Source organism: Schistocerca gregaria, chromosome 4 (genome assembly GCF_023897955.1).
Source record: "Schistocerca gregaria isolate iqSchGreg1 chromosome 4, iqSchGreg1.2, whole genome shotgun sequence".
NCBI lineage: Eukaryota > Metazoa > Arthropoda > Insecta > Orthoptera > Acrididae > Schistocerca > Schistocerca gregaria.
In genome coordinates, this window is record NC_064923.1 from 458,422,560 (window position 1) to 458,667,573 (window position 245,014).

Consider the following 245,014-nt stretch of genomic DNA (forward strand, 5'->3'; position numbering starts at 1 on the left):
AGGAAACCGTTCATGCAGTTCTTCCATTGAGAGTCAGGCGTTGTGTGCAGCTGCACCGTCCTCTTGATACCATGTGAGTGGACGAGGATACTGTCGTAGCGCAGGGACAACAAAATTCTGAATCCTGAACACATATCGCTTGGCAGTCAAAGTACATGTTACGCTATTGTTGTTCCGAAAGAAATATGAAACGATGATCCCAGCTGTAGTGTGTCTACACCACACCGTTAATTCCGGGCCTTGTAACGCCTGTAGACGGACTTTCTGCGGGTTCTCAGTGATCCAAAAGCGGCAGTTTCGCTTGTTAACTGTCCCTAACAATAAGAAGTTTACCTCGTCAGTCATCATCGAGCTGTCAAGAAATTTTGGATTAGCTGCCTACATTTCCAGAAATGTGTTTCAAAACCGATCACATGCGACCATGTCGGTGGGTCTCAAGCATTGCACTACCTGTATCTTGTAAGGCTGCGCACGCAAATCTAGGTGTAAAAGACGCTGTACCCCCCCCCCCCCCCCTCCCCCTCCCCATCTCCCCAGAATTATATGTTTAGTGTTCGTGGACTGCGGCTGAACGATCTTCGAGGACTTAGTAATGTGATTCCCGTATACTGTCGATGTTTTCCCGCACTCAAAGAATTCACAGTTGCGGCTGGAAAATTGTACTGTGGTCGCATCATATGGGAAACCCCGTGTTGCCACTCCCTCATAGCTCTCTTATGATTACGTGTTTAGCTACTAAGGGTCCCCAGCCTTTGCAGCACTGCTTCCCTTTCTGTGCTGCAGCTGTATACTTCAACTATCCTTTTCCCGCTCTGCCTTTCCATCGGATGGTCTTCCTGGTGCAGTTCCTACTTGGACCTCGTATCTGATTTAGGATCTTAGGTTATCATTTCACTTCTGGCACTCTCTACACCTTTCCATTAATAAATGCATGGTCCCCATTGTTGGGTTTGATCTGTCATCACTTCTCCAAAATTTTCAGACGTGCGGATCGTGCAGAGAATGTCGCCCTTTGTGGTGCCTGCTCCACCTTTGTGCTTTTCTACCTTGTCACCCTTCCTTTCAAATGAGGTATTATGCCCAAAACCCATCACAGTAGCCATCCCATTGTGGAGGGTCGTCAAGTACAAGCACAGTGGTAGCCGTCTGACCACGCAAGGATTGCACTGTGGGTGCCTGAGCTGAAACCTTCGCATGTGTGCCAATGAGTGTGTGCCCATCGTGAATGGAGCATGGGGACTTTGACCTTTTGCTAAGGCTGGGTGGCGCCCACGAGGAGAGCCCCCATTCAGAGTGGGTGGCACCATGGTGGATGTCGTGCATATGAACGAAGCTTCCTCCTGCTGGTGGTCATACAGTACCAGCAGTTTCTTCTGAATGAAAGAATTCATTCAACGCAGAGGGATACGAGCACAAAATGCCATGGGATGGACATAGAATTAAGCAGCAAGCCAAGAAATACTCCTTCTAATACCTGGTTTGTACATGGACAGATGGGGATTTTTTTTTTTGGTCAAAAACCCTCTATTCTTTTAGAGAATATAAATGAAAAGTGGGTTAATTTTGATTGAAACAGAATACCTTGCCCAGTCACAGGTACTGCTTGCCTGTAACAAGCTGGGTAACATTCTGGTGAACTTCCCGTAATACTCCAAATATGGTTCAAGGCGTCATTCTGCATCGTGACCTCCGCTCGCAATCAGACAATGAGCTACACACCAACTTGGAGTTACAGGATGTACACTTTGTCAGTCATGTCCAAAGGTGGCCAAAGGACGGTAGGGTGGCTACTGTGGCCTTCATCTGGGCCTTTGAGGTCAATTCGTTACCTGAAAAGGGCAAAGGTCATGCGGTGCTTCAAATGTATGAAGTTCGGGCATATGTCTTTGTCTTTGCTTTGCACGTCTGTTGGGAGTACATGAATGACCATTGTACACGAACATTCCTCCTGCTCCCCCCTCCCCCCACCACCATCTGCGTCAGATATGGAGAGCACCATTTTCCATGCTCACTAGATTGCACTGTCTTTTAGAGAGGAAAAAACGGGAGTATAAGGCTCTGGACAGACCGACATACCAAGAGGCGAAGAAAAAGTATGACTGTCCACATCCTGCACAAAGGGCAATGTCATATGCTACAGCTATGGCGAAGTTGTCCTCTCTGCCGATGGTACTCTCTTGCATTATGCATCCTAGAGCAAGCCCTCAGGACTGCTCGCTTACGCTGACCACCCCCCCCCTCCCCCCGCGTAGTTGGGGGTTCTCCTCCTGCTGCTTTCCCAACACTCACTTTAGGAGCAATGGCTTCTCACCCATCAGAGACGCTGAATTCCATCCCATAGCCGGAGTCGCAACGCTTGGTCTGTCTTCTGTCTCCTGAAAGGGGTCCCTCGGGACACTTCCTTCCCCGGTTTCTGCAGGTCTTCAACCAGACTACTAGCCAGTGGCTTAAGGCGCCACAGGCTACTGATCATAGCGCTTCAAGGTCTTCTTCAGTCCTTGAAACTAAATCCGAGAAGTCATCCAAACCCACTAAGAAGAAACACAAAAAGAAATTATCCAAGACAAAATATATTCTGGATTCCGTATGTTCTGTTTCTGTGACCATGGTTGCAATCCCAGCTCAGATCGCACGACACAACCTTTCTCAGATCCTGTGTATGTTGACATCACCGCCCCTGGACCAGTGGCTGCTGTTGATTCTGGGACATAACCTGCCTCCTTGGCCCCTTTAGGCCCTCCCAGTCTACTGACAGCATGATTCTACAATGGAATTGAAGCGGCTTTTTCCACCACTTGACCGAGCTGCAAGATGTTTTAACTTCCTCCCCTGCAGGGTGTGGACTTCTCGCACATTACTATGATACCAGGTGGCAATTATCCATTAAATATGTGTTGGTTCTGATGTCTTTCTTATTTCTTTGAAATTAAAGTTAATGATTACAAAACTGAGGAAACATCCTCATTAGCAAAGCAGCCCACTGTAAGCTAAAAACACATTTGTTCAATTCAGAATGACTTTCTTGATGAATCGTTACTCACTGCTTAGTATTTAGATAATAGCTACGCACGTCCATTCTTCAGTTATGTTATATTCTGAAATTGTGTGCGTTCCTGCATGTGTGTGTGTGTGCGTGCGTGTGTGTGTGTATGACTATTTCTATTAATCCTTTACGAGTCAAACTGCGTTTTCTAAATTATGTTCTGTGACATAAGAATTATACTTGTTGCACGGATTAATGATTCAGGGTTCCACTACCACCACTGACGGGCGTAGTTCACTGCTTTTTATCGCAACACACACCTTTTACACTGGTAGCAAGAAAGTAGTCATAATATTTGGAACCATTGCCTCGTGGAGAAAGGAGTACTCATCTCACGAAATGAATAAGGAAGGGAGGCAGCAGGCTCTGGTATCGAACAATGTGATCATATTACGCAATCAGAAGGAATGAGAGGAGGAATTTTAACGTCAACGAACTGTGCTGCAGGCCCATGAATCCGTGTTGCTGATGATTTGTCATTGACTTTAACCGACCCACCTCATTACGTCTGAGAGACAATGCGTATGCAGAGAAGCATAGGAAAGAATGTGACAAGTGATTGCACTTACACCATATTGGAAAATCTGGCGCAGCAGGAATCGCTGTGGAAACTGACATGGAATTATATCAGGTCATGTCTCCACGGTCAGACAGACAAGCGACTTGTAGGGCAGTGTCATTACATAAGCTGTAAAATTTATTGAGTGTATTGTTTGCTGCTTTAAAGACGGCGGTTTGTAGCTGAGTGCATTAGTGGACTCTGGATGGAAACAATCCTTCATAGTCACCAGTGACAACGTCAAACACTCATACTTTTCAGTGAATGGCTAAAGAGATCAAACTGCTACACATTAAAAGCCACTTCCCTGAGGACAGGTATTGTAAGCACTTCCAGTAACGTCAGCTAGACTCTCTATCACTATTATTCTTTACTCAAAGACGATGAAGCCACAGTCCACATTAAATCAGTCATTTCGTAACGAATGATACCCCTTTGCTGTTCGTCAGTGAGGCCTACACCGCAAAATTCTATCCCCAAGGTATTATTTTCACTCTAAGACAAATAAAAACTTATACACACCACTAAGAAATTATCAGAATGGGGCGGAAATCGGTAGATGTGACATACATGTACAGATAAACAAATGATTATAAATTTAGAAAGGTTGGATGATTTACTCAAGAAAAGAAGCTTCACAAACCAAACAAGTCAGTAACATTTTGGTCCACTTTTGGCTCTTGTGCAAGCAAATATTCGGCTTGAAATTGATTGATGAAGTTGTTGGTTGTTCTTCTGAGGGATATGGTGCCAAATTACGTCCGAATGGCGTGTGACATAGTCAAAATCCCTAGCTGGTATGAGGGCCCTGCCTCGATGCTCCAAACGTTCTTAATTGGGGAGAGATCCAGCGACGTTGTTGGCTAAGGCAAGGTTTGATAAGCACGAAGATAGCCAGTAGAAACTCTCGCTGTGTGGGAATGGACGTTATCTTGCTGAAATGTAAGCCCAGGATGGTTTACCAAGAAAGGCAACATAACGAGGCGTAACATATCGGCGACGTACCACTGTGCTGTAAAGGTGCAGTGGATGAAACCCAAAAAGGGGTCCTGCTATGAAATAGAATGGCTCCCCATACGATGGAGGCTGACAGTCAGGCTGGTATCCCACTGCAGACTGTGGACGTCTCCAAATACGTCTTTTCTGGTCGTCGGGGCTCAATTCGAAGCAGGATTCATCACTGAAGACAATTTTACTCCAGTTAATTCTACTCCAGTTTGCATAACTCCTTTGTGGCGCTTTTAAGACAAGGTTTTTTCTTCAAGTCCAGGTTATGCAAACAGTTTTAGTCTGCGAGGAACTCTCAAGCAGCGCACTCTCCGTTGCAGAGTGAATAGATTCATTCTGAACCTATAATATTCATTTTAAAGACCGAACTTAGTGCATAGTAGACCGTTTAAGACGTGACAAAAAAATAACACTATGCATGTATCATTCAGATGTACAACCTCAGTGGCTTCACGATAGATATAACGATGTCAAGATGTCATTGAGCTCCTTTCAGGTAGCTCGCACAGGAGGCAGTCAATAGCCACCTTAACAAACCCCGGTAAACATCGAGGCTAAAGGAATGAAGGTTAAATCTCAATGTGTCAACGGCAACAAGATGCAGAGAATGAGCTCGGATGAGACAAGGTGTGGGAAAAAAATCAAGCTTTTCAAACAAATTACTTTATATTAGCCTCAATCGATATAGAGAAACCGCTAAAAACCTACATTTGGATAACTGAACTAGCATTTGAATTCCATTCCTTCCTAATACAGGAGTACTCCATCAATCACTGCGCCACCGCTTACGATATTCAGTCGAAAGCTTTAGCAGTGGGAACCATGTGACTTGTGTGAATCCCGAAAACATTCATTCGGATTCACATGCCTTCAACAACGTCTTTTGCATCGTTCTTGCAATACTGTTGACCAGTTTTAGGAATTTCCACATTTAGCTGCATACAAAAGTAAACTTTAGGGTTTGTGAACCAGATGATAATCATCTGGTTCACGTCGATGTAATTAGAGGTAAAGAACTAACTCAATTGGTCAAGCTTGAGGAGTGAACTGGCATTGACCTTCTCGCAAAAAACCAATAGGCATTTGTCTGAAGATGTCGTATTTAATAGATAAATTAGACTGAAATATATCAGTTATAATATCGGTTCGGGGTAAAAAAAAGCATGCAATATTTGAGGTGGGCGGGTTAGGGTATTACGTTACGACTTTGTATCGAGGTCGTCAGGAAGGAGCGTAGCTCAGCTTGACATTGGGCACGGGTAGAGAAGGAAATTAGCTGTGCCCTTACTGAAGAAGCCGTAATTAAATATTTACAGGATGTGCAAAAATACGGAAACACCAAATACAACATATTACCATGCCCAATGTGGTATAAGAATATCGATGACATTCAAAACAACTTCCAGTCTTTTCGGAATGGGTAAATAATGATTCTGTACGATTTTTCCCGTAGAACTATGACAAGTTCAGGGAACGATTATGGAGGTGGACAGCAATAACTCCAAAGTAGATCACAGACGCTCAATAATATCAAGCTCTGGTGATTGTTGTGGCCAGGAGAGACGCGACAATTCATCATCGAGCTCACAAACCCAGTCCTGGACGGTACGAGGTGTGTGAACAGGTGCCTATCGTCTTGGAACACAGCATCAGCATTGGGAAACAAATATTCCTCCATGCGATGGGCTTGATCAGCCAAGGTTACATAATCCTTCGCTGTAATGCAACCTTGCCAATGCAACCACGGGGCCAATGGAATACCACCATAAGGTTGTCCAAATCATCACCGAACACCGAGTGAGGTGGCGCGGTGGTTAGCACACTGGACTTGTATTCGGGAGGACGACGGTCCAAACCCAAATCCGGCCATCCTGGTTTAGGTTTCCCTAAACTGCTTCAGGCAAATGCCGAGATGGATCCTTCGAAAGGACACGGCCGACTTCCTTCCCCATTCTTCCCTAATCCATTGGGATCGATAACCTTGCGGTTTGGTCTCCTCCTCGAAATCAACCAACTGACCATCACCGAACGCCAGCCACACTTCACTATTATGACTTAAACTCGGCTAGAGATTGGCAGCAATGTGAAGCAAGACTTCTCCGAACAAACGACATTCTTCCATTGCTCGGTAGCCCAGTTTTTATGGCCTCGGCGCTACGTTTTCCTGTTACAGGCACTTGCGCCAGTCATGAGTGGTTAGCTAACTCTAGCTCGCCCTGCAGTTTCTTGCTTATGGAGCTCCCTTCGTGTTGTTTTGGTGCACACAGGGTTCGCGAGAGCGGCATTCGGTTTTGCAGTGACTTTTGCACCTATCGTCTTCTTATTTCTCCTCACAGTACTCTTCGGTGACCGTGTGTCACGAGCACTCAAAAGAAGTTCCGTTTTGTGACTTAGCAGATGATGTTTTTCACATTTTCTCTGTATGCGGCGTAAAACTTTCCATATGGTGTCTGTAGAAACACTAAACTCTTCGACACGATGTTGCAGTGCATGCGTTGTTAAGAAGAATGATGAAATATTCCTTCGGACATGCGTGCATGTCCAAAGATACATTGCGACTTTCAATTAAAATGTCCTCCCCTGTACCGGAGTTAGATAACGTGTCTGTGAGTACAGTTTGTGACGACAATGAGTGGAAGTTTGGGTCTGGCCGAGAGTCGTGCACAGACAGCCACAGCGGTTAGGCTAACCTATTACGTACAGTGGGAGATCCGGGTTCGAGGGACGTCATTCCCTTATGCAGCTGTCGGTTGTTCGTACTCGCAGCTGCGAATACATTTCATGTATTCATGTATGAAACTCTTTGGATTCCTTGGTTATAGAGGCACCCACGATATAACCACCAACAAATTGCCCATGTTCAAATACACTTAGCTCCGACACAAGTCAGTCACAACTAGACAAAACACTCTGTTGAACACGACTGACGCTTGCTGAATATGGAGAACATTACACAGGTGTCTAATACAACGCGCAATCTTCGTTCTTGGCTAGTATCTGCCTTTCTCGCAGTTTTTCCATACTTTTGTTCAGTCACTGTAGATTGAGACAAACCATGTAAAACGTAATTCGGTGTAGGTGATGGGACATTGGAGTTCTGGTCCTCCCTTCATTGCGATCGCACTTAGGCATTTATTGACGTAATACACAGTTACGCTAAAAACGACCCCTTGACTCCTCCTCGAGTAACGCAAGAGCGGTAATTTTCCCTGTGATGGGTGTCATCCGCGAGCAAGGACAAATTGTCCATTAAACACGCGTTTCTCCTTAGAGGTGGGCAACCGATACTGGCGTTCGAACGTGGTCTAGATTTCCCGATACGCTGCAGCGTACGATACCGAATCGAGCCTGTTCGAACGGAGCATTTGACTCGCGCGGAGAACACACTGCGAACTAGCCACAGTATTAAGCTACGGCTCTGCTTACAATTTGACAATTCCGTAAAACGCTTGAGGAAATAGCAGTAAATCCTACCACTGCACAAACTCCTATTGTGTTTCAACAAATTTAAAAATTGAGTTGTCATATAGAACTGCTATGTCTGGGTATATAAAAATTTATGATGGAAAATGTTGTCCCCCAAAAATGTTGCTTACCTTTACCCACTAAAATATTTTATTTGGTTATGAGAGACGGTAACGATTTACCAAGTAGGTTGCAAATAAGCAGTTGACTCCCTGTACACATATAAGAATAAGAGATATAAACGTTACCAAACATATTCATTTTACTACGATTTGAAGCTCCTGTTGATATTCTTCCGGGTTTGCGATTTATAAATTGTGTTGTTTTGAAAACCCGCCTTCTGCAAACACAGTTAGTGATCAAAAGTATCAGAACACCCCCAAAACATCTCTGGGTCCACTGTTTCCGATTTGATAGTGAAGCGGAAACGCGAAGGGACACGTGTGATGTACGTACATCACACAAGCGTACAGGCCGACCTCGTCTGTTGACTGACAGAGACAACCGACAGTTGAAGAGGGTCGTAATGTGTAGTAGGCAGACATCTATACAGACCATCACACAGAAATTTCAAACTGCATCAGGATCCACTGCAAGTACTATGACAGTTAGGCGGGAGGTGAGAAAACTTGGATTTCATAGTCGAGCGGCTGCTCATAACTCACACACCACGCCGATAAATGCCAAACGATGCCTCGCTTGGTGTAAGACGCTGGACGATTGAACAACGGAAAATCGTTGTGTGATGTGACGAATTACGGTAAACAATGTGATGATCCGATGGCAAGGTGTGGGTATGGCGAATGCCCAGTGAACATCATCTGCCAACAGTGAAATTCGGAGGCGGTTCTGTTATGGTGTGGTGTGGTCGTGTTTTTCATGGAAGGGCCTTGCACCCCTTGTTTTTTTTTTTTTTTTTTTTTGAGGCACTATCACAGCTCAGGCCTACATTGATGTTGTAAGCGCGTTCTTGCTTCGCACTGTTGAAGAGGAATTCGGGGATGGCGATTCCATCTTTCAACACGATCGAGCACCTGTTCATAATGCACGGCCTGTGGCAGACTGGTTACACGACAGTAACATCCCTGTTATGGAGTGGCCTACACATTGTCCTGACCTGAATCCTATAGAACACCTTTGGGATGTTTTGGAACGCCGACTTCGTGCCAGGTCTCACCGACCGTCATCGATATCTCTCCTTAGTGCAGCACTCCGTGAAGAATGGGCTGCCATTCTCCAAGAAACCTTCCAGCACCTGATTGAACGTATACCTGCGAGCGTGGAAGCTGTCATCATGGATAAGGGTGGGCCAACACCATATTGAATTCCAGCATTACTGATGGAGGGTGCCACGAACTTGTAAGTCATTTTCAGCGAGGTGTCCGGATGCTTTTGATTCAAAAATGGTTCAAATGGCTCTAAGCACTATGGGACTTAACATCTGACGTCTTCAGTCCGCTAAACTTAGAACTACTTAAACCTAATAACCTAAGGACATCATACACATCCATGTCCGAGGCAGGATTCGAACCTGCTACCGTAACAGCAACGAGGCTCCGGACTGAAGCGCCTAGAACAGCTAGGCCACAGCGACCGATCTGCTTTTGATCACATAGTGTATTTACCCATAATGTTTTGACACCTTCGTATCATCTTCTGAAAAATACAATAATAATTTACAATAATTTAAGTGTTTTAGGTCCAAGAATTGCAATATAAGCATTTTCTTTGTTTTGTTTAGACACTCACCTTAAAATTACATCGCTAAATGAACTGCATTATTATACACCGATTATTTGTGGTCTTTTTCGTCGTTTTTAATGACAGCATGTTTTCTGCAAACTAACCATGAAGAAAATTATTGCTTATTTGTGAAGAAATGTTTCCTGGGTAGAGGTTATGTGCATTTCCGTACTTACATTTTCTATCCTGTTTCGTGTCTCTGGTTGGTGTGTCGCTCATCTGCTCTCAGTGCACTGTTTCCACACAGTTCTTCACAGAATTTTTTCGTTCACCACCATACAGTATTCGAGACAGTCTGAAAACAAGACGGCAACGCTCAAGATTTAAATGTCCAAGTAACGAAATATATCGCAAATAAGGACTAATTTTTATCGCGAGAAGATTTACAGCGATGAGACTCTTTTTGGAGATATCATCAGACGTCACTAGATCGCAGGATGAGCTCGAAAATTCGACAGAATCTTGATTGCAAAAATGGTTCAAATGGCTCTGAGCACTATGGGACTTAACATCTGAGGTCATCAGTCCCCTAGAACTTAGAACAACTTAAACCGAACTAACTTAAGGACATCACACACATCCATGCCCGAGGCAGGATTCGAACCTGCGACAGTAGCGGCCGCGCGGTTCCAGACTGAAGCGCCTAGAACCGCTAGCCCATACCGGCCAGCTTCTTGATCGCAATCTTTTATTTATTTATTTATTTATTGCCTGTATCGTAGAAGATATTTCCGTCTGTGTTTCACAGTTATTTTGTTGTTAAATTCCACAGTGCATTAATGGCGCTAAGATTAACAAAAACCACTAGATCGCAGGCCGATCAAGAGATCTAACATAACCCGACTTCCCAAACTGAAACGTAAGCTGTTCGAACAGTTCGAGTCGTGTTCAGAAACAGCCGTTTTTCCTCCCTGTCGAGGAACATAATCGAAAGCATCCTATTGGCGGAAGTGTGTTATTTATTTATTGCCAAATTATAGACCTGTTACCTGATGTTTAAAACAGGTTGTACATATTACAATTTTCGTTTTTCATCTTTTTACAGTTTTCTTTTCTTTTGTTTTATCTAGAACATTTACAAATAATGATTCTTTTTAGAATAACAATTATTTAAGGTTGAAATATAAATAAAATTTTGTTGTTTCTTAAAAAGAATATAAAAAATAAGATAGGATAGAGGAGGGATTTGTTAGTACCATCACCGAAAGTGACTGACGGTAAATACCTCGGAATGGTTGCTTCGAGCCGTTGACCGCCAGTCGCATACACACACACACACACACACACACACACACACACACATACACATACACACACACAAACACACACATATGGTTATTAGTAGAGAAATAATATTGCATATCCTATTTATTACTAGTCCTATATATTAACTACTTTAGGTGCCCATCCACGTACAGCATTTGGTGTTTTCTCGGTTAGATCGCCAGCACTTTTGCTTATTTACTGTCACATCTCAGCTTCTTCCTCCTGTTCCTCCTCATTGCCACTATTTTCGCTGTCACTGTGGGTATCGCTGTCCATCCTCTGGAGATTGTTGTTAAGCTGCACATAGGCATGTCTGTAATGTCGTGACCGCATGTACTCTTCATGTGTTGTTTTTGAAATACTGTTTGTCAGTGCGTTTAATTGTGTCCATTGTTCTTCGTCTCTTATTGCTGTGTATACAGGGTGTTACAAGAAGGTACGGCCAAACTTTCAGGAGACATTCCTCACACACAAAGAAAGAAAATATGTTATCTGGACATGTGTCCGGAAACGCTTACTTTCCATGTTAGAGCTCATTTTATTACTTCTCTTCAAATCACATTAATCATGGAATGGAAACACACAGCAACAGAACGTACCAGCGTGACTTCAAACACTTTGTTACAGGAAATGTTCAAAATGTACTCCGTTAGCGAGGATACATGCATCCAATTGAATCCCTGATGCGCTGATGCAGGCCTGGAGAATGGCGTATTGTATCACAGCCGTCCACAATACGCGCAGGAAGAGTCTCTACATTTGGTACCGGGGTTGCATAGACAAGAGCTTTCAAATGCCCCCATAAATGAAAGTCAAGAGGGTTGAGGTCAGGACAGCGTGGAGGCCATGGAATTGGTCCACCTCTACCAATCCATCGGTCGCCGAATCTGTTGTTGAGAAGCGTACGAACACTTCGACTGAAATGTGCAGGAGTTCCATCGTGCATAAACCACATGTTGTGTCGCACATGTTGTAAAGGCACATGTTCTAGCGAAAAAAATGGTTGAAATGCCTCTGAGCACTATCTGACTTAACATCTGTGGTCATTAGTCCCCTAGAACTTAGAACTACTTAAACCTAACTAACCTAAGGACACCACACACATTCATGCCCGAGGCAGGATTCGAACCTGCGACCGTAGCAGTCTCGCGGTTCCGGACTGAGAGCCTAGAACCGCTAGACCACCGCGGCCGGCTCATGTTCTAGCAGCACAGGTGGAGTATCCCGCATGAAATCATGATAACGTACTGCATTGAGCGTAGGTGGAAGAACATGGGGCCCAATCAAGACAGCACCAACAATGCATGCTCAAACGTTCACAGAAAATCTGTGTTGATGACGTGAGTGCACAATTGCGTGCGGACTTTCGTCAGCCCCACACATGTTGATTGTGAAAATTTACAATTTGATCACGTTGGAATGAAGCCTCATCCGTAAAGAGAACATTTGCACTGAAATGAGGATTGACACATTGTTGGATGAACCATTCGCAGAAGTGTACCCGTGGAGGCCAATCACCTGCTGATAGTGCCTGCACACGCTGTACATGGTACGGAAACAACTGGTTCTCCCTTAGCACTCTCCATAGAGTGACGTGGTCAACGTTACGTTGTACAGCAGCAACTTCTCTGACACTGGGTTTAGGGTTATTGTCAACTGCACGAAGAATTGCCTCGTCCATTGCAGGTGTCCTCGTCGTTCTAGGTCTTCTCCAGTCGCGAGTCATAGGCTGGAATGTTCTGTGCTCCCTAAGACGCCGATTAATTGCTTCGAACGTCTTCCTGTCGGGACACCTTTGTTCTGGAAATCTGTCTCGATACAAACGTACCGCGCCACGGCTATTGCCCCGTGCTAATCCATACATCAAATGGGCATCTGCCAACTCCGCATTTGTAAACTACAAAATCACGTTCGTGATAAACATTGGACTGTTGAAGCTACGTGCTGATGTGCTTGATGCTAGTACTGTAGAGCAATGATTCGCATGTCAAGACAAGCACCGAAGTAACATTACCTTCCTTCAACTGGGCCAACTGGTGGTGAATCGAGGAAGTACAGTACATATTGACGAAACTAAAATGAGCTCTAACATGAAAATTAAGCGTTTCCGGACACATGTCCACATAACATCTTTTCTTTATTTGTGTGTGAGGAATGTTTCCTGAAAGTTTGGCCATACCTTTTTGTAACACCCTGTATATCTATGTCTGCATCTGTGTAGTCTAAGTGTTGTGTATATCTATTGTTCGCGTATTGCTCGCAGAAAAAGACAGTGTGTACTAGGGAACCTTTTTTCCCCGCATGTGCATGTAGGTGTCTGCCTCAGACTCTCGCGGAAGTGTGTTACGCGTTGTTCCACGTTTCCGCTACTTGGCAGCGCCCTATTGGTGGGAGTGCCCTGCGGCTTTGGACCACGTCTGGAAGGCGCAGCGTCGTGCCATTGGCGGAAGGGCGCGGATCGCGTTTCCTCCGCGGTCGGCAGCCCCTGGAGCGCTCCCGGCGCAGGGTCGGGGGGCGGGGAGCGGCGGCGGCGGCGGCGGCGGCGGAGGCGGCGGCCACGGCAGAGCCAGTCGGCGACGCCACAGTCTGCAGCGGTCGCGCGCCCCGGCCGCCGGCAGCCAGCACTCTCTCCACACCAGACGCTCACAGCCGCTATGCCGGCGTTCCCAGCGAGACTGGCGCCGCAGCCCCGGTCCGTCGCCATCGTCGGAGGCGGGCTGGTGAGTTCCGTAGCCAAAGCTCGCCTTCCGCACCCCTGTCCGTCCCCAGAGCGCCGAACTGGTCACTGAAGTGCGGCACACCCTGCTCGATAAGGGCTTATGTTCCCACATTTGTGCCATCCACTAAAACAGAGTAAGCAATGTTTTGATGCCAGAGGTAAGTAAAGACCACCTGCGAAAAGGAAACAATGAATACCCGCAAAAGGTAAGCGACGTTTACCAGTGAAGAGCTTAAGGGGGGTAGGACGTCAAACGGGCCGACTTGGAGCAGGAGAGGCACCACATGACATTTTAATTTCTACTGTCTATACTTTTACAAATAAATTCATAAAACTTTGTCAACACGACCAGGAGGGTTCAGGATTCAAACTCGTAGCAATGTAAGTTCAAAAGTATAACAAAATTAATTTTTTTACGTGTGAAATTTAATCATTTTTTCACTTACTATTGGCTGCATTTGTTGCTATAGGTCACTTTTTTTCACAAGTAAGAGAGATTCTTCGATGAATTTTGCACAGAATACAAACCATGCTTAAAGGTGTATCAAACTCTAGAATTTATTTAATTAGTGAAAAAATGAATGAGCTGTTACATTTTAAACTTCATGTTTAGAAAAAACTCCAATTTTATGGTTAATTATCTCAATTTTTACCATAGTTTTTAATAGATTTGGAAAATTCTAGAGTATCATACACCTGTAAGTATGGTTTGCATGCTTTGCAAAATTCATCGAAGAATCTCCCTTACTTATGAAGAAAAGTGTACCTATAGCAACGAATGCAGCTAATGTAAGTGAAAAAATGATGACGTTTCACATGTAAAAAAAAAGTATATTTTGTTATATTTTTGAACTTCCACTGCTACGAGCGTGAATCGTGAACCCTTTCTGGTCATGCTGACAAAGGTTTATCAATTTATTTGTATATAGACAGTGCAAATTAAAATGTACTGTGGCGCCTCTCCTGCTCCAAGTCGGCCCGTTTGACATCCTACCCCCCTTAAACCTCGTACTTAACAACGTCCGTCACTTTTCTGAATGAAAACATGGTCCAGATAGGCTGTATTATTTTTTTTATTATTACCTATGTGACTTACCAATCTCGACCTTTGGTCGTTTTCAACCTCGCATTTTAATCTTGCAGCTTCATTTTACATTACCATACATCGCTAGTACATATCGACAGGAATACATCCTACTTCTGGTCCTTATGGCACAAACAATACGCTGCAAGATGCTATTCTACATGGTTACTTCTATTAGCCGTCGGGTAACAGACGTAACCATGTACAACAGTATACTGTTCTTGTGCCACATGCGCACGGAAGTAAGGTGTATTCCTGTCGACTTGTACCAGCTATACATTGTAAAATAGTCCGCGGCTCGTGGTCTTGCGGTAACGCTCTCGATTCCCGCGCACGGGGGTCCCGTGATCAGGGATTTTCTCTACCTCGAGATGACTGGGTGGTGTGTGTCTTTCGTCTTCATTTCATTCACTCGCAAGTCGCCGTAGTGGCGTTAAAGAACTTGTGGAGCGGCGGCCGAATCGCCCCGCGGGGGGTTTCCCGGCCACCAATGCCATACGCTCATTGTTATTATCATTATTATTATTATTATTATTGTAAAATGAAGTTGGAAGCTTAAGATACGTGCTTGATAATGACCAACGGTCGAAATTGGCCTGTCTCATAGATGATGATGATAATAATAATTATACTAATAATAACACAGCCTACCTGGACCATATCTTAGTTCACAAAACACTTTGAGGCTGTAGACTACACAAGAATTTAAAAAAAATTTAAAAAGTCCGTCACTGTTGATATAATCTGTTAAACGTGAACAGCAATTTTTAAACAAATTTCCGCGACCAAAACTTGCCTTTCACGTCCCTGCTCCTTAAAATGCCATAGTGGTCATCCACATGCAAAACATCCCCGTCCGTATGGCCAGCACAATGGTACGCTTACATTAGGCTCCAATGCTCGTACCATAACTAAATCAGATTCATGAAGTTTGGTTTGTGGGGCGCTCAACTGCGCTGTCATCAGGGACCGCTAAATCAGACTGATCAACTGTCACTTGCCGAAGGTAATCAATGATTACCTGCAGAAAGTATGCGTGAAAGCTGTGCAATGCCCACCTTAAGCATAACACCTAATAACGTCGTCCGTACTGTTAGTTCTACATCAATAGTTTACAGAAATTAAAATTCCGTCTCCTTTTCTGCTGGTCGTCGGCGTATTCGCACGTAGTTTTCATATCGAATAACGAAAAAAAAATCAACTTACTACCCATGTTACAAAAAGTAGTGAACACCTGTGAAAGCAAAGCAATCATTGCCTTTCTCGGACGAATGCTCTATATAATCAGTCCCTTCAAGCCGCGCCTGTCACAGTATTCGTTTTAGCTACTGGTTGTAAGCGTAACCTAGAAAATTTTGCTACGTTACAGGTGATTGGCGCATGCGAGAACAGTGCATGTTTAATGAAAAACATCTATCGTGTCTCCCGAAACAGCAAGAGTAAGCCGGCCGGAGTGGCCGTGCGGTTCTGGGCGCTTCAGTCTGGAACCGGGCGACCGCTACGGTCGCAGGTTCGAATCCTGCCTCGGGCATCGATGTGTGTGATGTCCTTAGGTTAGGTAGGTTTAATCAGTTCTAATTTCTAGGCGACTGATGACCTCAGCAGTTAAGTCGCGTAGTGCTCAGAGCCATTTGAACCACTTTGGAAGCAAGAGTAATTACTATGTGTGAAAGGGATGCAATGACTGGTTGCGAAATATTTAAAAATAATCATCTCTTCCAGCGAGATACGTAATTGCTGCTTTTAATCACGAATGGAGAACAAAACCACTCATTAACTTACGTGCCATTCAGAAAAAAAGAGTTCTCACCGCCAGCACGGTAGCTCAGCGAGTTCGGTCAGAGGGCTGCTCGCCTTCTGTAATAAAAAACTGAGTAAAGGAATCAACGATCAACTTGAACGGATGTCTTGTGACGTCCGCCCAGATCAAACGCAACAAAAAATACCGAACCAACTGAAAAAAGGAAAAAATTTGGTAGAGCACTTGCCCGCGAAAGGCAAAGGTCCCGAGTTCGAGTCTCGGTCCGGCACACACTTTTAATATGTCAGGAAGTTTCATACTGTCGCACACTCCGCTGCAGAGTGAAAATCTTGTTCTGGAAATATATCCTGTGTTTGAGGACGCCTTTAGATTAATATAAATGGTAAAATCAGGGACAGTAATCAATTCGTAACTCGTGAGATGTAAGTAATGCAACGCATGCCAAAAATGTTTGACAACAAGATATTACGGTGTTATAGCTGGAAACGCATTTCCTTCCTCTTCTCTCTTTCTTCTTTACTTTTATAAGAAAGGGAACTCGGAATTCGTGTCAAATGAGTATAAATACCAATTATAGTCACAGAGTGGTAAATTTAAGAAAGCATTGTTGAAATCAGCTGCGTTATTACTGGATCAAATACTATACTACATCCCTCGTTTCGATACAACGTATTACGTAATGCTCCGTTTTATCTCCGAATCAATACATATTGTAATGTAAAGACCCTCCACTTGTTTTTATGCCTGTAAGTGAAAGCTAATCTCAGGAAGTAATGTAAGAATTTTGATATGGTTTTCACTAACAGATAGACGATTCGCGAGGAACGTTTGTGCATATACTTTCTTACTCCTACGACAGACAAGACGTCTCGCCGTAGATATTTAGTGGTCCCGTGAGAAGTCGGGGCAGGTTGCTAGTAACAAAGAAATTCACTTTCAACTGGACCTTCACAACGCATTCAAGCACTAGTTCTCTGTTCATCATAGTGACAGCACCTCTCAAAACTTTTATACAAATAATACAGTTTTTCGTAAACGAAAGTTCTCAGAGATAATTCATACTACGGGTTATATTCACCCGCTTAGGAGAACGTGTTCTATTAAAGCTTCTACATGGAATAAAAACTTACTCAGTTGTGGCTCCGCAAACACCGTTAGAGATTGTCTTAGTGAATCTGCTTGCATTCAGTGAATAATTGTAGTGAAAGGTATTATTGTCCATTATCTCTTTTTTCCCATCTGTGTGGAAGTAACCAGATTAGAATCAACGCTAACTTACGTCTACTATACTATGAGAAAAAATAGAAGCCCTTCTTTTTTACTAACAAAGTATGTGTTGATATTTAAAATGTCTCAGAAACAAATATTTTAATAGTTAAATTTCGTAGCCATGAACCGAGCGAGGTGGCGCAGTGGCTAGCTCACTGGACTCGCAATCGAGAGGACAACGGTTCAATCCCGCGACCAGGCCATCCTGATTTAGGTTTTCCGTGATTTCCCTAGATCACTCCAGGCAAATGCCAGGATGGTTCATTTGAAAGGGCACGGCCGACTTCCTTCCCCATCCTTCCCTAATCCGAGCTTGTGCTCCGTCTCTAATGACCTCGTTGTCTACTGGACGTCAAACACCAATATCCTCCCATCCGTAGCCATGAGCACAGTAGTTAGAAGGTTCAAGGTCCTAAAAAGAAATTTTCGTTGCTTAACGAGACGCTCACTCCGAGAAAAGTTTTACGTATGTAAACAAAAAAAGGGTTCAAATGGCTCTGAGCACTATGGGACTTAACATCTGAGGTCGTCAGTCCCCTAAAACTTAGAACTACTTAAACCTAACTAACATCAGGACATCACACACATCCATGCCCGAGGCAGGATTCGAACCTGCGACCGTAGCGGTCACGCGGTTCCAGACTGAAGCGCCTAGAGCCGCTCGGCCACTCCGGCCGGCATACGTAAACAGAAAAAAAATCAAAGACTAAAATACGAGTACATCGGATGCCATGTTAAACGAAAGTTCCACTCATTTCCAACACAGTCCGCTGGCATACGGGTAGAGCAACAGCTAGTCACAAGCGGCAGCGCCACGTGTAACAACGTCGGGCTGTCAGGCTACTTGTCTTTCCCCGTATTTATGAAACTCCTCTCTGAACTTATCATGAAACTTCATCTTTGTACATTTTAATGGAGTGTCTTTGTAACAATACTAATAGGCCTTGAGGGGAGATGAAAATATGTAATGGAAACCAAATGCAAGTTGGCTTACGATCATGTCTTTCCCCATCCAAAAAAGTAAAGGTACTTGTGGACAGACTTCGCGCTAAAGAGTCCCACGACCGGAACCCTCTCATCAGTGTACCTAATTTTGATTTTCAGTCAATGGGTCCCACTTGTTCAGGCGATACAATTAAGAGCCGTACAACTGAGTCTCATGAAACAAATTATATTCTATAAATATTACCGTTGTCTCTAATATCTAGAGCAGCGTAAGACTATAATTTAGAAAATCTCATCAGCCGTGTGTGAAACTTTAAAGTTTGCTGTAGCAGTGAGCCAACCAAGGAGCTTTTAGTGTACACTGACATAGAAATTCAAGGGTATTCTATAACTAAGGGAACACTGTTAACATGGTACAAACTCATACATTCCAGTATTTCCTAATCTCTTGGTCTCGGGTAAGCTGAGCACTAAAAATTAATCTAAGAAATCGAAACAGGGAGAACGAATAGCCATATTCTTCAGAGGAGAAGATGTCTACTGGTCACTTGCTATAACATAAAAATTTTGTGCCGAACCCAAATAGGGACATTTGTTTTATACGGACAGTGCTTTTGCGTATGTGCCGTCACAGCAGTTCTGAGAGACATACCCAGAACTGTAAGCTTAGTTGCCGTCAATTCGTTCCAAAGTTCATAGAAGCTTTCTCACTATGCTGTGTAACTAGTACCGCGGAAGCACAGGATGTTCTCAGACATATTCAACAAATACTCTGCACCTACTGCACAGCGACACCTGTATTTCCCAGTTCACCGGAGTGGGTGTGGCGGAGGGTAAGCAGTGCACCAGAAGCATTTACCCAACTATTCGCGATTGGTGCGGGGGAAGGGCCGCAAAAGACGACGTTAACCCATATAACATGGAAGAACAATTATCGGCAGTCTACTATATAAACTTGAATTTCTCTGATTTTTCTGCTGTGATCATTACATGAATTCCAGTTTGAGGCTAGCCGATGTGGCCGAGCAGTTCTAGGCGCTAAAGTCAGGTACCGCGCTGCTGCTACGGTCGCAGGTTCGAATCCTGCCTCGGGCATGGATGTGTGTGATGTCCTTAGGTTAGTTGGGTTTAAGTAGATCTAAGTCTAAGGGACTGATGACCTCAGATGTTAAGTCCCATGGTGCTTAGAGCCATTTGAACCAAAGCAATAGGCTTTTTGAATAGAACTGAAACATAGGATTAGTGATGTCTGAGAACAAGTATTCTACAAGATGTACAAACCCCGTTTTTGTAGCGTCACCCGTTGGAGTTTAACATACCTTGTGGTGAAAAATTACGCAACTCTTCTTTGCTTCATCTCTATTTATTCGATTAGACCAGCTTAAGATTTGCTCGAACGATGGTTTTACAACGGGCCTCTATCGTGGACGAATTAGATTTTCTTGGGTTTCTTCCTCTGTCTGGCATTTCTGTTTTCCCTACAGCTGTATTAAGCGGTCATTCAACTTTAAAGCTCGGAGCAGACACTCTTACGCTTGTGGGTTGTGTCTATGTTCATAGAGTGCTCCCAAATAGTATAGTCAAAGGCTATTGGATCTTCCCGTCTGTACATACATTACATTACATTTACTAATATTGCGTGTTAGTAGCCAGTCTTTGCAACAAAACCGTATGATCTGCATAGTAAATTGTAACGAAATGTTCATGAACAGTGTTAACTACTATCTTGTTTGCTGATGTGTTGTTATGACCAGGTTACTATTTTTGTTTTACTCGTAACAGTCATGCTCCCCCAAAAGAGTATGAAAAAGCGCATAAAAACGCGGCGTTGTTGTTGGTGTACCTCCTTGACCGTCTCAAACCTGTCCTGGTTCACCTTCACAACTTAAGAGGAAGAGATACTGCAGCTTTCCATTAGCTAGTTTTTACTCGTAGCTTCCATGGAAGTTTCTCCATGGAAATGAGACACAGTATACTTCGTGATCAACTTGTACTGTGACCGACGATTGTGTATTGATAGAGGCTCTTTGTTTTTTTTTAATCTTGGTGATTAATGTTTACGTCTTTCATGCTGGAGTACTAGAAAGATAAGTTGTGTTGTCTTGGAAGTGAAAAGAAAAGTTTGATTAGGGTTGCGTATTGAGAAATTCACTGAGTTTAAGGAAGAACTGATGGTTTGCACAAAAAAAAAACACCCATCATTAGTGCAAATGGTTCAAATGGCTCTGAGCACTATGGGACTTAACATCTGAGGTCGTCGTTCCCTAGAACTTAGAACTACTTAAACGTAACTAAGGACATCACACACATCCATGCCCGAGGAAGGATTCGAACCTGCGACCGTAGCGGTCACGCGGTTCCAGACTGAAGCGCCTAGAACCGCACGGCCACACCAACCGGCCATTAGTGCAGGACAAACCCGTAGAATAGCAGGAAAAGAAGCTGAGTCGGATAACGGAGCAGCGATGCTACCACTACACAACTGTACAGACAATACTGTTCAGAAGATTATACTGCAGTGTACAAAGCTCAAAGAGAATTGTGTAAAAAGAGGAGCATTCTATGGCACGTCGGTATGGCAGCACAAGTAGCCGTGAAAATGATATCGATATTAGAAAAAATCCCACTATGTTTAGAGGCTCAGACCATTTCATTTGTCCCACTAGCATTAGACCAACTACATCATGTAACATATGTTCTCGAGTGCAACGCTATATACTATTAAAATATTTTTTGTACCTTATCTCACTCATATATTGCGATTAGTAGCAAAAATTCACCGACATAGTATGTATCAGGCGTACAGTGTATATCTGGGAGCTGTTTATTAAGTTTCATGCTTCCAGGCATCGTATTTTTATATAGTTTTTTTTAGATACTGCATATAATACTGAGTAAATGAGATTTAAATCTCCATCCGGCCATCTAGGCTAAGCTTCGTTTTGTTACTTAAATTTAGAATGGATAAGGCCGATTCCCTCGTGCCCCTTCTTAACGACTTCGCCTTTGACGGAACGTTGGGCCCATATTTTCCGTATATGTACATCGCTCAAGGCACAAAGACGGTGCTACCCCGAAGTACGTATGACTACCTATAGAATAACCTACGACATGCGGCCCAATACATATAGCGAACATGGGGAACTCAAATAAACCTTTGCTACGTCAGGACACGATCTTACGACTTTTACTAGCCTTAAACAACACAACTACGTGTGAGAATATATGTAATCGGAACATCTGCAGCACATTCCAAGTACAATTTTAAAATTTTATATGTACTTAGTCCGCTACTCGTGGTCTCGCGGTAGCGTTCTCGCTCCCCGGGCCAGGAATCCCGGGTTCGATTCCCGGCGGGGTCAGGGATTTTCATGTGCCCCGAGATGACTGGGTGTTGTTGATTCGTCGTCATCATTCATCCCCGTTACGATCGGATGAAGGCAATGGCAAACCACCTCCATTAGGACCTTGTCGACTACGGCGATGCGCGTCTGCTGCATCGTTCTCCTGTGCTCTGTCAAGAAGCATGTTACTTCATTTCCAAATTCACTTGCGTATTCCTAGTTTGTCAGGTGACAGGTTAACTAAAGACACCTCACAAGAATTTGACAGAATTTCAGTCGTCATCACTAACATCATTAAGTGCGTAACATAGCGAGATTTTTTTTATTGGGCTGCAGCTGAAAGTGACTAATGGTATACAAACACAAACTCCTAATTGCAGAAGATTAACATGTAGAGATTTTAGGATGCAAGTTACACGTATCTTCCCACGCTAAGGCTATTACAAAAACAAGAGTATCGCTTGGTCAGAAGAGAGACCATGTTCCTTGTTTCCTGCACACAGAGTTCTGCTGCCTTACGGATAACAGGTGAACCACAGCAAGGCCGTGATGGCGCGCCAACTGGACACGTACTCCCAAGCTGAAGTACGCAGGGCAGTATGATTCTTGTGGGGAAAATGTCTAAATTGCAAACACATTCACCATGAAATTCTGGCGATATGTGGATCAAATGCATTGTAGCGGCCTGACGCAGTGAAATGGTGCCAGCAATTTGACCAAAGCCGCACGGACGTAGGTGATGGTGATCGGATGCACCGCGTCATTTCCGTCTCTTCGGTAAGCTGAAAGAACACACGAATTGTAAGATTTGGCAACAATGAGGACGTTTACACAGCGTTTGTCAAAAAATGGTTCAAATGGCTCTGAGCACTGTGGGACTTAAATGCTGAGGTCATCAGTCCCCTAGAACGTACAACTACTTAAACCTAAGTAACCTAAGGACATCACATACATCGATGCCCGAGGCAGGATTCGAACCTGCGGTCGTAGCGGTCGCGCTGTTCCAGACTGTAGAGCCTAGAACCGCTCGGCCACACCGGCCGGCCCAGCGTTTGTCGATTGGCTCCGTGACTAAGGAGCTGATTTCGATGTCAACGAACTGAATAACTGGTAGAACGTTTGGACCGTTGTTTATAAAGACTTTATGTCTATGTTGAAAAATAGTTTCATATCTTTGTGTCAGTTTGAAGTATAGAGTAGTATTCAATAAATTTGCATGGCTTGCCATGATAATGATAACTTTTATTTTTGAAATGTCCTCGTATTTCAGGGAGAGATTCAGAGAATGGGAGGGGGCTCGTCATTGATGGTTACCACCGAGATTCAGGCTATCATTGCTGGATTTTGCAGAGTCTGGTAATCCGTTACTTCAAGGAATCAGAAGGGAGACAAAAAAGTCACGGTTTGTCTTCACAGTTTGTAGAAGCTGGGCTAGTTTTTTTGGCAGAAAGGGAAGGGCATTTGTAAGAAAACAAGCAGTTATTCGCGTGAAGTTGATAGGATACACTACGGAAAAGCTAACCCAGCATGCAATCTGGGCTTTGTGGTCCCTCTCCTCTCACTTAGGAGCCTTGTATCTTACACAAATGAAAAATATGGAAAACCTTGGCTATAAGATGTGGTAATGTGATAGGACAAGTGTTAACGATATCAAGGAACAGCCACGAGGTATTAGAGAGAGGGGAGGGAGACTGTAGCGGGAGAGAGAGTTTGGAATATACCAACAAATAATCGAGGACATTGGGTGTAAATACCATTATGAGATGAAGAAGTTGGCACACGAGACGAAGTATGCATCAAACTCGAATGCGTTGCGGAAGAGGAGCATCTCCGGCATTATGATGGTGTATTGAGCGAAGTGGCATGTGTCTCAAGAGCGCCAATCATAAATGAAGTAGTGGGAACAAACTGTGATTAAGTTATATACTTTTCTTCGAAATTAAATTTGCGTCTTTATCAGAATTTTTGTCCATTCTCACAGCTGCTGTACACATCGGGACATTATTTCTTATACTGACCGCCGTCACTGTGAGTTAGTGAATGTTTATGCAGCTCTCGTTATTTCACCTTGACGGTATTTACTGCTCACGATTGTTTTCCTTAACAGAATGTTTAGAAATTTCTTCCAAAAGTCACTACATCCAGAAATTGGAAGCTTTTCAGAGCTTTTAAATCTTAACAAAGTTTTGTTTGAACAGCTTCGTGGAATGCCAAGTGTGATTTAGTCTCCTTCTTAACAGACCAAGGGTCCTACCGGTCATGAACAATTTCAGCAATGATGTGTATCTTGCACGCTTAAAAAACGTTTTGAAAGAGATTCCAGATACCAGTGACTAAAATGAAAATAAGTGACAATTATTGACTATAGAAACTTTTCAGAATAGTTTTGAGACGAGGGCCTACATAATTAAAAGAGACCACACTTTCGGTAAAAACGATAATTATAAAAGTGAAGTTTGTTACTCGGTCACTTTAAAGGTCATTGCAAGTACCTTTCATGAAATTTCTATAACTCATTTCACCTGCTGGGAACAATTCCACTCGGTAAACAAGTCGTACTGAAAAGACTAGATTCCACCCGGGTACAATTATTATTTTATTTTTAAGAGTGTTTTTTTTTTTGCCTTGGAAAGCTTTAATTCATATACGTATATCATTGTTTGAACCTGTGACGTGTTTGTTAGGCATAATAACTATTTCGCGTGTCTCAGGAGGTGACGCAAGTCTTTCAATATGCCGGGTCTTTAATTATAGTGTGGAAAACATCGTTGTACGCTGTAATCATGTGTTTATGTTACGTCTAGCGAAGAATTAGCCTACTCCTCACAAACACGCAACAACAGGCTTAGCTTCTTAAACCGACGGACACCTAACCACACAAAGTTTCTTCGGGAGTCTCTCCGTAAGACATCCCGGAAACGTTTGGAACTACTCACTGCACATTGGAATACAATTTGGTGATCGGGACGATTCACTGCCTCGTCAGACCTGGAGGTGAGATTACACCACCATCAGGTTTCGATACGGCAATCTGTGGTCATCTCATACCCGTCACACGACGTAATCATACATTATCTTGACGCTGCCACTGTACACATAGACGTATCCACAATTAACAGCAGTGGACGAATCAAGAATTCGTGCGGCCCTTGGTTTTCAGTCGCATTTCATACACTGAAGCACCAAAGAAACTGATATAGGCAAGCGTATTCAAATACAGAGGTATGTAAACAGGCAGAATAAGGCGCTGCGGTCGGCAACGCCTAAATAAGATAAGTGTCTGGCGCACCTAGATCGGTTAGTGCTGCTACAATGGCAGGTTATCAAGATTTAACTGAGTTTGAACGTGGTGTTGTAGTCGACGCACGAGCAATGGGGCACAGAATCTCCGAGGTAGCGATGAAGTGGAGATTTGCCCGTACGACCATTTCACGAGTGTACCGTGAATATCAAGAATCCAGTAAAACATCGGTGCGGCCGGAAGATCCTGCAATAACGGGACCAACGACGACTGAAGACAACCGCTCAACATGACAAAAGTGCAACCCTTCCGGAAGTTGCCGCAGATTTCAATGCTGCGCCGTCAACAAGTGTCAGTGTGCGAACCATTCAAAAATGGGTCTGAACTCTATGGGACTTAACAGCTATGGTCATCAGTCCCCTAAAACTTAGAACTACTTAAACCTAACTAACCTAAGGGCATCACACAACACCCAGTCATCGCGAGGGAGAGAAAATCTCTGGCCCCGCCGGGAATCGAACCCGGGAACCCGGGAGTGGGAAGCGAGGACGCTACCGCACGACCACGAGCTGCGGACGCGAACCATTCAACGAAACATCATCGATATAAACTTTCCGAGACGTTGGCGCAGTCGTGTACCCATGTCAGCAGGGGACTGTTCAAGCTGGCGGAGGCTCTGTGTGGGGCGTGTCCAGGGGACTGTTCAAGCCGGCGGACGCTCTGGAATGGTGTGGGGCGTGTACAGTTGAGTGATATGGGACCTCTGACACGTCTAGATACGAATCTGACAGGTGACAAGTCCGTAAGCATCCTCTCTGATCACCTGCATCTGTTCATGTCCATTGTGCGTTCCGACGGACTTGGGCAATTCGAACAGGACACTGCGACACCCCACAGGTCCAGAATTTCTACAGGCTCCAGGAACAATCTTCTAATACTTTTGCTGGCCCCCTAACTCCTCAAACATGAATATTATTGAGCCTATCTGGGATGCCTTGCAACCAACCTCTCGTATTTTTTCGGATCTGTGGACGGCCCTGCAGGATTCATTGTGTCAGTTCCCTCCAGTACTGCTTCAGACATTAGCCGAGTCTATGCCACGTCGTGTTGCAGCACTTCTGCGTGCCCGCGGGGGCCCTACACGAAAGTAGGCAGGTGTACCAGTTTCTTTCGCTCTTCCGAATATTAGCATGCGTCTAGCAACTAACACCTGAATTCAAGAACGTCAACTTACGCTACGAACTTAGAGCGGAGTTTTCACACTCAGAAACAAACAGAAAACTTACAGAAACAGTAACATTTTAAACTACGCTTAATTTTAATTGACCATGGCTCACTCGGCCTTCATCTGAGTAAAGTTGGCCGTTTACCTCGGGGTAGAGGATAGGTATCACAGCTCCTACGGGTGTGAGGGTTTGACAGAGAGAAGATTTTGTTATTTCTCTTCCACTACTGACAACTCACGGGAGCACGCAAACGTATCAAGCGGCGTATATGATATAAATTTTGACATGTCAATAACAAAAATTCGTGAATGCACATTATAGAAACAATAATCTTCAAATGCGCTAAGTACTTGTTGCGAGAAATATGAAATTAAATTAAGGTTGTTGTAATACAATGCAATGACTAGAAGAAAAATGAAATTCAAAACATTTAGTAAAATTTGCGATCGCATATTGCATAAGGTATTTAAATGTAGTGAAATTACTTTTATTAATCAGTTAATTGTTCGCTCACACGGACAGCATGACAGCACTTCGTCAGGGTCACAACTTTGGGGTCGCTGAGGTGGCAGCAATATGGAACAGAAAACAGTCAACTCGAGGTGTTCTGAATGGTACCTATTTACAACGTTCGGTACAAAGGCCAATTTATCGCACACTTACTGCAGCTAGTCTATTGGGGCATCATGAGACACTAATTAATGTAGGTTACCAGTTAATAACGAGATCGGTACATATGCGGACCAAGGTACCGGTCCACAATGTCAGTACTCTTAGCAAAAAAGTTTAACGACCACCGGTTTACAGGGTTCGACGCGAAACTAGTTTTGAAGCTGAATCCAGTAAGCCCCACGAGACAGCGGATTGGCGAACGCTAACTGCACTAGCTACTCGTAGCGCTGAAGGTTATTTCCTCGTGCGGTCATATGAATCACTCCTCAGGCCTCTCGTAATGTTTGTGATGGCGTAACAGCCACTTACAGGTGGAGTGTTATTCTTTGGACTGCTGTGTTGGAGTCGGACACTTTAATAAATAATTACTTACGTAATGCCATTTGGCTCTCCCACATCTAGGCGTCTACTACTACGGAAAATCAACTTAACGTTTAATTAGGAAAAAATTCGGAGCACAGTGAACGCAGATATTCTTCTCGCCTTGTAAAAGTATGAGAAACCACAGCATTTTATTGTAACAATAAAAAAATTTCCACCTGTGACCACCACGCCATAGTTTAGACACGCCGTAATTTTGTCTTTCATAATAAGCACTTAAATGAAACGGAAGAAGAAAAAAGGGCTCGGCCATTTGTTAAATCCATCCTAGTCCATACTCCCCACTACCTAGTGCTAATTCAAAAAATTATGTGTCAGCTGGAAAAATGTTAAACACCTGACACAACTGTTAGGTATGTTGTTACCGAAGCAGTAATTCACAGATCTACCACACGCAGAACAGAAGCTCTGCGCGCACTTTACGTCACTAGAACATTAGGCCATAGATACTCATAGACTGTGCACGCCACTATCTCTGCAGTGTTGAGGTTTGAAACCAACATCGAAGTCACGTAGCGGTGGGCGAAAAGACGAGTTTCTGTGATTACGCACTATATGAAGTGGAGCCGATAGTTATAGTCTTTCTCATTTATAGCTGAAATAAAGCACTGATTTTGACACAACTCAACGACTTTCGTGTTAATGGGATAATTATCGTTTTTATATTTGGCCAAGTACTGTAACGAACAGTTTGAAACAATGTATTGACAGTTAATTATTTTTGCAGACGATTTTTATTTAATTACATAATTTTGATTGGTGGGCGTACCTGACCGAAATTCTGGCGTATTTTATTCTGGCGAATTTCACCGCCAAAAAATATGTCACTGCACATTCTTCACGAAGGCGTCCTGCAAAGTTAACGAAATCTCAAAATCATTGTCAGCAACGCTATTACTGTAAGACGTAACAGAGGCTGAGAATGTCAACGCATTGTTATTTCAAGCGGCGCAACAATAAGTTTAGTCATGTAGTCTCGTAGCGACTAGCAGAGCCATAGCATATATTTGATAGTTCTGTTGCGTGATTGTGTCTACGTTGCGAGTGTCTCACGAGTTTTTTTAGTGTTTTATGCGCTATACTAGTAGGTGATACGACGAAGTGTGGGACAATTCAATGTTTGAATTCGAAGAGACAAGGAAAATCTGAAAATCGAAATACGTACAGCATAACTTGACTATTTTTTCACTGTATTTTTTAGTGGGACTACAGGGTAATTGTATTTAATTTAGTAATTAAAGTACCTTAAAAATAAATTCATTGCAGTTTGTTTAGGCAGACTACTCCCTAGTTTCATTGACATTAAATAGCACAATTTTATTTTCAGGTTACAATCTTTTGTGAAGTTCTGTGAAAATATGGAAAAGAAACGAAAGGTTGACAGTGAATGCATAATTTTTAAAGAGCAGTGGGGCTGTCAATATTTCGTGGTGGAGTCAAGCAGCAAACCAATGTGTATTATTTGGATAGCCACAAGTTTAACCATGACCTTCCGCTTTGTAAAGATAGAGCTCCGATAATGTCGCAGTGTATTGGTCGCGATAGACCTCGAAACTCAATTGTTGGCAGTATAGGTACCATCTCAAATATTTGGCGGGCCGGATACCAGGGATGTCCGGCCCGCTTTGCAGGCCCTCGCGGGCCGGTTTCGGCCCGCGGGCCGTAGTTTGGAGACCCCTAGCGTAGACTATTCGCTCCTCACTGATATTTTTTTCGTTTTTCTTTAATCGACTTTTTCTTGTTCACAAGTAGCAACACCTTCTAAATTTTCACGCTAATTAGGACCACAGAAGCATGGTCTTTCCGGAATGTAGTTCTGACCAAAAGCGATTCTGATAGCCGTAGTCCAAGGTTTCTGTTAATATTGCCTTTTGCGTTCTTGTGGTGATGTTTCCGTACAAACATTCATCACTTAACACATATTTCTTTATATCTAACCGTGAAGTGAAATACCAATTTTCGTAGGCATAGCTTTCATTACTTAACGAAATATTTTCTTAAAAATTTTCATCCCTTATTTCACCCCCTTAGGGGCTGACTTTCTAAAAACAGTGAAACCCGTTTTTTTTTATTTCGAACAGGGAAGCCAGAAATCTTCATAGATTTATCTTAAAAAATGGCTGCCAAATTACACATTACCATGAAAAATCTCAGCCCCTATTTCACCCCGTTAGGGGTTGAATTCCCAGAAACACTGAAAAACGGATCTTTTGTTTCTAACCGAGAAGTAAAGACAAATTTTCATATATTTAGCTTTTAAAATGCTTTCATAATGAAAAAAACTCTACTATTTGGTGAGCACGATGTATTAGACAGGCGAAACACCCTGAGACTTCAAGAAGAATATAATAATTCCAACCCCAAAGAAAGCAGGTGTTGACAGATGTGAAAATTACCGAACTATCAGTTAATAAGCCACGGCTGCATAATACGAACACGAATTATTTACAGAGGAATGGAAAAACTGGTAGAAGCTGACCTCGGGGAAGGTCAGTTTGGATTCCGTAGTAATGTGGAATACGTAAGGCAATACTGACCCTACGACTTATCTTAGAAAATAGATTAAGGAAAGTCAAACCTACGTTTCTAGCATTTGTAGACTTAGAGAAAGCTTTTGGCAATGTTGACTTGAATCCTTTCTTCAAAATTCTAATGGTGGGAGGGGGAAAATACAGGGAGCGAAAGGTTATTTACAATTTGTACAAAAACCAGATGGCTGCTATAAGAATCGAGGGGCATGAAAGAGAAGCAGTGGCTGGGAAGGGAGTGAGACAGGGTTGTAGCACATCCCCAATGTTATTCAATCTGTATACTGAGCAAGCAGTAAAGGAAACAAAAAAAAAAAAAAAATTCGGAGTTGGAATTAAAATCCATGGAGAAAAAATAAAAACTTTGACATTGTAATTCTGTCGGAGACAGCAAAGGACTTGGAAGAACAGTTGAACGGAATGGACAGTGTCTTGAAAGGAGGACATCAGATGAACATCAACAAAAGCAAAACGAGGATAATGGAATGTAGTCAAATTAAATCAGGTGATGCTCAGGGAATTAGATTAGGAAATGAGACACTTAAAGTAGTAAAGGAGTTTTGCTATTTGGGGAGCAAAATAACTGATGATGGTCGAAGTAGAGAGGATATAAAATGTAGACTGGCAATGGGAAGGAAAGCGTTTCTGAAGAAGAGAAATTTGTTAACATCGAGCATAGATTTAAGTGCCAGGAAGTCGTTTCTGAAAATTTTGGTATGGAGTGTATCCATGCATGGAAGTGAAACGTGGACGATAAATAGTTTAGACAAAAAGACAATAGAAGCTTTCGACATGTGGTGCTACAGAAGAATGCTGAAGATTAGATGGATAGATCACATAACTAATGAGGAGGTATTGAATAGGATTGGGGAGAAGAGAAGTCTGTGGCACAACTTGACTAGAAGAAGGGATCAGTTGGTAGGACATGTACTGAGGCATCAAGGGATCAGAAATTTAGCATTGGAGGGCAGCGTGGAGGATAAAAATCGTAGAGGGAGACCAAGAGATGAATACACTAAACAGATTCTGAAGGATGTAGGTTGCATTGCATACTGGGAGATGAAGAAGCTTGCACAGGATAGAGTAGCATGGAGAGCTGCATCAAACAAGTCTCTGGACTGAACACCACAACAACAACAATGAAATACTTTCAAAAAAACATTTACTCCCCTACTTCAACCCCTTGAGGGTAGAAATTGCAAAAACACTGAAACATGTATTTTTTATTTGTAACCAAGAAGTCCTGTCATTTAAATCCTACTTTGTACTATTTCTTAAGAGAGAAGTGTGGATAACCACCAATAAAGTAATCAGTAAATAAGGCTTTCAAAGAGATTTCTACACTAAGTTCTGGTACTAAAATCAGATATCACTCTGTTAACGTACTTCTCTATTAAAAGTTACCATTGTAAGTTAAAGTTCCCCAACAACAACAATAGTAATAAACTTTTCGTCACCCTAATGCAAACAGGGAATCAGAACCCGTTTCACACCATTTTGACATTAACTCTTGCATTGCTGACTTTGATGGAAGCTTTTCCAAAAGACTTCGTGTCTTAAACTCTAGCGTAAACAGTTCGCAATCGTTTGGACGAATTGTTCCTCACAGAATACTCGACAATGAACATGCGTTGCTTTAGCGTCAGTATCATTTTGTGTCTGCTCCTCTCGCACACACAAACGTAATGATACAGTGACGCGATTGGTACAGAGCATGCGGGAGATGCGCAAGCAGAGACATGCTACACCAACCCATTAGTGCACCCCAATCACGGTTTCCAGCATATTCTGTGACGTTTAGTCCTGCTGTCCGTTAGCAAGGCTCAAAACCGCAACAGTCTTATTCAGGTCAATTTCATTTTACTCACCCTAAAGTTCAGGATTTTCTTGGGTGATTCTTGATCTCTCTTTCTACTGATATGTTGTTCACACCTATCTCCAAATTCAGATGTTTCCGCTAATCTGTATTTATACTAATATATATGAAGACAGGTCGTTGATTAAAGTTGGTACCAGAAATCTAGAGAAGTACTTGACTGAGAATCTTCAGATTTTTATATGATACTCTAATGATTATTCAGACGGACATAGACTGTTTATTTTATAATACATATGATATCGTATAATTTTATAATATGTCTAATACGTATACAGATACGTTGTCACCAAAAATCTCGGAAGATTCTTGACTGATTTACTTTAGATTTTTACACGATACAGTAGTAAATATTTAGGCGAACACAGATCATATATTTTATAAATAACAATGTGCAGGTATTCTGTTGAAACAAAAAAGGTTTTGTTTGCACTTAGAACAAAGATCAGAGAGAGGGGTAAGGGTGAAAAAGGGGGTTGAGGAAATAGATTTAGAGAGGGCGAAAGATGAGCTGAATACAGACAGGGGGGAAGATATGATGCACAGAGAGAGGGGGGAGAAGGAGGAGGAGGACAAAGTTAGAAAGAAGGGATAGATGGGCAGATAGAAGGGTAGAAGGACTTTAGGATGTAACTTATATCCAATTCCCATACGTATTTAGCAATTGAAAAGCATTGCTGGGTTTTCTAGTAGCATGTACAGTACATTCGGCTAGTTACGAACGTCTTCTTATAAATTTAAATCACTTTTTGTGCAGTCGTTCATTCCCCTCAAAAATCTCGTCTCTGCTGCTTCGACGTCTACATACACATCTACATCCACCTCCTGCAAACCACTGTGGAGGTTCTATCCACATTACCATATGTTAGGGTTTCTTCCCCGTTTCATTCGGGTATGGAGCGCGGGTAAATGACTGGTTAGTCGTAAGTGCTTTGTGCATTAATCATTTCTTTGTGGTTCCTGCAGCATATTCTTAGACAGTTCACTTAGTACTTTTCCTCGATACTGCGTAAGCACACTTTGACAATATTGTCGGCGTCTGTCTCAGAGTGTCGGCCAATTCAGGTTTTCCGACATTTTCGTGACGCTCTCCCGCAAATCTAACAAACCTGTGACCATTCGCGCCCTTCTTTGCGTTCATTCAATATCCCCAGTCAGTTCAGTTAGTCTTGTTTGGTAGTGGTCTCACATGCTCGACAAATGCTGTGTGGTTGAAGCAAAATTGGTTTTTAAACAGTCTTCTTTGTAGAATGACTGTATTTTCACAATATTCTACGAATGACCCTAAGTAAACTACCTTTTTTATGTACCCTTTACCCTGAATGATAATTCCATTCCACATTCCTACGAAGTATTGCACCCATGAGTATAAACGAGTTGACTCGATCATTAATATTATGTTCATGGGGTAGTACTTTTCGTCGTTTCGTGAAGTGCGCAATTCTACATTTCTAAACATTTAAATCAAGTTGCCAATATGTTCAATACTTTGACATTTTAGCAATATCAGAGTGGATATTCGTACAGTTTTTTTTCAGATAGTATTTCACTGCAAATAACTCAATCATCTGGAGAAGTGCTGAGGATATTACTACGCTTGTGTTTTATCATCATCTTCCTTTTATTTGCACTCGCTTCCATATAATAGTAATAGTATCGTCATAATTCTATAAATTTGATTTTTTTTATCCTTTCAGCTTTGGTAGTGGAGTTGTTGTTCCATTTATTGCTTGAATTTTAGCTATATCATTACCATTATCATAATCTGTGTGACAGATATGATATTTAAAACGTGACATCTGTTTAGTTATTTCCTTCTTAATTACTGTGTCCAATAGTATTTGGTATTTATCATGAAAGACCTTAAGTTTCGGCTTAAATTACGAAATTTTTTATGTTGTAGTCTTTATGCATTTTGTTTAGCCAATATGTTGCTAGCTAATGTCATCTTCCCGGTCTTGTACTGTATAATCATCTGAAAATAATGGTGTGCTTAGATTCACGTGATTATATAATTCAATTCCCGAATAAGAATATTGTTAAATACTAACATTGTAAAAACAGAGTTAATAGTTAATGAAACTACGCTTAGTAAACGCGTTCTTTTTCATTTGTAAATCACCTATATTTGTAATTAGTTGTACCCCAAAAGTATATGAACTAGCTGGTTTCCCAATTAAAATTATGAGATGTTTTAAAAACTGCACTATGTGTATGTCTTGATTGTCGTTGTTGAATACATTACTGTTACAAGTTATGAGACGAAGGTCGGTGGCTAAGAAAGTTAAGTAATTCTCTGACTGCAAATTAAAAGATTTGTGGTTCAATCCGTAGTTGGTCCTAGGACGTGTAAGTAGGCTGTTTAGGTTTTTATGTTGGTAACGCCATGTAGAGCTCTGTATGAAAATCACTGAGTGTGCTGTGTGCAGTATGTGGCTGGTTTGCATTGTTGGAATTTGCTATTATAGTGTTGGGCAGTTGGCTGTCAACAGCGCGTGGCGTTGCGCAGTTGGAGGTGAGCCGCCAACAGTGGTGGGTGTGGGGAGTGAGATGGCGGAGTTTTGAGAGCAGATGATCTTGACATGTGTCCATCAGAGAGAGTAAATTTGTAAGACTGGATGTCATGAACTGATATATATATTATGACTTTTGAACACTATTAAGGTAAATACATTGTTTGTTCTCTATCAAAATCTCTCATTTGCTAACTATGCCTATCAGTAGTTAGTGCCTTCAGTAGTTTGAATCCTTTATTTAGCTGGCAGTGTTGGCGCTTACTGTATTGCAGTAGTTCGCGTAATGAAGATTTTTGTGAGGTAAGTGATTCATGAAAGATATATGTTATTGTTAGTCAGGGCCATTCTTTTGTAGGGATTATTGAAAGTCAGATTGCGTTGCGCTAAAAATATCGCGTGTCAGTTTAGTGATGATCAGAATAAGTAAATAAAGAAATGTCTGGGCACGTTCAGTTTTGCTCAGATGTTTGAAAATCGTATAAAGTAAGGGGTTTACCAGCACAGTAATACACTAATTTTTCTAAGGGGACATTTCAGATGTTTTCCTTTACTTATTGCTTTTTATTACCAGTGTAAGTGACTTGTTATATATGAAAAACGCCCAGCTTCACTGTTGTATGACGTATATTTTAAGCCAATTTGGGTAAATCACTTTAAAGATAGAAGCAACGCTAAGTGAAGTAATGTGTTGTTCAAACGAACCTTCGAGTTGTTAATAGCTTGAACTGATACACACTGAATCCACTGCATTGAGAGTTATCAAATGATAATGAGAACTGTTTCCTACAATATGTCAATTAAAGGCGTTTTGTTTCATTTATACGAAGTCTCCTACTTTCATACAGATTATTTTGTTAAATAAACATATTGTTTATTGGATATTTATTTTCCTCGTAGGGATATTAGCCATTGAACGAGCTACATTTTCGATAAGAACACAAGTTTTCTAAAATCAGCTTAACATTAAATCCGTTTCTTTGATGCTAATACGACCAGATTATCCAAGACCTTCTGAGTTTCAGATGTGCGAGAATCGTCACTGATTGTTTCATCTTGCTCTCGTTGTCCATAAAGTACCCCTCAATAATAATAATGACAATAATAATAATAATTAGTATTATTATTATTATAGTTCTCAATTATTATCATTATTATTATTATTATTTCGTGTGCTCAGTGGCCTGGTGCAAGTCTCTTAATTTGGCGCCACTTCGGCAATTTACTACCCCAGTTATCCATCCTGGGAAAGAGGACCTACAGTTTAACACAAAATTCGAACCACGTCGACTCCCCACATCGTTACGAGATGAATGCTGGGTTAAAACTAAGACTGAAAAATCCATGGTCCGGCGATATTCGATCTCGAACCGTCTGTTCCCAGGCACGCACTTTGCCATTTTTTCCCCCTCTTCATTTTGTTCGTCATTGTTCTCATCATTTAGTGTCTGCGGAAGTCACGTGACGCCTCTTCACGTTAATCGTTGAATGTTTTTGTTTTAATTACAAAAGGCAGCCAGTCCTCTGACCGGAGACGCAGATTTACCGTGCGGGCACCGCTAGATCACCAGGTCCGACGTACTGGTATTACAGAGAGTGAAGAGCGTTGCGCCACATACGTCAGCTGTATGTGTTTTCCACATTTGATACTCTAGATGTTAAGATACTGTCAGTGCGTGAAGTGATTAAGCAAAATCACTGAAAATTTTCAGAAAAACGCTTATCTCCACAGTTAAGTAAAACTCCTCCTAAGTTTCTGCAACGCTTTGGAAGTAGGCATCATCATTCGTTTCAACGTTTTATAAAAAGTGCAAATTTCTACCATGCTCGAAATTTCTCAGGGATATGTGGTAGTTTTCCTGCGGTTAGGTAGATGTGAGCTAGTAACTAAAAGTGAGTAGAGATATTGTGTGTCGTTAGAGTAAGACACAACGAAAGTATTTCGTACTCATAGAAAAGGATGGCTCCCTGGTACACAGGAAGCACATCGCCCCCTCCTTTTATAAGTGAGAGTGTTGGGTTCCTTCTGGCTCAGTATCAGTTAGTATTGAAAACATATAAACATAGACAACTTCAGTGCTGAAAGTTATAAACACACACACGAAAATGTATCATTTAATGTAAATCGCATATGTCATTGAAAGATTCTAGTAAAGCAGGCCTGCACAGATACATAATATGTCCATCACTTGTATTTAGCCGAACTTGTGAATGATTTTAGGAACAGTTATCCAGTTAACAAATACCTTTCTGCCCAAGCCATAAAAATAAAGTTTTGACCAGCTGATCAACTAACATTTTTTCGTGTGGATTTATAATGACTAGGTATTTAATAACATGAAAGGGTATCCAGTCACGTTTTGTTTATTGTTTCTGGTATTTTTGACTGGAGTCGACCTAAACTCCGCGTATAGGGACTGTAGTTTCGTTTTCTTTAGCTTGTATTGCTTCAGTTTTTCATCTCGCTGGTGCCTTCACCTTAGAAAAACCTCCCGTATATGTATGCGTGCAACGAGCAAGCTCACATCACGAGAAAGCATCGGTACCTTATGAAAACTGAAACAGTGTAAGACGAGAAAACATAAACTGTAGTCCTTGAGAGTGGATTACAACTCGATATGCGTCAGAAAAAGAGAAAAGATAGTGAGTGGAGCCATTTTAACAGTATTAAATACCAGCAGTACTGGAGTTCATACGACCGAAAATATGTTTTCAAATTGTTCCGTGTGTTACTTGTTTGGAAATATGTCTCATTGTATGCGTTAACAACTATACGATTCAAAGATTATTCATTTGTGGTTGAATTTCTTTCTATGGGAAGTGAAAATATACTTCCATAGCTCCACCATTTGTACAATGCATCTCCTTATTCAAACAGACTTCTGAAATATTCCTTTTTATTAGTGACCCATTTGCAAACAATCTTCTCATAATTAAGTATATCATATAGATATTTGTTTGTAAAAATCCAATTTCTCCAAAACATGTCCTTGAGAAAGACTTCTTCGATGCTTCAATACTAAAGGAATGAGAAACACCAAACTTATCACTGTCGCTGACAAACTTCCAATCAAACAATTAAGCTAACGAAAAATTATTCTGATTAATGCTGTATACCTTCACGAAATCAGAACTGATGTGCGTTCAGTGACAGGTTAACGTAATAATGGTTAGTCAGTTCTGTTAGAAAATCAAAATATGTATTTAAATCTACCATTCAAAAAATTGGTAAAATTTTTTCACTTTACAACTACAATCTCTAATCTCTACAGAAATAACTGGCAAGGGCAGTCTAGCTTCCCATATCTCTGTAACAATAGGAGCCTCCAGGAGAAGATAGACAGGGTGAAACCTAACTCCACCGACAAGATTTCGGAAGCTGTCCATAGACCCAAGTGGAATATCCAGCCTTTAGCGAATATTTTCTGAGTATTTTGGTATAGGGAATCCACAGTGTCTGGCAGCTAGTTAAAGAGTAAACATGTAATTTTCTTTTTGTCAGTTGTTTGTAATCCCAGTTACTTTTGTTCCTGTTAAAATACTGTCACGACAGTGTAAATCCTGTAATAGTCAGTCACCTAACACGGAAGGGTCTGGCTCCTCGTAGGCGCCTATACAGAGGTGCAGAAGTACCTCAATGTGGGTGCATTCGTTGCGGTAACAGCGTGGTGTAGCGGCGTTCTGAGGCTCTCTCACAGCGCCTCTGAGCCCCTGTACTAGGTGCATGTCGGCCAACTCTTCATCAGCAAAACCTATCCACACTGCTGTGTATCCTGTTTGCATGCACGTACAACTAATGTGATGGAAAAGCTGAGACAAACAGTAATGAACGCAAGCTTGAAGGCAAAGTGCAAAGTGAACTCACGCAGGCCAAGCTATTGAAAGACTTGCATCAGACCGTTGAGCCACAAGAAATTGTTAGCTCACACTCGGCGCGGTGGCTGATGGGAACGACAGTAAATTTCAGAATCGTTTACGATCGCTCCCATCAGCCACCGCGCCGAGTGTCAGCTTGGACCGCACGAATAGTAGTCGTTAACGTTGTCAGCGGTTACCACCGTGAGTGAATGGAGCGAGTTTGTTTCAGAGCAGAACACACAGTGCACTGTTGGACAGATATTTGTAGTGCAGAACAGATACCACTTCGCTATTTGGGTTTATGATGACCTTGGGGAGCGGATGTCGTAGTCTGCAGGCGTTGTTATTGTGGTGGTGGTCTTCGCTTTGAAGTCTGATTTGATGCAACTCTCCAAGCTAGTCTGTCTTGTGCAAGACTTTCCCTCCCTGCATAACTACTGCAATCTACAACTAACTGAAACTGTTTATTGTAGGCAAGTCTTGATCGACCTGTACAATTTTTACAGCACATTTCCCTCCATCATCAAATTCCCGATTCCTTTATGCCTCAGGATGTGTCATCCAATTCGAGTGATATCTCCTCTTTCATTATTCAGTCTACCCACCTAATCTTCAGCGCTCTTTTACATTACCACATTTGATAAGCTTCTATTCTTTTCTTGTGTCAGCTGCTTATCGTCAACGTTTCACTTTCGTACAACGCTACATTTCAGATAAACATTTTCACGAAAGATTTCGAAGCACTTCAATTTACCACAAAAGCCGTGGGATACCTCATAATAGAGTGTCTGAGCCCCTTTTGCCTTTCGTAATGCAGCAGCTCGACGAGTCCTGGACTCAACATGTCGCTGGAAGTCCCCTACAGAAATACTGAGCTATGTTGCCTCTACAGCCGTCCATAATTGCGAAAGTATTGCTAGGAGAGGATTTTGTGTACGAACTGAACCCTCGATTATGTCCCATAAATAATGACTCGCATTTATATCGGGCAATCTGGGTGCCCAGTTTACTATCTTGAATTGTGCAGAATGTTCTTCGAACAAATCGCTAACAACTGTGGTCCGTGACGTGGGGCATTGTCATTAAAAGAAAATTCCATTATCGTGTAGGAACGTGTAGGCCATTTATGGCTGCAAATGTTGTCCAGGTAGCCAAACATAACCATTTCCAGTAAATGTTCGGTTCAGTTGGACCAGAGGACCCAGCCATCACCAGCTTTCACAGTTCCTTGGGTCCATGGATTTGTTGGGTCTGCGCCACGCTCGAACCCTACCATCAGCTCTTACGAGCTGAAATCGGGACTCATTTGACCAGGCCACGGTTTTCCAGTCGCTTAGGGTCCAAACTATATGGCTAGCAGATCAGGAGAGGCGCTGCAGGCGATTTCGATCTGTTAGCGCAGCATTCGCGTCGGTCGTCTACTGCCGTAGCCCATTAACGCCAAATTTCGTCGGATTGTTTTATCGGATACGATCCTCGTACATCCCACATTGATTTCTGTGGTTATTTACAGCAGCGTTGCATGTCCGTTAGAACTACAACTCTACGCATACGCCGCTGATCTCAGTCTTTAAGTGAAGGGCGTCGGCCACTGCATCTCTCGGTCGTTAAGTGAAGGGCGTCGGCCACTGCATTGTCCATGGTGAGAGATAAGGCCTGAAATTTGGTATTCTCGTCACACTGCACTGCTTTTTATACCTTGTGTACGCGATGCTACCACCATCTGTACATGTGCATATCGCCATCCCATGACTTTCGTCACGTCAATCTATATTAAACAAACTTCTCTTTTTCAGCTTCATTCTCTATTGCCAGCCTGCGTTTTATGTCTTCCCTACTTCAGCCATTGTGATATTTTTCTGCCCAAATAGCAGACCCCGTCTACAACAGTTAGCGTCTCATTTGCTAACCCAATTCCCTCAGTGTCGCATAATATCAATTCGACTACGTTGCGTTACCCTTGTTTCACTGTTATTGGTGTCCATCTCACAACCTCTGTTAAAGACGCTGTCAGCTCCATCCAGCAGCTCTTCCAAGTCGTTTGTTTGCGCCTCTGAAATTATTACAATGACATCGGTAAGCTTAAATTTTCAATTTCTTGACCCTGAACTTTCATTCCTCTATTTATTTCTGCTACGTTCAGAACTTCAAAGAGTATATTCTAATCAATGCCGTCAAAAGTTTCCTCTGAATCAAAAAATGCTATAAATGTTGGTTTACCGTTCTTCAGTCTAAATCGTAAGGTCAGCGTTGCCTTGCGTTTACCCCTGAACGCGACAAAATATACTTCAGATTTCTGATTTGTCAGTTACATTCTACCTAAACAACAGAAGTTGTTACTTGCTTTAGAGACGTATTTCCTTTCTTTAGGATTAACCTCATTTACCTGTCGGAAGTATCTGTCAGCATGATTTTGGTGTTGTTTGTGTTTACCCTTACCTTAAGGTTGTCTAGGAAATTGGCCGTAATTCTTGATAACTAATTAATGTTCTGTTTTGAATCTCCTAAGATTATTACATTTTCCACAGATCTAAGGGAATGTATTTATTTACCATTAATTTTTAGCGTTTATGCGATGTTTTTTATTCTCTGTATTCTACTTTCTAACAACAAATTCAATAATTAATGTAGGACAGAACAGCCTTATAATACTTTACTTCTGCTAGAGACTGTATTCCGCCACGAATATCAGTTTCTGTAATATAATTTTCGTATAAACTTAGAATCAGTATTTTACCTCTGCAGACTGTCCCAACTTTTTTCAATTTTGATAAAAGCTTCATTTGGAAATAATTTATACACCGTCTTAAAAGCTAAAATTTAACAACATTTTCACTTCTTCATGCTGCTTCTAGTGATGTAAGTGTCAGAAAATTGTTTCATTTTGCATATTTTAATATGTTAATGCTACACTTAAGCATTTACTGCAAAGCAAAATTATGCAAGGATAATATCTGCTGCACATTCTTGAGCTTCATGCAAGTAACTTTTTATACTAACGACATCATCAAAATATATTAACTCTTATGAAATTCATTGCTTGAAACTAGTTATAGCGTGATAAGGACATTAACATTTATAAACATAACATAAGAACAAAATTTGCCTCCACTATTCATAACTTGACATTACTCTGCAGCAGAAGAAAGTATAATATCTGCCCAGCTAGGTTATGAATTAAAAGTACTAAGAGGCTCTGAAAATAATTTTAAAAGTAAATTGAAACCAGGTGTGTTTGAAAACTTTTACTCCATAGCTGAATTTCTATAAAACCATTTGTGCTTTTTTTGCATTTTCCAAGTTTCAGTATTTATTAAGATTCACTTATAAGACGAGCGTGTAATCATATTCTCGCTAATCAAATATATTTTAAAACACTTGGCATTTTGCACATCGTCGTGAGATGTAGCAAATATGATCTACGGAACTTAAAATAAGTAACACTTAATCTAAAGGTTTCTCTTGCAGCTGTCTACTTTATTGGTAAGTGAAGAAGTTTTCTGATTATAAGCTTCTTAATAATTGAATGCTGTAGAAGAGATTACTATTTTCAATTTATTTTTGTCTGTAAAAGTAATCTTTTCGTTTTCGGTGTGCTATACTGCGCGAGATAGCGCAGTGTTTAAGGTACTGTCTCAAAACTCGGCACCTCTCCTGCTACAGGCTTTCTTTCAAACGTTGTGGGTGAACGTCGAAAGATTCCTTCAACCATTTCATTACTGTTTAACGGATTTCTTGTTCAGTCTCTAATAACTTGGAGTATAGTGGAAAATGAGACTACAAGCATCCTTCCTTCCTAACGTAAAATCGGTACTGCTACATCTTCATTTTGTTCAGCCTGTTTCATATTGGAATTTGGACTGAAGTACATTCGTAAAATATGGAAGAAACAAAGTTAAAAATCACGGTTTTTATAAATCAGCATGGTGCATTACGAGCCCTAAAGACTCATCTTCGGATGCTGAACATCATGTGACCACTGATTATGTTTATCAATTCTGACTATTATGGTTCTAGTCTCGGTAGCAATTATCTAAAGAACAGCAAGTTTACACAGAAGAACTAATTTATGTGTACTACATTGACTTGGTTACATTTGCCATTATTTTAAATACTTGGTGCATCTTCAGCACGAAAAGCCTTTGCAGAAGCTGAAGTGCCCGCTCTAAATGTTTACGTGTATGGTACCCAACCGTTTAGCCTCATTTCCGCAGAGGAAGTTGTGAAGCGCCCTTTAATTCTGTCCCGCGCTAATCCAATTCTCCTGATTGTTCATGGAGACACAGAACAAGTAGTATGAGACGTGCTCGCTCCAGACCTTCGGTTACGCAAGCGGCGGCCTCAGTTCTACACTGATACCTGCAACACGTGGCTGCGCCGTCCGAATAAATATGCCGTGGGACGGGGGTTTGCGGTGTTCCACATTAGCCGCAGAATGTATATATCCTTCACCAAAGAGAAGGTGAGATCATTTTCAGGGGCTTCGTCCGCTGCCTTATGTCAACAGCAACAAGTATCACCTTTCTAGTTCTGATTCGTGACTCATTCCCTGCTTACTTCAGTGCGCAAAAAACAGAAAAATTATATGTTCATTTTTTGTCATAAACTCTTTGCAGAAATATATGCCTGACGTTGTGATATAATTCTGTTGAACTCTCCGATCTTTTCTTAAATCAAAGGTTTGTTCCAACTATTCGAACTATATCGAAGCGAATGCTTAAGAAGGAAGGCCCTTTGTTCATCATAACATAAATGTTCCCACAATTACAGCTTTTTCCGGTCTAACATTCACTTTCAACTACAACATAAAATTACTCGAAATTATCCGTCTCTCTTTTCCTATCAACTTTTTTTTGGCATGTACTTATTTTATCAGCTTTCTTCGTTTGATTGAAGATTTCCCTTTTGGTTTCCCATTTATAAGATATCTCCAGTGTTACTAGCATTTATTAGAAGCCAGAATGTATTCTCCTTTGCAGTGACGTAAGAAGTTTTTTGGGGGACACCTTCCGTGGTCCGATCTCGCAAAGCCTGATATGAAAACACTGCTCAACTTCCATTTCGATCAAAATCATTCTGGAGTTTGAGTTATGAGAGTCGATACACCACCTGACAAAAGAAGTGAAGCATCTAGACGGGGAGTAGAAAACGAAACGAGATTCACGGGCTGAGAGGGTGTGTCAGTGATTACAACATCGAATCAAATTTGCAAACGACACGGTAGCCCACTTATCAGTAAGACATTGCACATCCTCTGACCTTGATGTAATAATGGTTCTGAGCACAATGAGACTTAACTTCTGTGATCCTCAGTCCCCTAGAACTTAGAACTACTTAAACCTAATTAACCTAAGGACATCACACACATCCATGCCCGAGACAGGATTCGAACCTGCGACCGTAGCGGTCGCGCGGTTCCAGACTGTAGCTCCTAGAACCTCTCGGCCACTCTGGCCGGCGATCTTGATTTAACTTATGAGCTGATTTGGTTGAGAAGGGTCCATGAAGTCGTATTCTCTTCTGAGGCAAGTTGACCCATAATTCTTGTAACTGATGATTGATGCCCAGGATACTGACACTGGAACGAGGTTGACACCGACATATTCCGTCACGTGTTCTGTTAGGGAGAGATATAAGGGTCTTGCTGGCCACTGGAGTTCCTCAACATCACGCAGGCAGTTCATAGAGACACGTGCCCTGAATGAACGTGTATTGTCCTGGTGCAAATGGCCCCTCGGCACTGTCGCGTGAGAGGCCATACATGAGGACGCAAGACGGTGACATACCCCTTCCGCCATCAGAGTTCCGTCCATCACTATCAGCCATGACCCGAAGTCATACCCGTTGGCTCCCCGCACCGTGACACCAGGAGTAAAACTGCTGTGTTTCTCCAAAACGTTGGAAGAATGGGACCTATTGCCAGGTCACCACCACACTCACTGAAGATGGTCAACTACGGTACTGCAGAACCGTGATACATCACTGAACACAATCTGACGCCATTCACCAGCAATCCATGCTATGCTGTCACGGCAGCATACCAAACACAGCCTTTTGTGCTGTGCTGTTACTAGCAGCCTTTACATGGGATGGTGATTCCCTAGTCCAGCTGCTGCTAGTCTACGACCAATGGTGCGGCACGACACAATGTTGCAGCAAGTGCATCACTTTCTCTCGTGGCAGGCGCAGATGTGTTTTGTTCTCAATACGGCAATCCTCCCCTTTGGTGGTCAGACTTGGCCGATTGGAAGCTTGACAACTAGTATGACTGTTCTCACGTTCCCATGCAATCCAGCATCGGGCCACTGTCAGGTCTGAATGCCTCCCCAGATCTGGACATTGTGCCATTGGACTAGCCATCCAAATAGAGATCGAAAATGAGACCTCTTTGAAACATTGTCAACTACTAATGAGGGTGTCTCACATGAGTACACAGCGCCGCTTCACAGCAATCAGTTAACATCCGAAACCGTTCACGACCCTTACATATCTCACCAGGCCTCGTAATAACACCAAACATTAACACTACTAATGCACTCTGTTAGCCAGCCCAGTTGTCGCAGATAATTGCAGCTCGAATCATTTACATAGCCAGTCACTGTGTGAACATGTACGAAGTTTTATGGGCATTCGAATATGTTTTGTGGTTGTTTCACTTTATTTTTGTCAACACATTGACTTTTATTTTGATCTTTTCCTTGTGATTTTTAATTTCTGTGATTTTAGCTCTTCTATCTGTCATCTATGCTCTGTTAACATAAACATGACAAAAAAGTGTTGCATCACCTCGGTTCCGAGAGTTCTAGAACCTGTATAGAAAATTGGAATAGAGATCAACATAAACATCATTTCCGCCCTTTTTATTGCTCATGAAAACCACAAATTGCGTGTTGTACCACCATACAGCAAGACCTTCAAAGTTGGTGGTCCAGATTGCTGTACCCACCGGTACCTCTAATACCCAGTTGCACGTCATCTTGCATTGATCCATGCCTGTATTCGTCGTGGCATAATATCCAAAAGTTCATCTGGGCACATTTGGTCCAGATTGTCCCACTCCTCAACGGCGATTCGGCGTTGATCCCTCAGAGTGGTTGGTAGGTCACGTCGTCCATATACAGCCCTTTTCAGTCCACCCAAGGCATGCTCGATAGGGTTCATGTCTGGAGAACATGCTGGCCACTCTAGTCGAGCGATGTCGTTATCCTGAAGGATGGGGGCGCGAATTGTCGTCCATGAAGACAAATGCCTCGCCAATATGCTGACGATATGATTGCACTACCGGTCAGAGGATGGTAGTCTCGTATCGTACAGCCGTTACGGCACCTTCCATGACCATCAGCGCCGTACGTCTACCCCACATAATTTCACCCCAAAACAGCAGGGAACCTCTACCTTGGTGCAATCGCTGCACAGTGTATCTAAGGCGTTCAGTCTGACCGGGTTGCCTTCAAATACGTCTCCGACGATTGTCTGGTTGAAGCCATATGCGACACTCATCGGTGAAGAGAACGTGATGCCAGGCCTGAACGGTCCATTAGGTGTGTTGTTGGGCCGTTCTGTACCGCGGTCCATGGTGTCGTGGTTAAAAGATGGACCACGTCCGAACAACATCACTTTGGTTCACTCCGAGATGCCTGGACACTTTCCTTGTTGAGAGCCCTTCCTGGCGCAAAGTAACAATGTGGGCACGATCGAACCGCGGTATTGACCGTCTAGGCATGGTTGAGCAACAGACAACACGAGCCGTGGACCTCCTTCTGATGGAATGGCTGGAAATGATCGGCTGTCGGACGCCCTCCGTCTAATAGGTGCTGCTCATGCATCGTTGTTTACATCTTTTGGCGGGTTTAGTGACATCTCTGAACAGTTAAAGGGACTGTGTCTGTGATACAATATCAACAGTCAACGTCTATCTCCAGGAGTTCTGGGAAACGGGATGATGCAAAACCTTTTTGTGTGTGTGTGCATTATGACCCATTCTGTGAGAGCAGCAGAACTGTATTTTGGTCCACTGAATCAATCTGAAAATTGGTTTACAATGACACTGAAAATTTTACGAATGATAATTCGATTCATAAGGCACTTCATAATTCTGAATTACTATTTTGCTGACACAAGGAAAGAGGGTGCCTCATCTGAAAGTAGGCAGTTGTGGAGCGTTTGAGTAAGTGAGACCAGTTACGAACAGAGTGACAAGAACAACTGGTTCAAGTTATTCAAGTCTAATAAACAGTTCGTTGTCAACACTGACAACACCGTAATGAAGTAGAGCAATCTGATTTTATTTTGTGCTGAATAATAATAAACATACATCACAGAAGATTTCGTATGAAGCCGTGTACCTGAAACCTTGGGCAAATCACAGACTGTAAGATGTGTATATCCACACATCCACAAGAGTTGTGGATTTGAGACTCTGTTGCTAGGGGTTCGCCTGTTACGAGAAAATAATTTACACGTTATTGTAAATTATTCGTCTTAAAAGCTCTGAACTTTCCGAAGTATTACATGTATGAATATGACTGATCCGTGAATAGTACCGTAGACTCATAAAGTTTGCATTTTGCACTGGACAAATGTTCTATGAGTGCCGTCCTGGTCACACGACACTCGTGCAAGCGGTAGCCAAGTTCGTTGCACACTTTATGTTGCAACATCTTGTAAATGGTCATCACAGAAGCACTAATGCGTTACCAGATCTGTTCCAGTGTTCATGGCACTGTGGTACGTAAATAAGGTCCTTGATACAACTCCAACGGAGAGAGGCGACATGGGAGCCAAGGGAACGGAGCACATCTTCTTCACCACTAAGCAATTCTCGAAATCAGCTGTGAGTTGCGGAAAAAGAACAAGTGCAGAATATAAAGACAAGAGGTACCCCTCACAGTTTTTTCACAGAAGAAAGACAGCCTATGCAGCTTCTTCTGTGACACTGCTGAGAAAACATTAATCTTCATCAAATCTCGTTCATGTGTCAAATTCCACAATGATTTAGAGTGCCCAACACTCTTACATTGTGACGATTAACCTATTCGGATTAAATGAAGGTCTCGCATGTTCCAACACACAAAACCTCTTCCTTGATTTGTCGCTATTGTGTTCAGTCGCCCCCCCCCCCCCCCCCCCTCATGAACCATAGACCTCGCCGTTGATGGGGAGGCTTGCGTGCCTCAGCAATACAGATAGCCGTACCGAAGGTGCAACCACAACGGAGGGGTATCTGTTGAGAGGCCAGACAAACGTATGGTTCCTGAAGAGGGGCAGCTGCCTTTTCAGTAATTGCAACAGTCTGAATGATTGACTGATCTGGCCTTGCAACACTAACCAAAACGGCCTTGCTGTGCTGGTACTGCGAACGGCTGAAAGCAAGGGGAAACTACTGCCGTAATTTTTCCCGAGGGCATGCAGCTCTACTGTATGGATAAATGATGATGGGGTCCTCTTGGGTAAAATATTCTGGAGGTAAAATAGTCCCCCATTCGGATCTCCGGGCGGGGACTACTCAGGAGAACGTCGTTATCAGGAGAAAGAAAACTGGCGTTCTACGGATCGGAGCGTGGAATGTCAGATCCCTTAATCGGGCAGGTAGGTTAGAAAATTTAAAAAGGGAAATGGATAGGTTAAAGTTGGATATGGTGGGAATTAGGGAAGTTCTGTGGCAGGAGGAAAAAGACTTTTGGTCAGGTGAATACAGGGTTATAAATACAAAATTAAATAGGGGTAATGCAGGAGTAGGTTTAATAATGAATAAAAAAGAAAAGTACGGGTAAGCTACTACAAACAGCATAGTGAAGGCATTAGTGTGGCCAAGATAGACACGAAGCCCACGCCTACTACAGTAGTACAAGTTTATATGCCAACTAGCTCTGCAGATGACGAAGAAATTGATGAAATGTATGGTGAGATAAAAGAAATTATTCAGGTAGTGAAGGGAGACGAAAATTTAATAGTCATGGGTGACTGGAATTCAAGAGTAGGAAAAGGGAGAGAAGGAAACATAGTTGGTGAATATGGATTGGGGCTAAGAAATGAAAGAGGAAGCCGCCTAGTAGAATTTTGCACAGAGCACAACTTAATCATAGCTAACACTTGGTTTAAGAATCGTGAAAGAAGGTTGTATACGTGGAAGAACCCTGGAGATACTAAAAGGTATCAGATAGATTATATAATGGTAAGACAGAGATTTAGGAACCAGGTTTTAAGTTGTAAGACATTTCCAGGGGCAGATGTGGACTCTGACCACAATCTATTGGTTATGACCTGTAGATTAAAACTGAAGAAACTGCAAAAATGTGGGAAATTAAGGAGATGGGACCTGGATAAACTGAAAGAACCAGAGGTTGTACAGAGTTTCAGGGAGAGCATAAGGGAACAATTGACAAGAATGGGGGAAAGAAATACAGTAGAAGAAGAATGGGTAGCTTTGAGGGATGAAATAGTGAAGGCAGTAGAGGATCAAATAGATAAAAAGAGGAGGGCTAGTAGAAACCCTTGGGTAACTGAAGAAATATTGAATTTAATTGATGAAAGGAGAAAATATAAAAATGCAGTAAATGAAGCAGGCAAAAAGGAATACAAACGTCTCAAAAATGAGAGTCTATACAAGGGCGATTTACTTGAGGGCAATGTTATAGAAATGGAAGAGGATGTAGATGAAGATGAAACGCGAGATATGATACTGCGTGAAGAGTTTGATAGAATACTGAAATACCTAAGCCGAAACAAGGCCCCGGGAGTAGACAAAATTCCATTAGAACTACTGACAGCCTTGGGAGAGCCAGTTCTGACAGAACTCTACCATCTGGTGAGCAAGATGTATGAGGCAGGCGAAATACCCTCAGACTTCAAGAAGAATATAATAATTCCAATCCCAAAGAAAGCAGGTGTTGACAGATGTGAAAATTACCGAACTATCAGTTTAATAAGTCACGGCTGCAAAATACTAACCCGAATTCTTTACAGACGAATGGAAAAACTAGTAGAAGCTGACTCGGGAAAGATCAGTTTGGATTCCGTATAAATATGGGAACACGTGAGGCAATACTGACTCTACGACTTACATTAGAAGCTAGATTAAGAAAAGGCAAACCTACGTTTCTAGCATTTGTAGACTTAGAGAAAGCTTTTGACAATGTTGACTGGAATACTCTCTTTCAAATTCTGAATATAGCAGGGATAAAATACAGAGAGCGAAAGGCTATTTACAATTTGTACAGAAAGCAGATGGCAGTTATAAGGGTCGAGGGACATGAAAGGGAAGCAGTGGTTGGGAAGGGAGTGAGACTGGGTTGTAGCCTCTCCCCGATGTTGTTCAATCTGTATATTGAGAAAGCAGTAAAGGAAACAAAAGAAAAATTTGAAGTAGGTATTAAAATCCATGGAGAAAAAATAAAAACTTTAAGGTTCGCCGATGACATTGTAATTCTGTCGGAGACAGCAAAGGACTTGGAAGAACAGTTGAACAGAATGGACAGTGTCTTGAAAGGAGGACATCAGATGAACATCAACAAAAGCAAAACGAGGATAATGGAATGTAGTCAAATTAAATCAGGTGATGCTCAGGGAATCAACAAAAGCAAAACGAGGATAATGGAATGTAGTCAAATTAAATCAGGTGATGCTCAGGGAATTAGATTAGGAAATGAGACACTTAAAGTAGTAAAGGAGTTTTGCTATTTGGGGAGCAAAATAACTGATGATGGTCGAAGTAGAGAGGATATAAAATGTAGACTGGCAATGGCAAGGAAAGCGTTTCTGAAGAAGAGAAATTTGTTAACATCGAGCATAGATTTAAGTGCCAGGAAGTCGTTTCTGAAAGTTTTGGTATGGAGTGTATCCATGCATGGAAGTGAAACGTGGACGATAAATAGTTTAGACAAAAAGACAATAGAAGCTTTCGACATGTGGTGCTACAGAAGAATGCTGAAGATTAGATGGGTAGATCACATAACTGATGAGGAGGTACTGAATAGGATTGGGGAGAAGAGAAGTTTGTGGCACAACTTGACAAGAAGAAGGAGGGATCGGTTGGTAGGACATGTTCTGAGGCATCAAGGAATCACCAATTTAGTATTGGAGGGCAACGTGGAGGGTAAAAATCGTAGAGGGAGACCATGAGATGAATACACTAAACAGATTCAGAAGGATGTAGGTTGCAGTAGGTACTGGGAGATGAAGAAGCTTGCATGGGATAGAGTAGCATGGAGAGCTGCATCAAACCAGTCTCAGTACTGAAGACCACAACTACGTGTTAAGTCGTTATATTCTCGTAACGCCAAGTGGTAGGCACAATGCAAACTCTGTTGGTTTTACGGTTCCATTCATGTATCAATTATACACTCAAAGACAAAAAAAAAGAAGTACCACAAAGCAATTATCCGAATAGGATGGATATCTTTAGAGGTGATGCTCATACACAGACAAACAAATGTTTCAGAAATATTGGATGATTTATTCAAGAGCAAAAGCTTCACAAATTGCTCAAATATATACTGCGTTGATCAACCTCTGGCTCTTATGCAAGCTGTTATTCGGATTGGCATTGATTGACAGAGTTGTTGGATGTTCGCCTGAGGGATATCGGGCCATATTCTGCCCAGCTGGCACGTTCGAACATCAAATTACCGAACTGGTTGGAGTTTCCTGCCCACAATGCTCCAAACGTTCTCAACAGGGGAGAGATTCGGTGACCTTGCCTTCCAAGGTAGGGTTTGGCAGCACTAAGACGAGTATAGGGACTTTCGTTGTTTGCAGGCGAGTATTATCTTGCAGAAACGAAAGCCCAGGATGACTTGTCTTGAAGGACAACAGAAGAGGACGTATAATATCGTCGACTTGCCGCTGTGCTGAAAGGCTGCCGCGAATGGCAACCGAATGGGTCCTGTTATGAAAAGTGGCATCCCAGACCATCACAGCTGGTTGTCGGGTCGTAGGCCTGGCGACAGTCAGGTTGGTATGCCAGACCTGCCTGTGGGGTCTCCAGAAACGTCCTCTGCCTGGAATCTCGTTCTCTGGAGTAGGATTGTCTTCAGTGATGAGTCCCACTTCGAACCCAGACCCAATGGCCAACGAAGATGTGTCTGGAGACGCCCAAGCCCAACAATCAGGAGTGGTGGTCTGGGAAGCAATTTCATCTCATAGTAGGCCCACTTTGGCTGTCATAGCGGCACCTTTAGAGACAAAGGTGCTTCGACGATATTCTGTGCCCAATTTTGCTACCTTTTTTGGGATGCCATTCTGGTCTTACATATCAGCAATATAATGCCTGAAAAACACGGCGATGGTTTCTATTGCTCGTCTTCGTGCTTGTCAAACCCTACCTTCACCAGCATGGTCGCCAAATCTCTTCCAAATTGAGAATATGTGAAGCATTATGGCCAGGGCTCCCCAACCACCTCGGTATTTTGACGATGTAATTCGCAAATTGGACATAATTTAGCACTACACGGCTCAGGAGGACATCCAACAACTCTGTCAGTCACTGCCAAGCCATGTAACTGCTTGCTTAAGGGATACATGTGGAACAACGCGTCACAGACTTGCTCAATTTGTGAAGCGCTTTCTCTTGAATAAATCAACCAGTTCTTCTGAAACTATCATTTGTTTGTCTTCGTGGTGCGTCGTTGAATTATCTTGTACACTATTGGGCATCAAAATTGCTACACCAAGAAGAAATGCAGATGATAAACGGGTATTCATTGGACAAATATATTATACTAGAACTAACATGTGATTACATTTTCACGCTATTTGGGTGCATAGATCCTGAGAAGTCAGTACCATGACGCCGGCTGATAGGCCACTATGGCGATGAAGAATACATGCTTCCAATGTGCGTTCACCGCGATGACACCAAACACGGATGCGACCATCATGATGCTGTAAACAGAACCTGGATTCATACGAAAAAATGACGTTTTGCCATTCGTGCAACCAGGTTGATTGTTGAGTACACCGCCGCAGGCGCCCCTGTCTGTGATGCAGCGTCAAGGGTAACCGCACCCACGGTCTCCGAGCTGATAGTCCATGCTGCTGCAAACGTCGTCGAACAGTTCATGCAGATGGTTGTAGTCTTGGAAACGTCCACGTCTGTTGACTCAGGGATCGAAACGTGGGTGCACAATCCGTTACAGCCATGCGGATAAGATACCTGTCATCTCGACTGCTGGTGATACGAGGCCGTTGGGATCCAGCACGGCGTTCCGTATTACTCTCCTGAACCCACCGATTCCATATTCTGCTAACAATCATTGATCTCGACCAACGCGAGCTACAATGTCGCAATAGGATAAACCGCAATCGCGATAGGCTACAATCCGACCTTTAGCAAAGTCGGAAAAGTGATGGTACGCATTTCTTCTCCTTGCACGAGGCATCACAACATTTCACCAGGCAACGCCGGTCAACTGCTGTTTGTGTATGAGAAATCGGTTTGAAACTTTCCTCATGTAAGCAAGTTGTAGGTGTCTGAAAAGCTAATCATTTGCATACCACGGAATCTTCTTCCTGTCGGTTAAATTTCGCGTCTGTAGTACGTCATCTTCATGGTGTAGCAATTTTAATGGCTAGTAGTGTAATATTCTGGAAAATAAGAAATATGAAAACGAATGAATCACTTGCTGTATCGCATCCCTGTACGTAGGTAGATGTGAAAGTTCGTGATGGAGGGAGGGAGGAAGATCCCCATTTAATGTCAGTGATAATAGAGCGACAGTAAATTGAAAACCGAGAGTGGCGCCGTGTGGGTGGAGTTTTCGAGAACGCAGTCCTGCGAGGCACGAGGCCGCCCTGGACGCAGGCTCGCACTGGGAGAGGCGGGCACGGCACGCGCCACGCAGCGGCGCACACCGTCTCCGCCGCTCGCGCCGCCTCCAGCCGAGGCCGCGGCGGGGCGGCCCGCCACGCGCCACGGCCGCTCCGCGTTATGCAACGCGCGGCACGGCGGGCCGGCGCGGCTGCCCTGCAACCCAACTCGCCGTTCGCCTCCACCGGGGATCCGGTTTACCTCCCGCCACGGCGCTGGGTTTCAGATACCGGTAGGCCGGCGGCCTGCTGACCGTCTAGCCGACGTCCCTTCGTTGAATGTTCCGTGTCAAATATTTGTGAGGGTTCTTTGATCTACTCACTCTATAAGGGGAGAGGTCAAGTGTGACTTAGAACCAGACAGCCTAAGTCGGACGCTGGCCACTGGAATGGATGGTCAGCAGCTTCACAACTGGACCGGTTCCTGCTAACTGTGATACGCACTGTATACAAAGCATGCACTTGGACACCTCTGGCGTCCCTCTCAGTTCCGCACGTCAAGCAGGCGCTATTAATTGTAATACGTCTTGTACAGAAATCTCACTGTTGTGGCGCCTCTGGCACCCCTCTCAGCCTGCTGTTCTGATTGGCGGCTTGTATCACACGTGCCATTAACTGGCCCTGCCGTGATGACATGCCCATGTGCTGAAGCTGGGCCAACCTTCAGGGATTATTAAAGGCCAATTACAATAGATGAGTCGTCCCCCTATCCAAACTATTCAGCATGACACACCAACATCGCCAGGCCGGCAACTGTGACCGAGCGGTTCTAGGCGTTTCAGTCGCAGGTTCGAATCCTGCCTCAGGCATGGGTGTGTCTGATGTCCTTAGGTTAGTAAGGTTTAAGTAGTTCTAAGTTCTAGGGGACTGGTGACCTCAGATGTTAAGTCCCGTAGTGCCCAGAGCCATTTGAACCATTTTGAACTAACACCGCCACTACCGTGAAATCAGCATGCAGCGGCAGTATTTAAACGGAGGTGAACCATCTTGCCATCACTGAACAGCTGGCCAGTTATGTAACTTCAAGCCTGTTCTGCTCTGCACCAGTGATGCGGACACCTCTATCTTCACCAGGACATGAACTGCTGCCTGCCAGTCCGCAGCTCGTGGTCGTGCGGCAGCTTTCTCGCTTCCCACGCCCGGGTTCTCGGGTTCGATTCCCGGCGGGGTCAGGGATTTTCTCTGCCTCTTGAAGGCTGGGTGTTGTGTGATGTCCTTAGGTTAGTTAGGTTTAAGTAGTTCTAAGTTCTTCTTTTTTGCTGCCTGCCACCCAAGCGCCTAGTTCCTATGGCAGCCTCACTTTTCGCTGCTGTCCCAGGACTATGACGATGGTCCACCCATCTCTGCCCTCGCCAACATATCGACAGAAGACAATTACACTCCCAGCCCTGGGACATGATGTAGCCTGACCCTCTCATGGTAACTGCTGATAGCCATACCTTCTTCTGATACCAACCCCAATAAGGTGAAGGTAGACGACACACTTGTGACGCCAATTGTAACAGTGTGTCTAAGATGGCTTGTTATGGGCTTGGATTCTCTGCTGAGGATTGATGCATTGTGTAGTTTAAGGACGAGATTGGCTACAGTGACTGCTATATTGAAGCTTGTTTACGGTCATTGCTTTGGAGCTGTAATTAACAATGGTGGCGTAGTGCATATCATACTGTTTCCTCAGTGCAACAGCCACTGGTCGTTGACTATAAGACTATTGCGAAGATGTCAGGCTGTATCACACCTCAGGGCCCAAAGTGTAGTGGCCTTCAGTTGATACCACAGTATGGGGAGAGATCACAGGACCCACTTGTCATACTCCTGGGATGGCAGGGCTGACCTGACATCCAGCTGCTTATGTGGCAGGCACCGGTTCATGTCCCAGTGGACATAGAGGCGTCTGCATCATCAGTGTGGCATGGAGCAGCACACATTCAGCATCAAATAACTGCCTGGCCTGCTCCACGACGAACTGGTTTGACCGCAATTAAATACTGCTGCTCCATGCTTGGCTTCCCAGTAATTGTGGTGTTGGTGTGCCACACCACTAGTCTGGAATGGGGCGATGACACAGTTGTCATAATCAGGCTGTAATACTGCCTGCAGACTGTCCCAGTTTTGGCGTGTTCAGTGTCTGTCGTCACAGACACAGTTCCCTAGCTGTCGATTACGCACTCCAATTACTGGCAGCCTACTTTGTCTGTGGACACATTCCACCCTGATGCTCCATCACTGGTTCTAATATTCGTTTACTTCTTCATGCCAGATTTCATTAATGGTAGTACCTGGAGAACTGTTGTGCCCTGATCTCTCAGCAACTCATGACCACATGCCTTCAATGGATGAGAGATCTGGAGAATGGGCTGCCCACATAAACTCCCTTAGCATAGAGGTATGTCAGGATGGAAGGAGGGGCAACATATTGTTCGAAGATAGTATCGCAGAGACCTTGAAAAAACAGCCACTGACCTTGATCATCAGAAACGTAATATCTGCTGTCCAATTTGCCAGCTATGCCCACCAGAGGCGATCGTCTTGTGTATTCAATTCCATCCAACCCCATGACGCCTGAATCCATGTGACGCTGACAAATCCAACTTTGCAACATTCTTTCTGCTTGGATCGAGCACCAAGTAATATGTGAAGAGGCTCTCCAGTATCCAGCGCTGTCATCGCGCAGACCATTGTAGGCGCGCATCTCTCCAGTGCCGTGTCAGGAAAGCCAGAACAATAATCACCGTGCTGACAGACAGCAATGCTTCAGAAGTCGTGGCGCTGTCCATAAGGCTACCTCTGCCTTGCAAACCAGCCCATTCCCTTTTTTAAAAGAATCATTCTAGGTATCAGAGAGATATTAAAACAAAAAAAAACGCCTATGTTTCCACCAACTTTGCAGCGATCTGCCTCAGGAAGAAGAGAGCCATTGCAAAGTTGGCTGCAACATAGGCATTTTAGTTATTTCAGTATCTAATAATAACGTTACATAGCACCAAGGATGACTTTATTGGCACTCACACTGGCTACGAAGCCTATGATTTTATACCAGGTGCTTATAATTAAACTGCCAGTGCTCTGAGAGCAGCCATGTGGAATGTACACTAATCAGCCAGAACATTATGACCATCTATTTAATAGCTGGTATGTATACCGTTGGCATGGATAACAGCAGCAACTCATCGGCATGGAAGCGATGGGGCCTTGGTAGGTCGTTGGAGGGAGTTGGCACGATATCTTCACACACAAACCACCTAATTCGCGTAATTCCACGGAGGAGGGCGACGAACAGTGACACCATGGTCAATCACATCCCAGATATGTTCGAATGAGTTGAGATCTGGCAAGTTGGGAGCCAGAACATCAATTGGAACTTGCCAGTGTGTTCCTCGAACCACTCCATCACATTCCTGGCCTTCTGACATGGCGCATTATCTTGTTGAAAAATACCATGCCATCACGAAATATGATCGCCATGAAGTGGTGCACGTCATCTGCAATCAGTGTACGATATTCCTTGGCCATCATGGTGCCTTGCATGAGGTACACTGGAACTATCGATGCCACATGAATGTTCCGCCTCCAGCCTGTCACCGTCCCGCAGTACAGGTGCCAAGGAGCTGTTCACTAGGAAGACGACGGATTCGCGCCGTCCCATCGGCATGATGAAGAAGGTATTGGGATTCATCAAATCATGGAATGCTCTGCCACTGCGTCAAACGTCCAGTGCCGATGGTCACGTGCCCATTTCACTTGTAGCAGCCAATGTCATGGAGTTAACATTGGCACACGCGTGGGTTGTCGGCTGCGGAGTCCCATCGTTAGTAGTGTTCGGCGCACTCTGTATTCAGACACACTTGTATTCTGCCCAGAATTTAAGTCTGATGCTAGTTCCGACACAATTCACTGCCTTTCCTGTTTTACCAGTCCGCCCAGCATACAACGTCCGACATCTGTAATGATGGGTGACTACCCAACCCCACAACGTCTTCACTCTGTGTTGAACACTCTCGCCACAGCACTCTTCTAACATCCGACAAGTCGTTCAGTTTCTTAGATGCTTGCGCAGAGCCCCGAGGCCATCGCAATCTGCTCTTGGTTATGCTCCGATAGATCAAAGCCTATCCCATTCTACATACGCACAGTAAGCTTACTGGCGTGCGTCTGACTAGCAGCCAGGTGACGCTGCTATCGCCTGGACGGTTTTGTATCAATTGTAGGTCGGTGGTCATAATGTCCTGGCTAATCAATGTACACGTGGCAGGACACTGAAACATCATACATATGTTCATTAATCGGTGCACTCATGACGTATGCTCAAAAAAGTTGTAGTACCTGAAACCTGGTTGGTAGGTACTCAGAGAGCGCACAGGATAGGGTTTCGATTGTGGACGGGGCTATAAACAATTAATGTGAGTTGCACAATCAAACGCAGAACTTTATTTGTCTAAGAACCACTTATTTATACATTGTTTTAAAAGATCACAATTAGACAATACGGCTGAAGGCCTAGTTAAAGAAAACTTGAGATTCTTTCTGGGCCGAAGGCCCAAAACCACACCAAAAACAAGAGTGGCTGAAGGCCTGGCTTAGAAATCAAAATCAATTAAAAATAGAAGGTAATTAAAAAAACATGCAATTGAAAACAATTAGCGGCTGATGGCCTACACTATATGTCTGAAGGAAAACTATAATTAAAACACATTAATAAACAATTTTCTCTAACCAAGAAATTTCTTTTAAACTTACAACAGAACGGCTGAAAGCCTAATTAAAAAAATATTAACTTATTGCTCCGCTAAAGGCCACAAACAAATCTGAAACAACGGCTGAAGGCTTGAACAACAAGTCAGACAAACAATTTAAAATAAACCCCTTCCTTCTTATAAAAAATTTTCCTTTAAAAAATACACACGGCTGAAGGCCCTATTAAAAGGGGTTCACGTAAATCCTCGGCTGAAGGCCACACATAACACGTCGAGCAACTAATGGCTTAGGGCCTGGATTACAAACAATAGAACAAGTTTTAAGGAAAAATTATTTTAAAAAAATAAAATCAAGGCCTTTATGTAAAATTTGGAAAGAACTGAATTAATACACGGCCGAAGGCATCGCACAATACTTCAAACTAAAATTAAAATCACAATCTAAAACAAACAGAACAAGTGGTGCTCAGAAGCGTTCCAAGGGTCAGCCTGAGAAGGTAGCTCAAGCATAAGGTGGGGTGAGACAGGCAGCCAAGAGCTGAAGTTAAATAATTGGATGGCAACCCAAACTAAGGACGGCCCAAGGATCAACCAACAATTTAACCAATTCCCTTCCGTCCTACCAAAAGCCCAACGATGGGAAATATCGGCCGAGGACGAGGATATGAGCAGCATTACGTCTTCAGAAATAGACATCTAAGAATAGCTCAGGGAACAATAACCACTCTAAGCAAAATATGAACCAAACAATTTAAAGGCTGTCAAACTACACACCGCGCCAGACAGCAGCAACACGACGAGGAAAGGCACACTGTTGGAAAACTACGCTAACGATCAGGCAGGTAACTTGGGCGTTAACGGCCACAGGGCAGAAAATACCGCTGGTGCACTTCACTGACAAGTAATAGTCAATTTAATAACTAATCACAATAAAGGAAGACGGCTGCAAGATTTCGCCGACTCCAACACATCAAACGTTGCTGCTAGCCCGAACAGCGCAGGGAGCAACAACCCGCAAATGAACGAAGAGAGGTCACATTAGTTGAGGTTTCATAACAGGTCAACAGATCATTCAACTTCATTGCCCAGGTTCGGTGGGCAACGAACTTTGTCGCTCTCGCAGCTAGCGCCTCACGATCCGACAGCACGTGCACGCCGCCAGCGGTCCCGGCCTGGTTCGAGCCATGGAGACTTCCTCGCTGCTCCATCCCAACCGACTGACCACCACACACACCACCACCACCTGGGAATACTAGCGGCCACGCCAATGATAGTACGATCTCACTAGTATCGATAAGCGCTGCTGCTGCCGCTCAAGGAGGCAAGCCAGCAACTTCGTTACGCCAGTAAGTAAGGAAGAAACAAGTTGCCACTCGATGTGCAACATGCCAAAGAACGAACGGCATGAACGTGAGCAGCACACGGCTCAGTACCAGTTTCTGTCACCAGCTAAAACTTTGGCGTTGTAAGCAGTCGAAATGTAACATGTCTTCTGTTTTGATGTCATTACGCCGTTCCTTTGGTGAAGTGGCTACTGGTGTAAAGAGTTACGAAAGTTGACGTTTTTTGTACGAAAGGCAATGAATGTTGAAAAGAAAGACCATGCACTGCTGGTAAAGTTGCTTTATCAGAACAGCTGTAGTAGCAGCGCTGCATTCAGGGAATATCGCCGACAGAAACAGCTGCGAAGAGGCTCCATAACAGTAATAGACTGCAGAACATGATCAAGAAATTTGAGGCAGTAGGTGAATTATATGGTGCAGCTGGGAGAAGGAGGTGGTCCATTCCCACTGGAGTTGTTGGAGAAGTTGCTGTAGCAGCAGCAGATCGTGCAGCTGGTGCTCGAGCTGTGTCACGGAAATCGTTTCTTTCTAGTCAACAGTTCTAAAAATTTTGCGGCGCATATAACATTGGTATCTGTACACGATTCAGATATGCAGCAAACGAATCCCGAGGACAGGGTACAACGCCATGACTGCCCTTTCGTTTTTTGGCACGCGTGGGAATGGATGACATGTGGCCAGGGAATATTCGTTGGAAGGACGAGACACATTTTGCTCTGCATGGTGGCGTGAATGCACAGAACTGTCCCATACAAGGTTCTACGTTGCCATATCTTCTGCAGGGACATGCACTGCACTCGGCTTATGTTACTGTGTAGCTCTTTCATTCTCGGTCCAGTTTTCATCGAGGAGATTATACATTTTGACCCTGTTAGGTGTACAGTGAGATCTGCACATGATGAAGAACTCTTTGTGCAACACCTGATTCCAGTTTTGCAAGAACGCAACTGTGTCCACAGCACTACTCTCATGCAAGATGAGGGAATGTCACATGTCACTTGCCAGGTGAAAGATTTCCTTCGAAGAACCTTAGGTAACAACCACATAATCCCTAGAAAATTTCAAGATGCGTGGTCTTCCAGGTCCCCTGACCGAAATCAATGCCACTTCTGGTTGTGGGGATATCTGAAAGATCTATCAGGGACTTATACGGACTCTTCCTGATCTGAAATACAAACGGCGACATATCGCTCAGATTACACCAGATATGCTGCGAGCAACTGTCGATGATGCCATATTATGGATGCAGCTTGTTGCTGGCTCAGGAGACCATTTTGAACACTTGTGACTTGTGACCATATCCTAATTCACGTACCACACCCACGTTATCACGTGTTTGAACGTTCCTGCTCTTCTGCACCCGTACATCATTCTGGCCACTTACAGCGCCATAGTTTCACCTGGTGGCAGAAAGTGGAATTTTTATTTTTCAGCATATTCCAGGAGCGCACCGATTAATGAACGTATCTATGATGTTCCAATGTCCTGCACTGGAGCACCCGCCACCCTGTCAGTTTAATTATAGCCCCCTGGTACTGGTATGAAGACAATTTCCTGATTCAAGGCACCTGACATGGCTGTTCGACCCCAAACTCCTACCGAATCAAATGCCTGTCTTGGACGCTAGCTGTGTAGTGCCGTTGACGTCCTATATGCCACAGAGTATGACCCTCCTAAATCCAAAGATTGCCTTTTTGCATAACAGTCCTGGCAGCTTGATTAATGTGAGCATTATTAAAGCGGAACTTAAGTGAAGAATCAAGTGATATTTTTCAGCCCAATGCGTATTGCTCGTTTACGGACCATGAATACAAAATCAGACTAATCACAGTATGCCCAGAAATATTTATGCAGTAATTCTTCCTGTGCTGCATACTCGATTGGAAAGCGAAGTAACCCTGACATATGGTACCATGATAAGATTCAGGTTAACTCTGATTCAAACTATTGTGAGACAAGACAGTAAAACAGTTTTAGCATGTAGTTTTCGTCCTTTTCTAAAGTTCATTGTGAAGGTCGACATCAGGCTCCGTTTCAGATAACGCAATAACCAGGGTTGTTATAAATTTAACAGAAAATTGTGAAAATACCTTACTAATGGTCCTTTCTACATATGGTCTAAGTAAATTCAAGAATTGAAGAATCTTGTTACTTGTATAAAATGTGGCAATGTCAACTGATAACAGGTCCCTATTCTTACAGCATATAGTAAGCTACTGTTCCATTACTGATATCAATGCAGTCATGTGAATACTAAGCTAGCGGTAGCACTTAGAAAGCAACTATCTAAGCAAAACAACGGCAATGTTTTCGATGTAGATGCTTCCGTGTTAAATTTTGTTTTGGTTAATATAGTATCAGTAAGCACAAAAAGTGTGTAGCAGCTCAATAAAATATGATTATTAATGAATTTCCCCAAATCTGCCTCATTTTTTCAGTGTATACTTTGACTGTTTGCTTATTCCTCATGGGGATCCGTCAAGCTTGACGGATAACTGAATGAAAGAATGAATATGGATTGTGAGTTACAATCCTAGGCCACATTTTTAAATTTAAAAATGAATACGATGCACATGTATGCATTTTATTGAAGTATTTTACCCTATTACCCGATACTGAGTAATTGAATTTCGTGATGGATGACAACCTAACAATATGAATACAGCTCCTCTCTGTATCAGACATAATGTAAAGGCAGTATTAAATAGAGGATGTCACACACAGAGTGTATAAACATAAGGAATCTAATGTCATACGAAGCATATGAGCACATAGTTATTTGTATTCGAATTGAATTGTTCTGGATATACAAATACTTATATACCTATGAGAGTGCATGAAGAGTGACAATGAAGGCTTGACATTGAGATGTACATTAAATATTTGAAAAATTCCAAGTTATATTGATAGCTTTTGGAGTAATCTAAACCATCTATACAAATAAGAACCTTACTGTTACTATCATACAATAGGTATTAAAACTTATCTTGATATAGTCTCTTGTGATGACATACACTGAATGAAAATTAAATATTTTGTTTACAGAAACATTGATAAAAATTGCAGGTGGCTAACTACAACAATTATTTTTTTGAAATATGTGTATTTGATAGAATATGCAATCTCGCAACTAAAATAAGAACAGCATTGGTCATATGTTTTGTGACAATTATTAAGATGTCTTCGTAAAAGTAAATGACTTGTCTTTCTCCTGATTCTTTTAGGTGGGCTCTCTGAGTGCTTGCTTCTTTGCGAAGAGAGGATTCCAGGTTGATCTCTATGAGTACAGAGAAGGTAAGGCACACTTAATTTGTTCCCTTTAAGAACTAAGTCAAATACACTCCTGGAAATTGAAATAAGAACACCGTGAATTCATTGTCCCAGGAAGGAGAAACTTTATTGACACATTCCTGGGGTCAGATACATCACATGATCACACTGACAGAACCACAGGCACATAGACACAGGCAACAGAGCATGCACAATGTCGGCACTAGTACAGTGTATATCCACCTTTCGCAGCAATGCAGGCTGCTATTCTTCCATGGAGACAATCGTAGAGATGCTGGATGTAGTCCTGTGGAACGGCGTGCCATGCCATTTCCACCTGGCGCCTCAGTTGGACCAGCGTTCGTGCTGGACGTGCAGACCGCGTGAGACGACGCTTCATCCAGTCCCAAACATGCTCAATGGGGGACAGATCCGGAGATCTTGCTGGCCAGGGTAGTTGACTTACACCTTCTAGAGCACGTTGGGTGGCACGGGATACATGCGGACGTGCATTGTCCTCTTGGAACAGCAAGTTCCCTTGCCGGTCTAGGAATGGTAGAACGATGGGTTCGATGACGGTCTGGATGTACCGTGCACTACTCAGTGTCCCCTCGACGATCACCAGAGGTGTACGGCCAGTGTAGGAGATCGCTCCCCACACCATGATGCCGGGTGTTGGCCCTGTGTGCCTCGGTCGTATGCAGTCCTGATTGTGGCGCTCACCTGCACGGTGCCAAACACGCATACGACCATCATTGGCACCAAGGCAGAAGCGACTCTCATCGCTGAAGACGACACGTCTCCATACGTCCCTCCATTCACGCCTGTCGCGACACCACTGGAGGCGGGCTGCACGATGTTGGGGCGTGAGCGGAAGACGGCCTAACGGTGTGCGGGACCGTAGCCCAGCTTCATGGAGACGGTTGCGAATGGTCCTCGCCGATACCCCAGGAGAAACAGTGTCCCTAATTTGCCGGGAAGTGGCGGTGCGGTCCCCTACGGCACTGCGTAGGATCCTACGGTCTTGGGGTGCATCCGTGCGTCGCTGCGGTCCGGTCCCAGGTCGACGGGCACGTGCACCTTCCGCCGACCACTGGCGACAACATCGATGTACTGAGGAGACCTCACGCCCCACGTGTTGAGCAATTCGGCGGTACGTCCACCCGGCCTCCCGCATGCCCACTATACGCCCTCGCTCAAAGTCCGTCAACTGCACATACGGTTTACGTCCACGCTGTCGCGGCATGCTACCAGTGTTAAAGACTGCGATGGAGCTCCGTATGTCACGGCAAACTGGCTGACACTGACGGCGGCGGTGCACAAATGCTGCGCAGCTAGCGCCATTCGACGGCCAACACCGCGGTTCCTGGTGTGTCCGCTGTGCCGTGCGTGTGATCATTGCTTGTACAGCCCTCTCGCAGTGTCCGGAGCAAGTATGGTGGGTCTGACACACCGGTGTCAATGTGTTCTTTTTTCCATTTCCAGGAGTGTACTATTTTCAGCTATTTATTTATTTATTCGTGTCAGAAGCATTTACAATATATAAAATAATGTACAATATTTACATGTTGTTTGTAGATACATTTACAAGACAATTATTTACACTTTTGCCGCCCAGAAGTTAGCGACCTCTATTGCATTTGGCGTTGCATGTAGCAGGTCTTCTGTTGTGCATGTTGCTGGACACTGGGTACACTGGAGCAGGTGGAAGGTCGTCTGCGTTGCTCCACACTGGCAGAGTGGCGGCTCCTCTAGGAAACCCCATTTGGTCAGATTGCTCTTACATTTCGTGACACCCGAGCGTAGTCTGTTGAGGGATCTCCATGTACTCCAACTCTCTGTGTAGCCGGGTGGTTGTCTTTCGCTTGGTGTAAACCATCCCACAGTACTGGTAAGCCTTGCACGCCATAGTTCATTGCTGTGGTGCCCCAACTAGAGCCTCGGTAGATCTGAGGAAACTCTTTCTGGATTTTAGTCATGGGTTTGGTGGCTGATAGCCACATAGCTGCAGAAGTTTCTGACTTTTTCTTCTCGCTTTTTGCTGCTACCTCCCGGCGGATGTCGGGGGGTGCAATTCCCGCGAGGCTGTACAGTTTATCCAGAGGAGTAGGCTTCAGGCACCCGGTGATGATACGACAAGTATCATTAAGAGCAACACCTACTGTTTTGGCATGGCAAGAATTGAACCACACTGGGCTTGCGTATTCTCCGGCAGAGTAACACAACGCAAGGGAAGGGGTTCTCACAGTGTTGGCGTGTGCTCCCCACGTTGTGCCTCTTGGCTTTCTAATGATATTGTTCCTGGCTGCCACTTTTTGCTTGGTATTTAGGCAGTGCCTCTTGTATGTTAATGCACGGTCAAGCGTGACCCCTAGGTATTTGGGATACATACAGTGTTCTAGTGATGTTTCTTCCCAGGTGATTTTTGAGGGCTATTTAAAACAATGCTTCAAATGAGTATTATGATAACAAGTAAAAATAATGATATCTTTTTATGTAATCAATTCCCAAATTAATATATTGTAGCCGTTGTGAATAGAGTGAATTATCATCAGGAAAACTATGGGATGCAGTCCTGGGAAACATTGTCTTTGTGGGAGACAACTGCATTTATGAACAGTCATGAACATTCGTAAGCCCAATATGTGGTTTGGTTCAAATGGCTCTGAACACTATGGGACTTAACATCTATGGTCATCAGTCCCCTAGAACTTAGAACTACTTAAACCTAACTAACTTAAGAACATCACACAACACCCAGCCATCAAGAGGCAGAGAAAATCCCTGACCCCGCCGGGAATCGAACCCGGGAACCCGGGCGTGGGAAGCGAGAACGCTACCGCACAACCACGAGAAATATGTGGTTCCCAAAAACTAGTGAGGAAATGATAAGGAAGTAATTACCAGCATGTACATCTCAAAGCTACTGTTAATTACATCGCAAAGAATATCGAACCATAGTCTTTTTCTTCTTTGCATGGGCAGTGTACAGGAAACGTTGCAATATGTATGTTTTGACGTGACAGCTAATTACTTTAAACTCATCACCGTCGTGTCTCAGACACATTTTTGAAGGGAAAGGGTTAAGTTTGTAAATTCCTTGCTGTCGTTCAGTGCAGATAATCTGAAGATTGTTTTGGGGACTGTTAATACACGAATTTTGATGCATTTTGCATAGAGGTTGATTTAATATCCGTCTGATTCTTCTGCTTTGTACAGGAAAATATGCCAAAACTCGGTTCTTTGTTCGACCTCCGCAGTCCTTTATTTCATTCGAATTTTGTTGGAAGAGTAAATCGAATCTGACGAGTAATCAACATTACAGGGCAGAATAAGTACCCATCCTCTAAGGCAGTAGCTAGAGGTGCGATGTGTATCCAACCATCAACTGCAAACTTGGTTGGAAACACAACATCGTTGTTACAGCCAGTCTACGAAAACCAGCTCATCTATGTTGGCCACTGGTGAATCGTATATAGGATTGGATTTAACCCCCTCGGCGTCAGTTAAGACCTCAAGATAGTGAACTGAAATACCGAAACTGGCAGACATATTATAAGTAACATCGTAAGGACGGCTGTAGGTGCTCCATTTTATTTAATAAGTTTTCAAACTGAAGGCGCAAGTCAGTTTTTATAACGTTATAACATGTCGTTATGGCAATTTCTATACTTAATCTTTGTTGTTTCATTATGGACTGTGGGACAACGGCTGGCGTGTATTTCTTGATGCAATAATTTACCAACAGCCGTATGTATTGTAGAAATTTATTTTATGAACTTCTTATGTGCTACCGGTTTCGGCATTACATTGATTCCATCTTCAGGCCCCACACGTCATAGTCGTAAAATCGCTATACAAGGAAGGAGCCATATAACTGGATCCGTGAATCAAACCGCTATGCAACAGCTCTTGGTGTCGAGGCGACTCAGAATCTGTATATAGCGACTTTACGACTATGACGTGTGGGGCCTGAAGATGGCATCAATGTAATGCCGAAGCTGGTAGCACATAAGAAGTTCATAAAATAAATTTTTGCAATACATATGGCTGTTGGTAAATAATTGCATCAAGAAATTTCTATACTTATCCAACCAGCATAGTAATACAAGAACAATATCCAAAAGATTTACGCAAAAACAAAAACTGCGATTAATTTCATAACCACTAGTCTACACAGCAAGATACCCACGTATAGTTCACTTCATTACAGAAGCACGTGAAACAAAGAACGAATACTACATTAATTTACTGTATATCAGACAAGTGCTGATGCTGTTGCTGCTGCGCGTCCTCTCGGCTCAGCGGCTGTCGCAGTCTCATAACTGAGGCGATGCACGCAATCTGATCAGAAGTTGCTTTTGAGGAACACTGTCAAAGGCCTTCTACATAACTAAAAGTATGTAATCATTTTGACGTCCCCTGTCGAAACATTCATTACTTCTTGAGAATAAAGAGCTGGTTATTCTTCACAAGAACGATATTTTTTGAATAAATCAATTCATAATGTTCGAACACAGTATGTGTTCCAAAATATTATTGCAAATCGACGTTAGTGATCTCGATCTGTAATTTAGAGGATTATTCGTACAGTCTTTCCTTTCTTGGGTATTGGTGTGGCTTATGGAACTTTACATTTTTCAGATACTGATATTTCGAAGAGTGAGCGGTTGTACATGATTGCTAAATATGGAGCCATTGTACCACCATATTCGAAAGGAACCTAAATGGTATATAATGTGAACCGGAGGTCTTGTCTTTATTAAGTGATTTAAGCAATTTCGCTACACCGAGGACATCTTCTTCTAAGTTGCTCATGTTGACAGATGTTCCTGATTCGATTTCTGGAATATTTACTTCGTCCTCTTTGGTGTAGGAATTTCGGAAAACCGTGTTTAGTAAATCTGCTTTAGTGCCACTGTCATCAGTAACATCATCATTGTTATCGTACGGTGAAGGTATGTTTGCGCATTATGAAAGGAGAAAGGAGAGGGACAAACCAGGTGCTGGCACATAGCCCACTCCTATCGAATCGTGCCAAGGTGTCCGCTGTGCTTAAAGTCTTCATTCGACAGACGGACCACCATCAGCAATTCCACGTGCCCTCTTTCCATAAAACTCTCGGGAGAGTGTTTCCCGGTGGATAGAATATTCTAGTCTCTTTAGGGCATGCATTCAGAATAGTATTATTTCTACTTCGATTACTGCCCAGTTAGGTGTCAAGTGATTTAAATTCTGACAGTTACTCACCTTTAAGCTGGCTACGAGGATTAAGGAATACAATTCGGAGAAGTTTGGAATTCAATCCAGTACAGTTGGACTAAGTCTGCAGAACAGGACCTGTCCGCCACCACCTCTCCATCCTTTGCCGGTCAAACACAGGGGGTGAAAATTTGCTCCATCACCAGGGTTCGAACCGGCTTCCTCGGAGTCGAGCGCCATCGCACAGTCATTTCAGTGATTTCGGTTACGTAGGTGGGTAGAGTTGTACTTCTTTTCCGCAGGCTATTTTTTCAACTGAACAACGTTTTCTGCCATTCGAACTCCTTTTTCTCAGTTTTCTAATTATCCCCTTTTTAGTATGTTATTACGGAACTCTATTTGGGCCAGTTAAGAAATTGGATCGTATGAGAGAGAATCAGATTCTGAATTTTCTACCAGCCATCGATGGGATCTAATACTTCAGTGTTACTGCCAATTTTGTATGATGAAATGTTCCTTGCTAATTACCTCGGTCTTAATTCATATTTTAGAGATTATCATTTACATATGTTGGTCATACGTCCATATTTCTAAGCACATTATCAACAGATGCCACATCACGTGATCACAGATTTATGAACATTCACCTAGGTCAGAACTATAAGGTGTTCGATGGTGTAGATATTTCAAACATATTAAGAAAAGTTTTTCTTGTTGAAATTTGAGGTAGTGTTAGAACACTGTACATGTATGTCCACTGTTCGGGTGAACGTCGCTGGAGAGTGTATTTCAGGCTGTGTAAACAGATACGGCTCAGGTTTTTAGTATCAGGTTCCAAGACCGTTCACCGGGAGTTTCCCAAGACGGAATGCAGCCAGACCTCTCAGCAACGTAATCACTTCCAACAAAAGCGAGAGATCCTTTCGTTAAGCAAATGCAAAAATAGATGGACATCATGTTAAAATTTAGGTTACAGCAGTAAATTTGTAATAGCAGGACCAAGCTTCGGGATTCAGGCGCGTATAAAATTAAGTACAAGGACTGCTGTACACTGTATATAGGCAGACTGGAAGGAGTTTCCAAATTTTATTTTAGGAGGACCATATAGTCGCAAAAGAAAACCGCATTTGGGGCACATATGGCAAAATTAAAGCACCATCTCGAACATAGATCGCATCATGGATACGTTACAAAGATCCTAAAAGGGACGTTTACTAAACATTTTGCAAGAATCCGAAAATTAGGGGCACAAAAACAAACTCCGCAACAGAAGAAAAGGGAATAAGTAAGTGAAACTTGGAAGAAAGAGAGAGAGCGTGCAAAATGACTGCTTAGATTTTGCTGACGATTTAGCAATCTCAGTAAGGAGTCTACACGATGCAACGAAAAAAAAAATTGGAAATTTGTGGTAAGGTCTTATGGGACCAAGCTGCTGAGGTCATCGGTCCTTCAGTGTACACACTACTTAATCTAACTTAAACTAACTTACACCTAGGATAGCACACACACCCATTCCCGCGAGAGGACTCGGACTTCCGAAGGGGAGAGCCGCACGGACCGTGACAAGGCGCCTAGACCGCGCGGCTACCCCGCGTGGCGATGCAACGAAACAGATAAGCATTCTCCGTGAAGTAGAAGAAAAAGTGGGTTACAAATCTATTTTGAAAAATCCGTAACACGACCAACGTTAAGAGCGCACAAGTTGAACAAAGCAGTTAACATAAACAGCGCCAGAAAAAATGGAAATAGCATTCTATTTAACAACAATCACGTACAGGAGTTGGACAGCAGGTTCCGCTGTTGTATTGTGTAGTGTCTTCAATACGTTGCGAGTGTTAGCCGTGGCCAGAGCAGTGTTCTGTGTAGTTGTGAATGCATATCATCAGAGTTAAGTGAACTCGAACGTGGGCAGGTTGTTGGTGCTTTTATGGTGGGTGCTTCCGTAACCAAGGCAGCCGAAGTCACTGGTGTTTCAAAAAGCCCCATATCGAAGATTTATACCATATACGGGGAAAGCGGAAAAGCATCATCCGGTAAATCACAACGTGGACGAAAATGTGTGTTATATGATCCTGACAGACGGTCACTGAAGAGGATTGTGAGACCAATAACAGGATGACAGCTGCAAAAGTCACTGCATAACTGAATATTCCGCTCGCGAACACTGTCAGCATCAGAAAACGAAGGGAGCTCCATAAGCAGAAAATTGCAGGGTAAGATAGGATTCTAAAAGCACTCTTCAGTGATGCTAAGGCCCGTAACAGGAAAATGTGGTGCCAAAGCCATATTTCCTGGATTATGGAACAATGGAAGAATGTCATTTGGTCGGATGAGTCTTGTTACACACTGTCTCCAATTTCTGGTCGAGTTTACGTCCCAAAAGTGAAACATGGAGGAGGTCGTGTGATGATTTGGGGAGCTGTATCGTGATATTCCAGGAGGCCCATTGTTACCCCGCAAGGTCCCATTATTGCCAAGGATTATGTGACCATTTTGGCTGATCAGGTCCACACCACTGTACAGGGTCCTGTCCACACAGCTCACATCGTCTAGGACTGGTTCTGCAAGCATGAGGATGAAATGTTGCATCTTCCCCGGAAGCCACAGTCACCAGATCTCACTATTACTGAGCCTTTGTGGTATACTTTGCAGAGAATGGTATGTGATCAGTATCCATTTCCATCATCGTTACCTGAACTTGCACTGTTTTTGCAGTAAGAATGGTATAAGGTTCCCTTGAAACTCATAAAGGACCTGTATTTATTCATTCCGAGACGACTGGAAGCTGTTTTGAAGGCCGAAGGTTTTCCTGCACTGTACCAGAGATGATAATGTGTTGTTTTGCGATGTTTCCATATTTTGGTCCACCCCCTGTACAGAAAACATCTTTACCTGTTAGTACAAAATTGAAGCATTAAAAAGGGGTGATTCAAACAGGGGGTCTTTATACCTCAGAAAGCCTCGCCACAAACGCAGTCAAGCAGTTAAATAACTTGGTGAAGAAAGAAACAAGAACAATTTACAAAATTTTTTGTTCAAAATATGAAAACTGGATTTAGAAACCGAGAAACTATAACGAGGTGTATGGGATAACTGAGTATAAATAGGTCGAGAAAGCGGTGCACTACATTTTCTGGCCATTTGAAAAGAATGGATAACAAGAAACAGACAACAAAAATTCAACTTCTTTGACAAAAATACAAATACTCACTTTTCGTGTTTTACGGAATTTTATCTACAGGAGTTGGGAAAAATAAGAGCCAAAGACATAGCAAACAGACAAGCACTGCACGAAAAGTTGAATAAAGTCAATGCTTCACAGAAGAAAACCCAAAAAAAGAGAGGAGCGGCACGATCAAAATAAAGAAGAAAACAACAGACAGCCAGAATGAAGAAGTACTGGGAAGCCTGAAAACCGGACAAACGTGAGTACGACTGGCGTTCTGAGGATTCATTACACATTTAATTGTGTAACCTATATGGATAGCTCACACAAAGGTTTTTATGAGTGAGTTTGCGAGTATCAAAATATGTGACAAATGACCATATCTTTTGAATGCCTTTACTTAGATGCTTACATTTCTTACACCGCCAAGGGGCCGTAGACCTTAGTATTTGACATAAATTTTAACTTGATACCTTTATCCGCTCTTGAGTAAAAAAAAGAGTAAAGAAAAGACGGACAGACGAACGGAACGGAGAAGTACTTGATACGTAAGGGTTCCGTTTTTACCGATTGAGGTTCGAACCATAAAAAGTAAGAAAAGAATATGATTCAAATCATCTGCCTAACTTGGTCTTTAGTTGGCTAATTTCGAATAATAAGAATCATAACAATAACAACAACAACAACAACAATAATAGCCGGCCGGGGTGGCCGAGCGGTTCTAGGCGCTTCAGTCCGGAACCACGCGGCAGCTAAGGTCGTAGGTTCGAATCTTGCCTCGGGCACGGATGTGTGTGATGTCCTTAGGTTAGTAAGGTTTAAGTAGTTCGAAGTTCTAGGAGACTGATGACCTTAGAAGTTAAGTCCCATAGTGCTCAGAGCCATTTGAATTTTTTTTTCCTTTGAACTTTTTCGATGTACTCAGTCAGTCCTATCTGGTAAGGATCCCACACCGAGCAACAGTATTCTAAAAGAGGATGGACAAGCGTAGTGTAGGCTGTCTCCTTAGTAGGTCTGTTGCATTTTCTAAGTGTCCTGTCAGTGAAACGCAGTCTTTAGTTAGCCTTCCCCACAACATTTTCTGTGTTCCTTCCATTTATATTGTTCGTAATCGTAATCCTAGGTATTTACTTGAATTTACGGTTTTTAGATTAGACTGATTTATCGTGTAACCGAAGTTTAACCCGTTCCTTTTAGCACTCATGTGGATGACCTCACACTTTTCGTAATTTAAGGTCAACTGCCACTCTTCGCACCATTAAGATATTTCTTCTATCTCGTTTTGCAGTTTGTTTTGATCTTCTGATGACTTTATTAGTCGACAAACGACAGCGCCATCTACAAATTGTCTCCCAAATCGTTTATATAGACAAGGAACAGCAAAGTGCCTATAACACTACCTTGGGGAACGCCAGAAATCACTTCTGTTTTACTCTATGACTTTCCGTCAATTACAACGAACTGTGACCTCTCTGACAGGAAATCACAGATCCAGTCACATAACTGAGACGATATTCCAAAAGCACGCAATTTCACTACGAGTCACTAGTTTAGTACAGTGTCAAAAGCCATCCGGAAATCCAGAAATACGGAGTCGATCTGAAATCCCTTGTCAATAGCACTCAGCACTTCATGTGAATAAAGAGCTAGTAGTGTTTCACAAGAACGATGTTTTCTAAACCCATGTTGACTGTGTGTCAATAGAACGTTTTCTTCAAGGTATTTCATTATGTTCGAACACAATATATGCTCTAAAATCCTTCTGCATATTGACGTTAACGATATGGGCCTGTAATTTAGTGGATTACTCCTACTACCTTTCTTGAATATTGGTGTGACCTGTGCAGCTTTCCAGTCTTTGGGTACGGATCTTTCGTCGAGCGAACGGTTGTATATGATTGTTAAGTGTGGAGCTAATGCATCAGCATACTCCGAAAGGAACCTAACTGGTATACAGTCTGGACCAGAAGACGATTTATCAAGTGATTTGAGCTGCTTCACTACTCCGAGGATATTTATTTCTACGTTACTCATGTTGGCAGCTGTTCTCGATTCGAGTTCTGGAATATTTACTTCGTCTTCTTTTGTGAAGGCATTTCGGAAGGCTGTGTTTAGTTAATCTGTTTTGGCAGCACTGTCTTCGATAGTATCTCCATTGTTATCGTGCAGAGAAGGCATTGATTGTTTCTTGCCGCTAACATGCTTCACATACGACCAGAATCTCTTTGGATTTTCTGCCAGGTTTCGAGGCAAAGTTTCGTTGTGGAAACTGTTATAACCGTCTCGCATTGAAGTCCGCGCTAAATTTCGAGCTTCTGTAAAAGGTCGCCAATCTTGGGGATTTTGCGTCTGTTTAAATTTGTTTCGTTGTTTCTGCAACAGTGTTCAAACGCGTTTTGTGTACCAAGGAGGATCATCTGCGTCGTTTGCTAGTTTATTTCGTATAAATCTCTCAATCGCTGCCGATAATATTTCTTTGAATTTAATCCACATCTGGTCTACACTTATATTATGAATTAGGAATGAGTGGGGATAGACTCTCAGGAAGGAGTCAAGAGAATCTTTATCTGCATTTTTGAATAGGTATATTTTTCGCTTATTTTCCGAAGATTTGGGGATTACAATATTCAATCTTGCTACGATATCCCCGTGTTCACTAATCCCTGAATCGCTTTTGATGCTCGTTGTTAACTCAGGATTTTTTGTTGCTAAGAGGTCAAGTGTGTTTTCGCAACCGTTTGCTATTCGCGTGAGCTCATGAAATACTTGCTCGAGATAGTTTTCAGAGAATGCGTTTAGCACAATTTCAGATGATATTTTATGCGTACCTCCGGAATTAAGCATGTATTTTCGCCAACAGATCGAGGGTAAATTAAAGTCACCACCAACTATTATCATATGATTCGAGTACGTGTTTGAAATCAAACTCAAGTTTTCTATGAACCTTTCAGCAACTGTATCATCTGAATTCAGAGGTCGGTAAAAGGATCCTATTATTGTTTTATTCCTGTTGCCAGTAATGACCTCTGCCCATACCAACTCACGGGAAGTATCTATTTCAATTTCGCTACAAGTTAAACTACTTCTGACAGCAACAAACACGCCTCCACCAACCGTGTTTAGCCTGTCATTTCGGAACACCGTTAGGTTCTTCACAAAAATTTCGGCTGAACTTATATCCGACTTTAGCCATTTTTCACTGCCTATAACGATTTGAGCATCAGTGCTTTCTATTAGCGCTTGGAGCTCTGGTACTTTCCCAACACAGCTACGACAATGTACAACTGTTATACCAATGGTTCCTGTATCTAGGTTTTTCCTGTGTTCAGCCTGCACCCTTTGTGACTGAAGCCCTTCTTGTGTTTTCCCGAGACCCTCTAACCTAAAAAAACCGCCCAATCCACGCCACACAGCCCCTGCTACCCGTGTAGCTGCCACCTGACCTATTCAGTGGAACTCGAAACCCAACCACCCTTTGGTGCAAGTAGAGGAATCTGCAGCCTACACGGCCACAGAACCGTCTGAGCCTCTGATTCAGACCCTCCACTCGGCTCTGTACCAGAGGTCCGCAATCGGTCCTGACGACTATGCTGCAAATGGTCAGCTCTCCTTTCATCTTGCAAACAAGACTGGAGGCCTTTACCACTTCTGTTAGCCGCTCTAAACCAGAGAGACTCTCTTCTGATCCAAAGCGACACACATGATTGGTACCGACATGAGCCACCACCTGCAGTTGGCTGCACCCTGTGCTCTTCATGGTATCCAGGAGGACCCTTTCCACGTCTGGAATGACTCCTCCCGGTATGCACACGGAGTGCACATTGGACTTATTACCCTTCTTGTCAGCCAAGTCCCTAAGGGGCTCCATAACGCGCCTAACGTTGGAGCTCCCAACTACCAATAATCCCACCCTCTGCGATTGGCCGGATCTTGCAGGCTGAGTGGTTTCCTCTGAAACAGGACAGGCGACAGCATTTGGATCAGCGACAGTGTCAGCCACAGACAGCACCTGGAACCTGTTTGTCAGACAAACCGGGGAGGCCTTATGTGCGGCCGCCTGGGAAGTCTTTCGCCACCTGCTTCGCCCGGGGGCGTCCTCCCACTCGACCACAGGTGAGGGGTCAGCCTCAGTGCGAGCAGTAACTGGGTTAGCCACCGGTGAGGATCGATCGGAGGACACTGACGTGCTGGACTTGCGTTGGATCCCCACGGCCGGCCCACAACAGTGGTCCCACCCATTGCATCCTCAAGCTGTGTAACCGAAGCCATCACAGCCTGAAGCTGAGAGCGAAGTGTCACCAACTCGTCTCGCATCCGCACACAACAATCGCAGTCCCTGTCCATATTAAAGACCGTGGAAAACTAAACTATGCAGATAAACGGACTATCAGCACGTGCTGTGCACTCCATTGTAGAACCTGACGAAAAACCACGATCTCTGTCTAGTAATAGACAGATATTCAAAAACCTAACTACCGAAGCACTCAGGTGAAACTAAATAATTTGACCTTGATTTGGAACTTGTAATATGTCACAAAATCGGTTTACTTTCTGACGCAAACGAAAACCCGAGGACTGTGGCTATTAGGTGTTAAATTTACACGCAGAAACTCAAGAAACTAAACTATTAAAGCACACAGATGATATAATAAAAATTCGCTCCTGGTTAGGAACTCGTAAATGACAAATGCGGTTACATATCTGTTGCTGCGTCTGTTGCGGTCGGCTACTGCTGCCTGACTGATAGTTGTCGCTTCTGGTTGGACAAGGCGATAGTGACGGGACAGCGAGAACACGTGCGTTGCACTCGATCGGTAAATGGTTTGTGGGGCTCCTACGTGGCCCTCTTCCCAGTATACGACGACTGCACCGCTCAACTCGCAGCACGTCATGGAAGAAACGTGGCGGAGACGCGCTAACGGCTACATCATCTGCACGCTCTCTGCCGGACTAATAAAATGTCTTTGTGATTCCGTCTACTTTTTTTTCCTTTTTCTCTGATCAATCGCATGTTTTAATCATGGTCACACTTGTCGATATCCTTATTGCTTTTAATACATCAAAACGTAAATAGTGTGCTTATTGTAATAACTGATTTTTATGTATTCTCGAGAAATAAATTATTAATAAAGTCTAAGTTGAACGGCCTTACTAACTAATAAATTTTAGCCTGACTGCAAAGCATTTAAACACAGCCCAGTCACATTAATATGACAACCGCCTCTGTTCGACATCAACGTGCAGGAACCACTCACAGTCGGCAGGAGGTAGTACCAGCAGTGTAGGGTATATAAAGCGAGTCGGATGGAATGGGGAAACAATGCTATTGTATCTAGTACCCAGGAGATAACCAATGTGGAAAAGTCAGATATCACACATTTATTCATAGTCTGACAACTGAGTCAGTCTCAAGAACATGACGTAACTTCGTAACAATAGAAGCGTGGTTTATGTACAATGTAGAATCACCAGAAATAGACTGCACAACATACGCCTTCTCCTTGCCTTAAAGTTAACTAAAAGAACACTCTTCTGAAAAGTAACTTGTCAATTTCGTTCCACAACTCGGCGGTATTAGTCCCTTTGGAATATACAGTTAAGTATTATTACTGAGAAGGAAGCGAAATCTTCGAAGTCTGACACAAAGTTAAAGTTGTGCGGAGCAAGCAATGAAATGAAACTTTCTGGGAAATTAAAACTGTGTGGTGGACCGAGACTCGAACTCGGGCCTTCCTCTTCGCGGGCAAATGGTCCACCGACTGAGCTACACAAGCACGACTCACGAAGACTGAAACTTAGTGTGTATTTGAACTTACGCATCGAAGTTTAAAGTTTACTTTGGCGCCAGTTGTAAGTTGGCGGTTAATGTGGTCTCTGGTAGGGCTCTCGGTGGTGCAGACGTCTCGTTCACTCCCTCGTTCATTTTCCATTGTGTATCGACCGCCGAGTCGAGATGGTGATAAAACTGCAATAAAAGGAATTTACCCTTATCCGTCCAACAGGTGCACTTCTGACCCCAAGTGACTTACGGGTCTTGCATTACATCATTGGTCTCTAAGGAGGTCTAACCTCATGATCGTTTTGTGGGTTTCTGTAACAGACTCCGTCTAACAAGGAAACGTCACCAACTTGACCACATACCTTAAAAAGAAAGAAGCACTTTTGCAAGATATCAGCAGTCTACCCCGCTTGAAAATTTGGAGCATAATTCTGGTAGTACGCAGTTACACCTCCTGAAAGTACAACTTTCAACTTTCGAGCGCACCAGACGTTTGCCGCTCGCCCCAACCCCCTACAGCCACCTGATGCTCAAGCGTGAAGTACCATACAATAGCGTGAGTAAGTTTATGAATTATTGTTTTCACATTGTTAACATGCTCTGTTCACGTGTCAAATGGCGCAGTTTCTAATCTGTAGCTTGTGCCAAAGTTTAAATGAATGAAACTGATTAGTGTGTCACTAAATAAGAAGCTGTGGTGCTTTATTTTCTTTGAAATTCAAAGTAAGCATTGTTAACGCGGAGTACATTTGCAACAGATACGCTGTTCTTCAACGAGATTGGCACGATCAAATTGAAAATACAAATTATTTCTTTTCATAATAATTATGCAGTCAGCCAGGCTAATCCAGTTTGATTTTGAGGTCTGTATCTAGTTGTAAAATTTTAATACAAGAATCTCGAGAAAATGATTTTGAACATACACAAGGTGATTCAGCTGCACCTAGCAGTTCGTTAAATGCAACCCGCAAGACGTCTGTATCAGGACCGGAATCCACACAGGTAGCAGCCATGTAATCGATTTAAACTTCTGTGGTGTCACCGCCAGACACCACACTTGCTAGGTGGTAGCCTTTAAATCGGCCGCGGTCCGGTAGTATACGTCGGACCCGCGTGTTGCCACTATCAGTGATTGCAGACCGAGCGCCGCCACACGGCAGGTCTAGAGAGACTTCCTAGCAGTCGCCCCAGTTGTACAGCCAACTTTGCTAGCGATGGCTCACTGACTTCTACGCTCTCATTTGCCGAGACGATAGTTAGCATAGCTTTCAGCTACGTTATTTGTTACGATCTAGCAAGGCGCCAGTATCCGTACTATTGATATTGTGAATCATGGACCATAAAGAGCGACGTTCTCCATTAATGGATTAAAGTTAAGTATTCCACCAGCTACGTCCGTTTTTCTCAATTCTAATTCCCTTGCCATGTTCCAGACCTCACGCCAGCCTGAATGAGCTAAATCGCGTGCATTTCGGCCTCCTTTAGAACCAAGTTGTTGGCTCTCCTGCCAACCACAACAACTTCTCTCTCAGATCTTTCGGCGACTGTTATCAACCGGAATCATACTGTAAAAAAATGAGAGGACTGATCATGAATTACATGGTAATTTTGAACCAAAATATTCTTTACGTCTCCCATACTTATCCAAATGTCTCCTATCTTTCTTTGTGTAATTAGCGGTGTAGTTATACACGTTTTGCATGACTCTGTAACCTTCGTTTATAATACTTACTCTTTGTAAGGATGTTCGCTTATAAAGTTTGTTTCGCCATCAGAAACAACGATATTAACAGGAGATAACAATTTTGTGGTATATAGCATCTGAACCATTTACGAAAGATTAACAAGACCTCCCCATCGCACCCCCCTCAGATTTAGTTGGCACAGTGGACAGGCCTTGGAAAAACTGAACACAGATCAATCGAAAAAACAGGAAGAAGATGTGTGGAACTATGAAAAAAAAAAAAAGCAAAATGTACGAACTGAGTAGTCCGTGCGCAAGATAGGCAACATCAAGGAGAGTATATGCACAGCAGCGCCGTGGTCCCGTGGTTAGCGTGAGCAGCTGCGGAACGAAAGGTCTTAGGTTCAAGTCTTCCTTTCAGTGAAAAGTTTACTTTCTTTATTTTCGCACCGTTCGTTCATTGGCGTCAATGTTCACTGTAATTAGTTTAGTGTCTGTGTTTTGCCTCGTTAGCAGGATTACTCTCTTCCGTGCGCTGTAGTCGACTGACGTCGTGTGTTTCGATGTTTGTTTAGGTGTAGTGTCTCCATACAACGGCGCAGTTACATCGCATCGGACGGACGGACGGACAGATGATAATTGTCTGAAAATAAAAATTTAAACTTTTCACTCAATGGAAGACTTGAACCAAGGACCTCTCACTCCACAGGTGCTCACGCTAACCACGGGACCACGGCGCTCCTGAGCTTACACTCTCCTTGATGTTGCCTATCTTGCACATGGACTATTCAGTTTGTATATTTTGCTTATTTTTTTCATAGTTCCACACAACTTCTTCCTGTTTTCTCGGTTGATCTGTGTTCAGTTTTTCAATGCCTATCCACTGTGCCAACTTATAACTAAATCTGAGAGGGGTGCGATGGAGAGGTTCCCTTGAAAGTACTATGAATGGAATAAACTTACAGTGACATCCAAAACCTGTATGACTACACCGCGCTTATTACTCAAATAAAGATCGGGAGGCACTTGGATAAATATGGCAGAAGTACGGTGTATCTTGGTCCAAAAATACTGTGTAACTCATAGCCAAGTCTTGTTCTTTACGGTATGATTAAGTTTGCTTACAGTTACTCAAAGCTCAGAGAGGGCACTCCTATCGATTACGTAACTGTCGCCTGTGTGGATACCCTTTCTGCTGGAGATATATTGCGGGTTGCATGGATACTCTACCTGTTACAGATATAGTGCGGGTTGCATATATCGAATCGATAGGGGCAGCTGAATACATGATGTTGATATACTACATGCTCATGTTACTTACAATCTTTGGCGTAGAATAACGCGTTCTTGAACAAAATTTTAAAGCCCCTTGGGCAAACGTGGCCTCCTCTCTCCGCCCCTTCTCTTTCTTCGCCTTCAACACCCTGCGAATAGGTGTCTGGTTGTCACTCCGTTACGCAGTACTTCGCTCCCGGGCATTTGGCGGCTGCTGTGACGCGGAGCGTGTTACGAACAACTGCTGCGCGCAGAAGTTCAAACGCTGCTCTTTCAGAAGACCATAATTCCGTACTATCAGAATTATGGTCCAAATTTTCACCCTGTATTAGCTGGGTCTGAGATCTAACAAGTGTGCTTTTTTCTCGTTAAAATATCAGGTGAAGTTTCCTTGTAAGTTCCTTCCCTTCCAACACGTCCGGGTGAATTGCGATGTCGCTAGCAATAGCAGTGAATGAAGAACTCCGGACTCCATGGCATGGAACGAACTGGACTATCATCTGGATATTTGTCGTGCGTTCTGTGCATAGTTCATTGTACATTTATGAAATGTAAATGAAAATTTTGATGAGAAACGCATTTGTAAAAAGTGCCTCAGGGTTGCATGTGCACTGTGCGTGCATGTAAAATCGTAAAGTTCTTCTGAAAATAAAATTTTTGGAGTCCTAAACATTTGCTGGTTAGAAAGTCACCGACACAAGTAGAACTTCAGGCGTGCCGCAGGGTGGCGGCGTTTGCGTCCTTCTTCTCCGTGTTTTATATTAATAACCTGGCCAACAATATTAACAACAATCTCAAGCTTTCCACAGATCTATAATCAAGTGCAATCTGTAAAATGCCCAAGATATATTCTGTCAGATCTGGATAAAATTTTAAAGTGGTGCAAAGACTGGCAACTTCTACAACTACGATTACATGGTTACTCTGCAATTCATAATCAAGCGGCTGCAGAGGCTCCACTGAATCACCTTCAAACTATCCGTGCGAGATCTGATCTCTTATTTTATTGTGATGGTCATTTTTCCCTATGTAGAGGCGCAACAACGAAATATTTTCACTCCCTAAGGAGAAAGTTGGTTAAAATTTCTTGAGTAGATCCTGCTGCAACGCAAAATGCCTTTGTTGTAACGTTTGCCTCCCCAACTCGCGTATCGTATCCGTGGCGCTTTCTCACCTATTTCCTGTTAATACAAAATGAACTGCCCTTCTTTGAACTTAATGAATGTCCTCCATCAGTCCTAAATGATGCAGATCCCACGCTGCACATCAATACTTGAGAAGAGGGCGGACAAGCGTAGTGTGACCAGTTTCTTTAGTGGACCCGCTGCATTTTGAAAGTATTCTGCCAATAAATCATAGTCTTTCGTTCGCTTTCCTCACAAAATTATCTATGTTATCATCCCAATTTAAGTTATTCCTGACTGATATCCCCTACGTAGCTGAATTTACAGCCTTTAAATTCGTGTGATTTATCGCGTAACCGAAATTTAGCGGATTTCTTTTAGTACTCATGTGGATGACTTCACAACTTTTGTTATTTAAAATCACTCGTCACTTTTTACACCATACAGACATTTCGTCTAAGTCATTTTGCAGTTGGTCTTGATCGTATGATGACTTTAAAAAACGGTAAACGACAGCATCATCTGCAAGCAGTCTAAGAGCGCTGCTCAGATTGTCTCCTAAATCGTTAATGTTGATCAAGAAAGGCAGAGGACTTAGAACACTTCCTTGGGAAACGCCAGATATTACTTCTGTTTTGATCGATGACTTTCCACCAGTTACTACGAACTGTGAATTTTCTGACAGGTAATCACGGGTCCAGTCGTACAGCTGAGGCGGTACTCCGTCGACATGCAATTTGATTGGAAGCTGCCTGTGAAGAACAGTGTCAAAGGTCTTCAACATAACTAAAACTATGGAATCATTTTGACATCCCTTATCGGAGCATTCGTTAATTCGTAGGAAGAAAGAGCTAGTTATGTTTCACAAGAACGATATTTTTTGAATCCGGGTTGGCTATTTCTAAATTAATCTTTTTTTTTTTCAAGGTAATTCATAACGTTCAAACACAGTATGTGTTCCAAAATACTATTTCAGATCGACATTTGTGATATTGGTCTGTAATTGAGCGGATCAGTCGTACAGTCTTTCCTTTCTTGGGTACTGGTGTGACTTCAAGTATCCAGTCTAAAAGCACCGATTTTGACGAGCGAGAGGTTGTACATGATTATTAGGTATGGAGCTATTGTATCAGCATACTATGAAAGGAACCTCAATGCTATATAATCTGGACCGGAGGCCTTTACCTTATTAAGTGATTTAAGCAATTTCGCTACACCGAGGATATCTACTTCTAAGTTATTCATGCTGGCAGATGTTCTTGATTCGATTTCTGGAATATTTACTTCTTCTTCTTCTTCTTCTTCTTCTTCTTCTTCTTTGGTGGAGAATTTCGTAGAACCGTGTTCAGTAACTCTGGTTTAGTGGTTTAGTAGCACTGTCGTCAGTAACTTTACCACTATTATCACGTTGTGAAGGTATTGATTCAGTCTTGCCACTGGTGTACTTTCCATACGAAAGAGTTTCGGCGTGGAAACTTAACATACTTTAAATGTTCAAAATTATAAAATTGTGCATTTGACAAAATGAAGAAACATAGTATCCTATGACTACAATATCTCTGAGTCACAATGGTAATCTGTCAACTCATTTAAATATCTTGGTGTAACAGTTTGTAGAGATATAAAATGGAATGATCACATAGGCTGAGTCGTAGGTAAAGCAGGTGGTAGACTTCGGTTCATTGGCAGCATATTGGCCAAAAAACAATGAGGCTGCTTACAGGTCACTTGTACGTTTTATCTTAGAATATTGCTTTAGTGTGAGTGACCCATACGAAACAGGACCAACAGACAATATTGGACGTAAGCAAAGAACAACAGCACTTATGGACACAAGCCTGTCTGACTTACGGAAGTGCGTCATACAAATCTTGAAAAACCCGAATTGACAGACTCTTGAACGTAGACACAGATTATCCTGATAAAGCCTGCTTAAAAATTTAAAAGAACCGTTACTAAATGAAAAATCTAGAGATATTTTGGGGTCCCCTAACTGACACTCCCATAAGGCCGGTGAAGACAAAATTAGACCAATCAGATTGTGCAGTGACCCTTTTAAGCAGTCATTCTCCCCGCACCTGAGACCGGTTTGGAATGATAAGAAACCCTAACATGTGGTACCATGTTAAATACCCACTGCCATGCACTTCACGGAGGTCTGCAGAGTCCAATGTACATGTAGATGTGTTAAAATTTACTGCAGGTGTCTGTTTTCATTCATGTAGTAGATATAGTTTCCTGAAACACGTATCGAATACATCCAATGGATTATGTAAATGAAGGCTGCGACAGTTAAATGAAAAAAATATATAATTTGCTTTAGTTACAAAAATTTATTATATCTATTATGTGTTTCGATGGTTAATCATCATCATCAGGTGAAAGGTGTCTTCTCCATGGTTGTTAGTAAAAAGCACTGGTGAATTTGATTTTGTGCAGTGGCATGTAAGACAGCCAAAAGGTTAAGTTGAGATTTGGACTATAATGGATGAATCAACCACAGAACTTACAGATATAATATAGCAAATGGTTCGAAGATGTTAAAAATACCAACAGATGAAGTGAAGCAGTATTTGTGCCGCAGACTACCGCTGAAAATCTCAGTTGCTTCCCAACGATTTTATACGATTTTGATATTATATAGCAAAGATGTGTAACTAAGAGTGTTTTATGGTACATATATTTCGTAATAGTAGGAAGTGACAAATACTCTTTGCGTGGAAAATGGTTACGGATAAATAAAAAAACAATTATTTACTTCGTAAATTTTGAATTGCTTAAACTAAAACTCTCTCTCTCTCCCCATAGGGTGAGATCTGAGAGAAAGGAATTAGAGTTTTACCACGAACGAAACAAAACTTATTCGAATCTGCGGAAAAAATTAATATTTGGATCAACAGTTGTAAAACTCTCAAACCCCACCCTATGGAGAGAGAGGGAGAGTTTTAGTCTTAGCTATTCAAAATTGGTGCTACAGACGAATGCTGAAGATTAGATGGGTAGATCACATAACTAATGAGGAAGTATTGAATAGGATTGGGGAGAAGAGAAGTTTGTGGCACAACTTGACCAGAAGAAGGGACCGGTTGGTAGGACATGTTCTGAGGCATCAAGGGATCACATATTTAGCATTGGAGGGCAGCGTGGAGGGTAAAAATCGTAGAGGAAGACCAAGAGATGAATACACTAAGCAGATTCAGAAGGATGTAGATTGCAGTAGGTACTGGGAGATGAAGAAACTTGCACAGGATAGGGTTGCATGGAGAGCTGCATCAAACCAGTGTCAGGACTGAAGACCACAACAACAACAACAACAACAACAACAACAACATTCAAAATTTACGAAGTAAATAAGTATTTTTTATTCATCCGTAACCATTTTCTACGCAAAAATGAGAAAATGGATTTTCTTGAATTACAACGCCAACTACCAAGAATCAAAACAAATGTTAAAGACAAAATTTATGTAGTTTTTTATGTAGAATCTGATTGTGCAATAAAAAATGGGGGTTCCCTTTTGAAATTTTAAAGTTCCTTGGGGGGGGGGGGGCTAATTTAGGCACCAGCAGATGTCCCCCTCGAAAATAACCAACTTCGCATTCTACAGATTTTTCATGCGAAGCTTATTTTTCGAGTTATATTGGTTTGTCAACTTAAAATTTACACCCTATATATTAAGAGAGATTTCAGGATCGGGTAAGGAAACGTGATAAAAAGGATGTGGAGGGTGTAAAAGTGTAGTGTTTGGTGAATGTAGTGCTAGAGGTGCGGCAGAGTACCAGGATCATTGAGCAGGGGGGAAACTAGGGGGTGGGTAGTGTCGAGTTTATGGGTAATGTAGTATATGCGGAGGTGTTCAAGATGAAAAAAAAATGGCTCTTAGCACTATGGGACTTAACATCTGAGGTCATCATTCTCCTAGAACTTAGATCTACTTAAACCTAACTAACCTAAGGGCATCACACACACCGATGCCCGAGGCAGAATTCCGACCTGCGACCGTAGCGGTCACGCGGTTCCAGACTGTAGCGCCTAGAACCGCTCGGCCACATCGGCCGGCCACGGTGAAAGAGTAGGCTTGGGAATTTTATAAGTTGGCAGAGGATGTGAGTGGGGAAGGGTCACTCAAGGGCAATATAAAAGGAGGGGGCAGCGGAAGTCCATGTCATAGTGGCATAGCAGAGAAGTGTCACATCTGTGTAGAATATATGCGGTTGATATATTTTTTGTTATTTTACTGTTTTCAGTATTTTCTTTTCTTTCTCATTTCTTGTGAACACCGACGCATGTTTTTGAAGCAGCCTGTGTATTGTGCGAGGAGGTGCTAGCTGAGCTGGGAGGGGTGTGCCGTGTTGCAGACATCCGGCGGACGGAGCACGTGCGCGGCCGGACCATCAACCTGACGCTGTCGGCGCGCGGGCAGGCGGCGCTGCGCCGGCTGGGCCTGGAGCGCGCCCTCGTGGCCGAGCACGGCGTGGCGCTGCGAGGCCGCATGCTGCACCACGCCACCGGCGTCCTCACCGCCGTGCCCTACGACCCCGTCGACAACCAGGCGCGTCCACATCACTCTAAGTCACCGCACGCCCCACCTCTCCCCGTCCTCTGCAAGCCTCTTCACGTGGAGGCCGGCTGCTTATCCACACACATCACTCTACGTAATCTACGCACATCAACGAAAGTTTCTGATAACCTCTGTATTTCGAAATTCGTGGCCCAGACAACAAATAGTAGCTGTGATGCATCCCTATTTGCAATGTGGCCAGATCACAAAATCAAAGAAACAAATACATTCACAGGGGGGAAAAAATCGCAGCACCGAGGCGAAATTGTGCGACACAGACGAAAGTTGCTTGGTGTGTTTCTGCATCTGAGAGGTGCTGTCTCTTCAAATCTCGTGCCAGTCGCATAAGAATGTCGCTAATAAAGACACTATGAGAATGCAAATCGCTTTTGCTTTAAATACACACTGTAACAGTCCAGAGCGTTAGTTACCTTTGAGATCGGACGCGGTGAGTTGGTGTTAGTCAAAAATGCCTATAAGGCGACAAAGACGCCATTATCGACACCTCACTGAATTTCAGCGAGGGCCTGTAATGGGACTACGAGAAGCTGCAACCTCCTTCTGCGATATTGCAGAAAGATTTAGCAGGAATATGTTGTTGTTGTTGTTGTTGTTGTGGTCTTCAGTCCTGAGACTGGTTTGATGCAGCTCTCCATGCTACTCTATCCTGTGCAAGCTTCTCCATCTCCCAGTACTTACTGCAACCTACATCCTTCTAAATCTACTTAGTGTATTCATCTCTTGGTCTCCGTCTATGATTCTTACCCCCCACACTGCCCTCCAATACTAAATTGAGGGTCTCTTGATGCTTCAGAACATGTCCTACCAACCAACACCTTCTTCTAGTCAAGTTGTACCACAAATTCATCTTCTCCCCAATTGTACTTGGTACCTCCTCATTAGTTATGTGATCTACTCATCTAATCTTCAGCATTCTTCTGTAGCACCCCATTTCGAAAGCTTCTATTCTCTTCTTTTCTAAACATTTATCATCCATGTTTCACTTCCATACATGGCTACACTCCATACAAATACTTTCAGAAAATGCTTCCTGACATGTAAATCTGTACTCAATGTTAACAAATTTCTCTTCTTCAGAAACGCTTTCCTTTCCATTGCCAGTGTATTTTTTTATATTATCTCTAGTTCAACCATCATCAGTTATTTTGCTCCACAAATAGCAAAACTCCTTTACTGCTTTAAGTGTCTCATTTCCTAATCTAATTCCCTCAGCATCACCCGATTTAATTCGACTACATTCCATTATCATCGTTTTGCTTTTGTTCATGTTCATCTTATATCCTCCTTTCAAGACACTGTCCATTCCGTTCAACTGCTCTTCCAAGTCTTTTGCTGTCTCTGACAGAATTACAATGTCACCGGTGAACCTCAAAGTTAGCAGGAATATAGGCACTATATATGATTGCCGGCAGCGATGGCCACGAGAATGTTCGGTCACAAAAAGTCGGGCTGTAGACAGCAACGTGGCACTACCGAGAGGGAAGAACATCGTGTTCGGCTTTTGGCGCTGGCGTGTCGTACTGCGTCGCAGCAGTAATTTGAGCAGTAGTTGACACCGCGGTGACACAACGAATTGTTACAAAACAGTTACCTCAAGGACAGCTCCGAACCAGACGATCTGTACCATACATTCCACTGACACCAAACGATCACCATTTGCGACTTCAGTGGTGTCAGGCGAGAGCATATTGGAGGGGAGGGAGGAGGTCTGTTGTGTTTTCTGATGAAACCTAGTTCTCCCTCGGTTCCTCTGTTGTTAGTTAGTAAGAGGCAAGTTGAGGGTCTGCAACGAATTTGCCTGTGTGCTAGACACACTGGACCTACACCTGCAGTTATAGTCTGGAGTCCGATTTCGTTTGACACCAGGAGCACTCTCGTGGTTATCCCACTCGTTCTGTCTCGCAAATTTGTGCATCAGTCTGCTGATTCGACATGTTGTGCTGCCATTCATGAACAGCATTCCAAGGAGTGTTTTCGAAGAGGATGACGCTCCTCCACATACCGCTGTTGTAACCCGACGCACTCTACAAAGTATCGAAATGTTATGTTAGACTTCTCGAGCACCATATCTGTCTCCAGTGAGCACATATGGTACATCATCGAACAACAACTTCAGCATCATCCACACACGGAGTTAATTGTCCCTATATTGATCGACTAACAGCAACATGCCCGGAACTCCATCCCATCCCAGCGTGCTCATCTGCTAGCTCGCATTCAATATTCTGATGGTTACGCCGGTTGTTAATATACCTGCATTTCACATTTGCAAAGGCTTATCTCGCACTTACTAATAATCTGTGATCTTGCAATGTTAATCACTTAATATGTTACCTAGATAAAACTATTCACGACATTTTATTACTCTGCATTTATAACTTTTTGTCTTGCGATTTTTTTCGTCGTTCTATTTGAATACCCCAAAATCGCCTTTTTCCCAAAGGGCGGAGCGGGGGTGGGAGGGGTATCCACTGCACTCCTGAGAAATGTCAGTACGTGGAGGAACGTGCCTTTGCTCGGATGCAAGTTGGAATCCATCGTATCACACCATCGATGATATCATCAAGCCAGCCTGGTAGAAATGTCCCACTTTTCAATGGCGAGTCTTGGAAAGTCGGGAACATTACCTTGTTGTCAATGTCCGAAAACAACTCATTTTAGTCGATCCCTTACATGTTTCATTGGGTTCAAGTCCGTAGAAAGCGCAAGCCACCCTATTCTGATGATTCTACCATGCTGAAGGGACATGTTCACGAGAACAGCACAACACGCAAGTTATCATCCATCAAGATGAAATTGTACAAAAGCGTTGGCGTTACGGTCCCAGTATTCGTCGTAAAATCTCTCCCCTGTAAGGTAATACAGTGAGATTACCCTCAGCAACCAGGGGATGTGTACGGTGGCTCCATATAATGTCAGACTTAGAATTAGATGTAATACAGTGAGATTACCCTCAGCAACCAGGGGATGTGTACGGTGGCTCCATATAATTCCAGACTTAGAATTAGATAACAGCCACGTCTGCAGTTATATAAGAAACAATGTTTTCTCATTGGCTCAAATGGCTCTGAGCACTATGGGACTTAACATCTGAGGTCATCAGTCCCCTAGAAGTGAGAACTACTTAAACCTAACTAACTTAAGGACGTCACACACATCCATGCCTGAGGCAGGACTCGAACCTGCGACCGTAGCGGTCGCGCGGTTCCAGACTGGAGCGCCTAGAACCGCTCTGCCACACCGGCCGGCAATGTTTTCTCATTCAGCAGTAAACAAAAATACCGTGAAGGTCACTTGCAACAGCAACCGGAAAGTCGATAGTTTTACATATTGACAATGTGGCCACAAACCCCGAAAAATTTTATTGACTGTTCACGATATCATACTCACATATACGAGTACTCCCTCAGAACATTGTAATATAATTTAGACTATTCCTTTAGAAAGTTATGTTTCCTTGCTGCTGATAAAATATGTAAACTGCATTCAGCAAGTAAAATGTAGAGCATGTTTTGCATGTAGTCTTATCGAAATCAATGACACAAACAATAACTTTTAGTTGCAGAGTCAATTCTAATGCTGCACCCGACATTTAATATTTGAAAAGAAATACTAGTGTCTTGAAATCATGAACGAGGAATGAAACCAGTTTCACTATCGACAGCATACATCACTCTCTATAAGTCTGAAAAGTATAAACTAAACACATCTATTTCCCCTGTGCGACGAAATATTTCCAAATTAATATATACCTTTGAATACGTGCTAAAGCTTCCAGCAGTTCGTCGCGTCCAACTTACTGCGCTGCTGGGTGTTTACCTCGTGGCTGGACCACCTTGCGCTGTTCAAATAACTTTCGGGAATGCAGCTGGGTGACGTCGTCGACAACAGGCGATATTTCGACAAGGCATAGCTGCAGCACGTAAGCTGTGCAAGGGAACTTAAAATCTCGGTTTTCAGAGAAACTCCAGAAGATCTCTCTCTCTCTCTCTCTCTCCACACACACACACACACACACACACACACACACACACACACACACACACACACACACTGTACCCACCAGCGCCATCACAACAAATCAAAGATTGCCGACGTCAGAAGCTATCGATAGTGAAAATAATAATCAACGGGTGAAATAGCATTAACTATGTCCCTCTGTTTTTTGACAAGGGTTGTAATTTAATTACAACAGCTACGCTTTCTCAATAGCTGGAGGTGCATGCCACAATCTGTGTGTTATATTGCATAAGATAACCGGTGTCAAGACTTTTCTGCAATGGCGGATTTACTGAGCTGTTGCAAGCGTGAGTGCCGCTTATGCTTAGTACACCGGTCCTCTAGAGTCCTGATAGTCTGACCAATGTATGAAGTACGACATGCCACAACTGCAAGGGCTACGGTAGACACCTGCCCTACGCAAACCAAGATCATCCTTTACGGAACCTAAAAGAACCCTGATCTTACTGGTCGTAAAACACACTTCACATCATATTTCCGCAAAATACGACCAATCCTGTTTGAAATGTTCCACGCGTAAGGCAAAAAGGCTGTAAACTTTAGTGTCACCTCGGTATTATCATTCAGCCGGTGCACAGTTGATCGATAGTACTTCGCACGTAGGATCTGTCTTTCACTATAACCATTCTGGCGAAATACGACTTCGAGACGGGCTACTTCTGCTGAGGAACTCTCAGTGTCCGGGACTACATAGGGCCTGTGAACCTAGGTACGAAGTGCCCCTTCACGTTTAGCGCGATGGTGATATGAATCAGTGTGAGTAGGCTTCCTATAAACGGCGTGTCCCAGCGTACCATAAACCTCCCTCCTGACCAACATACCAAGGAAGGGATGGCAGCCATCCTTTTCTACCTCCATCGGGAAACAAATATCAGATGGATTTAATTCAGGTGTTGTAAAAAGTCGTTATCTTTCCAGAGTTTGTCTGAAAATCGAGGTTTTGAATTCCCTTGCAGAGAGCTTACTTGATGCAGTTATGCGTTGAACATGTCAGAGTGCGCTCCTGTCGAAATATCGCCGGTTGTCGACGACCTCGCCCGCCTGTAATCCCCTAAGTTGTTTGAACAGTGTACACGCCAGGAGAAACAGATCTCTTAACTTGCGCTGATTTCTTCATGTGTTCCTAATTATAACTGAAGTAAAAATTGCGCTGTTAGTTCCTTCGGATTATTTGTTTATCCAATTCAGTCAAACTATCAGCGCATTTCCTCTTGTCACACCGGTCGAACTTCCACTCCACAAATTTACGATCCTGAATACGTACGTTGCCACCGTAGACCAGGCTATTGTTAGAACACAAATACAAAACGAAACCGTTTCACTCTGTAACACCACACAAAGCGACTTTTATTTCTCACTTGCAGAAATTAATGCAACAGCACAACAGTATAAGATGACCACAGATGTAACTGCAAGGCTAAAGACCATGTATGCCCAAGAACTTTCTTCAAACGTACTCCAATGTTCTGTATGGTAATTTTAGAGAAACAATCAGACAGTTCTAGCTGCTGAAAGGCTGGTAATTTATCAATTATGCAGTCATGAAAAAGCATAACAACGCTCTAATAATGGACCGTGTGTACCGAAAATGTGCAGGCTAGCACAACCAAACTTCAGTTGTGTGTTAATCTTCGAAGAGGACCTACGTCGAGCGACATGAAGCAAATCTATGGTTAGTTGCTGGAAAAGCTTTATACGAGCAGAGTAAATGAAAGCCAGCCTTGCTTCAGAAACGAAACACAAACCAATTGAAGCTGACACAGGCAGGCATGTTGTAATAAAAATATAAATTCTTCCAGAACTATAGGAGGGAAAAATGGACGGTATTTGTTAATCTGGTGCAGGAAGAAATGAGAATCATAAGTTAACAATATTTGAGATTTCATAGCCCAATCGACTCGCAAGAAATTTTTAAGTGATAGGGAGATTTAAATATGTTTCTATATTGATCCTGAACTGATTGGAGAAATTATGTGGATATATCTTCACCTCACAAAGCAATTTAATGTGAAAATATGTTTTTTGTTTCATTACCGAGTCTTTACACCAGACATCATTTGTTCTCTTTTTTTACGCATCACAACGACGAAGCTGGACAAAACTAGTCCGGCCGCGGTGGTCTCGCGGTACTAGGCGCGCAGTCCGGAACCGCGCTGCTGCTACGGTCGCAGGTTCGAATCCTGCCTCGGGCATGGATGTGTGTGATGTCCTTAGGTTAGTTAGGTTTAAGTAGTTCTAAGTTCTAGGGGACTAATGACCACAGCAGTTGAGTCCCATAGTGCTCAGAGCCATTTGAACCATTTGAGCCAAAACTAGCAAACTAATGCTTGAACAAGCAGGCTTGTAGTCTGTGAAGGCGAAGGGGATTTGTCCTTGCTTGCAAAAATCTTCGCACATGCATGCTTGACGCTCTTGTAGTTAGATTTCGTGATGATGTTACAAACTTTCAGTGACGGAGATGGGTAAATTTGTCAATTTAAGGTAAGGGCCCCGGTTTGGAAAAAGAGCGAGTCGAAAGTTATAATCAGAAATCGTTCTGATGCCTCTGACAGTGGCTATTTTCTGGTGCAAGCTCTTTGCCTTTCATATTTTGGAAGGAGGTAGTATGGGCCAAAACAAGGAAAAAATATTCAGTAAACATAGGCTGTAAAATGCATATCTTAAGAGCTATGAGCACTTGTTCAGAATAAGAGATGTGTTTCACAGCAGCAACACTTTCAGATATATCTGAAACATTTTCGCTTATAACTTCCGACTCAGTTGTTTCCGGACCAGGATCCATTACGTCAAAGTAGTTCATTTTCCTCTCTCCACCATCCCTGAAATTTTGCAACATTATCACGGAATCATCCTGTGAGTTAGACACTGAGCAATGCTAAATCCTACAACACGTGGCCCCATACCACTCAGCTGTTGATCGTCAAGTACCGCTTCAATTTATAGTCTTTCCATCGCATTTCAGACATGCTCTAATGGTGACAGATCAAGGGACAGGAAGGCCAGTAAAGGATCCGCGCTTACCTCGAGGCGTATTTGATATGAGTTGTAACGGGGAGTCTTGGTTGGCTGGTTGGTTGATTTGGGGAAGGGGACCAAACAGCGAGGTTATCGATCCCATCGCACTGGGGAAGGAAGTCGGATACGCCCTTTAAAAAGAACCATCCCGGCATTTGCCTGAAGCGGTTTAGGGAAATCACGGAAAACCTCAATCAGAATGGCCAGACGCAGGTTTTAACCGTCTTCCTCCCGAATACGAGTCCAGCGTGCTAACCGCTGCGCGAATTCGCTCGGTAACGGGGAGTCTTACAACATGCTGCTGGTATATGCTAGTCGAGACTCATGAGGTGTATGACAGCACTGTTTCCCATACTTGTCACACACTGGCGTGAATTCAGCCTGCCTTCAATAATTAGCAAATCAGTCCTGTTCTCATATCGAGTTCCCTACGCCACAATTCCAGGAGTTAAAGAGGTAGGGAAATCGGAAACTGCTACTTCCTGTGACGGTTCACCAGACCATCTACGGAGTCTTTGCCGTCGATCTGAGTGCCACAAACTCAAGCGAGAATTATCTCTCAACACTACAACGTGCTACACAGTGTTCCATTTGACGCTAGTTCTACAACATGCATGTCTTTGTTGTATGTAGTATAGTGTTAGCGATGCATATCACATAGAGATTTCAACTCTGCGTCCAGAAATTTACTGCCTGCGGTCCGTGGTGACACTGTGCATGTCACCTTTGCACGGATTTCAGCTGTTATCCGTCTGTTTATCAGAGCCATTCGAACAATCTTGCCATATTTTCCTGCCTACTCTTGTTTCCACACTGCTGTCATGAGATTTATATCCACTACATTAGAGCCAATTGTCTGTGTGACCTCTCGTAATGATAATCCCATGACCCTTCCGAACGATGGTGTTAGGATGATTGTGTACGTGCGCTGGACATCCTGTGTTGCAATCTACATCTACATCCACATCGACACTCAGCAATCCATCTCATGGCGCGTCTAGTCATTTCTTTTCCTGTTCCACTCGAAAATAGAGCGAGGGAAAAACGACTGCCCATATGCCTCCGCATCTTCGTGATTCTTACGCGACCTGTATATTGGAGGCAACAGAATCGTTCTGCAGTCATCTTCAAATGCCGGTTCTCTAGGTTTTCTCTGTAGTGTTCCTCGACAATAATGTCGTCTTCCATCCAGGGATTCCCATTATCCTTCCTGAAGTATCTCCATAACACTTACCTTCCTTTCGAACCTGCCAGTAACAATCTAGCAGCCAGTCTCTGAATTGCTTCCATGTGTTCCTCTGATCCGATCTGGTGCGGATCCCAAACACTCGAGCATTACTCAAGAATAGGCCGCATTAGCATTCTACATGCGGTCTCCTTAGCAGATGAACCACACTTTCACAAAATCTTCCCAACAAACCGAAGTCGACCATTCGCCTTCCCTACCACAATCCTCATATGCTTCTTCCATTTCATTTCGCTTTGCAGTTTTACGTCCGGATATTTAAACGGCGTGATTGTGTCAAGCGGGACACTACTAATGCCGTATCCGAACATTACGGGTTTGTTGTTCATATTCATCCACATTAATTTACATTTTATACAGTTTGAGCAAGCTGCCATTCATCACACCTCTTATAAATTTTATCTAAATCAGCTTGTACCATACTACTTCATTCAATTTCGACACCTTACCGTGCGCCACAGCATCATCAGCAAACAGCTGCCGATTACTGCCCACCCTGTCCATCAAATCATTTATGTATAGAGAGAATAGGAGCGGTCCTACCACACTTCACTGGGGCACTCCTAACGATATCCTTGTCTCTGATCAACACTCGCCATCGAGGACAACATTCTGTGTTCTATAACTCGAGAAATCTTCGAGCCACTCACATATCTGTGAATCTTTTCCAAATGCTCGTACTTTCTTTAACAGTCTGCAGTGAGGTACCGTGTCAAACGCTTTCCGGAAATCTACAAAAATGGAATCCCACTGTTGTCCTTCATCCATGGTTCGTAGAATAACATGTGAGAAAAGGGCAAGATGAGTTTCGGACGAGCGATTCTTTCTAAAATCATTCTGACTCGTGGGTCTTTACCTGAGAACTCCTAGTAACGTTTGAAACACGCAGTAATCATCATGCATTTCCATCATTCTTCATCTGTAGGACAAACTTTTTATGTACTGAAAATAAACTCGCATAAAATTAAAATTTTAATCAACATGTCCCACAAGCATGGAAATACTGGAGTAGGAGTTTACCAGCGTTTGTTTAAGCTGACCATGATGTAAAATTTTCCATTTCCATTTGTGTATATCGTCCGCTACAGAATAGTTAAGTAATTTTCCGTGATGTTGCTATAGACTTGAGAATTATTTTACGATTACACATATCAAATCATGCACATCTGATTCATTTTTCATTTTGTTTAACAATAAATAAATATCTTGCATTCAAAATAGTGTAACATCTTACATAAGATACAAAGTCTTAAGAAAAAAATACATTAAGAAGAAAACTGTTTATCAAAAGTATAATTAATAATTTTTATTTTGTTGTATAAATATATTATTTGTACTAAATTTTTGTTGCAGTGTATATACTCTATCAGCAGACGTTACCTCAACGAAGTTTTACTGACAGGTAAGAACATTACAGTAGTTTAATAATGCATTAATGTTAGTTAACACTGCATAATTATTTAACCCTTAAAGTCAAAATCAGATAAAATCTCAATACATTATACAAATAATATTCTGTCCTCACTGGATCTCTGTTACGACCGTGACCGTTGATAACACATCATAGGACATGACAGGTGTAATAGTGTCAGTCACAAACTGTGAAGGTCGTTACAGACCAGACCAATTTTATACGAGTAAAATATAGATGCTATAATTGGCATGGTATGTAGTGAACCCCATTGTGCGCAATTTGCGACCGGCGACATGTGACTATCATAGTTGTGATTCTACATTTCCTTTTATTTGTTGTGATTATAAAAGAGTCCCCAGAAGTAATATTTTCTTATTGATGACTTCTGTTATCTACATTAGGTATTACATATTTTAGATTCATATTACTTTTAATGATCAGTGTGATCCAACCGCACGTAACATTTTTTTTTTTTTTTATAATTTTGTTCAGTCAGCAACTTAACTTGATAAATATGGCGTTCTCTAAACGTTTCAGAAGCCTTAATACATTGCTAGAACAAAATTTCGGTACTAATTCAACATATGAGGCACTGATATTGCACAAATCATTCTATTACATACTTATTCATGTAAAATGTACCATACTCTTTCGTCTGATTTGCTTATAACATCAGCTATTTCCCAGTGCCACATCTGTGATTGAAACTTCCTCCACATGAATCAGTTTAAAGAGAAATTTGGACGCCTTTGAATTGTTTCCCGTCTCATAGATGTTAAAAACGTAGGGTGCATTAAATTAGCGATAATCTCGCAATGAAAAGAAATTTGTGTTAGCATGGTATTTCTATTTATCCATTTGAAAGACACATTCACTAACCCTATTGCTTTAAAAAAAAACGCCTAAACAAAATTTCTTCTCCATTTAAGATAGTACGTGGGCAGCTTTTTTGCTTAACACTGATCAGTACAACAAAAACAATATGTCGTTAATATCAACGCTATTTCTCTACGATGACGTGAAAAGTACAGCTTTCCCTTTTACTACATACGCACAGTCTCACTGGCACGAATGAAGGGGGAGAGGGGGAGAGGGGGAGAGTTGGGCAGTCTGTTGTCGTAGATGTTGAGCGGCTTCCGTGCACGACTCAGGTGTTACGCGTCTGGGCGACGGCCTGCTTCATCCTTCAGAGTTTGCTCAGTGGCAGCACTTTGAGAATCTTGATACTTTGAGGGAACACCTTGTTTATTTTGAAGGTTAATAAAATTAATGAAAATGTGGAAAACTTGTTTTTTTTTCTGAGATTACTTCAGTTCAAAATCATACCTAATAACACAGACATCACAACAAAATTTTGAAAAATAAGAAAAAAATGTCGAAAAACAACGCCATGTTATTAATCGTTTTTCGTGGAGCACTTATTTACTTCCCGCGAAACACCAGTTTGTTATGTAGCAACTAATTAATATCATTCTTAATTCCTGAATTATTTTATAATCATTATTCGTATTATTATTATTATAACAATTATTGTCAATTATTATTTTTATTAATAAGCAAATTATTATTACCCCGATTGTTGTGTAACTTTTTTTGTATGTGTTGCTACTGGTTTGATGTAAGAGAGGGCCTTAAGATCCTAAAATGTTCATTCTAAATAAGAATTAAGATAAATGCAACTGGCACTGACACGCAATTGACGTTAGAACTGCCCTCACACGTGTTCTGTCGGAGGCAGTTCCAGGAACCTTGCTGACCTCGGCAGTCGCAAAAAATTCATAGAGACCCGTACCAAGTACAGACGAGCACTGTCGCACGAGAGGTAAAACATGAGGACGCAGGGTGTCCGTGACACACCGTTGTGGCGTCACACTGCCTTCGGTCATTACCAGCTGTGACCTGAAGTCGTACCCTATGGCTTCCCACACCGCTGTGTCTCTCCGACGCACTGGAAAACTGGGACGTTCCCCCAGGTCGCCGCCTCAGTCACCCACTACGTTTACAAGCGACACATCTTCCGAAAGACGAAATCCGAATCTGGGAAACCGTTTTCACTATAGAGTTTACATGTTACGGTCTGAAGCGGATTTGCTAGCCCGGTTAAATATGGCGCCTGGAAAACAGCTGTTACAATTTCTAATTGTGTCGGTACAATCGCTATTTCTCTTCAATTACACGAGGTGAATAAATCTTCAGTCTAATATTTCTGCTTATCTTTCACTGTACAGAAAGCCACTCCGGTCATATTAGGCAAAAATTTTTAAAAACAAGACGAAACCTGACAGCCCAGGCACGTTTCAAAGCTGGTTGTGTTTACATGGGAACGACAATCTATTGCGGACCTGTAAAACCGGCAACTAGAAGCGGATTCCCAGAATCGATTTTGAAGTGTTTACATGACCACCCAGAACGGTATTGCAAAATCTGTTTACGAAATACGATTTTGGTAGCCCCATGTAAACGGTGTGACTGTCGATCGTCATCCTGTGTTCTGCAGAACCGTGATCATCGCTGAACACAATGCAATACAATTCATCACGAGTCTATGTTCCCAAGGCACGGCGCCACTCCAAACGCGCCATTTGTGATGTGTTAACAGCTCCCTACGCATGGGACTGTGATTCCCAACTCCAGCTGTTGCTGCTCTGCGATCAATGATGTGAGGTGACTCAGAATGTTGCAGGGAGACCATCATTTGTTCTCGGATAACCGGTGCAGATTTGCTTGGTGCACAACAAGGCGAATCTCCCTTTCGGTGGTCCGAAATGGTCGACCAAACCTTGGCAACGTCTAGGCCTACCGTCATGTTCGCATGCAGTCCAACACTGGCCACTGCACGTCCGAATGCCCCACGAATCTGGATGTTCGACGCTTCGACCAGCTGGCAAATGGACATCCACAAGGATGACCCTTTTAAATACTATCAGGTGCTGATAAAACTGTCTCACACGATTACGCGGCATCTCCTCGTCTTTCACATCTGATGCTGTACACATCTCTTATATTTCTCTTATATGCCTTACCACACCTGGTATCAATGGTAAACACTAACAGTACCAATGTACTCTAGTGGCAGTTCTACAAGTCACAAAAAATAGAAATTCTAATCATTTACGTAACTGTTGATAGTGTGTACGTGCACAAAGTTAAATTTTCATCCGACAATGACTTCTGGGTGCATGATTTTTTTGTAAGGCAGTGTATCCCTTCTCATTCGCGCACGTGATGTTTCGTTTATTCTGGCACCTTGTAAAACCTAACTCCATAGACAGATCAGTTTATCCCGGAGTTTTCTTGAAGACCTGAAGTCCAGTTGTGTTCGGCACGTGCTATGAAGGTTTCTCCACGTTGTCGCAGCCCTTTATCGTTCACAGAATCGCAGAAATTTCTGCCTAAAAAATGCATTTATTCGTTCGGCAGTGGGACATTTATTGGGTGCTCTTTGCCTCTTCTTCTTTGGAGTAGATTTCCTGAATCCCTTTATGCTCAACATCTTGCCCATTTTTCCGTAATTTGCACACAATTGACTCTAACAACTTTCTTGCACGTTCCGTCGCCTTTTCAATCGGCACTGTCACTCCTTCCTCCACCTCATCACCAACAAACTTACTGACGTGAACAGCTCGCCTGTCTGAGTTGCCCGAGAAGGCAGTTTCTCCTATCACTTTCCGTACTTGCACTGTGAGGTAAAAATTTTGAATATAACTGCGTGGCACGTAGTCGCGTGATCAGGTTAGTTCCCGCTACGGCCGGGGCACGGTTCGCTTTGTCGGGTATTTCATCCCTGCCTGTAACCTACAACAACCATAAAAACACAAACATAACACAACTACTCAACACAGTCTCCGATCAACATAAACACATAACTCACCTACATAACAATCCGGAAGAAGAGAATGACAAATCAACTCTATTAGAGCTGTCCACGACAGTAATGCGCGATCACTACATTTGCATCCAACGGTCATTTGGTGGATATGGGACTAACTTTGACTTTTTTTAGTAACAACCAGATATCCCTGTAAGCCATGCTCGTCCAGCCTTAGCGACCTCGATTGGCTCTTGTACTTTCGGTAGACTTGGTTTAAAAAAAGTGCATGTACTTTGAACACACAGACAGCAGACCAGCAGCCAGTAGCGTATCGTCTGGTTCACTGCTAACTTCAGTTGGAGAGCCACTCTTCATGTTGCTGCAAGCCATGCTGTATAGGTATGATTCGCTTCGATTAGTGTTAAAGTTGAAGCAGCTTTGCTTGTCAGTCTCCATCATTGTGCCTGTTAGCCAGTATTTCATTTTTAAAGTACTCTCTCGAACACATTGAGTGTCGTGGAGTGGAGCACAAAATAAGAAATGGGTTTTTGAACGAAACAAGGAAGATGCCGTTGAAACTAAAAGATTCGGTGAATATTTTTCCATCAAATTCCAAGTCTGAACAGTCAGATCGGTAGTAATAGCATCAACAGTCAAGGTGAAACGTTAATCTCATTTAATGAAAGCGTTAACAGCTGCGATATCCGAAGCGACAGTGGCGGAAAAGTTATGAGTGAAAGCAATTATTGTTAGCGTTGATGCTGAAGAAGCGTTAACCTACAAGAACGTTAATCTGCCACATTCCGGTTGGGCTAGTGAATTCGTGTCTTGGTATAATGCGGGCTTTCGAATCTCACCATTCGTATGCCTCAACTATTCTTGCTTGGTTATACCAGTATTGATAAATCCACTTGAACTGAAAAACTTGTAGGAGGAAAGGAAGTCGTGTGCATGCTATTTTCTTCCGATTTTGGGTTATTTTACTCGGGGTTATTTTATTCGAAGAATTGGACTGGATTAAGCGGCAACCTTGTTCCAATATAGCGTAAAGGATTGTTAAAAGTAGGTCCGGCACCATAAATGTCATAAACAGTCTTGGGTTGAGTACTGTACACAGAAGTCTTGTAATATTTGTTTCCAATGAATTCAGTATTGACGATGAAGGGCGTGGTTGGTCGATTATACGCTGTGGAAGCAGACGATCACATTAAATACTGTCCATTCCTACAGGTCGAATACGATGCGTCGATGGGCAATGTTTCATCGTCGTCGAATTCAGATGTTCTCACGACGTTGTCGGATGAATCGTAAGGACCGACGTAAGGACCTTGTATCGGAAATGAAGTATCCGGTACTTTTAACACTTCCGCAGGAAACACACAAGCACGTCGTTCATCCTCTATATTTCGGAACACAATGAATACAACGCAAATGGTCTTCGTTGACAGTTACAAACAAGTAACAAACTTTGTATCTTTTCCTAACAGGAAAATAAGTTCACCACTAAACGCAAGTACTTGCAATACAAGTCATGGTTGAGGAAACAACACAATGAAAGCTTCTACAGTCAGAGTTCGTTCTCCACTTGTTTGACTACCAAATGTTTAAGTCCTCTCTCTCCTTGAGAGGAGCACATTGGAACAGACTAACACATAATTGCCCAGAAGACATATTGTGATGTACAAAGATAACTGAAAAAACTAGCATTGTGCTTAGTACTAAATATAATTAAAAAACTAAACTTCTCCCGAACAGGCCATGAAGGCCCAACGGTACCGACCGGCCGCCGTGTCATCCTCCGCCCACAGGCGTCTCTAGATGCGGATACGGAGGGGCATGTGGTCAGCACAACGCTCTCCCGGCCGTATGTCAGTTTCCGAGACCTGAGCTGCTGCTTCCCAATCAAGTAGCTATTCAGGTTGCCTCACAAGGGCTAAGTGCACCCCGCTTGCCACCAGCGCTTGGCAGACCGGATGGTCACCCATCCAAGTACTAGACCAGCCCGACAGCGCTTAACTTCAGTGATCTAACGGGAACCGGTGCTACCACTGCAGCAAGGCCGTTGGCGAGACTAAATATAATCACTTGACTTAAAAACCAAGATCTTTTAACTAAATCATTTATTGAATGGATACAACAGTCAGGCTCATTCATACTTACAACATTTTTTTTTTCTTTATTCGAGTGTGCGCTTGTGCGAGCTGTTTCTTTTATGCTGCAGAGTGATCACTACCATTTACCCACACAATATTAGCTCTCTTTCGCTATGTATATCATCAGGAATTTATTTATTTATTTATTATTTTTATTTATTTATTTATTTTTTGTACTGAGGGTTCTGCAGTCACTCATACTTCTTACACAATGAGAAAAATTAGGCTTTTCTTATATCGTAGTACCTGTACTTACAACGCATACCATTAGGAGCACTAATAAAAACCTGTATACGTTATTAAACTAAAAAAAATCAGGTCTGGTTGGTTTACCAAATCAAAATACATCCAATACAAGTCTCTTATTTGTTTTTTTGTTACTCTAATGTGAACATGACTGTTGCGTTTTCCTCCTAAGTATTCCAGTCCTTCCGAAAGAAGTTGGTTTCTTCCCTCGCTCCAGTACATATACTGAGGGGACAAAAGTCTTGGGATAGCGGTATCGATATATACAGATGACGGTCGTATCGTGTACACAAGGACACTGCATAGGCGGAGCTCTCATTCGTATTCAGATGATTCATTTAAAAAGGTTTTCAACGTGACTATGGCACACGGCGGGAATTAACAGACTCTGAACATGGAATGGCAGTTGGAACTAGCGCATGGAGCTTCCCATTTCGGAAACCGTTAGGGAATTCAATATTCTGAGATCTGCATCGTCTAGAGTGCGTCGAGAATTCCATATTTCATGCACTGATCACCTTTCCGTGTTTTCCAGTTGAATAACAGTTACAGACTTTCCTGGTGCCCCTGGATCGACGTCTTCAGAATAGACATTGTATTGAAGAGTGACAGATTTATACTTCTCTTGTATCTGTGTATATTTCTACATTCAAATATACTGATAACAACTGACGCTGCATCTACAGCAAGAAAGTTGGATATGACTTTTACTATTTGGTATTAGATGTAGAATAAATTATCTGAGTCGGCCGCGGTGGCCGAGCGGTTCTAGGCGCTTCAGTCCGGAACCGTGCGACTGTTACGATCGCAGGTTCGAATCCTGTCTCGGGCATGGATGTGTGTGATGTCTTTAGGTTAGTTAGGTTTAAGTAGTTATAAGTTCTAGGGGACTGATGACCTCAGATGTCCCATAGTGCTCAGAGCCATTTGAACCATTTTAAATTATCAGAATTCTCTGTTCATGAACAGCATCTGTTCCTCGCTCCTGAATCCATTAATGGACAACACAGCGTGCAAGGAAGTCATAACAAATCCAAGTTGTCAAGAAGGCACCGTGCAGGCTGGTGGTGCCTCCATAATAGAGTGGGCTGTGTTTACATGAAATGGACTGGATCCTCTGGTACAATGAAACCGATCATTGGCTGGAAATGGTTTTGTTCGGCTACTTGGACAGCATTTTCAGCCATTCATGGACTTCATGTTCCGAAAGAACGAAGTTATTTCACTGGGCTACAATTGTTCGCTATTGGTTTGAAGAATATTCTGGACAATTCGAGGGAATGATTTGGCCGCGCAGATCGCCCGACATGAATCCCATCGAATATGTATCGGACACAATCGAGAGCTCAGTTCGTGCACAACATCATGCACCGGTAACACTTTCGCAGTTATGGGCGGCTATAGAGGCAGCATGGGTTAATATTTCTGCAGGAGACTTCTAAGACGTGTTACTTTCCTGTCAGGTCGTGTTGCTACACTTCACCGGGATAAAGGAAGTTCGATACGATATCGGGAGGTATCCCATGACTTCTGACACGTCAGTGTACCATTTTCACAGCGGAAAGATACCTGTACGCAGAAAGACAACTTTTTTAGTGCAGAGTCCCTGATACGTTCCTTTTAAATGAATGCGTTATTGATTACGTTTTTGCAACATGAAATGGAAACTAAAACGTCGACGGTCGAAAACTAAGAGCAGCTACGCTATGACAGCAGTCGACGAATGCCAGTGCCTTTGCTAACAGCACGACATTGCCTGCAGCGCCTCTCCTGCGCTCGCGACCATATTGGTTAGACCCTAGCACTGGAAAATCGTGACCTGGTCAGATGAATGTCTGTTTAACAAAGAAATAGCTTTCAGTTTACAGAGCCAGAAGTTTCTTGTTATCTATAGAGCACACTGGAACAGGTGTTATTACACTACTAACCATTAAAATTGCTACACCAAGAAGAAATGCACATGATAAACGGGTATCCACTGGACGAATATATTATACTAGAACTGACATGTGATTGCATTTTCACGCAATTTGGGCGCATAGATCCCGAGAAATCAGTACCCAGAACAACCACCTCTGGCCGTAACAACGGCCTTGATACGCCTGGGCATTGAGTCAAACAGAGCTTGGATGGCGTGTACAGGTACAGCTGCCCTTGCAGCTTCAGCATGATACCACAGTTCATCAAGAGTAGTGACTGGCGTATTGTGACGAGCCAGTTGCTCGGCCACTATTGACCAGACGTTTTCAATTGTTGAGAGAGCTGGAGAATGTGCTGGCCAGGGCAGCAGTCGAACATTTTCTGTATCCAGAAAGGACCGTACAGGACCTGCAACATGCGGTCGTGCATTATCCTGCTGAAATGTAGGTTTTCGCATGGTAGAGCCTCGTGTCGTAACACATCTGAAATGTAACGTCCACTGTTCAAAGTTCCGTCAATGCGAACAAGGGGTGACAGAAACGTGTAGCCAATGGCACCCATACCATCACGCCGGGTGATACGCCAGTATGGCGATGACGAATACACCCTTGCAATGTGCGTTCACAGCGATGTCGCCAAACACGGATGCGACCATCATGATGCTGTAAACAGAACCTGGATTCATCCGAAAAAATGACGTTTTGCCATTCGTGCGAACAGGTTCGTCGTTGAGTACACCATCGCATGCGCTCCTGTCTGTAATGCAGCGTCAAGGGTAACCGCAGCCACGGTCTCCGAGCTGATAGTCCATGCTGCTGCAAACGTCGTCGAAATGTTCGTGCAGATGGTTGTTGTCTTGCAAACGTCACCACCTGTTAACTCAGGGATCGAGACGTGGCTGCACGATTCGTTACAGCCATGCCGATAAGATGCCTGTCATCTCGACTGCTAGTGATACGAGGCCTTTGAGATCCAACACCGCGTTCCGTTTACCCCCCTGCACCCACCGATTCCATATTCTGCTAACAGTCATTGGATCTCGACCAACGCGAGCAGCAGTGTCGCTATACGATAAACCGCAATCGCGATAGGCTACAATGCGATCTTTATCAAAGTCCGAAACGTGATGGTACGCATTTCTCCTTACACGAGGCGTCACAACAACGTTTCGCCAGGCAACGTCGGTCAACTGCTGTTTGTGTATGAGAAATCGGTTGGAAACTTTCCTCATGTCAGCAAGTTGTAGGTGTCGCCACCGGCGCCAACCTTGTGTGAATGCTCTGAAAAGCTAATCATTTGCATGTCACAGCATATTCTTCCTGTCGGTTAAATTGCGCGTCTGTAGTACGTCATCCTCGTGGTGTAGCAATTTTAATGGGCAGCAGTGTATGCCTAATATGGGAAATCAAGCGCAGAGTGTCACGAAATAATCGCCACTAACTGGATGTTTCCGGGGACAAAACTTCAAACACCACTAATGATTTGCTTTCTAGTCAAGATATCGAGAGAGTCCCGAAAAAATGTGCTCAGGATGTTGATGTTTCCGTAACTGATTTCGTGTGGCGTCTCTTCGGCGGCTCGAATGTACCCCAGTTATCAAATGGACCCCTATATTTTAACGTGAAATCTGAAACACGTGTCTTTCTTGGCGACTCCACACATCGTTAAGAGGGGGAGTCTAGATTAGAGGCGGACTGAAAATTTCCGTGGTCCGGCCATTATAGGTCCCGCAACCTCTCGGTTTCCAGGCACGGTTTGCGTAATCCGAAACCACCAAAGGAAGAGCATGAGTTTGTATGCTTGCAAGCTTTCGGGAAGCACGGGCAAAAGGGGCTGGACATTTTCTAATTCAATACGGGTCATTATATTACAGACAGATCTTCACTTGCTTCAAAAATATAGCCGAGGTCATGCAATAATTTACTCTATATGCGTTTTGACGACATAAATTACACTAGAAAGAAATTAGCGTTATGTGTCTTACATGAACACAGGCTTTCGATACCTAAGTACGATCGAGTAAAATTCTTCTTCAGAGTGGGCTCCACAGCCATAAATTTGTTGAACACTTGTTGACATTTTGCACTTCTGTCAAAACTATCATCAACAGTATTATTTGTAAACCACCGCAACCGGTAGCACATGGTACGGGTTCGCTGTCGACCTTGCTCTCGATAAGTAATTTTCATCACGTTTCGTTCGCACTGTTATGTACTTGTTTCGTCGTAGTAACGTACTGTGCTACTCTAAAATAGCTTTTGAGCCTTCACTACACTAGTAGTCGTCAAAATTACACTACAAAGGTTTCATATTACGTCACATTGGCATGAAATGTGCTGCGGGCTTGTACTAGGTTGATGAAAAGTTCGTAGTGTTTTTGTTTTGCATGTTGATATTCCGGTTGCTGTGGATTTGCTTATGGAGTGTCACTTGATATTTGTAGTTCACTGTCGCTATTTGAGTTTACATATAGTGATTTTGTCAATTGGAGATAGCGAGTATAGCTGTGGACGCTAGAAAATGGAGAAATCGGAACATTTTCGATATATTCTTCTGTTTGAGTTCGATTGAGAGGTGACAGTAGAGGAGACAGCCAGAAACATTTGTGCCCTATATCTGGATAATGACATATTGGACAGAGCACGCCAAGAAAATGGTTTTCTAGTTTTAAGGAGGATACTTCCAACATTAGTGACTCCACACGTTCAGGAAGACCTACACGGTTTGACGAACACTGTTCAACCGCGTTAATCCATAATGCTCCACGTCAGTGTACTCGAGAAATGGTAAATGTGACAACTGTAATCACTCCATCATCGTGTGACATTTGTATGCAAAGGAGAAGGTTCAAAATGCGAGTGAATGGGTACCGCGTGCTCTAAGCCAAAATTACAAAACTCTTCGGGTGGCCACATTCGCATCTCTGCTTGTTCGTCATCAATTGGCTCGTGAACAACACAGACCGTTCCTATCCTCTGTCGTTACTGGTGACGAGAAATGGAGTTTTTATGCTAAAATAAAGGAACGGTTGACTCCAATCAAAGCAGCAATTCCCCGTACAAAGACGTGTGCGCATCCACAAAAGATAATGCTACGAATCTGGTGGAACTGCGACGGTGTGGTGTACTACGAATTGCTTCCCCGAGCAATTATTAGCAACAACGGAGACGTCTTGCAGAGGCAGTCCAAGAACAACGACCAGGAAGACTGGGTGAACTGATGCTACTACGCGATAACGACCGCCCGCATTCTGCCCGACTGGCAAAAAATACTACGCATGGGTTGGGTTGAGATGAGCAGGCCAGCAATGGAGGATCGGAATATGACGTACGAAAGGTCCCACATAGGGTCGAAGAATGTCGTCATCTTAGCGCTGCCACGTACCGCAATTAGAGGAAGCCGCTATCGTCGACTATGGCCAGCAGACCACGCCGGCTGTGCTGTGGTACGCCGTGTGACAGCGTGGCTGGAACTGTACCATTCACTAGGCTGCCCCACACCCGTATGCGGCTATCATCCGACCCCAAAAAACAAACTGGAATTCATCACTAAATACCACGTTTTGCCAGTCTACTGGAGTCTGCGTCTTTCTGACTCAGCACGAAATAGACGGAGTTGCCGATGTCTCAGCCGGACGCTGTGGTCGAGCTGTTCTAGGCGCTTCAGTCAGGAACCGCGCTGCTGCTAGGGTCGCTGCCCCGGGCAAGGATGTGAGTGATGTCCTTAGGTTAGTTAGGTTTAAGTAGTTCTAAGTCTAGGGAACTACACTCCTGGAAATGGAAAAAAGAACACATTGACACCGGTGTGTCAGACCCACCATACTTGCTCCGGACACTGCGAGAGGGCTGTACAAGCAATGATCACACGCACGGCACAGCGGACACACCAGGAACCGCGGTGTTGGCCGTCGAATGGCGCTAGCTGCGCAGCATTTGTGCACCGCCGCCGTCAGTGTCAGCCAGTTTGCCGTGGCATACGGAGCTCCATCGCAGTCTTTAACACTGGCAGCATGCCGCGACAGCGTGGACGTGAACCGTATGTGCAGTTGACGGACTTTGAGCGAGGGCGTATAGTGGGCATGCGGGAGGCCGGGTGGACGTACCGCCGAATTGCTCAACACGTGGGGCGTGAGGTCTCCACAGTACATCGATGTTGTCGCCAGTGTTCGGCGGAAGGTGCACGTGCCCGTCGACCTGGGACCGGACCGCAGCGACGCACGGATGCACGCCAAGACCGTAGGATCCTACGCAGTGCCGTAGGGGACCGCACCGCCACTTCCCAGCAAATTAGGGACACTGTTGCTCCTGGGGTATCGGCGAGGACCATTCGCAACCGTCTCCATGAAGCTGGACTACGGTCCCGCACACCGTTAGGCCGTCTTTCGCTCACGCCCCAAAATCGTGCAGTCCACCTCCAGTGGTGTCGCGACAGGCGTGAATGGAGGGACGAATGGAGACGTGTCGTCTTCAGCGATGAGATTCGCTTCTGCCTTGGTGCCAATGATGGTCGTATGCGTGTTTGGCGCCGTGCAGGTGAGCGCCACAATCAGGACTGCATACGACCAAGGCACACAGGGCCAACACCCGGCATCATGGTGTGGGGAGCGATCTCCTACACTGGCCGTACACCTCTGGTGATCGTCGAGGGGACACTGAATAGTGCACGGTACATCCAAACCGTCATCGAACCCATCGTTCTACCATTCCTAGACCGGCAAGGGAACTTGCTGTTCCAACAGGACAATGCACGTCCGCATGTATCCCGTGCCACCCAACGTGCTCTAGAAGGTGTAAGTCAACTACCCTGGCCAGCAAGATCTCCGGATCTGTCCCCCATTGAGTATGTTTGGGACTGGATGAAGCGTCGTCTCACGCGGTCTGCACGTCCAGCACGAACGCTGGTCCAACTGAGGCGCCAGGTGGAAATGGCATGGCAAGCCGTTCCACAGGACTACATCCAGCATCTCTACGATCGTCTCCATGGGAGAATAGCAGCCTGCATTGCTGCGAAAGGTGGATATACACTGTACTAGTGCCGACATTGTGCATGCTCTGTTGCCTGTGTCTATGTACCTGTGATTCTGTCAGTGTGATCATGTGATGTATCTGACCCCAGGAACGTGTCAATAAAGTTTCCCCTTCCTGGGACAATGAATTCACGGTGTTCTTATTTCAATTTCCAGGAGTGTATTTCCCATAGCGCTTAGATCCATTTGAACCATTTTTGAGCCGATATGTCGATGTTAACGGCTGTACACGACGAGCACACTTGGATTGCAAATTCGCATCCACAAGAAGTCTGGAAAAGGTTTGTGGAACAACAGGGACCCGTACGCCTCCTTGCATCGTGGAGAGAACCACTGTAGGACCCCTGATGTCTTCAGCGCGATCCTTCTATGCTCTCGCGTCGTCGTCTTCCTGCTCACTCCAGACATGGTACGTCGCAGATGGGTGCCATTTCGTGTCCAGTGCTCCCACTGTGAACGATTGACCTGGCGAGGGCACGGCGTATCGATCAGCCACAGTTTTGGCGCCTTTTATACTGGCTTACCTGTGATAAACGTCGTCTAACACGTCTGATTGGCATTCTGCGTCTACTAACACCCTCCTCGAGCCAGCATGTGATAGTCTGGTGTTTGAATCGTCCACTATGCGCCGTTTAAATGGGGTCCCCTGCCCGATTGCAGCGCCGCTGCAGGGCCTGAGGACATCCACAGCGGTACCAAACTTGGATCATTCACATATCGGATATCACTGTACTTACCTGCAAAGTCTGCTGTTTTGACCTTTCTTCCCCCTGGGTGAGCTATTTTCAGTGTTCACGACTGCATTCGCTTAACTCCGACCTTCTTTGCTGCACGCGGTCTCAGTGCCCGTAACGAACCCATTACGCTATGCAACATGACAATTTTTTTTTTGCCTGCTACTGGGTTGAAAGCGACGTTCCTTATAGTAACTCATATGCGCTAAATATAGAACTGTAGTCGTATTTGCTCTGGCACGTCAGGAAAAAAAGTTATGTGCGTGTAAAGGTTATCAAGGATAATGTTATTAAGTACCTACGTTGAATTGCGAATGTGAAAAATTTTAGAGAAATTAATGTGACTACTTTTCAATGAAAACAGTAAATCTTATAAGTAAATTGCAAATGTTTATTCACCTCTGAAATTACATTAAGATTGTCAATGGCTTGGTTTAAAAGTGTGTAGAGCTTCTTGATTTTCGCCTGCGAACATCTTCTGATACTCTCTGCAAAAACCAACACTAATACTTCAGCATGTTCGGACTGAAGCGGCCTTGATATCTTGCTTCCATGTTAGACATCTCCTGGTCGAATCGTTCACCGTGGTCGTCACTCAGGAATCCCATATTTGACGGAAAGGAGCTGAGATGTAAACGCAAGAAATGCATCTTTAGTGACGTACGGCAACAGAAGTGCTGGAGGGCTGTTAGCAAGTTGCCCTCAACTTCTGCATAGTTGTCTGCTATGTGGTTCCCAAGAAAGTTGTGCTCTACAAGCACAAATGCGTCCCAAGCTGCTAGTTCTCGTTCCGTGAGCTCCATTCTGAATTGTGGATCTCGATTCAACTTTCGAATTTCTGGTCCAACGAAGACTACTGCTATCGATTTTGCGTCAGTTTTCGTATTTCCAAACTTGCCTTTTAGATACTGAAAACCATGGTTTGTTTTATCCGTCACTGCAACAAGCTGTTCATAAGACCCAGTTCCGTATGGAGTAGAGATACATAAATCTTATTACGATGTACAAGAGATACATGTTGAACGTTGTGCTGTTCGACTACAGGTAAATCAGTGGGTGGCCAATTTTTCACTATGTTGTGATTCTTGTCATCGAGACTATCCCACAGGAAAGAAAAACATGCGTTTTGTATACCCAGTCTGCATTCCTAACAGAAGGGCTACAACCTTCAAACCATCGCAGATATTCCAATTATCCTCATAGTACTTCACCAGCATCAAGAGAGTGTTCATCGTTTCGTAGGTTTCCTTCATTCCCACGGCATGAGCAATACGAATTGATGGTTTCTGGTTGCCATTGGGTATTCCTGCAGTTTCGAGACTGCTTAAGTTACAATCAATAAAAAGTCTTCACTCTTCTGCTACATATTTGTTATCTGGTTCCTTTATGAGTCCTGTCACGTCACGACAGAAGCAAACTCCGCGTTCAACAGCATAGCATGCAGCGAATTTCATGTGACAATCTCGAAAATACGCAACTGTAGCACCTCTCTCGAATAAGTTCCGCTCCTAAAGTCCGGAACCCAACAAAAAAAATGGCTCTGGGCACTATGGGACTCAACTGCTGTGGTCATCAGTCCCCTAGAACTTAGAACTGCTTAAACCTAACTAACCTAAGGACATCACACACATCCATGCCGAGGCAGCATTCGAACCTGCGACCGTAGCAGTCGCACGGTTCCGGACTGCGCGCCTAGAACCGTGAGACCACCGCGGCCGGCGGAGTCCAACAGTTCAGACTTTTCTTTCAACAGGGACAAATCTCAAACCAGATCGTCAATTTCGGCTTAGCTGCTTAAATGTGGCTCTTTAATGTCATTGTCGGTATCATTCGCGTATTCCATAGCTCCAGCGTCATTGTCATTGCCTTCAGTACCACCTTTTTCGTTATTCGTTGCATTGGATGAAGGAGGAATTGGTAATCTATGCTCCGTACCATGCGCCACAGGCCTTAAAGCAGACTGACAATCCGGATACATGATTTCTGACTTGTTCTTGCTGTACCTGAATACGTTGGTCAAGCAGAAATAGAAATCCGAGTGGTGACATTTCTGCTCCCACCAAATCACGGGAACAGCATAAGGCATTCGATTTCGCTTACCGTTTAATAACTGGGCTAGACCGGAGTAACAGACGTTGCAACAGAGATGAGAAGCCTGGGATTTCACATCCGAAGTAATGATTGTAGCCGGCCGGGGTGGCCGAGTGGTTCTAGGCGCTACAGTCTGGAACCGCACGACCGCTACGGTCGCAGGTTCGCATCCTGCCTCGAGCATGGATGTGTGTGATGTCCTTAGGGTAGTTACGTTTAAGTAGTTCTAACTTCTAGGGGACTGATGACCTCAGAAGTTAAGTGCTCAGAGCCATTTGAACCAGTTTTTAATGACTGTAAGCCATACGTAGCCTTCGGGTCATGTTCTTGTGCTGGTCAGATGTTGTATATTTGCTACAAATGTAGCAAGAGCAGTACGGACTAATCAGACAAGTGCACCTATTCATCTTTCGTTGACTGAATCACCATATACTGAGTTACTGAATCGTCTTATACGAAATCACTTAAATGCATGTTACTGCGACTGTTGATTAACAAAACACGGGGCTACGCTAGCACGAACTATTCTCCAGTCACATCTGAATCGGACTGTTGGACTAACAAGAGAAACTACACGGGAACTAGTTTTATAAAACGTGTTGAAACCTGCCTGCATGCTGTAGCTCGTGGACAAGTTAGAACTAGACTGGTACTAGTCAGAACTTCTCTAAGTCTGTCTGCTTGCTTTTACTGCCGCACACATACCTTTCCACAGGCGCATAAAGCAGAGTCACATTGAGAATACACACACGTACACATTCACTCACACAATCGTACATCAAACACGGCTCCTTGATGCAGCTAAACATTAACCAATGTAAGGACTTTTAATATCAAACGACTTTTCGCTATAACTTTAAATCCACTAGTCCACAACATTTCTGATTGTAAAATAGCAATCAGCGCACCCTATTACATCATACACGCGTTCTTTTCACCCAGTAGCAAATTCAGTGTTGCGTAGTGTTATAGACAAGTAAAGGCGGCGTACCTGAACTTCTCGTCTCGCCGTGGCGGCGACGTGAGCTTGGCGCTGCATAGCCCGCAGGACTGTAGGAACGCGGAACTCCTTTTAGTGTCGCCCACATCCCGAGCGGCTTTCCCGCTTACAAAAAGAGCACCCGAGGGGACGGAGACCTGATCGGAATCGTACATTCTAAAATCACGTACAAGATTCTTGTTCTCTTATACCGAATGATCAGAACTGCTAGTTCTCTGCCAGTACTCTAAGACGTAACTATTTTATTACTGAAAGTTGGGACAAGAGAAGCATTACTTACCGACCTTCTGTAACTGCTTTTGCTACCGGTTATTGTCTTGTCTACTCCCATCCTATTAGGGAGTGCGGAAATCAAGTAATAAACAGAGGCAGACACTGATTTTAATGAAATGATCCAGCCAGCAATTGGTGAGATCCCTTCAACAGAATGAAAAAATCGTTCTGGCAATATCATGACATTAATTTATAATAATTAGTAAAATCAGCACCCATTTTTTCTGTCTAGTAATATCAACGTCAACCGTGGAATAACGTCTTGGAATTATCTGTGCTACTATACATATAAAGAAAACTCGTTTTTTAAAGTCGTAGCCAAAATCTCGAAAAGTTCTTGACCGATTTACTTCAGATTTTTACATAATTCTCTAATAAACGTTGTGTAAACATGAAGACTAATGTTGTAGAATATTAATAGCGATTGTTTTATTTAAAAAGCTTTAAGAATTTCCATATAAAAATTCAGAAGCATTACTTTCCAGCATGCCCTCGTATTTACTGAAAATAAATTTAGAAAGTAAACTATATCTCATCTGTTTTCTGTTGTGCCTGTGAAAAGCCTGTTGAAAAATATTAACTGCTTTAACTTTCATTGTTTTCAGCCACTGAGAAGTATCCAAATGTGAGGCTGCACTTCAGGCATAAACTCGTAGCAATCAACTTCAAGGAAAACCAGATGACATTTCAAGTGTAAGTAAATTGTTATAAAATGTCTATAGGTAATAGGTTCTTCAGTTCTAATAAAACATCGTAAACATTTTAACTTTCCATGATTATTTATGATAGGCAACATAGAAAACTAAGCATGTGATGAAACTCGTGAAATAAAACTTATCGTAAATTTTGATACAGGCTGTGGTAAATCCATCTTACACCCAGTTTCGTAAAACGCTACAATAAAAAAGTATAAATCCCACGTCAGTGATGCGACTATACATTTGTTATCTAGTTATAACTAAACATTTCGTAAGCAGTGTGAAGCTGACGAGTTTGCAAGAAAGTAAAAGTCAATATCTTTTTACTGTTTTGTTCACGCTGGCGCCGAAGTAGTTACCTAACATCATCAGTATGTGAAGCAAGTATCAACTTCGGCTAGCCATTAGTTCGTTACATCAGCAAGCGGAGCAGTGTGCACAAACGTGTAGCCCAAAAACTGGCTAACTGTTTAACGGATCGACGTCGACCAGTCCAGTTTCGTAACTGTTGTTTCATTCATCGTTGACATTCCTGCCCACTGTGTTCACTAGATCTGAAACTGTCATTCACAATCAGACACTGGCGGACATTTCGTTCTTTTTACACGTAACACATATTGTTAGAAGCCTACAGATATCGGCCATTACAGGGCACCTGTTTACTCAGATGTTGAGAAGATACAGAAAGAGTACCAGGTGACGCTGAGTAAGGAATGAACCACATTGGCCCATGCAGACATACAAAAAAGAGCAAGAGGAAGGCAAAGGCATTCTATGAGAGTTGTTTCTTTAAATATTTTTCCACCAAGCACGCTTCTGTCAACAGTCAGTGAGACACAGGCTGCACGATTGTTAGTACGCCCCCTCCCCATGTATCTATTTCGCTCCTAGATAAAATAAGACTGACTGTACCATTCCGTGCATGTACAAGGCTCTCTAATTTCACCGCAGTACCCGTAGCGTGAGTTGCATGCTTTTCGATGATCAACTGAGAAGATGTGATCTAGAAATCTTAGAAGGAGATTTTCAAAATTACATATCGTCTTTTCCGAAGTTTCCTTATCGGTAACGGTGTTGTGCTAATAAAACAAGTATGTTATAAACTGTATTGCTATTCTTCTAAACTTTTCTATGCCATCGGTCATTCTGAAACAATGATCAAAACTCTGAACTCGCATACCCTTTGTTATCCTGATTCAGTTTTTCCATAGTTGCTCTAAATAACTTCATCAAATGCTGGGATGGCTCGTTCAACAATTCCACACTGACCTATTACCTCATCTGCTACCATTTATGTTTTTTTTCAAGACTTTGGTATGAAAGTATCATTGAATTCTTAACCTCCCCCCCCCCCCTCTCTCTCTCTCTCTCTCTCTCACTCTCTCACTCTCTCTCTCTCTCTCTCTCTCTCACTCTCTCTCTCTCTCACTCACTCTCTCTCTCTCTCACTCTCTCTCTCTCTCACTCTCTCACTCTCTCTCTCTCTCACTCTCTCACTCTCTCACTCTCTCACTCTCTCACTCTCTCACTCTCTCACTCTCTCACTCTCTCACTCTCTCACTCTCTCTCCCTCACTCCCTCCCCTCCACACTCTCTCTCTCTCTCCCGCAATTACAAGTCATCCACAGTGAAACGTGTACCTCGACGTGTTGGTGGCAAAGCAAAGTCCACAGGATTTTTGTGCTCACTTATCACTTCTATCACTTCTAGCAATACTTACTAAGGTGAAAAGCGCTGAGATTGGCCGTAATAAACTGTTAAATGAGGTAGCCAGTTCGCAAGTCGAAGAAAGGCAACTTTATTGTATGATTATGTGGTAGCGGAACAAACACTGGTTGCAGTTACTACTGTGAAATATCTGGGAGTATGCGTGAGGAATGATTTGAAGTGGAATGATCATATAAAATTAATTGTTGGTAAGACGGGTTCCAGGTTGAGATTCATTGGGAGAGTCCTTAGAAAATGTAGCCCATCAACAAAGGAGGTGGCTTACAAAACACTCGTTCGTCCTATACTTGAGTATTGCTCATCAGTGTGAGATCCGTACCAGATCGGGTTGACGGAGGAGATAGAGAAGATCCAACGAAGAGCGGCGCGTTTCCTCACAGGGTTATTTGGTAACCGTGATAGCGTTACGTTTACCAAACTGAAATGGCAGACTCTGCAAGAGAAGCGCTCTGCATCGCGGTGTAGCTAGCTCGCCAGGTTTCGAGAGGGTGCGTTTCTTACTTATACCTTCCGCGGAGATCATGAATGTAAAATTAGAGAGATTCGAGAGCGCACGGAGGCTTTCAGACAGTCGTTCTTCCCGCGAACCATACGCGACTGGAACAGAAAAGGGAGGTAATGACAGTGGCACGTAAAGTGCCCTCCGCCACACACCGTTAGGTGGCTTGCGGAGTATAAATGTAGATGTAGATGTAGATTTACATCCCCTTCGATAGGACTACGCCTTGCAAAGCACTATAGTGTTCAAACCAACTATACACAAAAGATGGAAATATTTCCAATTAAGCAAATGAATAACGTCAAGTTCTGCGATCTTTCCTAGAGGGACCAATCGAGTCTGACTGGCCACCCTGTCATCCTCTGCCAACGGCGTCATGGGGTGTGGTATGGAGGTGGGCGTGGTCATCACACCGCTCTTCCGGTCGTCGTCGTGTCCTTTGAAATTGGAACCGCTACTAATCGGTCAAGTAGCTCAACAGTTGGCCTCACAAGGTTAAGTGCATCTCGACCCAGTTCTCCGACCAAGGAAAAATCCCTCGCGAATCAAATGAATAGCCCCGTGGGATTCCGCAGCCAACACCACCACACGCTCCTTTCTTTTGCAGTGGCGACGAGAACTCGCAGGTGCAGAGGTCCGCATCGCTGGTGGTGGGCGCCGACGGCGCCTTCTCCGCGGTGCGCCGCCAGATGATGAAGGCGCCGCTGTTCCAGTACAGCCAGCGCTACATAGAGCACGGCTACCTCGAGCTCTGCATACCGCCCACCGCCGACGGAAAGGTGAGCACGCCCTGCTCGTTACTAACATACAGCCGCCGCAGTACTCCAGGCTAGACGATTATTCAGCTTATTACAAAACTGCCTGCTAGCTCTCACTTCTTAAAAAGTAATTCCATACTGCGCTAGTTACAACGTTTTGGCTATTGCTCCCACAGAGAATCCGCGATATTGATTTTATTTGATCTGATTTTGGCAGGGAAGCTAAAACAGCTTTGGTCAAACCCACCACGGCTTTCCCTATATCTAGTAAAGCCATCCAATGCCCTTAAATAGTACAAGGACTCCCTTTACCAATTCTTTGTTAGACACAATTTCTTCAGGTCTAGTTGTCACGAAAATTCTGTGTCTCTTACTCTCCAGTGCCATGCATTCGAAGATCAGGTGTGATGCAGTTTCTTCACTCTCATCACAGATCCTACATTTTGGTTTTTTGAAATTCCTATGGCCGGTCATCAGTCCAACCATGAGTTTAATCTCTTTCCTGTTCAAGGCCAGCACTGCAGAGCTTCTGTTAAAACAGGGCTTTGGCATAATTACCTTAGAATGTTTTTGTTTATAGACCTTCGTCCAGTTTTCTGCAAGCTGTCTTCTCAGCCAGTTCCGTAGTTCTAGTTTAATTGTAGCCTTCGTGATTCTCAGGACAGGTTCCGGTCCAATGAATGGAATCTTTGCCCCCATCCTGGACTATCTGTCGGCTTGTTCATTGCCACCGATTTCTGAGTGGCCAAAGACCCACACTAGTTTACCCTATTGTTTCCCCCTAGCTTCCTCAGAGCCCTGTGACATTCCGCAACAATCTTAGATCTTGTTGCAGGAGCTGCCAATGATTTCAGGGCTGCCAGACTGTTTGAATAGGTGTAAATGCTACGGTCCTAGTAGAAGTAGTGGTAATAGCTTTATTCATCCGTAGATCTCTTTTTACAAAAGACATGTCAAAGTATTTGCAAGTTTAGATCAATTTAAAATAAGTTAATTCTTATACACATGTACACTACTGGACATTAAAATTGCTACACCAAGAAGAAGTGCAGATGATAAACGGGTATTCATTGGACAAATATATTATGCTAGAACTGACATGTGATTATATTTTCACGCAATTTGGGTGCATAGATGCTGAGAAATCAGTACCCAGAACAACCACCTCTGGCCGTAATGACAGCCTTGATACGCCTGGGCATTGAGTCAAACAGAGCTTGGATGACGTGTGCATGTGTAGCTGCCCATGCAGCTTCAGCACGATACCACAGTTCATCAAGAGTTGTGACTGGCGTATTGTGACGAGCCACTTGCTCGGCCACCATTGACCAGAAGTTTTCAGTTGGTGAGAGATCTGGAAACTGTATCCAGTACGTTTTAGAAGAAGTCAATGAAAATTTCGGCGGCCTCCATTAAATGCGAGAGTACGAAAAACGGATGGGGACAAAAATATCTTAGAATACAAACAATACACTTACAGTGCATTTAAACTGAGCAGTCCACACACGGATTCGTAAGCAGTAATAAATGGACATGAGTCCACAGTATACCATGCAACTAAACTAGCTTCTGTTTCATATGAAAAAAATGGAATCATTTACCCCACCCAATATTACGGATAAGAACAACATACTCGTATTTACATTGCAATTCAAGGAGTGCAATACACGCAATAGCGTCACAGTCAGGAACATAATTTCCACTTACTAACTGGTACACGGGTGAAATTACAATACTGGGTTTTACAAATAATAGGGCCTACACTTAACCTCCAGATTCCCAGACCTACTCATAAAGAATAAATGAAAAACATTATCATTTAGACGTCATATTTCGCAAAACAAGAATATAGATTGTTAGGCCATGTTTTGCCGGATTCGTGGTTCACTGCCAAAAAACTGGGAGTGCTACACTCGGTCTCTGTTTCTGTATAGTAACATGGGCCTTGCAATTCCGATGTTTTGGTATTCTGTGTGTGTGGCTCCTCGGTGACATAATTATTGTGCAGGAAATTAATTCGCAATACTTTACTCATTAATTCACAGACATAAAATTCGCAAGTCTCTATGCATACGCTTCATTTGGATACTTCTGTCGCACAATTCATTTCAAAATGAAAGCCGGCCGCGGTGGTCTCGTGGTTCTAGGCGCGCAGTTCGGAACCGTGAGACTGCTACGGTCGCAGGTTTGAATCCTGCCTCGGGCATGGATGTGTGTGATGTTCTTAGGTTAGTTAGGTTTAAGTAGTTCTAAGTTCTAGGGGACTAATGACCACAGCAGTTGAGTCCCATAGTGCTCAGAGCCATTTGAACCATCAAAATGAAATTTTCATTCTGGAGTATGATAACAATTCAACAAAAGCTATTCGTGTCTCCAAAGAGACAAGAAATTAATATTTCTTGTAGTTGGTGGAAAATAAGCTACGTTGGGAAATTCTTCAATAGATGTGTTAAGACTGCGCGTCAGACGGGAAATCTAACGCTAACATCTGTATTTAACGAAGAGAAATCCATTCATCGAACCCCTCAGACACGCCTCACAGACACACTCAAACCTTCAACCGATCACTGTTTACTTTTCATATTCTACGAAGTTCACAGCAGGTCACCCATTGTGTTGTGGGCCAGCATTCCTGGAAGAATGGATACAGGGGAGAGTTCATCTGCGCCACAGTACCTCGTTTGTAATTGGGATGAGGATGCAATCCCAGGAATAGAAAGAGCCTACTGAAAAGCTGAAGTTCTGGATAGGTCTATGCAATATTTCCAGATAGCACGAACGTATGATTTCTGAGTTCGATCCTCTATCCAGCAAACAGTTTAGTCATGCCACAAACATTCAACACAGAGACAGTCGACAAAAATACAAAATTATCGTACTTAACAAGAAATTAGACAACGTAATAGAGTAATAGATTGTAGTACATATTTAACACTTCAATCTCTTTTTGCTTTTTCTCTCTCTCGCTCTCTCACTCTCTCTCTCTCCCCCCCCCTCTCTCTCTCTCTTGCTCTCTATCTCTCTCTATCTCTCTATCTCTATCTCTCTCTCTCTCTCTCTCTCTCTCTCTCACTCTCTCACTCTCTCACTCACTCACACACACACACACACACACACACACACACACACACACACACACACACACACACACACACTCCTCGAAAATTAGAAAATAGACAGTACAGAGAAAAAGTAAGGTTGTCCTGTCGACAACAAGATAACTGGACACGAAGCATAAACCTGTATCGGAAAAGGTTGGGAAGAAAGTAGTTAGTGTCATTTTCAAAGGAACCTTCCCGTTTTGCCTAAAACCTTATGTAAACCAACCAGCCACTTGACTTAGCACCCTTAATGATCCTAGCATAAACAAACTCCTCACTTGTGCTCTTAGTTTTGTTTATTTATGACGTAATTAATGGACAAATGCTCATAGTTTTATCTAATTTATGACTCATAACTGTCATCTTAATTACCATATTATAATGGCTACCACAAGTCTAACCTTAGTTACCATAATTTATCATTAAAAATGGCCGCCTCCTCTCCCCCATTCCTGTAGTGCGATACTTTTGTTGGAATTTGACCCCACTGCATGGTTTAATAGACATGAGATGGGTTTAACATTCATGCTCTCTTGCCAGTTAGTCAACAGCAACGGCAGAAACAAATTCAGGTGATGTTTGGAATTCAGTTTTTGAAGTTTGCACAAGAGTATTATGCCCTATGGCTCTTTCTGCAAGCACATTAACATATGATGGTATTTACAATTTTGTTTGTTACAATTTCACCAGTTTTCTCTCGGATTCCAAAGAGACACATAAAGATGAGCTAAATGCTTAACAATAACCGTCACAGTGCATTGTTTAAACAAACACTCTTATATTCCAATAGTTTGATGTTAACCAGCGGCAAATTCAAGTGACTTTTACAGTTTTAAGGCAGTTCATTAAAATGTTGTCTATTTTCTCCCAGTATTCCACAGATGACCACTTTTCAGGAAGACTAACGTAAATATTGAGACTCTAACTGTTTAACAATTTCTACCACAGTGTGTTATTTAAAAACATACAGCTGCCAACAGTTAAATGTGTAAGAATTAGCACAATCAACAAACACACTCTCACTAGGGACAAAGTCTACATTTCACAGTAAGGAACTCACCCCTGCATTATCAGTGTGTTAAAATCAGTGACATCGCTATCAGGATGTCATAGAGGACTCTAAAAGTCTGTAATGAGCATCTAAGTAATGGCGGAAATCCAAGTAGGAACGTTTCTGTGGACATGTATGTACACACACACACACACACACACACACACACACACACACACACACACACACAACAGGATATTGCTAATGTATGCTGTAAGTAATTTACCAAAGTCATGCTGCTATCACCACTGGGACAGGAATAGGAGAGCTCAACACTTCATTCAAATAAGCAAAAAAATGCAGACGCTATCTTCTGAGCAGTGTATTCCGATCATGGTGCACCAGCTGCACCTCCCAGTAACTTCTGACCAGGAACCACACTCTTCTTCACCCCAACCCACAGCCACTGCCGCCACCAATCGAGGCCTCAACAATGCAGTGCGTATTGTGTCCAGCCTGTCATTGGCACCGCACATGCATAACCACATTAAGAGTACAAACCTCTCAATATCTTGACTGGAGGGATCATCAGCCTCCACCTTTGTTCCCCCACTCACCCAATGCGCAGTGTGTAGAAGTGAGAAACCATGCCATTGCTCAGTCCTCCATCCAAGCCTTTATGTCATCTTTCCATACATATCATCATGATTAAACGAATAATGATACCTCCAATCACTTTTCTTGTGGAATTCTCTTAAAAATTCATCTTTTCTCAACACACCTTACTCACAATACATATTGAGCAAACAGATATTAGAGAGCACCTACTGCACACGATTCTATCAGCTTACCTTAGTGGAGCACACCAACTGCAATTGGCTAAAATGTATGTGCAAACCCAGAAAAATATTTTATTCAGACATAATCCATTCCAGCACCTTTAACAGCTCGTTGGTATACCATTTACACTGAGCACAAAATCAATTATACTTGACATAAAGTCTTTATAGGTTTACAGAGATATAATTATGACTTCAAATGTGTTCAAAAACTCATATCCAGTTACAGTTTGGCAATTGTAGTATTTTCCGCTGTTCCTACAGAGAGATCATCAATGAACGTATCAATCTGGCACACGGCTCTCCGTTCAATTAAGTGTGACTATTGTAGTAATCTGACAAACAGTGTGTAATTCCTAAGATTCGTCAGGGCCATTTTTCTCTGCTGTTTTTGCATATGTTTGCAGTTTTGTTTTTTGCAGTTTGTAGTTGTAGTGGACCTAAGCAAATGTCGCTCATGACGCCTTACAAGCAATATCAACTGTCGATGGAAAGCATTAGTTTCACTTGCCCATTAGATAGTGGAGTCCCAAATCAGTCTAGTCCAATATTCGTTTAATCAGTATGTACACCATGTGATCAAAAGTATCCGGACACCCCCAAAACATACGTTTCTTATATTAGGTGCATTGTGCTGCCATTTACTGCCAGGTACTCCAAATCAATGACCTCAGTAATCATTAGACATCGTGTGTGAGCAGAATGGGGCGCTCTGTGCAACTCACGGACTTCGAACGTGGTCAGGTGACTGGGTATCACTTATGTCATACGTATGCACGCGAGATTTCCACACTCCTAAGTATCCCTAGGTCAACTGTTTCCGATGTGATAGTGAATTGGAAACGTGAAGGGACAAGTACATCACAAAAGCGTACAGGCCGACCTCGTCTGTTGACTGACAAAGACCGCCGACAATTGAAGAGAGACGTAATGTGTATTAGGCAGACATCTATCCAGACCATCATACAGGAATTCTAAACTGCATCAGGATCCACTGCAAGTATTATGACAGTTAGACGGGAGGTGAGAAAACTTGGATGTCATGTTCGAGCGGCTGCTCATAAGCCACACATCATGCCGGTAAATGCCAAACGACGCTTCGCTTGGTGTAAGGGGCATAAACATTGGACGATTGAACAGTGGAAAAACGTTGTGTGGAGTGACGAATCACGGTACACAATGTGGTGATCCGATGGCAGGGAGTCGGTATGGCGAATTCCCGGTGGACATCATCTGCCAGCGTGTGCAGTGCCAACAAAAAATTCGGAAGCGGTGGTGTTATGATATAGCCGTGTTTTTTATGGAAGGGATTGCAGCCCTTGTTGTTTTACGCGGCATTATCACAGCACAGGCCTACATTGATGTTTTAAATACCTTTTTGCTTCCCACTGTTGAAGAGCAATTCGGGGATGGCGATTGCATCTTTCAACACGATCGAACATCTGTTCATAATGCACGACCTGTGGCGGAATGGTTACACGACAATAACACCCCTGTAATGGACTGGCCTGCACAGAGGCCTGACCTGAATCCTATAGAACAACTTTGGGATATTTTGGAACCCAGGCCTCACCGACCGATATCGATACCTCTCCTCAGTGCAGCACTCCGTGAAGAATGGGCTGCCATTTCCCAATAAACCTTCCAGCACCTGATTGTACGCCTGTGAGAGTGGAAGCTGTCATCAAGGCTAAGGGTGGGCCAACAGCGTATTGAATTTCAGCTTTACCGACAGAGGTCGCCACGAATTTGTAAGTCATTTTCAGTCAAGTGTCCGGATACTTTTGATCACTTAGTGTATTTGTAATGGCATTAAAATTGACCTGAACACCTACTAATAGCAACAATCGAATACACATGCTCTCCTTTCTTAGAGTGAGATCTTATTAACATACCATGATCCTGACACACAATCTTGTGTAGGAAGACCTATACAGTAGTCATTTTTATGTTGCTTTTATGTAAATGAGTCAGAGTCACTGTAGTAGCAAACTGCTCGCAGCCAGGAATGCTCTGACTCTGAACACAGCCATCTTTTCTCAACACGCCTAGTACGCAATATACATCAGACAAGGTTCCCCAGCATGGAGCTTCACAACTCTTCCAAAATGCAAGCTCCCAGTTAATCTACTAAGATAGTCATCTAATCTATATTTATTAAAAGGGACATTTAAATCTGTATCGAGCACCCTCCTCCATGTACAATGATTTGCTGTATACGGAACGAAAAGTGGTTTCATCCTCCGAGGTCTATACTTCTTAACAGTATTATGCAACGAACGAGAATATATGTGGTGATGTAATGCATTGTTCATTTTCCCCCATATGCTGTCACATTTAGGTTTGGGGTAGCATGCATCGATACTTCTCTTTATATAATTCCTAAATCATAATTTGCTAGTAATCCAACAATGTACTAATCTATTATCACTTTTCCTATAGCACTAAACTCATTCCACAACTACGAAATTGGCTTTGTCTATGATTTCTGCATGACAGAAAAGACCCACTCTACATTACTAAAGTTCATTCAAACTCTGTGTTGTCTCCCAAGGTCAGGTTCCGCCGATAACAGATCTCGGGCAGGATGATCAGCATCTTCTTTCACATAACCAATACACATGCCTGTGGTGGTACTTATTTTAGAAACAGACACTACTTTTCGAAGATGGAAGCGAAATGTCATTTAGATCCTAGAGGTGCCGTGTGAATTAACTGCTTCACAGAGGCTGAACATCAACGTATGGAATTTCCGAGCAGAGTCTTAGTTAATGCAGTTTCAAAAATTTACCCAGTACTGTTTCGTTAGAAATGCACAATCTTTTTTTTCTGATGGGAGTATACTGACGTAATATGATTATAGAAGAGTTATATAGCTTCCAACGCTAACTGCTTTGCACGTGGGCCAAGAAGCAAACATGTAACATGACATTATCAATAGTAGTATTTCGTAAACCTCTTCTTTCGTGGGTGGATTCGTTCCTCTAACATCCCTGCAAATGAATCTAAGCCCAACATGTGCTTAGGCTTTATGTATCCTACTGTAAATCGCCCCAGATGCCTACTCCTGGCTATTTTATGGTAGTTTAACTGTACAGCAGTGGATTTTTAGGCCTGTGTATGAGTAGTAATTATATTTATTTATGTTCGTATCAACTGTCAGCCCCTGTACCATCAATCGCCTATCTTCCACAGGTCTTCCTGCAATTCGCTACTGCCTTCTCATAAACAACTGCATCTTCGTCTGCGAACATCCAGCACTGCGCAGCACAATTAAAGGGTCACTTTTAAGAGTCGACACATTAAAAAAAAAAAAAAATCTGCAGCTCAGAAGTTCATGTGAGGTTCAAATGGCTCTGAGCACTATGGGACTTAACATCTATGTTCATCAGTCCCCTAGAACTTAGAACTACTTATACCTAACTAACCTAAGGACGTCTCACAACACCTAGTTTTGACACCTCCACGATGGTGGTCAGAACAGCAACTTTCACGTTGAATTCACCTGGTTTTCTTATGGGTGCTAAGGAAAACATTTCACACACACTCCTGCTCAGAATCGACACGAAAAGACCTCAGGGGGCGGCATAAAAGACGTCAATGAAACCAACCTTCCCTTGGGACGTTCATTCCCACACATTTCTGAGCCGAAGATGATTTTGCAATGTGATGAACAACAGGTCGATGTTTCTGACAACCTTTGGCACTGCTGACACCTTCCACATGATTCAATTCTTTTCTGAGGACATATTGGAGTTGTAACCGCACTGAACGCGATCTGACTCTGGTGGAGTGTAGTGCGACCGTAATTTTTGCTTTGGTATACACGGGGAACTACTAGCTATCTTTAAAAAGCATTCGAAGATATTTGAAATTTGAACATGATCTGAAGCAGCGAAGGGCGTTCATGCTTTTTCAGCCTTTCCGTTTCGCATGCTCCTCTGGCGTGATCATGTGGAGAAAGAGGGGGGGGGGGGGGGGGAGATTGCAACATTGACACACATGTGAATGAACGAAGTGGCAAAGGGTACCCCTCAGTTTGGCAACACCCTTGGTGCCACCCGTGCATCTTTGTTGAGCACCTTAAAAATGTTCCTGTTCAGAGACAGCCATTCACTGATTCCTAGGTGCTAGTGTAACAGGCAGCCATTTCGACACACCTAGCTGAGTGACGCTTCAGCACTGAACTAGTGTTTGCCGGCCGAATGGTGAAATCTAAGGGGTGTCGAATGGGATACCTGTCATGGCAGTGCCTAGGAGTCAGTGCATGTCTGTCGCTTCACAGAGTTGTTTTTAAATTGCCAAACAAAGGTGTGCTGGCGGCACTGAGAGTGTCGCCAAACTGGTGCAGTCGTCATGTAGGTAGGGGAGACTGGGGCAAGTTGACGATGTTAACAGTTAATCATTTGTAATAAGTTCATCTTTGGAGAAATGTTGTTTTCATGCATTACTGGAACGGTCTTAAATCATATCTCGTCCTATAACTTTTTACACTACTGGCCATTAAAATTGCTACATCACGAAGATGTGCTACAGACGCGAAATTTAACCGACAAGAAGAAGATGCTGTGGTATGCAAATGATTAGCTTTTCAGAGCATTCACACAGGGTTGGCGCCGGTGGCGACACCTACAACGTGCTGACATGAGGAAAGTTTCAAACCGATTTCTCATACACAAACAGTAGTTGACCGGCGTTGCCTGGTGAAACGTTGTTGTGATGCCTCGTGTAAGGAGGAGAAATGCGTACCATCACGTTTCGGACTTTGATAAAGATCGCATTGTAGCCTATCGCGATTGCGGTTTATCGTATCGCGACATTGCTACTCGCGATAGTCGAGAACCAATGACTGTTAGCAGAATATGGAATCGGTGGATTCAGGAGGGTAATATGGAACGCCGTGCGGGACCCAAACAGCCTCGTATCACTTGCAGTCGAGATGACAGGCATCTTATCCGCATGGCTGTAACGGATCGTGCAGTCACGTCTCGATCCCTGAGTCAACAGATGGGGACGTTTGCAAGACAACCATGTGCACGAACAGTTCGACGACGTTTGCAGCAACATGGACTATCAGCTCGGAGACCGTGGCTGCGGTTACCCTTGACGCTGCATCACAGACAGGGGTGCCTGCGATGGTGTACTCAACGACGAACCTGGGTGCACGAATGGTAAAACGTCATTTTTTCGGATGAATCCAGGTTCTGTTTACAGCATCATGATGGTCGCATCCGCGTTTGGCGACATCGCGGTGAACACATTGGAAGCGTGTATTCGTCATCGCCATACTGGCGTATCACCTAGTGTGATGGTATGGGGTGCCATTGGTTACACGTCTCGGTCAACTCTTGTTTGCATTGACGGCACTTTAACAGTGGACATTACATTTCAGATGTGTTACGACCCGTGGTTCAACCATTCATTCGATCCCTGCAAAACCCTAGATTTCAGCAGGGTAATGCACAACTGCATGTTGCAGGTCCAGTACGGGACTTTTTAGATACAGAAAATGTTCGACTGCTGCCCTGACTAGCACATTCTCCAGATCTCTCAACAACTGAAAACGTCTGGTCAATGGTGGCCGAGCAACTGGCTCGTCACAATACGCCAGACACAACTCTTGATGAACTGTGGTATCGTGTTGAAGCTGCATGGCAAGCTGTATCTGTACACGCCATCCAAGCTCTGTTTGACTCAATGCCCAGGAGTATCAAGGCCGTTATTATGGCCAGAGGTAGTTGTTCTGGGTATTGATTTTTCAGGATCTATGCATCCAAATTGCGTGAAAATGTAATCACATGTCAGTTCTAGTATAATATGTGTCCAGTGAATACCCGTTTCTCATCTGCATCACTTCTCGGTGTAGCAATTTTAATCGCCAGTAGTGTATTAAATCGTAATTACAGTTATTCGGCAGATTTTAAAAATGTTAAAAAAGTGTCATCTTACCCCATTACTGAGGCAAGATGGCTTCGACAGTGGGGCAAGATGACTATTCAGATACTAATTGAATACATTTTTATTCTCAGAAATTCAAAGAGAGTGCATCAATTAATTAAACATTGCTAGTTATGTATAATTGAATAGTATGCAATGAAATGTTTATAGTGTTGAAAATTAATATCTCAAAATCAATATTTTTACTAACAGAAATGACACACAAATACTACTCCTTCAAAGTTTGAACAGCACTCATGCCACCATATCTGGCATTTGCAACATTCTATCTGGTTTTTTGACGAAGGATCAGTGTAGATCTCATCAGATACGGGATACTGCACTATACTATCTTTGAAACTGTGAGCTGACATCATGGGCTCGAGCTTTCAGACACCACAGCCTTTTTATTACGGATACCATACTTAGATTCCTTGGTACCAATGCCCTTCTTTCCATCCTGAGCTTCTTTTCTTTCTTGTTTTAGACGTTTTTTTTCATCTTACGCGATTCCTTATCAGCTAACATTTGTTTCACTGGTGAGCTTGTTAAGACACTTGCATTTTCCGTAGAGTGATATTTCTGTTTTGTCACTCATGATCTTTCTGTAGGCAATGGTTCAAAATCAAAAATACTTCTGCACCGGCTTAATGGAGGCACCACTCGTTGAAGGTCCTGGTTTTTCATTTTGTTCTGCCTGATGTTCATCAGTACGTTCATTAGCAATTTCTGTGAGCTGGCCCTTACCTGGTATAGAAGTATGAAGCTGGAATTGGATTGCAATAATTACACGTCTTTTGTTGGGAAACTGATAAACAACGTTTTATTCAAAATACTCTCCATTGCTATTTATACATTTCTTCCACCTCTCCGGCAGGCTATGAATACCAAACCAAAAAAAAAAAAAAAAAAAAAAACAGTTCTTCTTTTGAAGTGAACCAGTCAGCGAGCCATTTCCGTACACTTTCATACGAATTGAAGCGTTGTTCAGCGAGAGCGTGATCCAGTGATGGAAACAGATGATAAATGGACGGAATCAAGTCTGGATAAAAGGCTGCATGCCCTACTAGTAGTTCCCAAATGAACGCCTAATTAGTTTCCCTGACCCACCTTGCTGTGTGTGATGAGGCGTTATTACGGAGCAATATGACTTTGTGTTGACGTTTTCAATATTCTGCTCTCTTTTCTCGTAATGCTCGATGATTTTCTGTTGGTAGCGATCAGTATTAACGGTTTCATCAGGTTTTAGCAGCTCATAATACATGGCAGCCCTCTGATCCCATCAAACGCAGAACATTGTCTTCTTTCCAAAACGATTTGGTGTTGCAGTGGATGTCGATGGTTTGCCTGGATTCACCAACGATTTACGACGCTTAGGATTCTCAAAATATATCCATTTTTCATCACCTGTCACTATTCGTTGGAGAAACGACTTTCTTTCGTATCTGGTGAGCAGCATTTCACAAGTGGTCTTTCAATTTGCCTGGTGTCTTTCATTCAGTTCATGCAGAACCCATTTTCCCACTTTCTGCTCCTTTCCCATAGCTTTCAACCGAAGAGAAGCGGCTTTCTGCGTCACATTCAATTCTTCCGCGAGTTCCTGTTGAGTCTGAGTATCATCTTCAGCCAATAAGGCCTGCAATTCGATGTCTTCGAACTTTTTCGGTAGTTTCTCGCGCTCGTCATTTCTCACGTCAGAATCACCACTTTTGAATTTTTTGAACCATTCGAAAATCTGTTTTTCCAGGAGCACGTTCGCCGAAAGCTTCGACAAGCATTCGATGCGATTTTGCAATAATTTTCTTCAAATGATAACAGAGAACAAATGCTGTCTGCAAATCGTAGTTCACGGGCACAAAACTCGACATGTTCACGGGTTTGAAACAGATACCGAGGTATGGGACTTGGTTTACTTGGTTGACATTTGTCAGCAACCGTTACAGGAAGCAGATGGCGCTGCAGCCGTGGTCTCACAGGCCCTACACTGACGGCTACCACCATCTATAGGGAAATTCCGGTTTCATACTTCTACACCTGGTAAATACTGCAGCCTGAGCAGGGGCACTTCCAATTCCGGCATTATCTGTGACAAGAACAGAATCTATGGTTTCCACCGCAGCAAAATCGCCCTCTTTGAATACAGGAGGATCAAAGGGTTCGATCCCAAGTTTTGAATCCGTTTACAGAGTTACCCCTGTGGCTGCTTCGAAATAAGCAGTGCTCAATAGCTCACCAATATTTTTGTTAGTAATGGAATGGGTTGTCTTTGGTGAGTGACCATCCAGTTGTCACAAGCGGCAGGAAAGGGGATTCACTGGTAGGTCTAACAAGTTTCAATATATTGTTCCATTGCTCCACTCATTGTCACTGCAATGTCCAAGGGTTCCTGGAGGTTCTTTTTCCACAAGTTCAGGTAGCATCTGATTCCACACAAGAACGAGAAAATACGACGAAATACAATAACGTTGTTCTCTCTCTGCTGATACGATTCTGGAAACACCCTCAGTTTCTGTGGGTGAAACAACGTTTGGTAGATAATTACACACAGTGGACCATCCAGATTAATCTGCATTATAAATGATAGATGCAGGACATTTATATTTTTCCCGCATTTCTTTTAAAATTAACTTGTCCACACTTTTCTTGTTAAAACCAATTGATCTGGCGATTCATCTTGCCTCTAGTTTCATAAAATTTGATAACCAATCCTCTCCCAACATGCTGCTCACCTGGTGAGCTGACATCATGGGCTCGAACCTTCAGACAGCATAGCCATTTTGTTACAGATACTCTATTTACATTCCTTGGTACCAAATGATGGATGAGATATCTCACATTGTTCTGCGTATTCAAATACATTTTGTCAGTGGGCGTCAAACAGATCAGACTATCTAGTTTCTTTGTGTTGAATACTTCACGGAGTTTTCGACAATGAATAGGCATCTCTTTGTTCTAATTTAAAATTTATGTATCATTTTGGCTATAGACACACACACACACACACACACACACACAAATATTTAAGCACATACAATTTTTGTTGCTTCATCACTTTTCTTAAAACAGGTACAAACTGTTGCTTCGTGAATACCATAAGCATTTGCTGCACCTGGGCAAATAATTCTTTCCTCTTTAACGTCTATAGTAGAGCAACCACCTTATTTTTATCCCATTCTACTCTAGTGGACTTTATAAACAATTCCTCAACATATCTGAAAAGTCATGTGCCGTAAATTATAAAATAGCACAAAAGTCAGAGCTACGAAATTTTCGGTTCTCAAGACCCCTTAGAGACTATTTATGGCACAGTTTGTGGCCTATAAAGCTCATAAAATCGCATATCACAAATAAGAAGCATATATAATCACCAAACAATAACAATAGAAAGCAACTGGGGCAAGATGTCAATTTGCCCCCCTCATCAGGCCCTAATTATCTATTTTCAAAGTCATTGAATTTCATGTAGAATTAACAAGACTAGGATACGAATAAACAGTGACTGTGAAACACGTACTGTCTGTGATAGTAATGTACAGCAAAGAATAACCTGATATCACACCTGTTACACCACAAGAGCTTATGATGGAAGTCTAATGTAGTCAGCTAATGTAGAAAACAAGCACATAACGCATACTGAATTGGCGGTAGCAGCTCAATTGTTGCAGCTCTTAGTGTATCGCTGAGAGGAGCTAGCAATATTCATAATGTGGTGCTACCTAGCAGAATAAACAAGAACTATGTGATTAGTCATCTTTCCATATTCATCAACGTGCCCCAGTCTCCCCTACCACTTCAAGAAGTCAATAATATTAATTCAACATCGAATAATCAAATACAATCCTTAGAAATAATGCAATTTCAAGACATCATACAGATTTTCTTCTGAACACGCCAGTTGATAAGATACAAACTAAAGATTTGTTTGTATTCATAAATTTTACATTTTGATGCATTTTGTATTTGGTAATATACAAATAACAGTGTTACAAACATTGTAGTTATCAACAATAGATCACTTGTGAGTTACTTTACACTATGAGCCTGACACACTTACAAAGCACTTTCCATGAGGTTAATGTACTCATCTAGGCGGTACAAAGGGTTTGCATTCAAAATTCTTCTCAGCTAGTCTTTTAATTTGTTAGTAGAAAGGGCTGTGATGCTTTCTGGTAGGATATTGGTTAGATTCAGCCCAGCATGAATTGCATTTTTTTCATATAAAGTTAGGCATTTTAACTGCACTGTCACAATGACATACATTCGCAACAAATTATCCACCACAATTTGAAAAGAATAACGATGTCCACAACTACTACATTAGATGAAAAAGTAACCTTTACTATGCATTATTAAAGCTATCAGTAGCAGTTCAATACACAGCAACAATTTTTTTTAATATTTTATCCATTAACATAAAATGTCTGATAGGCAACAAAGCAAGTTTTAAATCTAACCTATGATAATTGCTCCTGGGCCACTCTTTCCATTCGATGGACTAATTTCTATTTTGTACTGATAACCAGAAAAAAGAACTAGTTTTTAAGTGTATGGTAGTTGTATGACTAGCACTAAAAATAATGCATTCGTTAATGTTAACACTAAACATGTGTACATATTCAATAAACTGTCTTGTTCCATTTCATTTTGATAAAAGAACTGTTCAAATAATCTTTGAAACATGTAACTAACTACAGTAACTAAATGAGGAACCTTTGAGGGGCCCTTTGCTGTTTTATTCACACACCAGTCAATGTCACAGCACAGCTCGTGATCATGCCAGAGGAGGGCAGGAAACAGGAGGACTGAAAAGAGAAGGGCTGAATCTTCCAAGGGCTGTCAACAGTGTCAAGGGTTGTCAAAATCCTTCTGTTGCTGATGGCACTGTGAACTTGGTTTTAGAGCGTGAAATGTGTGAAAATGAACGCCTCTGTCAGAAGGGGTGGTTTCATTGACGCCCTTTATGCCACCCCTGTATTCCCTTTTGTGCTGATTCTGAGTCAAAGTGTCTCTGAGTGGTTTTCCTATGGCTACCCATAAGAAAACCACGTGATTACAACACTGGGCTTTGCAATTGCGATCACCATCGCAAAGGTGTCAGGAAAGGGTGTTAAATGTGGATAAAAGAGAGTGTGGTACATTCATGGTGGCGTTGGGCAAAATTGTGGTGAAATTTGATGCTAATGTGGAATCCTCATCACACCTTAAACCTCATATGAACTTCTGAGCTGCAGACTATTTTTGCTTGTGTCACACTGATGTTTGGTTTTAGGCAAATAGGAGCCAAATGCCCAACTTCTGCTTCGCAATGGGAGACTGTTAAGGGGTTTCGTAAAAGTGACCCCTCTAATTGTGTTACGCAGTGTAGCCTGCATCTACATCCAAACAATTACCCAGCAAGCCGCTGAACAGTACATCGCCGTGGGTACATCATTGCAATATTAATCAGTTTTCCTTCCGTTTCACTCTCACGCATTGATAGAGTAAAATAAATGATTGTCTTTGTACCTCCGTAGATACCCTCATCTCTCTTGTGTTACGCAAAAAACACATCACGCCTTCCTGAGGTTTATTCTATTACTTATTCAAATGGTGTATATCAACCTAATATTATCTAGCAGTCACATGATACGTCTGCTTCCCAGGACAGTCACAACCAATCATGTTATGCTATTTTATCAGTAGTAGTGTTTTGGGAACCACATCTTTCATGGATGATTTACATTTTCTCAGCCTGGGATCTGTTTCTACCTTACCATTTATTATTGCCATTAATTACCATAGCTATGTCATTCCCCAGTCAGTGTTACAAGGTTAAGATTATACAGGCATTGTAATACAAAAAGTAAATAGCATAATCATGTATAATACTGGTAATACAGAACAAATTTATATAAGTATAGCATAACACTTAATGACGTGTAGAGTAAGAAATTTTTAACAAGTACATGTTGACTTCATTTCATATGACAGTGCATTGTTTAGGAAGGCCAATTTGCTGTTTCACTGTCAAAGGATTCATTTAAACTGTACTGTGGTTTTTGGCGTAGGCTTTGTGAGGTCTTTCCCCAAAATTCCATCAGGTTCAAGGGCTGCATTTTAGCATTTAGATGGTTGAACATTTTAATAGCTTCTGTTGGCAAACTGTCCCTTGTCATAGAGAGTCGACAGCTTGGGACATCATTTTCTTCCTTACTGCACATGTTATAATTTTGGATGTCATTTCTGTTGGTGAATGTTCCGTGATTATCTTTCCCCTACATGAGATGGGTGAAGACATATTGACTGAAAATTGTTGTCACTTCTAGATGTGTGAAGATGAGTTTGCAGAGGCCCAGTTTCCTGCTTAATGTTATGATTCTTATTGCTTTTTTGTAGTAGTAGGAGTAGTAGAACTTTCTGCAGCTTGTAGAATGACCCCATAGTAACCTGATCTTTCAAGTAACTCGCCATCAACTTTCATGTAACATCTGCAGCATATGAACCTATTACAAGCTTTTTTTTCTTTTAGAAGCTGTATGGTGGCTCCTTGAAAAAAGGAGGTGGGGGTTGTCTCAGCAGCCAATGTGCTAAAAGCGAATTGTAAGTTTCTGCTCCCACTATACCTCCATCCAGGGGCCAAGTAATGAATGTGTGATGAATACAGACATGGGGGAAACTCATCAAGAGAGCTCAACATGTGCAGCAGTTAGAGCAGTACTAGAGACAAACTCATAATATCTCATCAAATCAAGTCTTCTCATACCTAATCATTGCATACTCTTATGCAACAATGTACATGCAAGTTTAACAGATGTCCTGGTAAGGAAAAATAGGAAGGAGGCAGTCAGAAATGCACATTTGAAAATGGGGAGTGTGTGTGTGTGTGTGTGTGTGTGTGTGTGTGTGATAGACACCTATTTTTAAATATTAGGGAAGGGGCACGAAGTACCTGTCCCCTCCCCCAAGTCAGTACCTCTGATTGAAGTAGCATCACTGCATGAAGCGTTGCTGCATGAAGGGATAGAATTTCCTGTGGATTGAATTTGCATGATTTTGACAGTTGCAGAATTCTGGAGAAATTATCCCTCCTACTCTTCTAGAAATAGGCGTAATTTTTAGAAGAGGCTAATGATTTCAGCAATACCAGGGTAACTACATCTTCATCTGTGATGGTAACATTATCATAGTCAACAGTTTGTCATATAGTGGTGTTCATTATAACCACATTGGCATCTTCTATTGCCTTGTCCTTTGCTGCTGTTTCAGTCATCAGCATTGAAATGAAGTCCCTTTTGTTGGCATTGTTTGACTACTACAATCATTGTGACACTGTTAACAGCTGTTGTTTGTGAAATTCCTGAGGATTCATTTCATCTTTTAGGCTGATCATGCCCCTGAAGCATCATACATTTGTGCACTCTTAGCCTGCAGGATGTGGAATTGAAACCTGCATGTCAAATTTGTAAAACAACTGTTTCTGTTTTTCCATGCAACAGGTCATTTGACCCATGTAGACATGACCCATGTAGACATGATCACAGAGTAGATCCTAATGATGGTGATGAAGAGTTATGGTGATCACTGTATATCAGATAGTCTGTTGCCTCAATGGACCTTGAGTATGCTATGCCTCAAAACTTCCACGAGCAAACAGAGATGTTCACCAAAGTATGTTCAGGAACACCTGAAAAACTTGCAGATATGCTGGCATCTCAGAATAAAGTTGCACAAATGTATAGCCGCCTAATGGTTATTTATAAAGTCACATGAGTCATTATTTTGAATCAGTAGTAATTCGACTGTGGGTGAAATCAAACAATAGCTTCAAAAACGGTTGCTCCCTTGCAAAATGTGTGCTGTAATTCACTTTTTGTATGCAGAAGTAGTTATAGCTGCTTATATTCATCAGGAGTGGTTAGACACTAGTGGTGAGACATTAAAATGGCTACACAAATGTGCATGATGTAGATCAGAGTGGCGGGCTGAGAATTCATGAAACTGAGCAATAAGTGGCCCAAAACCTGTGATCTGATTTATGACTGGTGCTCTGGCTAGTAAATTTTCTGATTGTAGGATGTAATGTCTGCTAGTTGTGCAAAACACCATTTTTTCCAAGTTCCCAAACATGTTTCAGTACCACTGTGCCATCATCAGTGGGTTTCTGTTTTATTTAACCTGTAATGTGCAACATTATTACTAAATGATTAGTAACTTATGAGGATATTTAGTTCAAACAATGATTTGTTTCTTTTTGTTAATACCTTTACACTTTGTGTGCATGATTTTTCAGGACCACTTGTGTATTATTTATTACAGGTAGCTTGTCATCTGCAACTAAGCAATGTCGATGAGAAACATTGTGTAAAGGTATTAACAAAAGGAAAAAATTATTGTTTGAACTAAATATCCTCATAAGTTTGTAATCATTTAGTAAAAATGTTGCACATCACAGACTAAATAAAACAGAAACCCACTGATGGTGGCTTAGTGATGCTGAAACATGTTTGGGAACTTGGAAAAAATGGTGTTTTGCATAACTGGTAGACCTTATATCCTACAATTTTAACTGCAAACATGGTAAACACAAGGAGCTGAAAATCCAAATGATGAAATTTTCTCATGTTGGTCACACCACTATTTTAACAAAATTGACACTGAAAGTTCAGATATTGCAAATTATATGCAAAAGTGGGATTCCAGAAAAGCTTACTGATGAACATAAAGACCAAAAAATGTCAAGTGAACAAGCATTTTTGGACTGCAGTCGACAGGCTGTAGATGATTCGTTTTTCCTTTTTTTTTATGGCTTACAAGACATGGGTGCCGAACACAGATGCAGAATCGAAACAATGGTCAATGCAGTGGTGACATTCAACTTTGCCAAAAGCACAGTATTCATTACTCAGGTCAAAAAAGGTTACCTACAATTTTGTGGGCTGAGAACGATGTCCTTTTGGTTCATTTTTTGGAATAGTGGTCAGTAGTTACAGCTGATTTGTACTGAAAAATATTCATTGAACTGGGATATGCCATCCAGAATCAACAGTGCAGGAACTGTAGCCCAGAATAGTGAACCTCCATGACTACAGATGTCCAAAGACAGCTGCACTTATCAAGGATTAGATACAATATTCTGTGATTTACCTTTCCTAGCACTTGAAACAATGGTTTGGTGACAATTATTTGTAGATGGCAAGGACCTCAAGACTGTCACTGTAAACTGCTTTAGTCCTCAGGTGGAGAAATTCTATGCATGGGTTTGAAGTGTGGGATGATTGGGTGGACACCCACCCCGTAACACTGTTGTCAACCTTTCTCCCAAAACTCTGGCCCCTGCAGAAGCCTCAGTACTTTCTAAGGGCCTCACCTTTAGCCTCTAACATGGCATGTCATTGAGTGGAATATAAGAGCATAAAACTAACTCTTTACATGACCAGTTGTGCAATGCATTTTCATTAACAAAAAATTGTCCAACTAATAAAATATGCATCACATATGGAGAACTTGCATTTGTGTTGCTTGCCATTATTTCATCTGAGGTTTCAAATACAAAGAAAGTTGCCAGTTAATTCTGAATATTCTTAGAAGAAGTGAAATCTACTCATGTATATGGGTAAAGTGGATAATAATGCACCATAATTTAATCACTTGAGTATAATTTATTACAAAGAACATATTATTTATAAGTTCAAACCATTGTTGACAGCTTATAATTATTTCACAAAATTCTTTTACTCTGTGAGTACAACTTCCTGAATGTTATTTCTGCAACAAAGACACTTGCTTTTCAACCGTTGGAACAGCTCCCAGCACCATCTGAAGAAGCTATCCTAGCTACTCCTGTCTTATGTATGGAAAGAACCTCCATCTCTGATCACCCTCCCCCCTTCCCGCTGTCCAACCATCATAGCTTGTAGACTATACCTTGCTGACTTATTCCACTTTCCACATTCCCAAAAACTTCATCCCTCCATGAACACACTGTTCCTGAATACCCACCCTGTAACACTCTTTCCAACCTTCTGTGCCAAAACTTGTCCCCTGCAAAAGTCTCATCACTTTCTAAAGGCCTCACCTTCAGCCTTAAACATAAGTTCAGATGTGCTAGACTTGTAAATGATCTTCTTACTCTTTACTCATTCTTTACTGTGGAAACACATTTCACTGACACCAGCCAACAGGAACCCCACACAGAATCTTGTTTAAAACAGTTCCAACCTTCCCTCCAACCATGATCCTCGTGCCCTTCCATCCAATCATCCCCTGGCAACCTTGCAGGAGCTAACCTGGACTCACCTTTCTTTCCCACATCCCTCTCCAGAGAGTCCAACATCACTTCTAAAGAATGCCTAGTTATATGTAACCTGAAAACCAATCCAGGCACAGGCCCACAGACACAGGCTGCACCACAGTGGTCTTGGATCATAGTGACTATATGGCTGAGGGTCTCCACCAACTTTCTGACATTTGGCATACAAACCTTACAAACGTGATGCTATCCCAAAATTCCAGTAGCACCTCCACAGCTAACCTCAAGGCCTAAGGTCCATCCCGAAACCTAACACCTGAATCCCTCTCTATCTTCACAGTAGCAATGTTGTGCACTCCTACCTTCTGTGTACTCCCCAAACTCAACCCTCATGTCTCCCTACTTGTCACCCCATTGTAGCTGTGTAAATAGAATGGACCTCTGGCTTTGTTGGCCAACACCTTCAAACTACTGTTCATAACTTTCCATCCTACATTCAAGGGACAGATCACTTCCTTCACCACTTTTCCACAGTTTCTGTCCCATTACCACCAGACTCCTTGTACATCACTGCAGATGTGATATCTTTATATGCAAATGTCCCTCATGTCCATGGCCTTTCTATGATGGAACACACCTTTCCCAGCGTCCTCCAGATACCAACCAAACAACTCTTCCATAAACTCCTAGAAAACCACATCCTGACCCACAATTCTTTTACTTTTGAAGGCCAAATCTGTAAATGAATCCATGTTATGGCCATGGGTACTCACACTGCACCATCCTATGCCAACTTATTTATAGGCAATATGGAGGAATCCTTCCTATTCAGTCAGCACCTAAAATCCCTTGTCCAGTTCAGATTCATTCATGACATTTTCATGATCTGGACTCATGGCAGGAACAACCTTTACTCTTTCCTCTATAACTTCAGCACCTACTCACAAAACTTTTTCACCTGATCTGTCTCAACACAGTCACCTTCATAGACATTTGATCTCCTCCTCTCAGATAGCCCCACAAACAAATCTTTCTTTATCAAGTGCACCAACCACCATAAGTATCCCCACTTTGACAGCTGTCTCCATTCCATGTCAAAAAGTCTCTTCCTTACAGACTCATCACCTGTGAATGCAGTACCTGGAGTAGAAAGCAGGAGATTTAATTGACAGACAGTAGCCTACCCAGTGCATCCACAAACATATCTCCCATGCTATCTGCTCCTCTGACGTCAGTTAACCTGTTAAGCAGCCACTGACCAGCACTACTTTGGTTATGCAGTATCACCATGGCCTTGAAAAGCTCAACTACATCCTTCACCAGGGCTTTGACTATCTCTTGTCATGCCCTGAGGGGGAGGATATTCTACCCACATTACCCAAAGTTATGTTATGCCACCCATTCAACCTATAGAATATCCTTATCATGCCTATTCCAATCCTGCTCTCAATACTGTAACCTATGGTTCATCCCCTTATGGTTGACCTGGATGCAAGACTTGTCCTATACATTCTCTCACCATCACCTACCACAATCCAATCACTGGCATTTCCTATCCAATAAAAATATGGACATGTGAAATCAGCCATGTTATATATCAGAAACACTGCAATTACTGTTTGGCATTCTTTGTGGGCATGACAAGTAACTAAATTTCTACTCATGTGATGGCCACCACCAGACTGTGGCAGATCACAAATTTGACCATCCAGTTGCCAAATGTGTTGTGCACCATAATTCAAATGACTTCAACAGTTAATTCACAATGCAAGTTGTTTGAATACTTCCTTTCAGCACTAATTTCTCTGTAATATGCAGGTGGAAACTGCCTCTCCATCATATCCTGCACTCATGCCCCTCTGGCCTAAATCTCTACTAACCTGTCTCCTAATGCTTTTCCTTGCCTTTTCCCTTGTCCTTCCCCATCCAGATTATATACTGCCTTTTCCCCACCACTCTTCCTCCCCTGCCAAGTGGGGGTTCTCTCTCGCTCTCTCTCTCTCTCTCTCTCTCTCTCTCCCTCCCTCCCTCCCTCCTCTCTCCCCCCCCCCCCCCTCGCTCCCCATCCTCTCTCCTTTCTCTCTTCTATCTCTGTGTCCTTCCTCATCTCCAACTTCCTCTCCTTTCCTCCCCTCCCTTTTCCACCTTCTCCCTCGCTCTACCTCTTATATTTAACTCCTTTCATCTTGTTGTACAGCTGCTGAGTCATTTGTTGACTGCTCTGCCTTGCACTAACCCATTACCTCCTCCGCATCTTATGCATCCTTTCCTACCCACTCCCCACCTCCATCTGCCCAGACAACTACCATCAATAATTAACAATTAATCTTGCCATGGCCATGGGTGTGTGCATCTGGATAACTGTGTGGTTGTGTGAGTAAATGCATGTACTTCTACTAGAGGGAGCGAGAGCTTGAAAGCTAGTGTAAATATTTTTTTCTGTTGCATATTTCTATTACACCACACATCAGTTAGCAATATATGAGTGGTTGTCTTTCCTTTTATTTTACATTTCCAACCAGGGATTTTCATCATTGTTATAGATTTATATTAAAAAGATTTGCTAATTGGATAAAAAGTATTGCATTATATGTGAAACTGATATCTGTAATTAGTTATTCTACACTCAGCCACCACTGATATAAAGTGCAGTGAATGTAAAAACCTTATATTTGCAAGATCACTTTAATATCTTGAAATCTAATATAAATGGAATGATATTATGTTATTCGCTACAAACAATTGCATGAACAAAGTAATTAGCTCACCCACAGCTTATATATTTTGATAAATAGTTTTTTCTGAGGTATGCTGTGAAATGTCCACAGTTTGCAATGGCTGAGCAGTACCTGCATGTTTGGCCCCGAGGTTCCTTTATGATGATCGCCCTGCCCAACCAGGACTGCTCATGGACTGTAACTCTCTTCATGTCCTTTGAACAATTTGAAGCACTTGACACGACCAAAGCACTGCTAGACTTCTTTGGACAACACTTTCCTGATGCACTCCCACTCATTGGGACTGAGCGGTTAATCAAGGACTACTTCTCCACAAAGCCTTCATCACTCATCTCCATTAAGGTTTGTTGTGAATGCAGATAACTCATCAAAAAGCCTTTGCCTCACTTTTAATTTATAAGCTTTTCAATGACTAGTGTAAGTATACAGAAGTAATCAGTGCCTTAATGTACAGTATATCAATGTATTGTTTGTTCCAATGGTAACAAGTTCCAAGGCCATTCAGTGAGTTAGCATCCTTTTTATGTCTACATTGTTCTTTGTGTTTTCTTATGAGCAATATTGGGCTGTTATTAACCTAGAAGCAATTCACATAGTTCATCAGTTTTTGACTATTGATAATTTTCTGAATGTAAGTCATAAACTCCATACATTACTGAAAAGAAGCATAATATGCCCAGAATTGTGCATGTGAAAAGCATACATCCAGTGTTTGGTTGATGATATTTGTTACATTCATTGCAAAAGAGTTACTTTATGTTTATGTTGTAAGTTGAAACTAGAACATGTCCTCCTTAGAAAAAAGCCTGGAGTTGCTGGAAAACACAATATGAACTTTTTCCATTGTTCATGTTAAATCAATAACTGCCAGATACTTGAACAAAATGGCCCTAAACATCACTAGACCATTCTTCTCATACATGCTAATATTTTTTGTGCCTTCGCTTTTAAGCCTGTGGTTGAGGATGTTAGTATGATGATAGATAATGATTTTATGCAACAAGCTGAAATTAAAAAAAAGAGATATGCTTAATCAACAGTAACTAGTTGTCACATCACATGGCAGAAAGTGAGCCAAATTGTGTAATGTGGTTCTATGTAGAGAAACAATCTGGAAAAGTAAGAATGCTGGTTAATCGGAAAAAACAATTACATTGGAGAAAGTACAAAATGATGTAGAAAGCTGTAAAATCTATAATTATCTGCATGCCAGCATTAATGTAAATGTGTTTCTCAGTAGTTTCATGTCCATCTTGGGAAGATGTGTGTCCAAATTACTAAACACAGTGGTACAGAACATAAAGGAAAATCACTACTGTCATGATTATGAGAGTGCCTTCAAAGTGGCGGTGGTGGTTTGTGCAGAGGGGAGCTGGGCGGAAGGGGGAAGGGGGCACAGAGAAAAAAGAGAGAGGGAGATAGGCAGACTTACAAATTCACAATGCACAAAAGTACTGAAATGGTCAGGAAACATTGCAAAAAACAAATAAATAAATAATAACTAGGCATATGTATATCTGCCTGAAATATACCATAATCGAATTAAAATTAAATATAATTAAAACTGAAATAGGTAAAGAAGCAACAGAAGATGGAACTATTTCTTTCAGAGAGAATGGAAATATTATAAAGGTTGTACATGTGTCAGTTAATAACAAAACAATGAAAACTCCAGGTAGGAATATCAATAATGTCAGAAAAGACAGATTGCTACTTATCGTAAGAGAGATGGGTCTGAGCTGCTGGAGTTGACAGTCATGAGTGCATGAAGTATGCTTGCCTGCGTGTATGAATGGTGTGTGTTTCTGTTTTGATGATGAAGACTGTGACCAAAAGCTTTGTGTAAGTGTCTTAAAATTGTGCCCGTCTGCAAATTAACATATGTTCTTCACAGTATGTAGCAAATCTATCTTTTACTACATTGTTGATGTAGTTAATAATAATTATTCTTTTAAAAATCAGTGTTGACATTGTTGCAGTAGGTTTAGAAGAGAAAGTAGAGCTGCACAGGATATTTGGTGCAACTAAAATTTCTCTCAAATCGCCTTCAAAAATAAGGCAAAAGGCATAAGTTAGTATGAGCAGGTTTGGTGTTTCTGGAAGCTATGAAAGTCTCCTCTAGACGGCCCTAGACTGGTTCAGATTCATTGATGATATCTTCATGGTCTGTACCCAGGGCCAAGGCACCCTATCTTCATTCCTTTACAACCTCGACACCTTCTCTCCCATCCGCTTCACATGTTCCTCCTCAACCCAGCATGCCACCTTCTTAAATGTTGACCTCCTCTCTGATGGCTCCATCTGCACCTCTGTCTGTACTGAACCCACTAACCGCCAACAGTACCTGCATTTTGACAGCTGTCATCCCTTTCACACCAAAAAATCCCTCCCATCTAGTTTGGCTACCCGGAGATGGAATATCTGCAGTGACAAATACTCTCTTGCTCATTATGCTGAGGGTCTCACCAAGTCCATCACAGACAGGCATTATCCCTCAGAAGTAGTCTGCAAACAGATCTCCCCTGCCATTTCCCCTCCACAATTCTCCCACCATCCCTGAAACCAGACACAAAGGAGTGTCCCTTTAATCACCTAGTACCACCCTGGGCTGGAACAACTGACCCCATCCTTTGATTACTTAGCACTGTGCCCTGAAATGATCAACAACCTACCAGAGATACTTCCCACTCCTCCTAAAGTAGCGTTCTGTCACCCACCCAGTCTCCACAACATCCTAGTCCATCCCTATGACAATTCCAATCCCAACCCCTTGGCACAAGGATCATACTCCTGTGAAAGATGCAGCTGCAAAACCTACCCAGTCAACCCACCCAGCACTTACTATTCCAGTCCTGTCACAGGTTTATCCTGCACCATCAGTGGCCAGACCACCAGTAAAAGTATCCATATCATTTACCAGTTCTGCTGCTATCACTGCTCAGCTTTTTATATTGGTATGACTATGAATCACTGCCCACAAGGATGAACAGCCACTGCCAAACTGTGGTCAAGAGCAAAATAGACTGCCCTTGGCACAACATGCAGCTGAACATAACACAGTAGATTTAAATGGCTGCTTCACTATACAATCCATCTTGATCCTTCCTTCCAACGCCAGCTTTTCTGAACTGTGAAGATGGGAATTATCCTTACTACACATTCTCTGCTCCCACAATTATCCTGGACTCAACCTATAGTAACATACTGTTCCCACATCCTCCACCCAACAGTTTCCACCCTGTCTGTTGTATCATCTCCTCCCCCTTCTCATCTTCCACCTTGTTCATTTGTAGCCCTCTGCCAATGTATTCACCTGTCTTTCCCTGCTCCTCTCCTTTTTTTGTTCCTTTTTTCCCCACATCTCTGCCCCACAACCTCCCGACGCTGCACCTGTCATCAGTCTAATCCCTGCAAGTCTCCCTCTCCACCTCCACACTGCTATCCCTTTCCCTTCCTCTTCCCCTTCCCCATGCCCTCAAATTCCCTCCAGATTGCTGCCTGCATCCCACATGATGTTGTAATCCAGCCCAAGATGCTGTAGTTGGTGGTCGTGTGTGTGTGAGGTATGGTTGCTTGTGTGTGTGTGTGTGTGTGAACGTTGTGTGTGTGTGTGTGTGTGTGTGTGTGTGTGTGTGTGTGTGTGTGTGTGTGTGTGTGTCCTCTCTTCACTGACTGAGGCTGTGGCCAAAAGTTCTATGCAGGAGTCTTTTCATCATTGTCTGCAACTTGATGTGTCTTCTTTACAGTAAGTAGCAATTATCTTTTCCTGCTTTGTTCATATTCCTACCTGGAGTTTACATTGTTTGATTTAATCTTATATGTTGTTGATTCAGTAGTAATAATTATACTGGGTTGTCAGAAATGTGTTTTCAGCATTTTGGGATTAATCTCATTTAAACAACACAGAAATCATGGATCACTTGGTAGCATTTTCAAACATCTTCTGTAAAAAGCAGTTCTCCAGTTCATTAAATAAGGTAAATTTTTAACAACAATTTTACAAACATTTTCTGGCAAATTTTATCTCACATGCCTCCATGTTACCAAACCGAGCACTGAAGATATTTCAAAAGCAGCGAAGCACATGCTACACCGATGTATAAAAAGCTAAGTGTATAGTAATATCTGTCTGTGAAGTGTGTATGTCTGCAGTGCCATCTGTTTTGTTTTTTTCCTCTTTTTTCCTATTGTATTTCTTCATGACAAGGTGTGTTTGCAAGGATTTTTTTTTCAAATATCATGATTTACCTCTTTTGAAATCAAACTCTTATATATACAGAGCTAGACATTTATATCATATACCAACCGACATCACCTCTTCTACCTTTAGATAAGTGAGCATGATACACAAAGTTTTTTTTCTCTTGTTCTATTGCTATGTTACAGAATTATTCATAGTTGATACTTACTGATTGTTTATAAGAACTACTATCATAACAGAGACAATTTAAAATTAAATAACTATCTTATTTGGAAACATAACAGTAGAGATATCAGTATTTTTTGATTGCCAGAGCAATGGAAGATTATCAGTCCTGTCACAAGATACAAGTTTTGGCTAACACATTTAGTATACAATTCAACTGAAGAGTTTGATAAACATTCTGGAAAATGAAATTGGTACCCATTTGTTACCACATTGGTAGCAGAAATGAGCTTTTACTGCTTTTTTACATTGCATATTTTGTTAATCATAAGTAAACAAATTGCAACATGATGAGTTACATATGTAATATTATTAGCCACAAGCATAGGAATGATCAGACAATATTTATGTTGTAGTGCAATCCCTACCACGTTGGCAGCTCAGTTATTATAGTTGGAGATGCAGCCCATGCAATGGTTCCCTTTTACGGACAGGGAATGAATGCGGTAAGTCTTTCAGTGTAAGCTGCTTTCTATTTCTTTTATCTAGCTGAGACTACAAAAGACATGCCACTACATATGTCTGAACTATAGTAAGTGCTTATGTTGCTCCTCATAGGTATTTGAACGATTTTTTAGATTATTTGAAGGATGTGAACAACCAACAATATACAAATAAGAACTTAAGATACTGAAACTAACTACTTTATGATGAATTACAGCACATTCAAAGCCAGTCCACAAATGTTACTGTAGATGTAAATTTCATCAAGATCAGGATCTGTGCTGTAGCAAATACTCTTGTATTTCACTTCATAGAATTGCACAACCCGTAAACAAAGTGGTAAACATGCTGTAACTTACTTCCGCATTAGTGGAGGGATTCATTTTCTAAATAATGTTCTGAGTTCTGTACATCAATCAATGACAAGTAAAATCGCAAATCTGTCTGGTTGACACAAAGATATTTTATGTATGAGAGGAAACTGCAATACAACAAGAAATTAGTTTTGAAATGCAAATACGGTATCTTAAACTGCTGAAGATTTCCATCTGTATTCATGTAAGAAAATGTATTCCTACTAAAGTGTAAATGTGGCCCAATAACATTAATGGGGACAGGCAAGTAAAGAAAACAAAGTGTTATTGAGGACTGCTGAAGATGTTTGTTAATATTTACACAATAATATTGATTCCTCCTAAAATGAACAACTGACTTAATAACATTACTGAGGGTGGACAAATAATGAAAAATATGTTACTGAATGAAGTAGTTTTCTGTGTTTCAGTATTACCAAACAAGCATTCACTACAACAGTCATTTATTAACATTAACTTCTATGCACTAAACAGTGTCAAGTATAATTTATTATAAACTATGGTGAGTAATAGGTCTGTAATAATTGTGTACAATGATGATAATATATTTCTGAGTATTTCTTTGCTGTCCATCCAGTTGTGATCTTTGACTGCCCTAAATACAAAACTTTCTCAAGTGGCCTCATAAATTCATTGACAGTTGGTACTATTTTTTGTCTTATAATTGGTTTTAAGGTGTACTTTCAACCATTTATTACTGGAGTTTTATCTCCCCTCAAAATGAAGAGTATAGTGCCATCAGCAAAATGAACGTGGTTCAAAGCTTTGCGTTTCTGTCTGAGATACCTCCACTATCTGAAACTTATTTTTAGTTTTCTTGTTTATAATACAGTTTACAACTGAATTTCTTCCCAGCTATTTCTCTGTAATAAAACATACACTTCAGTTTTTATATTATTTGGCTTTTCTTTTGTTGTCTCTCTTCTGATAATCATATGTATCCCATTTGATCTTATTCAAAACCTCTTCCAACTCCTGTAAACTATCCTCAGATACACTATGTGATCAAAAGTATCCAGACACCCCCAAAAACATACATTTTTCATATTAGGTGCACTGTGTTGCAACCTACTGCCAGGTACTCCATATAAGCAACCTCAGTAGTCATTAGACATTCTGAGAGGCACAATGGGGTGCTCCACGGAACTCACAAACTTCGGATGTGGTCAGGTGATTGGTTGTCGCTTGTGTCATATGTGAGATTTCCACACTCCTAAACATCCGTAGGTCGACTGTTTCCAATGTAATAGTGAAATGGAAATGTGAAGAGACACATACAGCACAAAAGCGTACAGGCCGACCTCGTCTGTTGACTGACAGAGACTGCTGACAGTAGAAGAGAGTTGTAATGTGTAATAGGAAGACATCTATCCAGAACATCACACAGGAATTCCATACTGCATCAGGATCCACTGCAAGTACTAGGACAGTTAGGTAGGAGGTGAGAAAACTTGGATTTCATGGTCGAGCGGCTGCTCATAAGCCACACACCATCCCGGTAAATGCCAAACGATGCCTCGCTTGCTGTAAGGAGCATAAACATTGGACGGTTGTACAGTGGAAAAACATTGTGTGGAGTGACCAATCATGGTACACAATGTGGTGATCTGATGGCAGGGTGTGGGTATGGCGAATGCCCGGTGAACGTCATCTGCCAGCATGTGTAGCGCCAACAGTAAAATTCGGAGGCAGTGATGTTACGGTGTGGTCGTGTTTTTCATGGAAGGGGCTTGCACCCCTTGTTGTTTTGCATTGCACTACCACAGCACAGGCCTACAATGATGTTTTAAGCACCTTATTGCCTCCCACTGTTGATGAGCAATTCAGGGACAATGATTGCATCTCTCAACACGATCGAACGTCTGTTCATAATGCACAGCCTGTGGTGGAGTAGTTACATGACAATAACATCCATATAATGGACTGGCCTGCACAGAGGCCTGACCTGAATCCTACAGAACACCAGGCCTCATCAACCAACATCGATACCTCTCCGCACTGCAGCACTCTGTGAAGAATGGGCTGCCATTCTCCAAGAAACCTTCCAACACATGATTGAAAGTATGCCTGCCAGAGTGGAAGTTGTCATCAAGGCTAAGGGTGGGGCAACACCATACAGAATTCCAGCATTACCGATGTAGGGTGCCACGAACTTGTGAGTCATTTTCATCCAGGTGTCCGCATACTTTTGATCACATAGTGTTTTTATTGCACCCAAAATAAATAAGTTTTTTGTTTATTTATTTATGGAGCTGAAGTAGTTATGTTTCTGTGGCCCATTTTATTCTCTGTTTAGCAAAGCTTAATTTAATGAGGAGTGGTTGCAGAAGTAGCTGGGCATGCCCCTAGCTCTGAAGTCATTTCCCAAATCCACTCCTCACAAAACTCTTTCACCTAGGCAGGAATACCAATTTCCCACGTACTTACAGCAGTAGGGCATTTGATGGCCTTCTTACAATACAGTCGGCTCACAGGAAGTGAAGAGTTTGGCAATATACATGAACAGTGCTAAACCTTGGCAGATCTTCACTCACAGTGTTCTTGCCCATGAAATGAAAGTTCCTGAATGTCAGAGCCTGAGATTGACACAACCAGTTCACATGCAGACAATATGTCACAAGAGTTCTCAAGACTTCAGTCAATATTGTCAGCTAACAATCACAGTCTTTGTGATCCACATAATATATTTACCCCAGATAGTAGCAGTCTTTGGCTCATCACACAGTCTGTAGCATGGGCTGTTGAACAGCCCATGATGTCTACCTAAACTAGATTTCAAACTGCAGTTATCTGAGCATACATGGCAAATATCCATGTATTTGGTGGCCATCAAATTGTAGTTAGGGAAGGAACAGAAGTGTTACTAGAATGCAAAACAAAATATTTTCTGTTTCTGTGCCACATGAATGTATGACTTTGGATGTATCAGTTTTCTGGAAAAGAACAGTTTGAACTGTTTCAAAACTAGTGCAACAAATAGAGGCAGTCCTGTAGAACCATATCAGAGCTTGAAAATATAGTGCAACTGGATTGTAGTGGCAGACAACATGCATATTCAAATTTGCAAGCTTTCATAGCCAGTGGCTCCTTCATCAGACAGAATATATTTATTACATTACATTATAATTTGAAAGTAGTGGCAGACAAACATCTTAGTACTTGCAGTTTGTAAAACTGAAACAAGAAACATTTCTAATACCTCTTGAAAAAGTTGACGGTAGCTGCTTGGACATGCCACGTACTGATGATAAAAGTTTTTAGTGAACTGTGCTGATATATAAGAGAGGTTCTAGTAAAAGATTGAGAAAGACCATTAAAAATGAGAGTGAAAATTTTAACATGTCAACATGTGGAGTATGTTGTACACACATCATAAAACATATTTTTGTGATGTAACAATGAAAACAATCAATTTTTGACAATGTAATGTAATCGGATAGACAAAAAATCTACTCACCAAGCAGCAGCACAACATGCACATAAAAAAGGTTATAATTATGCAAGCTTTCAGAGCCAGTGGCTCCATCTTCTGTCAGAAGGGGTGAATGGAAAAGAAGAGGGGGTGAAGGAAAAGGAAAAACACACAAAAGGAAAGACTCAGACTTTCCTTCTCATCCCATCCCATCCGGTAAGTCTTCCCTGACCCTCGGTTCTGGGTGACTTTTCCAAAATCTATCCCTTTTTCTAGATGTCTCCAGTCCTTTTCCTTCACCCCTCTTCCTTCCCCTTCAACACTTTTGCCAGAAGAAGAAGCCACTGGCTCTGAAAGCTTGCACAACTATGATCTTTTTTGTGTGTTTTCTGCAGCTGCTTGGTGAGATCTATCCAATTACATAATGTTTTTGTGATTGGATTTTTCATTATTAATGGGTACTTAACCTGCTTTTGAGTATTCTTTTCTTTGTTAATTCAGTGATGGAGTGTTTCATACCTGTATACAATGCTGATGATTTACTTGAGGAGGAAGAGGGTGACGTGACTAACTATGCCATTCTATTTAAAGATTTATATTGTTATTGTGTTCAGTATACCCATGTATTACTACGCATTTGAGTTTAACACTATTAATATTAATAAAAAGTCACACTCCATACCAAGGGGTACAAATGTTTCATATATGATACTGGAATTCCTCTTAAATAGAAACTACTGCTCAGTCTAAAGTGAAATACAGGATGAGTCAAAAAGGACTATAACTTTGCAATGATATATAAATTTATTGAGATAACTTATAGAATCAACAGATGCACCATTTTTTGGTAACCCCATTCTGCCACAAGGAGCACCAGCATGGTGCATAGCTAAAATGGCCACTTTCACTGGTGCGGAGCATGCTCGCTGTGCCTGGATATGCTTGAAAATTTTTTAAATCCACAGACGGATGAAGATGACCAAGATGGGGTGATTTACTTCCAGCAAGGTGATCCACCAACTCATTTCCTCACAGAAGTTCGAGTTTTCCTTGATAATCACTTCCCAGATCAGTGGACTGAATGTAAAGAGCCAATTGCATGGCCACCTCACCCTTCAGACTTGACATCACTGAATTTCTTTGTCTTGGGATTCATCCGCAACTGTTTGTATGTCCCTCCCCTACCAAACAATTTAGCTGACCCAAAAAATTGAATCTACACTGCCATTTCACAAGTTATGACCCATTTGCCACAATGAGTGTGGGAAGAAACTAATTACTGTTGGGATGTTTGCCACATTACAAATGGTGGTCACATCAAACCAAAATGACATTTAACAGTTTTACATGAAACTTGAGGTTGTTTGCTACAAAATACCATCTCTACTGATTCTGTAACTTACCTCAATAAATTTCTACATCATTTCAAAGTTGTAAAGTTCTTTTTGAGTCACCCTGGATATGTTTACATAGTTGGTGTCTGAAGTTTTGCATTGCCAATTAGCTTTTATGTTGGCAGTTACTATCATGTGAAGATGTGAAAGCATTTCCATCATGGTAATGTACAGAACATAGGAGGATAAACTGCATTTCTAGGTACTACACATGGTCCATTTTGACAACAGAATGATGTGTACAAAATGACAGAAAAAAGAATTCTGGAAGTAGTGTCGCAAATTTGTGTCATTTTCCTGCAGAGTAAATGTTCTTTCGCAGTTTTAATTTAATAAGTTAGTAATAATTTTCTGTTACCATGTTACACTTATCCATCCAGATGGTACAGAGATCACTGTGGGCTGCATATCTATATTTAGTCTGCACAAAGCAACGAGATTGTTAACTTATTGGCACTAACAGCTACATGGTAAAAATCTCTCTCTCTCTCTCTCTCTCTCTCTCTCTCTCTCTCTCTCTCTCTCTCTCACCCATACACACACACATTCCTCAACAGTTACCTTATAATTTCACATTTTTATGTTTGGCAGGCACCCATGCAGTAATGGTGTAATCCAAATGCTTTCTTTTATATTTTCCTTCTTTTTCCAGCAGCTTGCTCCTAAAGTTTTGTCACATCTCTGAATAAAATGAAATACCATTTCCATGTAATATAATGGGGAGAATCTATATTTTTCAGTTATACAATAACAGCAGCAACGATTGTCATTTTATGTGTGAATCAGTCTGCAGCACCACCTGTGATCTGGATGATGGACTAAATAAATTTTTTATTCATGACAACATAGGTTTTCCCATAGATGTGTCATTGCTTGTGGACACCATTTTCCCTTCTCTGGCCTTAACACATTGACTGCCACATGCTTAGTGATGGCTGTTTTACTGCCGGGACAGACCAGGTGCACAGCTCTATGCGTGTGAAACTTCTGTGGCCACCACCACACACACAGCATCAGGCATGTGGTTCTGCTATGGTTGCTGATGGTCACATGGCAGTCACCACGTTTATTATTTATTTTATTCACCATTCAAAATATCACACATGTAATTTAGTATTTGTCATTACAAGGTTTGTATGTAACACATGATAACAATTACAACATAATAAACAAGCAAAGCAAATTACATACCCGCAGTACTTAAATAGAGAACAAACACTTAGTACACGAAAAATGCATACTCATGACAAACATATGTAGGGCATTAACTGCACCTTATACACAAACTGTATTGAGAACATTTGACAGAATTTTTATAAATATATCATAATTTGAAAACAGATTTAAATTTATTTAAATTATTGAAAGCAAGTAAAGGTTTCAATTTATTATCTACGACAGTTATTCATTGACACTGTAGAAGCATTTATCCATCAGGTATTTTTTTATTTCATGCCTGAATTTACTTTTGTCTTCCAGCACTTTAATTTGGATGGAAGTGCATTTAAAAGCTTTACGCCTAAATGGCATACATGATTCTGACTTCTGGTTTTTGCCACACAGGAAATGTGGAAGTCTTTACAATGTCTTGTGTTGGGATTGTGGCAACTAGAGTTTGTTTGAAGATTACAATGATTTTTACAGATTATTCCCAGGCATTTGAAGGTATATGTAGATGGTAGTGTTAGTCTTTAGCTGTGTAAATAAGAGTCTACAGTGTGTTTGTGGTATGTGTGAGTCATGAAACGAATAGCCCCTTTTTTTTATAATAAAATTTTCTTTTAAGCTTGACTTGGTTTTGCCCCAAAAACTTATGCTGTAGCTTGCAAATGACTGGAAACAGCCAATGTACACAGTCCTAGTACATTCTGGGCTGCATACCATGGATATTATTCTTAAGGCAAAACATGCTTAACTGACTTTCTCAATAGAATACACAACATATTCATTCCAGTTTTAAATATTGATGAGTTCACATTCCCAGAAACTTTGCAGTACACACCTTTTCTGTTTTTTTTTTTTTTTTTTTTTTTTTTTTTTTTTTTTTTTTTTTTTTTTTTTCCCCCCAGCATCATGCACATACTTTCCTCTTGATGCTTATTCCATACTGTATAAAGTTAGTTTTTTTTTGTATTTAAAGTCTACTTATTTGAATAAAATGATGACTGTAACTATGAGAGCACTTTTTTCTGCTGTAGTACACAATGATTCTTTTATATTGCTAATTGACTTGACACTTGTGTCATCTGAAAATAACAGAATTTTGTCTGGAACCTGTATATCATTGATATAAATTAGAAATAGGAACAAACCCAGTATGCTACCCTGTGGAACACCTATTTCAGTTAGTCTTCATTCTGATACAAGTTTAAAATTATGAAAATTATGAGATGACATCAGCTCAACAACTTGTGGCCCGTTTTGCAGGTGGGATTCAAACCATTTTTTGTCAGTACCCCTAATGCCTATTGCCTCAAGTCTCCCTAGTAGTGTTTCACAGTACTGAAAGCTTGAGAGAAATTTAAATTAATTACAACATGTTTATTTAACTCCAAAGTTCTTACTGTTTCTGTTGTGTAATCAAAGATGGGTGTTTCTGTACTGTAAACTGCTCAAAAACCATGTTTACTGTTATTTATTAGTTGATGTTTTTCTAGATTTTTGCAACCCTGATTTTCATTAATGCCTCAAGTATTTTACAAAAAGCCAGGAGGCGTGATATAGGTTGGTAATTTTCTACTTTGCACCTGTCACCATTTTTGTATAGTTTTTTGTATATTTTAAGCCTATCAGGAAATATCCCTTCACTAAAAGATGTGTTTGCTACATGCGGTACAGATTTGACTCTACATGATTCAGTATTCTTAATTAAATGTTTCTTCATTACTGATACTTCATCCACCCCCAGATGACATTTTGAATTTCAAGCTTTTAGTACTTCTAGTACTTCATATTCATCTGTTGAGATTTCCGTCATGCTGATATTTACCACTGGAGCCATTACTGTTGGTTGTTGTGTATACAGGCCACTTAAAGTATGGGGAATATTTACAAAATAATTGTTTACATGTCAGTTATGACTTGTTTTCCTGTGGAGATATTTTCCTTATTTTTGAGATTAATTTCCTATTCGTTAGTTCATCCCCCTGTTTCTTTTTTTTATATTTTCCCACATCATTTTGGACATGTTACAAGCCTGCCTTATTAACCTACCATTGAATAGTAATTTTGCTTTGCTATTATTTTGTGGCAAGTCTTTTCGTAGGTTGTCACAACTCAACGAACTGCAGATTGTGACTTTTTTTTAGCTTAAACTTAATATTTTCATGGTTTGATGTGACTTTTTAATTCCTGGTGTAATCCAGGAATTTGACACTTTGGATCAAGATGAACTGTAACTCACAAGCTTTTTAGGGAAACACATTTCAAAATTTGTCATAAAAGTGAAAGCAAATATATTGTAAGCATCATTTGTGTTTTTTGTACCAATACTTCTGACCAAACTTCATTTTTTTAAGACGCTTTTGAATTGGTTACAATTTTCAGTAGAGGAAAATTGTTTGTACTCATTTTATATTATAGTTTCCTTCATAGTAGTTGCAGTGAGATTAAGGATTACTGAGTTATGATCCAATAAACCTATATTTTCCCATTTGTTAGTCACTTAATTTTTGACCACATTGTGAAAGACGTTATCTATTAAACTTTCACGGGAGTGTGTTGTTCTAGTGGGATCTGATATGTGGAGAAACATGTTGAAACTTATTATTATGTCTAGAAACTTGTTTTTTACTGAACTTTGGACCAATAGATTAATATTAATGTTACCACAAAGAATTATGGTAGTGCTCTCATTAGAGAAAGTGTTGAGGAATACTTCCAATTTCTTAAGAAAGACTTCAGTTTCCCCAGATGGTGATCTTTAAACTGCTGCAACAATTATTTTTTTCTTTAAACTATACAACTGAACAGCTACGGCTTCAAAAACCTTTTCAAAGCTTAATGATTTAGCCTCAGATTTTAAAATTAATTTAAGTTTGTGATTAAGAAAAATACATACACCACCACCTTTGGCAGTTTGCCTACAGAATGGACTGCAAGTTTATACTGGCTTAAATTTATGCTGTTTAATCCATTGTCCTAACACCAGTGTTCCATAACAGACAATAAATCGGTATTAGTTGCCATCTCAAGTTCAAAATACTTACTTTTAAGACACTGAATATTCAAACTCATAATCTTTAGAGGATTTGAACGATCTGCCAGTCCTATATGTTTACACTCTGTTACCACAATCTCTTACTCCTTTTACAGTTCTCATACCTTGTTGCAGATTCCTCTGCTTGCAAACATTTAAGTATTTGCCAGTTATGGTGTTGTTCACTGTTTGGCCCCAGCAAAAGTCCTGGCTTCACAAGGGTGGCTGTCCGCTTCTGGGTTGACAACTGTTGCTGCTGTGTGCTGTTTCTGTGAATGCCAATGACTTTGGTTGGTTTGTTGTTGATGTTGTAACTACTGCTACTGATGGTTCTACTGCAGCTGTTAACATTGGTTCTGTAGAAGGTTCCTCTGTTGCTACTGTCATCTGATCAGAGTGCTACTGCTATTTGTGCTGGTGACGATGGTGTTATTCCTACTGGAGATTTGTACCACCCCAGTTCATTGACTGTCATTTTGTAATTACTTGTAATTGATTCCCTTATCAAGTTTCCTAACCTGGCCTTTTCATTACCGTTTAAGTGAAGCCCATGAGTAGTAAAACATTCTGTATCAAATGTACTTGAATAATTTATTTTCACATTACAGAAAACCCTACAGTGACTTCTAAGTTTAGCATTAATTTTGTGAATTTCCTTATTTACACAAGGCCATTCAGATAGATCATGCCTGTGGACAAAGTTTACAAGTATAATATTCGTATTTGATAGTTGAGCAAAAGACTCAAGAGCTGTTTATACATTTTCATAGCGTTATTTCCATAAATGTCTTTTGCCCCAGCAAATATTACAACACTATCCCACCTGACATAGTTATATTTTACAATGTTTTTCACCACTTCTTTGAAACCAGAATGTGGTTTAATCATAACTGTAACTGTTGATGATTTACTGTTGATGTGATTTCTTGAGAAATTCCCTTGGTGTGACTGTCTCCAAAATCATTGATTTTTGTTTCTTTCTTCTTTGAAACACAGACCAGTTCTTGTTTATTTTCACATTCACTGTTTTTTATGTTTACCAAACTGAATCAGTTCTTGGAAAGGAATCTGAAGCAATGTTGTTTGTTTGCTGTGTTTTCTTTCACCTGTTCATGAACCAGAATGCCCTGTTCTTGGACTTCTAGAGCAGAAAATTTATTTGTCACATTTAAAGATTTTGCACAGATATTTCGTATGGCATTTAGTGAGACACTCTTTGTAGGTCAACATCAAGTATCGTCATTGTTGATGTTACAATCACTGAAATAGCGGAGATCTTGTGGAGGCACTTTATTTCTCAATTTGGGTATTTTTCATGTAGGGTGCTGTTTTAAGCACTGAATACCTCATAGAGAGTCTAAACAGTAATGGTACTGTATTTATATAGCATAAATTAGGGTACCTCTGTCAGAAAACAATAAATCCAAATTTCAACTATGACCTGCACCAGTACGATACAAGGCAAAAGTTCAGATACCATGTAAATAGACACAGAACAGCTTTATATGAAAAAAAATGCACTTCATGCTGGGCTGGAGCTAGCCAATTCCCTACCAAAAAGTCTCACAACCCTTCCTCCTAACAAATTAAAAGATCAACTAAAAAGAATTGTAATTGAAAACCCTTTTTATTCCCTAGATGAGTATTTTATCTGTATGAAAAGTGCTTCATATGTATGTCAAGCTCTTAGTTTTAAGTAATTTACAACTAATATAATGTTGATAACAACAATATTTGTAATATTGTGATTGTATACTACCAAATGTAAAATGCATCAAAATGTAAAATTTATTAATACAAACAAATCTTTAGTTTGTAATTTATTAACTGACTTATTCAGAAGAATAATCTGTATGATGTCCTGAAACTGTATTATTTCTAGGTATTGCATTTGACTATTCAATGTTGAATAATAATAATAATAATAATTATTATTATTATTATTATTATTATTATTATTATTATTATTATTATTATTAGAAAGGTTGTCCTAAACATTTATTGCTACGGTGCCTAAGTGCATGAAGTGTCAGTGCACATGGTCTGCTCCGTATTTCAGATATTGCATTTTACATTTTGCTAAAAATGTTTACATTTTACAAGTATATTAATTAGGTCCTGATAAATGTCCAATAACAAATCACTAGCTATTTTTGCAAATTTTGTATAGTGAATGTGAATTTGGAATACACAGTGTGACTCAAGAGTCTGATATATAGATTTTGTAACCACTGGAATCAGAAAGATAGGGACAAGATCTTCCTTCACAGTGAACTGTATTCTTATTTATGATCACTATTTAGATAGTTTAGGAAGCCAATGAGTTGTTTTACACAGTGACTGTCTCCAGTGGTGGTGTCACCGGGATGTTTGTATCGCATTCTGCCTGTGTACTTTTAAGCTGATCAGCTTATAACTTATTCTTCAGGTACTTCTGGGGGAGGGGGTTTGAACTCTTAAGATTTCCCTAAGACATACTTTCCATTAGGTCAGAGGATGATGTATTTCTTGTTTAACAACTTACCCTAAATCAAACTTGAAGCAGCTTTGTCAAATGAGTCAAATTATGTGATATGATAGTTTAGTAAAATTTTTCATAAATAATTACACCTCACTGAAACTCTTATGGTTTCCATTTGAACTGAGCCACAATTTCTTGAATGACTCAGCAAATTTAGGATCCCTAATGTAACACCAATGGTTTCCCTTGTGCAACTGTAGACTATGATTAAATATATCCCAGATTAACATTTCAATGAATTTCCAGCCAGTGATGAAGACAACTATGAAACTAGCACTGACACATACTAGAAAACATCAGAAAAGCATAAGAATTACAAAAGTGAATCCTATTTCTATGTTTGATGGAAAATCTATAAGCACAGTAACTGGAGTAGATATGCAGTGTTCATCTCTTTTTACTATGGATGATAGCTGCAAGATGTCAAGCTGCTAACACACAGACAAAAGGTCTGAGAACTCATCTCACACATTATTTCTGAAAACACAGTGAGTTTATACATGGAAAAACCCAAAGGTGTTAATGTTCTGCATGGCTTGATTTTTACTGTGAAGATTAACCTGGAATAACTCAATGGATAAGACATGGATATATAAGCATAAATTTAGTCCATTAGAAATCCCAATTCATCCATCCTCAGAAATTGTTCTGTGGTTTTCTTGTATAATTTCAGAAAATGATACATGATTCCTCCAACAAGCATACGCATTTCCTTCCTTAATTTAGCTCTCTATAAGGTAGGGCACTGATTGTAAGGGCATTGTTGTTTTGTTAATTATACATATGCAACAAATTTCCAGATACTTACGGGCCACAAGCATTGTACAGTACTCATGTTGTTCAACAAGACTGCAGTATTTCAAGAAAACAATCTGGAAAGACACACAACTAGTGCGAATCTGTCATGGTTTGCAGAGTATGGTGATAAATTTCCTATGGTCTGGGCAGTCACTTGCTTCATAGTCTCTGAGTTCTTGTCATTCATTTTAAATGCATGGATTATTTTTGGTTTGGCTTAAGGCACACAATACTTTGTTCTGTTACATACACTGATTTTAAATCGTTATTTTTTCAGGGTTTTGAAGATTGCTTAATACTGGACAACTTGATGCAACAGTACAATGAAGATTTCTCTAAAGTTCTTCCTAAATATTCAGAGATAAGAAACAAAGATGCAGAAGCAATCTGTGATCTAGCAATGTACAATTACTATGAAGTAAGTTACCCTTGTATAAAATATCCAGCTTTGGTAAATTTCAGAAAACACATATGACTAAAGTCAAAGTGAATTTCTTTTATTCCATTATTTCAGATGCGACATCTAATGAACCACAAATCATTCTTATTGAGGAAGAAATTGGACAATGCACTCTACCAAATAATACCCAAACTATGGATTCCACTGTACATATCAGTTACGTTTACTAGTGAAGGATATTCCTGGTGCCTGAAGAACAAGTATTGGCAGGATAAGGTAATAGATTAAAAATACAATAGTTGAAAAACAGTGTCTAATTAATGTAAGTGAAGTATAGTGAAAAATCTAGACACTTTAACAAAAAAAAAAAAAAAAACGCTTATGGAACATTTGGAACATTGTTACTGACTTTCTTTTAAATGAACTTCTGAACTTCAAAGGTGAATGGAAACAAGAAAGTGTAAAGCTCAAAATGTATTTCTTATCTTGCCATTATCAACTGTTCCTTCACTAATCCTATAAGCACACTTCACTAATCCTATAAGCACACTTTACAAATCACAGTGGAGACTACTGTGGAGCATTCTTTCCAGTCTCACTGCTTATTAATTTTTTACCCTTGTGATTAATTAAATATTGGTCCCTATACTTACTGTGATTGCACCAATATTTTCATCATTCCTGTGGAACAAATGTACAAGGATGGAAGAGAGGATAATTGCAACACTAAAATAGTGCTCGATGCTCGAAATTTTATGAGAACATTTCCTAACATAATTAGATATTGTCTTTATAATGCAGTATTGGTATACAAGTTGAACAGACTACATGCCCCTACAGAAGATGCCAAATTGGGCACAATTGGCCTCCACTATTATTACAGCTTTATGCAGGAACAATTTACTCAATCAGTGTTGCAAAGAGGAACCTGCAAGCTTTTTATATGCTGCCTCTCACCTAAATAAAGTGCACTTTTGCAGTTTATGCTAGTTTCCTAATAGCCTGCAGCTTTCTTCATCTATAACTGATATCTCTTGACTTTCCCACTTCATATAATCACATGAGTGGTTCCAGTGTAACTTTGCAATGCTATAATTTAAATCTTACCAAGGTAAGGTACTATGAAACAATTACTTCAAGAAAATGTGTGTGTTTGTGATATAACTGACTGAATTCTGTAGTTTATGTCTGTAACAAGACACATTATCTGCATGAATACCAAGCATGCAATATAATACATATTAGAGTATGGATCAATTCTTATCAAAGAGAAATGGAGTTGAGCTATGAACAAGGATACAAAATAGTGAGAAAACTGTTTACTTTAAATGGAAGCAAATGGAAACGCATGGACTGAGGAGGAGGGGCAGGGAGTGAAGGAGGAGAAAGAACATGGCAGGAGGACATCAGGAAAGATAGTGGAACACAAGAATAAGGGAGACTACAGGCAAAAGCTCAAAGGTCTAGAGAAAAAGATAAGAAAAAGTTCTGTGAGGGTGGTTTCCATGAAAGAATGAATCATTATTGTTGGACCTTCATGGTTGGTAAGCTTGACTATTCCAAAGATCGTATAAAGAATTTTAACAATGTACCACACACAGTTCATTGTTGAGAGCTGCCTGAATTGGTCAGTGTGTCTACTGCAATTGAAAATCGAAAAAACTGAGTTTTGGGTTGTTTTTATTTGAAGAGTTGGACTAATGCACAAATCAAATCAGAATTCGTCAAAGTTCAGGCAGACTCTACACCATCATTGAAGTCCACTTACTTTTGGATCAATGATTTTAAATAAGGCTGGACAAGAACTGAAGTGTGCTCCAGCTTTCCAGTTGAGGTCAACACAAAGGAGACCATTTTCAAAATCCGTTATATGGTAAAGCAAGATTACTGAATAAAAATTATGAGATTGTTGAGATTGTAGGCATCTTAACTGAGCATGTGCACAGTATCCTGCATGGAGAATTGGTTATGAAAAAGCTGTGTGCATGGTGGGTGCCACGACTGCTCACATGCAACTAAAAAAAGCATCTGGCACAATATTTCAACACATTGTCTGGTGATGTTTAATCACACTCCACAAGACTTTTTGTCCTGATTTGTGACTGTAGGCTGTAGATATGACATGTTGCACATCCACATCCACGAAGATCTCCTCAGCATGGATCTATGGAATGAAAAACTAATCTAATCTAATCTAATCTAATCTAATCTAATCATGAAACAATCCATTATTACACACCAGAGCCAAAACAGCAGTCAAAACAATGGACAAACTCTAGTAAAATTACACTGAAGATGGCAAAGACCATTTTGTCAGCATTAAGGTGATGCCCACTGTTTTTTTTTTTTTTTTTTTTTTTTTTTTTTTTTTTTTTTTTTTTTTGAATTCCCTAAGATTAATTCTTATGGAAGACCTGAAAAAAGGTAGAATCATAACTGCACCCCATTTATTGTTGAATTGTCTGAACTAGCAATGTCTGGTGATGTTTAATCATACTCCACAAGACTTTTTGTCCTGATTTGTGACTGTAGATGAAACAATCCATTATTACTCACCAGAGCCAAAACAGACCAAGGGTGGCACACAAAAAAATTATCTTTCACCACGATAATATGCCATCCCACACATAAGTGATAACAATGGGGAAAGTGTATGAACTGGGCAGTTAATTGGTTCCTCATCCACCCTGTTCATCAGATGTATCCGCAAAAGACTGCTTCCTGTTCAATAACTTAAAACTTTGGCTTGCTGGGAAGAAATTTTTGTCAAATGAGAACTGATAGTTGCAGTCAATGAATATTTTGAGGAACCTGAGAGAACCCATTTTTTGATGGAGAACCATGGACCTTGCCATTGGTGGGGACGCTTGCGTGCCTCAGCGATACAGATAGCCATACCGTAGGTGCAACCACAACGGAGGGGTATCTGTTGAGAGGCCAGACAAACATGTGGTTTCTGAAGAGGGGCAACAGCCTTTTCAGTAGTCAGTAGTTGCAAGGGCAAAAGTCTGGATGATTGACTGATCTGGCCTTGTAACAATAACCAAAACAGCCTTGCTGTGCTGGTACTGCAAACAGCTGAAAGCAAGGGGAAACTACAGCCGTAATTTTTCCCGAGGGCATGCAGCTTTACTGTATGATTAAATGATGATGGCGTCCTCTTGGGTAAAATATTCCGGAGGTAAAATAGTCCCCCATTCGGATCTCCGGGCAGGGACTACTCAAGAGGATGTCGTTATCAGGAGAAAGAAAACTGGCGTTCTACGGATCGGAGCGTGGAATGTCAGATCCCTTAATCGGGCAGGTAGGTTAGAAAATTTAAAAAGGGAAATGGATAGGTTAAAGTTAGATATAGTGGGAATTAGTGAAGTTCGGTGGCAGGAGGAACAAGACTTCTGGTCAGGTGACTACAGGGTTATAAACACAAAATCAAATAGGGGTAATGCAGGAGTAGGTCTAATAATGAATATGAAAATAGGAATGCGACTAAGCTACTACAAACAACATAGTGAACGCATTATTGTGGCCAAGATAGATACGAAGCCCACACCTACAACAGTAGTACAAGTTTATATGCCAACTAGCTCTGCAGATGACGAAGAAATTGAAGAAATGTTTGATCAAATAAAAGAAATTATTCAGATAGTGAAGGGTGACAAAAATTTAATAGTCATGGGTGACTGGAATTCGGTAGTAGGAAAAGGGAGAGAAGGAAATATAGTAGGTGAATACAGACTGGGGCAAAGAAATGAAAGAGGAAGCCACATGGTAGAATTTTGCACATAGCACAACTTAATCATAACTAACACTTGGTTCAAGAATCATAAAAGAAGGCTGTATACATGGAAGAAGCCTGGAGATACTGACAGGTTTCAGATAGATTATATAATGGTAAGACAGAAATTTAGGAACCAGGTTTTAAATTGTAAGACATTTCCAGGGGCAGATGTGGACTCTGACCACAATCTATTGGTAGATTAAAACTGAAGAAACTGCAAAAAGGTGGGAATTTAAGGAGATGGGATCTGGATAAACTAAAAGAACGAAAGGTTGTACAGAGTTTCAGGGAGAGCATAAGGGAACAGTTGACAGGAATGGGGGAAAGAAATACAATAGAAGAAGAATGGGTAGCTTTGAGGGATGAAGTAGTGAAGGCAGCAGAGGATCAAGTAGGTAAAAAGACGAGGGCTAGTAGAAATCCTTGGGTAACAGAAGAAATATTGAATTTAATTGATGAAAGGAGAAAATATAAAAATGCAGTAAATGAAGCAGGCAAAAAGGAATACAGACGTCTCAAAAATGAGATCGACAGGAAGTGCAAAATGGCTAAGCAGGGATGGCTAGAGGACAAATGTAAGGATGTAGAGGCTTATCTCACTAGAGGTAAGACAAATACAGGAAAATTAAATAGACCTTTGGAGAAAAGAGAGCCACTGGTATGAATATCAAGAGCTCAGATGGAAACCCAATTCTAAGCAAAGAAGGGAAAGCAGAAAGGTGGAAGGAGTATATAGAGGGTCTATACAAGGGCGATGTACTTGAGGACAATATTATGGAAATGGAAGAGGATGTAGATGAAGATGAAATGGGGGATACGATATTGCATGAAGAGTTTGACAGAGCAGTGAAAGACCTGAGTCGAAACAAGGCCCCCGGAGTAGACAACATTCCATTGGAACTACTGACGGCCTTGGGAGAGCCAGTCCTGACAAAACTCTACCATCTGGTGAGCAAGATGTATGAGACAGACGAAATGCCCTCAGACTTCAAGAAGAATATAGTAATTCCAATCCCAAAGCAAGCAGGTGTTGACAGATGTGAGAATTACCGAACTATCAGTTTAATAAGTCACAGCTGCCAGATACTAAAGCGAATTCTTTACAGACGAATGGAAAAACTAGTAGAAGCCAACCTCAGGGAAGATCAGTTTGGATTCCGTAGAAATGTTGGAACACGTGAGGCAATACTGACCCTACGACTTATCTTAGAATCTAGATTAAGGAAGGGCAAACCTACGTTTCTAGCATTTGTAGACTTAGAGAAAGCTTTTGACAATGTTGACTGGAATACTCTTTCAAATTCTGAAGGTGGTAGAGGTAAAATACAGGGAGCAAAAGGCTATTTACAATATGTACAGAAACCAGATGGCAGTTATAAGAGTCGATGGACATGAAAGGGAAGCAGTGGTTGGTAAGGGAGTGAGACAGGGGTGTAGTCTCTCCCCCATGTTATTCAATCTGTATATTGAGCAAGCAGTGAAGGAAACAAAAGAAAAATTTGGAGTAGGTATTAAAGTCCATGGAGAAGAAATAAAAACTTTGAGGTTCGCCGATGACATTGTAATTCTGTCAGAGACAGCAAAGGACTTGGAAGAGCAGTTGAACGGAATGGATAGTGGCTTGAAAGGAGGATATAAGATGATCATCAACAAAAGCAAAATGAGGATAACGGAATGTAGTCGAATTGAGTCGGGTGATGCTGAGGGAATTAGATTAGGAAGTGAGACACTTAAAGTAGTAAAGGAATTTTGCTATTTGAGGAACAAAATAACTGATGATGGTTGAAGTAGAGAGGATGTGAAATGTAGACTGGCAATGGCAAGGAAAGCGTTTCTGAAGAAGAGAAATTTGTTAACATCGTTTATAGATTTAAGTGTCAGGAAGTCATTTCTGAAAGTATTTGTATGGAGTGTAGCCATGTATGGAAGTGAATCATGGACGATAAATAGTTTGGACAAGAAGAGAATAGAAGCTTTCGAAATGTGGTGGTACAGAAGAATGCAGAAGATTAGATGGGTAGATCACATAACTAATGAGGAAGTATTGAATCGGATTGGGGAGAAGAGAAGTTTGTGGCACAACTTGACCAGAAGAAGGGATCGGTTGGTAGGACATGTTCTGAGGCATCAAGGGATCACCAGTTTAGTATTTGAGGGCAGCGTAGAGGGTAAAAATCGTAGAGGGAGACCAAGAGATGAGTACACTAAGCAGATTCAGAAGGATGTAGGTTGCAGTAGGTACTGGGAGATGGAGAAGCTTGCACAGGATAGAGTAGCATGGAGAGCTGCATGAAACCAGTCTCAGGACTGAAGACCACAACAACAACAACCAAGTTAATCAAGTGTATATCCCTCAAAGGAGACTTTGTTGACAGGTAAGGTGAGTTATTTATGAAAAACATTATTTCTTAATTTTTTATTACACTATGGGATGGAAATAGTAGGGGAGGAGGGGCAGTGGGGTGAAAGAAGCAAGGGACAGCAGAGACTGAGGCCAGTGGTCTTGGGGAATGAAGAATATGAGAGCATTTGTATCTGCAACATTCAAAAGTGTTGTAGAGGACATGGGGTACGGGTGAGGGTGTGATGGCATGGAGGGGGAGGGGGGGGGGGGGGGAGTTCAGTGGCCTAGGCTGTAAAGCAGAGACTGAAGTCTACCATATCATGTTGAACATCATGTCTGTACCATGTGATGTAAGTGGCCAATTGCTACAGTTTGAAGGTGGCCACTCACCCAGGTGGATAATCTGTTCCAGTTCATATTAGGATTGAATACAGTGAATTTGGTAAAAGTGGCTTCTTTTACAGCTGCCTTACCTTTGATGAGGGTAGGACCCACTTTGCTAACCTATACCATTTGGATTTTGCCTTCCAACCCCAGATTTTTTTGGTTTGTTCAAGTGAGACCTCTCCAGCAACATAAAATTATGAACCACAACTTTTGACCACAAATTGGAAATCTAGCAATTGTACAGGCTGCAAATCAGGAAATCCTCAGACTCCCCATGCTACTTTTCTACTCTATCCAAACTCGGCCACTGGAACCTACTCTTATCTCTTTGTCATACTCTGAATCCTCCATATTTCTCCTGTAATTTTTCTTCCTGGCCATGAAGAAACAGATTGTAAGATTGAAAGCATGAATCTGGCAAAAGACAGTAAAAAAAAAAAAGAAAAGAAAAAAGAAAGAAAGGAAAAACATTGCAAAAATGAAGAAAAAATCAGAAGCAAAAGTAAAGCCAAGAAAGATGTAGAATTAGTAGGGGAGAAAGTTGTACCTTTTAACACTTTTCAGTCTTTCACCCCTTGCCAGCCCTATAATAGATGTTTCATATATTCTTCTACTTCGTTTTGAACTGACAGCATTCTCTTTACATGCAACACAGTCTTGTTCTGAAACTGCAAAAATTACTCTGAAAAAATAAGCTTTTCTAAAATCGAAACATATTTCAAGGTGCATCATGATCATAGACCTAGAAGTGTATGTTCTATTCAAATTTAAAAAGATTTCAATTTAAAAAATCTTGTTAATATGTATTTAATAGCCTGTGTGTTACACCTTTGATCTACTACATACCAATCTTCAGCAAGTGAAGTCAAATTAGGAAGAAGTATTATCAAAAACCAGTTACAATCTAAAAACATTTTGAAGTAGAAGCTGTTGGCAAATAACAAAAGTTTCAATTTCCAAGACAAGAAATATTATTGAGACATTAAAGAAGCCCAGATTGTTTGCAAAATATTATGTGTTCCATGGTAGATGACCTTCTTACATTTCAGGGTGCAAGATAGTGCATAACTGACAAAGCATGACTTATTTGTCCACCATGTACATAACTAGTTTTAAAAATATACTACATTTTAGTCCCAAAAACTTCTGCAAGTGAAGAATTAATAGTATCCTCCAAATAGCTTTAATATATTATACAGCACTTATGTATCCACTATAAAAGGAAAAGGATAGATTGTTACTTACCATAAAGATGACATATTGAGTTGCAGACAGACACAATGACAAGACTGTTACATACTTAGCTTTCAGCCAAAGCCTTCTTCAGAAGAAAAAACACAAACACATTCCTTCACACAAGCAAGCACACCTCATGCACACATGTCTACCACTTCTGGCAGCTCAGACCAGAATGTAACTGTCACACTGAATGAAAGCAGCAATCTGGAGGGGGTGGGGAAAGAGAAGAGAGGGGGGCATGGGCGGGGGGAGAGAAAAGTGGTGTAGATGAGAGGCCTGACAAGACTACCACCAGGTGCAGTGTCAGGAGCCTGTGGTGGGGCAGGGAGGGAGGGGGAGGGGAGGAGGACAATGGGGAGTAGAAAATGAGAAGTCGGGTGGGTACATTGGCAGTGATCAGTGAACACGTGTAGGGAGGAGGTGATAGGACAGAGGGGTTAGAAACTTCTGGGTAGAAGGTGTGGGGACAGCAGGTTACTGTAGGTTGAGGTTGGGATGATTTTGGGAAAGGAGATATTGTTTTAGGGATAACTCCCATCTGTGCAGTTCAGAAAAGCTGATGGTGGAGAGGAGGATGCAGATAGCCTAGGCTGAATCAAGCACATCATGTTCAGCTGCATGTTGTGCCACATGGTGGTCTACTTTGCTTCTGGCCATGGTTTCGCAGTGGCCATTTATCCTGGTGGACAGCTAGTTGGTAGTCACACCAATGTAAAAGCTGTGCAATGATTGTAGGGGAGCTGATGTAATGACATGGCCGCTTTCACAGTTGGCCCAGCCTGTAATGGGGTAGGATAAGCCTGTGACAGGACTGGAATAGGACGTGCTGGATAGGTGGATTGGGCAGGTCTTGCATCTGGGTGGGATTTGGAGTGGCATAGGGATGGATCATGATGTTGCGGAGGTTGTGTTGGCAACTGAACACCACTTTAGGAGAGTTGGGAATGATCTTGGGTAAGATGTCCCTCATTTCAGTTATTTGATTACCTATATCATCATGATAATTTCCATTACCTAGACCTTTTAATTAATTAGACTTCTAGTTAAAGTAAGTGCATCATTGTAATTAGGAAGCTAAACATAAGACATTGAGTTATATGCTTAAATGAGACTTTGTATATATATTAATTTTACACATTCCTGCACAGCGTACCTATTATGTGTGCAGTTATATTAGATATAGAATGAAAAAATAGATATTCTGGGGATCAGGAGACACAACAGCTTAAATTCCAGCTTGCTATGTTTCACAGTATCCACTATGTCTGCTTTGCAGAGGGTCACGTCATGACATACGGAGAGAGCTCTGCCAGCAGCGATTGAGCACACTGGATCTATCTGGCTGCAAATTGTGTCTAATGTCAGCACAAATTACACCTGATGCCTGGTTTCAGAGGCCATCCTACATTCTTACAGGTCATCTGGCAGCTTTGGCGAAGACAGTTAGCCTCACTTGCAGGGTACAAGCAGAGCTATCATTTTGCAGCATTATTCCCAAAACTAGTCATGATCCTCTCGTTTGGAGCTGAGTGAAAGGCTCCAACCAGGGTCTCGGACAATTCTGTGATGACCTTTGATGCAGATATGTTGACTTCCACTAATGGACCGAGAACTGTAGGAGCCCCTTAATAGATCAGGCGTGCACTACATGCAGGAATCAGTTAGTAGGGCAGCAGGGTATTTCTGATATGTACATCTGGCTATTTTAGAATAGAGGAATCCCTCTCCAGGCCCAATAAGATATATTCTGAATTTAGACAGGAAAGAATGCTGTCCTCTTTAATTAAAGAGAGTAACATTGTTCATCAGAGAAAGAAAATGTTAATCTAGTATTAGTTAACTGCAGGAGCATCTGTGCAAGTATCCCAGAACTAGTCTTGCTAATAAATGGTAATAATGCCCCAATAATACTTGTGACAGAAAGTTGGCTGAAACTAGATATTAGTAGCAATAAATTCTAAACTCCGAGTAGAATATATATTGCAGAAAAATGCAGGCATGTTTCTTGTGCTAAAAATTTTGGTAATATCTAGTGAGATTAGCACAGATTCCAAATGTGTAAAGTGAGTATTAAACGTAATTCAAACATGGTCAGTCAATGCCTTAATAAACCACTTGTCTCATGAGCAGTAGTGCCATAACATTTAGGGGGAACCTGGAAAATATTTTACAAAAAATTCTTGGCCATGTTGTTGTGTTAGGTGGAGATGTCAACTTATCACCTACAGACTGGGAGACTCAAGTGATTAGGGTGGCTAGTAGGGAAAGAAAGTCTAGTGAAACTGTTCTAAATGCCTTACCTGAAAATCACCTTGAACAGTTAATCAGACAACTGAACTGCAAAGGTAACAGCTCAGATCTGTTGGCGACAAACAGATGAGAACTCAGTTTAGAACATGGAATCAGTGACTGTAAGGCCATAATCATATGGTTTTGGATATGACTACAAAGAAAGGTAGGAAGGTCTCCCTCCCTAGCAACGCAATAGAAGACAGATTTCAGATTACTTGAGTGGTCGGCATGAAAATCTCATCCCCAGCACTAAAAATGTTTAGTATCAATGCATAAAGTTCAAGAGTACTGTTGAACGCACTTTAGATAAATATGTGCTGAGAAAAGTTGGGAGGGATAAAGACGACCTGCTGTGGTTCAACAGTAATATTTGAAAGGTGCTAAAAAGCAAAGAGAACTTCAATTTAAATGTAGCCAAAGTCTCATAGACACATAAAAACTGAATAACACCAAAATTTGTGTAAGGAGAGTCCTGCATGAAGCTTTCAATGAACTTGAAAGTAATATTCTATCTACTGACTTGACAGAAAATCCAAAACAGTTTTGGTCTTACATTAAGTCAGTAAATGGAACAAAGGCAAATTTGTTCATACTCTCGGATTCATGCACAAAGTTTGTCCAAGTACACAGTCAGCTACATCTCATCTTGTTGTTAAAAATCAGCTGACTACTGGAGTATATAAGTAAGCAAGCTAATTCGTTAGTTACATGCTTCGTAGATCATTTGAATGATTCTCGTATCAAAACAATGTGGAATGAGTTTACAACTGTTTATTCAGTTTAGTCTTGGTTAATGTGAATAGAGCTATGTGATGGCAGGCAGATCTAAGTGGCATGCATGTGGTTGTGCTGTGCAAGGGATAACATGAATTAACTTTGCATACCATGGCAGAAGTTGCCAAAGATGACCAATGCTGCCTTGTCTTATAACACATTTGAGTCAGTTCTTGTCAACAACAATGCAAGTGTGCAGTTGAGTGTGAGTGCACGACAATATAGCCACAGACATTAGCTCACTCATCTGCTGGACACCTGCACACACTTACACATAAGCTGCAAATTTCCTGTGTACACATAAACATTGCATTTCCCTTACCACTGCAATTGCACAAATTTTACTCAAATGATGAGTAATGAAAACAGATAAAAATTATTATTCTTGAATAACAAATAAAAATAGTTATTCAAAACAGTTATTCATCATCCATGAATAAAAAGTGTCAATAATAACACATAAATTTGAAATCAAATATTGCTCGAATTCTTTGTCACTTAATAAACAGATGTACATTTCCTTGCTTTTAAATTAGTTTTCAACACAACTCTTCCTTCAATCTTCCCATCATTAAGTTTATTTAATCTTTGAAGATTTGTCACATATTTTTCAAGTGCATAGAGGACGTTGGTGTATTATATCTCCTGCAATCATTCTTATTTAAAGATAATGATGTAAGATTTTCAATTCACAAAAGTTGGGAATCATCAATTCTACTATAGTTTCTGGCAAGTATATTTATTTATTCAGTCATCTATCTTTAAGTATTTGCATGCAATTGATGCCATCATGAATAATGTACAAGAGGTTTTATAAAGTATTATTGACATATTAGGAAACATACTTATGTACACTATGCCACCATACTACACATAACTGAAGTACATACATCATAAAACATCAGTTATATACAAAGATTTCTCCACATGGGAGGGATAAAGAAGACCTGCTGTGGTTCAACAGTAATATTAGAAACGTTGTATACAAAGAATATGGCTCTAAACATTGTTAAGTTGCTTATTGAGGTTCACACAGTAAAAGAAATATGGCACACAAAAATTTCCCAGTGTGGTTAATAGTAAAACATTTGCTAGCATTATTTAGTCACTTGTATATTCATTATGTACATAAGAAAAATACCAGAAGGGGTAAAAATGCATAAAAAGAAGTTACAAGCTAACACTATCATGAATTATTTAGTAAAGCAGGTCAACTTTTTAACAGTTTTAAAATTCTTTAACATTTCTAAGATGAAGCCTGAGTATCACCAGCATGCATTTCAATTTATTACTTATTTACTAGTAATTCTACTCACAACACATTTTGCAGACAGTATCCACATATAATACTGAATGTACCCGCAAAATTATAGCACTGTACGACACACAGTTCATAATTCAGGAGATATGGCACCTACAGTTATGGGTTATAGCCTGAGTGAGGCTCAGGGCTCATCTTGAAAGTGTCAAGAGGATAAAACATGTTCCCTTTCAGCCATTTTTGAGTGAAATAAGAAAATCAGCATGCACCTGCACAAGCAATGTGCTGAAAAGCCTTAGCCTTTCTCGTATTTGCATTTTTTTTAAAGTCAAGTGTAAGGTGAGTCTGTCTTTAATGTTTGATGATTATTATCATTATGAACCAACTGCCTAAGGATTTTTTTAAGTAACAAAGGCAGCTGCATCTAAAAAGAGATGGGACTGTCATTATCAGTAATTCTTTAGTCTCCATGGATGTTACTGTTTGTAATTTCAGAGATGCTCCTATGGCTTTCTTGTGCCAAATAAAAATTTTCCTAGCTCCTGGAGAATTACTCCATCGAAGAAAGCTATATCTTAGTTGGCAATGAAATAAGGCACAATAGGAGTTATTAACCTCTTTTTAAGAAAATGACATGTGTAATTTTTGGGGAAAACATTTGAGATCTGTAGTCTATGAGACTCGAGATCAACGCTGCACAAACTGAAAATAATAATAATAATAAATAATAATAATAATAATAATAAGGCTTCAAGAAGTATCTAAATTCTTTTCATAGTTAATACCTAACTCATTGGCTTCAAACAACATTTCGAATAACCTGAGATAATCTTTACCTTGCGTCTTTAGTTTAGTTATGTCCTTTGCTGAATTTATGAAAGCAGTATCATCTGCATAAAGCAGGCATGTTGCTGCACAGGTGATTTATTAATATTATAAACAGTAGTGGTTGAAGCACTGATCTTTCAGGTATGCCTCTAGTAACACTCAGGGACTATGATTTTTAATAATTGCACACTACAATTTGTTTCCTGTTACTAAGATAGTATTTAATGAGAGTGAGTTTCAGATCCCTAATGCCATAACACCATAGTTTCTCCAGTATTATTCTGTGGTCTACAAAGTCAAATGCCTTGCTCATGTCCACTTGCAAGGCTCTAGCAAACAGTTTGGATTCAAAAGAGTGTTGTACAAAAGAAATTTTCAATGGCTTTAACTGTTGATAACTTGCAACTCAAAACAATACCGTCGATTAGCTGGTACACTGTGTTTTGAGAAATGTGTGCAAATTTGGTTTTGTGTACTATATTTGATTATTTTGGAGAAAACAGGTACCATAAAAATTGAACAGTAATGTTTAGTGCAAGATTTATAACCATTTTTGTAACATGGAATGACTACTGTCTTAATTAGGCATTCCGGAAAAACACCACAAATAAACATCTAGTTTATATATGCACAGAGAAGTAATTAATATCAAGTCCATGTATCTCTAATCACTAATCTGGAGCCATTTAATTTGCTGTTGATTTAATTTCATCACATACTTCCAATTTTATCCAGTTGCAAATTGGTAAGCAGAATGTGAATTAGACTTCAGCACAGGTGTCAAGCTCTTCTTATGAGGATGTGAGGATTTAGAGTTAGCACCATTGATAAAAAAGAGTTTAATCATCTGGAGTGATAACAACATGAGTTATAACTTTATTATTATTAATTTGTTGTGATTTCACATTAGTTTCACCTACCAAATCATGTTCAAAATAAATTTTCTTATTACAGCATAGTGTCATTTAAAACTCATTACCCAATTTCTTTGGCTATTGTATAGTTAGTTGTTGGCTCCTATTGGTGATGGAAAGCAATAACAGTGAACTATTTGCTTTTAAATTGTGGTTAAGGCATTGGTGCAATCATTATAGCTGGTGTAGAAATACAAAAAAAAAGTCTTTCAATTGTCTCTTGACATTGTCTCGATAAAGTTTCTAGTGTGATTCAATATTATGAAATCTTTTATGTACTCAAACCTAGTGCCTATTCTGAAATGTTTCAGTCTCAAAGTTCTAAGTAACTGCATTTATGCATGTACAGGGTGTTTCAAAAATGACCGGTATATTTGAAACGGCAATACAAACTAAACGAGCGGCAATAGAAATACACCGTTTGTTGCAATATGCTTGGGACAACAGTACATTTTCAGGCAGACAAACTTTCAAAATTACAGTAGTTACAATTGTCAACAACAGATGGCGCTGCGGTCTGGGAAACCCTATAGTACGATATTTTCCACATATCTACCATGCGTAGCAATAATATGGCGTAGTCTCTGAATGAAATTACCCAAAACCTTTGACAACGTGTTTGGCGGAATGGCTTCACATGCAGATGAGATGTACTGCTTCAGCTGTTCAATTGTTTCTGGATTCTGGCGGTACACCTGGTCTTTCAAGTGTCCCCACAGAAAGAAGTCACAGGGGTTCATGTCTGGCGAATAGGGAGGCCAATCCATGCCACCTCCTGTATGTTTCGGATAGCCCAAAGCAATCACACGATCATCGAAATATTCATTCAGGAAATTAAAGACGTCGGCCGTGCGATGTGGCTGGGCACCATCTTGCATATACCACGAGGTGTTCACAGTGTCGTCTAAGGCAGTTTGTACCACCACAAATTCATGAAGAATGTCCAGATAGCGTGATGCAGTAATCGTTTCGGATCTGAAAAATGGGCCAATGATTCCTTTGGAAGAAATGGCGGCCCAGACCAGTACTTTTTGAGGATGCAGGGATGATGGGACTGCAACATGGGGCTTTTCGGTTCCCCATATGTGCCAGTTCCGTTTATTGACGAAGCCATCCAGGTAAAAATAAGCTTCGTCAGTAAACCAAATGCTGCCCACATGCAAATCGCCGTCATCAATCCTGTGCACTATATCGTTAGCGAATGTCTCTTGTGCAGCAATGGTAGTGGCGCTGAGGGATTGCCACTTTTGAATTTCGTATGGATACGGGTGTAAACTCTGGTGCATGAGACGATATGTGGACGTTGGCATCATTTGGACCACAGCTGCAACATGGCGAATGGAAACCCGAGGCCGCTGTTGGATCACCTGCTGCACTAGCTGCTGTTGGATCACCTGCTGCACTAGCTGCGCGGTCGCCCTACCTTTCCAGCACGTTCATCCATCACGTCCCAGTTCGTTGAAATTTTTCAAACAGATCCTTTATTGTATTGCTTTTCGGTCCTTTGGTTACATTAAATCTCCGTTGAAAACTTCGTCTTGTTGCAGCAACACTGTGTTCTAGGCGGTGGAATTCCAACACCAGAAAAATCCTCTGTTCTAAGGAATAAACCATGTTGTCCACAGCACACTTGCACATTGTGAACAGCACATGCTTACAGCAGAAAGGCAACATACAGAATGGCGCACCAACAGACTGCGTTGTCTTCTATATCTTTCACATCACTTGCAGCGCCATTTGTTGTTGAAAATTGTAACTACTGTAATTTCAAAAGTTTGTCCACCTGAAAATGTACTGTTGTCCCAAGCATATTGCAAAAAACAGTGTATTTCCATTGCTGCTCGTTTAGTTTTTATTGCCGTTTCAAATATACCGGTCATTTTTGAAACACCGTGTAGGAACAGAAAACTATTTTAATGGAAAGCTTACTGAGAGTTAGTCCCAAAACACTTTCTGATGACTCTAGATGTCCAGCACAATTCTACAAACATCTTAGAAGACTTCAGATTTAAAATCTGTTGACATCAGTTATTGGCATCCACTGAGTTCTTTCTTTGTTCCCTCAGTTTGTAGCACTACAAACACAAACTAATTGCATAATTATATAAACAAGTCACCCATATCCAATAGTTTCAGCAGTCTTGGTGCAATGGAGAAAGGTGCTGCAGTCTCATCTTTGGCTATTTACACAGAGTGCTTCTGCTTGTTAACAGTGGGAGGAGGGATGTATTAGGAAGTGTGGAGTTAGCTGAATTAAGCCGCACTCACTAGTGTAACATAGGGGGTGAAATTCATACAAGGACTTCTGGTAACATGACCTTAGTTTGCTGCCAGGCTGCTTGGATGATTTGAAGTTTTACATATTTATTTTTGTTTCGTGAAAACTTTGAGGTTTGCCGATGACAATGTAATTCTGTCAGAGACAGCAAAGGACCTGGAAGAGCAGCTGAACGGAATGGACAGTGTCTTGAAAGGATGATATAAGAATAACAGAATGTAGTTGAATTAAATTGGGTGATGCTGGCGGAATTAGGTTAGGAAATGACACACTTAAACTAGTAAAGGAGTTTTGCTATTTGGGGAGCAAAGTAACTGATGATTGTTGAAGTAGAGAGAATATAAAAAATAGACTGGCAATGGCAAGGAAAGTGTTTCTTAAGAAGAGAAATTTGTTAACATTGAGTGTAGATTCAAGTGCCAGGAAGTATTTTTGGAAAGTATTTGTATGGAGTGTAGTCATGTATGAAGTGAAACATGGACAATAAATGTTTAGAAAAGAAGAGAATAGAAGCTTTCGAAATGTGGTGCTACAGAAGAATGCAGAAGATTACATGAGTAGATCAAGTAACTAATGAGGAGCTACCGAATAAAATTGAGGAGAAGAGGAATTTGTGGCACAACTTGACTAGAGGAAGGGGTTGGTTGGTAGGAAATGTTCTGAGGCATCAAGGGACCACCAATTTAGTATTGGAGGGCAGTGTGGGGGGTAAAAATCGTAGAGGGAGACCAAGAATACAATACACTAAGCAGATTCAGAAGAATGTAGGTTGTAGTAGGTACTTGGAGATGAAGAAGCTTGCAAAGGATATAGTTGCATGGAGAGCTGCATCAAATCAGTCTCTCGACCGAAGATCACAACAACAGCAGCAACAATTAACAGAAGCTGGTCTCATCAGATTGTGCTTCTGATTATGACTTCTTCTGGGTACTGCGCTCTTTGAATTGAAATGTAAATATGTTTTTCCTCACATCTGTTATACTGAGTGGAGTAAATGATTGCGTATTTGTTTTTGTTTCATATAAAACAGCAGTTGGCTTGATCACATGATGTCCTGTGGACTCAGGTATCTTTGTTCCTGCTTACAAAATTGCTTAATTTAAATGCATTGTTAAGTGTGTTGCTTTTGTTCTTTTCTATTTTTGTTCACATATATTTGTCATAGTTCCTCTCAGTTAATGGACAACTCCATGTTACAGATTGTGGCAGGAATGGTATTCAACTTTATTACATCTTGACACATAATGAATATGTAGTTCTCCTTTAAATGTTGAGGCTTCTTGTCACTGAGTATGCTCTGTAGTCATATTGATACTACAAATCATGTATTTCAGCAGAAATCAATGTACTAAAATCATCCTCCCACTCAATTGAAAATTTAAAAGCATGCTTTCAGCACTACTAGTGAATTCTATACAACTAGTGTTTACTAAATGCAGTTACATTCAGTGCAGTGGAAGTATGTTCAGTTTAACATACAATACGATTTACAAATAAGCACTTCAATTTAGAATATTTTGCTGCCTGATGGTACCTGATACAACAACTACATACTCTGTCACTAAGACTACAAAGCATACCAGTCAGTACTCAGTGCAAAAACCAACACTATTCAATGCTGAATTACATACTCATTCCATGACAAGATTTAATAAAGTAGAATACCATTTCTATCAAAAGGTGTTAACATGGATTTCTCCATTAAATGCATAATGTATGAAAAATTGATTGAATAAAAATAATGTGGAATATGAGCAATATACTTATAACACAATTAAATCGAACAGTTAACACAGAGATTTTTAAAATGGATATAAGTTCACAGAACAACATGTGATTAAACCAGCTTCTGTTTTATATAAAATAAAATAAGTATGGAGTTATTTAATCAACCCAATATTATGGATGAAGCAAAAATTGGCCAGAATGTGAGCAACATATTTACACTGCAATTCAAAAACTGAAATACACAAAATACATGATAATCAGGAACACATTATGATGAAAGCAGCTTCTATGTCACATCACATGATTTTTTAGATTTTGACATGAGCTAAAGCACAATTGTTTCCCTTCATAATAGCCATTAAGTCAAACTGTAATATTGGGTTTTACAAATAAATAATTTTGCAGCCAAAAAGTGATAACAATGCCATTCACACAATTTTACATTACTGTAAACTCTAGCTATGAGATTTCTCCAGCATACAGAGTTACTCAAAAAGATCAAGACACATTCAAGTGATTGTAAAAAATGTTTGCATTGAAGTTAGGTACTGTATGTTTATATTTAGGGAAACAACAACTGAAGAAGTTCTTTGTGCCATGTTCGCAAATCTTCAGTGAGTAAACCAGAACCTGCATGGTACACATCTACTCTACAGTCCAGTTCTGCTCACACTCACCCTAGTGTCCGTATCAGAATCAGCCACACCTTTCCTGATACATCCTCATAAGTGAGCACTGTTGTGGGAAAGTGGAAGTGTGGAAACAGTGTCTTTTATGTAAGCTCACACGGAGTCAGGTATGGGAGGACATGGTGCCCATGCCAGCAATGAGAGATTGCCATCTGATGCACGATAAAGCCAGCACCCTAATGGTCTGTCTCTGAGAACGCTTGGACATTGCTAGGAAGTGCAATGGAGCACCATTCTTTTGAAAAAATGAAATGATCACTGTAGTCTTGCAATTTCAGTGTTAATTGCACAAAAAATCTTCTCCGTTAGACTGGTAGCCATATTGCTGGAGATCAATGTAGCAAAAAACTTCCCAAGCTGCTGTTTCCATACATACCTGTGTAATCATGAAGTACCTAATATCAATGCAAACATGTCTTAGTATCACTTGAAAGTGTTTATACCATTTTGGATAACCCTGTATTATTTTGTGGTTACAAATTTTTTTGTTTGCAGGCATGGATTTTCATGCCATTTTTCCTCATTTTCAGAGTTCACTGCCATACCATTTGGAGCACTGGTTTCATTCTCTGCTTCCATGTCATAACGTAGGCTTCACGCTTCTTACACAGGGGATGCACAAAAGAAACCGAATTAATTTTTTTAACTTATTTATTCACATTTTAAGCACAAGACTTCAGTCCCCTTCAAAGTACTCTTCACTTGCATTAATATACTTGTCTAATCTTTTATTCCAGGTAATGGTATAATACACAATCTGCACTAATCAATTTTTGTTTTTATTCCAGGCAATACGTGCTGTTCTCGGGGTTTTTGGCATGATAATGCTGTTAGTGGTAGTATTATTTATATTCTTTTTTATTCATGCTATTATTGAAACACCCTGTAAACTTTTTATTGTACCAGAATTATGACACAATGACACAATGATATCAGATTTCCAGGCAGAAATCTTGCACTGGCCAACAAACACTGCCAAATTCAACAAAGTCAAGTCTGTGATAATATATTATTTACACTGCCTCATATATCACCCCAAGTGATTCACTGACATGATACTATTGTTCATGCACAACACATTCCCAAAACAAAAAGCTCAGAATACTGCTCATTTATACAGTGTGTATTTATAGCAACATTTTCTTAATATTGTATATGTTTCATGCTTTTTGTTAAATTTGTGGTAAATACATTGTTATTACTGTAATAAATCAATTCACCAAAAATACCATTACTAAAATAATAAAGATTTTGAAAAAAAAGGCATTCTGTTTAAGAAGATGGTGGCTTTGTTTATTTTTGACACAATCAGATTTTATGACACAAACATTCCATGATGATGCCAAATAAAAAGCTTATAGTAAGACCTTAAAACAAGTAAAAATATTTTCACTAGGTCTACTTGTGAGTTGAGTAAAGTTCTATTAAAATACATGTTGGTCATAACCATGGATGGCATTGGGTGAACAAATATTCATGAGTTGTCATACTAAACATAGTACCAAAAAATGAGGGAATTATAGACACAACTACGTATACTTTTATTTCCCTACTCTTTGTCCTAGATGCATGCATCCTGTGTGAGACAACCTTCACTTATAAAGACCATAAAATATGACACATTTACAATAATATTTCTATCAATTATTCATAAAATATAATAATAGGCTACAGATTGTTAAAGCAGTAAAACCATATTCAAAACAGAGTAAAGTCTTTACAATAAAAGGACCAAAGGAGTAATCCTTGTGGTAGATATGTCAAAGGGTTGATGGCATTACACTTCAAGCTACTAGAAGTTTACACTACTGTCTATCAGAAGAGACAACATAGACCAGATGACAAGGGTGGCTTTCTGTTGTAGCTCACTTGCACTCCTCTTCTAGCTGGGTGAAGCATAGCAAATATCTATATTAACCAGTTAGAAAAGACCTTTTTGAAGGTTCCTTCAGACATTATTAGCCACACAGTATAGATAAAAGGTACACTGATGACTCAGTCAGTCAGCACAGAGGGAAAAGAATGCAAATACAGAAGTTGGCTAGAAAAAGTGAAACGATCGTGTGGCGTTGATGGCTGGGAGGCCCTGTCAGGGGAAGCTCGACATCCGGGTTGCAAGTCATATTTCAGGTAACGTCACATTGTACGACTTGCACGTCAAGATGAAATGATGATGAAGACAACACAACACCCAGTACACAAGTCGAGGAAAGCCTCCTACCTGGCAAGAATCGAAACTGGACCCACAGCATGATACGCAAACATGTTACCATTCAGCTAAGCAGGGGGACAGTCAGCTAGAAAGTTGAGCAGCATGCATTCCAAAATCAAATTCACAACAGAATCTAAAATAAACAGAAAGATAATACATTTTTTAAAAAAAATTTCACCATTTCAAAACAAAAACAGACATGCATTTCAAATATATAGCAAACCACCATGTATGGACGTGTTTAACAATTTCTAATCTGTTCATCCTCTGTCAGAAACAAGCATATTTTACCCTATGGTACATACTGTACAGTAAATCAATAACAGTAATAAATGAAAATATAATAAGCAAGGGTGGACAAAAATATGGTAACACCAAAAACATAACACATTACAATGGCTGATATGTTGTTAAAAAAGTGCTGCTTTTCGAGACAGCTTCAGTCATCTCCAAACAGATAAATACAGGTACTGTATGGTTTTCAAGATAATCTTATACCATTCTTCCTGCAAAATAATGGTAAGTTCAGTAATGATGATGGACCTGGATAATGATCATGTGCCCTTCTCTCCAAAGGAGACCACAAAGGCTCAACATTATTGAATCTGGTGACTGCAGCAGCCAGGGAAGATGCTACAATTCGTTGTCTTGGTACTTACCATCACCATTGGGGAACAAATGTGTCATGGGACGGGCCTGATCAGCCAAAATGATCACATAACCCTTGGCAGTGATGCCACATTGCAGAGTGTCCGTGGAATACCATGATATGGCTGCCAAAATCATCACCGAAAACTATTAAGTTTTGCTCTTGAAATGTAAGCTCAACCATCTGACCAGATGATTTTCTTCCATAGTTTCAAACTCCCGGTTTTACAGATTTTGTACCATGTTTTCCTGTTATGAACAGTTGCATCTCTGATGAGTGGTTTTGAAATTCAAGCTCACGCTGCAGTTCCCTGCTTATGGAGTTCCCCTCATGTTTCAGTGCTGGCAGGATTTGCAAGTGCAACATTTAGTTCTGCTGTTACATTTGCAGCTGTTGGCCTCTTATATTTTATCACAGTCCTCTTGAATAATTGTCTGTCATGATCACTCAAACACACACTTTCATGCATTGTGGTTTAGCAAATTATGTTTTTTAATTTCTTGATATGCAGTATAAATCTCCAACATGGTGCCTTTTCAAGCACCAAACACCTCAGCTACTTGGCATCCATCATGTGAGCACCAACAACTTGCTCATGTTCAGATTCACTTAGCCATGGCATAATGCACTCACAACTTCACAGAATGCTGTTCTGATCAAGTTGACACCTGCAACATATTGAGGGCATTCCAAAGGTGTTGTTCATGGTCAAATGCTACAACACAATGTGCAGACTAGGCTAACATCAGCAGTTATGTTCAAGAATGCATTTCTCATGGTGTTTCCATATTTTTGTCCAACCTCCATAATATCAGCAGCAGAAGAAAACACATATAAAAGTTGGGACATGAGCAAACTTTCAGAGCCTGTGACTCCTTTTTCTGGGAGAAGTATCAAAGAGAAAGGCAGAAGAATAAAGGAAAAGATTGGCAAGAGTTAGGAAATAGGGAAAGTTACAAAAAGTCACCCCAAGCCTTTGGTCAGGGCAGACATACTGGATGGAATGAGAAGGAAAGACTGTAGAATAATACAGCTTTCATTACACCAAGCAGAAGCAAAGAAAGAAATTGACATATCTGGAAATTGTGAACACCATATACAATACAATTAAAAAGAAGATAAAGTAGAGAAAGAAACTACGTATGCAGATGCCATAAGGTCAAGTATGCAAAACACAGTATAAAATTAAGCATGTATCCAGAAAAGTGCAGTTACAATTGTATTCAGGATATCAGACAACATAAAAACCCAATTGCATCATAACTTGTTACATAAGAATAATAAATATGGGATATCTGAGGCCTATAAAATATCATGCCATGACTGAAGAAACTTTTATTGGCCAGACATGAAGGTCGATCGACTTGTGATTTAAGGACCACACCATGCCGACAATAACAAAGCATTAGACTTATATATGCAAAAGGAGGGACACAAAATTGGTAAGACTCTGAACAACTATAATTTTATGTAAATTGAAAAAAGTGAATGGTCAGATAACAAAAAAAAGTAAGATTTGTATTACAAAGTAGAAGGAAAAGAACAAACTCCTCAATGAGCAGACTGAGTTTGCAACAGATGCTCATTTTGATATTTATGGCAATCTATTTAGTTGAGATACCACTGTGTCTTGCATGTTTGCTCCAACAGATAATTTGGCCTTCATGTGACAGAATGCTGCACTATGGCATCTGGACCATGTTTTGACTTCTGAGTAACTAATGTGAAAGAGTTGCAGCCAGGAGTGCCAGTGAGCTACAGAAGAAAGTTATCCTTGTCATCCAGTCCATATAGCCTCCTCTGAACTTAAAGGCAGTAGCCTAAAAATTTAGCAACATGAATTGCAGCACCCTCAGCCATTTGAAATGTGTACCATAAGGATTGCTCCTTTGTTCCTTTTATTCTAAAGATGTTACTTTGTTATGAATTTGATTTTACTGCTTCGGCAACTTGTAGGCTAATTTTATATTTTACAAATAACTGACTAAAATATATTGCAAAGCTCTCATATTTTACAATTTTTACAAGTAAGTATTGGTTTATAGAGAATGCATGCATTTAACACAAAGACTAGGGAAAGAAAAGTATACCTACTTGTATCTATAATTCCCTAATCTTTGGTATTAGTCTTAGTATGACAATGTATGAACATTTGTTCATCAAATTCTGTCCATAGGTATGATCCACAGATATTTCTGCAGTACTTAAGTCAAAAGTAGACATAGTGAAAATATTTTTACTTGTTTAAAAGTCTAAACAGAAGCTTTTTTACTTTTCCTATTGTACCATTTGAAGATTGCCATTGTGAACCAAAACTGATTACAGTTGCATCATAAAAAGTGATCATGACAACAACAAATAAAACTTTACAGCAATGGAAGAATGTAATTATTTATGTCATAAATATACCGTATCTGGATTTCTGAGAGTAAAAATGTATGTGTGTACACAAGTACAAAAATGAGTCATATGTTTGTAACATTGCCACAGATATCAGAAACAATCACCAACAACAGCATAGAGAAAGCATCTAGCAATTTTCTCCAAAGTATACACATGGAGAATGACAGCCCCATGAAAAACAGCTACATTTTCCTAATGTTGTGGTCTACCTGGACAACATATTCTATGTTTGATCAGCTTAAAAAATAGTCAACAGCTTTAATTATGGATAGTTATTGTTCAATGATCTCATTTAAAAGTGCAGGCAGTCAAATCATTGTCACTAAATGTTATTTGAGTGAAGCACTGTGAAATGCTGAGCACAAATAATTAAAAACATTATTGCAAATAGTCGCAATAAAATGTAACTAGCTCTAATGGCTAAATTTCAGATAATTAACTTGCTGATAATCAGTGATCCTGATTGAGGTGTGTAACTCGGATTTGTTGTATTTCCCCCACCACAAACAATATCTGGGTTCATGTATGTCAGACAATTTGTGTCAAATTAATCAAATGAGTGATGAAGCAGAAACAGTAAAAATACTTTTAAAACTTGTTTATTGAATCACAAATTGACAAAAACAGACATTGGTTTTGTGTCTAAAACATGAAACAGGTGTGACAGAACCATGACTATTGCCATTGCTCCTAATATAGCTTCCAACAATAAAAAATTGTATTGTACATTGTTTCAATCACATTTATTTGAGTTTACAATTAAGATTTCAATACTTTTACAAAAATGGTTATGGAATTTGGCAATACAAATCATTGCAATGTTTTTGAATTCATTAGCATGTCAAAATATTATTAAGTTCATGACAAAATAATGTGAAATACGTGTTCATAATTTTTGGTGATAGTTTTATAGGTACAAAATGGTTTCTGTTCCTAACATAAATCCTGTGGCTTAACAGTTAGCTGTAACATAATTATTACTTTGCTACATACTAATTTTGTGATTAATAAAGTGGACTTTGTTTACATTGATTTTGACAATTTTCAGTTCGTGGTTTGATAACTTTACAAATTAATTACAGTGTATCTTAGTTGTTGGTACCAGTACATTTCAAGCTGATTTATTTCAACAATACAGTAATCCAATAATGATACAATACAAACTCTTTCATTTTTGTAACTTTGCAGCCTAGTATCGGATACTTTGTTGTCATCAGACTCGTAGTTTTTGTTAAATGTTGTCTTATTACACACAGCATGCACACAAGACTTGTTGCAAAAGAGTGCAAATATGTTCACATGCCAAAATGTTTGATGAGGAAGGTGGAATGACTGTTGAAGAAGCTGGTTCCCCACTTTCCCGATTTTCTGTCAGAGTTATTTATAGAGAAGTATATTCACCTTTTTTGCTGCTCCAACATAAGTATTTTTCAGCTGGTTCCCTTCCTCTCCCTGTCACACCAGGATATGCTGCTAATGTAAAATGAGCTCTATAGGTCAGTAAAGTTTTGACAATATACTTCAACAAATTTACTTGCTTTGACAAATGTAAACACAAATAAGTACACATAATATAAGGTTATATAAAATGGTCTCCCATCATTTTACACTACTTTAGACACAAATCCACAGCATTTTTAGGCTACACCCACAGTACACCAAAAACTTTGGTGTTTTGATTCACAAGCATAAATAATTTCATATGAGAAAACGTTTTTTTGTATATTGCTTATACAGGCAGATGGCACCATCAAACAATTTCCAGGTCAATACAGCCTGTATTGTAAGGAGACAGAGTATCAAAGTTTCATTGATGAAAAATTGGTGACTAAAAATATAGTTTGGTAACACCAGAACCCTTGTCATGTGCTCACTGTCAGTTAAAACTATGTTTACATCTTAGACCAGATATTATGTACATATATTACATGCATAACTATGGTCACATTGATCCTCTGGATCCCAGTAATGATACTGGAAAATGTTTCAAGGATCCCAGAGATCATCATCTTAAGAAGACACAGTGAAAATTTTGACATTCTGCTATGAATATAAATATATATAAAATATAGATAAAGTGAGAATCCCCACAATTGGTACTTTCGGTACGTCAAAAAATCATCATTTTTCAATGTTTTTCCCAGGAGCCACCTCTGAACAAATGGTGCTCTTATAAGCTGTTTGAGGCCCACCCTAGACCACATCTAATGCAAAAGAACTAACTGATTTGCTCAATTTGTCTGGACTGGAGAGAGTGTGTAATGTTTAAATTTGACTCTATACTACAGGGCAGCTACAGCAGTCACTAGGCCAAGGGTTATCCGAAACATTTCACTCCTTATCTCTCTGATCAATGGAACCTGACATACGACCCCCTGAAAACCACATTGTCACATGCAGCTTTTTGGAATGTATTGGTAGATAATACTAATACTAAATTAAAATTGGAATTATGGGATATGCTGTTATATATGCCCAGGGAGCTAAAGTTGAACAAGCCATTCCTGAAACCAATATGAAAACAGACATAACTAATGCCAACCTAGAAAAACATACAATTCATTCACATCAAGAAAATGTAGAAGAAAATAATAAGATGTCCAAATTACAATCTGCTATTTTATCTTTAACAGAGGAGTCGCATTCTGAGGTGATTAAGCAGTGTGACTTACTAAGAAATGTAACTAATGCCAACCTAGAAAAACATACAATTCATTCACATCAAGAAAATGTAGAAGAAAATAATAAGATGTCCAAATTACAATCTGCTATTTTATCTTTAACGGAGGAGTTGCATTCTGAGGTGATTAAGTAGTGTGACTTACTAAGAAATGTAATTAATGTACAGTTTAGAGATGTAAAAAAGAACCTAAAACAATTAAAGAGTTCATTGAACAGGAATTTACAAAAGTGTGCAAGCAAATCTCAGACACAACAGGCGGATTAAATGTTTTGGGTCAGAACAAAGTCTCAGAAGTAGTTGCGACTTTGGAGGTGCATGTTAGTGATTTAATTGAGCAAAAGATACAGAAAAATATCATGTCATCTATTGAAGTACCTCATTCCACACTCAAGATCGATGGGATTGGAGGTGAATTGTGAAAGCTCTGGAACAAACTAGTCAAAACCAAGGAGGAGTAAAATAAAAAGGGGTTTAATGAAAATGTTGGATTTGCTATAGAATTAATAGAGGAACTGCATCTTGGAAGTGGGACACACTTATCTAAGCAATTTCCTGAGCACCATGTCCTGTCACTTTCTGGGGCGAGTACCACCACTGGAAGCTGGCATCCCCTGCAGGCATCTTGCTAATCTTCGGCACTGCTGGCTCCAACCTTAGGCAGTCATGACCCACTAATAGGGCCGCATGCCTCTGCATAAGCTTCTGGAGTCAGCACTCCTGGGTGCAAACATCACAGTGCAGTAGCCATCAGCTCACCATGCCATGCACCAACCCTACCACATGCTGCAAGAGGGTGTGGCTGGCACCTTCACTGACTACCAGTGTAGTCGAGTGAGTGCTAACAAAGTGTTTCAACTTTTGATGCTGTCCAGGCTACCAGTGGTTTATTGCCATGAACTTACCACACTGTCATGACCCAAACCCAGATAACAGAAGTTGTCATACAACTCCATACCACTTCAGATGGTATCCAAAATGCTGGTGTCAACATCAGGGGACCTCAGAAGGTCTGGCTCCCAAACACCATGATGTCATAGCCACAGCTTGCAATTGTCATACAGTGGGATGAGTGAGCAAACTGATGAGTTTGCTTGTGTGTGTGTTGAAGAAATGGGATGTAGATGAGACTGCATAGGAAGTTGAAGGTTACGCTAGTCAAACTAATACAGTCAGTATACATATCAAAGTTTTGTGGGTGCTGTTAAGAAACACTACTTTCAGGTGGTAATGTGTTCTCATTGCAACCTGCTAGGGCATAGTGCACCTTGTGCACAATCAGGTTTGGTGGAATGTTGCACATGCTGCCATTATGACCACACTGCTACGTAGTGTACGGAATCTAGATTTTGTTGATAAGGCATAGAGTGAAAGTTGTTGTGTGGTAATTGTAAGTGTGTGAGTAGTGTGAATTTGTACTGTGTTGTACCTGATTACACATGGAGGTTAAAGGTTCCACAATGACAGACTCTAGGATGCAGGATTTTCAGGATGCAGGATTTCAGGATGCAATGCATGTTTTATTTAATGATGTAGTGCTATTGGGAGTTCACAAGCCTGAGTTATTAGAGAAAATTGTCGTTTAGGATGAGCAGTTAGCATTAGTTGATCAGTCTGATTCTCTGACAGATCTGACCGCCACCAACATAGTTACTCTCATTTCTGGTAAGTCAGCTAAGTATGTAATGTATTTTTTAGATGACCTAGAATTATCAGCAATGATAGAAGGTTGTCTGCATGTTCTGTTGCTGCACGTAACCAAATTATGGTTAATTAGGGAGACGAAAGTGTTTGTCAAGTGTACAGAGGGGTTGAGGAAAGCAGAGGCATTTAAACAGTTAAAGGTTGGCCTCCTACAGCTGTATAAAAAATAAAAGAGCATAAGAATTTTTCACAGGCAGCTAAGTAGTGTGACAAAGAGACACAGTGAGCCACTAGAAGGTTTTGCAGACAGAATATGTGAGATCAGAGTCCAAAAATGTGAATTGGAGACAATGGCAAGATGAATAAGATTATGCTCCAGGAACCCAAACATAGTGCAATTGACATGATCATGAGTGGCTGGTCATCCAGTATATCTAGATGGGTTCAAATGGGTACCTTGAAAGACATGAAAAATTGCTGTCAGGTAGGCTGCAGTATCTGAGGAAACTGATATTGTTCCAGAGGTGTGGAATGAGTGAGGAGCATTTTCCACTAATGTGAAGTGTTATAAGTGCGAATGATCAGAGCATGTTCAGAGGCAATGTAGACAGCCTCAATGTGGTAAGAATGGGGCAGGTGGGCACCATCAGTGGGATTATAGGAGTAATGGTGGGAACAGATAGGGCAGAACTGGACAAGGATTAAACGTAAAACATCTTACATTACATATGAAAAAATGTCATTCTGCCCTAGAGGAAATAGGGTACTTAGGGTGTGTGATAAGCAAAGAAGGGGTGAGGACAGATCTGAGTTTGGTACAAGCTGTAAAGGATTTTCCTGTTGCTGGGATGGGTTAAGATCTACAATTATTTTTAGGGCTCTCCAATTATTACAAGAAATTTGTAAAAGTTTTCACAGATACTGCACAGCTACCGACGAAACTGTTGAAAAAACAAATAAAATTCAAATGGATGAAGGACTGCCACACCGCTTTCAAGATATTAAAGAAGGCTTTGACATCAACTCCAGTGTTGATTTTCCTAGACTATTAGAAGGAGTTTATGCTATCGTGTGATGCTTCCAATCAAGCATTAAAGCTTGTTTTGAATCAGGTAATGAATGGTGCAGAATGTCCTGTGGCTTTCAGTTTGTGACAGTGGATTAAAGTGGGGAAGAAAACTATTCCATGACAGAAAAGGAGATGCTCAGCTTAGTGTATGGGAAGTAACTGTAATTCAAAGTAGTGATGGATCATGCAGCTCTGAAGTGGTTACTGGTGTTGAAGGGCCCTTCTAGAAGAACTATGAGAATGGTGTTGAGGTTGAGAGAATCTGATTATTAATTTGTGCATAAGCCAGGTCAAAATCATGGAAATGTAGGTGGGTCAAGCAGAAAGGTAGCAGTAGTGTAGGCACTGAACAGCAAGCAGCACCAACTGGTGATGCTGACAGCAAACTGTACATGATGCAGCCTTAGTTCAGTGTATGTGACAGTGAATTATGTAAGACAGTCATGTTAGGATCACGTATGATGTTGCCAGCTAAGCTCAGAGAAGAATGGTTAAGGGAAACATGTGACCACATGCTATCTGGGCATGAAGATCAGAGGACAACAAAATGGAGGGTAGCAGAATCTTACCCATGGAAAGGAAGGCAGGAAAAAGTGGACATGTTGCCAACTAAGCTCAAGAAAGAAATGTCAAGGTAACATATGACCACACCCTATCTGGGCACAGAAATTAAAGGCCAACAAATTGGAGGGTCACAGAATGAAAAGGAAGGAAGAAGGATGTGGACCAGTATTCAAAGAGTTGTGTACAGTGTGCACAGAAAACAGATGAGCCATAAGCAAGTGTCTTTAAGAGGTTATCGGAAGCAACAAAACCATTTGAAATTATAGGGATGTGTATTCTACATCTGCTTGACTAGGCTCCAATGGGAAACCATTATCTTTTAACAATTATTGACTACTTTCATGGAAGGTGGAAATGATCAACATCCCGAATCAACAAGCAACTATTGTGGCAAAAGCCATCGTTAACAGTTGGTTACTCATGACTGATGTACGTGAGATGGTATCACAGACAATGGGACAAATTTCATAGCAGATTTGATGAAACTGCTGTGTCATTTGCTACAGGTTTGGAAATTAAGAATTAGTCCATTGCATCTGCAAACTAATGGCAGAACAGAATATGTGCATCACACTTTTGGTAAGATAGTGAGTTGCTATATGGATACTCACCACAATGACTGAGATATGTACTTATCATTTGTTGTGGCAGCTTACAGCTCGAAGGTTCACACTGGTACAGGTTTATCTCTTTATGAGATGGTGTATGCGAAAGAGATGCCCTCAACATTTGAAGAGATTAGACCAAAGATTGGTAAGGATAAGAAACCAAATTGCAATTTTTCCGGGGTGTGAGGGAGGTATGGAAGTGTGTGTAGAAACTGAATCTAAACCCTTGGAATGGCAAGAGGAAGTGAGAAGGTGCACAGGAAAGTTACCATAGTATACAGTATGGTAAAAGGTAATGTTACCAAGCCCTTTTACCCCTATGGGAAAAACCAGAAAGTTCATGACATGGTACCAGGAACCATACTAGATGATAGAGACAACAGCACCAGTAAACATCAAGCTTCAATTGTCAACTAGAACAGTGATAGTTCATGTTGGACATCCATAACCATTTCAAGGTGCTTCAGATTAATTGCCACTCAGATCAATATTCATGGTATAGAGAAAGGGCAAAGAATGTGATAAAAAGGGTGATCAAGAAGCTGTCAGGCAACCTGTGCAGGAAATACTGTATAGATTAAGGCCAAGGAAATGAGGAGTTATGATGTGGATGTTTTGTGTTGTGTTGTAGTATAATAATGGAGTTTGGATGGTTAATTTTTGGATACTGCAAAAAGTAATGAAGAAAGGACATGCAATGTATTTTTGTTTTCTGTGGGATTTATAATTTTGTCCAGGATGTGTTATTAATGTAGGTGTACGGATTGCAGGAAGAATGATTGACTGAATGCCCCTGTGTATGCAGTAATTGTGCTAATCTTATCCTCACTATCCCTATGATAATATGTAGGTGATTATAGTACATTCCTAGAATAATCAGTTAAAGCCAGTTCTTGAAACTTGGTTAATAGACAAAGTCTATGTCTATCCTCAAGAGTCTTCCAGTTCAGTTTCTCCAGTATCTCTGTGACACTCTCCCTTGATTCAAACAATCCTGTGACCATTTGTACTGCCCTTCTCTGTATGCATTGAATATCCGCTGTTAGTCTCACACACTTAAGCAACAGTCTAGAACTGGTCATACGAGTGGTTTGTAAGCAATCTCCTTTGTAGACTGATTTTACTTCCCCAGTACTCTACTAATAAAGCAAAGTCTACCATCTGCCTTACCCATGACTGAGCCTACATTATCCTTGTATTTCATGTCTCTACAGAGTGTTACATCAGGTATCCACACGAGTTTGGTGATTCTAACAGTGGTTCATCGATACAATGCTTTTTCATTTTGTAAAGTGCACAGTTTTACATTTCTAAATATTTAGAACAAGTTGCCAATCTCTGCACCATGACAAAATCTTATCAAAATCCAACTGCATATTTATGCAGCTTCTTTCAGATAATACTTCATTGCAGATTACAGCATCATCTGCAAAAAGCACTATTTTACTATTAATTTTGTCTGTAATGTCATTAATATACAACGTGAACAGCAAGGGTCCCAGCACACTTCCCTGTGGAACTTAAGTTACCTCTACATCCGACATATGATGATGACTCTCCATCCAAGATAACATGCTCTGTCCTCCCTACCAAAAAGTTCTCAATCCCGTCACAAATTTCCGGTGATGCTCCATACAATCACACTTTTGACATTAAGTGCAGGTGATGTAATGAGTAAAATGGTTTTTGGAAATCAAGAAATACTGCATCTACATGACATCTTCATGACTGCTTTGATCTAAAGCTTTCAGTATGTCATGTGAGAAAAGTGTGCATTTTGTTTCACATGATCAATGTTTTTTGGAATCCATACTCATTGGCACTGATGAGGTCTTCCTGATTAAGATACATAAAATCAATGTCAACGATACTGGATGGTAGTTTTGAGAAGCACTTCTACTACATTTCTTGTAGATAGGTGTGGCCTGTGCCTTTAACCAAAAAGTGGGCATGATTTTTTGTACGAGGGATCTATAATACATTATAGTTAGATTAGATTAATACTTGTTCCATAGATCATGAATACGATACTTCATAATGATGTGGAACGTGTCAGGTTAATATAAGATGTCTGTACAAGATATTACATTACACAAAATACTGAGTGACACATATGTTTAAGCTAGTTTTTTTTTTCCTTCTCCTCCCTTAATTTATATCTAAAAATTCAGCCAGTGAGTAGAAGCAGTTGCCATCTAGAAATTCTTTTAATTTATTTTAAAATGTTGGTTGACTATCTGTCAGGCTTTTGATGCTGTTTGGTAGGTGACCAAAGACTTTTGTGGCAGCATAATTTACCCCTTTCTGTGCCAAAGTCTGATTCAACCCTGCACACTGAAGATTATCCTTTCTCCGGGTGTTATGGCTATGCACATTGCTATTACTTTTGAACTGGGTAGTATTATTAACAACAAATTTCATAAGTGAATATAAATACTGTGAGGTTACTGTGAGGATCCCTAGAACCTTAAATAGATGTCTGCAGGATGACCTTGGGTGGGCTCCAGCAATTATTCTGATTATACGTTTTTGAGCAATGAATACTTTTCTACTCAAAGATGAATTAACCCAGAATATGATGCCATACGAAAGCAGTGAATGAAAGTAGGCATAGCAAGCTAATTTACTGAGATTCTTGTCACAAAAATTTGCAATAACCCTAATAGCATGCGTAGCTGAACTCAGACGTTTCAGCAGACCATCAATGTGTTGCTTCCAGTTCAACCTCTCATCAATGGCCACACCTAAAAATTTTGAAAATTCTACCTTAGCTACAGACTTCTGTTCAAAGTCTATATTTATTAGTGGAGTTGTGCCATTTACTGTACAGAAGTGTATATACTGTGTTTTATCAAAATTTAAAGAGAGTCCGTTTACTGAGAACCACTTAATAATTTTGTGAAAAACATCATTTACAATTACATCACTTAGTTCTTGGTTTTTGGATTTTATTACTATACTTGTATCATCAGCAAAAAGAACTAACTTTGCATCTTCATCAATGTGGAATGGTAAGTCATTAATGTATATCAAGAACAGTAAAGGACCTAAGACCGGACCCTGTGGGACCCCGTACTTGATAGCCCCCCAGTTTGAGGAATCAGCTGTTGTTTTAACATTACATGAATCACTTATTTCAACTTTCTGCATTCTTCCAGTTAAGTATGAATTAAACCATTTGTGCACTGCCCCCCTCAAACCATAATGATTTAGCTTATCTAAAAGAATTCCATGATTTACACAATCAAAGGCCTTTGAGAGATCACAAAAAAGAGGGGATAAATTCAGTATGGGATAAGACAGGAATTCCATTTGGCCATGGAGCTTTGTTCAGTTTTAATGATTTCAGCTGTTTCTCAACACCACTGACACTAATACTTATTTCATTCATCTTTTCAGTGGTTGCCCCAATGTAATTACATTGGGGCAATTGTCCTGGGTTTTCCTTTAAAAAAGAACATTTGAAAATGGAGTTAAGAACTTCACCTTTAGCTTTGCTATCCAGAGTTTCAGTTCCTGTGTCGTTTGCTAGGGACTGGACACTAACATTTTGGTGCCATTAACAGCCTTTAATCTTTTGCTATGGTAGTCATTAAAGGCATCATGCACTGCTGTCTTTAGAGCCAAACACATTTCATTCAGAATCTCTCTATCTATTGCCCTATGCTTTGTTTTACACCTGTTATGCAGTAACTTCTGTTTCTTTGGAAGTTACTTTACAGTGACTGTAGGCCATAGATGTTCCCTCCTGTTATGAACTGTTCTACTGGGTGGGTACATATCTATCCAGGCATGATCAACTATTCTTTTAAACTTGACCCATAGTTTCTCTACTAGCTCCTGTCCTGTGCTGAAAGCTTCAAGTTCCTCATTGCGATATGACACTACTGATTTTTTGTCTAGTTTACTGAACACATATATCTATCTGCTTGTTTTAGTTGTTCTTTGTACTTTGGTAATCATTGTTGTCCAAACCACATAATGGTCACTGATAACAATTTTGATGTGAACATCCTCAAAGAGGTCAGGTCTATTTGTTGCCATGAGATCCAATATATTTTCATCATAAGTGGAGTTCCTATCTAGCTGTTCTAGGCAATTTTCAGAGAAGGCATTAACTAATGTCTCACAGGATGTCTTATCACACCCAACACTAAAAGAACTGTAATTTTTTCCAATTAATTGCAGGACAATTAAAGTCACCACCCACTATGAGAGTATAGTTGGGGAACTTACAAAATAGTGAACTGAGGTTTCCTCTAAAGCTTTTGGTTACATTAGGAGACATGTCTGGGGGGCGATAGAAGGCTTTAATTATCATTTTATGCCCATCCCTGATACTGAGTCTCACCTAAACAATCTCACACACAGCTTCAATTTCTATCTCAGTGGATTTGAGTGTCTCGTCTACTTCACCAAATAAACCATCTCCATTTCCCATTTGCCTACCCTTTCAATATACATTTAAGTTTTCCCCAAGAATCTCACTGCTATCAATTTCCAGTTTCAACCAGCTTTCTGTACCAAGTATTAAGTGAGCTTCACTGCTTTTCATGTGCACCTCAAACTCTGACACTTTGTTGCGAATGCTCTGGCAGTTCACCATTAGGATTTTAATACTCTCACCTGTGGGAGGCATTTCTTTTGATCAGGTTTCCTACAGCTATCATTGTCTGGATTCGATGGAGAGTCACCTAATCTAAAAAATCCTTGTGTGCACCTCTCACTCAGTCAGTTACCTGAGTAACAGTTTCTGATATGCAGTGCATACCTGACCAATTTAGAGGAACCCTGCTGTTATCAACCCTGTGACACAAGTTGAGGATATCGCAGCCTGCCTAGACACAGAAACCTTCAAGTCTCTTGTTCTGTTCTTCCACTTGACTCAGAACCAAAGGGCCATGATAAGTTCTGGGGACAATGCTGTAAATTGTCAGCTTTGTTGAAACTCCATTTGCAAGTCTGGTCTTCTCAACCTTCTCTGCCAACTGCTGGAATGACCTAGTGGCCATACTGCCATATTACTCCTCCCCCTTCCTAGTATCTCTTGCATAAAATTTATGAATGAGATACTACAAGCCTGCAACAGATGAAGCAATTTGGCATTTCAAAATATACATGTATAGAAAAGTGACAGATAGAAGAATTCTTACAATAAATTTTGTAAAGGCAGTTGTGCTTTATTATGGATGTAATTTCTTATATCTAATATTATGCTGTGTAATGAAATTGAATATTTTAAATTCTAGCCACTGTGTCACTAAATGTACTGGCAAAAGTAAAAGTTTTCTGAGAAACCACAATAAAATTTAAAGACTGATACTGCAAAAAAATTATTTTAGTATACATTTTAACCACAATATTAAACTTTAAAAAATTACAGAATATACTAATCAAACTTTATATTACAAGTATTCTCCTTTAAAGCAAATAATGTCAGTAAACATTTGGTAATTTGGGGAAATACAACTGTAAGCAATTATTCATTACTCACTCCAATCATGTAAGCAAGCTGAAAATACACAATGAAAATGTCAGTTGTCTATCCTAACTTTTACTTCTGTAAAATATATCTTATATCACATTTCTACAAAACTGTTACTGCTTCTATTACATTTATGTTAACTTTCATTTCTGATGTGTAATATATGACACAATTTTATAATCTTTCACAATCTTTCAAATTAGAGAACAGCTTCTTTTCTTCTTCTTTCTAAAAATAAACATCAGGTCGTCCTTATCTGTGTTTTCAGTATCTTGTCTCTTACTGGATGAATGTGCTTGGCATCTCATATATGTATCAATCCCTTGGCTGTCTGTTCAAGTCTGCTGGAGCTCCTCTCATGAACATATTATACCAAAATAGCAACAAGTCATACCCAGTCATAACATAAGGCTGAGTCAAAATAAAGGTAGCATGTTGCAGACAAGAGGCAATCAGTGTTCATCTGCTTAAATGCAACACACATCATTTTTGTCTGAATTGTCAAGAACAGTAAAAAGATCAATCACAAACATAGTTGTAAATTCATAAAAAGATATTGTTTGTCCTCAAACTGCATAATCAGCACAAAATCTTTATATACAAGGCATAATCTGTAGCTGTGGTGGATAAGACACAAGGTAGAACAGGTGTTTGCAGGCAGAGTACACACATTCTTATTAAATACATCATCACACAGAAAAAAATCAAATTATCATGTAAAAGAAAGCTTGTGATATATATCATTAAATTCAAATACTCAATTATTCCACAAAATACAACTAAATGATTCTGTTTATAGGATAGTAATGAGCAATGTATCATTATAATTGATATTTCAGCGCTAACATTTTTTTCTGTGTCATTTTTCCTCATACCATGCTTTGTTAACACATGATCTCTTTTTGATTGAATGTATAAGCTAAATTTCTCACATAAATTCATGCAGTTATTTCAATGATTTCATTCATTTAAATAAGGGACTGAATTTTGCATGTTGTTTTCAACAGTAATGTGTCAACAGTACATAGAAAAATACATTTTTTAAGCAATCTTGCATACTCATAATGAACACATGAAAATATTGTACTTTTATCAGTGTTCCAAGATGGTTTCAGAGTGTAGCAATCCAATGAGAGTGCTACTTTTAATTTTTTAAGCATATTAAATGCAGTTGACAAACACTCCAAATTTTGAGGTGTTTTCTTAGATTTGACCAAAGTTTTTGATCTTACAGATCATTCAGTTTTCTAAAGCAAACTTAACTGTTATGGTGTGCTAGATGTGTGGCTGAAAGTAAGCAGTCTCAGATTACAGAGTCAAACACATAACTACCTCTCAGAGCATTCCTTATGGTCACACGATGTACTGCACAACTCTGACTTAGGACCACTTCTTTTTCTAGAGTACAATAATGACCTGCCCTCGTGTATATGAATGCAGAAGCAGTACTATTTGCAGATGATACACGTCTACTTACTGAAGCATAAACTAGAGATCTTACCACTTCTGCAGTGTCTTCATAGATGAATTTTCCCAATGACTGTATAGGAACAGGTTCATTTTAAACCCATAAAAAATTATGCTTTGTAATATAATGGGTCAGAATGGACAGAAAATTGAACAGATCATTACACAACTCTTAGTTCACTGAGGGCTAACTACCACCCAAATTCAAATTCAATTGTATATTGCCTTAACACACTAATTATATCATATGCATCCATTCCAAATCAAAGGAAAAAAAGAGATAATCATAATGTCAGAAATATAAACAAAGAATAACCTAAAGCTAGTGGAGTATGTAATATGTAAATGATTATGAAGTACTTACATATGAAACATGTAAAACTCAGTCAGTTGGTAGTAACATCTGAAAATGTTGTATTTTGTTTTAATTAACATATAATGAAAAGGTGTTGTACTATGTTGCTCATTTTTGTTTAGTGGCCAAAATGCATAAATCATTGGTCCATCTTTATAAGCAACATATATATCAAAGCTTATTGATATTAGAAGCAACTACGCGAGGTTAACAAAATAACAAAACCAAATACATGTAAGCAAATTGTCAAAAGATACTTTTGTGTAAAATACATAATTAGTGTAAATGTTAACTGCAATCTCTATTAAAACTGTCATTGAAAACATGGTGGGAACATTATACTTTATTTTGAAACTTCCTGGCAGATTAAAACTGTTTGCCAGACTGAGACTCGAATTTGATAGAGCACTTGCCAGCGAGAGGCAAAGGTCCTGAGTCACAGTCTGGCACAAAGTTTTAACCTGCCAGGAAGATTCATTTCAGCAAACAGTCATTCTGGTCAGTTCATTTTGTTATTGTGTAAATAATGAAATTGTCAATGTCATAGTTTATTCCACATATCTGATATAAATTCAGATGCTATCATTGTTTTCTGCCCAATTTGTATGTGGGAAGCAAATAGTAATGCTTATTGTTTTCTGTACATATGTCAAATTGATGCTATGAAATACTTTTCAACTGTAATTACTGAAAACTGTGATTTCAACAATAGCTCAGTTCATCAGCACACCTGACGATGGCAACATGTCTGATTGCCGAAATATTGTGCCCATTGGACACTATGGACCAGCAGTACACCCGTGGACTGTTCGAACAATAGCACAATTGTTTAAATGTGTATACAAGTTTGAGGTTCGCTGCTGAGCTATTATTCACAATTGACTACCTGTGTTACTCTGAGTAATAAAATGTGTTATAAACCTTTAAAGGTGTACCTGTTACATCAAGTCACATTGTTTGCTGATGTTTTACCATTCATATTCTTATCCTGATCACCAGGATATCAAATAAGAAGAAGCTAAGTATCTGTTTTACACCACTCGTCTGAACTGCGTAATTACAATGAGACTTATTTGCAGTAAGTTTATATCTCACTCCTGATAATTTTTTAATAACAAGTTATGTCTCACAAAGTTACGTGTCAGCTTTACGCTTTCAGACTTGGCAAAATGAAAAATACAGGAAGTCAATAATTCACATGAACAACCAGGAAATTTGAAATGTCATTGTGACAAATTTTCTAGACCTTTGTCTGCAAGAAAATCTAAACTGTAATTCTCACATCTTTTCCTTAAACTAGAAACTCTCAAATTTAATGTACATAATCAGAGTGTTATCCAGCAATGCAACTCACAAAATTGCAAAAACAGTGGCTTTTTTAGTTACGATATAGTGTTACCTTTTGGAGTGATTACTCTCATGCCTTAACAACATTCAGGAAGCAAAACAGAATAATTAGAACAAGAGACAAAGAAAACACTAGTTTAGGTAAGCCTTTTTTAGAGATTTAAGTATACTTCCTCTTGCTTGTATTTACATTTAGAAACTATGCTGTTTGTAAAAACAACAACAAGAAGAATGTCTTTTTGCCAAACACTGATGTTCATGAGCACCACACTAGGTTAAGGAAAAATATTCATGTAAACTGTGCCAGCAGAAGAGTGCATATCATTCAGGCGTAGCATTCTACAATAAGCTGCCAGAAGTTATTAAGAGCACCAGGCATGTAAATGCATTCAAAAAAGATATTAAACCTTTTTAATTAAAGAATTATTTTCTCAGTGTATCTGATGATATAGACTGCTGGGAAAAATTTTAATATGCCCTTTTAGAGGTTTACAATTCACTCAAGATTTATTGTTGCAACAGTGCATATGGAGTACATGAAATGATTACATTTACAGATCAATAGCACAAGCAGTTCTGAAGTACTGACCCACACTGACACCCATATTAGTATCTGGTGTAACCTCCGCAGATGGCAACGGAGGCACTGACTCTAGCATCCAGATAATTATACACATAGCTAATACTGCCCTGGGATATTTTACGCCATGCCTGCTCCAGCTCTTCATGTAGTTCTGTAAGAATTGTTGGTTGATGAGCTGCACAAGTCACTTCTCGTTCTATCATATCCCACATGTGCTTGATTGGAGACAAGTCTGGAGATAATGCTGGCCATGGAAGTTGCTGCTCATCTTGCAAAACACATTGAGTTTCATGCACAAAGTGTGGGCAAGCATTATCTTGTTGGAACAACAAATCATCTTCCTGTTGCAAGGACAGCAAAACAACAGGTGTAACAAGATTCTGCATGTACCAAGCACCAGTTGGTGTCTTCTCCGGAAACACCAAAGGCGAACAGGAGCTGTAGCTTATCACAATGCAGACCAGACCATAAGACTTAGGGTTGAGCCAGTGATTCTTGGATGAATGCATTCTGAGAGATTGCGCTCACCAGGTCTACATCATACAGGCAAACGACCATCATTTGCATGCATGCAGAATCTGCTTTCATCGGTGAAGACCCAGACATGTCAGTCTAGATCCAAGTGATCCTCTGATGGCAGTAGTCAAGCCATGCATGTGTATGCTGTGGCATGAGTGGAAGGTGTGCATGCCCTTAGTCACACTATTAATAACGGGTTCACAACAGTTTGTGTTGACACATCCAGGCTCACAAGCCATTATATTGGTGCTGTGCTAGCTGTGCAATCTGATATTGCTGCCGTTACAACACGGCAATTGTGTTTGGACATCCAGAATCTCATCTACAGGTGTGAGAATCTGCATGTGACCAGTGATATCAGCATCATTGCACAACTGACACATCATGTCCAACTAGTGTGGCAATTCTCTGAAAGAACATCCCACTGCTTGGAAGGTCACACTTTGACCACTTTCATACTCACTCAGTTGGTGGTAGGAAGCACAAGTGCATGTCATGGCATGGTTGCCTGCTTGTTTCACACATTTGCACCCCACTGAGCCTTCTGGTATGAGCATTCCCTGAAAGGGCAGACACAGATAGTGCTCTATGTTGAAAGCATTGTCAGTACATCTACTATCCCCTGGTGGCATATGGTGTCATTGGATCAAAACTGACATTGTCTTTGCAGGTGTACTATTTTTTTTTTTCTGGTAGTGTCACCCCACTCACAGACTACAGTAGCTTATGTGAAGAAAATCATTTCAGTGAAGTAACTATGGAAGCAGGAAACAAGATTATTTCCTCTGCAAGGGAGACAAAAAGGGATAACTGGATAAAAACTATAGAAAACTTGGATTTGAAAAAAGACAACTATAAAGCTTTGAGACTTCTGAGATGTCTAAGCAATGATCTGACTAAGACCACTGCACATCATAGTATAAATGCCAATCAAATAGCACATCACTTACTGCTGAATGAGAAGGCAATCCACAAGACACAAAAAAACAGGACTGCAAAGAGAAGAGTAAGAGGAGAGTAGTGACCTCACATCATCATTCAGCATGGAAGAATTAGAGAATACTATGAAACAGAGCAAAAATGGAAAAACAGCTAGTTTGGACACACACAAACTGATATAATGAAAGAGTTTGGTTTAACAACAAAGATATGGATTCTCCAACTTTTCAACAACTGTGTGAGCAGAAGCTAAATCCCAAAGATATGGTGGAAGACCTGAGTGAGTGCTTTGTTGAAGTACGGCAAAAAGTAAATAACCCAAAGCATTTTAGACCAGTCATAATACTATGTCACGTTTACAAATGGCTGGAAAGATAGATTTTATATACCCTATCATCTATAATTCCCCCTCACTTATAGCTTAGATAACTGGATTCAACTTGGCAAAAGCTTGGCTAAAACTCACACAATATACAGAAGATGGGCTTGAAGCTCATAAGGTGACAGGAGTGGTACTTGTCAACTTATCAGCAGTGTATGACATTGTCAGCTACTACTTGTCAAGGTCTACAACCTGACCAAGGATTTTAGCCTACCTACACTCATTGCCATTCTTTTGGAGAATACAGGTCTTTCACTGACTTCCAAAAACAGCATAGCTGATGGAAACTACAGCACAACAGGCTCTAGCCACCCAAAGTACAAATTTTGAATCAGTGAAGAACACCTTCATTAATCCCCTTTAACAACTTTCCAGATACTACAACAGAAACCAACTTAAACCAAATCCCTCAAAGACACATGGGTATGTTTTTCATTTCAGAAACAGAGAAGTTAGTTGCAAATTAAAGACAGTATGGTCAGTTGTTGAAGTGGAACATCATGAAGCCCCATAAATCTATGAGTGACACTTGATAGACCTAACAATGGAAAATCCAGGATGGAATGTAACAATATTATGAGAAGGGAAGTTGCTATTCACCATATAGCTGAGATGCTGAGTCACAGATAGGCACAACAAAAAGATTTTCACACTTACAGCTTTCGGCCAAGAGCCTTTGTCAACAACAGACACACACACACACACACACACACACACACACACACATACACACACACACACACACACACACACACACACACACACACACACACACCACACTCACTCATGCAAATGCAACTCACTCTCTTACTCTTACTTTCAAGAAGCACTGCATGAACTGTAAGTCAAAAGTTTCTACCAGGAACTATTTTCTACAGAAACTGAACAGACCACAGTGGAGTAGTCAACCAGAGACTATATGAACTTCTGCAATGGCACTACATTACTCTGTGGCGGAGTTTGTATGTCTTGCCTGGTATAATTCAACACATGCCAAATAGGTGGACATAGCTCTCAATGACACCTGCAAAACTGTAACAGGATACTTGAAATCCAGTCCAGTCAGATGACTTTATCACCTTGCAGGAGAGAAGTTCGAAGACAAAGAGCTGTTGAAAGAGGAAAGGAAGACACTGGAGCAGGAGAGAACCCATGGGTATGAACTGCTCTCACAAATGAAGCAAAGGAGGAGTTTCCATAGAACATCAATGGCACTTAAAACCACTGCTGAAAAAAAATAGGTTGCATCTATGGAGAGCTATGACACACCCTTCCCCTGGTTGGAAAAGTGTTTCTGAAACTTTACTTCCTGTCTATGATGAGAAATGGATGACTTTGAAGTTCCTGAATAGGCTGAGATCTGGAGTTGGCACAGCAAAGGTCAATTTAGCAAGATGATATTCAGTGTATCTGTGGTGAAGATCAGACTGTTCATCATATGCTCAAATGCACACTGTGTCCAGCCTCCTGCACAGAAGATTAATTTCATCAAGTAACGGAAAATGCATTTGAAGTGGTCGAGTTTTGTACAGAAGTAATATCGTCATTACTTATGCAATACTGGTTAGTTGGTTTGTGGGGCTGGGACCAAACAGAAAGGTCATCAGTCCCATCAGACTAGGGAAGGGTGGGGAAGGAAATCCACCATGTCTTTTCAAAGGAACCACCCCAGCATTTGCCTGAAGTGATTTAGGGAAATCACAGAAAACCTAAATCAGGATGACCAGACTTGGGTTGAACTGTCGTTCTCCCGAATGCAAGTCCAGTGTGCTAACTGCTGCACCACCTCACTCAGTCTGATGCAAGAGTAAAAAACTGCATAAATTTCAACATCAGCTGTTACATAGCAAAAGTAAATTCCGTACATTGGGTAAAATGTAAGACAAGTATTCTTGTGTGCATCTTCTCCTCTCTTGTGCTAGCTTTCAAATGATAGAAATTGATTTATTACAGGGGTATTATATTACTGTCTAACAGAATAAATAGCTGAGTACTAACTGTTTCAATAAGTGGTGTATGAGAGACATGTCATTTGAACGCAACAACATTTTACATCTGTGGAGACACAAAAGAATACGGCAGCTGTATCATATGATACTTTCCAGAAGACAACTTTTTTGTTTCGTAGAATATAAAATCTCGACATAAAAAGAGATAATTGTTTCAGCAAACATCAGGTAGCTCCATGACTTATAATAAATATACAACATAGTATCATGGATAACAAATAAGAAAAATAGTGTAATAATCACAAAAATCTTTAGATACCATAAGTCATACGTTTGCCAAAGTGATTTCTAACAATCACTAATTTAAGAAGAATTGATAGTCGTGACAGTGAGAGATAATATTGACAGACTGACAGGATTAGAAAATGTAGGATTTGGAAATGAAAACAAAAGAAAAATGCTACATAGCTCGACATGCTCACGACATACCAAGGCTTTATAATGCCATATAAAAGAAAACAAAATGCACGCAAAAATTTAGAATAGAAATGACTGAACATTACTTTAGTATACATGATTACATCAGTTATTTGCACTGGTCATGTGATTTCAGCTCTGTAAAATTTATGAAAAAAACTGGGTTCTAATCATATTTTTCAACAAAGACACAAGAAAAACAAAAACTTTAACAGAACAAAACACAACTATCATGAATCATTAAATTATTCTTAGAAACATCATTAGGCATCAGTGTTCAATGATTACAGCATAAATCTTAGTGTAGAATAAGTAACTGCAATAAATATTGATACAGTTTTCTTAGTGCCTCATAAGTCTTAAGCATAAATCTTAACATGACAAAATTAAAAATTTGTACAGCGAGTAATGTAAATAAAATTTTGCTCTCTCTTGGAGATACATCACTTTTGTTACTGAACTACATATTGATCTATCTGGAGTTTTCTTTGGTCTCTATAGCGATTACAGTCTATGAGCCTTTTTTAGTATATTACAAAACATGATTCTACTTGTAATTTTTGCAGTTAGTATTTTCTTTGTATCCAGTGTCAGATTTCAGCCCTTTCTCAAAGCAATATTTTCACTCAAATTTGAAATGTCTATGCAGAATAAGTCTACCTGCATTATGCACTTCTATGGAAATAACATGCCTGTCACTTAATACGACAGGATGTGAAATATGTCCTATAATGTAGCACACAGTTTGTCGTGTATGTTACTGCTGTCAAATTTTAGGCAGTGACAGTTCTTGAGAATGTCTGATGAACTGTCACACAGAGTAAACATGGAACTAGCAGGTCAAGGAGTCTATGTTACCCATCTTCTATTATTTATAAGTACATATGACCATAACAAAACACAGACAATGTAGACTCTTTGACCTGTTCGTTCCACCTTTACTCGATACAGCAGTTCTGTCAAGACATTATCAATAACTGTTACTGCCAAAAATTTGGCAGCAATAATGTACATGATAAACTGTGTGCTGCATTATAGGGCATATTTCAGATCCTGCCATATTAACTGCCAAGCATGTCATTCTACAGAAATGCATAATGTAAGCAGACTTATATTACTGCTATATATGTAAGTTATTATTTTGTAGAAATCGATGCACATACAGTTGTTTGTTCCTCTGTATCATATGCCACTGATGGGTTATAAACCTGAAAATTGATTTTGGCAAATAAAACATTTATAGTGCAGCTCATGATGTACAGAGGATGTCTTTTAAGAACTCAGGGTCATTATGATGAGCAACTTGATGTGATGATTTATGTTGAAGTGAAAGAATAATTAGCAGAATTTAGATAGTGTTGATGAGACATGCTGTGGAAGTGAAGACTCTGATAGTATAAATAATAAGATTCATATTTTGCCAGTAGATATTAATAATGCATTAACTAGAAAGGGGGATGCAAGTAAAAAACAATAAATTGGCTAAAATTGTTGGGCAGGAACGGTATAATTACAAACACAGTAATGAGAATGAGGAAGTAAAAGCCAAAATAAAACAGTTTTGAGACAAGTTTCATCCTGATAGGCACAAGGAGTCAAGCTACAGGTCAAGTGATTATGAAAAACCTGTAGAAATCAATCAGTTTATTAATGGGAACTGCATAAGAGAAGGGGGCTCTGATGTTACTCTTAGTCACTTAAAAACTGTTCTTATGTTCTTAGAAATAACAAAAGATGGGTAATGTAGACTCCTTGGCCAGCCAGTTCCAAGTTTGCTCTACACAACAGTTCTGTCAGACATTATCAAGAACTGTCACTGTCTAAAATTTGACAGCAGTAACGTACATGACAAACTGTGTACTGTGGTACAGGACGTATTTCAGATCCTATCATAGTAAATGACAAGCATGTCATTGCTATAGAAGTGCATAAAACAAGTAGACTTACATTGCTGCTATATATGTACAGTTATCAGTTTGTAGAAATCGATGGACACACAGTTGCTTGTTCCTCTATATATATGTAACCCAAAAACTTGTTTTGGCCAATAAAACATTTCTAGTTTAGCCCATAGTGTATAAAAGAAGTCTTTTAATAAATATCTGAAAGCTGCACAACACAAAGTATTCAAGATTACCCTCATTACTACAATCATTATTTACACTAACATCATCTACAGCATCATTAGCATTTAATGTCAACACTTCTTCCTCCATTTCTGTATGATCATCAGCCCTACCAGTAATTACATTAGAATCAGCATCACTGTCCTCTTCACTGTCTTCCCTATTGTACATTAAACAGCATAGACCAATTCGTCGTAGTTGTTACCTAACATAACCTTTCCCTTGACAACTGTATCTTCTGACTGATTATTTAAGTTTCTGAGTTTCGTAATGTAATTCCACCTGTTCAATACATATAAGATTAATATTCTTTGCATTATTTATCTCATCACTCATAGCCTCCAAAACTTTCTTTTCAAATGAACCCTATTTATCTGGTGTGTCCTCCAATTATTTCATTCATATAGTCCTTAATTTCTCCTCCCACTGTGTCTCCTGCAACAGTTGATAGCCTGATTTTGATACCAATTACTTGCACCAAACAAACAGGCTCCCAATGGACAAGTCCTCTGTTTCCCTGTTAATTTTTGGACAGGGAAACTGAGGATTTGTCCATTGGGAAGCTGCTGTTTGGGGCAAGTAACTGGTATCAAAATCAGGCTAGCAACTGTAGCAGGAGACAATTGATCTGGACTTCAGTTACACTGTTGTCTCTTATTTCCTTCTCATGGCCTACTACTGTTTTCAAATCCTCTGCTCCTATTTTCTATTTCTGCCATTCCAATTATAAACCCTTCTGTTCTTTCTTCCTGTATTTTCCACCATCTTTTTTCCCATGACTTTGTAGCAGTTCTCTGTATTCTATGATAACTAGATTATTAGTTCATATCGAATGAAAACTGTAAATTTATTTTATCCTCAAAAACAACATTAGAGCCTTGACAACCAGTAAATATAAAGAATAAATGCAAGCACAGAACTCCTTGGCCACCTCAGTACTGTCTCTTATCTACTGTCGACTTTTGATCATCTGCATATTACTATAGAATGCCGCCACAGAACACCCTCCTGCCTTCCCATCCCATCCCAGCTTTTGAATGTGAGGCATAAATACTTGAATTTACCACTGAGTGGTGATTCTCTGCAGAATCTAGCTGCTATTTCCTCTCCCTGATAATACAAATCTTCTTCTGGAAACCTGGTGCACCTGGAACCTCTGGAAATGTAGGCTAAATTTGACATCCAACTCAAGATAACACTACTCCATGAAGTATAATGATTGATCCAGATGCCACATTACGCGTTGCCACACTCACAGTCAGTGCCTGTGGTCTTGGTTGCTGTCCACATGGTTGTGACTGACTGATAACAGAACGTCTGTTGTGTAGGGGCACTGAGGTACGACTTTCCTTTCTGCCTGCATCCTAACCTCTGTTGGCACTTGAACTGTGTAGTCAATCAGCTGCTTGTCCTCCTTCTCTTGATACGTATGTGAATCACCTTACTCCTCATTTTTTTTAAATATCAGACTGTTGGGTGTTAATGCATTTCCACCTCATTGATTGTCTGTGGCTGCATGTGCTGTAGGCGGCACTGCATCCTCTTCTTAGGCCATATACGCTGGCTTTAGCCTCTCTACAGATACTGTCATGGCCTTGCCTTGTTGCTCCTTGATAAAATTATGAGACTTATGCTCCAAGACTCAGTAAGGTCCCAGATGCATGGATCACAATAGTGGTTTGACTGCATATACTGATAACCATGCATTTGGGCACTGAAGCACTGATGAAGATCCTTATGAATAAAAACAGGTTTTGTACCATGGCAAAGAGGGATCCTTGGATGAAGCTGTTGCATTAAACGTTGCAATTTTTGTAAGAAGCCTGGCAACACACAAGCTTAAGGCATCATTATGTTTTGTTGCTCTACTAAGTTGGCGGGAATATGGACCTGCTGGCCATAAACCAGTTCACTTGGCACTAGGTCGATATCTGATTTTACAGCAGTTTGTAACCCATGCAGCACTACTGGCAACACTTTGATCCACACCTCTTGGTGGCACATGAGTGCCACCTTAAGAGTTCTATGTAGTCTTTCTATGATGCCATGGATGGCAGGATGGTAGCTTGTAGTCTGAAGATGGAAGATCCCACATAACTTCATAAGCTCTGAAAAAAGTTCACACTCGAACTGATATCCATGACCAATTGCCACTGTGGTGAGGACTCCAAATATGACTATCCAAAGAGTTCCTAGCCATAGTCTCAGCTGAGATATTTGTATTCGATACAGCTTCTGGCCATTGTGCAGAGTGATCAATCACTGAAAAGAGGTATGCATATCCTTTCAAAATGGCAAATGTCTCATGATGTCTACATATATATGGGTAAATTTTGTGGCTGTTGTAATTATGTCACCAATGGCTGTAAAAAAAAAAAAATAAAATAAAATAAAATAAAAAAACCATGCCATCCAACCTTACACTGTTGACACTTTAAATATTCTCTTGTCAGTTGTTGACAATCCTTGTCTGTGTTTGGTCAAGTAAAGCGCTGTGTAACCAGGTGGGCTGAAGCGCGAATTCCCACAGGTGAAAAGTTGTGAACTATGTGAAATATGGTCTTGTGATATTATAGAGGAACTTAAGGGCAAGTTTGGCCACAAGCTGTGTCTCACCACAGTGTAGTTTGTGCTGCCGATACATAAATTTCTTTCAGTTCATAACTCAAATCTTCATCTTCCTTTAATCTTTGCAGCTCCTTCTCTGCTTTTTGTGCCAAAGCAGTGGCTGGCCAGGAAACTCCCTGTATTGCCACACAAGCTTGTGAAGGTCAGTCTCCCACTATGTTACTATAGCCACTAACATGTCATATGTCTGTTGTAAATTGTCCCATTGCCCTCTCTTGGTTGATTCTCTTAAAGGCATTGATGAGTCTGCATAAATAGCACAGGATCTTGCCTCTAAATTTGTATGGAAATATTTTATTGCTTTGTACACTCATGTTTAGAAAAAGCATAACACCTTGAATGACTAGAGATAGGACATTAATATTCACAGGACATGTACATGAGTATGTTCTACAAAAATGATTAGCATTTGAATAATGTCAGACCATGGGTTCAAGGCCAATTTTGATATTGCAGTGTAACACCACTCACCAGTAAAATGTGCCTGGAGCTCTCATTGTCACTCTAAACTGAAGGTAATGTATCAGTGTGACTTGAGCAGACATGCAGTATGCCTCACAGATGTGCGCACAAACTGTACCATCAAATCAGTGAGTTTGAAGGAGGGTGCATTATTGGTATCAAAAAATGTGATGCATCCATGTGGGAAACTGCTGCTCATGTACGACCAAGTGTTTTGGCAGTGCAACAAGTGTGAGCAGAATTGTTCACAGAAGGCCGTAGAACATGGTCAGATGAGACAGGTCACACCACCCAGACCACCCACCAAGAAGATCAACACCTCATCCCAATGACATTGCAGGATAGATCTGTGTCCTCCTTTGCTCTGATCATACACTATCAGGGGTGACAGTCCATCACTGATTATTACAACACAGGTTACGTGTGTGTCATCCACTTCTCCTCTACCTTTGATGAATGTGCAGAAATATGCTAGACAGCAATGGCATGTGGAATGATGTCACTGTGGACAGGAATGGCATCAGACAGTGTTTTCAGACAAATCCAGGTTCTGTTTGTTCAAAAATGTTGTTCGCATTTTGGTTCGCCACAGACAGGAGAAGCAGCATCACAGTGACTGCTTTTACACAAGACATACAGTGCCAACTCAAGGCCTTATGATGTGGTATGCTATTGGGTACAACCACAAAAAACAGTTGGTGCATTTCCAGGGCAGTGTGATCTCCATGAGTGATATCCTGCGACCCATAGCCATATCCTTTCTGCACAATACCCCAGATGCCATTTTTCAGCAAGCCAATGAATGAACACATGTTGCCTCACAAACACATGCCTTGGTGTCACAGGATGTCAGTCTCTTGCCCTGGCCCACCAGATCACCAGACTTGTCACCAACTGAAAAATGTGTAGGATATGATGAAACAATGGGTGCAGCACTGTGGCCCAATGTGCCAACCACAACACATGAACTTCAGAACCAGGTGAATGCAATACCACAGGATGTCATTCATGTCTTATACGCATCAATGCCATCATGGATGGAACAAGTTATCGGGGTCCATGGCGGACCCTGTGCCTACTAGGCAACAGGACACATGCTGAACTGAGGCGACTGAAATGCTACTCATTTCTGCAGAACATACTAACATATCTGTCCTGTGAATGTTAACGTCCTATCTCTAGTTGTTCATGGTGTTCTGTTTTTCCTGAGCTAGAGAGTACATTGCTAATAGTCCCCTGTCGATGGCTGGCCATAAAATCTGAGCTGACTTAAGCTTTCCTGGGAAGAATGCCAGTGGCTACCACACTCCTTCTACCCACTGCTGCAGTGCCACACAAACGGCAGTCTGGCTTGTGTCAACCATTAGGGCCATTTCTGCAGTATGACTAGGATGATACATCAGAGCAGCCAACAATAAAGACTCCTTAATCTAGAAGAAAGATCCTGTCACCTGCTATAATCACAGTACCAGATGCTTACCATTAATATGTTTGCCTGCCAGCATGGCATTAAGGAGTGTGTGAATGTCTGCACCACGTAATTAATGACATTGGTAAAAGTTTATCATTCCAAAGAAGTGACATAATCCCTGGAATGTGTCTGGTTGGCATACATGTAATATTGTCTGTACACACTCTGGAAGAGGCTTTATACCTTCTGCTATTACCTTGTGCCCCAGAAATGTGATATTCTTTTTTTTCTCTAACATACTTATATCAGGATTTAGGAGGACATTAAACTCTTGCAGGCGACTAAATAGTAGCTATAAATGCCTCTTGTGTTCCTCCTTGTCCCATGAAAACACCAAGGTATTGTCGATGAAAGCAAAAGAAAAATCTAATTTGCATAAGACATCATCTATGAAATGCTACCATGTCTGTGAGACATTGCATAATCTAGATGGCATAAACAGAAATTCAAATAGCCTGAAAGGTATCATAACTGCTTTCATAGAAATATCAAAAAGGGCAATGCGTATCTGGGTGTATATATTATTTCAATCAATGGCACTGAATATGGTTTCACCCTGTAACATCCTACATAGTCCCAGATACTTGGGACTACATAATTGTCAGGCACTGTCCTAACATTTTAACACCCTGAAATCAATGCAGGGTCTATATGTACCATGTCTTTTACTCACCAAGTGGCAAGCCCAGGGGCCATCCAAACAACATACAATCCCCAGGTCCAGCAATCTATGGAAGTGTTGCTGTGTACTTCTCTGGTGCTAGGTGGCAAGCTGGTGCATAGACCAGTGGACCAAGCACCAATCTGATGTAGTTCATTGCTGAATGCTAACTCACCTTCTGCTGTGTCATCAGAGTGACTAATTCCAGGTAGCTGGGCATTATTCGCCAAAATGGGTCATCATTCATTCTTGGCTGCAATTGTTGTTGTTTGTTACTCCACCACCTTGGTAGTATGAATTTTATGAGATAAATCACTAGTGATTAGTTTTTGATTATATATATCGACTATTAACTTGAAATTTTCCATACTGCTTGAATTTCAGGACTAAGTGTCACTGAGGCTTGAATTGTCCCACACATGGGTATCATCACCTCGTTTCTTGCCTTCAGTGTATACAAACGCTTGAGTTGCGCTGTCGTTACGCAATGTTGTGGAAGACTACCAGTACTAGCTTCTTATCCACTACCGACAAGGCATACTTTATCATTGGTGTGTCCTTGACAATAATATCCCTCTCTTTAGTATTTATGTCTCATTGGATAGCACTTCACAGGACAGTCATGCTGTGTTGCTTCTGTTCATTGTTGAAGTGGCAGCTGATAACACCCCATATTGGCTGCTCTTGGCATTTGGGTACCTGCATGGCTGTCTGCTCTTCTTAGCCTGCTCACTGAACCTACTGTGATACTGCTCCACACTACCAAATTCTCCCTTGTTCAAATGAGGCCTGCCACCATACTGTTGGGAGAATCTGCCTACCTTGGGTGCTGACTGATGATGTATCTTCCTCTAATATCGTAAAACAGTGCTGCAGGTCTCTCAAGGTTGTAAACAATTTGTTGCCTTCTTTCTTAGTTTCTATACAGATGGTTTTCACACTCAACTTTCCTATGCTGTTCCCATGGGACTTATCCTGTGATACGCCATTAACTGCAGTGCTCATCCTTTGTGTTAAAGTTGCCGGTGAAAACTGCAAGATCATGTCAGCTTTTTCCAACAGTCCTGAGAGTGAAAAATCACTGTGGATTGCCAGTACTAGTCCAATATTTGTTGGAAGACAGCTGAGCCAAATTTTACGTAATATTTCATTTGAAAATAATCTATGTCCTGCTAAGTTGCCGTTGCAGTAATTCTGATGGAATTCGACAAACAAGACACACTGCATGCATTGCTCATGGGGCATTATCAAGCATTTAATGACTGTAAACTTGTAAGTTTGATAAGACTGCTCAAGAACTGGCTTAGTGATGAGATCTTGCACTACCTTCACTAGCTCTTGGTCCATATTCATGAAAATGTAGCTTTGTCACTATCACTATTCACATCATGTTGCTGGAAAATGTTCTCCTTTCTCATAACCTACTTTTTGTCCAAAATTTCAGCAAACGTTATGTTGTTGTCTTGCTTCTTGTTGACACTGCAAAATTATTCATTTGTTAAGTAGAAGACTGTGCACTCATATCTTCATGTTGTTCCAATATTGTCATGTTAAAATGATTTTGTTTGTGATTTGTAGTGTATTCTTCTTCTTCACCTGGGGTCACCAGTGTAGAAGTTCTCTATATTATACAACAACTACATTATTAGTTCATAATGAACAAAAACTGTGCATTTATTTTCTCTCAAAAAACAAAGTCAGAGCTTTGATAACCAGTAAATACAAAGAATAAATGTAAGTACTTAGGTCCTTGGCCACCTCAGTAACAGCTCTGGATTACTACCAACTCTTGATCATCTACATATCATTGCAATATGTTGCTACAACCTCCCACTGCAATTTGGGTTTCACCCTCCATGCTATGGACTCCAAAAATTGCCTTGATTAACTATGTGGCCTTTTGTTCCTTCCAAATGTACTGTCTAACTTATCAACACACTTTAAAATGTGATCAGTAGAATCATCAGGTCCAGTAACCAACCCCCACTGCACTTTCCCAGGTAATCTTCTTTTAAAGGCTGTATTTGAGCTAATTCATCACAAGGCTTGTCTAAATGCACCAACTCCTTAGCTGTTTTTAAAAAATCTTTCATACTCCCACTTCTCTAACTGTGTATTAGCCCATTTAAAAACTCACTTTTGGTTCTTGCTTGCTCTAATTCTGAACAACATTGGTTCAGAAAAGTTTTTTCAAAATTGCTGTTTGACACATCTGAAATGTTATTAGACTGACCCATGAAAGTGTGTCTCCATACATGAACATCTTTACAACTGTTATTTTAAAGTCATTAGTCATAAGCTTTTAATAGTGACACTAGCCCACATTGCTCCCCCCCCCCCCCCCCCCCCCCCTCCCCAACAACCACCACCACCACCACAGCTAAAGTTTGACTGTAACACCTCCTTGTAATCCTATTAATTTTCTACTTAGATACAATACATTACTTTTGCATTCATGTATGTTACGATTAACAGCTTTCCTACATCATCAACTTAGCTACTAATTACAGAAATTTGTTTGTGAATGTGACATTTGTAAGTTTCCTCTTTTTCTTCCGAACATTGTTTGGTCTGTGCAATCTTTACTTTCAGGTTTTGGTTTTCCTGTTTCACGACATTATTAATGGTTTCCAAATTTTTAGCATTTTTCTCTATCTCTTTTGACAAATTTAATTCTTCATTTTTGATTTTACAATCTATTACACCCACATGAGCACTGAGTTGTCCCTGTCCTGGACTCTACAGTGACTTTCAGCTCATTAATCTCATTCACTCATTTCCATAATGTGATTATTGTTGTTTAGTATCTCTCTTTTTAGCTCAGTTATGACTTATGAAAGCCTTTAATCAATTTTGACATTTTTGTCATCCAAGTCACTTTTGAGTTTGCTTTTTGTGACTCCTAGTTTCATTTTTTACTTTGCTTTTGAATACTCTATGTTACTGATAACCGCTTCTAGTTTCTCTTCTATTTCGCAACCTAACTCATCTTTCATTTGAGTGACCTTTCTAATAAACAGTTTAAACATATCGTCATTTACTCCTAAAAACAGACTGACAGTCATCATATTTCCACTTGATGAGGACCCACGAAGCTCTGATCAAATCCTGAAACAATCATGCTGGGTCCATTTAATATACCACTGTCCATTTCAGTTATCATGTTGCTGGTGTCCATATCAGAATTATTGCCTGTAATTATTAATTAAAATTCCTGGTGGACATTACCTGGAATAGTTTCTCATTTTAAAAAAATCAGATTCACACAAACATAATCTGCTTGGACTCGAAATTAAATGTGCAAAACTCAAGTAACAAACTCTATTTTACAGGGGCATGTAATGAAGAATTAAATTTTAACAAAGTAGAATACACATTTTACTTGAAATTGTCAGTAGTCATCTGATATTTTGCTGTTGTCTTAAACATATACTGGGGTGTCATCTGCAGATCACTGGCTTGAATAATCAATAGCATCACTGTAACAATGAAGACAATCCTTTTTTTGTCAATATAATGTAACTGGATGGATAAAAAATATACACACCAAGCAGCGGCAGAACACACACATAAAAGAAGATTGTAATTAGGCAGGCTCTTTCTTCAGGCAGAAGGGTTTAAGGGGAAGGAAGAGGGGTGAAGGAAGAGGACTGGAGAGGACTAGGAAAAGGGTCAGATTTCGGAAAAGTCACCCACAGCTGTGGGTCTGGGGAGACTTATTGGAGAGGATGAGAAGGAGATCATGAATAGGTTTTCTAAATAATGTAGACACCAGGCTTACAAGCAACTTTTTTCTGCCATTACTACAATCACATCTTTGCACACAACAAAATATAGATTCATGTAATTTTGAAAAGAAACGATAAAAATACAAAATATACTTACATGGACCCTAAGCAAATTTTGGTACACATACAAGCATGGCTGCATGTGTAGCTCTTGCTTATATAGCTACTAACAACATTCTTGAGTGATCTACATTGTTGATTTTACAAAATAAATATGTTTACAGTTACAAGTAGACAATTTACACAGTCTCACATACATTAGTTAGATTAGATTCAGTTTTCGTTCCATAGACCCAAAAAATGAGGTGATTCTCATGGGTATGGAACATGTCAGAAAGTATAACATAAAACATTTGAATATAATACTTACTACCCTGACCATTTGTCAGAAGATCATCAAAATAGCTGAATACAATCAGTTACAGATAGTTTCATGTTGCATGGATCATTTTGTGCAAAATTTTGTATCAATGTTCAACAACTCATTTTACATTCTCATCTCAAATTAACTAGTGAACATGACTACATGCTGAAAATACATCATTTCCCCCCCAGATTTTAACTTGCTGTCTGTTAGACTTTTATAGCACAGCGTAAATGATCAAAAATTTTAGTTGCAGCACTGTGCACTCCTTCTTGTGCTAAAAACACTCTTAATATGGAGTAATGAATGTCATCTTTACTTCCAGTATTGTAATTATGTACTTCCAGTATTGTAATTATGTACTTCCAGTATTCCACGCTTCGGAGCGTAGAATGTCAGATCCCTTAATCGGGCAGGTAGGTTAGAAAATTTAAAAAGGGAATTGGATAGGTTAAAGTTAGATATAGTGGGAATTAGTGAAGTTCGGTGGCAGGAGGAACAAGACTTCTGGTCAGGTGACTACAGGGTTATAAACACAAAATCAAATAGGGGTAATGCAGGAGTATGTTTAATAATGAATAGGAAAATAGGAATGCAGGTAAGCTACTACAAACAGCATAGTAAACGCATTATTGTGGCCAAGATAGATACGAAGCCCACACCTACTACAGTAGTACAAGTTTATATGCCAACTAGCTCTGCAGATGATGAAGAAATTGAAGAAATGTACGATGAAATAAAAGAAATTATTCAGATAGTGAAGGGAGACGAAAATTTAATAGTAATGGGTGACTGGAATTCGAGTGTAGGAAAAGGGAGAGAAGGAAACATAGTAGGTGAATATGGATTGGGGCTAAGAAATGAAAGAGGAAGCCGCCTAGTAGAATTTTGTACAGAGCACAACTTAATCATAGGTAACACTTGGATTAAGAATCATGAAAGAAGGTTGTATACGTGGAAGAACCCTGGAGATACTAAAAGGTATCAGATAGATTATATAATGGTAAGACAGAGATTTAGGAACCAGGTTTTAAGTTGTAAGACATTTCCAGTGGCAGATGTGGGCTCTGACCACAATCTATTGGTTATGACCTGTAGATTAAAACTGAAGAAACTGCAAAAATGTGGGAAATTAAGGAGATGGGACCTGGATAAACTGAAAGAACCAGAGGTTGTACAGAGTTTCAGAGAGAGCATAAGGGAACAATTGACAGGAATAGGGGAAAGAAATACAGTAGAAGAAGAATGGGTAGCTCTGAGGGATGAAGTAGTGAAGGCAGCAGAGGATAAAGTAGGTAAAAAGACGAGGGCTGCTAGAAATCCTTGGGTAACAGAAGAAATATTGAATTTAATTGATGAAAGGAGAAAATATAAAAATGCAGTAAATGAAGCAGGCAAAAAGGAATACAAACGTCTCAAAAATGAGATCGACAGGAAGAGCAAAATGGCTAAACAGGGATGGCTAGAGGACAAATGTAAGGATGTAGAAGCTTATCTCACTAGGAGTAAGATAGATACTGCCTACAGGAAAATTAAAGAGACCTTTGGAGAGAAGAGAACCACGTGTATGAATATCAAGAGCTCAGATGGCAACCCAGTTCTAAGCAAAGAAGGGAAGGCAGAAAGGTGGAAGGAGTATACAGAAGGTTTATACAAGGGTGATGTACTTGAGGACAATATTATGGAAATGGAAGAGGATGTAGATGAAGACGAAATGGGAGATACGATACTGCGTGAAGAGTTTGACAGAGCACTGAAAGACATGAGTCAAAACAAGGCCCCCAGAGTAGACAACATTCCATTAGAACTACTGACGGCCTTGGGAGAGCCAGTCATGACAAAACTCTACCAGCTGGTGAGCAAGATGTATGAGACAGGCGAAATACCCTCAGACTTCAAGAAGAATACAATAATTCCAATCCCAAAGAAAGCAGGTGCTGACAGATGTGAAAATTACCGAACTATCAGTTTAATAAGTCACAGCTGCAAAATACTAACGCGAATTCTTTACAGACGAATGGAAAAACTGGTAGGTGCGGGCCTCAGGGAGGATCAGTTTGGATTCTGTCGAAATGTTGGAACACGTGAGGCAATACTGACCTTACGACTTATCTTAGAAGAAAGATTAAGAAAAGGCAAACCTACGTTTGTAGCATTTGTAGACTTAGAGAAAGCTTTTGACAATGTTGACTGGAATACTCTTTTTCAAATTCTAAAGGTGGCAGGGGTAAAATACAGGGAGCGAAAGGCTATTTACAATTTGTACAGAAACCAGATGGCAGTCATAAGAGTCGAGGGGCATGAAAGGGAAGTAGTGGTTGGGAAAGGAGTGAGACAGGGTTGTAGCCTCTCCCCGATGTTATTCAATCTGTATATTGAGCAAGCAGTAAAGGAAACAAAAGAAAAATTTGGAGTAGGTATTAAAATTCATGGAGACGAAGTAAAAACTTTGAGGTTCGCCGATGACATTGTAATTCTGTCAGAGACGGCAAAGGACTTGGAAGAGCAGTTGAACGGAATGGACAGTGTCTTGAAAGGAGGATATAAGATGAACATCAACAAAAGCAAAACGAGGATAATGGAATGTAGTCAAATTAAATCGGGTGATGCTGAGGGAATTAGATTAGGAAATGAGACACTTCAAGTAGTAAAGGAGTTTTGCTATTTAGGAAGTAAAATAACTGATGATGGTCGAAGTAGAGAGGATATAAAATGTAGACTGGCAATGGCAAGGAAAGCATTTCTGAAGAAGAGAAATTTGTTAACATCGAATATAGATTTAAGTGTCAGGAAGTCATTTCTGAAAATATTTGTTTGGAGTGTAGCCATGTATGGAAGTGAAACATGGACGATAACTAGTTTGGACAAGAAGAGAATAGAAGCTTTCGAAATGTGGTGCTACAGAAGAATACTGAAGATAAGGTGGATAGATCACGTAACTAATGAGGAGGTATTGAATAGGATTGGGGAGAAGAGAAGTTTGTGGCACAACTTGACTAGAAGAAGGGATCGGTTGGTAGGACATGTTTTGAGGCATCAAGGGATCACAAATTTAGCATTGGAGGGCAGTGTGGAGGGTAAAAATTGTAGAGGGAGACCGAGAGATGAGTACACTAAGCAGATTCAGAAGGATGTAGGTTGTAGTAGGTACTGGGAGATGAAGCAGCTTGCACAGGATATAGTAGCATGGAGAGCTGCATCAAACCAGTCTCAGGACTGAAGACAACAACAACAACAACAACAACAACAACAACAACAACAACTTCCAGTATTGTAATTATGTACACCACTCTTTCTTTTGAACTGTAGTGGACTCTTTACAACAATAAGAATCATGAGAATAAGATTAGAATAATCATAGCAGGCACAGAGGCATTCAAAAAATCATTCTTCCTGCCCTCCATATGCCAATGAACAGGAATGAACCCTAATAAGTGGTACAATGGGATGTACCCTCTGCCTTGCACTTCGTGGTGGTTTGTCGGGTATAGATGTAGTTGTAGATGTAGAACTTCATGAGGGAATAAATATTATGACGCAGCAGTCACAACACCCAACTCCTTAAACAGATGCTTAGAAGTTGATTGTGGGTGAGCACCATATGTTATTACCATAGCATATTTTTGAGTCATGAAAGATCAGTTACCCAGAACATTATGCCATACGACATTATTGAATGAAAATATGCAACAATTACAGCATGAAGTCATTCACCATGCTGCACATGGACAGCTTAGTTCAACTTTGTGAGCAACATAGCAGTACCTGATTAGGTTGTAGAAAGTGGAGAAGGAGCTGCCACCCAAGTTGGAACTTGTTGCAGGGTTACACAAGCAAAATTTATCCCTGTGCGATCACACAGCAACAGTAGAAGTTAGGACAGACAATGCACAACTTCCCATATTGGTTCTTTCCTGGTTGTGATTGGAGGTCAGGGTTCTGGTGTTTCACCAATCATGTTTATCCATTAAGGAGGGGGACTCTGGAAAAGTTTGTACAGACCAGGACAGGAAATATTTCTAATACTGGACTACAGGGATACGTATATGGTAATGACAGCACTGCCAGAGGGACAGGATTACAATCTGCCCAACCCCAGCTACCCAAATTGGCTTGGGCACATGTGCAGTTCAGTTGTATCTAAACAAAACAAATGCCCAGAATTGTCTGTGTGACACTCAGGAGTCTCAACCCTACTTCCAGCAAATGGAATAGCACTGGATCTCTTCCATGTATATCATCAGAGTGCCAGTGCCGAATTGCTATGAATTGCTGACAGGGGGAAAGAGACTGGAAGTGTATAGTAATGTGTTACTAAACAACGGGACAGCTTGCGATAAAATCAACATTCCACCTGTTGGCTGCTATTATGGGGATCATCAGACTGAACATAACATGGCCACAGCACTACTGACCAGGGAAACCAATGGAAATGTTCCCAGCACATAAATTGACCTATCTCAATAACACTGAATTGTGACATAATCCTCTCCCTCAAACAGCCCATAGGCACACAAGAAGGGTGTATCTCAGTAGACCAGATGATACAGCATGTTGTAAAAAAACACAATTCATTGACAAAGAAGAGAGGTATAATGCGAAAAGCATAATCAACAGTGCCTGTTGAAAGTTTTTCTTTTACACAAGCACCATGTGGGGCTTGACAATAGGTACTGCTTTCAGTCTTCTACAATATGAAGCAGGGATAAGTAACTTTGAAAGTTTTCTTCCTATTAATGATAATTACCTCTTCTCTCTTGTAGAATGACAATACCAGTGATGATGCAGCAATCATCTACTTGAAGATTATTCCTGTACATCCAAAAATTTGGTGTATTGGTTCATGATGTACATACAGGAGAACAGGTGTGCTTGAAGCTCATAGAAATAAAATACTTTTCAACCATGAGCTAGCAACTTTATATTCATTAGGTACATATAGAACAAAATACATCTGTACACTACAGCAGACAAAAACACAATAGCTATGTTACAAGCATTAAAACAAGAGAGGTATTGTTAAAAAAGCTGAAGGTACAGTGTTTTTAATTTACCGGGCACCTTCTCAGATTACACTAATGCAGCATAATATGAATTAATACATCTTTGGCACATTCATCTGGCACCTATATGAATTAATACGTTTTGATTTCTATTCAGGTAAACACAAATGCCCTCCAACTGTATTCTGGGAGGTACTGTATACAGGGAGTGAAAGGCTATTTACAATTTGTACAGAAACCAGATGGCAGTTCTAAGAGTTGAGGGGCATGAAAGGGAAGCAGTAGTTGGGAAGGGAGTGAGACAGGGTTGTAGCCTCTCCCTGATGTTATTCAATCTGTATATTGAGCAAGCAGTGGAGGAAACAAAAGAAAAATTCGGAGTATGTATTAAAATCCATGGAGAAGAAATAAAATCTTTGAGGTTCACCAATGACATTGTAATTCTGTCAGAGACAGCAAAGGAGTTGGAAGAGCAGCTGAACGGAATGGAGAGTGTCTTGAAAGGAGGATATAAGATAAACATCAACAAAAGCAAAACAAGGATATGGAATATAGTCGAATTAAGTCTGGTGATGCTGAGGGAATTAGATTAGGAAATGAGACACTAAGTAGTAAAGGAGTTTTGCTATTTGGGGAGCAAAATAACTGATGATGGGAAAGTAGAGAGGATATAAAATGTATACTGGCAATGGCAAGGAAAGTGTTTCTGAAGAAGAGAAATTCGTTAACATCAAGTATAGATTTAAGTATCAGGAAGCCGTTTCTGAAAGTATTTGTATGGAGTGTAGCCATGTATGGAAGTGAAACATGGACAATAAATAGTTCGGACAAGAAGAAAATAGAAGCTTTCGAAATGTGGTGCTACACAAGAGTGCTGAAGATTAGATGAGTAGATCACATAACTAATGAGGAAGTATTGAATAGAATTGGGGAGAAGAGAAGTTTGTGGCATAACTTGACTAGAAGACGGGATCGGTTGGTAGGACATGTTATAAGTCATCAAAGGATCACCTATTTAGTATTGGAGGGCAGCGTGGAGGGTAAAAATCGTAGAGGGAGATCAAGAGATGAATACGCTAAACAGATTCAGAAGGATGTAGGTTGCAGTAGGTACTGGGAGATGAAGAAGCTTGCACAGGATAGAGTAGCATGGAGAGCTGCATCAAACCATTCTCACGACTGAAGACCAGAACAACAACAATTGTATACTGACATGTTCCACATCACTGGATGACAGTATTCAGTAGTGGTGCAATCCAACATCTTCAATTTACTATTTTTAAACGTTTTAAATTATGATTTATGGTTCATGTGAGTACGAAAGACCTTTATTGGTGGGCTGATTTTTAATTTGTTCTTTCCCAGGATGTGTTGCCTGGTTTCTTGTTTAAAGGGACTAAACTACTAAGGCAATCTGTCCCTTTTTCTATAAACACACCCATCTCCATTTGCCAGCTACTCTACAACAGACTAAAACCTCTGGCCTAAAGCTTAAGTTGAAGTCCAGACACATCTCAAAATGAAGTTGAACAGACAGTCCACAACGAAGAGGAAGAGTAAAAATTGTGGGTAGGGTGAGGGCATGAGAGACAAGGCCAGGTGTCTACCCTTAGATTGGGTGATAAAAGCCCCCCTCTTGAATAAAACTTAAAACTAGATCAGACATTGTCAGGAAGGCTGAAAGTTCACCTCAGTGTGGCTAAATTGGGACAGTCCAACAAGATGTGGACTACTATCAATCAAGAACTGCAGTGGCACTGCAGTGGGTCCTCGTGTTGGAAGAGATGACCGTGAGTCAGCCAAGTATGGCTGATGAGAAGCCTGCAAAGGACAATGGAGTTCCTGTGGGTGACCTCCACATATTTGTTGTCTTCTTTATAGCACATAATTTATTGGGCATAATTAGGATGTGCCATTCGGTATTTCAGACCCCAAAAACTTTATACCGTAATACCAATTGGGGATCAGTTTCCAGTGCACTGCTCTCCAGGGAGCCTGTTTGGCCAGCCTGTCAGTAAGTTCATTTCCTGGGATTCCAATGTGACCTGGGGTCAAGATGAAGGCTACTGAATGTCCACTTTGTTCAAGGGCATAAACAGACTCCTGGATAGTCATTACCAAAGCATGGTGAGGGTAGCATTGGTCGAGGGTTTGTAGGCTGCCTAAGGAGTCGCTACAGATGAGGAAGGACTCACTGGTGCAGGAGCAGATATGCCAAGAGTGCAAAAGAGGGCTACCAACTCTGCAGTGAAAACACTGCAGTCATCCAGCAAGGAGCACTGTTCAGACTGTCCAGCTTAAGCATAAGCAAAACTAGTGTGCCCATCTACCATCAAGGTATCAGTATAGACTATCTCTGAGCCCTGGAATGCACCAAGAAAAGAGAAGAATTGGCAGCGGAGGGCCTCAGGATGACAAGTCTTTTGAGCATTGTGCTAGGTCTAGACAAAGGTATGGACAATAGAGGTGTACATAAATGGACCTGGATGAAAGGGTGGTAGAGGGAAAAACTCAAGTTCAGAAAGAAGGGACCAAATGTGGTCTGCTGTCGCAATCCCTGACCCTGGCCAGCATTATGGGAGATGGATTACCCTGTTTGGGAAGATGAGGCAGTAATTCGGATGCTCAAGTGAACTAAGAACATGTGCGGCATAATAAACAAGCAGTTGTTACCACCTGATCCACAAAGGGAGGACACCAGCCTCCAAGAGTAGGCTGTTGACAGGGCTCGTCCGGAAAGTTCCTGTCACAAGATAAACCCCATAAAGGTGCATTGGGTCAGGTATCCACAGTGCTGAGGATGATTCTGAACCGTAAGCCAGACTGCTAAAACCAAGGCAGGATTGTATCAGAGTTTTATGGAGCTGCAGAAGAGTAGAGTGATCTGCTGCCCAGCTAGTGTTACTTGGACAGCGAAGAGTGTTAAGATGCTGCCAGAACTGTTGCTTAAGGTGGGGAAGCCAAGTTAGAGGGGCACTGTAGACCAGACTTAAAAAGCAATACGTTTCCACTATGTTAAGTAGTCGGTCATTGAGGTAAATTTCTGAATATGGGGGGACAGTACAACGATGACAGAAATGCATGATGCAAGTCTTGGCAACTGAAAACTGAACGCCATGGGTGAGGGCCAATGACTGCGCCTTTCTTATGGCTCCCAGCAACCAGTGTTCAGAAACACCAATACTAGAGGAGCAAAAGTGATTGCAAAAATTGTCAGCATGTAGGGAAAGTGACACTGAGGACCCCACAGCTGCTGCTAGACTGTTAATGGCAACTAAAATGAGATGAACACTCAATACAGAGCCCTGTGGGACCCCATTCTCTTGGATATAGGCAGAACTGCAAAAAAAAAAAAAAAAAAAAAAAAAAAAAAAAAAAAAAAAAAAAAAAAAAAAAAAAAAACCAACTTGAACTCGGAAAGTATGGAGTGGCAAAAAATTCTGTATGCAGATCAAGAACAGGCCCTGGAGACCCCACTTGTGTCCTGTAGTGAGAATGTAATGCCTCCATGTTGTGTCATAAGCCTTTTTTAAGTAAAAAAGACAGCAATACAGTGTTGACGCCAGGAAAAGGCTGTATGGATCCCAGGCTGTACCAAACTATCAGTGGTGGAGCAGCCTTGGTGAAAACCACCTTGGGATGGAATCAGAAGGCCCCAAGACTCAAGGAGCCAACACAGCTGACAGATCACCATGCATTCAAGCAACTTACACAGAACATTGGTGATACTAATGGGGCACTAGCTGGGCATCTCTAGGGGTTTCTTATCAGGTTTCAGCACCGTGACAATGACACTTTCCAACCATTGTAACAGGAACTCGCCCTCGCTCCAGATGCTGTTGAAGATGGCAAGGACATGGCACTGGTAATCCACTGAAGGATGTTTAAGCATTTGATGGTGAATACTGTCCGGACCTGGAGTTGTATCAGGGCAATGGGCAAGGGTAATGAGGAAATTCTCACTCACTGAATGGAGTATTGTATGGCTCAAGGTGGCATGTAGTACAAGATAAGCGAATTCATTCCAAAGATATGAAAGGCAAGCTGATAATTCTCAGGCACATAAGGTTGAGCACAATGCGCAGTAAATGTTCGGCGATTGCATCTGGGTCTGTATAGATAGCTCCATTCATTGAAATCCTAGGTACACCTGCAGGGGTCTGGAATCCATAAAGACATCTGATATTTGTCCAGATGTGAGGAGAGGTACGTGATCCAATGGTTGAAACGTACCATTCCCAGCACTCCTGCTTCTGCCTCTTTATTAGTTGGTGGGCCCAGGCACATAGCCGTTTAAAGGTAATGAGGTGCTCCAGTGATGAATGGCACTTATGATGGTGGGCATCCTGCCTGCGAGCTCTAATGACCTCGGCGATTTCTGGCGACCAACATGGCACTGTCTTCCATTGGGATGGGGGATGGGGGGGAACCTGAGGGACAGGGGATTGTCAAGTCAGTAACAGAAACAAGGGTCATAGTTGTGTTTCGGACCACCACACTGATATTGTCATGTGGTAGTGATCAAACAGTGGTAGCAGAGATGAAAGCAAACCAGTCAGCCATGTTAAGAGTCCATCTGGGCAAGCGGCAAGGGGAGTGATGCTGACTGGGGTAGAGAAAGTGATCACTACCACAAAGGTCATCATGAACACTCTAGCAAATAGATGGAAGGAGGCCAGGACTGCAAACAGAAAGATCAGTGGCTGAGTAGGTGCCATGTGTCACAATGAAATGTGTGGGAGCACCAGTACTTAAAAAGACAAAGATTGAGTTGTGTGAATAGATTTTCAACATCTTTGCCACAGCCAGTGCTCATAGTTTCACCCCAGAATGGTTGTTGTTGTTGTTGTTGTCTTCAGTCCTGAGACTGGTTTGATGCAGCTCTCCATGCTACTCTATCCTGTGCAAGCTGCTTCATCTCCCAGTACCTACTGCAACCTACATCCTTCTGAATCTGCTTAGTGTACTCATCTCTCGGTCTCCCTCTACGATTTTTACCCTCCACGCTGCCCTCCAATGCTAAATTTGTGATCCCTTGATGCCACAAAACATGTCCTACCAACCGATCCCTTCTTCTAGTCAAGTTGTGCCATAAACTTCTCTTCTCCCCAATCCTATTCAATACCTCCTCATTAGTTACGTTATCTATCCACCTTATCTTCAGTATTCTTCTGTAGCACCACATTTCGAAAGCTTCTATTCTCTTCTTGTCCAAACTAGTTATCGTCCATGTTTCACTTCCATACATGGCTACACTCCAAACAAATACTTTCAGAAACGACTTCCTGATACATAAATCTATATTCGATGTTAACAAATTTCTCTTCTTCAGAAACGCTTTCCTTGCCATTGCCAGTCTACATTTTATATCCTCTCTACTTCGACCATCATCAGTTATTTTACTTCCTAAATAGCAAAACTCCTTTACTACTTGAAGTGTCTCATTTCCTAATCTAATTCCCTCAGCATCACCCGATTTAATTTGACTACATTCCATTATCCTCGTTTTGCTTTTGTTAATGTTCATCTTATATCCTCCTTTCAAGACACTGTGCATTCCGTTCAACTGCTCTTCCAAGTCCTTTGCCGTCTCTGACAGAATTACAATGTCATCGGCGAACCTCAAAGTTTTTACTTCGTCTCCATGAATTTTAATACCTACTCCAAATTTTTCTTTTGTTTCCTTTACTGCTTGCTCAATATACAGATTGAATAACATCGGGGAGAGGCTACAACCCTGTCTCACTCCTTTCCCAACCACTACTTCCCTTTCATGCCCCTCGACTCTTATTACTGCCATCTGGTTTCTGTACAAATTATAAATAGCCTTTCGCTCCCTGTATTTTACCCCTGCCACCTTTAGAATTTGGAAAAGAGTATTCCAGTCAACATTGTCAAAAGCTTTCTCTAAGTCTACAAATGCTACAAACGTAGGTTTGCCTTTTCTTAATCTTTCTTCTAAGATAAGTCGTAAGGTCAGTATTGCCTCACGTGTTCCAACATTTCGACGGAATCCAAACTGATCCTCCCCGAGGTCTGCATCTACCAGTTTTTCCATTCGTCTGTAAAGAATTCGCGTTAGTATTTTGCAGCCGTGGCTTATTAAACTGATAGTTCGGTAATTTTCACATCTGTCAGCACCTGCTTTCTTTGGGATTGGAATTATTATATTCTTCTTGAAGTCTGAGGGTATTTCGCCTGTCTCATACATCTTGCTCACCAGCTGGTAGAGTTTTGTCATGACTGGCTCTCCCAAGGCCGTCAGTAGTTCTAATGGAATGTTGTCTACTCCGGGGGCCTTGTTTCGACTCAGGTCTTTCAGTGCTCTGTCAAACTCTTCACGCAGTATCGTATCTCCCATTTCGTCTTCATCTACATCCTCTTCTATTTCCATAATATTGTCCTCAAGTACATCGCCCTTGTATAAGCCGTCTATATACTCCTTCCACCTTTCTGCCTTCCCTTCTTTGCTTAGAACTGGGCTGCCATCTGAGCTCTTGATATTCATACACGTGGTTCTCTTCTCTCCAAAGGTCTCTTTAATTTTCCTGTAGGCAGTATCTATCTTACTCCTAGTGAGATAAGCTTCTACATCCTTACATTTGTCCTCTAGCCATCCCTGTTTAGCCATTTTGCTCTTCCTGTCGATCTCATTTTTGAGACGTTTGTATTCCTTTTTGCCTGCTTCATTTACTGCATTTTTATATTTTCTCCTTTCATCAATTAAATTCAATATTTCTTCTGTTACCCAAGGATTTCTAGCAGCCCTCGTCTTTGTACCTACTTTATCCTCTGCTGCCTTCACTACTACATCCCTCAGAGCTACCCATTCTTCTTCTACTGTATTTCTTTCCCCTATTCCTGTCAATTGTTCCCTTATGCTCTCTCTGAAACCCTGTACAACCTCTGGTTCTTTCAGTTTATCCAGGTCCCATCTCCTTAATTTCTCACATTTTTGCAGTTTCTTCAGTTTTAATCTACAGGTCATAACCAATAGATTGTGGTCAGAGTCGACATCTGCCCCTGGAAATGTCTTACAACTTAAAACCTGGTTCCTAAATCTCTGTCTTACCATTATATAATCTATCTGATACCTTTTAGTATCTCCAGGGTTCTTCCACGTATACAACCTTCTTTCATGATTCTTAAACCAAGTGTTAGCTATGATTAAGTTGTGCTCTGTGCAAAATTCTACTAGGCGGCTTCCTCTTTCATTTCTTAGCCCCAATCCATATTCACCTACTATGTTTCCTTCTCTCCCTTTTCCTACACTCGAATTCCAGTCACCCATTACTATTAAATTTTCGTCTCCCTTCACTATCTGAATAATTTCTTTTATTTCATCGTACATTTCTTCAATTTCTTCATCATCTGCAGAGCTAGTTGGCATATAAACTTGTACTACTGTAGTAGGTGTGGGCTTCGTATCTATCTTGGCCACAATAATGCGTTCACTATGCTGTTTGTAGTAGCTTACCCGCATTCCTATTTTCCTATTCATTATTAAACCTACTCCTGCATTACCCCTATTTGATTTTGTGTTTATAACCCTGTAGTCACCTGACCAGAAGTCTTGTTCCTCCTGCCACCGAACCTCACTAATTCCCACTATATCTAACTTTAACCTATCCATTTCCCTTTTTAAATTTTCTAACCTACCTGCCCGATTAAGGGATCTGACATTCCACGCTCCGGTCCGTAGAACGCCACTTTTCTTTCTCCTGATAACGACATCCTCTTGAGTAGTCCCCGCCGGAGATCCGAATGGGGGACTATTTTACCTCCGGAATATTTTACCCAAGAGGATGCCATCATCATTTAATCATACAGTAAAGCTGCATGTCCTCGGGAAAAATTACGGCTGGAGTTTCCCCTTGCTTTCAGCCGTTCGCAGTACCAGCACAGCAAGACCGTTTTGGTTAATGTTGCAAGGCCAGATCAGTCAATCATCCAGACTGTTGCCCCTGCAACTACTGAAAAGGCTGCTGCCCCTCTTCAGGAACCACACGTTTGTCTGGCCTCTCAACAGATACCCCTCCGTTGTGGTTGCACCTACGGTACGGCCATCTGTATCGCTGAGGCACGCAAGCCTCCCCACCAACGGCAAGGTCCATGGTTCATGGGGGGGGGCCAGAATGGTTATGGGCATTGAAATCACCCAAAACTAGGAAAGGTGGAGGGAGTTGAGAAACCAGTGCAGCCAATACAGATTGAGGTACTGGACGATTTGGGGGAAGGTAGACATTACAGACGGTAATATTCTGTGCTGCCATTATCCTGACAGCCACGGCCTCTAAAACTGTTTGGAGAGGCACAGATTCACTATATACAGAGTCAAAGATATGTATACATATCCCAACAGACACCCTGTCATAGTCAGCATGGTTCTTGTAATACCCTCCAACAGCCACGAAAGGTGGGGTTCCGCATTGCTGGAAACCAAGTTTCCCGAGGTGCAGTGCAGAAAGCAGGTGAAGTGCTTATGAGTTGCCATAGATCAGCCACATGGTGTGTGTGTGTGGGGGGGGGGGGGGGGGGGGGGGAACTCCACAATTCCACTGGAGGATTAAGCTTTCAGTGTACTGGGAGGGCGTGAAGGGGCTAAGGAGGCAGCTTATACCATAGGGTCACCTGCTGTCATGTGTCTATATCTACATCTACATCTACATCCATACTCCGCAAGCCACCTGACGGTGTGTGGCGGAGGGTACCCTGAGTACCTCTATCGGTTCTCCCTTCTATTCCAGTCTCGTATTGTACGTGGAAAGAAGGATTGTCGGTATCCTTCTGTGTGGGCTCTAATCTCTCTGATTTTATCCTCATGGTCTCTTCGCGAGATATATGTAGGAGGGAGCAATATACTGCTTGACTCTTCGGTGAAGGTATGTTCTCGAAACTTTAACAAAAGCCCATACCGAGCTACTGAGCGTCTCTCCTGCAGAGTCTTCCACTGGAGTTTATCTATCATCTCCGTAACACTTTCGCAATTACTAAATGATCCTGTAACGAAGCGCGCTGCTCTCCGTTGGATCTTCTCTATCTCTTCTATCAACCCTACCTGGTGCGGATCCCACACTGCTGAGCAGTATTCAAGCATTGGGCGAACAAGCGTACTGTAACCTACTTCCTTTGTTGTCGGATTGCATTTCCTTAGGATTCTTCCAATGAATCTCAGTCTGGCATCTGCTTTACCGACGATCATCTTTATATGATCATTCCATTTTAAATCACTCCTAATGAGTACTCCCAGATAATTTATGGAATTAACTGCTTCCAGTTGCTGACCTGCTATTTTGTAGCTAAATGATAAGGGACCTATCTTTCTATGTATTCGCATCACATTACACTTGTCTACATTGAGATTCAATTGCCATTCCGTGCACCATGCCTCAATTCGCTGCAGATCCTCCTCCATTTCAGTACAATTTTCCATTGTTGCAACCTCTCGATACACCACAGCATCATCTGCAAAAAGCCTCAGTGAACTTCCGATGTCATCCACCAGGTCATTTATGTATCTTGTGAATAGCAACGGTCCTATGACACTCCCCTGCGGCACACCTGAAATCACTCTTACTTCGGAAGACCTCTCTCCATTGAGAATGACATGCTGCGTTCTGTTATCTAGGAACTCCTCAATCCAATCACACAATTGATCTAATAGTCCGTATGCTCTTACTTTGTTTATTAAACGACTGTGGGGAACTGTGTCAAACGCCTTGCGGAAGTCAAGAAACACGGCATCTACCTGTGAACCCGTGTCTAAGGCCCTCTGAGTCTCGTGGACGAATAGCGCGAGCTGGGTTTCACACGACCGTCTTTTTCGAAACCCATGCTGATTCCTACAGAGTAGATTTCTAGTCTCCAGAAAAGACATTATACTCGAACATAATACGTGTTCCAAAATTCTACAACTGATCGACGTTAGAGATATAGGTCTATAGTTCTGCACATCTGTTCAACGTCCCTTCTTGAAAACGGGGATGACCTGTGCCCTTTTCCAATCCTTTGGAACGCTTCGCTCTTCTAGAGACCTACGGTACACCGCTGCAAGAAGGGGGGCAAGTTCCTTCGCGTACTCTGTGTAAAATCGAACTGGTATTCCATCAGGACCAGCGGCCTTTCCTCTTTTGAGCTATTTTAATTGTTTCTCTATCCCTCTGTCGTCTACTTCGATATCTACCATTTTGTCAACTGTGCGACAATCTAGAGAAGGAAGCACAGTGCAGTCTTCCTCTGTGAAACAGCTTTGGAAGAAGACATTTAGTAATTCGGCCTTTAGTCTGTCATCCTCTGTTTCAGTACCATTTTGGTCACAGAGTGTCTAGACATTTTGTTTTGATCCACCTACCGCTTTGACATAGGACCAAAATTTCTTAGGATTTTCTGCCAAGTCAGTACATAGAACTTTACTTTCGAATTCATTGAAAGCCTCTCGCATAGCCCTCCTCACACTGCATTTCGCTTCGCGTAATTTTTGTTTGTCTGCAAGGCTTTGGCTATGTTTATGTTTGCTGTGAAGTTCCCTTTGCTTCCGCAGCAGTTTTCTAACTCGGTTGTTGTACCACGGTGGCTCTTTCCCATCTCTTACGATCTTGCTTGGCACATACTCATCTAACGCATATTGTACCATGGTTTTGAACTTTGACCACTGATCCTCAACACTGTCTGTACTTGAGACAAAACTTTTGTGTTGAGCCACCAAGTACTCTGAAATCTGCTTTTTGTCACTTTTGCTAAACAGAAAAATCTTCCTACCTTTTTTAATATTTCTATTTACTGCTGAAATCATCGATGCAGTAACTGCTTTATGATCGCTGATTCCCTGTTCTGCATTAACTGATTCAAATAGTTCGGGTCTGTTTGTCACCAGAAGGTCTAATATGTTATCGCCACGAGTCGGTTTTCTGTTTAACCGCTCAAGGTAGTTTTCAGATAAAGCACTTAAAAATATTTCACTGGATTCTTTGTCCCTGCCACCCGTTATGAACGTTTGAGTCTCCCAGTCTATATCCGGCAAATTAAAATCTCCACCCAGAACTATAACATGGTGGGGAAATCTACTCGAAATATTTTCCAAATTATTCTTCAGGTGCTGAGCCACATCAGCTGCTGAGCCCGGGGGCCTATAGAGACATCCAATTACCATGTCTGAGCCTGCTTTAACCGTGACCTTCACCCAAATCATTTCACAATTCGAATCTCCGTCAATTTCCTTCGATACTATTGCACTTCTTATCGCTATAAACATGCCTCCCCCTTCACTGTCCAGCCTATCTCTGCTGTATACATTCCAATCCGAGTTTAGGATTTCATTACTGTTTACGTCTGGTTTCAGCCAACTCTCTGTTCCTAGTACTGTATGGGCGTTGTGACCGTTTATTAATGAGAGCAGTTCTGGGACCTTTCTATAGACGCTCCTGCAGTTTACTATAAGCACATTAATATTGTTATTCCTTGTTGCATTTTGCCTACTCCTGCCTTGCCGCGTCTCAGGAGGCATCTTGTCGGGCCTAGGGAGGGAATTCTCTAACCTAAAAAAACCCCATGTGCACTCCACACGTACTCCGCTACCCTCGTAGCCGCTTCCGGCGTGTAGTGCACGCCTGACCTATTCAGGTGGACCCTACATTTCTCCACCCGATAGCGGAGGTCGAGAAATTTGCACCCCAGCTCTCCGCAGAATCGTCTGAGCCTCTGGTTTAAGCCTTCCACTCGTCTCCAAACCAGAGGACTGCGATCGGTCTGGGAACGATACTACAAATAGTTAGCTCTGATTCCACCCCGCGAGCGAGGCTTTCCGCCTTCACCAACCGCCTGTACGAACTGAGGATGACCTCTGAACCCAGACGGCAGGAGTCATTGGTGCCGACATGAGCAACAATTTGCAGTCGGGTGCACCCAGTGCTCTCTATCGCCGCCGGTAGGGCCGCCTCCACATCTCGGATGAGACCCCCCAGCAAGCAGACAGAGTGAACACTGGCCTTCTTCCCAGACCTTTCCGCTATTTCCCTAAGGGGCTCCATCACCCGCCTAACGTTGGAGCTCCCAATAACTAATAAACCCCTCCCCCCGTGTGCCTGCTCGGACCTTGCTGATGGAGCGGCCACATGTCCACTCACAGGCAGAGCGGGCGATGCCACACGGCCAGCCTCCACATTGACCCTCCGCCTCGTGCGCCGCGAACGCCGCTGAACCCGCCACTCCCCTTGGGGAGAGGGTGGCCCAACCGCGCCCGGTACCCACGAAGATGTCTCGACAGCAGGGACAGTGGGTGAAGCATGTAACACCTGGGGTACACCTTGCGACGCACCAGACTCCCCACTGCCGCTACACTCCGAGGCAGCAGCCTGAAGACGGCTGACCGCGGCCATCAACACGCTCAGCTGTTCGCGAAGAGTGGCCAGCTCCTCCTGCGTCCGTACACAGCAGCCACACATCCTATCCATCCTAAGAAATCAATTTACTATAGAGTGTTAATAAACTTTTAAATAGACTGCTAATTCACTAAAGGCAGTTGATTATTGACTAAACTGTGATTACTAACCATTTCTTGTAGAAAACAAGGAAAATAGCACTACCTGTCTCTGGACTGTATTCAAAACAAACACTAGCACTACTAGCACTATGGCTGACTAAAGGGACTCTCTGACTGTATTCAAAACAAACACGAGATCTATGGAACACTTAATAGCACTCGACTATTAAAACTTCCTAAAAGCAAAAACACGCAGAAGAAGAAGTGACAAGTAAGAAAAATACAGTTAATACTTAAATTAAGGTAGCTTGCTGCACAGCAGACGTGAAGCAGACGGCGGTTAGGGCGAGTGCTTGTCGTCTCGGGCAATACTAGGATCTCCATCTCATCCTCATAATTGAAACCCGCAGGAAGTGGTGGTGTGAAGGCCACTGGGATCTCTTTATTCTTTACGGTTTTCTTCTTGCTGTCCTCTTGCTTCTTTTTTGGTTTCTGTGGCTGGGAGGGCTTCTCTAGCAGTTGATGGCTCCTTCAGCCTCTGGCTGGTGTCTGGCTTCACAGCAGCAGAAGCCTTGGAAGGTAGTATCCCGAGGGACCCCTTCCTTGCAAGAGGAGCCAGAGAAGGTTGTTCTTTCTCTGCCTGATGGGTGGGGACCGATGTCCCTAATGGCAGGGAGGAGGTTGGGAGGAGGTGTTAGTGGCGTTGCTTCCAAAGTACATGGTAGGGTGGTAGCAACAATTGGAGGAGTGCTACCTGCCATGAAGTGGACAGACATAGTCTGGTGGCCCTAAGAGCCCACTATATAAGGCACAGCTGGCAGATTTACCGTCATCATAGCTACAGCATATGATGGGATCACATACATAGGTTTTAGGTGGTCAAATTTCTTTTTCGCTTCTGTATAGGTCAATCTTTCCTGGGTCTCATATTCCATTATTGCCATCCTTTCTGAAGAACACTGCAGTCTGGCAAACAGGGGGAATAGTGCTCTTTCCAGTTGACACAAATGAGAGGAGAGGTACAATTCATTGCAATATAAGAAAAGATCTATATGGACTATAATCCCCTGGGCCATGTTTAAGCTCTTATGAGGGGGGGGGGGGGGGGGGGGGGGAGGAGATTGAAACTGGGATATGCATGTGACTGTGCAGGGGATGCAGTTTTTATCAAAACTTACCCATTCAGCATTTTGGACATTCCGCCACTTCCTGAAATTTATCCTCTACGTGCTCTACAAAAAACAGGGGCTTTGTTGTTAAAAATGATTCCCCATCAGACCTGGCACAAACTATTGAGGAGAATGTGTTTGTACATGATCTTTAACCCTGTGTCCTTTCCATGGTGTAGTCAGGAAAGGGAATGATTTGGGGATCATATCTGTCAGCATTGTACCCACCTTTTCCTCACTTAAGAGACTACAGGGGCCATTCGATCAGATTAGGGTCTGTAACACTCAGCAGAATGTTTACAGATGTCTGCAAAATAATCAGGAAAAAGGGAAACTAATATGGCCTGGTGCAGGTGAAAAACCAATTGCTGCAGCTGAAAATGCAAACTATAAGCATCACACAAAAAAGGAGGGACTACACAATATGCTCTCAAAATGCAGCCCCAACATGTAAGTCAACAAAAGACAGTTATGTAAAAGTGCTATATCATAATAGTCAATATGTTGGTAACAAGAAACTAGAAGCAGAAGTAGTCTTTAAGTGAAATACAACCAGACATAGTATGTACCAGTGAACATGGTCTACGTGAAACCCTGACAGTTAACACAACAATAAAGGACTATATCTTATCCAATTACTTCTGTAGATGTAAACATAAAGGTGGCGGAGTTTCTATATATATTAAACCAAGAAAGCCCATAAATACTGCTAACAGTAAAGTTGTGAGATTACCAATAGCTAGAGAAGACTATGAAATTACTGGTGTAGTGACTGATGACTTTAGATTGTTTTCTATGTACACCAAGTGTCAAGATTAATATCTTTCTGAAAAAAATGGCCAACTTACTCAGAATAAATATGAAGAAACTCATTGTTATATGTGGAGACTTCAATATTGATATGGGTCAAGAATCAAAATAAAGACAAGATTTTGAAGTGTTAATACAATACAATATGGAGGCAACAATATCTGCACCAACAAGAGTGATTTCTCAAAGTCAGACAGTTATTGACAACAGCTTTACTAATATTAGTAGAAATAACTATGAGTCACATGTAGTCAAAACAGAAACATCTGAATGTGACAGACAGCTGATCGGCTTCTGCAGATGTAAGAACATAATATCTGAACCAAAGCAAACAATCAAAGAAATCAGAAACATCAGTGAACAAAATATTAACATCTTTAAAACAGTTTGAAGCAATGAAACCTGGAATGAAGCCCTACAGATGCGGAATGTAAATGAAAAATGTGATTAATTTATTACAACAGATAAACACCATTTTAACGTAGCATTCCCCAAAGTAGAGAGACAGGAAAAGATGCAGGATCAGACAAATTGGATTACCGGTGAAATAACAGAACTTCAAAGGAAGCTGCAGGGTCTGAGACCGAGGGGTAAAAAAAGTTGAAAATCATAAAATGCTACAAAAGTATAGAAAAATAAAATGATAGGCAAAATAAAGAGCAATTAATGCTGCCATAATGAACTCAAGAAATAAGACAAAGGCAACTTGGAACGCAATTAATGATGAAAGACAGGAAAAAGCTGGATCAAACAAAGAAACGGATATCAGGTCAATAAAAATAAACAACACAATGGTTAGAGGTGGTAGAGATATAGATAACACACTCAGTGATAACTATATAAATGTGGTAGAGAACTTAAAACTGGAAAGAATTAGTACACAAAAAAGGGCTACCAAGTTATCACAAAAAGCAAGCAGAACCATATTCTTGAAACCAGTCACAAAAGATGAACCGAGGAAAATTATACAGAAACTGAAGTCCAAAAAATCAGCTGGTGATGACGAAATATCAAATCATGTAATAAAGCAAGTAAGTGAGCAAATAATGTCACCATTGCTGGACATACCAAGCAGCTCTCTCAGAGATGGAATTTTTCCGGAAAAACTGAATACATTCCAGGTGGTACCAGTGTACAAGAAAGGAGATAAGGATGACCCCAACAACTACAGGCCAGTTTCACTGATATCAGGTTACTCAAAAATCTTCGAAATGCTTATGTATAACAGATTAGTTCATTACCTGGACAAATACAACATTCTCATACCACCACAGCACGCTTTCAGAAAAAGTACATCTACGGAATCAGCAACTGCCAATGTGACAGAATACGTTATACGGTACTAAGATGGAAAACAAATTGTATCTGCAATGTTTTTGGATCTCTCCAAAGCAGCTGACACTATTGCCATGAAGTACTGATAGGAAAATTTGGAAACTATGGTATTCCAGGGCAAGCAGGGAAGTGGACAGAACCACAGCCATGCAACAGGAAGCAATATGTGTCAATAGGGGATGCATTATCAGTCAGAAACCAAAACCATCAAATATGGAGTGCCGCAGGGATCGGTAATGGGGCCATTGCTGTTTTATCTGTTTGTTCATTGCATAGGTGTTGAAGAGAAAGGGGAGAAAATATTGTATGCAGATGACATGACAATACTGAACAATGACCAAACTGTGGCACAGCTTGAGAGAAGAGCCTACATATCTGCAAACGCCACAGCCAATGGCTCCTGGAAAATAGACTTAATATAAACCTAAAAAAAGTGTTCAGAAATAAAGAGAAGGCTGTGCACCTGGGTTTAGAGGTAGATAAAATGAGACTAGAAGAAGCAGAATCCACTAGATTCTTAGGTATTACTGTGAATAACAAACTGAAATGGAAGCAAAATTTTAATTCTGTCTATAAGAAACTCTGCTCCGTCATATTTATAATGAGGCAGCTTGCACAGTATGCAAACAGCTTCTGTGCACAGTATACCATGGATTCTTCGAATCACACCTGCAGTATGGAGTGGTATAGGGGGAAACTCAATCATTCAAGAAATGGAAAGGGTGTCCACATTACAAAAAAAAAGCACCCAGAATCATATTAAGAAGAAAGACTTCTGAAACATGCAGCAACTGCCTCAAAAGACTAGGCATCTTAACTTTTTCCTTCTTGTACATACATAAAACTATACTATATGTCACAGAAGATAGTGCAGAGTGGACTACAAATGCTAGTGAACACGCCCGCAACACATGGAGGACGAATGGCATACGAAGCATATACCACTGACTGACAATGCGTGAAAAAGGATGCCAATATTCAGGTATCAAATTACTAAGAAGTCTGCCTACAAAACCGTGTGACAATATATGCAACACTAAGTTTTCAAAGAACTATCGGTGGGAAAGAAATTTTACAGTGTTGAGGAATACTGCTCAAATTTAATCTGTAAATACTGTTCACTATAATCAATGATGTTAGAACAGTTAGGAAGTACATGATAATGAAGGATTTTGTATTTTTGACATGTCCTAATTACATGCACATTCACTGTACACCATGAAATCCTACAGGATCAAATATAATTCTATTCCATTATCAATAATTTATAATATACGGTAAACAGTGCATTATGTCACAGAGTATCTCATGCAAAAAAGGAACTTTTTCTTATAGCAGAACACATTTTAAAACAAATGTAGTTTATTATCAATATTTGCATTAACTGATATTTCACCTTCAACTGAAACTTTAGCTACACACAGATGTATGGGCTAGTGCATTTTTATGTGGAGAGCTTAAGTGTTCTCATAATCCACCACAACATTTTATGCACACAGAAAAGTGTATCATATAATATAATGCACACACACTGAAATAGTTGCCTTCAGTAGGATGACATGGTTTAGCATGGATCAATACCTCCTGAACTCGTGCTGTAAAAGGCTTAATAGTTTTCTGTTTTGTAAGAAACACAGCTGGCACTGACTACATATTCTATGATATTTCCTGTGCACTTTGTAGCATAGCGAGCTTGGACAACCTAAACCTGGTATCATTTCACCTTGCACTGAAGTACCTGTGAAGCATATTTCTAGTGTGTAACTTAACAAAATGTTGGACAGACTTCATTTCACTTAAATTCATTATCCGGATTTCCCGTTTCAGTGTGCTGATTCCAGTAGTGTATGTAGTTTTCTTGGAAACACTCATAATTAAACAATAATGTCACGTAGAAGAAGGTGTAATTAGATGAATGATGAACACTAACTTCACTTAATGAAGGTTTATTCAGCATTTGCACATCCAAGAGTACGGAGCGAACTGCCTCCAGCCAGAACACATACGGTATATATACAGCTAAAGAACATTCCAGTACAGTGATTCTTGACATTTGTGGATACTTCTACAATGTACTCAAACCGAATAGAGAAATTAAAATTGTACATTCCAGGTGAGTTTTGCACTCACGACCTTCCATGCAACAGTTTAGTATCATAACCACTACACCATGGTGCTACTCAGCTCCTTCTACAACACTGCTCCCTCCCTAAGAGAACAGCATCTTGGTATTATGTTGTCCTAGTCCAGGAATGAGTCATCAGTCCTGCATACTCCGACTTCCGAACCGATGCTCACCCTGGTGGTAATCTTCTTAGAACTTCTTTTGCCGCTATGCTCTTCATCACCTTTCTGCTTGTTGCCTGTCACTGGATCTTCTAATTTACCCAAGGTGGCAGGATCCTTGTAGGGTTTCATTTGAAGGATGTGGACCGTATATCTGATCTTTCGCCATCTTGTGTTGTGGTCGAAATTTTCAACTTCATAAGTAACATCAGACAACTGTCTTACAACCTTTTAAGGTCCAAAGTAACACCTGAGGAAATTCTCAGAGAGACCAACATTCTGAACAGGAGTGAAGATCCAGCCGAGGTCACCAGGCTGGTAGACAACAGGTTGGTGGCTCACATCATACCTTCGGCGATGGTTGAGTTTTCAGCGTGTGGAGTTGATCTAACTGCCGAGCTTCCTCAGCTCTGGTTAACAACTGGCTGATGTCCACGTCATCAAGATGTAACGGAAACACAGTATCCATCGTTGTAGTCGCCTCATGCCCATGCACCAGGAAAAATGGCGTAAATCCTGTGGTGTCTTGTTTGGCGGTGTTGTAGGCAAACATCAAGAAAGGTAGCACCTCATCCCAGCTGCTCTGCTCAACACTGACAAACATTGATAGCATGCCGGCCAAGGTCTTATTAAGGCATTCAGTAAGCCTGTTAGTTTGTGGAGGCTAGGCAGTCATCACGTGACGAGTAATGTTTGCACAGATGGTTTATCTCTGTCACAAGATTTGATTGAAAAACTTTCCCTCAATCGGTAATTAACGACCTTGGGGCATCGTGTTTTAATACAATGTCTTCCATGAGAATTTGGCTACATCAGATGTTCGGCTATTTTCACAGCTTCTGTAATGACATAGCGTGTCAGATAATCAGTGCAAACAATAACCCCTCTATTGCCACTAGCAGACATTGGAAATCATCTAAGGAGGTCAATCCCAACACGGTGAAAAGGCGTTTCGGCTGGTGGAATTGGTACGACTCGGCCAGGTGATTTCTGAGGAACTGCCTTTCTCCTCTGGCACTATCTACAGTGCGACACATAGTGACGGCCATTCCTAAATAAACCTGGCCAGAATCTCTTGGAGATTCTATCGTGTGTCTTAATAAATCCTAAATGTCTGGCCTCAGGTGTGTCATGGAATTTCTGTAGAACAACTAAGCACATGTGTTTAGGAATCACCGGTAGCCACCTCTTTCCAAACGGATTGAAGTTTTTCTAGCAAAGTAATCCATTAACTGCCTTAAATTGTCCTTTCACATCCTCTGACCGATTTAAGGCAAGCATAATTTGAGGTATCTTAGCGTCCTGCTTCTGCTCAGCACAGAGATCCTGGAGTGCAGCGAGACAGTCACTATCTTCATCACAGTCTTGAGGGTCTTCCACAGGGTTTATTGACAGACAGTCGCCATCTTGGTGTTTTCTTCCACTTTTGTACACTATGGTAATGCCATACTCTTGAAGACTTAATGGCCACCTGGCGAGTCGTCCTGTTGGATCCTTAAGACATGTCAACCAACAAAGTGAGTGATGGTCTGTAACAACTGTGAATGACCTTCCATAGAGATACTGTCGAAATTTGCACATGGCCCAGATCACAGCAAGACATTCTCTTTCTGTAGTTGAGTAGTTTCTCTCTGCTTTTGTAAGTGTCCTAAAAGCATAGGATGTAACCTTCTCTTTTCCATCCGAAATTTGCACCAGAACTGCACCAATCCCATACCCACTGCCACCTGTGTGGTGCTCTCTCATCATACAGACCAAGTACAGGGTCAGTTGTAAGAGCTTTTGGCAGTACATTGAAAGAATCTTGTTGAGCACCACCCTAGATAAATTTAGCATCAGCTTTTAACAACTCTTGGAGTGGCCTGCCTTTGGTATGAAAGTATTTGATAAAACAAAAGAAATAAGAACATAATCCAAGGAAGCTTCTCACATATCTAATACTTTTAGGAAGAGGAGATTCCGTTACAGATATCACCTTTTCTGGGTCAGGTCGCACACATTCGTTTGACACAAAGTGTCCAAGTATTTTGATTTATTTTTTTTCAAAGGAGACACTTTCTTGGATTAAGTTTCAGTCCGCCTTGTTGGAGACACTTAAGAATGGCCCTTAGTCTTTTTGTATGTTCATCAAATGTCTCTGAGAACACTATAATGTCATCTAAATAACAAGAAACATTGTTCACTTCAGGTGACATAGAAGATCATCAATCATTCATTCAAAAGTTGCTGGTGCTTTACACAAACAAAATAGCATTACCTTAAACTCATACTGGCCCTCAGGGGTGATGAATGCAGTTTTCTCATGATCAGCCTCAGTACTTCGATTTGCCAGTATCCCTCTTCAACAATATAGTGTATCGTCAATTTGTGGAAGAGGGTAAACATCCTTTTTAGTTATCTTATTAAGCTTCCTGTAATCAACACAAAAGTGCCAACTGGCATCCTTCTTCTTGACAAGGACCACTGGTGATGACCATGGGGTCTGCGAAGGCTGAATGATCTCATTCTTCATCATTTTCTCTACATTGTCGCAAATTATACGACGTTCCGTTGCTGACACGGTATACTCTCTGGTTTATTGGTTGATGGTCTCCAGTACTAATCCAGTGCTTCACGATCGATTTGTCTAGTTTGCTCTTCACCTGTGGATTGAAGCATTCAGAGAACTCTTGAAGAATGGCAAGTCGCTTCTTATGTTGTTCCTTAGTGAGATCTAGTGATAGTTGAACTAGGTCTTGTCTCTTAGTGGTAACGCTAATTTTGCCCACAGGCTTGGCATGGGAGGTTTCTATGATGCTCAGCTGTTGTTCAATTAACAACTCAGTGCTTGCTACACACATGCGTCTTGGAAGGATCTGCGGTTCTTGGCGACAATTAACAATGCACAATTCGCTGAATCTATTCTTAAATGAGATGACAGAGGCTGAGATGACCAAGTTATTCTCCAGTGGTATGCTTCTCTTACATTCTACAACTAGATCCATGGTTTGATGCATGGCATGACACGTGACAGGAACCTTTCTAGCACTGACTGCAGGAATGATCAGTTTATCCAGTACACATAGTCTCCACACACTTGGATGCCCAACTTCCTGTCCACAGTATCTCATCTCGTCTTGCATAATCTTCAAGTGACCACACTCTATAATTGCCTGAGAAGCTTTCAAAAAGTCCCAGCTGAGAATGACGTCATGACTAAACTCTTGTAAGATGATGAATTCTAAGGGCTGTGTATGGCCACTTATACCCACACAAATGACATATCTTCCAGTAGGTTTTACATATTTCCCATTAGACACCTTCAGCAGAGATGTTTTGCTGTCAACGAATACCGTTTTCTGCAACTGGAGATGGTATTTCTCCAAAATGGCTGAATATGATCCTCCAGAGTCCACAAGAGCTTGGCCTGTCAGCCATCAATGAGGATATCGACATAGTTTCCTATCATTTTTGTAATGATCGACGGCGGAGGATTTTTTCTCTTCAGTGGCCTCACCTCCAAGGTTGCGCGGGCTGGAGCTTCTAAATGGCAATGGAGAACTTGATCGGCGTGTTGGGGAGCATCCTCTCCAGCCACTAGCTTGTGGTCATGGTGACCTATGACGTTCTGCACCCTCACCTTCCTGTTCATCTTCGTTGTCCTAGAGTTGGCGTCGGCTGAGATCAGTCTGCTGTCTTCTGGCATTGGTGTCATCAAATATCCGGCGCCGGTCTTGACAATAGTGCACCACATGTCCTGGTCTTCTACAGTGGAAACATACTGGTTGGTTATCCTAAGTCTTCCTTGGTGCCCAAACAGTTTCGTCACGTGGCATTGTAGGAACATAACTTTTCCTGGGGCCTAACTTTTTTACCGTTTTAAAGCGAAATGAAGGACGAGAGATTGGGTTCAATGTCTGTTCCATTTTCTCCCTTATGACCTCTTGAAGCATCTCAGTTTTTTGCTCGCTGTGCAAATCCAAGTGCCGCAAGAACTTTCTCTCTCAGTATCTGGCGAAGAACAGTTGTGAAATCAGTTGCTTCCTCCACCACAGAGATCTATACGACGTTCGGAAGTCATTCAAACTTCTTGCATGCAATTCTTTTTTGATACATTGTCTCGATATACTGGCACCATTTTATTAAGTCAGCTGTTGAAACCTCCTTCAGGAGTAGGGCTTGATACATGTCTTCAGCAACACCCTTCATGAGATGTGCAACCTTATCTTCCTCCTTCATTCTAGGCTCCACTATTTTACACAGCTCCAAGACGTCTTGAATGTAGGATGCTTTAGTTTCTCCTGGACGCAGTGCCCTACACTTATTAATCTTCAGCCTTGCACTTCTGTCATTGTGTGTTGCTGAAATACTTGCATATTTGCGCAGTTCCACCTGGAATACTTCCCAGCTCGTGAACTTCTCCTTGTTGTTCTCATATCATTGTTTGGCAGTGCCCTCCAAGTAGAAAAATAGCCAAACACAAGGTGTCATCCCATTTGTTAAATTTGGCTATACGCTCATGTATCGTCAGCCACTTGTTTGGATCTTGGACATTGTCACCAGAGAACCCGGAAGGATGTCTCATGTGGCAGCACACAATTGCTTTCATCATAACGTCCTCTTCTTCTTGTGTCTCCAGTAGATCGCGATCTGTTGAATATGGCTCGAACTCAGGTTTCTCACCACGTAAACGGCGGCTCTGTCGTGGCCTGATGGGAGCCACTGTGCCGTCGATAATGTGCGCTATCACAAGTTCCAATACCCAGCATCTCCCTCAGAATAATGTTACGTAGAAGAAGATATAATTAGATGAATGACAAACACTAACTTCACTTAATGAAGGTTTATTCAGCACTTGCACATACAAGAGAATGGAGCGAACTGCCTCCGGCCAGAACACACACGGTATATATAAAGCTACAGAACATTCCAGTACAATATTTCTTGACATTTGTGGATACTTCTAGAATGTACTCGAACCGAATATAGAAATTAAAATTGTACATTCCAGGTGAGTTTTGAACTCACGACCCTCCATGCAACAGTTTAGTATCATAACCACTACACCACGGGGCTACTCAACTACTTCTGAGACAATATGATTAGATTAGATTAGTACTTGTTCCATAGATCAAGAATATGACACTTCGTAATGATGTGGAACGTGTCAGATTAACGAAAGGTGTCTATACAAGATATTACACCACACAAAATATTACATGTAGTGAAGGCAGCAGAGGATAAAGTAGGTACAAAGACGAGGGCTGCTAGAAATCCTTGGGTAACAGAAGAAATATTGAAATTAATTGATGAAAGGAGAAAATATAAAAATGCAGTAAATGAAGCAGGCAAAAAGGAATACAAACGTCTCAAAAATGAGATCGACAGGAAGTGCAAAGTGGCTAAACAGGGATGGCTAGAGGACAAATGTAAGGATGTAGAAGCTTATCTCACTAGGGGTAAGATAGATACTGCCTACAGGAAAATTAAAGAGACCTTTGGAGAGAAGAGAACCACGTGTATGAATATCAAGAGCTCAGATGGCAGCCCAGTTCTAAGCAAAGAAGGGAAGGCAGAAAGGTGGAAGGAGTATATAGAAGGTTTATACAAGGGCGATGTACTTGAGGACAATATTATGGAAATGGAAGAGGATGTAGATGAAGACGAAATGGGAGATACGATACTGCGTGAAGAGTTTGACAGAGCACTGAAAGACCTGAGTCGAAACAAGGCCCCCGGAGTAGACAACATTCCATTAGAACTACTGACGGCCTTGGGACAACCAGTCCTGACAAAACTCTACCAGCTGGTGAGCAAGATGTATGAGACAGGCGAAATACCCTCAGACTTCAAGAAGAATATAATAATTCCAATCCCAAAGAAAGCAGGTGCTGACAGATGTGAAAATTACCGAACTATCAGTTTAATAAGCCACGGCTGCAAAATACTAACGCGAATTCTTTACAGACGAATGGAAAAACTGGTAGTTGCAGACCTTGGGGAGGATCAGTTTGGATTCCGTCGAAATGTTGGAACACGTGAGGCAATACTGACCTTACGACTTATCTTAGAAGAAAGATTAAGAAAAGGCAAACCTACGTTTCTAGCATTTGTAGACTTAGAGAAAGCTTTTGACAATGTTGACTGGAATACTCTTTTTAAAATTCTAAAGGTGGCAGGGGTAAAATACAGGGAGCGAAAGGCTATTTATAATTTGTACAGAAACCAGATGGCAGTTCTAAGAGTCGAGGGGCATGAAAGGGAAGCAGTGGTTGGGAAAGGAGTGAGACAGGGTTGTAGCCTCTCCCCGATGTTATTCAATCTGTATATTGAGCAAGCAGTAAAGGAAACAAAAGAAAAATTTGGAGTAGGTATTAAAATTCATGGAGACGAAGTAAAAACTTTGAGGTTCGCCGATGACATTGTAATTCTCTCAGAGACGGCAAAGGACTTGGAAGAGCAGTTGAACGGAATGGACAGTGTCTTGAAAGGAGGATATAAGATGAACATTAACAAAAGCAAAACGAGGATAATGGAATGTAGTCAAATTAAATCGGGTGATGCTGAGGGAATTAGATTAGGAAATGAGACACTTCAAGTAGTAAAGGAGTTTTGCTATTTAGGAAGTAAAATAACTGATGATGGTCGAAGTAGAGAGGATATAAAATGTAGACTGGCAATGGCAAGGAAAGCGTTTCTGAAGAAGAGAAGTTTGTTAACATCGAATATAGATTTATGTATTAGGAAGTCGTTTCTGAAAGTATTTGTTTGGAGTGTAGCCATGTATGGAAGTGAAACATGGACGATAACTAGTTTGGACAAGAAGAGAATAGAAGCTTTCGAAATGTGGTGCTACAGAAGAATACTGAAGATAAGGTGGATAGATCACGTAACTAATGAGGAGGTATTGAATAGGATTGGGGAGAAGAGAAGTTTGTGGCACAACTTGACTAGAAGAAGGGATCGGTTGGTAGGACATGTTTTGAGGCATCAAGGGATCACAAATTTAGCATTGGAGGGCAGCGTGGAGGGTAAAAATCGTAGAGGGAGACCGAGAGATGAGTACACTAAGCAGATTCAGAAGGATGTAGGTTGCAGTAGGTACTGGGAGATGAAGCAGCTTGCACAGGATAGAGTAGCATGGAGAGCTGCATCAAACCAGTCTCAGGACTGAAGACAACAACAACAACAATATTTATTTATTTATTTTTTGTGGAGGTTGGGGAAATTACCCACTTACTATATCCAAAAACTCATGTAATGAGTAGGAGTTGCCATTAAGACATTCTTTTAATTTCCTTTTAAATGCTATATGGCTATCTGTCACACTTTTGATGCTATTAGGTAAGTGACCAAAGACTTTTATGGCAGCATAATTTACACCCTTCAGAGACAAAGTTAGATTTAACCTTGAGAAGTGAAGATCATCCTTTCTCCTAGTGTTGTAGCCATGTACACTGCTATTACTTTTGAATTCGTTCAGATTGTTAATAACAAATTTCATAAGTGAATATATATATTGTGAGGCTATAGTGAAGATCTCTGGCTTTTTAAATAAGTGCCTGTAGGATGTTCTTGGATGAGCTCTAGCAACTATTCTGATTACACGCTTTTGTGCAATGAAAACTCTTTTACTCAATGATGAGTTACCCCAGAATATGCCATACGAAAGCAAGGAATGAAAATAGGCATGATAGCTAATTTACTGAGATGTATATCGCCAAAATTTGCAATGACTCTAATAGCATAAGCAGCTGAACTTAAACATTTCAGCAGATCTTCAGTGTGTTTTTTCCAGTTCAACCCCTCATCAATGCGTACACCTAGAAATTTTGAATATTCTACCTTAGCTACCGATTTCTGATCGAAGTCTATATTTATTAATGGTACCATTCTATTTACTGTGTGAAACTGTATATAATGTGTTTTGTGATTTGGACTCTGACTACGTACTGGGACAGCGTAAATATTCATTCCATTGAGTTGTGTGTCCTTTACTATTTAATATAGCCACTGTTTTCATAGACAGTGGGAGTAAGACATTGGGAAATAGCATGTGACTCTCTAAGCAAGACCTAGCATGAAAATCTTCAGAAAGGACGTTCTGTGCGATTTTCAGAACCATCACAGAATTAATCTGAGTGAACTCAGAAACATCTTCAAAAGCTCTGAATGAACTGTCCAGAATCAGGATGAAAGTTTCAATAACAAGACAATGATCTCTGAATCAGAGTTTCACAGCCTGAATTCAAAATCACCAGAAACATCTCGAATCATGTCCAAACCACCCTCTCAACTGCTCTTCAAATCACTTCCAAATTTCCCCAGAACGATCAGAGACTGTCCAAGTTCAGCAGATCTGCTTTTCTTCCCTCCACTCTTGTCCTCTGTGGGTCTGAATTTCCTGTCTTATCCTTTTGCCATTGCTGGGTTCAATTTGGAAAGAATAATCAACAGTGAGTACTCCCTTATGTTAGTCTTGGATACAGGCTGCCAACCTTTCCGATCCAGTTTTGAAAAGGTTGTCTGCTTCCGTAGGATAGCGGTAGCGTTACCGAATACCACGCAGGGGGTCTGGGTTCGATTCCCAGCATGGGGCCTCCTGGCCAACAATGTCATACGATCATTTCCATTTTCCATTTGAAAAGGGTGGCAGCCGGCGTAGAGGACTGGAATTCAGGTGATGTTCTCGCACTCTCTCCCAGGGTCTACCACTGTTCATGGCCAGTTCCCTAGCAGTTTACACACCGG

At 41.1% G+C, this 245,014-nt stretch overlaps 1 protein-coding gene and 1 pseudogene across 1 annotated transcript; one reads left to right on the top strand and one right to left on the bottom strand.

Annotated features, from left to right (window-relative positions):
• Positions 1-13,608: 13,608 nt before the first annotated feature.
• On the top strand, positions 13,609-182,876 carry LOC126267271 (kynurenine 3-monooxygenase-like). The gene is made up of 11 exons (XM_049972336.1): positions 13,609-13,804; positions 62,569-62,638; positions 85,203-85,396; positions 95,061-95,109; positions 112,981-113,068; positions 115,908-116,079; positions 139,983-140,234; positions 144,675-144,764; positions 157,737-157,877; positions 157,974-158,135; positions 177,160-182,876. The coding sequence occupies exons 1-11, from the start codon at positions 13,739-13,741 to the stop codon at positions 177,283-177,285; spliced, it is 1,410 nt and encodes a 469-aa protein (XP_049828293.1). The 5' UTR covers positions 13,609-13,738; the 3' UTR covers positions 177,286-182,876.
• LOC126268385 (5S ribosomal RNA) lies at positions 100,882-100,999 on the bottom strand (annotated as a pseudogene).
• Positions 182,877-245,014: the final 62,138 nt, after the last annotated feature.

Coding starts and splice junctions, on each gene's coding strand:
- LOC126267271 (XM_049972336.1), top strand. CDS start 13,739: ATGCCGGCGTTCCCAGCGAGACTGGCGCCGCAGCCCCGGTCCGTCGCC. Junction 62,639..85,202: donor TCTCTATGAGTACAGAGAAG/GTAAGGCACACT, acceptor GCCGTGTTGCAG/ACATCCGGCGGACGGAGCAC. Junction 95,110..112,980: donor CAACGAAGTTTTACTGACAG/GTAAGAACATTA, acceptor CATTGTTTTCAG/CCACTGAGAAGTATCCAAAT.